This window comes from Plecotus auritus (genome assembly GCF_963455305.1).
Source record: "Plecotus auritus genome assembly, chromosome: 4".
NCBI classification, from domain to species: domain Eukaryota; kingdom Metazoa; phylum Chordata; class Mammalia; order Chiroptera; family Vespertilionidae; genus Plecotus; species Plecotus auritus.
The window spans coordinates 96,847,795-97,130,823 of NC_137775.1; the positions used below are offsets into that span (position 1 = coordinate 96,847,795).

The 283,029-nt window shown below is 51.9% G+C and overlaps 5 protein-coding genes across 10 annotated transcripts; 2 read left to right on the plus strand and 3 right to left on the minus strand.

Moving 5' to 3' along the window:
• Positions 1–16,444: 16,444 nt before the first annotated feature.
• Positions 16,445–49,986, minus strand: LOC308247470 (bombesin receptor-activated protein C6orf89 homolog). 2 transcript variants are annotated; one of them, XM_080666629.1, is made up of 9 exons: positions 49,776–49,986; positions 38,495–38,702; positions 37,853–38,066; positions 24,597–24,751; positions 24,330–24,469; positions 23,004–23,133; positions 20,210–20,333; positions 17,483–17,607; positions 16,445–17,125 (listed from the first exon to the last, which is right to left on the minus strand). In XM_080666629.1, coding segments are annotated over exons 1-8 (1,068 nt in total). In that variant the 5' UTR covers positions 49,778–49,986; the 3' UTR covers positions 16,445–17,125; positions 17,483–17,512. The 2 variants fall into 2 exon arrangements, with proteins under 2 accessions (XP_080522755.1, XP_080522754.1); XM_080666628.1 differs by having other exon boundaries at positions 16,445–17,607.
• Positions 49,987–57,302: 7,316 nt separating this feature from the next.
• Positions 57,303–84,354, plus strand: PPIL1 (peptidylprolyl isomerase like 1). Its single transcript, XM_080664117.1, has 4 exons — positions 57,303–57,607; positions 63,744–63,898; positions 82,581–82,649; positions 83,183–84,354. Exons 1-4 carry the CDS (start codon positions 57,552–57,554, stop codon positions 83,401–83,403), a joined length of 501 nt encoding a protein of 166 aa, XP_080520243.1. The 5' UTR covers positions 57,303–57,551; the 3' UTR covers positions 83,404–84,354.
• Positions 84,355–97,731: 13,377 nt separating this feature from the next.
• On the plus strand, positions 97,732–185,807 carry CPNE5 (copine 5). Of its 2 annotated transcripts, XM_080663774.1 has the most exons (22): positions 97,732–97,913; positions 112,520–112,560; positions 113,289–113,335; positions 135,061–135,164; positions 135,638–135,677; positions 135,906–135,982; positions 137,691–137,750; positions 139,801–139,851; positions 140,129–140,192; positions 151,191–151,294; positions 155,562–155,666; positions 164,748–164,789; positions 166,588–166,663; positions 171,758–171,811; positions 175,066–175,127; positions 179,210–179,256; positions 180,752–180,933; positions 181,706–181,833; positions 182,030–182,132; positions 182,705–182,762; positions 183,163–183,236; positions 184,205–185,807. In XM_080663774.1, the coding sequence occupies exons 1-22, from the start codon at positions 97,819–97,821 to the stop codon at positions 184,421–184,423; spliced, it is 1,833 nt and encodes a 610-aa protein (XP_080519900.1). In that variant the 5' UTR covers positions 97,732–97,818; the 3' UTR covers positions 184,424–185,807. The 2 variants fall into 2 exon arrangements, with proteins under 2 accessions (XP_080519900.1, XP_080519901.1); XM_080663775.1 differs by lacking the exon at positions 139,801–139,851.
• Positions 185,808–191,261: 5,454 nt separating this feature from the next.
• RAB44 (RAB44, member RAS oncogene family) lies at positions 191,262–219,641 on the minus strand (the record flags this gene model as incomplete). Its single annotated transcript, XM_080666378.1, has 14 exons — positions 191,262–191,758; positions 193,244–193,320; positions 195,136–195,237; positions 196,251–196,365; positions 197,606–197,687; positions 200,238–200,982; positions 203,797–204,556; positions 205,312–205,499; positions 207,177–207,272; positions 207,636–207,726; positions 208,445–208,588; positions 210,101–210,275; positions 211,983–212,094; positions 219,441–219,641. The coding sequence occupies 14 exons, from the start codon at positions 219,639–219,641 to the stop codon at positions 191,668–191,670; spliced, it is 2,979 nt and encodes a 992-aa protein (XP_080522504.1). The 3' UTR covers positions 191,262–191,667.
• A 13,372-nt stretch (positions 219,642–233,013) lies between these two features.
• Positions 233,014–241,299, minus strand: CDKN1A (cyclin dependent kinase inhibitor 1A). Of its 4 annotated transcripts, none has more exons than XR_013960349.1 (4): positions 241,201–241,299; positions 236,530–236,985; positions 234,823–235,273; positions 233,300–234,481 (listed from the first exon to the last, which is right to left on the minus strand). XR_013960349.1 is itself a non-coding variant. In XM_080663785.1 (3 exons), exons 2-3 carry the CDS (start codon positions 236,972–236,974, stop codon positions 235,224–235,226), a joined length of 495 nt encoding a protein of 164 aa, XP_080519911.1. In that variant the 5' UTR covers positions 236,975–236,985; positions 241,201–241,299; the 3' UTR covers positions 233,014–235,223. The 4 variants fall into 4 exon arrangements, 2 of the variants coding, with proteins under 2 accessions (XP_080519911.1, XP_080519910.1); XR_013960350.1 differs by having other exon boundaries at positions 233,868–234,391; positions 235,095–235,273; XM_080663785.1 differs by having other exon boundaries at positions 233,014–235,273.
• Between the last annotated feature and the right edge of the window lie 41,730 nt (positions 241,300–283,029).

Here is a 283,029-nt window from a genome sequence, read left to right on the forward strand (position 1 = left end):
CCGCCCTCACTGGCAAGCGCCCTCCTGGTTTTCAGACCCGGGTTTCCGGCAGGTTCCTCCTGGAGCACAGGCCTGCCCCTCCCCGGCTGCCATTTTCCGTTGTTGGGGAGAATGAGAGGGGCGCCACCTGGGACTGGCCCCCCACGGCCAGGCATTGCTGTCAGCAGGCGGGGTGTGCGAGGGGCCGCGGACACTGGAGGCATCGCTCCTTCCCCACGTGCCTCACACCGTCCTGCGTGGGGAGGTGTCCCCTGCCTTTGCCTCCCTTTACCCTGTCGCCCTACCACCCGGCCCTGCTTCCTCACTCCTGCCTCGAACTAAAGTGACACCTAGTCCTGGAAAGTCTGGGAGCCCTTCCAAGTTCTTTCTCCCTGGAGCAGTTTCAAGGACCCTCTTCACACAGTTTCCCCCGAGGGTGGTGGAGGGGTCCCGGGAAGGGAGCCACCTGGATGGGGCACAGGCTCCTGAGCTCGGGCAGCCTGCGTTTCTGGGGGCACGGAACTCACCAGCCAGAAGCCACAGAGCTGCACCCCAAGCCCACCTTTGTGCTTCTGGGGTGGTGGGAGAGGGAGCAAGGGGAGAGAACAGAGGTGGGGCCACCCAGATGGAGGTGCAGAGAGAGGCTGGAGGATGAGACAGAGGACAGAGGCAGGAGGAGAGCCAGAAAAAGGGAGAGAAGGCAGGTCAGAGCTCCGAGGAGGCAGCAGGTTCGCCCCATGCAGACTCTAATCCTGACACTCGCTCGCTGAACAAACCCTCGCCCCTCAAACCTCACTGTGTTCATATGTAAAAAGGGGTAACACCATCTGCCTCAGAGAATGGCTGGGCGAGTCTGTAAATGAATGAATGCCATTAATGGACAAAGCACTGCACACAGGCGGCAGCTGCTCCACACAGCAGGAGGAGAGGGGCAGGGTCCGGGCGCCTCAGCAGGGCTGACGGGACCCCTCAGCTCCTGGTCTGGGGTCGTGGCTCCGGGATTGGCACTGAGGGGCTCTGTGGAGAGGGCATCCGCCCCACGGGGAGGGGGGCCACAATGCATTGCCCCAGAGAGAAGGGCCTGGCCACACTGCAAGCCCCAAATTATAACCAGGGCTCCCTCTGCCTCTGAAGTGCCAAACTCAGCCACAGCCCAGAGCTGCGGCCAGGAGCCTTGGCCTTGGCGGGCTGGGCGCCTGGCCCAGACCTCCCCGGGGCCGCTGGCTTCCTGGTGCACAGATTCCTGCAGAGCACAGCGGCCCCGGTCCTGGCTGGGGTGCCCGTGAGACACAGGTCCTCGTCAGGAGTGTGGGCCAGGTTTGGTTAGGGAGCTGCTGTGGGGGGCCTGTGGGAAGGGACATGGAGGCAGAATGTGGGGGCCGTGGTTGGGCAAGCGAGAGGGACACCCAAGAGGTGTATGTGCCAGCCGGAGACCAGCCTGTGCAGGGGTTTGTGCCGACCCCGCCCTAGCTGGCTGAAGGCCAGGTCGCCATGGCAGTGAGGACCAGCGAAGAGTGTCCGTAAGGATGTAGGATGGTGACGGCGACAAGGGAGCAGCTGAGTGGCACACGTGGGCTGCGTGGACACAAGGACGGGACTCATGTCTCCCAGCAGGAGAGTCAAGCCGTTTGGTCTCTCACCTCAGCGTCCCTCATACCCAGCCCGTCTTCTCTAAGCGTGTGCTGACTGACATCTTCCTGCGGAGAAAGGCAGCGCTGATAACATGACGAGCACTCACGTGGGCGCCACGGGGCTCAGGGATAGAGCATGGCAGCCCCGGGCCCCCTCTCTGATCCCGGACTCCTGCGTCCCCGACACACCGCTGTCTGTCTGTCTGACATTTGCATGGTTTCCATCTACTCTCGCTACACTGTATCCGGCGCAGTGTCATCTTCTGTCTGTCTCAAAACCCCAGCGCTGTCCGGAGGCCCCTGGCGATGATGGCGATGCTCCTCGGTGCCGCCCAGCGGGCAGCCACCAGCTGCACGCCGTTATCCAGCCTTGAATGTGGCGAGTGTGACTGAGGGGTCGCACTTCTTATTTTAATTAACGTTTAAATAGCCGCGTGCGGCTATTGGTTCCTGCACTGGACAGTACGAGCTTGATGCCTCTAACACTGGCTTTTCCTTCCCTGCCTCCCTCCCTGCGTGCCTTCTTTTTAGGATTTCTTACATGGAGGCCCCTGGATCCACACCGCTCATTTTCCCTGCTGAACAATATTCGACTGCACAAATACACCGTACAGCCTTCTACTTACTCATCTTCCCGCTCAGGACATTTGCTAATACAAGTGACGCTGGACAATCCTTTCTGTGCACATCTCTGCCTGTCTTTCCTAACTTCTTCATGTCCAGTGGCCCTGAGCCCGGGTTATTCACACCCTCCCACTGCCCGCCTGGCCCTGGTCTCTGTCCCCCCCGCTCCCCACCCCGCCACACACACTGTCCCTGCCCTGTGTCTGTCAGCCCACCCAGCCAGGCAGGCTGCGGACTCTCAGACACCACCGTCACCCCGCCTCTTTCCTTCTTCCTGTCACATCTGATCCCAACTCTTTTGCTCGGACCCCAGGCTCCCACCTGGCCCTACCCCAGGCCTCCCTGTGTTCGCCCACCTGCTGGTCCTCTGCACACAGCATGCTGCTCCTCCCTGTGCCTCCACTCTCCAGGTAAAGCAGCCACCCCTCATTCTGGACGTCTGCCTCCCCGCCCTTCCTCCACGGAAGGTGGTAGTATCTCTGAGGGCCCGTTCCAGCCTCCTCTCTTAGTTTCATCCTGCAGCCTCCGTTCAGGAGCGCCAGCCTGGCTGCGCTGGTGCCTCCAGGCCCCCCCGGCCCGCTCTCGGCGTTCCCCTTGCAGCTTAGAGCGGATGCAGCTTTGGAGCCCAGAGAGGTGTGGGCAGGGTCGGCCGGGCCTCCAGCTGAGGGGCACTGTCTCTTCAGCTGGGCACCGCCAGCCCTGTCTCCCAGGCTCCCTTTTCTGGGCTCCCACTGGTGGCCGATCTGCTGACCTTCCGATGGGCAGTCTTTAATGTTACCCTGTGTCATATCTCCATGCTGGTTTCAGTCAAATCTGGGAGCCACTTCTTCGGGTGACTTTGCACACCTGCTCCAATTCATTTTGTGTTGATATGGTTTATTTCTCAATGTTCAGTTCTTAACACACCTTACACGGTTCCCCGTGTCTCCTCGACGAGGGGCTGGGACCGCGTTCCTTTCTGTAGCCAGGCAGGCCTGAGGCTGGACATGTGGACAGAAGCCTCACACGTGCAGCCCATGGTGCTCTGCCTGGCTTGGGCCTCAGACGCCTGGAGACTGGCAGGGGGCAGAGCTGCTGGCACTGGGGGCTGGGCGGTGGGGGGGGGGAGTGCCCAGGACCAAGAGGTATTCCTGGACTTAGTTCGTTCTCTCTGAGAGGCTCGAGCGTGCAGTCGGGCTGCGCGTCTGTGAGTGTCCGCAGCCAGGAAGGGATCTGGTGAGTGGCAGGAGAATGGCCTCTGTCCCTGTGAGCTGCTGAGGGCCCAGAGGGCAGGGGAGAAGCAGGGGCCTCCGGCAGAATGTGGAAGGAGCTGGCTTCCACCAAAAAGAATGAGCTTTGCCCTTGACCCTCAAACCCAGGCCAGACAGAATGAAGAAAGCTGGGAGGCAGCAGACGGGACGAAGGTGGAGCGTGGTGCGGGGCTGTGCGGTGATACCCGCCAGGTGAGTCACACAGGGTTCAGGATGGACTGCGCCCAGGAGAGCCGAGAACTAGGGAGGGGCGGGAGCAGAAATAGACAGGATGCCACCAACTGAGGAGGATGGTGGTCAGAGCACTGGCTGGGTTCTTCCTCTCCCGATTCCACCACCAACTGCCTTATCTATCATAAAGGGGGGGTGGCTGGTGTGTTCAGTGGTTAGAGCATCGGCCCACGTACTGAAGCATCGTGGGTTCAATTCCCAGTCAAGGGCATGTGCCTGGGTTGCAGGTTAAATCCTGGGCCCATTTAGGGCTCATGCCAGAGGCAACCAATCAATGTGTCTCACATCAATGCTCTCCCTCACTCGTTCCATTCTCTCAAAAAAAGCAATGGAAAAATATCCTTGGGTGAGGATTAGAAAGAAAAGGAGGGGGTGGTCAGAGAACCTTCTAGGTCTGCTCTCAGCGACTTGGAGGAGGGCTCGCGACCGCCAGTCTGCAGTGGAGGGCAGACGCTCAGTGAGAGAGGAAGCAGCTGCAGACAGAGGCGCAGGGAGAGCACACAGTGAGTGCCTGCTCTGTGCAGGGGCCCTGAGCCAGGTGAGCCCACTGATTTAGGGATGAGAGCAGTCAGTGGGACTCTGCAGTCCCTCCAGTAACCAGAACTGGGACTCCTCCCGAGGCCCCGCCCTCCCCTTGGGGGGCCAGGCTCCTAGGGGCGGGGCCTTGTGCGAGGCACCTGCCTGAGGGCTGAGGGAGGAAGGGCTCATCCAGCTGGTTTCCAGGTGAACACTGTATTTCTTACACTTCCTAGGTTTTCATTAACTGAGTTTTCAGTACTTTCTCCAGGTGGGGGTGGAAAATAAGGGTTTTTTTAAACAAGGAAAGATGGACTATGGTAGGCAGTTAAGGAAATATGAGTTCCCCATTAGGACAGAGGGAGGAAGGACAAAGTCAGCTCAGGTCGGGAAGGGAAGGAGTCTCAGCTGAGGGAGGCCTCAGGTGTGAGAGCAATGGCCTCGGTGGAAGGACGCAGGCCTTTCATCCTGCTGAGCTTCACAAATGCAAGGCAAGACCCTCCACCAACAAAAACATTGCCATTCGCTTTATTGCGTGCGACACTCACTTCATTTATTTTTTTTAAATATGTTTTTGTTGATTTCAGAGAGGAAGGGATAGAGTCATCAATGATGAGAGAGAATCACTGACCGGCTGCCTCCTGCACGCCCCACATTGGGGATCAAGCCGGCAACCTGGGCATGTGCCCTGACCAGGAATTGAACTGTGAACTCCTGGTTCATAAGTCAATGTTCAACCACTGAGCCATGCCGGCCCGGCCAACACTCACTTTATTTCAGAGGTCTGGAACCAGACCCACAATATCTCCGAGGCATGCTTGTACTAAATGGGTTTCATAAATCAATACTTCGTTAATTTGGAAAAATGTTAACATTTGTTAAATCTTAGTGGTGAGTACAGATACTGTGAGAATTGAGAATATACCCACATTATTCAGAAGCAAACAAAAGGTCTGACCAGAGCTGTCACATTAAGCTCAAGACATTGAAATGAAGTGGTGTGAGAGCTACACAAACGTGAGAAAAGCAATAAAGGAGCATGCATATGATTAATGAAAACCCAAGTATAAAAGAAAATCTAATCCAAGGAACAGAAAAAATTCCCTGTAGCATTTTGAACTACAGAAAAATTTAACGACATGAATTCAAAAAAGTAAGCAAAGATGAAATGACAGAATGATAAAAAGGGAACAAACTGAGGGATCCTTATACAGCTAACACATCAGAAACAAGAAACAATAAATATGGCTGAAAAATAAATGAACAGAGGAAAACTTTCAGATAATCATGGTAAATGAAATAAAAGGCAAGTATTAAAAAGAGAAGACAAAAGTCATAAAAGATCAAACAATAAAAAAAGAAATAAAAAATCTGAAACAGAACTCAAACAAAAGGAGAAAAAAGAAAGTATTCAAAAAGCAACACAAGCCCTAACCGGTTTGGCTCAGTGGAAGAGCATCAGCCTGCAGACTGAAAGGTCCCAGGTTCGATTCCGGTCAAGGGCATGTACCTTGGTTGCAGGCACATCCCCAGTAGGAGGTGTGCAGGAGGCAACCGACGTTTTTATCTCCTCCCTTCCTCTCTGAAATCAATAAAAATATATTTAAAACAAACAAACAAACATAACTCTTGGATGAGGATTTAAAAAAAAAAAAAAAAGCCACATCTTGTTCCAGGAAAAACTGATAAAGAACAAGAAAGAAAATTCTTCAGGCATATAGATTATTTTTTTTAAGAAAGAAAAAAAGAGAGCACAAATCACCTTCATTTTAAATCGGATGTCAGGCTGGCCTGTCTTGTCCCCACCAACAGTCAATGTTGCCAAATGACAATGGAGAAATGTCTCTAAAGTCCCGAGCCAAACCAAGTGTGATGCAAGCAGCATGTTCTACTCAGCCAAGCTGCACGCACAGGACATCTGCACACGGAGAAGGCAGCATTCACTACCCATCCTGGAAAAACTCAATGATGCAATTCAGCCACCAAGAGTTCAAAAACAACTCAGGAATGAAGAAGGGAACAGGAGGGGTGGTGAGTCACAAGTCAGTTTAAATATAAAATGAAGGCTAAATAACCGTGAGAATTATGGTTTCAGAGAAGAAAATGCACAGATATTGACAAAATCAATATAGGCATAATTAATACAAATTGGGAAGTAGAGGAAGAGATAAGGTGGGAGAAATAGCGAACAATTTCCTCATTTTCAGAGCCTTGAACCATGGCATCTAAAAAGGAAACCAAGCTCTGGCCAGGGAGCTCAGTTGATTAGAGCATTGTCCCAATACACCAAGGTTGTGGGTTCTATTCCTGGTCAGGGCACACACAAGAATCAACCAATAAATGCATCAATAAGTGGAACAACAAGTCAATGTTTCTCTCTTTCTCCCTTCCCCCCTCTCAAAACAATCAATCAATAAATTAAAAAATGAAAAGGAAACATTAAGAAGTCTAGTTTCAATGTTTCTCACAATCTTAACTTCAGAGAGATCTTTTAGGAACTAATACTATTTCTTTTTCTTCTGTTAGATTCACATAAAATTGATTTAGTACTTTTATTCTTTAAAACAGCATGACTAGTCCCATTTTAATAAAAGCAGTTCTAGCTAGCCTTCTAGCTAGAAAGATCCTAGAGATGCCTAAAATGCTGTTCACCTAGTGTTAGTAGTTATTTCTGAATGGAGGTTTTCATAAGATCACCCAAACTATCTTCAATTCTTATAAGAAGAATGTATCATTTTTACAAAAATAAGTAATTATTCTGAGAAAAAGAAAGATTGGTGAAACATCTGTCTTCAACATGGTATCTATTGATTTGTTAAGAAAGAGTAGCCCTAGCCCGTGTGGCTCAGTTGGTTGGGTGTCGTCCCGTGTGCCGAAGGTTGCTGGTTCAATTCCCTGTCAAGGGCACATGCCTGAGTGGTGGGCTCAATCCCAGCAGGGGACCGTATAGGAGGCAGCCAATCAATGTTGTGCTCTCACATCAGTGCCCACCAACTGAGGGCCCCAATTCCACCACCAACTACCTTATCTATCATAAAGGAGAGTCCACATTACAAGAGTCCTTCTCTCCCTCTCCTTTCCTTTCTCTCTAAAAGCCAGTAAACTATCTCTATATATAACAGGCTAATATGCAAAGTGTCCCCTCGTGAGTTCGACCAGGAGACCGGGAGTTCACTCGCTCACTATGACATGTGCTGACCACCAGGGGATGGTGCAGAATGAAGGAAGGCCCTGGCCAGCAGCTGGCAGCTGAGGAAGGGAGGCCCCGGCTGGCAACCGGAAGGCCCGGATCGGTCCTGATTGCCAGCCAGGCCTAGGGACCCTACCCATGCATGAATTTCGTGCACCAGGCCTCTAGTTAAAAAAGAAAAAAGGAAGAGTAAAGGACACATGCCATGTGGAGGAATGTGCACTAGTAAACTGGAAATCAAACTGAGCAAAAAGGACATATTAAAGTCCCCAAATGTTATCATGGGATAGGAATTATAATTTCTAATTAAAAACAACCTGGATGCAACTTGATCTATAGATTTAGCCAATCCCAATAAAAACTCCAGCAAGTTATTTTGTGAACAGAGACAAACATTCTAAAGTTTATATGGAGAGGCAAAGGACCTAAAATAACCAGCACATTATTGAAGGAGAAGAACAAAGTTGGAGGACTGACACCAGCCAATTTCAAGACTTAAAGATTGCCCTAGCCGGTTTGGCTCAGTGGGTAGAGTGTTGGCCTGCGGATGGTTCGATTCCAGTCAAGGGCACATACCTTGGTTGCAGGCTCGTTCCTGGCCAGGCCCTGGTTGGGGCTCGTGCAGGAGGCAACCAATTGATGTGTTTCTCTCACATCAATGTTTCTCTCTGTCTTTCCCTCTCTCTTCCACTCTCCCTAAAAATCAATGGAAAAATATCATTGGGTGAGGATTAAAAAAAAAAAAAAAGACTTAAAGATCAATAGAACAGAATGGAGGCCCACATAAATATAGTCAACTGGTTTTTGACAAAGAAGCAAAGATAATACCACAGAGCACACAGTTTTTTCAGCGAATGGCGATGAAACCACTGGACATCCACATGCCAAAAAAATGAATCTAGACACAGACCTTACACCCTTCATGAAAAGTAACTCAAAATGAAAGATGCAAAACCATAAAACTCCTGGAAGAGAACACAGGAGAGAACCTAGGTGACCTTGGGTATGGAGATGCCATTTTGGATACAACACCAGAGGCATGATCCATGAAAGAAACAGTTGGTAAACTGGACTTTATTAAAGTTTAAACTTCTGTATGTACTACAAAGACAAGCCACCAACTGGGAGAAAACATTTATCATATACACCTGAGGAAGGACTGGTATCCAAAATATACAAAGAACTCTTAAAACTCAATAATAAGAAAACAACCTAATTACAAAATGGGCCAGAGATCTGATACCTCACTGAGGATACACAGGTGGCAAGTAGGCGTAGGAAAGGATGTTCAACATCATATGTCATAGGGAACCCACTGCAGGTGAAAACAACGGGATACACACCTATCAGAGTGGCCCAAACGGAGAACATGGACCATACCAAATGCTGGGGAGGGCGTGGAGCGACAGGAGCTCACATTCATTCCTGATGAAATGCCAAGTGGGGCAGCCATTGGAAGGGTTTGATGATTTCTTACAAAACTAAACATATTCTTGCCATACACTCCAGCAATTACACATATTTGGGTACTTACCCAAAGGAGTGGAAAACAATATCTACACAAGAAACTTCACATGGATGCAGAAGCTTTATTCATAATTGCCAAAAATTAGAACCACCAAGATGCCCTTCAGTAGGTGAATGGATAATGGACATCCAGACAATGGACTACCATTCAGTGCTAAAAAGAAATGAGCTATCAAGCCATGAAAAGACATGAAGGAACCTTAAATACGTGCCACTAAGTGAAAAAAGCTAACCTGAAAAGGCTACCTAGCAACCATATGACCTTCTAGAAAAGACAAAATTATGGAGAAACTAGAAAAAAAAAATCAGCGGTGGCCAGGGGTTGGCAGGGAGGGAGGGTGAATAGGCAGAGCCCGGAGGACTCTCAGGGCAGTGAAATTACTGTCTGGTACTCTAGAGGCAGAAGCATGCCAGTCTACGTTTGTCTGGGTCCACAGAATGTGCACTGAGAGTGGACCTAATATATACTGTGGACTCTGAGGTGTCGATGTAGGTTCATCAATTGTAGCAAATGTGCCCCTCGGGTGCAGGCAGCAATAGTGGGGGAGTTGTGTGCATCTGGAAATATGGGAACTTTGTGCTTTCTGCTTAATTTTGTTGTGAACCTAATACTGCTTTAAAAAATAAGGTTTTCTTAAAAAGAAAAAAAGGAAGACCAGCCTAATTGTCCCCAGGAATTACAGTAGAGGTGGGCCACAATAGGTGAGGAAGGAAGCAAAGGGAGTGGAGTGAGGCTGGAGGGGCCGCCAGGGCTTCTCCTGCGAGCAGGGGAGGGGGTGACTGCTGTAGGAACTGTCACTGGCAGCTACGTGGGCTGGGCGTGAAGTGGGTTGGTGGGAGGTGCAGCCACTGGCTGTCTAGGAGTGAAGCAGCGAGGTTCTAACTGGGACAGCAGTGGTGGGACTGGAGCGGCAACAGATTCTCCAGAGCTCGGTCCAGCTCAGAAGCAGAGGCCGAGCCGAGACAGGAGCCCCGAGGCTGCCACGCCATTTTGGACAGTGAGTTAGAGGTGCTTTAGGATAGGACGGTGGACATGGGCTCCTGGCACCTGCAGCTGCAGGATGAGGTTTCAGGCGAGGAGTGTGGGCCAGGCACGCAGGCTGGGTGGCTTGCCATGGGTGGAAGGTAAAGCTCGGAGGGGAGACTCCCAGAGAGAGAAGAGGAGGCCCAAGGGCGACCAGGGGTCCTACAAGGGAGGCATAAGCAGAAGAGGGAGGCTCAGGAAGGAGTAGTGAGTCTCAGAAGCCATGAGAGGAAAGGTTTTCCACAGTCAGTGTCAAGTGCTATAGGGGCTGAGGAAGGCGGGGGCTGAAGCAGGTGACTTGGCCGCTTTTACATGGACAAATATTTTTGAAATTAAGTCCAGACTTCTTGACTTATAACCCAAACAATCATTTAACAGGATGTGATTTATCAATAACAGTTGAATAAATAATGGTAGAGCCACACCATGTAACATCAGTCATTAAAATGAACGGATAAGAGCCATGCCCACTGGCTTGAAGAGAACTCTGTAAGAAAAGCAGTAAGCGCCTAGCCGGTTTGCTCAGAGGATTGAGTGTCGGCCCCAGACTGAAGGGGCCCTGGTTTGATTCAGGTCAACCGGCTCAATTGGGGTGCATGGGGGAGGCAACCAATCAATGTGTCTTTCTCGCATCGATGTTTCTGTCTCTCCCCCTCCCTTCCACTCTCTCTAAAAATCAATGGAAAAATATCCTCGGGTGAGGATTAACCAAAAAAAAAAAAAAAAGCATGAAACATCAAGTGCCTGTAATATGATCCCATTTTGGTAAAGCCATGACAAATGCCTGATGGTGTATGATTACGAGGGCCTGGAAGGCCTGGAGAGCATGGAAGATACAGGCAGAGCATGGCAGTGCAGACATGACATTTACCTGACCAGAGGAGGGGCAGACTGTGGGGAAGAAAGTTCCAGCAAGTAAGGGAGGAACATAAAGCAGGACACTAAACACTATATAAGAAGTGGTTATATTCATGCATTTATGTAAAACTATGTAGAAAACTACTAAAAAGCATGCACACGCAAAGATGACTTAATCAAATCTTCCCTGAGTGTTGAGAGTGGCCCTAATCAGCTGGGAGCTGGGTGAACCATCCAGGGGCCTGGCTGTCCTCCTGCGAGGGCCCAGCACGTCCAGGGAGGCGACATGTGAGGGACCTGCTGGGCTGCGTGCAGCCAGCAGGTGAGAAGGAAAAAGGCACCCAGGGCTCCTGTGAGTTCTGGGCAAAGTGCAGGGAGGGACACGGGAAGGTATTGCAGGCCTGAGGATTCCTGGGAACAGCAGATCGCCAGGCCTGGTGGACAAAGGCCTGGAATAGGGATAAAAAAGGGGCCTATGAATACGAGTGAGTACAAGCTGGGTGAGAACGTCAGGGGATCCAGGCCAGGTGGGATGGGGGCCGAGGCCCACAGAGCAGCCCCGAGCCCTGCCTAATGAGTAGGCTATGGCTGGAAGTCTCCTGAGTTATGGGAAAAGAGAAAACTGAAAGTGAAAGAATGACAACAGCACAGGAAAATTATCAACCCACATACACACTTTTAATTGCAAGAAGTGAACACTTTTGTTACATTCTCCACATGGTGGAAGTCTTCCAAGCTCGCAGTACATTAAGTTACAGTCAACATTCTGTACTGAGCACAGAGTAACAGCTTAGACCGCTCAGAGCACGAGTGGTTGGGGCAGGTGCCTGCGCTCTTCTGCTCCCAGGCCTACCCAGGCCCACCGTCCTGGCACTGCCGGCTTCTGTCCGTGATGACGTGTGACATGGTGATGTGATGGTGTGAGAACGGCAGGAGGAGGCTGAGCAGGGCTCAGGCTTACCTCTGCCTCCCAGTCTCCCTGCCCCAGGCCTGTTACTGGCCTTCCTGCAGGAGGGAGCGTTTTCTGAGGGCGGAACCACAGAAAGAAGTTTGGAGGGCAAGTTGCCTGAGGTGAGACTGGGGGTTCCCCCTGGGAATGCCATGTGTCAGATCCTGTCCTCAATTCTCATAGCCAAATGGATGGATTGGTTCTGAAGAGGTCGATGGAGTTTGAGGGCTGGGACACTGCTGAGTGTGAGTTACGGTGGCTTCACAGGGTGGCCTCATCTACCCCCGAGTTTGTGAGGGGGGATGAGGTAAAATAAGTAGATGACCCCACTCCCCAATTTCTGTTTGAAACGGAAAACTAAACTGGCTTACCTCTTCTTGCCGGGCATGCAGTGGGCTCCTCCTGGATGGACGCCCGCAGCATCGGTGCGGGGAGCAGTCCCCGCCAGCCCCACCGTGTCCGGGCAGGCCAGGCCTCGGCCTGGACTTGTGTAACATTTCTTCTCTCCACCCTCCTAAAGGTCTGGACTCTCCACGTCTCCAGAGAAAGGAAGATGACAGATGCATTGAGCTCTAATGCTTAAATTATGCAGGCAGGGAAACCAGAGGCTTGGGGCCTGGCAGCGGACAGCAGCTAGAGGCTTCCCACCAAGGCCAGCACTTAAAGTCACGCTGTGCCGGGGGTGGGGGTTGCACATGGGGCGAGGGGGGAGCACCTGTCTATCTTGTCTGAGATGCTTTTGTGGAAGACGCTGCTGATATGGGGCGGGGGGTGCGGGGGGTGAGGCGGCCAGGAATTCGCATGCCGACGGTGACACAGCACGTTCCCAGAGCCTCCTATTTTCCAAGTGCTACAGGGCATCCTCCCTAGCATGTGGCCTTCCCAGCCGCCTGACCCTGACGCACGTCCACCCTGCACACAAGATACGCAGGGCCGATGCGGAAAGGATCTCTCACCTCACTCACTCTGTCAGAGCCCATCTGTGCCCGCCCTCCGTCATGGATTAGTGGGTGACGGGGCGCCACTGAGTGAACGAGTGTTGGACTTGTGAACTCAGGAGAATTCCTCCTCCATGGTCAGGAGAACTCAAACGCCTAAAGACCCCTCTGTTCACTGACAGATTCACAGAGGTAGACAAGATGGCCTCTGTCCATGCAACCAGGCGCGCTGCTTCCCCTCCCCTGATGCTTGGCTCTCCTGCTGGCAAGGAACAGAGGAGAGCGAACCTCTGCTCTAGGTCTTCAGTGCTCACCGTGGAAGCCCCTGGTGAATGAGCAAAGTCATCCAGGCGACAGTAAAAGGACAGGCCAGCACCTGCACCTAAGGACTGAGGTTTTGTTAAGACAACTGCTCCTACACTGGCCGATGCTGGATTTCGGGAGAAAGGAATAGAAAACAGAACTGAAAAACAAGTGATGTAAGCTTCAAGGGGACCCACAACTGGAATTGGGCAGAGTCCCTCTTCTGGTCACACATCTGGAAATGAGGAGTGACGGGAAAATGGCTGGACACTCTGAAACAGAGTTTTCAAATGGGGAGGGAAAAGTGAAAGACTTTATAAAAGTCAACTGGTTAGATTCTCTCCTCCATTTCGGTCCAAACAGTTTTAAAAACAAACGCCAGCTGGTGGACCCCGTCCTGAGCCCTCCTCCCCTGTGGGGGTTCACAGGGGCCCAGCACGGCTTCCTCCCGGCACCGTGCTGCGCTGAGGAGGGAGAAGATGCTACGGAGCCCACTACCCACCTGCCAGCACGTAACTGCTCTAAGCCCCGGGTTCTTTACTTGTAAATTGAGGATCTAATACTTACTTTGCAGGACTGAGACAAGATTAAGAGAGAACATGGACTACACCAATGTTACTGGCTCCTTTCTCTTAAAAATGAGCCCAAGTCTGCCTATTTAATAGGCTGTTTAGACAGGTAGATACTGTTTTCATAAACCGTTATTCGATGACTCTCTCCCTTCCCTAAGAGGAAAAGGGAGTAGGGGAAGGAGAGGTGCAGTCTGTTTAGTACTTGACCTCAGGCCATCTGGTGTCGGAGCAGCCTTCCTCCCGAGTCTGTGCTCCGGGACCTATAAAAAGGGAACCTAACCCATGTGTGGAGGTCACGTCACCTCTTAGTAAGCACCCAACAAACTTACAAGCAAGTCCCTCTTCTTGGAGCCCTGTGGTTCTGTTTTCATTTGGTGGAGGTGGGAGCTGGTTAGGTGGTTCCCCTGACTCTGCTTCCTCATTAGATGACCCTTTCCCACACCGGGTCACCTGGAGGGCCTTTGGATGCTTCCTTGGAGGAGCTGAGAGCGAGGTGAGCAGGGAAGGCCCACAGCACCTCACACAAGCCTCAGAGAACCAGGAAGGGCAGGCTGGCACCCCTGCCCTCCCAGCCATTCCTGTAGGACTGGTCAGTGGTAGGTCTGGCTTAGCAGAGCTACCTTGAGAAGAAGGCAAATTATCTTATATAATAAAAGGCTAATATGCAAATAGACTGAACGGCAGAACAGCCTGTCGCTATGACGCGCACTGACCACCAGGGGGCAATCGCTCAGTGCAGGAGCTGCCCCCTGGTGGTCAGTGCGCTCCCACAGTGGGAGCACCGCTCAGCCAGAAGCTGGGCTCACGGCTGACGAGCACAGTGGTGGTGTCAGGAGCCTCGCCAACCTCTGCGACAGCACTAAGGATGTCTGACTGACGGCTTAGACCCGCTCCCGCAGGAAGCGGGCCTAAGCTGTCAGTCGGACATCCCGCGAGGGCTCCCGGACTGCGAGAGGGCGTACGTTGGGCTGAGGGACCGCCCCCAAGTGCACAAATTTTGTGCACCAGGCCTCTAGTCTATATAATAAAAGAGTAATATGCTAATTAGACTGGACATCCTTCTGGACGTCCTCCCTTCCAGACAAAGCTGCAATGGTCGGGGGCTGTGGCAGAGGCAGCAGAGGCCCCTGGCCACAGTGGCAGTGGGTGGGGGCCGCAGCAGAGGTGGCAGAGGCCCCCAGCGGTGGTGGGTGGGGGCCTGGGCCAAGGCCCTTGCACGGATTTTGTGCATCAGGCCTCTAGTCTACACTGAGTGGCCAGATTATGATGATCTCTGAATGCATAATAATCTGGCCACTCAGTGTGTGTGTGTGTGTGTATGTGTGTGTGTGTGTGTGTGTGTGTGTGTGTGTGTGTGTGTATATATATATATATATATATATATATATATATATATATATATATATATATATTAGAGGCCCAGTGCATGAATTCGTACATGGGTGGGGTCCGACCAGCCTGGCCAGGGGGGAGGGGACATGGGCAGTTGGCCGGCCTGCCTGCTGGTCAAACTCCTGGTCGAGGGGACAATTTGCATATTAGCCTTTTATTATCTTGGATATACACTGAGTGGCCAGATTATTATGCATTCAGATCATAATATCTGGCCACTCAGTGTATATATATAAAAGGCTAATATGCAAAGTGTCCCCTTAGGAGTTCGACTAGGAGTTTGATCACTCGCTATGACATGCTGACCACCAGGGGGCAGCGCGGAACATGGTGGGCGACCAGCGGTGGCGGTGGGGCGCTGAGGGAGCGAGGGAAGGAGGAGAAGGGGAACCCTGCAGTGGCGCATGCGTGGGTGGCGAGGGAAGGAGGTGGTGGGGAACCTGATCGCCATCCAGGCCTAGGGACCCTACCCATGTACGAATTTTGTGCACTGGGCCTCTAGTTTGTATGTATTCAGCAATTAAGAGCAAAAACCGTCTTGAGAATTTCTCCTCTGAAATTTACATTCAATTCTGAACGGGACCGATTTTAATAAAATGAGTAGCATATGCACATACCCTCACTTAGCAGAGCCATACACTAGGTTGAACTGTAGCCAGGTCAGGGCTGAGAGGACTTCCCAGGGGTGCCGCGGAGCACCACCATGGGCAAGGGTCTCTTAGCTTTCAGTTTTGAGCTGAAGTGAGAATTTTCTGAACATTTAAGGTATGAAGAGGAGTAAAATGGGAAGGAACACAGGGTAATTCATAAAAATGAAACAAATCTCAACCATTAAAACAGCTGCTTTGCGCTTAAGGAAGCCTCCCTTTCCTTAGCCCGAAGGGCCTCATTTAAGGAAACTGAGCGGCTTCTCAAGAGCTTGTTTATGCCCAATGCTTCCTTCCCAGGTGGGCAGATAAGGACGTGCAAAGGCTCGAAAGGCTGCACAAAGCTGGCTCTACGTGCCCTCTGATTGCAAACCTCTTCAAACCACTGCTTAGCAAGCGTGACTTTCACATGGACAGAAAGTTTTGTTTTTCCTGCATTAATCAACACAAGGCGCTGACTCCTTCACAGAAAACTCCCTCAGGTACAGCTCATCCCAGTTTCGCTGAAGCCCAAGGAGGAGGCGGTGTCTCCACCCTGAGCTCCATGAACCCTGCTTGTCCTTGACAAGCCCACAGATCCGTGGTTCTGAGACACAGAGAGAGGGCCTGGGGCAGGTGCGGCGGCACAGGATGCAGAGGACCGGCTCCCCTCACCGCTGTCCGCCTGACCTGTAACTGACACAGACACTCCTGTGTCCATTCGCTTTCTGCCTTTCTGGACTAGCGGCCACAGTATGTTTTGTTTTTCTTCGCAGTGGTGTTGGCATGACCAGATACCCCGAGGTGTCAAAGGAAACAAGAAAAGAGCCATCCTAATTTACATCATTTGATTAATACAGCACTTAAGGGAAACAATGAGCATAGTGAATTATCCAATCAAAAGGATACAGCTTTATATTGTTACAAAAAATAAGAACCTCACCTTGTTTCCAGTACAGAGAGACAGATCATTGTAACACACGACCACAGAGTTGCACACCCAGCTGGCAAACACTTTGAGTCTGGAATTCCTTCCCCAACCACATTACATCAGCCTGACACATCTGTAAAACATCTTCCCTGTAGAGTCAGACCCTAAAGATCAGGCCCGGGAGGCGCCCTCCACCCGGCCAGCATCTAGCTCATCCCCCTCTGAAGACACTGGTAAGAGCAACAGGGCCCACAGCGATGGTGCCGCCTCAGCAGGCAAGGGCTCTGGCCTGTCAAGGGAGGGGGACCAGGAGCCTAAGTGCTGAGAAATCAGGCAGGCAGCCGAGGGAGAGGGAAGGAGCAGGGGGGAGAGCCAAAAGATACAATGGAGAAAGTATGACTTTAGGAGTAACCGTTTCAATTATAATCAACTCCAGCCTGGCATCGCCGAGACACCGAGAGCCACGGACGCTGGGAAAGTTCACTTCTTGAGTGAGATTTGAGGTTATTTGACCTTTTCTCAGTGGTTCTCGAGTCGTTCTGTTTGGGAAACGGCAATGACTTCTTTCATCAGCCATGGTTTTCCTAAGACAATACAGGGTGGTGTGGCCGGGAAGATGGACACGTGGGCCCAGCCGCAGAAGGATGGCTCTGAGGTTGGGCCAGCAGAGGGGATCGCTGTGCACGTGAGGGAGGCACCATCCATTCCTCGCTGGGAGCGTGGCCTTGAGGCTGCGGGATCAAAAGACCTGGCAGAGCCCAGTCTCTCCCAGACAGGTACTGGCAGAGTGCCGGCCCAGCAGCTGGAGCGACGGGCGCTGGCTCTCAGCTGGCTCACACACGCATGCACAGGGCAGGGAACCAAGTAACCAACCCCTGGAAAGTGGTTTCATTGTGTGGTTTTTTTTAAAAATTATTTCCTCCTTTCAATCTGGTCTTCACCTCAAAACCGTTCCTCTGCACACCCGTTTCCTATGGTTCTGAGAGGGTGGTTGCATCGCAGAGGACCAACGGCTGGACCCCTCTGGCTACAATGTAGACCTTCCAATGGGCAGCACCAGCGTAGCCTGCAAGGGAAACAGCAACAGAAGCGTGTGAACATCAGGGCCTGGGCACACCTGCAAAGCCAGGTGTATCTCGCTCTGAAGGTCTTTCAGGCCTTCCTGGCATAAATATGCCCAGTTATTATTAGTCTTCTCTGTAACCTGACACCCAGCAGGAGCCACTCTGAACTAGCTCCATTGCTGCCCTCACCTGGGGACTGAACGCCAATCCCACAGGTTCACATCGGCAGGTGCTCTGATGAGCTGGTGCTGGGCACCAATTCCTGTGCACTGACCTCATCATTCTCAGCGAGAAGACAGGATGGGCTGAGGGGGAGGGGTCCCCTACTCGATTTTCCTGAGATATCTACAACATGGTCTCATTACAGAACATCCAGATTGACCCAACCCAGCATTTCCTAAATTGTGTCCTCCTGTAAGAAGTCCAAGGGAAATGGGTTCTGTGGCCAAGTAAGTTTGAGAAACACTAGATTCCTCCAGGGCTTTTCGGAGCCTTTTGTACATAATGTGCACTATGTATTGCCAAGACAGGCATTTCCCAAAGTCTAGTGACCAAAGGACCCCATTTGCCAAGGGCCTTTCCGGGGGCCGCCTGCTCCTGCCGGTCCTGAGTGACCTGAAGAACTCCTTAGGAAACACTCATCAGAATCATCTGAGTGGGCGGAAAGGTGACTTAAACCCTTTACCACATCAGTACTCTCTTGATGGAAATTTCCTAGCGGCTGATGTGCCCTACTCATCTGTACACGAGAGCCCCGAGCAGACCCGAGCCTCTGCCTGAGGAGTCAGGAAAGCTCACTGTGAGCAGTGACTGCACAATCCGGCAGGTGCAGGCTCACAGTGCCTGACGCCTACGTCACCCTTGAAAATGCCCCTCTCACAGGTTTCTGGTGGTCTGTACCCTTGTCCCCTTCCCCTCAACCCTCACAGGACAATACTTACCATGTCATCATGTCAAAAAGCACAGAAGCTGCTTGTCACGCTGCCATTCCTAAGGGTCCCTGAGCTGCTCAAGATGCCACCTGTCCTCAACCCTCCACTGTAGAGCCTGCTCTTGGGTCCTCATTTGTAACTGAGGCGGCTGCAGCCATGCATCTGTTGCTGCCACTGCTCAGGTGCCCACTGTCCTCCCTGCCTTCTCCCAGGCAGGCATGTCCTCTTCTTGTTCTCTTCTGTCTCCTGTCCCTTCTCCACATCCCTGTCATGTGGCTGGCCTTTCGTGGGCACTGCCAACCTCAGGGCTCCGTTCCTCCTGGTCTGTGGCCGGCCAGTCACAGCTCGGCAGGCATCAGGCCCTGGATTTCAAGCTAGTCTGGACTATGCCCACTGGACCTGCTGCTCAAAGCTTCTCTGATCTCTGCCAGGCACCCATTCCTTCTTCTCCCCTCAATCTATAGCTGGCATTCTAGATGCTTGTGGGAGCTGGAGGCCTGGAATTTGGATACCTAGGTGTTTCTGCAGTTGTCTGAACTGTCAGGATTTGTAGAGCGTAAGACAGACTTTGAATGCACAACTACACACTCCCAGCACCATGCGTGCAGGCTTGTGCAGCCATCACGCCTCATGGAAGTGTCACTCCACCACAGGAACATAGGTCCAGAACACTTTCCACACAAGAATCTTCCTTTCTGCAGAATTCCCAGGGGCCAGGCCAGCTGCGCTCCATCATCAGTCAATGGTTAACTGGTGCATTTTTATTTTTCTATTTCTAAACTGAAATCAAAGCTATGTAACTTGGATTAAAACTTGGCACACTTCACAGTGTGCACCCGTCCTCCAAAGGAGGTGAGGTTTCTAGGGACCTGGGTTTTCTGAAAAGGTAAATTAAAGAAATCAACTGAGAAACCAGTCTGGGCTCTGCCAGGGACTCCAGGCCTCCCCTAGGTTTTGTGAAGCAGGAAAAACAGGAGGGCAATGGGATCCTTGCTGATTTATTTGCTTCTGCCAAGAAAACTCTACAGTCACACTGATTGCTACTGACAGCAGTTGATTTAAACCTGTTTCCCTGGAACCAACTTCTAGAATATAATGCACAGAACAAGTCACAGTGGGGAAACCATGGAGCCAAGGGTGAGTCATGGCTGTGAGGCTGTGACCTGCCTGTGGGACCCATCCAGGAGGTGAGACGCCTGTGCAGCTGCTGCCCTTACATGTTGCTTGCACTGCATTGTTGTATTAGCAAAATGGCACCAAAAGGGGTTTCCTCAAATCTGGAATTGAACCTCCCCTGACCTGACTGCTAAACGAGACACTAAGACTAGCGGCTTTCTTTGCTTAACTGACGGTGGGGCCCTGGCGTGGCACCTCTCCTCTCTGGGTCTCATTCCCCTCAGCTGTAAAATAAAGGCCTGCTCTCGATATCTGCATAACTCTTCCTAACTTGGACACGTATATTCTACATGCATATACAAGACCTTTCCTTCTGCCACGTTTTCTCATTAGTTGTTCTATTTAAGCATAAATATTGACCTATTAGTAAAAAATGCTATTCTTGACTCTACTTAATTGATCTTTATGAAGGCAATATTTAGTTCTTACACTATTTTTTGAGTTAAAAACTAAAAAGATCCTGGGGCCAACCTTGCCCTCCTGGGGCCCCGCCTACCGATATCGCCGGGCTCCAGCGGCATGGCCATGGAGTGGCAGTGTCTCCGGCACTGGAAGGGCGGGATGAGCTGCAGCATGGCCTCTCCGCTGCCAAGGGTGAACAGGTCATGCATCCTATGCATCTGGAGGAAACACAGGGCAGAAAAGGAAGGAAAAGAAAACAAAGTAAAACCCAGGGGTGTGGGAGATTAATACACAAACATCCATACACTCATGGCTCTGAGCTCCCTAGCAGCCTAAGCTAAAAGGAAAACAGAACCAATAACACAGTTCACAATCACGTCCAAAAGACAAAAACAAACTAGTTTCTCCAAAGCATGGCATCTCTCAGTATTGAGACCAGGGTAAAAATCGCTTCTAATAGCTTCTATAGAGACACTGTAATTAAGTGGGGCCTCAACAATCACCCTATAGTAGAAATGGCACAAGCTTTAAAATTTACAACTATTTATAGTCACAACTTCAAAGTAGGTCAAAGGCAAAACATCTAACTGCAATTTAACGAAAGTCTAGCAAAGGCCAATACATGTTGGTCTAAGAATGCAATCTTCTGAGGCACTAGTTTGATCCAGACTTTTAAACTAACAGATGTCTATATATCCTTTGGGCAATGGAATATTCCTTCTTACTGCCAATGTTTTGATGAGAATCAAAGAATGGCAAGTTCAAGTTTACACTTTCTGGCAACACCCAGGTGAGCAGATATGTCATGCTACTGACTGAAAGCTAATGACAGTAAGATTGGCCTCTGATTTTGAAACCCAAGGAGGCCGCCAGGTTATGCACCTGCAGAGGCAATGGCTACACTTCTGAGGGAGCACTACTGCCACCCATAGGCATGGCATGCACCCTGCTGGGTGCCAGGCACAGTTGCAAACCCTGGGCCACCTAAGTAGGACAAAGGGAGAGGCTGATCTGGCTCACCTAGGTGAGAGAGAACCCTCGCCTCCCCTCCCAGCCCTGCCCATCTGGCAAACCCTCCAGATGCCCACATAAAGCAGGGACCCGAAGTCTGACTTTCCTCTTCACCACTCAGGGCCTCCAGAGTCTTAGATTTTGGCCCATCTTCTCTTGTCCCCAACCCTGGTCTCCCTGTTGCTCCCACAGGCCCTGGCCATGACTGATTCCATGGCTACACGAGAGCCATTCCAACTGTTGCTGCAGTGACAGGAGGAGGACTAGGGAGGTCTGGTGTCTTGAGCTGCCTGCAACTGACTGGTCCCAGCAGAAGCCCCGACACCTGCACTCTTGAAAAATCCCTGAAGACCAACACCAGGTGGATGTACTAGTATTTCTTTTCATATAAGCCCGAGGGGGTGGGACCATGATCTTCCACACCCAGGATGGGAAGAAGCAGACACCAGGGTGGAGCAGGCCTGCTGTGGGCAACAATGTGGAAGGGGTGCAGGGACCTGGAGCTCCTCACTTCTTCCCCCAGTGCAATCAAATCTCCACTTCTGTATCCCAAGGCTCCTGCAGACATGGGGCTTCCAGGCCCAGGGCCCAGGGACATGGACAACAGGGTGGAGTCGCAAGGCCGTCTCGAGCCTGGGCCAGGGTGGGGAACAGATGCTCCAAGAAACCAGACTCAGGATTTTTGCCTATTTGGGCCACTCCCCTTCCCAAAACATCTTGAGAACCATAACAAGATGACTCTGATAGGCGGCTGAGTAACTCTGTATTTACCACTTTGGCTGGGCTCTTTGGGTTCCTGTTAAGCAGGCTGATGAAATTAACTTTAGATTCAAGTGGGAAAAGCAAGATAAAGATAAAGGCCCTCGTCCAGAATGATATCCTAATTATGAAGATGAAATCATACGAGGGCCCCGAGTCCAGCCAGCGACAGGATAAACTTCTTTAAAATCAAGGAAGAGCCCAGCACCTCCACCCTACTGCTGGCAGACAGAAGAGCTTACTTCTAGACACAATGATTGTTTTTCTAGGCTTTGAAATTCCTTTAACACGATTCAGCAAATTGGGAGCCAATAGTATCAGGAGGTTGAAGACACAACCCAGAGTTGGTAGGGGTCACAGTTTGGAAAATTTAATTTTTTTACTGAGTGAAAATTCATGATTTTAATTCTTTCAAACCAATCCAGGCTCAAAAACCTTCCTCAGGAATGAGACTCAACAAAAGAGCAATTCAGAGACAAGTAAGCCGACATAGACACAGCACAGCTCTGCGGAGGCCAGTGGAGGGGGAAGTGAGGGGCCGGGTTGGCCCTGGGCTGAGGTGAGAGGAGCCCTAAGCTGGGCTGCCTGCCTCGGGCACATGCCCGTCCACCATTTAGTCCCCAAACCTCTCCATGCTCCCAAGCTTTTTGCTTCTCCAGTTCTCTACCTGAGGTTCCTCCTGTATTTCTGGGGAAAGCCAACCTGGGAGCGAGGGTGGGGAGAGCCCTCCTACTAACTTGCTGTGTCCTTGGGCAAATCATTTACTCTCGCTAGGGCTCAGTTTCCTTAACTACGAAATGAGTGACCTGGACTATGAATTTACATACTGTTCTCTTATAGTTGCCTGCTTTCTACTTTGAGGTAGAGAAGTCAGACTAACTTAGGGTTCTACATACTTGAACGCAGAAGCGTGGCTTCCGGGAGGTAGACTTGCAGGAGGCAGACTCTCCATAGTATGTCTTCCTAAAGGAGCAGGCTGCCCGGTCTCCTGGCTACCAGGGAGGGTGTCCCTGCAATTCGCCCCCTAAGTTGATGTGCAGGGAAGGCCTTGATTATGTCATCGGCCCAGGTCCCAAAGGAGGAAAGTTCTGGATCTAAGTGCTCTCAAAATTTCCTACCTTACTCCCCACAATAGGTTCTGGTTGAAGAAAGAAGCACTTTTTCAAGGAGGCATCTTTTGGAAATGGGAGGTGGGTGAAAACAGGAAAGAGCTCACGTAAAATGTGTGATCTGTTCAGAGGTCTTCTCCTATAAAAGTTTGGAAGAGAAAAAAGTTATTAAACTGGGCAAGCCAGCCTCCAACTAACATAGAGCTGAGCAGGGTGGGAAAACTGTGGGTGGTAGGTAAAGAGGAAAAATATCAGGATAATATCTTAAGTATTAGGTCCATGAAGAACAGTCATGCCAAATCAATTAACTGTAACATGTACACACACACACATAAACTCCACAGCCACGATTTGTCCATGTGGGTGGGTGTTTATAAAATCCAGCTAAAACAACATATAGAGGAAGGAAAGAAACAATCCATTCATTCTGTCTTGGAAAAGAGACTGAAGTACTAACAAGCCAAGTGGGAGAAGAGACCAAGGGAGGAGGAAGCAGCAAACATCGTGAGCCTTCTCCGGAGGCGGAGCGCCATGCACTGGGAAGCCGGACTAGCTTGTTAAACTGAGTCACTGATCACGAAAGAAACAGCAAATTTAACGAAAAGCAGAAGCACCGAGAAATTATCCAACAGAAAGCCTGAAAGCAATTTTCCTTCCCTGTGGAAGGGTTCTAGATCAGCGGTTGCCAACCTTTCGGACCTCAGGGACCACCGTGGTCCTCAGACCACTGGTTGGCGACTGCTGTTCTAGATGGAAACTGGCTTTCCTTTTCTTTCTAGACAGCACCCCAAGAAATGGACCGTGTCTTCTGTAGGACACAGGGAGGAACAGGGGGCAGATCTGAGTTCCAGTCCCGACTGGGTGACCTCAAGCAAGGTACTTAACCTCTCTGATTGCCACTTTTCTGATCTGAAAGGAGACAATGACAGTTCCTACTTCCCAGACCTATTCTGAGCATCACCACTGAGCAACGGACACTACGCACCAAGGCACGCTGCCTGGCACAGAGCGTGCCGGGGAATGCAGCCTCCCTTCTATTCTTCGTGCTCTCTCTTCAGCCCTCAACGCTCAGGACCCACGCTGCAGAAACACAATGCTAAACACATACTTAGAAATAAACTATGAATCTATTAGGCAACCCTGGTGCCACCCAGGCTGTCACTCCTCCGGACACATCTCTTCACTCGTCCCTCTTCACTCTTCTCTCTCATCACTGGTTTGTTGACTGTGAGCTCCTGCATGTTCTTTGACGGTACTGCAAGGTATCTGCAGTGTTGACACTTGGGCTCCCCCCTTCCCACACACACACAGGCCAAGCGCCCTTTTGACACTCACCACGGATAAGGAAATGGGAACCACCGGTGAGGAAAGCAGCGCCACCACTTGGCAAAAAACCCTTCCTCGAAGCCTTCTGTCACCTCAGGGTAGTGGCACAAAAAATGCTGAATGTCCTCCGACAACAGGGGCCGTTCCGTCTTGGCAAGGCCAAAAACAAAAGCAAAGCAGAACAACAGAATTACTTCCCAGGAATGTCATAGAGCTTGACGGTTTTTGGCCATTAAAAGGGTAGTTAGTCAGTGGGAGAATCAGCCTCTAGCTCACCTTGATCACCAGAGGATGGAGTCTCTCAAATTCCTTTGGGGCATCTTCCAGGAGCATTACCTTGAGGGGTAATTTCTGGGCACAACCAGTGCAGTTGGCAGGGATGAGGTCTGACTCATTCTGCTCACGGTCGTTTGTCCACCAGGGGTCAAAATCTGAGCGAGGAAGAGAGATGGAGGAGGCAGATACAAATGAAGCCGAACAGGAAGACACTCAGTGGCATGGGGTGGAGATGTAGTTCCTCCACCTTTTAAAAAAAATGTTTGTTTGTTTGTATTTATTTATTTATTTATTTATTTATTTATTTATTTATTTATTTCAGAGAGAAAGGGAGAGAAAGAAAGATCAATGAAGACAGAATCATCAATGGGCTGCCTCCTGCATGCCCCACACTGGGGGTCGAGCCTGCAACCCAGGCATGTGCCCTGACCGGGAATTGAACCTGGGACCCTTTAGTCCGCAGGCCGACGCTCTACCCATTGAGCCCACCAGCCAGGGCTCCATTTTCTAACCTGGGGCCCACACGTGTGAACTATCTACAGCACACCGGGGAGGGGCTGGCAGTGAGGGGTCCCACCATCAGTGATGAGTCCCGCTGCGTGTCTTCTCCAGCACTCTGGGTGTGTGCCTAGAGCCCTAGACCCTTGGTTCGCAAGCCCAAATGGAGGCCAGGCTGGCTCCAGGAAGGAGGAATGAGAAAAGGGTGCAGAGAGAAGGGATGGAGGGGAGATAGGACATTCCTGGGCCCATCTCTGGAGTAAAGTGAATTGACTAGCCCAGCTCAGAAGCGGGTAAGGGGTACTATCCATGGTTTCTCCCCCCAGGACTGCAGGTAGGTCAAAGGAAGAGTGCCCTCCCGGCCCTGATGCAAGTGCTGGGTGGCCCCTGCCTGAGGGGCTGGCTCTGCTGCTACACAGCGCTTCTCAGTTTCCCTCTGTTCCTTCCCTCCGGCACGCCTGTTTACAACCTTACTGTACTACTTCTTGTTTGCTTTTTGTTCCATTCTGGGTTTTACGTGTGTTCTCTGAGATATGTGTTTGTGATGAACTCTAACTTGAATCCAAAATGTTTCACCAGATGGTTTCTGATTAAAACCCAATGGAAACCAACTCAGGAGAGAGCCTAGAACAAAGACAGCAGACAAGCCAACGTGGCTAGACTGTGCCGTTAGCTCTTCACACCGACAAGCACACTTGGACTGACTCCTGACCACACAGTATGTCGCTGCCGCAGCAGTGCTTTGTCCTTGTTTCCTTACAGCGGCAGTATCAGCGCGGAGGACACCCGTCAGGGGAAGCCTGCCTGTGTTCTCAGCGAGTCTCCCGGGCACCCTCCACCTCTGGCAGACAGAACCTGTGTTTCCTCGAGGCAGCTGCCACCCCCTCTCTCTCCCGTCTCACCTGTGGGAGATCACCAACCAGAGGCCTACTGCCCCCTTACCCGAGGGGGCCTCTGTCCCTCACTGGTTGCCAGGAGCCTCGGGGCAGCTGAAACCCTTTGGTGGCACCTGAGGCTGCAAAGTTATAGTTTTTTTTTCCTTCGGGAATACTTTTAAATATTCCTTATCAGAGGCCAAATATGATGCATTCTTTATTTAAAAAAACAATTATACTTTATTATTATTATTTTTATATTTTTTTGTTGATTTCAGAAAGTAAGGGAGAGAGAGCTAGAAACATCAATGATGAGAGAGAATCACTGATTGGCTGCCTCCTGCATGTCCCCTACTGGGGATCGTGCCTGCAATCTGGGCATGTGCCCTTGACTGGAATCGAACTCGGGACCCTTCAGTCCACAGGCCGATGCTCTATCCGCTGAGCCAAACCAGCTAGGGCAGTGGTTCTCAACCTTCCTAATGCCCAGACCCTTTAATACAGTTCCTCATGTTGTGGTGACCCCCAACCATAAGATTATTTTTGTTGCTATTTCTTAACTGTAATTTTGCTACTGTTATGAATCGTAATGTAAATATCTGATATGCAGGATGTATTTTCATTATTACAAATTGAACATAATTAAAGCACAGTGATTAATCACAAAAACAATATGTAATTATATATTGTGAAATATTTATTTCTAATTACAAATAAATGAAATTTTGTCTTGAAGCATGGTGTAGAATGGGTAACAGTCTTAATATAACAACAGTAAACTACATTGCTACATTTTGCTACACCGAGGAGCGGTGTCTCGGTTCCTAAGACCAACGGAAATATGTGTTTTCCGATGGTCTGAGGCGACCCCTGTGAAAGGGTCGTTCGACCCCCAAAGGGGTCGCGACCCACAGGTTGAGAACCGCTGAGCTAGGGCAATATGATGGATTCTTGCCAACATACAAGAACTCTGGGTAATGGACATTACATGAGGCATACATAATCATGACAACATGTCACAATTATATAGCATTTCAGTTTCCAGAGTACTTGGGAGGGAGGGAGGGAGGGAGGGAGGGAGGGAGGGAGGGAGGGAGGGAGGGAGGAGGGAAACTAATGTGCGAAATGCCAGGCCCTATGCTAAGTTACTTTCACGCGCTGTGGGGTTACTTTTTACCCTATGATTACTGAGGAGATGAGCATTGAGAGTGAGGCAGAGAGTGTGGTGGGGAGAGCACAGAGGATGCGGGTGGTAATGGGGGATAAGAAGACAGTGGCTCTGAGGAGGCTGTAATGAGGGTCTGAGGGCTTAGAGAGCTTAAAGCACTTGTGACTATACTGAAAGCAACACAAGGAACCATCACAGGCCTGTGAGGAGGGGCTTCCTGATGCTCCAGGAGGCTATTCTGGTTGTGATTGGGCTGGTCCTAGAGAGGGGGGCTGGGAAGAGGAAGATGGGGCTGTACTCTGATTTTGTCCCTTGAGGTGGGGGGTTGTATTGTGATGAGAGGTGAAATATAATGAGTCTAAAGCAGTAGGCTTGGGAGGAAGAGGGGCCTCCTGGGCAGGGATGACCCATCTGTAGATCTAGGCAGCACTACAGCATGTCTGTGCGGCTGGCTCTGCCCACGAGCTCCGCCCTGAGGGAGCAGCGACACAGAAGGTAGAGACCTGAAGGTTTCTCTTCACATTGGGGGCATGAGGAGGCAGGAGTGGAGGGAAAGGGCACTATTTTGCTTTCTCTGTGGAGATACCATATTAAAACAACAACAGCAGCTTTACTGAGATACAATCCAGTGGTTTTTAGTATATTCATAAAGTGTAACCAGCATCATCATCCAACACCCTAAAAAGGAACGCTGCTGCTATTAGTAGTCCCTTCCCATTCCAACCCCTCCTGCCAGCCCTGAGCATGGATTTGCCTGTTCTGGTATTTCATAGAAATGGAATCTATATTTTGTGTCTGACTCCTTCAACTTAGTGTAATGTTTTCAAGGTTCACCCATGTGATAGCCCGTATCAGTTCATTCCTGTCTACTGCCGAGTGGCGCTCCTTATATGGATAGACTATATTTCGTTTATTCATCCGTAAGTTGCTGGACATTTCTACTTTGGGGCTATTATGAATAATGCTCTTATAAACATGTGTGTGCAAATTTTGGGGTGGGCAAATGTTTTCAGTTCTCTTGTGTACATACCTAGGAGTGGAATTACTAGGTCATTTGCTTACTCTGTGTTTAACTTTTTGAGCAACTGCCAAACTGTGTTCCAAAGCAGCTGTGCTATTTTACGTTCCCATCAGGAATGGATGAGGGTTCCAATTCCTCCACATCTTGCCAACACTTCTTATTGTCTATCTTTTTGTTACAGCCATCCTCGTGTGCATGAAGTACCTTCTCACTGTGATTTTGGTTTGCATTTTCATGATGGCTACTGATGTTGAGCATCTTTTCATATGCATATTCGTTAACTGTGTATCTTTTTTGGAGAAATGCCTATTCAAATCTTTTGCCCATTTTTAATTGGATTATTTGCCTTTCTATTATTGAATCATAAGAGTTGTAGAGAATAAATTCTTGAAAAAGAAAAAATTATGAGGAAATGGCTTTACCAGATGTAAAAACACAGTGGCATTCTATAAAGCTAGTATAAGTAAAGTAGTAAAGTCAACCCTCAGTACCCACAGGCTCCTGTCGCCTACTCCCTGAGACGTATTTGTAACCCAAGCAATACTCCAGGGCTTGCGAGTCACCCACACACGTGCAGAGAAGCAATGTCAGCCGAGGTGGGACCAGGCCCCACTCTTTCTTTCTGTTTCATCTCTCCCACTATAAACAAATGTCCTTTTCACCGTACACTTAGTGCCACATTTTCTGCAGTTTTGTCAGTGATTTTACTGTTTAAAATGGCCCCGAGGCTGTGGGGGAGTGGAGGAGTAGGGGAACTCTCTGTACTTTCTGCTCAATTTTGCTGTGAACCTAAAACTGCTTTAAAAAAATAGTTTTTAAGAATAATAAAAAAATGTCCCTGAGCCAAGTGCTAAAGTACTGTCTAGTGTCCCTAAGTACAGGCTGTGATGTGCCTTCCAGAGAAAATACATGTGTTAGATCAACTTTGTTCAGGCAAGAGTTATAGTGCTGTTGACTGAGTTCAATGAATCAACACTATAAAATGAGGTGTCTTTAAACAGAAACATACAGAAAACAAGGTCTGTATTGATCAGCTGATGATGTGGCTAGAGGCTTCAGGAACCTGCCTCTATTTCCCCTGGGGGTGTGGGTCAGTATTCAATGATTCAGTGTTTGCAGGGATTTTACAGAACTACAGCACACAATGAGAACCAACTGTATGATCCCATAAAGGAACAGACAAAAAATTTAATAAAACAGAATAAAGAATGTGGCAAGAGATCCAGAATATTTAATTCATGATCAAGGTCAATCTTAATTCACTGAAGAAAGGATGGATTCAGTAAGTTATATTGGGACAAGCGGCAACCTATTTGGAAGAAAATAAAGTTTAATTCTTACCTTTCATTATACACTGAAATAAATTCTATATAAACTAAATATATAAATGGAGAAAACAAAATTTTAAAAATAATAAAATAATTAAAGAAATATATGAGATGATTTTTATAATTTGGGGAGCCAAAAAGACTTCTTATGCAAGGCATAAGTCAAGATGCAAGATGCCAGATTTAATCAGTATTTGCATATAAGAAATATAAGAGGTGAAAAACTAATATCTTTAATACATAATGAACTATTTAATGAAAAAAAGTTTAAATGGGCAAAGAATATGAACACATAATCCACAGAAAAATAAATATAAATGACCTATAAAACATATAAAAAGACATCCAACACCATTAATAAAGAAATGCAACTTAAAATGAGATACAATTCTTCAGTTTTCTAACTGGCAAAATAATGGCAATATCCAGTGTTGATGATCAACACATGGAAGTTTATGAAGACAAATTTGGTAGTTAGTATTTATTAAAATGTTAACTGTGCATGCCCTTTGATCCAGCCATTCCACTTCCAAGAATCGCTCTTATAGCAATAACAGTGTATGTGTATAAAGGTAAGTGTATATGAACGTTCCATCTACACTAATAAAAGAGAAACATGCAAACTGACCATACCTCTGCTACATCCACCAACCAATCAGGAGCGAGTATGCAAATTAAACCAATCAAGATGGCTGCGGCCACAGAGCGAGCAGGAGGCTTGGGTTTCCCCAGCAATGGAGGAAGTCAAGCTTCCTGCCCGCTCTGGCCGGCCCTGGCCTCTGTTCAAGGCTACAAAGTTTCAATTATAGAAGATAAATAAATCCCAACAAAAATGGCGGCAGCCACAGAGCTGGAGAGAGCAGGAGGCTTGAATTGCCCCTGGCAATGGAGGAAGCCAAGCTTCCCCCAGCCGTGGCCTCCGCTCAAGGATACAAAGTTTCAATTATAGAAGATAAATAAATCCCAGATACCAGGGCCTCCACTTGGGTCGCCGGGGGGCATGGCCGGCCTGCAAACCACCACAGGCCCCTCGCCCAGGCCACCCCACGCCCCAAGGGAATCCCCACCCTGATCCGGGACACCCTTCAGGGCAAACCAGCCAGCCCCCAACCATGCACCAGGCCTCTATCCTATCTAATAAAAGAGTAATATGCAAATTGACTGTCACTCCAACACATAAGATGGCTGCCCCCATGTGGACACAAGATGGCCGCCACAAGATGGCCAGCAGGGGAGGGCAGTTGGGAGGGACCAGGCCTGCAAGGGAGGGCAGTTGGGAGGGACCAGGCCTGCAAGGGAGGGCAGCTGGGGGCGATCAAGCCCGCAGGGGAGGGCAGTTAGGGGTGACCAGGCCGGCAGAGGAGGGAAGTTGGGGGTGACCAGCCCTGCAGGGAAGGGCAGTTGGGGGAACCCAGGCCTGCAGAGGAGGGCAGTTAGGGGTGACCAGGCCTGCAGGGGAGGGCAGTTAGGGGCAATCAGGCTGGCAGGGGAACAGTTAGGCATCAATCAGGCTGGCAAGGGAGTGATCAGGCTGGCAGGCAGAAGCAGTTAGGGGCAATCAGGAAGGCAGGCAGGTGAGCAGTTGGGAGCCAGCAGTCCTGGATTGTGAGAGGGATGTTCCACTGCCCTTTAGGCCCGATCCTACTGGGATCCCTCGAGGGGTCCCAGATTGGAGAGAGTGCAGGCTTGGCTGAGGGACATACCCCCTCCGTGCACGAATTTTGTGCACCGGGCCTCTCGTTTTTTATAATAGCCAAAAAACACACCCACTAGTAACTGTTTAATTATGGAATATTCACAGAATGAAATATTAAATCTTGAAAAATGTATATACTGGGTTGAACAGTGCCCCCCAAATTCATGTCCTCTGAAACCTCAGAATGTAACCATATTTGGGAATAAGGGCTTTGCAGATGTAATTAATTAAGACAAGGTCATACTGAAGTTGGATGGGCCCTAAATCCAATCTAAATGGTGTCCTTATAAGATGAGAGGACATGCAGACACACAAGCAGAGGGAAGAGACAGAGCTACCACAGCTAAAGAACGCCAAGGATTGCTGGCAACCACCAGACGCTAGAAGAAAGATTCCTCCCTAGAGACTTTAAGAGGGAGCATGGCTCTCCCGATACCTTGATTTTGGACTTCTAGCCTTCAGGACTGTGGGAAAATGAATTTTCAGTCACCAGCCTGTGGCACTTTGTTATGGCAGCCTTAACAAATAATATAATGTGTCTAGCCAAAAATAGGTACATAAGCCTTTTTCTGTGTGCACGAACCAAAAAGTATTTTATATTTATGTATAGTAAGTGTATCTATCTGTACAGCCATGGAAAAACTCAAGGATGTATATAAAATTATTACCAGTGGAAAAGAAAGAAATTATTACCAGGGTTGTTTGAGTGGAGGAGTTACAGCAATAGAGGCAAGGAATTTTATTTTATTAAAAGTATATTTTTAAAAATGAAAATCTTACACCTCTTTATTTGTATGTAAGCGTTTTATGTGTTTTCTAAATAAAAATGTCTTCGGAGACTGAAAACTTAAGCTGAGTGTCAACTTTGAAATGTAGAGTTTAGTCACCTCAGAGGCAAGAACGGAGAACTGTGGCCAGGCTGGTGGCCAGCAAAGGAGGAGGGGAAAAGGATCACTGAAAGGGGGTAGCTTATGCCACCCACATGAATTAGAGGATCCCAAACTTCAAGAAGAGCCGCTTCCCTGGCCGGGTAGTTCCTTTGGTTAGAGCATCTTCCTCATACACCAAGGTTGCAGGTTCAATCTCTGGTCAGGGCACACACAAGAATCAACTAATGAATACATAAATAAGAGGAACAACAAATCAATGTTTCTCTCTCTCTCTCCCGTCCTCTCTCTCAATCTCTCTAAAGAAGAAGAGCTACTTTTGATTTCTCTGCAACCTTGAGATCACCAAGGTGGATAAAGAATGTGTTTACACTGGGTGGTAAGGGACAAAAACAGCCAGGCAGTGAAGTGTCTGGGTGCTGGGGACAATTGGGGTTCTTCCTCCCCTTGCCATAAACCCCCCAATAGGAAAGAGAGAAGTGCCCAGACTCCAACTTGGCCTCCATCTATCTGAAAAGGTTTTATCTGATCTCTATACAACTGGCTGGAGCCATCACACCAAAGAGTAAGTCCCACCCTGGAAAGCAGCCAAGAGCACACAGCAGCCCATCGCACCAGCCCAGCAATGCCATGCCAGCTCTCACTTCTCACTAGCCCTGTTTCCACCCACTCTTGTTGCAACACAGGACACAATGGCCAGTGGAAGTTGGACAGCAACTTCCTAACTTCCTTTTAATTTCCAAGGCTTCTTTAATGCAGCTAGTCTCCTTACACTAGCTATTTTATATTTTATAAAGGTATGACAGACAAGTGAAATGCCCATATAAGAGTTCAATAAAACTCATGACCTGTATTCCAACTTCACATCATTAGTTGGAATCATTTCAGTTTGAGATATCAGAAACAGTCTCTGAGACAAAACGTGGCCCCAGAGTTAAGAAAGGCAGAAACAGTAACCTCTCAGCCTTCTCTGCAAGTTGGGCATTGTGTGGAAAAGTGGTGGCCAAGGCCTGCCAGGAGTCCTGGTGCCTGAGAGCTGTTTATAAAGAAAACACACTTAGGCTGGCTCGCTGTGGACAACCATAACATGCCCTGGAATTCGGAGTGGAGAGAGTCCTTTTACACCAATTATTAACCTGAGAAAAGTGTGTGTGGGGGGTGGAGGGCAGGGAGGGGAGACTTCTTTCCAGGAGGGTAAAAAGGATAGGAAAGAAAGGCACAAAGCCAAGACTAGCTCCACAAGAGCAGGAGGACTGTCTTGTTTTCTTCACTGCTCTGCTGAGAACAGTGCCTGGCATACAGTGAGGTCTCAATACACATTCATTGAATGAATGAATGAATGAATGAATGAATGAATGAAACCTTGACTTTTTAGAAGCTTTCACAATTAAGTCCATGGGGAGAAAAATCAAATGAGCAGTCTGAATTTGGAAAAACCCAAAATAAATATTAAATAAATATAACTTCTAGATTTCTTATATTACAAATGCACCCAAGAAAAGCCTGCAAAGCCCAAAACAAAGTTTCTGTGACTTTCACTGGCGCATGCGCAGTATTTAATCAGTCTACTCTCCAGCAGCTCCTTTTCTTAGCACCTCTTCTGTAATCCTGGGCATGAGGCAGGATGAAGACCTGATGGTGAAGGCACCCTGGGCCAGGTCCCCTGCATGAGTGGCAGTGAACCCAGAGCCATTTTCATCATGGTAGGAATGGAAGGAACCCAATAAATCATTTTGCCAATAGCCTTGCCTTCAGAAAGCAATGCATTTGAACCATTCCAAACCACAGAGTTCCTCTATTTTCATGAGTTTTCCTTGTATAAAAATGTCTCTAAATGTGAGATTTTAGGTTAGTCAGTCAATCCCATTGGCACATCAGTTTCCTTGTCTTTGAAGTACATAGAAACAATAACTACTCTTTGCGACTGTTGTGAAGACTGAGAAAATACATCGCACAGTGCCTGATACACAGTAATGCTTGATGGAGCTGGTATGATCACCTCAAGGAATGCTTTATTATTTTATTTGAAAATAAAAGAGTAAGGCGTTGCCTGAGGTCCAGCATTTCATCGTGCGCACTGGCCTGGACTCAGTCTGATCAGGTCCTCAGTCCTGAGTGAATGCATGATCTGCTATTCCCAGCACTCCTGGGTGTTTCAGCCTCCCCTGACAGCTCATGGACGCATCAAGCTCCAGGGATGCAGTGCAGATACTGAGATGCACTTTCTCCTTGTATGTGAGAAGGATCCCAGGCCTCCTCAGTATAAACAGGTGTTTATAATTAAAGATTGTAAATGCCCAGCATAAACAAAATCACTGAGCCTAACATGCTGGAATCTGGCTTGACTGGGCAGATACAACTGGCAGTAAGTGTGGTGTGATGGGAAGAATGCTACACCAGAGTTAAGAAACTAAGATTCAAGTGCTAGTTTGCCGCTTTTAGCTGGGTAACAAGTTACTTCACCTCTCCTGGCCTCCATGTCCTCTTTATAAAATGGGGCTATGTACTAGATCAGTTCCTTTTTTAAAAGTTCCTTTTTAGCTCTAAGATAATGATTCCATGGAAGGGTTAAAGCCAAGAGAATGGCTGCTGGCAGGGTCAAAGTGGACATAAAGGGGACTAAGAATGAAAGGGAAAACTATGGGTTAGTAAGTGAAAGGATTAAGTCAAACAATAAGTCAAACAGTACCTATGATGGCGCAGACAGGGAGGAGGACGAGCTGGGTTGAATGCCCAGGAAAAGAGTGGTTCAGACAATTTCTAAAGGACCAATAACTTGGAGGACTGCTTATCTTTGGACTTGTAGTACCAGTGAGAAAGAGCCTTTTCTTTAGGGACTTGGGAGCTGAAAGAAAGCATCTGGTGACCTGAGGGAGAGAAAGTGTATAACTCCCAAATCAAACTCTTATTCTTCGGGTACTGTGTAGCTACAAACTATCATACCAGATGTTAAGAGCTCAAACTCTGAAGATGGGCTGCCTGCATTCAAATTATGGCTCCATTACTTAACTAGCTTGGGACCTTGGGCAAGTGACCTAATTTCACTGTACCTCAGTGTCTTCATCTGTAAAACAGGCATAAAACCAGAACCTATCTCATAGGAATATTATAAAGATGAACCAATATATAGAAAGCCCTTGGAACAGGGCCTGGAATCTGGCCAGCTTGTTTATTTCCTGCTGCAACAAGGGATGTTTACATGGCTCACTACAGTCACTGCATGCTCAAGAGGATTTAGGAGCAGGCTTTCCTGCCCAAGGCTGAAACCTAGAAAAAGAACCTCATTTCTGTTGCCTTCTATTTCCTGGGAGGCATCGAGACGAAAAACTACCAGTGTCAGGAGGAAACCCACCACTTTCGTCACAGTTCCTGCTGCCCTCCATCATTCACCAGGAGCATCGGATGACCCTGGGAAAGCTAGACAGGCCAGCCCTTAAGGAAGCAGTGCTCTCTAGGACTTTCCACAGCACTCTCCCGCCACATTTACTTTAAAGGGACTCCTAAGTAATCCAAACTGAAAGGCAGTGTTTTTTGGTAGCACGACATTATGAATGACAATTTAACTTTTTTACTTTTTGGGCCCTCTCAAATTAATTCTCCCCAATATATTTCTATTTGCCCCTTATATAATGTCACATTCTTAAGTTTCCTTCCAAATGCTCAGCAAACGCTGTTAGTTTACATGTCTACAGCTTCCCAGAATCATCACACATGGGAAAATACGGTGCGTCAATATCCACGTTACAAGTGAAAGCAGCCCTTGAACAGAATCAACAACATTTTAAGACCTAGCCACACCCTTCCAATGCTCTCTTTTTATAACTGAGCTCTAAGGACTCATTTTATTTCCATCTGCAAGGCAAAATATTTATTTGGAGTAGACCAAAAAATCACGCTTGTTGACAAGAGTCTTAACATTTTTTGAATTTTAAAACTCTGATTTAGAAAATGAGCAATCATTGTCCATTGACTATTATTCTTAACAGTCTATGGAGATTTACTTTATAGGACAGAGAGAAAGACCGTAACTGCCACCACCCTTGCCCTAAAAACTACTGACTTTGTCTCCTGTGCCAATGAGCAGAAGATGCCTTTCAGGAGCCGGTGAGGGAAAAAAAGGAAAGGAGCTGGGCGTCTGAGGACCAGCATAGCTCGGCCTGACTGAAGAGATCCTCTGGTTCTTTGCCCATGTGCTCTGGACTTTCCTGATCAAAGTTAAAAACTTCATATTTTTTGAGCTTTGTTGATGACTTTTCAAAAACAACCTTCCCAATAAATATAGGAAGTTATATTTGAAATTTAAAACTCTAAACATATGAGCTAATTAAAAACAACAACTCACAAGCCCGAGGTTTTGATTTATGATGTTCCCTTCCTCTGATTTTGATATAATTTTGGAAATCTTTCCGTGATTTTCTCAAGTGTACAACAAAAGATTTCAAAGGAGACCAAGCCAAGGGATGATTTTTGTGACTGATTAGGTCTTGCTTAAAGACTGGTATTATGACTATTGCCCTGGCCAGTGTGGGTTAGCTGGGCGTTGTCCATGCACTGAAGGGTTGTGGGTTTGATTCCCGATCAGGGCACATGCCCAGGTTGTGGGTTTGATCCCTGGTTGGGGTGTGTGCAGGAGGCAACTGATTGATGTTTCTCTCTCTCTTTCTCTCATCCTCTCTTTCCCTCCCTCCCTTTATCCCTCCCTCCTTTTTTCTCCCTTTCCCTTCTCTCTCTCTGGGCTCTAAAGGTTTCAGAACACAGTTACATAAAAGATCCATTTGTGATATTAATTTATACATTCCTTTCTATGGGCAAATAAGATTAACACTACCAAAAAAAGTAAAATCCCAAATGTTATCCTTCTAGTCTTTCTCAAAAAGTAAATTTCAAGTCTTACCACATGTTTCACTATTCTCAAAGGAAACTCCTCAAATGGTCCATCAGACTAGGAATTCCTATGCTACCATTGATGCACTGTTACCAAATTTAAATGTTTCTTAAATTCAATTTATTGGCAAAATTGTACACTAAGTAAATACACTGTGAGACAGAGAGAAAAGACCAAACTGGAAGAGCGAGAGATACTTAAGACGAAAACCTAGCCAACAGGCTAAGGGGGTTAGACGATCTGGTTAAAAGCAAGCTGAACTCCCGATGCTTTCAAAAAATCAACAGCTACTTATTAAAATATCTATTATGGTTTGGGATCACAGGAGAGAAAAAGGTAGAAAAGATACATTCAAATCCTTCCTATGAATAAAAACACTCATCCCTACTACGTGTGTTTTGGAATCAGAGTTTGAATTTGGCTCCATCAGATGTGTTTTTTGGATAACTTTCTTTCTTTTTTTTAAATCTTCACCTGAGTATATATTTTCCCATTGACTTTTAGGGAGAGTGAAAGGGAGGGAGGGAGGAAGAGAGAGAAACATCAATTGGTTACCTCACACACACACCCCAACAGGAGCTGGCGATCAAACCTGCAACCGAGGTATGGGCCCTTGACCAGGAATGGAACCCGTGACCCTTCGGTCCATGGGCCAACGCTCTCACCACTGAGCAACCAGCCAGGGCCCAGGCAAGTTTCTTAATCTCTCTGAGCCTTAGTTTCTCAATCTGCAAAATGGAGAAAATAAAATCTATCCCACAGACTTTTAGTGGGGATTGAATTAAACGAGACAATATAGGAGAAGGTTCCCTCATGAGATGTCAATAAATGTTATTTCCTTTCCTAACATATATCGTCAAGAAGGCTGTATCTCATACGTAGTAAACACAGCATCTACCTGGAAAGGATCTGTCTTCATCACCCCCATGCAGAGGAACTCCCTTATTTTCTGGCATATATTTCTTGGTAATGGGCAAGGACATCAGCCGGATGTGATGGATGAGTGAGCGCCAGGTGTGCGCTCCAGAAAGCACTGGTTCAGGTTGTAATGGGCTGAAAGGTTGAATCACAAAGTAGGCAGTGAGCAAGATTAATCCCAGGGTTGCGAGGACCTACAAGGAAAGACAGGGGAATTATTAATACTTATCCCAGCAAATAAAATACTTTAATGCCAAGAAAATAACAAGTCCCATCTACTATTAGTGCTTTAAGGACTAATCCATTTTCATAAATAAGCCATTTATATTCACTTTTGAAAGCACTTAAAGTTTGAGAACCAAGAGGACTGCAAGGCTCACCAAGCTGCTATCATATAACTGGGGGTATGTCCACCACTAAAAATATACACAAATATAATTTAAATATAAATACACAGCTTTTATTTAAGACAATTAACAAAATAGTCAAATTTCCTCATAACACATGTTAACAAGAGCGAAGGCCAAGGTTCAACAGTGGAATCAGTCATAGTAGTATTTGGGGAGAAAGTTGAAGGCTTTGTGCTCTATCTAAGTTTTGCCAAGTCAGAACCCATTTTTACCTTATACACAGCTATAAGGAGAGGATACTGGGGGGGCCCCCTCTGAGGTTCATTCTTTTCCAGCAGCTGTCTGATAAATTTTTCAATTGCCTTCTCTGACATGCCGCATTGATGGCCCGTCTGTCTCACCAAATCAACAGTCTCTGAAAGTTTGTCATAAATGCTGATCTCATTGGCAGCAAGATCCATGTCTTCCAATGCAAAATCCCTGAGGGAGAGAAAATAAATGTAAAGAGAAAGATGGTTTCTTTAAAGTTCTTCCTCCTCAAAGCTGCTTGCTTTAGAACTGTTTTTTGACTGTCCGTGGGAAAGAACCAGTTTGGTGCTTTTCCCAGTCCACTTCAGGCCAATACTTTTGTAAAGTACAATGACTATATGAGACAAGGTCAAGTTGCTACGTAAGTTTTTAAGTGTGGCTCAAATGTAGGCTGGTAATAAAACACTTCGAGGAGCACTGGCCTAGAGCACAATAAATCCCAAGGTGGACTCTGAAACATCAGTGCCATCCAAAATGACTTCTGAAACCCTTCACAAAAGATCTGCTGCTGGTAATTTACTAAAATAAAAAGAAATGAAATATGGAGAATGTTGCTGATCAATTATTTCTTTCCATTTATACCAGATAGACCAGTGAAACAAACAAAAAAATTAACTTCCAAGGCTGAAAGTCTTTTTGTAAGTAACTTTTATTAAGACAAAAAGACCAGCTAAAAGGAAGACCAGCCTTGGGGCATGGAGTTTAAACCCCCAGCAGCATAACTGGGTAGAAGAGACAGCACACCCCTTGTCCCAGAGTTTTGCAAGCATTTTTATACATCAAGCAGGGGCCGGGAAGAAGAAAGAGGTGGTCTGAAAGAAGCTTACATTAACTATGGGCAAAGGGGTGGGAGAGGGGGAGGGGGCCAGCTCTGGGACAGTGGCAGAGTCCACATACAGAAGCGTGTGCTCCTGCAGACTGGCTGTGGCAGCAATCCGAAAACAACAAACAACAAGCGAGGCTCCTGGACTGTCAGGGTTGCCTGGCTAAAATAATCTGTGCAAACAGCCAGGCAATGGAAGGGATGTGAGCAGTCTTTGTTAGCTGGCCCTCAGGCAACAACAATTCTCTCTTCCACTCTCTGGCTGGCCTGCCCCTGTAATTTAATTTAGAATATCTCAGAATTTTCTCCTTATCAGACCCTTTAGCAACACAAGATGAGGAACTGATCACTGAAGGCAAGATGTACTGTGAGGAATATGCTGATTTGCTTTGTTTCTGGCAGAGCAAGGATTTCAGGCAACACAAAAACCATGGCATGGGAGCTCTTCAGACCTTGCAGGTACAGTTCTCATGCTTTTCCACAAATACAATTTTAGACAATACAGGGCATTTCATTTGTATTTTACATACTTAAAAGACCTAAGATCTATAACCATTTCAAGATCCAATGAAATGGTTAACTATTTGTTCTTATAGTTAAAGACAAGTCGTTTCACAGTGGCTATAGAATCAAAGGTAAAATGGTGCCCTATCCGGTTTTGCTCAGTGGTTAGAGCATCGGCCTGCGGATTCAAGAGTCCCAGGTTCGATTCTGGTCAAGGGCATGTACCTTGGCTGCGGGCACATACCCAGTAGGGAGTGTGCAGGAGGCAGCTGATCGATGTTTCTCTCTCATCGATGTTCCTAACTCTCCCTCTCCCTTTCTCTCTGTAAAAAATTAATAAAATAAAATTTTTTTAAAAAAGGTAAAATGGCAAGTAAAATGCTCTCTGCTATCACTTGTAAAATAAAATTAGTTTAGCTCTAGCCAGTTTGGCTTAGTGGATAGAGCGTTGGCCTGCAGACTGAAAGGTCCTGGGTTCGATTGCAGTCAAGGGCACATGCCTGGGTTGTGGGTGTGTAGGGGGCGTGCAGGAGGCAGCCAATCAATGATTCTCATCATTGATGTTTCTATCTCTCTCTCCCTCTCCCTTCCTTTCTGAAATCAATAAAAATATATTTTTAAAAAATCAGTTTAGTTCTCTTAAAAAAAGTGCTTTTGTTACAGAACATTAATATTTTTCTTCATTTATAAAGGGAAAAAACAGTGCTAGGGATTTATGCTCTCATCTTTTTTTTTTTTTTTTTTTTTTTTTTAATGCAAAAGGTCCTCTTATTTCACATACTTCATCCCCAAAGTGTTTCTAATCTCAAAAACCACTGACAGGGTACACTCTAGTTTTTCAGTAAGGAGGTGCTGCCACCAGTAGAGCAGAGGACAATAGTCATGAATATCCAGCAGAGACAAGGAGGCTGAAATGCCACAAGCCAGCACACCTCAGTATATCTCTCTTCCAGAAGCGCCTCCTAATGACTCCTGTTTGGTCTTCTTTGTGACTATAAACCTTTAAGCTCACTAGAGCTGACACATGCCTGAACATTAGAATCACCCGGAGAGCTTTTAATGAATGCTCGTACCAAGGCTCCAACCCAAATCAATTAAATCAGACTTAGACTTTTCTAATGGCAGGTCATCTAGACTTTGAGGAACTGGGGAAGGGAGGAGTAACCCTACACACTACAGGGGATACATCCTTTCCCCAAACTCTCTGCTCTTTTTTTTTTGTTAATCCTCACTTGAGGATATTTTCCCCATTGATTTTTAGAGAGAGTGGAAGGGATGGGAAGAGACAGAGAGAGAGAAACATCGATGTGAGAGAGACACATCGATTGGTTACCTCCCACACATGCCCCAACTGGGGTTAGGGATCAAGCCTGCAACCAAGGTACGTGCCCTTGACCAGAATCTAATTCACCACCCTTCAGTCCGAGGGCTGATGCTCTAACCACTGAGCAACTGCCTAGGGCCAAACTCTCTGCTTTTGCTCCAAGTATTCTTTGTTTTTTTTAAGACTTCCATTTCAAGGTTTATATAAAAGCATGGTGTAAGCTCAATTTAAAAATGTGTGTTTTTGCCCTGGCCATGTGGCTCAGTTGCTTTAGTGTTGTCCGTACACTGAAAGGTCACCACCAGTTCAATTCCTGGTCAGGGCACATGCCTAGGTTGTGGGTTCAGTCCCTGGTCAGGGTGCATTTGGGAGGCAACTGATAGATGCTTCTCTCTCCTTTCCTCTCTCTCTAAAATCAATAAAAACATACACACACACACACACACACACACACACACACACACCTATAATAATAAAAGCGTAATATGCTAATTAGACCAGACGTCCTTCCGGATGACCTTCCAGACGAAGCCGGGGCTGCAAGGGAAGCCTGGGTCCCGGGTGCCAGAGGGAAGCTGGTGCCGGCAGCCGGGGGAAGGCCTACTCTTGCACCAATTTCATGCATCGGGCCTCTAGAGTTGGACCCTTCCTTCCAAAATGGATCAAAAGCCTAAACTTGAGCTACAACTATGAAATTCTTAGAGGAAAATACTCCTGACACTGGATTAGACAATAGCTTCTTAGATATGGCATCAAAAGCATGAGCAGCAAAAGAAAAGATAAACTGGACTATGTCACAATTAACAATTTTTGTGCTGCAAATGATACTATCAAGAAAGTGAAACAACCCAAAGAATGGGAAAAATATTTGCAAATAATATATCTGATATGGGACTGTATTTAAGTACATAAATAATTCTTATAATAATAAAAATATGAATAACCTAATTAGACAATAAACAAGGGATTTGAATAGACATTTCTCCAAAGATATCATAAAAGATGTTCAGCATCATTAGCCATCAGTGAAATACAAATCAAAAGCACAATAAGATACCACTCCTCACCTACTGGAATGGCTACATTTAAAAAGTCAGATAACAATAAAGAAATATATTTAAAAAAAAAAAAGTCAGATAACAGTAAGTGTTGGCAAAGATGTTGAACAATTGGAACCCTTGTACACTGCTGGGAATGTAAAATGATTCAGTTGCTTTGGAAAAGCAGTTTGGCAGTGCCTCAAGTAAGCAGGAATAATGTTCATTTAAATACACTACAATAAATTACCCAACAATACCTAGTTAAAATCCATTAAAGCTCATTAGACCAGAAAAGAGAACAGAGGGAATTCTAGAAAAAAAAAAAAAATCCAGTAAAACTTTTTAAAGTCTTGGGAGATGGGGCACATGTAGGTATCCCCCAGGCAGAATAGAACATCATATTAGTGTACCCTTAGGACAGAGTGCTGGTGAGGCTGAAAGGAGGACCAATTGTCATCATTTTTGATGGCTGTTTTACAGCTTTTGTAAACCTCTGCCTATTTTTGATACACATAAAAATCTATTAAACTCCCAGTTTAAATCGCAAAAGCAAGTTTCTTTTTTGTAATTCAAATGTACAATGATGTTACGATACTGAATATATTTCTGCAATCTGCTCATCCTTCCCTGATATTCTTTTTTAAAAATATGTTCTCATTGATTTCTGAGAGCAATGGAGAGGGAGAGAGAGAAACATCAATGATGAGAAAGAATCATTGATAGGCTGCCTCCCGCATGCCCCCTACTGGGGATGGAGCCTGCAACCCGGGCATGTGCCCTGACTATGAATGGAACCATGACCTCTTGGTTCATGGGTCAATGCTCAACCACTGAGCAACACCAGCCAAGCCTTCTTCCCTGATAGTCTAACACCAGTTCCAAAGTTATCAGAAAGGTAGTTACTTATAATTTAGTGAAATGTCTTCACTAAATTATCTTGATAATAAGCCCTCCTTTTGCCTTCCATTAGGTCAGTGGTTCTCAACTAGGTGTAATTCTGCCCCTGGGGGGCCTTTGGAAAGTCTGGAGACATTTTTAATTGTTACACTTGAGGGATACTACTGACATCTAGTGGATATGATGTTAAACAACAAAAATCTTGTCTCTAGGTCAGGGTTTCATACTATCAAAGCAGCTCCCTCCCTGTGATGTAGTGAAAGTCAGCCTTCAAACATAAGAGTTTGGCCCTGGTCAGCTCAGTGGATAGAGCGTGGGCCTGAGGACTGAAGGGTCCTGGGTTCGATTCCGGTCAAGGGCACATACCTTGGTTGTAGGTTCAATCCCTAGCCATGGTCAGGGTGTGTGTGAGAGGTAACCAATCAATGTGTCTCTCTCACATTGATGTTTCTCTCTCTGTCTATCCCCCTCCCTTCCACTCTCTCTAAAAATCAATGAAAAAGTATCCTTGGTTGAGGATAAACAAAGGGTTTGTATGAAAATAAAATAATATCCCTTCAAAAAAAAAATCAAACAAAAAGTCTTGGCTATGCATCAAGTATAAAGGGGACTGAGTGAAATCAGCTGAAGGCTTGAGGGCAGAAAGAAGGTCCAATTCTGGCAGAAATGGGCTTTGCTAGAGAGGGAAGTTCTGAAGAATGACTCTGACTCTTAACAGTGCCTTACACTTGCAAGGGCACAGGCAGGAACACTAGCAGTGTTACACAAATCCAAGTATCATGCATGCACACCTGGACATGCTGAGTTGTCAGCACCTCTGGGAGAGGGACCCAGGGGCAGAAGTTTTCAAACCGCTTCCCTGCTGACCAGAGATACACCCCCAACTAGGAGACACTGCTTTGAAACAGTTCTCAACTATGGGTGATTCTACTCCCCAGGGACATTTGGTGATGTCTGAGGATTTTTTTGGTCAAAACTGAGGGGGTACTACTGGCATCCAGTGGGTAAAGACTAAACATCCTACAATGCACAGGACAAACCACGCAACAAGGAACTGTTCTGCTCAAAACATTAAGAGTACTGAGGTTGCAAAATCCTGCTTTCAAGAGAGGCCTGGGGGAGGGAAGCCAGGGAGCTGTCCACTTCTGAAGGAGCACTTCAAGAACAGGAGGAAGAAAATGACAGCTCTGACTAAATGTTCCCCACAATTCCCTCTGGGTCTCAGTCTAGGAAAACACAGGGCAGAGGCGTAACAGAATGACTGATGAAACGTATCAATAAAAATATTTGTTTAAAAGCAGAAAACAGGTTAAAAGGTCAGATTAATGTGAACCTCTCCTTTGCCCTGTTTAATAGAGTGATACAAATATCTCCTAAATACTGATATGACATCAGCCTGGAGGTTCTCAGCTTGGTAAACTAAACAGATATGCCAGCTAGGCAACTCTAAGAGGCAATTATGATTCATCTAGTTAAAGCACAAAAGGGGAAACACTAGAGTTGAGAAATAAAGTTTCAAAAACCCATGTAAATATGTCCCAATCTTCAACAATGTGAGCAATATCCAGAGTAATATTAAATTTTGTTTTTCCCCTACTAGGTTCTTTAGTATTATGCTAGCTACATAGTATGCTAATCCATTCTTTAGTATTATGAATATATTCTATTATATTTTGTCCAATGATTCCCATTAATTTTCCCTCTACTATAGGAGAATAAATGGGGCCTTTGAATTATAATAAAAACCACTAAAAAATATACATCTACACAATGGAATACTATACCGCTATAAAAAAGAAGGAACTTTTACCATTTGCAACAGCATGGATGAACCTGGAGAGCATTATGCTAAGTGAAATAAGTCAGTCGGAGAAAGAGAAATATCACATGATCTCACTCATATGTGGGATATAATAATCAACCTAATTTGATAGATCCAGAGACAAATGGTAGGGGAGGGGGGGATTAGAAAGCAACCAAAGGACTTGTATGCATGCACATTAGCATATCCAATGGACACAGGCACTGAGACGGTGGGGGCTTGCCTGGGGTGGGAATGGTTTGGGGGGGCGGTCAATTGGGGAAAAAGAAGACAAATGTAAAACTTTAGACAATAAAAAAAAACACTAAAAAATAACAAACATCTTTAAAGGAAAATAATTGATAAAACATAACTTAAAAGAGTAGCAATTTAAAGCTGCAATAAGTACTTAATTTATAATTGAAAGAATTCTACTTTTTCACATTCTTATCATCACTTGCCTCTAATGGTCCCTTTCTGGCCATCTTTTCCCAATGAGATCTGAAGAGTTTGGTACTTTCTTCACTCTCTGAAAATAAGCCTTTCCATTATTCTCCCAACTTTTTATGTTGAACATTTCAAGCCTCCAGAAAAACTGTAAGAGTACAATGAACATCTGTATGTCCTTAGATTCACCATTTGTTAACACTTGGCCATATTTGTTTTCTGTCTGTCTCTGTTTTTACCAGAACCATTTGAAAGTTAGTTGCGACACATCATAAAATCACTTCTAAATGTTTCAGCATGCATCTCCTAAGAATAAGGACATTATTATACCGTACATTAAGCATCATTATCATACCTATTAAAATTGATAATTTTCTAATATTATCTAATATCCAGTCCATAGTCAAATTTCCCTAACTGTCCCCCAAAAAGGTCATAATGTCATTGCTTTTTTAGAAAACTTAGGAGCCAACCAATGTGTCACACATCAGTTGTGTCTCTTTGGTCTACTTAAACCTAGAACAGATTCTGGCTTTTTTCTCTTTTATGACACTGACATATTTAAAGCAGGACCCCTCCACATTTTCAAATTTATCTCTACCTGTTTCTATCCTCATCTTTTCCAATTTCTACTATTTAAGAAATGATAATCCTTCCTCTCCAGATTTCCAATGCATGTACCCTCCCTCCCTTTGGAACCAAGCTCCTAAAAAAAAAAAAAAAGACCGTCACTCCAACTTCCTATTTCTCAGGTCTCCATTCACTTATTAGCTGGTTGAAATCATATTTCTGTCCCACTGCTTTCACTAAGGTCCCCAACAGTTTCTACATGCCAAGTCCAAAGGACGTTTCTTCAATTATCAACTTCCCTGACCTCTCTGCAACGGCTGCCGTGGCTACCCATTATCTCTCCATCAAGTGCTCTCAAACTTTGGCATGATTCTCTGGTTCTCATCCTAAAGTCTATGTCCCTGAATGTTGGTATTCATCACAATGGTCCTTGACCTTCTCATTCCCTCCCTGGCTTTAACAACCAGCTAGCTATTAGTGAGTCCCAAATCTCTTCTCCAGTCTAGAACTCTCTCCTGAATGCAAGACCCAATTTCCTACAGTCCCCTATATGTAATGTGTCCGTAAATGACTTATTATTTCCCCCTGGTAACTGATTTCTCCTACTACATTCCGTTTCTTATAATGGAAACACCAGTTCTCCAAATTTAAAACCTCTCCTCCTCCTTCCTCATCTCCACCAATGAATCAATCACTAAATCCTCAATTCTACATCCTGTATAGTTCTCCCATTCATCACCTCCTCTTTAGCTCTACACTAATGGTAGTTAAGGCCCTAAATGTCTCTCCCATGGACTGTCACAAAGATGCATTTAATCTCTACACTTTCAGCTCACCTCCTCTTTACTGATCCATCCCTGACTCTCTCCACAAGTTATTTTTCTGAAATACAAATTGGCTCATATTACTCATCTATTTAAAATTCCTTCCTTGATTCCCCATGCCCTGCTGGGAAACAATTCAGCATGGTGATTAAGAATACAGGCACTGGCCCGGCTGGTGTGGCTTAGTGCCTGAGCGACAACCTATGAACCAGGAGGTCAGAGTTGGATTCCCAGTCAGGGCACATGCCCAGGTTTCAGGCACAATCCCTTGTAGGAGGCATGCAGGAAGCAGCCGATTGATGAAGTTTCTCACTCATCAATGTTTCTATCTCTCTCTCCCTCTCCTTTCCTCTCTGAAATCAATAAAAAATATAAAGAATAAAGGCACTGGAGTTAGAAAAAGCCGAGTGAACAGAGTCTCCATGTACTGTGTACAGGCCAGCAGACATACTTAACCTCTCTAAGCCTCAAAGTTTTCATTTATAAAATGGGAATAATTGTGTCTTTCCAACAGTGTTGTTAAGGGATTATAAAATGAGGTATGTAAAACATTTGTCCTAATACTCAAATTAAATACTTAATAATTATCATAAGATAAAGTCCCAATTACTTAGCATGGCTCTTTATGCTCTGGTCATTCTACCTATTCAGTCTCATTGCTCATTCCTTCCTCACATTCTTCACTAACACGTTTCCTATCTTTTTGCCTTTGTACACATAATTCCCTCTGCCCACAAAGCCTAGCCCCCAGTGCTTTGCTCAATGACTGAACTCTCTCCCAACCCTGATTTTTAAACCTTTTAAATTCTGAACCTTAAACACAACTCTACCATTTTGTTTTACATCAATTTTTGTTATCTCCCTCTCACACTGAATTGTTTCTTGAAAGCAGAGATAAATAAAGACAATAACAACACACGAAACTAACAACAGACATGCAAATTTACCTAAGAGACAAGAAAATGGATCAGTGTCTATGGAACAAATTTATAGAAAGGACCTAAAAACGATCATCTTGTGCCCAAACTAATTTAATGAAATAATGGTTTATTCATTTTACTTTTTATTCTTCTACTTAAAAAAAAAAAAATACATTAGCCCTGGCTGGTGTGGCTCAGTTAGCTGGATGCCATCATGTGCACCAAAAGGTTGCTGGTTCGATTCCCAGTCAGGACACATGCCTGGGTTTCGCACTGGATCCCAGGTAGGGGGCATGCAGGAGGCAGCCAATCTATGTTTCGTTTTGTTCTCACATTGATGTTTCTCTCTTCTCCCTTTCTCTCTCTCTAAAAATAAGTAAACTATTCTTTAAAAAAAAAAAAAAGAAAAAATACATTAGCGATTAGCCCAATGAAAATTTACATAGCAGGTCAAGAACCTTATACTTGAACACTCTCTGTGGTGGTGTAAAGTAGCTGTGGAGGAATAAGGGATTCAAACTGGGTCTTGAAAATTGTTTTGGCCCAAAGCTGAAAGGGCCTCTCTCTGAAATGCAAGTTGGGCTATGTGAACTTCAGTCAAAACTTCCATGTAGTGAAGGAGACCAAGTTTTGCCACCTAAGCTGCCTTTTGGGATATTAACTTTAAATTGGTCATCAAGAAAAGACGCAAAGCATCTTTGACCCTCCCTGGCTTTCCTGCCCTAAGAGATTGAGATGGAAAAGCTTGCTTCAGGAAGACTCCATTGTTTTCTGGGTTGCTAGCAAAAATTTACATATGTTGTGTTCTTCCTTAATTACCTGCAAATCACTCATTCTTACTTTTGAAATTTAAGATTCCACCCTCTCGCTCTCCTATGTCCAAAATGATAAATATACCATTGCCTCACTGTCTTTGAGAATTTCATGCTTGTGTGAATTCCCTGTTCACATGCACTACATGTTTATTTTCTGCTCGGCCAGTGTGGCTCAATGGTTGAGCATCGACTCATGAACCAGGAGGTCAGGGTTCAATTCCCAGTCAGCACACATGCCAGGGTTTTGAGCTGAATCCCCAGTGGGGGCTGTGCAGGAGGCAAGGGTTTAATGATTCTCTCTCATCATGGATGTTTCTATCTTTCCCTCTCCCTCTCTCTGAAATCAATTTTTAAAAAATGCTTATTTTCTCCTATTAATCTGATTCAGATGGGAAAATTCAGAAGATGGGAGGGAAAATATTATTTTATAGTTTATATTATAGCCCCCACAATTTCAAAGTTGAATTGAGGTTAAGCCATGTTGTTCCTTAGAAAGAAATTGTGATAACTTAAATGCAAGTAAATTTATTAAGGGGAGACATGATCATAGACCATTCCACCATGGGAACAACCACATGAGCAACCAGATAGTCTTAATCATATCTTGGAGTAGTCTCTATTATAAGGTGATGACAAAAGAAATATATTCGCGAATTCCAAAGCTATGTGGGCTCTTATTAGACCAGAAAAAGTGTGGCTTGTAGGGTGATTGGCCTTCAGAATACTATGGAACACGAAGAAGGCCAATTTCCCTGGACTGCAAGGCGATTACAAACAGCTCCTTTACTCAGGTCAATGAACCAAGTCATACATATTCCTTTCTGAAATCCAAGATGCCATGTTTATCACATACCAAAAAGTGTCCTCTTTAACAACTAGAAAGATGGTTCTGAGGGGGGCTGAAAATCTAATCTCAATATAGAAAAAAAACATTAGAAATGTGTTAAAGGGCAGTGAAACCTTGACTTCGCTAGCACCTCTCATGTGTTGGACACTCCTGTGAGGCCTGGGAGACAAGCCCAAGCAGGGCGACCTCGCTTTGCTCTCTCCGGGAGAACCAAGGGAAGCTGGGCGACGCCTTAAGGGAGTCGGCCCGGGGGGGTTGCCAGGGGATGCTGTCGGTCTGCAAAACTCCACAGGCTCAAAAAAGAGGTCAGCGAAGGGGCAAGAGGGGGCGGTAGCGGCAGGGGAGGGGCTGCGCGAGTATGTCACAGTCGGCGCGGTGGCGACAGGTCACGGAGCGACCTCCCCAACCCGGCCTTGGGCCCCAGTCACTCACATGCGGGGCCTGCGCCGCTCGGGCTCCTCCCGCCTCGGGGACAGCAGCCGCCGGGCGAGAAAGGGAAACCGATAACTTCCTGCTTCCGGCGCACAATCCGGAAGCGACTCCCAAGCTACAGGCGCGGCCGCACGCCTAGAGTAGCTCTTTCTCTACTGCCCTGCTTCGCCAAACACAGAACGCACGACGTCAGATGCTCGCGGTTACTCTCGCGAGATCTGTAGAGCGGGGTTCTCGCTCCCCCTGGCGTTCAGTTCTTCCTCCTCAATGCTTTCCGGCTCAGGCAGGGTCTTCCTCACCTGCGCTAACACGATTCATTCAACAAGCATTTGTGAACCCCCTACTGCATGCCAGGCAGTGTGATAGGCACTAAGGGGTGAGTGTGGGAGGGCTAAGTAAATGGAGGGCAGGCCCTTACCTCCGGAGCTTCTTGTCTAAAAAAGAGAAGGACAAACAGGTAACTCAAATTTACACCTGGACCACTCAATTTTTAAAAAATTTGTTTTAGAGAGAGGAAGGGAGAGAACCAGAGAAACACCTGATGTGAGAGAGAAACATCAATTGGTTGCCTTCTGCACGCGTCTTGACGGGGTTCGAACCGCCACCAACTGAGCCACACCCGCCAGGGCTCAATATTTTTTGAGTCTACTCTGCCAGACATTACTAAACACTTTATATTCGGGAAACCGCCTCAACAACCCTATGACACAAATAGCCCCACAACATTTATTCTCATACCAACCAAGTTCACGTTTATGAAAAGGTTAACCTGCTGAGATTACGTATATAAAGAGTGGTGGGGTCATGATTTGAACCCAGGCTCTTTATCCTGCCCTGTTTTTAGTGCCAAAGAGCTTAACTGCTTTCTACAAGAGATCTGCCAACAAAATGCTACTGTGGCAACTAACGAAGGCTGTGTGATACTGAGGCAGGAATAGGCAAACCAATTAAACAGAACAGGGAAACGAAAACCACTCATATATAGACACTTATTTATGACTAAGAGGTATAAGAGTGAGGAAAGGATAATGCTTTCAATAAATACTACTGGGTCAGCTGTATATTCATGTAGGAAAAAATGAAACTTGACTCCTACTTTACATAATACAGCAAAATAAATTCTATGTGCATTGTAGATATATATAAGGCAAAACAATAAAACTTTAAAGCTGCTCCATCCAATACTGTCACTGTGCAAGTGACTACTGAATACCTAAAATGTGGCTAGTCAGAATTGAGATGTTCTATAAGAGATAAAATTGATACATTGGGCTGCATTAAAATTAGAAACCTCTGATCATCCAAAGACATTATGAAGAGAATGAAAAACAAGCTGAGAGTAAAAGAAACAGGCTTGTGTCCAGGATATATAAAGTACTCAAAAAAAAAAAAAAAGAGCCAAATAGAAAAATGGACAGAAGATTTGAACACAAAAAGATATCACAAAAGAGGATATCTAAATGGCAAATACACATATGAAAAAGTGTTCAACTTCCTTAATTATTAATGGTTAGGCAAATGATTACTAAGATATACAAGCTCCAGAACTGCTTAAGTGAAAAAGACTGGCAACATTAAGTGTTGACTAGGAAGCAAAGCAACAGCAACTCACACACTGTGGTAGGAATGTAAATTGCTACAGCCATCTTGGAAAACATATTGGTATTAATTAATAAATTATAATATAAACATAAACTATTATCCAGCAATTCTAATTCTAGGTATATCCCCCCAAAATTCATGTACAAGTGCGCAAAGTTGTACACAAGAATACTGGTCCTGCCCGGTAGCTTCGTTTTCAGAGCATTGTCCCCATATGCTAAGGTTTCAGGTTTGGAAGGCAGCCAGTAGCAACCAGTCTATGTGTCTCTCTCTCTCTTCCCCTCCCTCCCTCATTTCCACTCTCTGAAAAAGTAATGGAAAAAAATACCCTCAGGTGATGTTTTTTGAACAACAACAAAAAATAATCAACCAATGAATGCATAAATAAATGGAAGCACCCATCGATGTTTCTCTCTCCCTTTCTCTCTCTAAAATCAATCAACAAAAAAATTTAAAAGAATATTAACAGCATCATTATTTGTAACAGCCACAATATGGAAACATCCCAAATGCCCATTACTAATAGAATAAATACATTGTAGTATATTCCTCCAATAGAACACTACACAGCACTGAAAAATGAACCACTACGTACAACAACATGGATAAATCTCACAAACATGATAAACCAAAGAAACCAGATATAAAAATACTTTATGACTCCATTTATATAAATTTCAAAAACAGGGAAAACTAATCTATGAATTTAGAAGTCAGAAAGTGGTTATTTACCTTTGGGGAGTGGAGAGGGGCACTGATTGATGGGGGTGCTTCTGTGGAGCTGGAAACAGTTTTGTTTTTTTCTTGATTTGATGGTGGTTATACAGGTGGGTTTGTTTTGTAATATTTATTGAACTGTCACACTTAGTATCTGTTCACTTTTCTGGATGTATATTATACTTAAATTTAAATTTTTACTTAAAAAAATGTGCTCTGGGGAGTCCAGATGTCCTAAAAATCCCATGTCTTTCTGGCCCTTCCTGTCATTCTCTACACCACAGCCCAAGTGACACTTCCAATGTGCAAACCTGACTCTGTCATTTCACAGGTCCCTATTGCTCTCAGAATCAAGTTCCAAGATCCTACCCAGCTCAAGCACAGGCCCCAGAAACAATCTCTGACTTCCCAAGCTCTTTATCACCCTCCAGATCTTCAAAGAAACCTCTCCTGGCTTCAACATTTTCCAGATCTCAGCTCAGGTTATCATTCTCAGAGAAATATCTGCCTACCCAAAGCCAGCTCTGGAACAACCAGAGCTCAGGAAGCACACACGCTTCCTTATTACAGCCTTCCTCCTCCCCGGTAGCCATGTGGTTGTCTGCCTCTCCTAAAATGTGAGTTCCTTTGGGGCTGGGCACAGTGCATGTGACCCATCTCTATCTTTCTCAGTGCCTAGTGACTGGTAGATGCACCAGGAAAAGATTTAGGGGAAAGTGAGCTTTGGGCTGGCCTGTAAGGATTCAGACACTGGAGCCTGAGAATGAACATTTCAGGCACAAGGTATAGGAGTGAGAAGATTCAGTAGGGAAGACATGAGCACATTCTTAGATCCTGGAATGTCAACCTGGATGAGGCCAAAGTACTTATAGAGGAAAAACCAATCTTTAAATATCGCTTTGGCATAGCCAGGAAAGCCTTGAATGCTAGGACTTTGATCTGTGGGCAATGGGAAGCCACTGAAGGTTTTTGAGGAAGGGTGTGACATGATCAGAACTCTACTATGGACATATACATCCAGTAAAGGATGAAGGCTACATTGGAAAAGGAAATATTAACTTTGGAAAGTTCAAGGGAGCCCAGTTAGTGTGGCTCAGTGGTTGAGCATGGACCTCTGAACCAGGAGGTCACTGTTTGATTCCTGGTCAGGGCACATGCTCAGGTTGTGGGCTTGATCCTAGTGTGGGGCATGCAGGAGGCAGCCGATCAATAATTCTCTCTCATCATTGATGTTTCTGTCTCTCTATCCCTCTCCATTCCTTTCTGAAATCAATAAAAATATATTTGAAAGTTCAAGGGAAAAACAACTTTGACAACTTAGGAAAAAGGAATGGGCGAATGAGAACCCACTTAAGAAACATTTCCAGGTAAAACAGATCAGGAAGGCTGCCAGGTTGTAGAAAAGGCTCAGAAGACAGCAGGGGAGAAGCTTGGGTTCTAGGAAACAGTAAATCCTGGTGAACCCTAAGCTGATTGCTTCCTTCTTAGTCACTCAGAGCCTTCCACTTTAAAGCCTGGTCACTGTAGCCTGAGAAAAGGTCATTAGTGTGGAAGTGGTTGGAAATCTGTAATGTATGTGGGGATGCAGCTGAGGGAGTGTGAGGAGTCAAAGATATGTCTGGTGACTAGGACAATAGTGATTGGAGCGATGGGAGGATGAACTGGTTTGTGGGGGAGAGGGTAAGGAGGGAAATGATGGGTAAATCCCATTTCTTTAGTGTTGGATTCTCTCTGTTGAGATCCAGCAAAAACCTTGACAAGGTTGCCAAGTAATAGCACCCAATGAAACAGAATTGCTTATTTGTGGGTTGGTGCCTTAGCTCTGCTCAGCAATTGGAGACTCCCTCTGTTCAGGTTCTGGTCTGAAACAGGCCCTGTGTGAGAGTTCAACTGAAGTGAACTAGGACATGGGCCCTAACCTGGGCTCTTAACATTTTACTTGGAGAGAAGAGAATCTGACACAAGCAGTTAGACAACAGTGGAGAGGGGAGAGAGCATACTGTAGACAGTAAGTGTAGAGAGGTTTCCTGAAGGAGCTGGGACAATGGCATGGGCAAGGTTTGGGAAGCATTGCAAGGAAACAGAACAGCCTGGGCAAAGGCCTGGGAGTGGAAATGTTGGTGGCACATTTAAGTCAGGGATAAAATAGCAGGAAATCAGGCTGGAGAAGTCAGTGAGGGGGCCAATGGTGAAGGGCCTTCAAGCCCAGGCCAAGTGGTATGGGACTTTAATAGGCAAAGGGAAACTACTTAACATTTGGTGCTAAAGTGGCATACTACAAGACATTTCAGAGGAAGGCTTTGCTTGTGGTATGTGTGAAGGATGGATTAGTGGGGGAAATCCAGAGGCAGGGAACCCAGCCAGGGGGCTTCTGAAATAATCCTGGTATTAAAGGTCTGAAACAGAAGTGAGAGTGGGAAGGAAGGGATACAATTTGGGGATCTTTGGAAAAAGAATTGACAGGTCTTGATGATGTGGCCTTAGAGAAATCAGAAAGAAAGGATGATCTTAAGGTTTCCAGCCTGAAAAATTAGGCTTCTGTAAAAATATATAATTTTTAAAATAAAGGACAGCCCTAATCGGTTTGGCTCAGTGGATAGAGTGTCGGCCTGCAGACTGAAGGGTCCCAGGTTCGATTCTGGTCTAGGGCATGTACCTTGGTTGCGGGCACATCCCCAGTAGGGAGTGTGCAGGAGGCAGCTGATCGATGTTTCCAACTCTCTATTCCTCTCCCTCTCCCTTCCTCTCTGTAAAAAAATCAATAAAATATAAAAAATAAAATAAAGGACATTTACTCAAAAGATGCAATAAACATTAGATACAGAATAAATGAAGTAAATACAAGCTACTCTGACTAATTTAACGTGCACTATTAGTTATAACTCAGAAAAGAAATCTAGGCCTCTTTGTCGACTCCTTCCTGAAGTCACTGGCACCCAATCTTCTCTTGGGGACAAAAAGATCAATAAATATTGAGGCTCTTAAAGAAGGATTTTGAAATGAGACAGCAAGTCTTATGTAAAACTCCAAAGCATCTTCACTGTGTCCTAAGCCTCCCAAAATATATAGTAAGAAACTACAAAAAGTCCAGGAAAAGGCAACTCAGATAACAACAGACAGAATGGACAATAATAAAGTCTTTTCCTTCCAGCTCAAGGGTCACAAAGAAGGCATAAACACAAGACCATAGGAGGTGTAAACCTAATTATACCTTACATTAGCATTGTTTTTTGGTTTTGTTTTAGTATTTTTATTTATTTTTTAAAGAAAGAGGAAGGGGGGAAAAACCATCTATTCATAATTGGTTGCTTTCTGCATGTGCCCTACTAGGGAATGAGCCCAAAACCTGGGCACGGGCCCTGATGGGAATGGAACTGGCAACCGCATAGTGCAAGGAGGACACCCAACCAACTGAGCTACACGGGCCAACGCTAAAACAGTGGTTTATGGTCATTATTCATTCAGTGAAACCTGAGCACCCTATGCTCAGTACTCTGTGAGGAGGGCATAGAGATGCAGGAAGGCCAGTTCCTCTCTCATGGAACTTGCTGTCTAGTTTGATCTTTACAACCTGTAAAACCTTATTCCTACTTGACAAGGAAACTAGAATTGAACTGTGGTTAGGACCACAGGCCCACAGCTGTGGTACTTTGAACAAGTTATTAAACTGTTTTCTCAAAGTAAAAAGGGAATAGTAATATCTACCGCATAAGGTTTAAAAACATTTTTATTGATTTCAGAGAGGAAGGGAGAGGGAGAAAGAGAGAAACATCAATGATGAAAGAGAATAATTGATCGGCTGCCCCCAACACACCCCACACCAGTGATCAAGCCCGCAACCTGGGCATGTGACTGATGCTCAACCACTGAGTTATGCCAGCTGGGCATACCTCAGAGGGTTTTCAATATTAAATATTGTCAAAAGTTCAGAAATAGTGGAAATAAAACCACTGGATCAATGAAATAATAATTAGCAAAAATTTATTGTGCACACACAAAAAACCAGTTGGCAAACTGGGAGCACTCAAATCAAACACAGAATGAGGCTCAGAAATATGTTGTTACAAAGCAGCTTACAAATAGACCCAGAGACATAGAAGCATGGAACAGACTGTCGAATCTCAAAGGGAAGGGGGGGGGGTGGGTGGGAAGAGAGCAAAGAACTTGTATGCATATATGCATAACCTATGGACACAGACTATAGTGTGGAGGGTAGGGGCGGGCTAGAATACTTTCAACAATAAAGATTTAAAAAGTAATAAAGCAGCTTACATATTGAGGAGGCAATGGCTGTTTATTCTTCACAGTGATTGGTTATAAAATTAGAGTTTTCCTAGTGATAGAGAATGGGTTAAAAGTGGTTAGCTTACATCAATTTCCGGGAACGGTTTAAGTTCTGTTTATGATTTTCAGAGGCATTAACAAGAACTGGCCTAAGTTTTGCTTGTATGGCTAAACTGGTTTGTCTGCTCAGGGAATTTTCAAGTCTGGTCTCCATCTGTGTTGGATTTTAACAATGTTAAAGTACCCAAAAGTGCTTAGCCCCAGGCTGGCACAAAGTAAGCATTCATTTAGCCATGATTATTAAGTGCTGTGCATAGCATTTACCATATGTTTATTTACCCCATTTATTTCGTGTGCTCTATCCAAACTTCCTCTAAGTGCCTCTGCTTTGCTTCTCCACCTTTGACCCTGAGCAAACCTTCCTAACAACTTTGGGGCACTATCTATCCCAGCAGGCCACCCTAGGCCTTGCTCTAGCCCTGATCTCTTTGATCTTCATTGGGCTCTCTCCCTTTCCTTATCTCACATTTTCTTCCAGGCCCTTCCCTCTCTCTCCAGACTCTCAGCCTTTGGAGTTTGGAGGCTCGGATTTGCTCTATGTCTTTGGACAAATAAGAAAGTCATCTAACTGCTGAATCTCAGTTTTCACATCTGAAAAAATGAGAATAACAGTACCTACTTCATAGCAGATAGGATAATAAAGTGTACTTGCTATGTAAATTGTACAGAGCCTTATCAAAGCTAGTTCTGGCATCTTTCACCTCTATTCCCTTTCATTCTCTTCCTCTTCTTTCGGTCCCTGCCTTACTGTGGGACCAGGAAATTCTTGGAATTGAAAGTTAGGACATAACTCCAATCGGAGTGAATATTTGCTGATTGTTCCCGCCTTCCACGCCTAAACGAACCAATCAGAGCGTCCGAAGAGTGGCGCGAGGCCACCTCCGCGGGAGCGCTCACTTTCCTCCGGGCTGCGGCCGCAGGCCTGCTTTCGCCTCGCACCCCAGCCTCCGGGCTTTGGAGGTGGGGTTCTTCCTCTTCCTTTTCTCAACTCGTCAAATCTTGGCATCACAGGGTTGAACAGCGGGGACCGGAAGTGTGCCCTGCACCGGCGGGTCCCCCGCGAATCGACGCCGGAAGTGGCAATTGCTGGGGAAAGATTCCGCCGGCTCCGCTATGGCGGCCATCCCCCCCGACTCCTGGCAGCCGCCCAACGTCTACTTGGAGACCAGGTGAGGGGGTCGCCTCGGGGCGGGGCTGGCGGAGGCGACTCGGAGGCCGGGCTTGTCCGCGGTGCTCCCTTCCCGGTGGGCTCTCCCTCGTGGAGCGGCGGCCGCGAGGGCAGGTGTGGACCGTCGCTGTCCTCGTGGAGCGGCGGCCGTGAGGGCGCCTGATTACCCTCCTCCCACCCCTCCGTTCATTCATCCCTTCATTCAGGCCAGGGACGTAGGATCTGGCACCTGAGGACACAGAGGTGGATAAAACACACAGCCGTGCCTTTAAGGGTGACAGTATAGTGAAGGAGACAGCTACTAATATATAAATGTGAAGGGGATGAGCAGCACAGTTGTAACGCCATGAGTCTACAGTGGTATAAGCAAGTGTTAAACACAGGAAGAAGCACAATTGCCCCACCATCAGATGTGATACAACCGAGCCCCAGCCAGCTAGTGCCTTGATCCAGGTGCAGATAGAGCATCACATTTAGTTTAATCCTCCTAGCAGCTCAAGCCCTGTAGGTATTACTCCACCTTCTCTCCTCCAGTTTTAACAGGGAAATGCCAAAGCTTACAGATTAAATGGCTTGGCCAAAGCCACACAGCTAGTAAGCCGAGAACCTCATTTGGGGCCTGGTATGTCCGCCTCACATGCTAGGTTCCTTGGCCTCATTCATTCCATTGCCTCTTTGGAAAAAGTCCAGAGCGATCGTTCCAAAGCAGGACAAATTACCTGACGTGACTTCTTACTGCTACAACACCGTAATAGTAAAACTTTGTGGTCTGGCATTCAAGGTGATTTTTTTCATTTGGCCTTTTCCTGCCTCTGGCTACACTTTCCATTCCCCCATCAGTAGCCAGGGTCCAGACATCATCCCTCTGCTTTCCTTCTCTTCTTGTCTATGCTGCTCTCCACCAGAGCACAGCTCTGTCAGATGCTGCTTTTGCTCCCAGGCCATTTCCCCCACCTTCTTACCTGGCAAAATTCTACTTCAGGTAACAACTTGAAAGTAATTTTTGAACTCACCTGTTAACATTTTTTAAACTATAAAACAAATCTAAGTTTAAATCCAAGCAGTGTAGAAGTGTATAGAAAAAGCAGTGAAAGCCACCTCTTTAATGTAAAAACACTTTAAAAAATTTTTTTAAAATATATATTTTATTGCTTTTTTACAGAGAGGAAAGGAGAGGGATAGAGAGTTAGAAACATCGATGAGAGAGAAACATCGATCAGCTGCCTCCTGCACACTCCCTACTGGGGATGTGCCCGCAACCAAGGTACATGCCCTTGACCGGAATCGAACCTGGGACCTTTCAGTCCGCAAGCCAACGCTCTATCCACCGAGCCAAACCGATTAGGGCTAAAAAATACTTTTATTGATTTTTAGAGAGAAGAAGGGAAAAAGATAGAGAGAAACATTAATCAGAGAGAAACATCATCAATCTGCTGCCTTCTGCACACCCCCTACTGGGCTCGAAACCCGGGCATGTGCCCTGACCAGGAATCAAACCGGTGACTTCTTGGTTCATGAGTTGACGCTCAACCATCGGGCTACACTGGCCAGGCTAAAAACATTTTTAATAGTTTGTTGAATGATCTTCCAGACCTTTTCACATAAACATCTCTCTTTTATGTTCTATTTTTTTTTAACAAAAATAAGATCATATGATCATACTGTGTGTATGTTTCTTTTCCTGTAATTTGCTTTTCTTTCACTCACTAATATATGCAGTCTTCCATGGTATGAATGTCTCATATTTTAGTCATTCCCTCTTTGAAGGTCATCCAAATTGCTTGTTTTTTGTTATGACAAATATTGGAATGAACATCCTTGCACAATTGTATCCCTAAGCACTTTAGTAATTTTTTTCTATAGATTAGATACTTAGTTGATATTGCTGTCAAGAAGCATGCACATTTCAATATTGTATAGGTACTTCCTGATTGCCATTCTAAAGTTATTATCTGTATTTAAAAAATACCCACCAGAATGTAAGCTCCATGAAGGGGAAAGCACCTAGATCCGTGCCCTGCCCAGAGTAATTGTTAATCTGTGTTGAATATTAGCAACGTGAAGAATGAATTGCCAGCAGAAAGCTATGTTCTGGTACTTACCACATACACAGCAGGTCCTCGAATAAAGGTTCCTTTCAATGTCCTTCCGTTATAACGATGAGGGAAAAAGATTGCTGTCCAAGGCCACTGTCTCTGGAGTTTGCATGTGCTCCCCATGTCTGCGTGGGCTTTTTTCCACGTACTCACATCCCAAAGATGTGCACATTCGGTGAATTAGCATGTCTCAGTGGTCCTAGTCTGAATGAGTGTATGTGTGTGTGCACAAGTGTGTCCTGGATGGAAGGTGTCTGTCCAATTTGGTTCCCACCTTGTGCCCTGAGCTTCTGGGATAAGGCTCCAGCCACCCTAGACCCTGAACTGGAATATGCAGGTTGGAAAGTAATTATTTTATAACTTGCTTTTTTTTTTTTTTTACATAGCTGTATATTTTATTATTTTTATTTTTATTTAATTTAATAAATCTTTATTGCTCAGATTATTACAATTGTTTCTCCTTTTTCCCCCCGTAGCTCCCCTCCACCGGTTCCCACCCCACCCTCTGCCCTTACCTCCCCACCACTGTCCTGATCCATAGGTGTACGATTTTTGTCCAGTCTCTTCCTGCACCCCCATACCCCTTTCCCCCTGATAATTATCAGTCCACTCCCTTTCTATGCCCCTGATTCTTTTTTTTTTTTAATATATTTTATTGATTTTTTACAGAGAGGAAGGAAGAGGGATAGAGAGTTAGAAACATCGATGAGAGAGAAACATCGATCAGCTGCCTCTTGCACACCTCCTACTGGGGATGTGCCCGCAACCAAGTTACGTGCCCTTGACCGGAATCGAACCTGGGACCTTTCAGTCCGCAGGTCGACGCTTTATCCACTGAGCCAAACCGGTTTTGGCGCCCCTGATTCTATTATATTCACCAGTTTATTCTGTTCCTCAGATATTTAATTCACTTGATTTTTAGGTTCACTTGTTGATAGATATGTATTTGTTGTTCATAATTTTTATCTTTACTTTTTTCTTCTTCCTCTTCTTAAAGAATACCTTTCAGCATTTCATATAATACTGGTTTGGTGGTGATGAACTCCTTTAGCTTTTTCTTATCTGTGAAGCTCTTTATCTGATCTTCCATTCTGAATGATAACTTTGCTGGGTAGAGTAATCTTGGTTGTAGGTTCTTGCTATTCATCACTTTGAAAATTTCTTGCCACTCCCGTCTGTCCTGCATAGTTTCTGTTGAGAAATCAGCTGACAGTCGTATGGGTGCTCCCTTGTAGGTAACTAACCGTTTTTCTGTTGCTGCTTTTAATATTCTCTCTTTGTCTTTTGCTCTTGGCATTTTAATTATGATGTGTCTTGGTGTGGTCCTCTTTGGATTCCTCTTGTTTGGGGTTCTGTGTGCTTCCTGGACTTGTAAGTCTATTTCTTTCACCAGGAGGGGGAGGTTTTCAGTCATTATTTCTTTCTTTCTTTTTTTTTTTTTTTTTTTAATATATTTTATTGATTTTTTACAGAGAGGAAGGGAGAGGGATAGAGAGCTAGAAACATCGATGAGAGAGAAACATCAATCAGCTGCCTCCTGCACACCTCCCACTGGGGATGTGCCCGCAACCAAGGTACATGCCCCTGACCGGAATCGAACCCGGGACCCTTCAGTCCGCAGGCCGACGCTCTATCCACTGAGCCAAACCGGTTAGGGCAGTCATTATTTCTTCAAATAGGTTTTCAGTATCTTGCTCTCTCTCTTCTTCTGGCACCCCCATAATTCGGAAGTTGGTACGCTTGAAGTTGTCCCAGAGGCTTCTTACACTATCTTCAACTTTTTGGATTCTTTTTTCTTTTTTCTTTTCCAGTTGAGTGTTTTTTTGCTTCTTTGTATTTCAAATATTTGACTTGATTCTTGCTTTCCTCTAGTCTGCTGTTTGGTCTCTGTATAATATTTTTTATTTCAGTCAGTGTATGTTTAATTTCTAGTTGGTCCTTTTTCATATCCTCAAGGGTCTTGCTAAATTTATCAGCCTTTTCTAGGAAATTCTTGAAAAACCTTATAACCCTGGTTTTGAATTCTATATCCAGTCGTTTGTTTTCCTTCATTTCTTTCATTTGTGATCTGTTTCTTTGTCTCCGCATTTTTGTTGCTTCCCTGAGTTGGTAGGGTAGCTTTGTGTGCTAGGTTTCCTATATGGCCCAGTGGGTCGGCCTCCCCAGTTACCTGAAGTGGACACTCTTGGTGCACCCCTTTGTAGACTGTGTGTACAGCCTTGTTGTAGTTAAGTCTTGATTGTTGTTGGTATCACTGGGAGGAATTGACCTCCAGGCCAGTTGGCTGTGAGGATCAGCTGTGTCTACGCTGGGAGAAGTTTGGTGCTGGAGACAGCCTTATAGGATTAGACTTGCAAAATTGCAAAAGCCTCTGTGCTCAGCTTGGATGGGGCGGAGTCTCAGGGCAGAGCAGACAGTCTTGGCTTCCCGTCAGCCCTGCCCTTGCGTGCACTCGTAGACCTCTGCCTTCTGCAGCTCCCCTGAGTTTCCGCCTGACAGTCCAGATTCCCCCCGTAAGAGCATGGGTCCCCAGGGGCTTGCCCGGAACTGGGGTTCAGTGCAGTCGAAACTGGGGTTTAGTGCAGTCAGGAGCTTCCGACTCCCTTCCGCTAGGGAAAGCCTGAGGCAGCCTCTGCAGTCAGTGTTCTCTGTGCGTACTCGCGCACGCGCGCCTCCAGACCCCTGCCCGCCGTGGCTCCCGGAGTCTCCGAGTCTCCGTGTGCCTTTCTCTCTACCTGACAGTCCAGACTCCCCCTGTATGAGCCTGGGTCCACAGGGTTTCACCCAGAACTGGGGTTCAGTGCAGTCGGGGGCTTCCTTCCCCCTCCCACCAGAGAAAGCCAGCCAGGCACTCAGCTGCCCTTCCTCTCTGCGCGTGCGTCTCCATACCTCAGCCCTTTGCAGCTCCTCTGATTCTCCGTGAGCTTTTCTCTTTCCTTCTAGTTGTAGAATTTCCACTCAGCCAGCTTTCCTATGGTTCTGGATGGTGTCCATTCTGTCTTTTAGTTGTAGTTTTGAAATGGTTGTGCGAGGCAGCAGTTTAGGTGCTTACCTATGCCGCCATCTTGGTTTTTCTCATAACTTGCTTTTATTAATCTTTCTTATGTGAATGTATAGCTCACATTTACTTCAATGTAAAGTGTTAGAAGTGTTTGGGTCTTTTTTTAGAAATTTGGTGATGTTCTTATGATTAGAAAGAAGTATGCCACAGGGACTTACCTCTTATTTGTATCAGCTAGCCTCTGGTAAAATTGATTTCATTATACACTCTTTCCCTAAAAGTCAGTTTCCAAGAACCTATCTACAGTATACAGCGTTTACTTGCAGTGTGCTTGGGACTGGGTATTCAGTCTATACAGCATTGACCCCGTTCTCACATTCCTGGAATTTAAAGTCTAGGTGAGAGGTGGAGGGTGGAAGGTACCTGGCCTCCATCTTTTCCTTCTTCCTTTTCCTTGGCAGTCCTTCAGCGGGGGAGTGCTCATCACATTGGGTAGGTATAAAGGTTTGAAGTAATCAGGTTTTGCCTTTGTTGCAGGCCCTCCTAAATACACACAAACTATACCTTTTGTCCCATTAAAATATTTATGAATAGGTACTATATTTACATGGTTCAAAAATATAAGGTTTAAAAGATATTCATTGAAAACCTTCCTGTCTCCTATTTACCCAGTTTCCACCCCACCCAGAAACTTATACATGTATAAATAAATATGAATTCCTGATACTTTAATGTCTTCCTTTAAAAAAATTATAAATTAAGTGTAAGATTTTTTTTTCTAATTTGGGGGTTGGTTATATTAATTTCTGGTAATCAGTAATTTTTAATATATAAGGTGTTAACATTTTAGTTGTCCATGGTTGTGTTCATGTTATTTGCCTTGCGTTGTTTTCCTTGGTGAGCATGGAGTCTGGTGTTTATCACAATTTCATGACTCACATACAAGTTTGAAAATGAAGAGTGCTGGAGCAGTCCATGTCATTTCTATCTGCTGTGACCTCGTTGTTGACTGGCGCTCTCCCGCCCTCTTCTGTCTGCAGCATGGGGACCATCGTGCTGGAGCTGTACTGGAAGCATGCTCCAAAGACCTGCAAGAACTTTGCTGAGTTGGCTCGTCGAGGTTACTACAATGGCACCAAATTCCACAGAATCATCAAAGACTTCATGGTCCAGGGAGGTGACCCAACAGGGACAGGTACAGTTAAGCCAGCATTAGTTTCTGAAGTTTTTATTCTGTTGTAACTGATGCAAGGCAGCCAGGGCTCTCTTCCACGTGCCAGGGACTGGTTAATGATTCGGGTGACTATTGCTTTCCTCCCTAGCACACACCCTCCCCCAAACACACACATGGGGAATTGACCAGAAACTAATCTGGACTCTTGGGCTTTATAGAGTTTCTCATAACTTCCATGTATTGCTTACTAAGAGCAAATAATATTATAGTAATGTATAGTGTAATCTTCTATCAGAAGTAAAGGAAGACATTTTCAGTGTTGTGAGAAAAATAGAATACTGGGTTGTTTGATTAATTTGTTCATTTAATAAATATTGACCACCTGCTTTGTGCCAGATACTTTTCTAAGCTCTTGCGTAGCCATGAACAAAGAAAAAAACTTGCTCTCAATAAAGCAGGAAAAGAATGTGGGAATGTGATTTTAATAGCAAGGCCAGGGAAGTCCTCTCTGAGTAGATGCTATTAATGGATCAGAGAACTGAATGAAGTGAGGGAATGAACTTTATGACTGGAGGAAAGAGTAGGCCCAGATGCCCTGAGGCAGGAGTCCATGTAGGAGATCATGTAGGATTTTGTAGGGCATGGTAGAGATGGGATTTTATTCTGAACTAGAGGCCTGAGGTACGAAATTCATGCACTTGAGGTGGTGGGGGGTGTCCCTCAGCCCAGCCTGCACCCTCTCACAGTCTGGGAGCCCTCGGGGGATGTCTGACTGACTGGTAGTTGGGCGTCCTTAGCACTGCACAGAGGCTGGAGAGGCTCCTGCCACCACTGCTCGGCTCACCAGCCGTGAGCCCAGCTTCTGGCTGAGCGGTGCTCCCCCTGTGAAAGTGCACTGACCACCAGGGGGCAGCTCCTGCATTGAGCATCTGCCCTCTGGTGGTCAGTGCGCGTCATAGCAACCAGGTTTCACCATTCGGTCAATTTGCGTATTAGCCTTTTATTATATAGGACTAGAGGCCCGATGCATGAAATTCTAGGAAGGGGCTCGGCCCTCACAGCCGTGGTGGCTTGCCTCGGTTCTCACAGCCCCAGTTGTTCGGCTGTCCAGTCTAATTAGCATATTATGCTTTTATTATTATAGATAAGATGGGAGCCATTAGAAAGCTTTGAGCAAAGGAATGACATGATCTGATGTATGCTTTAAAACACTCACTCTGGCTGCTGTTTGGAGAACAGATAAAGGGGCAAGAGTGAGAGCCGGGAACCTGTTAGAGGGCTGCTGTAGTCATCCAGTCTAGAAGTATGTGGTTGGACAAGGCCAGTAGTGGAGAAGGTGGTGAGAAGTGACTGGATTGAGGTTATGTTTTGATGGAAATAGAGCCAATGATATTTACTGAGGTTGGATTAGGACAGTGGTTGGCAAACTGCGGGTCGTGAACCACATGTGGCTCGCGAGCCGCAGTTTGCCGACCACTAGATTAGGGGGTGGGTGGGTGTGTGAGAGAAAGAGATGAAGGATGACTTCAAAGTTTTTTACTAGAATTTAGTAAAGTGGGGAAGGCTAAGAGAGAAGCGTGTTTGGAGGGGGAAGATTAAGAATTTGGTTTTGGTTTTGGCACATTAAGAGAGGTGTTGAATAAGTAATAGGATATGAGTGTGGGATTTCATGGAAAGTTCTGGGATTGAGGTATGAATTTGAGAGTTACCATCATTTAAATGGGATTTATTAGCGCCAACCTATGATCTAGGACAGTGGTCGGCAAACTCGTTAGTCAACAGAGCATGTGGCTCGCGAGCTGCAGTTTGCTGACCACTGATCTAGGAGGTTGCAGTTTGATATAAAAAAATACACACATATATATATATATATATATATATATATATATATATATATATATAATATACACACATATATACATATAAAACATATATATGTAGAATAGCCTGGCTGGTGTGGCTCAGTGGTTGAATGTCAACCCATGAACCAGGAGGCCATGGTTTGATTCCCAGTCAGGGCACATGCCTGGGTAGTGAGCTTGATCTCTGGTAGGGGGCGTGCAGGAGGCAGTCAATCGATGTTTCTCTCATTGATATTTCTATCTCTCTATCTCTCTCTCTTCCTCTCTCTATAAAAATATATTTTTAAAAACATAGAATATATAGGAAAGTAGAAAAAAAAGAACAAAAATCACTCTGAAGTATACCTCCTAAAGATTCCTAACCATTAACTGTTTCCCCAACATCTCACCTCTCAGAAATCATCAGTGTTCACTTTTGGTGGCCATTCTAGACATCTTTCTTTTCAGATACCTAGTTAAAAGGATGAATGGATGAATAACTAGCTAAATGGGAATAATTTAGAGAATAGGCTATGTCCTGCATGCTATTGTTTTTTACACAAAAGGTATTGTATTTAATTTTGTATACATTTAACAGAAAAATTGAAATCCTGCTATGAGAGATGAAGCAATTAGTACTTAAATTTCTACTCACCCCTGTTGTTTAGTAAAAGCTCAGTTTTGCATATGCATACCTCCTGTGTTGGGAAAAACCCAATCCTTCCCTCCTGTTTCTCCTTTGCTTTTACGTATTTACACAGAACCCTTCACTTGTGTCACCAAATATATGGTAATTTTCCTCACGACAAGTCGTTCTCTGTGACACCAGCTAGGTGTCCTATCATTTAACTTAACTCTGACACTATCTACCTGGAGACCATGTCATATCCCACAGGTTAAGGGCTCAGTCCCACAAGACTGTCTCTCTCCCCAACCCCACCCTCACCCCCCCACACACACACTTCAGACCACAAGCCCAGGTACAAGTATCTACTTCAGACCAACTGGCTATAGATGGGAGATTCCAATGACACCCTCCTGCAGTTTGATTACTTTGCCAGAATGGCTTATAGAACTCGGGGAAACACTTATGCTTACCCATTGTTGAAGGATAATGGTAAAGGATACAGATGAACAGCCAGATGAAGAGATGCATAGGGCGAGGTCTGGGAGGTCCCGAGTGCCAGAGCTTCTGTCCCTGTGGAGGTGGAGTGTGCCACCTTCCTGGTGTAGATATGTTCGCTCACCTGGAAGCTCTTCGAACCCTGTACTTAGGATTTTATGGAGGTTTCCTCATGCAGGCATGACCAATGAACTCCATTTCCAGTCTCTATCCCCTCTCCGGAGAAGTGGTGGTGGTGATGGTTCCTGGGGGTGGGGGCAGGGGGCTGAAAATTCCAAGCTTCTAATCATGGCTTGGTCTTTCTGGTGACCCCATCAGGAGCCCACCCAGAGTCACATTATTAGAACTAAAGATGCTCCTAGTGCTCTTACCACTTTTGAAGGGTTTTAGGAGCCCTGTGCCAAGAATTGGGAACAGAGACCAACTTATACAGTATATTTTCAATGATCTCAGACCTATCCTCCCTTTCTCACTCCCAGTTTGTTGTTTTATTTTTCCTTGTCAGAGTTGATAGCATTTTCTATTCTACACCCTCTTGGGTTCTGCATTTCAGAGGGTTCGGGGCTCACCACTAGGCTCTTCTATTCACAAGTGCTAGCAGGTAGAATTTCTCGTCGAGCAGTTTTTATTGCAAGGGCCGGAGACTGTTATATTTTTAACTAGGTCATGGTTGAGAATTCCTGCCTGTTGCCCTTATACTTGAAAAAGACTGACTGGGTGTGCTCTTCTTGGGCTACATTCATTCCCTCAGATCTTTTTCTGAGGGAAATAGACATTCTGTTCCATCACCTGATTTTGAACATGGCTTTGAAGAATACTGAGATCATATTTACTTCTTCCTTCAATTCAGGGAAATTTTTTTGAATTATGTTTATGAATTTTTTCTGTTATACTTATTGGATTTTCTATTTCAGGAAACTAATTCTTTGTTTCATCACCTTTGCCTTCTATATCACATTTCTTTTGAGAGTCTGAGATGATGTTTTTCCATATTTTCTTGCATCCACTGAAATAATCTCACACCTTTATTCTGTCCCTTATTCAATTTTTAGTCATGTCTATTTTGTTCTTTCCTGCTCTGATTTATTTATTAGTGCTGTATTGGTGTCATTTCGTTCTAAATCTATTTCCTTAGTTCTGCAACCTTTTCTATTAATATATTATCTTGTCTTTGAACTCGTTTTATTGGATTCTTATTTTTATTGACGCATCAGTAGCCTGAGACAGCCATGGAGAAGCCCTAATTGGATTATGTTTTCTCATAGACTGAGTTCCTGAGGTGGCCCAGGAACTCAGGGTCCCCCTACCCTCCAAGGTAGCCAGTGCTGGTAGCCCTCCCTGCTACTCCTGAGCACTTGTGTGTGCGGCAGCCCGTTGCTTAGCCTTTTCAGGGCTGCTCACCCACTTCTTCTGATGGCTTCTCAAAATTGGAGGGTTCTCTGGGTGGCACTCCTCCTTTCTTGATGAGGGAGTGCAAGCAGACAAGTCTGTTTTTTTCCTTGGCTAACGCTTCAAAATTTTTGGAGTAAGTTGGTTTCTTTTTTCTTATTTGGTTGAAATTTTTGCCTTTTTGATTTTTTTTTTTTTTTTGTGTGTGTGTGTTTGCTTCATCAGGTATTGGGGGGGAAAGAGTCCACATTCTTTATTTAAAAGTGTCCTGCCAACACTTTGATGCACTTCTTTCCTGTCATCTTCCTCTCTTTCATTGTTACTATGAGATTAAAAAAATATTTTAGATAATCCTTGCCCAAGGAAAATTTTCCATTGATTTTAGAGAGAGTGGAGGGGAAAGAGGGAGAGAGAAACATGGATGTGAGAGAGACACACCAATCGGGGCTAGGAATTGAACCTGCAACCCAGGTATGTGTCCTTGACCAGGAATTGAACCCTCAACCCATCTGTGTGCAGGCCAACACTCTAATCACTAAGCAACACCAGCCAGGGCATTAAGAAATAAAATTTTAATTCATGTCAGCAGTGAACTGAGAGAGTCAATGATTAGGGTAAAAGAATTGGAAGTGACTCAGATGTGTGTTACTCATGCCAGAGCTTCCATATATTTCTGTAGTTCTCAGTCCTTCATAATGTCACATTTCCATGTTGTAACTTTAATGAAATTAAACTGCTCAAAAGATTTCCAAATAATTGTATCCAACCTCAAGTATAACGAATGATTGAGCTCAGCCTGCTGGCAGGTCTCTGGTTGAGGACAAACAAGAGCTCGGTCACTAGTTTGAACTGCTAGCTGATTAGGTAACAGGTTTTTACTAAACCTCTCAGGAGCGCGGCATTGGCATCGTGGACTCTGCAGCAAGTTGAAATACCTCTTCCATCCCCTACTGTCCCTCACTCTGATGAACATATTCTTACCAGCGTCTTTCTGATACACCTTTTCCAGATGTTTTCTCAATTGAAATACCATTTGACTTCCTGCTTCATTTTAAACCATTTTTCTTCCTTTAAATTTCCTTTATTGTAATAACTTTATGCTAGCTCTTTACTTAGGCCTTTGAATGTCTTATTTTTTTATATGTTTATTTTATCATTTTATTTTATTATTTTATTTTATTTTATTTTATTTTATTTTTTTTATTTTATTTATTTTATTTTAGAAAGGAAGGGAGTGGAAGAGAGAGAGATAGAAACATCGTTGTGAGAAACATCAACTGGCTGCTTCCCACCCTGCCCAGGGATGGAGCCCGCAATCCGGGCATGTGCCCTGATCAGAAAATGAACCAATGACCTTGAACCGGCAACCTTTCGGTGCATGGGATGATGCTCAACCAACTGAGCCACACTGTCCAGGGCTCTGAATGTCTTTTACCTGTTTCTACTAACTGCTGTTCCTCTCCTCCCTGTAAGATGTGGCACCCTATCCAGCGCTTCCTTTTGCTTCTACTGCTCTGTGCTTAGCCTCACAGGGTTCACTGGCTGCTGTGATTGCAGTGATTAATTATGTGCTGATTATGTTGTGCGTCGCCCTCACTCTGAGTTCATCTCTCCTCTTGCTCCAGGAACACTTGAAGTGTAACATGTTGACAGCAAACTTGTTATTAATTTTATTCATTTGAGGAATATTTGCTAAGAGGCTGCTGGGTATCTTGTGCTATTCTAAGGCCTGTGAGGGGTACACAAGCATTAGAAGCCAAGGCATATCCCCCCCCCCCCTTTTTTAAATTCTCACATGAGGATATGTTTTTATTGATTTTAGAGAACGAAGAAGGGGGAGAGAGAGAAACATTGATCATATGTGCCCTGAGCAGAATCAAGCCCACCACCTTTTGGTGTACGAATGACACTCCAACCAACTTAGCCACCTGGCCAGGAGAGAAGTCAAGGCATAGTTCTTTTCATTGCAGAGCTCTTTGTCCAGGAAGACAAGATATTCATTATGAGAAATATCTAGAAAGTAACAATATAGTCAACTAGAGGCTGGGTGCATGAAATTTGTGCACTTCGGGGGGGGGGGGTCCCTCAGCCTGGCCTGTGCCCTCTCACAGTCCAGGAGCCCTCGGGGGATGGCCGGCTTAGGCTAGAGAGGCTCCTGCCACCACCGCTGCGCTCGCCAGTCGTGAACCTGGATTCTGGCTGAGCAGTGCTCCCCCTGTGGGAGTGCACTGACCACCAGGGGGCACCTCCTGCATTGAGTGTTTGCCCCCTGGTGGTCAGTGCGCATCATAGTGACTGGTCGTTCCACTGTCAGGCCAAAACCGGCTCTCCGACATCCCCCAAGGGGTTCTGGATTGCGAGAGGGCGCAGGCCAGGCTGAGGGACCCCACTGGTGCACTATTGGGGCCTGGGAGGGACGCAGGAGGGCTCCAGGGCGTGCCTGGCCCATCTTGCTCAGTCCCGATCGACCAGACCCCAGCAGCAAGCTAACCTACTGGTAGGAGCTTCTGCCCCCTGGTGGTCAGTGCACATCATAGAGACTGGTTGACTGGTTGACTGTCTGCCCCCTGGTGGTCAGTGCACGTCATAGTGAGCGGTTGAGTGGTCTTAGCATATCATTAGTGTATTACACTTTGATTGGTTGAACGGACGACTGGACACTTAGCATATTAGGCTTTTATTATATAGGATATGCAAATGTATGTTGGTGTGCTGTGGATTATTATATAACATAGGTTAGAATAATTAATAATAAGAGAAAAAGTACAGTGGAGTGGGATTAGAATGGGTAGGGAGCATATTTTGAGGTGGTCCTTGAAGAAATGTAGAATTTTAACTCTTGGGAGGACAGGGAAGGATATTTTGGATTTTGGAAGAAGAATGAGTACAGAATAGACACACAAATAACAGAAGCGTGTAGGGTGTGAAGGAGAGCCAATCACCCCAGGTGTCACGTCTCACCTGTTGGACTGGCTCTGCAACACAACCCAGCCATCTCTCCACACCTGGAACAAATGCATACGATGTGCTATCTAAGGCGCCTGGGCTGCATGCTTAGGGGACAGTAAAGGAGCATTGTGGGGCAGAGCAGGAGATAGCATGGGGGGTAAGATGGGAGTTCAGATTTGACCTAGCACCATTCAGGGACCATTTGGAACTCTAAAGTCTGGAATGAAAAAACAATGTGAGGAAATGTAATCCAATGTAATCCAGCCATGGGATTAAATGTAGACTAGTTATGTGACCTTGCTGAGCCTTCTTATCTATGAATGGGGAGTGTGGTCATATGCACCTCATGAGGTTGTTGTGAGTAGTAAATGAGCTGATCTTCATAAAATGGTTTGCACAGGCTTGATACAAATAGGAGCGCAAAAAAAGTTTAGTTATTTATTTTGGTTGCTAATTCATTTAACAAATGTTTGTTAGACTCTGACTGTGGTCCAGGCTTCATTCTAAGAGCTGGGGACACAATAGTGAATAAGAAAGCCGTGTGGAGTTCTCACTGTGGTGTGAGAGACAGACAATGAGCAGATAAGTACATAATATACTGTCAGGTCATAACAGATGATATGGAAGAAATAACGTATATTTCTTCAGATTTTCTATTCCTTGCTCAGTTTCCTCTCCTTCTGGAACCCTTATTATGCGGATGTTGTTTTGTTTCATGTTGTCCCAAAGTTCCCTTAGGCTCTCCTCCAGCTTTTTAATTTTTTTTCCTAGAAGCTGCTCTACTTGGGTATTTTTTCCTACCTTGTCTTCTAGCTCACTGATGTGGTCCTCTGCTTCTTCCAGTCTACTCTTGATGCTTTCTATTGAGTTCTTTACAGCAGCGATGTCATTTTTCATTTCTTCTTGGTTCTTCTTCATTTCCTTTTGGTTCTTACACACATTGTCGAATTTGTCTTCCATTCTTTTCAGCCACCTTATGACCATTTCTCTTAATTCTTTCTCTGACAAGTTGCTTGCCTCCATTTCATTTACTTCCTTTTCTGGTGATGCCTGCTTTTCTTTCATATGTGGGGTGTTACTTTGTCTCCACATGGTCTCTCTTCTCCGTGTGTCTGGTTATGTCGTTCTCTCTCTCTCCTGTGTTGATTTAAAGGCACAAAATACAACACAAACAGGTACAACGCACAAGGCACTGAACAGAAATGTATTCATGATATTAATAACCTCCAATAAAGGTGACCACCAGAGAAAGGCAAATTAGAGGATAGGAGAGAAAGAAGAGGAAAAAAAATAAAAAAGAAAGGAGTGCAAAATGAAATTGGGAAAGGGAAAAAAAAAGTAAGAGAGAAAAGAAAGAGAATAAGAAAGAAGAGGGGAACAAACTATATATATATGGGGAGAAAACGCCAATAGAACAGCCACTAATCCCAAGAAATGCCAGCAACAAGTACCTGGAGATGAATACAAACTACAAACAACAACTAATATCAAGCAAGTCGAGGGAAAACAGAAGCAAAAAACAAAACAAAACAAAAAAAAGAATAAGCAAAACAATCTCACAAACAAGCATAAAAAATCGATATAATCAACAATCAAGCAAACAACAACAAAAGGACAAAGAGAAAAACAATTTTTTGGATAATGAAGACAGAGAAGAGAGAGGTGTGTATGGACTTGGAGCAGGGGATTGGAAATTAGATATATAAGTAGGGTGAAATTTTAACGGGTAAAAAGAAAGAATAGGGAAAATCTAAAGCAGGAAAAGGGTAAGAGAAACACGACAACAAAAGGAGAAAAGTTAGGAAGAGAGTGATGGCATAAAGGTAGAGTTGAGATAGAGTAAAATGATGCTAAAGGAAAGATGAAAATAGAATGTAGAATACTAATCCCAAAGGAAAATAAAGTGACACTTTTTTTAAAAAAAGGTAAGATAGTAGTAGTAGTAATGATACTGATTGAAAATAAAAATGTAATAATTAAAAAGGTAAAATCAAGCGAGGAAAAAAGAAAAAAATTGGTTTCTTAAGTAAAAGATGAAAAAAATAAAATAAATAAAAATAAAATGTGCAGTAGTGAAGGTCATTCACTTCCTCTACTGTTCTGTTTGGCATGTCTGTTTCCTAGTCAGGACAGTATTGCAGTTCCCTGCGTTCCACTGCTCCTCAGTGTTGTAAGCCAGTCCTGATTTTTAAGCAGGCAGTGTGTCATAATTTCTTGTATTCCTTTATTTGTGTTTATACAAAAGTCAATTTGTGATTCAACCCCTGGGTGGCAGTGTTTCTGGATTGACCTTTGGGTCTATAGGTCCTCTTTAGCCAGTGCTTAGATCCTGCTTTCCCTGTGGCACTCAATACCAGTTTGTGGGAGTGGGCTGCCCCAGAGCTGGTTCTCTGATGGTTATTCCCCACTCTGATCCCCAGGTTCCAGAAAAACAACTTTCCCTTGCAGTCTCTTAGGGTGTCCCCAATTGGGTGATCCTATATATTGGGCTTAGTAATCAGAAGCAAGGATTTAAAGAGGAAAAAGAAAAAAGAAAAAAAAAAAGAGAGCCAGTATAAGTGTGCGAACTCCAGGGCTGCGCACAAGTCTGTGCAGTCTTTTTTTCCCCTTGGGTCTAAGCACCTGGCACACTTTTAAAATTTTTAGGCTGTCCTTTTGTGTCAGATCAAAATGGGTTGCTTTTTACAGTTCCCTTCTGTTAGCAGCTCTGAGGACCCCCTTCCACATTCACGGATCACGCCAGCCCCAACAGCCACAGATTTTTCTAGGCGCAGACTTCCCCTGGTCCTCCAGCTCCCTCAGTGCGTGCACTTCTCTCTCCTGCTGGGACCAGAGACCTCACCTCATCCCAGGCAAAATTTGACCTTTCCGTGGTGGAGTGTAGAGCTCCTCTGAATCCGCATGTTCGCACCAACTGGGGACCGGTGCTCTGGGGTTCGCAGCTGTTCATTGGGTGCCGCAGTTGTAGATTTTCAGGCTTCCGATAACATCCATTTTCCCCTTCAAGATGGCGCAGTCTCCGCGTCTGAGCCGGTCGCTCCGGGAGGGAACCCAGCAGCAGTGGGGGCTGCCCGGTCAAGAGAGCCCCGTCCAGCAGTCCCCCACCGTCTCCTGGAGTATACCTGTCCCTCAACTCACCAACAAACACGCCCCGTGTGACCCTCAGCTGTTCTTTCTTTCTGCTCCAGGACAAGGCTCGGGACACATCTGTCTATTCCCCCACCATTTTTTCGATCCTCTGGAAGAAATAATGTATAAAAGGGTAGAGCAGGTATTCACAACCTTGGCACTACTGACATTTTGGGCTAGATAATTTTTTGTTGTGGGGGTGGGGGCTCTCCTGTGCATTGTAGGATGTTTAGCTGAGTCCCTGACCTCTACCTGCTAGATGCCAGTAGAACCCCTCAGTGCCACAACTAAAAATGTCCCCATATATTGCCCAGTTCCCTAGGGGGCAAAGTCATCCCTGGTTGAGAACCACTGGGATAGAGAGTGAGGGAGGTGCTGTTGTGGAGAGTGTGATTAGGGAAGACCTCTCAGTCGGATAAATGCATTTGAGCAGAGTTCTAAATACAGGGAAGTAGTGAGCCCTGAGACTGTCAGGGGCAGGACACTCAGAGGGAACAGCAGTCAGAGGCCTTAGACCAGGGTGTGCTTGGCAAGAAACAGCACAGAGGACAGTACCTGGAGCAGGTGAGTGAGGAGAGAGTGGCAGGAGGTGACTTTGAAGGTTAGCTGAGTCCCCGATCATGGAGTGTCTTGTAAGTTGTGCTGAAGACTTTGATTTTGTCCTAAGTGTTGAAATGTCACCGAAGGATTTTGAGCAGAGGACTGCCACACTGTGACTTGTTTTAAAGGCCTTCCCTCTGGCCTTCAGGTGGAGAATCAATTGGTGTGGAAAGGGAGAGGCAAGGCGACCAATTGGAAGCTTTGGTTGTCAAAGCTAGAACTTGTAGTTTGGACAAGAGTGATCGTGGTTCTATGGGTCCTAATCCTCTGGGAAGCAGATGCCAAAATAGAGTTAGGCATGGAAGAGCTTTATTGGGGTAATACCTGTGAAAGATAAAGGGGTGAGGGAGTAAGGTCTTGGAGGGGAGTTCTTCACACATCAGTGCAGGCCTAACACCTGTGAAAGGAGAGCGGGAAGAGGAGAAAGCGCCAGCAGAAAAATATGAGGAGCTGCCAGTAAGGTGGGGTTTCAAGAAGGGTGACATCAACTGTCAGATCCTGCTTATGGATCAAGCAAGGTGAGGCCTGAGGGTTGGCCATTGGGTTCAAGGGCATGGCGGTCACTGATGACCTTGACAAAAGCAGTTTCGTTGGAGTGGTAAAGTCAAAAGTCTGAATGGAGAGCATTCAAGAGGCAGGAGAGGAAGTGGAGACACCAAGTGACGACAGCTTTTTTGAGGAGAGTTTTCTGTGATATGCAAAACAATGAGATACTAGGAGATGGACTTTTTTGTTTTGTTTGTTTTTTAATATGGGAAATATTCATATTGTGTTTTTATGCTGATGGAATGATCCACTAGAAAGAAAAATTGATACAGGAGAGGGGGTAATTGTAGCTGCAAAGTTCATTGCAGGGAAATGGTTTGTGGTGGTGAGATAGTTATATGAACAATTTATTCATACTGTATTAATAACAGAGGAAGAAAGTTGTAGGAAGAAACGGTAAGATGTAGGAAGGGAAGTGAATTTGGTGTGTGAGCATGTGAAAGGTCTCTTTTGCCTTTTTCTCAGTGAAATAAGAAGGAAAGTTACAAAGAGCAAGGAGCAGTGAGGGAATGGTGAGGTTTGAGGACAGAGGAACTGGAATAAACCCAGAATCACGACATCATTTTGCCTCTCACAGAAAATGCTCAGGTTCTCTCAGTTAAAGGGAGCCCATCACGGCAGATACTACTACTGTCTATATAACTGCATGGCTTTTGTGCATTATCTCATTTAATTCTCATAACAATCATATGAGACATAAGTACTATTCTTGTTTGCATTCAAGGAAACGGAGGCTTAGAGAGGGTATTTTGCTTAGTTACCCAGCTAGTAAATGGTGGAATTGGAACCGAAATCTGGATCTCTTGACCCCAAAGGCAAGTGAGGAAGAGAGAACATCTTAAGAATTGCAAAGCTTCTGGGAGAGCTGCAGGGAGAGCTGCAGTGCGGATTTCCACTTTAGATCTGGTGTTTGGCATTTCCCGGGTTTTCCTAACAGCAGCCCAGCTGCATAGTCATTTCCCCTTTCCTTCTGTTACTAACAATGTGGTTGTATCAACTTGGCATGCCATTGGCTACAAGTAACAAAGCTCAGCCCTAATGGCTTAAACAAAGAGCTTTTGTTTTTCTCAGTAAGGGAATGCGGAGTAAGTAGTTGCAGCCATTGGTTCAGCTGCCCAGCAGAGTGTGAAGGACCCAGGCCTGCTATGTGTTTCCACTCCACCGTTCTTAGTGTCTTGACTTTTGATCTCAAACTTGTCTTATGTTTGCAAGACGGTTGCTACTACTCCTAACATCTGCTTTCAGAGAAGGAAGATGGGGAAAGAGCTATGGGTGAAAGATTAAGGAGTGTGTTTGTCCCTTTTTATCAGGAAAGCTGTCGTTTTCCCAGGAGTCTACTACTCAGCAGGCTTCTGTTTATGTTAGAGGTCAGAACTGGGTCATCTGGCCCCCCTTGCTGCAAAGGCATCTGGGTGATACCCGCCTTCCTTGTCTCTGAGGTTGAGGCAGGCTGTGAAGGCGATGGGGGTGCTCAGAGGACAGCCAGCTTGCAGTGTCTAAGAGCTTCCCTTCCCAGAAGAAAGGCTTTGATTGGCGTAGCCAGTCACCTTCCAGTGTGCAGTGCCCCAGACAGAGCTGTCACGTGGGCCCCCTTATGGGTCACTGACTGGCCTACCTGTGGCTGCTTTGGGGCTGGGTGTTAGTTAACCTCTAGTCTCATCAGCTGTGGCATGGGAGTAGTGGGGACAGGTGGCAAGCACCAAGGTTAGAGGCCATTCTCTGTGTCTTCGATGCCACTCCAGTTCGTCTGAAGGGGTTTTCACAGTCAGTGAGCAGGAGGAGGAAGAAAAGACATCAGGAATCTTGAGGATAAATGTTTTTTTTAAGGAGCAAAAGCACAGGTCATAAAGAAAAAGATTAAGGCATTTCAACTGCAAAAACTTATGTGCATCAAAAGACCGCATAAAAAAGTAAAAAAAGTCAACTGGAAGAGGATATTTGCAAAGCATTAACTGAAAAAGGATTCGTATCCAAGATACTAATTCTAATAATATAATATACATATAAATTCTAAAATGTCAAGCCACTCACTAGAAAAGTGGCTGTTCACAGAGAAGGAAAGCTAAGTGGCCAATAAACTGAAATTATGCACATTTCCTCTGTCAGGGAAATGCAGGTTAAAACCCCACAAGCGATCATACGCCTGTTAGACTGACAAATGTTAGAAAGCTGCCAGAGAACCTAGAGCAGTAAGAGAAAATGAGGGAGAGCACTGTGGGTGGGGGTGCACATTGGGCTCTTCTGACAAGATATTTGGAAAATGGAGTGTCGGAGCACAAGCCAGAGCCCTACACGAGCTCTGGTGCTCTGAGTGGCTGTGAGTCCATGTATTCTTCTACATTCTCCTATCTGGCCCTGGCCAGTTTGGCTCAATGGATAGAGCAGCCGTGGGCAAACTACGGCCCGCGGGCCAGATCCGGCCCGTTCAGCTGTTCTATCCGGCCCACGGAGCCGAAAGAGCGGAGGGTTCTCTTGCTCTCCCCTCCGCTCCTTCACCAGAAGCAGTGTTAACATGGCAACGTCGGGAAACACGGCCGCAGCTCCTTCTTCTGAGTGGGCGGATTTATATTCGCCCATTCAGTAGAAGGAACAACCTCTCAATCTTCCAGAGGCTCCTTGTAATGCCCGCGGACGCGTCCCCCGACATCACCCTGGGAATGCGTAGACACGTTATCGTGGTGATGTAGGGAGACACGCCCCTGGAGAGCACAGTATCAGAGCATTAGCTAAAAAGGAGACCAACAACACTGTTCCCACTGAAGTTGATGTTTAAAAGACCAAAAACCTTTCAACCCAGTCTACATTGCCATCTACATCTACGTCCCGGGCATAATTTGGAAGTTGCACTAAAGAAAATGTTTAATTTACTGTTTACACATTTTGTTCTTTTCTATTTGTTTTAGTTTTAAATTATTTTATTATATTTAAGTTTAATTTGAAAGGCTTTTGTACCTTTCCTTTGTTAGGCAATTTTATTTTGCCTTTGCCATCTTCAATATAAGGTATGTTATTGTGCTATGATTCCTCCATTTTTTGAAGTTTCAAATTATAATAATTAGTGTTTACATTCTTCTTGTTAAAATGTTTGAAATGAATAAAACTATTGAAATAAAAAAAAAAGACTGTACCCTTTATGTAATGATGTTTACTTTGAATTTATATTAGTTCACACAAACACTCCATCCATGCTTTTGTTCCGGCCCTCCGGTCCAGTTTAAGAACCCATTGTGGCCCTCGAGTCAAAAAGTTTGCCCACCCCTGGGATAGAGTGTCAGCCTGCAGACTGAAGGGTCCCAGGTTCGATTCCAGTCAAGGGCACATGCCCAGGTTGTGGGCTCGATCCTCAGTAGGGGGCGTGCAGGAGGCAGCCGATCAATGATTTTCTCTTATCATTGATGTTTCTATCTCTCCCTCTTTCTTCCTCTCTGAAATCAATAAAAATATATTTTAAATAAATAAATTATCCTATCTGATTACACCAGGGCTGGTCTTCCTCGAACCCTGCCCACTCTACTTACTGCTGGGACCTTAGTCCAAGTTCCTCAGATCAGTTCTCAGTGGCAGGGCAGACGGAGAAGCCATGAGAGGTTGTGGGTGTATAAGAATGAGTTTTTATTGCAGAAGCCAGTGGCCACATAGCCATCAGACAAGAACAGTCCGCACAGCAAGGCCCCTACAAGCAGGCAGCCGGACACTGGCTGGTGAATACATATCTTTCCCACAGAAGCAGCATCAGTCTCTGTACCCACAGTCATTATCTGAGCAGCCGCACACTGCCTTCTAGACTCACTGACTCACATCATAGCGGTACCTGAGCTCTCCAGCTCAGCAGCTTCTCCTGTCTCCCCTGTCCTGCTGCTCTCTCTCTAGCAGACTTCTCACACTTCATCTTAGCTGCTCTCTCTCCATTTTCCAGCAGACTAGCTGGTCAGTAACCTACTTTTATACTATTTAGACAAGGCTTTGTGCCAGTAGTTACATCAATCATATTGACTACTGAAGGGCACAGTGTACCATGTGTCCTTGCACCCACTCATGGTATCTTGGCCTGATTAGGATTCCCAGGCTGTGAGTCCTTGGACTTTCCAATTAGGCTCATGCCGAGAGTGGCCTTTGGCCATTCTGGTGTATTGATAACAAGTCCTCTGTGCTCCCATTGGCCTTGACTATCCGGGGACCTGGCATGGTTCCCACATGGAGTAATGGTGAAATAGTCAGATTGTAACCCTGCATGTCTATCCCCAGCGAGGTGTGGCCTCTGAGAGCTTCTGCATTTGTTTGTGGACCATAAGAGAGTGGTTATTGCAGTGTGTTTTATAATAGCAAAACATTGGGAAGACCCTAAAGAGCCATCAACATGAGAAAAGATAAGATTGGTGTAATCATACAGTGCAACGAATATTCCAGAGAGCTGCGTGGAACAAAGTGCATGACTGTGACAATGGTGAACAGAAAAAAGCTAATTGCAGAAGAATGCATTATAATACACTTCTCTAAACCTAAAAACATGCAGAACAGCACATTTTTTAAGGGATGCATATATATGTAGTAAAAAAGAAAATGCATGGAAATGACAAACTCCTGGTCAGAATAGTGGTTCCCTGGGAGAGTGGGGGTGGGGAGGGAGGCAGGGTGTGTATGCATGGGGTCTAACTGATTTACCACATTTTGTTTCTTAAGGGTAAGATGTAAAGTTGTTTGTCATATTATTTGCATTTTCTTGTATGGCTGAAATACTAAGTATCCTATATAATAAAACCCTAATATGCAAATCGACTGAATGGCGGAACAACCGGTCGCTATGATGCGCACTGACCACCAGGGGGCAGATGCTCAACACAGGAGCTGCTCCCTGGTGGTCAGTGTGCTCCCACAGGGGGGGCGCCACTCAGCCAGAAGCTGGCTCACGGCTGGTGAGCGCAGCGGCGCTGGCTGGAGCCTCTCCCACCTCCACCACAGCACTAAGGAGCAGTGAGCCGAGCGGTAAGGAGCAGGCGGGGGGTAAGGAGCAAGGGGTCCCTGATTGCGAGAGAGATGTCTGACTGCCAGCTTAGGCCCACAGGCAGAGATCCCCCGAGGAGTCCTGGACTGTGAGAGGGCACAGGCCAGGCTGAGGGACCCTCCCACTCCCCCCCCCCAACACACACATGAATTTCGTGCACCAGGCCTCTAGTATTGAATAAATGTTTAAAGGAGAAGACAGAAGAATAAAAGGACTTGGAGAGTAGAGAGTTTAGAAAGCAGGTCTGTGCCTGTCTCTGCTGTATCTATACCAGGCCAGGCACATAGCACATTTTTGACAGCAACATAGTCGGCTTTGTGAGTGATCCTTGACATCTGTGCAACCTGCTCTGCACCAGTGAGCGCTTTCATCACTCTGCTCCCCACCAGGGCTCCCCCATTCCACATGCCCAAAGGAATGTTTTGATTTGAATTATTTGTCTTGATGACATTTTGTTACAAACCCTACTGAGTCAATTTAGGTTATGAAAATAGCATATTATGGGTAAAAGTGCTGCAGAGGCCCAGACTCGTTGCAGTTGGTCAGACTGTGCCTAGAGAGTAAAAAAGGGCCTCAATGCCCTTTGATCTCCTTCAGATGACTTTGCAGCCAGGCTTCTTCTGTGACTCCTGAAATCCCCTTCTTGCTTGTGGTGCCATTTATGTGATGGGTTTCAGTGGCCTAGATGTTTCATTCTTGCAGCCCCCGGCTTGCAGGGGTCACACTTTCAAGGCTCAGTCGCGGGTGGACAGTGCGCTCCTGAGCATTATCCCCAGCTCGCTTGTCAGGCCTGGGTGTGGGCTGGACCGTGTGCTGCCACAGCCCTACCCCCTAGCATTTCCACTAACCACCCCTCCCCCCAAACCTCAGACGGGAGCCTGGACTCTGTAGTCAGAACATATTGGCTGCATAATAGCTGTTTGGAGGTACACTGGCAGGTTAGAATTTTTGGAATGAATTTTTACATAGTTTAGTCCAGAAGCATAGGTAGCCTGGGCCAGGTGGGAGGTTTCCTCTGTTAGAATTCACCCCCATTCCTCTTTGCAAAGAACCGGGGGCTGTGACAGGCTCCTGTGGTGGAACATCCGAAAAGGATTTTTACCATGGGAACGCCATGGATCTGGCCCAGGGGCCTGCAGGGTGGGTGTGGCGCGTTCTCATGCTGCTTCCTCAGCAGCCGACTGAGAGGAGGGCAGCTCCCTGGGTCCCGCTGTTTTCTGGCTGCCAGGCAAGCAGAGTAAGCTGGTAAACCCAGTGTTCACAGTCTGTCTTGGCTGGTCAATTCGTAGAAACCAAAGTACTTCCATAAGGCATAGGGTTGAACATATCATTTTGTTCTAACAACAAAACCTGGGTGTCCAGCACAGCACCAAGCTCTGTAGACATAGTATAACTACCCTGTGGTGGTGAGGTCACTAGCAAATCATTCTCAACCCATGTTTCTTCATAGTCTCCTTCCAACACACTGCCTCTCCTTCCTGCCACATTGCCACTTACCGCCCGCCGTTCCTGTTTCTCCTTAAGCTCTATGTCTTTGAGTTCAGTGACTTACTTTCTTTCATCTAGATTAAGGAAAATAGCTTTCAATTCTTGTGCCCTCTCTGATCCATTACAAATGGCTGCTGGAGGTTCTGGGTCCATAGGGATTCAGGGGCAAATCTGAGCTCAGCAGGAGAGTGCTGATTGATTAGCAACAGGGTTAGGGCTTGCAGCACTCCTGTCTGAAATACTCATCAAAATGTTAAGAAATTAACAAATGTCTTAATACATCAAACTGTGAATGGTGGTTATCTGTAGATGGTTAGATTACAGGGCACTTCAATGTTCTTTTGATAGTGTTCTGTGTTTTCTACATTTTTGACAGCAAACATGTATAACTTTAATAAGCGAGAAAAACACTCTTGGTGTTATTTTGAAAAGAAATGTCTTACCTGAATGAAACCAGTGATTGGAACGTGCTGTGTAGTGCTTGGTTCTGCTGCTGGGCTCTGTGGCTGCAGCACACTAGCAGGGGCTCTTTTCCTTTCCTCTACTGCAAAAAATCCTTTGACCCCGGGCATAGTTCTTGCTGTGAGGGCGAGATGTGAGACTGGCTGACTGGCTTTTCGTCTTCCAATGTGGCAGGCCGAGGTGGTGCATCTATCTATGGCAAGCAGTTTGAAGATGAACTTCATCCAGACTTGAAATTCACAGGTAAGTATGTAATCTGGCTGGACTGGGTGAGAAGGGAGGGTGGATTTTAAAGGTTTGTTCTTTTGGCTGCGATTCAAGGTGAAAGTCTGACATGGTGGCATGGTGCCACGTAGCTGCCCAGCCGCGGCGCCAGGGAGAGCCCTGGAGGATTAGAGAGAGTGGCGCCTCTCAGCATCCTGAGCGATCCTGAGTGTTCTAGACTCTGCTTGCTGAATGTTGCTCTTATACACATAGAAACACAAAAGCTTCCTCAGAGAAGCAGGAGACCTTGCTGGATTTTTAGGGGAATGGCAACATAGCCAAGTGGTTAGTGAGGATCATCATGGACAGAGGCTGAGGAGCAGGAGAAGAGGCTGGGGTGGTGCAGTTGATGGCCTCTGTGCAAGGGCAGAGAGCCTGCCCCAGGGAAAGGGGGCTGATGAGAGAAGCCAGAGCAAAGTCTGGCTTCTTTTCATCCCTGCGATGGTGTAGTAGCTCCAGGTTGGAGCCGTGGGGGTTATTCATACTCTTTCCTCTCTCCCTTTTCCCACCAGGGGCTGGAATTCTTGCAATGGCCAATGCAGGGCCAGACACCAACGGCAGCCAGTTCTTTGTGACCCTAGCTCCCACGCAGTGGCTTGATGGCAAACACACCATTTTTGGCCGCGTGTGCCAGGGTATAGGAATGGTGAATCGAGTAGGAATGGTGGAAACAAACTCCCAGGACCGCCCTGTGGATGATGTGAAGATCATCAAGGCATACCCTTCTGGGTAGTCGTGCTGCTCTCCAGGTCTTCGGAAATGGCCCGGTGGACCGGTTTCCAGGTGACCTAAATGACACATCTCTCAGCTTCATTTTGGCCTTGTGAATCATGGAGCCAAGGAGGCCTGGGATCTTGGGTGAGTTAGAGGTGGAAGTGTATTTTAATAGGATGCTTCTTGTCGCTCCTCCCTGAGCCTAGGTTGACAGAGCATTTGCAGAACTGCCCATACATGATCGCACACAGGCTACTGCTCACTGCAGACGACCCATACTGCGTTTTGTGTGCATCTGCTCGATACCCTTGGAACAAAATGAAGCCAGCTGTGCCATTTCAGTGTCCAACCCAACTTCTTTCTGAGAAGATTTATATTCTGGCCTACACTGCAGTCTTCGGTGGCTGATGGCCACAGAATTCAAACCAAGCAGTGCCTGTCAGCCCTCTGCACTCTGCGCACCCTTTTCAGTCTCCTACATTTGTTCTTCCTGGGAATGTCTGCATCGCTATATATATTTCCCCTCAAAAGCAGAATATCAGCACTGCTGTTCCTGACACTTAGACATCCCACGCAAAGCCACATTGGATGTTTGCCAAATGAGAAATGCATCCAACAATCAAGTGTCTAAGAAGGTGTCAAGTGGGGAATGCTAATGTGTAATAACCAAGAAATGAATTTACTAAAAGGAAGCAGAAGCGCTGACCATTTTTTGCCCAGGAAGGAGTAGAAATCTGTAGTGAGCCTAAGAAAAGACTGAATTCTTCTCATAAAGGAGAAGTGCCACTACCTTTTTTTATTTTTATTTTTTTTAAACCTAAGACTATAGAGAAACTGAGATTTTATATGTTAAGGGCTTTTTTTTTTAATCTTTCTGTATTTTTTAGGGGGTTGATGAGAGAAAGGAAGTTAATACCTGTGTGATACATAGAAACTTCCTAAATAAAATGCCATTGATGTTTGAAATTTTTGCTGTGGTCTGATTTTAAATATTGTATGAGGTTCTAGGAACCATTTTAACCTCTGAACGATCTCAAGTAGTATTTTAGGGCTCATCTTCAAGATTTCACATCATTGCAGGTTTGTGATCTCCAGGGAACTTGTCCCGTTCAAGAGCAGGTCTGACTTAAAAGGGCAGAACCGAAGAGAGAAGTTAGGTGATCTCGATGAGCATGTCTGAGTGAGAGGGATTCCCTGGAGATTACCAGGTGGATGAGCTAAGAGACCTGAACTGTCCCTCAGACTGACAGGAGATACACCTGCCTGTCAGAGGTGGTATGTGTTGTGGTGTTGACTCTCTTAAACTGGTAGCTCCTTGCTTGAAGAGGGGCTTGTAGCTTCAGTATGTTTCCTTCTCTCTGAATTTTGGCAATGTTGACTTACTCTCTGGAATGACCAAACAAGGTTCTAGTCCCCAAGTGTTCCCCATATTCGACCTTTCCCTGTCCGCTCGCAACAAAAAAAGGAACACCCAATCACAGGCTATGTAAATGACTTTGTAACTTCCCAGAGATGGTTTTGGGGTGCAAAGTACTGTTTTGGGAAGTTAAAAATACATATCTTTCAGCCTGACCTGGGCAGGCATAATTGGGTCCACCTCTAGGAGCAAGGAATAAGATACTCGTCCAGTTACCTCCCAGAATTAGAGTCCTGCAACTCCCACTTCCCCCGGTCAGGGAGCGGCGGGAACCCATTACCGCTGCTTTGAGAAGGAGAGAGGGTTGTGAGCACACCTGGGAAGAGAGGGGCACAGGCATAGCTCCTGTTTCTGGGGTACGCCAAGCATGTGAGGTGCTCTCGCGTGAGTGTGAACCCAGTCTTCATGAAGGAGGTGACCTCAAAGAGAAACTGGAATTGTTTCACAATTTCCGAGATTCTGCCAGTAGCCAGAGATGTAGAAATTTCTGTTTCTGTGTAAAGGGAGCTTGTTTAAGGGCATCCTGATTAATCCCTTTGTCCTGTGAGTGTCCACACGCTCCTAGGATAAGTACAGTTAGGAGAAGTCTCATAAAAGTGGGTGTGCTGGGAGGTAGCCCATTTCAGTCACATCTCAGATCGAGGCGAGGTAGCTTATGAGAAGGCAAGGATGGGTTTCTAACTTAGATGGAGATTAATGAAGATAGGTTGTGGGACTGCCAGAGGTAATCAGGGATGGGAGAAATACAGCTTTGGTGGGAAGGGTAAGAGATTCTAGACTTTGGAGATTTGGAGAATGCTTGAAGTTGTGAGTAAACAAGCCAATGAAAGAAGCCTTCAAACAAGTGTCTATGGATGGGTAAGAAGTTTGGCACTCACACTATAAAGGCATGGCCCCAAGGACCCTGGCCCAGGGCTTCTCACACTGTCGCCCAAGAACCACTGGGGAGCCTGCGAGAAAGCTCCCTGGCTTCAGCATCTACCCAGAGATTCTGCATTTCTAGCAGCTCCCGGGAGGTGGTGACTGCTGGTTCAGACACCACACTTTGAGTGGTGAGAGCCTAGGTCCAACATGAAATTGGGGGGTGGTTCCTAAGAGCATGGGGCAATTGGGACCATAACCTGATCCTCCTCCTAGACGAGGGGTGGTCTTGGAAAAATGAAGAGCTTCAAAGCCAGGATGTGCTTTTTTGGCTTTGGCTGCTACAGTGGAAGTCTAAGGAACAGTGGCCTGCCTTTGTTCCCACCGTGGACACCACATCCTGTGTGGGTGCCGCAGGGGGTAAGATGGCACGGTTGGTAGACGTTATAGAAAATGCAGGGCAGGTATCAGCAATTATGCCATTGAAGGACCCCTGTGGGGTTCAGATGCCATTTTTCCTTAGTTTCCTCACCCATAAAATGGGGATAATGGTACTAACCTCATATATGGGCTAGAACAGGGACCAGCATTTAGGAAACAGCTCTTGTTATTACCACCATGCACCTGACCCACCTCTTCATCCCAACATTAGCAGCCTGACCTTGCATACCTCTCCCTCCCTTTGGGCCCGCCTCTCAGAGCAAAGACCTGCCTCACTCCCCTCTGAGTCCCCTCAGCATGTTACACAATTGTTCGAAGTTACTGCTGAATGAATAAAATGAAAAATTGTTCTCTGGCAGGAAAAGATTGCGATCCACCTGCAGAAATAGCTTTACCCTGTCTCCAAACCCAGGCTTTAGCCCTCTGGAAGTCCTCAGCCTGATTTATTTTTGGATTGTGTCTCCAGAATATGTCAACATAGCTCCCCCTGCACACGTGGAAGGATTCCTATCCCCAGATCCTCAAGCCAATCTGAGCCGTCACCGTGGCCCCTTCTGGCACTGCATTCTTATAACGCGTGGAGGAGGAAGCAATGAAAAGCACATTTTTTGAAGTGGCGGAGTTCACTGCCTCCGAATCACTCCGTGGCCTCAGAGCCCTGTTGCTTAGAGCAGATTATAATTCGTTTTTTAAAAAAATATATTTTATTGATTTTTTACAGAGAGGAATAGAGAGTTAGAAACATAGATGAGAGAGAAATATCCATCAGCTGCCTCCTGCACACCCCCTACTGGGGATGTGCCCACAACCAAGGTACATGCCCTTGACCGGAATCGAACCCGGGGCCCTTCCATCCGCAGGCCAACGCTCTATCCACTGAGCCAAACTGGTCAGGGCAGATTATAATTCTTTAGGTAAATATCGGGACAGGGTGCCTTCTAGCAACATTCCTTGACAGATAAGAGAGAAGCAACATGCAGGGGAAGAGAACGAGTTAGGGTGTCACTCCAAGCTGGCTTGGTCTGACAGAAGTTGGGTCCTCCTTTGTTCTTCCAAACGGGTAATTCGTGATTTCTAACTGCATCTGAAACACAGATGGCCAGTTTGGGGCAAGGTTTGTGGACAGAGAGATGTGAGGCTTTTGTGTGATCTTGGGCACATCACTTTACGTCTGGAACTCGTTCATCAAGCAAAGATCAGAACTAGGTCCTTTTTAACCCTAAATTTCTAAATCTAGGTCATTCTGAGAAGATTCCTTCAGCTGCCAAGTTTCCATTTAGGATGATATTTTGGAAATTTGCCACTAGAGGCCACTGTGAATACAGTTTGGCCTTACAGCTTCTTCAAAAGGCAGAAGTCTACCCTTGCCTTCCCTGCTAAGCCAGGCCTGCCACCCTGGGAGGCAGAAAATCAGCCACTCAGACTGCGGGGCCAGAATTGAGATGTCCGCTCGGCACTGAGCAGGCAGAGGAGGCGCTCTCTGTCAGGAGGCCGGCCAGCGCCACTTCCTGGGTACTGGATCGGGTGGAGGAGAAGCCTCATTCATGGAGGGGTAGGGTGAGCCTGATTCTCTAGCTTGCCTCATCATAAAGGGACAATTCCCTCCAACTGCTTCATATTCCACTTCACAGTTGAATTCCTTTATTCAACAACTAGAGGCCTGATGCGAGAAATTCATGCAAGAGTAGGCCTTCCTTCCCCCCCCCCCCCCCCCCCGCTGCCGGCACGGGCTTCCCCTTCCCTCCAGGACCCAGGACCCGGACTTCCCTCGAAGCCCCAGCTTCACCAGGTCTAATTAGCATATTACTATTTTATTATTATAGATGACTCTGGAGCCCAGCAACAGCCCATATTTTCATGGAATCAGAGAAAGTTAGCCAGTAGGAAACTTATAAGAAAACAAGTTATTGTTGCCCTTTCTCTGTCCCATGGTTCATGGAACCTTCTTATATATTTTTTTTCCTCTTAATCCTCCAAACCTCCCTCTGAGGTTGGCAGGTGAGCAACTGAGGACCAAAAGCAAGTAGCACAGAGCCTTGTACAGAGTTATGAATGGGTGAAATACCGGGCCAGGGCTGCTTAGCTAGTAAAAGCAGCCCAAGTTCATCCACTGTATCTCCTCCTTTGATATACAGAGGAAAATGTGCAGAGAAAAAATAATCTGGTGGCAGGGTCGGGGTTAGAACCGAATCTCCTGCCTCGCAGGCTGGGCTGGCAGACCAACTGCTCTGTCCCAGGCGTCCCCAGGCCAGGCTGCTGGGAGGCCCCAGCCTAGGCCGTTCCAAGCAGAGCCTGCACCAGGCCTGCCCTGGCCCCGCAGGAGGGAGGGGGGAGGGAAGGAGCACAAATGACCCTAATCAGTGTGTTTATTGGATCATAACTATTAGCCTCACCACTCAGCTAATCGCATAGAAATCACTTTCCTCTCCGGGAGGATCTGGCCGCAGCTCCATTAAAAGCTGCTCACCCGGTACCTGCGAGGAAGCTGCATAGCAGAGGCAGTGCGGGAGGGAGAAGCAATATTTCTGCTTCCTCATTACGCTGACAGGGAAAATGGCCATTTCACATTCACCGTATAAGAAAAGCCCCCAAGGGAAAGAAAATCCGAGGCTCACAATTGTTTTTGGCAACATTCAGCTCTAAGAGAAAAAGGTTTTCTTTGTGACTCCCTTTTTGAAAGCATTTGTGATGCTATTAAAGATAAAACAAGAAAAGGGAAGGAACTGGAGATTGGGGAACATACCAGGTGCCAGGCTGTTCCGTGTATTCCACTTAGTCCTCTCTGAAGGCCTGTGAATAGGCAGCACAGTGTCCGTTTCATGAAGGCTCCTCGGGGCAGGGCTGAGCGTCGAGCTCGCGGCGTGCTGTCACCCTCTGTCATTCCGTAAACCCACAGGAGGGGCTTCCTTACCTTTCTTTGCTCCCCGCTCCAGCCCAGAAAATATGGAAACTGGTTTTCAAGCCAGATCCCTGTTTGACCTTCACAACCTTTCCCAAATCTCCCTTCTTCCATCTGTAGGATGCGGGGCCCAGACAAGAGGGATCCCTCTGGTCTAAACTTGGACGATTTCCTGCCCGGCCGGTTTGGTGCAGTGGTTGAGCGTCGACCTATGAACCAGGAGGTCACAGTTCAATTCCCGGGTCAGGGCATGTGTCCGGGTTGGGGCTTGGTTCCAACTGTGCAGGAGGCAGCCGACCAATGGTTCTCTCTCATTGTTGATGGTCCTATCTCTCTCTCCCTCCCCCTTCCTCTCTGAAAGCAATAAAAATATTTTTTAAAAATATGTATATTTAAACTTGGGCAATTTCCTGATGGTATTTTTCTTCCAGGTAACTCCCAGCACATCTTCATCTCATACCACTTGGAGGGGATGGTGGTATGGGTATTATTATCCCCATTTTTTAAAAAAATATATTTTATTGATATTTTACAGAGAGGAAGGGAGAGGGATAGAGAGCTAGAAACATCAATGAGAGAGAAACATCGATCAGTTGCCTCCTGCACACCTCCCACTGGGGATGTGCCCGTAACCAAGGTACATGCCCTTGACCGGAATCGAACCCGGGACCCTTCAGTCCGCAGGCCGACGCTCCATCCACTGAGCCAAACCGGTTTCGGCTATTATCCCCATTTTTAAAGCTGGGGGAACCTGAGGAGCAGAGATACAATGAAGGGCTCAAGGTCACAACATGAGTGGAAAGACAGCCGCACTCTGCCTTGTGCCCCCAGCCAGGCGGGCAGGTGGCCTCTGAGGCTGTCAGCAGCAGCTCCCACAGCCCGACCCTGACCTCGTCCTGGCTCCTGATAGATTATCAGAGAACTGGGGACACGTACTTCCGTAATCAGGGCAACTTTTCTTAGCCAGGGGTGGAGGAGGCCATATGTGAAGTGTGTCTGATGAGCTCCCATTCCAGTGCGGGCCCAGAGTTAAGAAAGCCCAGGAAGTCACGGCCGGCTGAGACGCAGGCGCTCCGGGGCAGGCACCTGACTCCAGCCTCTGCACAAAGCCAGGCTGGTGGTGTTCTGTGCGCGTTTCTGTTTTCTTTAGCAGCTGGGCAGGCAAGTGCAGGCAGCTTGGCATGAACATGATGTTAGAGCTTAAAACAAGTGTTTCAGCCCTGGCTGGGTGGCTCAGATGGTTGGGCATTGTTTCCAACACCCAACAGCTTGCGGGTTTGATTCCTGGTCAAGATACATACCTAGGTTGCAAGTTTGAGCCCCAGTTGGGGCACATGCAGGAGTCAACTGAACAATGTTTCTCTCTCCCCTCCCCCTCCACTTCCTATCTCTAAATAAACCAATAAAAACATGTCCTTGGGTGAGGATTAGGAAAAAAAAGTGTTTCACCCACAATGGCTTTTGGGGCTGCCCCAGTGCAGGTACAGCCAGGAGAGATGCTAAGGAGCAGCAGTGACAGAATCTGAGGGCTGGGGTGACCCCCGACTCCCACCCATCAGCCCAGGTGGGGAGGGGCAGGGAGTCCGGAGACCTAGGCCTCCCAGCAACTGTGGCAGGGGAGGAATTGGAGGGGTTTCTGAGACTAGAATTGGTCAAGGCCTCCCAGGTGAAGTCAGCTCTCCATCAAACCCAGGCCTGAGCAGGCCAATCAGGAAGGCGGCAAGTGTGTTGGTGGGAGGCTGGGCCTTCAGGGAGGGACACTGCTTTTACGCTCCTAAAGAAATGTGAGGAATTACCCTCTATTTCCCAAGATGCCCAAACGAGGAAATGGGTTTGTATCAAGTGGAGAAAGAGAGAGTTCAGGAGGCCCAAGATTGGATGACTGGGGGGTAATTATTCAGATGTAATGAAATCTGGCTACAAGAGAGAGGGGGGCTGAGGCCTGGGAAGGGCCAGGCTTTGCAGGACCAAGGTCTTCAGGGTACACCCCTGCTGGGGGGAAGAGGAGAAATCTACCTAAGGGAAGTGTTTTGGGGTTTCAGTGGAAGGAAAACGCAGTCAGTTGGGAGAATTAGATTAGCTTCTTGGAAGAGACAGTACCTGGGAGGTGGGTGGGATTGGGCCTGGCAGTGAGGAGGAGTGGCAGGAGGAAAGGCCAGGCAACCAGCATGGCTGGTGCCCGTTGGTGAGAAGCCGGTGGTGGGGGTGGGGAGCTGTATAGGCACCTCTGCGCTGACTGGAAGGCCCAGAGATGGCCCGGCAGAAATTTAAGGGGATCCACCCCTTGAAAGAGCTGCAGAGAAGAAAGGATCCAGAGGCTGATTTAATCAGAACTCCTGTTTGTTTTTATCTGTAGTTGCTGCTTCTTAGCAAAGCAACTGGGCAAATTTCTTTCCCTCTTTAGGACTCAGTTTCCAGATCTATAAAATCTAGGTGAGTTGATTATCTTTAAAGTCCCCAGCAGTACTGAGGTTTCTAATACCACAGCTAACAACACCCAGCTAAATGCTGGGTTAAATGCGGGATGGGGTCGGGGTGGTAGTGACAGACTGTGACCTCTATGTGGGACATAGTGCCAAGTGGAAGGTCAAGGCACTGAGCACAGATCACAGGGTGCTGGCCTGGGCTCTGTGGACTTGTGAGGGCCGGGGCCTGGGCCTTGATGGCGGACACTGAGGCTCCTGGACAGGCCCTGAGTGAGGACTGGAAAGAGCAGCAAGGTATCAGGCACCGCCAGCAGCCTTGGACCCGCAGAGTTCTGCTTCGCATCCCATCACTGCCACTTACCCGTGTGCACCCGGGCAAGTTAAGGTACTGAACTACTTCCCACGTTTAAGATGGAGCAGATAATACCCATTATCTGCACATTCCTAGATAATAAACAAAGCCAGTGATCCACCTCCAATGGACAGTGAGGGGCAGAGAAAGACGGGATTAAGTGAGAGAGGTCAGGGAAAGAGCGAGGGATTAAGGGAGAGAGGTCAGGGAAAGAGCGAGACGGGAGCCAGCGACGGTCTCAAGCACAGGAGTGCCACAACCTGCCCTGGTTGGTGTGAAGACTCCAGCAGCTGGATGTAAGGGCAGGGAGGCCTCGCCCTCTTGGAAAAACATGAGTTGCTGGAAGGAAAAGGAGGGCATGAGAGGTGAGAGAGGAAGCAGTGGCCATTGGGCCTCAGACAGATGCCAGAGCGGGTGAGGGAGGGAGAGGCAGATACCAGAAGTAGGAAGGGCTTCCCTCTGTCCAGATGAGACGTGGACCGAGCTGGCTGGTGCTCTGATCTAGAAGAAGAGGATGGGAGGGGCAGTGTGGGGTTCCAGTTGGGATGGTGGGGCACCTGGCAGCGAGACTGCCCCCTCCAGGAGGAATGGGGCCCGGGTGTGTGGAGAGCCCTGTGGTTGGCCGTTGGCTCTTCCTCTACCCAACAGCACATGGCTTCTCCCACACCTGTCAGTCCTCACTGCTCTGGGTACCTGACCTGCTGCTATTAGTGAAGTTTCTTATCAAGGAAAGAGTCAGGTGATCTTGAGTGCATCACTCGAAGCTTTTTAGTAAAAGAACGGGGTTAACCTAGATGGTCTCCAACCAAGCCCCTTCTAGCGTTTCTGTTAATGGGTGGAATCAGACACTGCATCTCACCACTTCCTCACTGTCGTGGTGGTTTCAGGTTCCGTCATGCCCTCTGTCTTTCCTTCTCTCCAGGGCTGCCATGTATGGTGCTGCAGGGCGCTCACAGCACAAGGACACCTGCCCAGGGAGCCAGGGGAGCTCCATTCCAACCCACTCTCTGCCCCACAAGTTGCATTTACCCAGAGTAAAGAACACCTTCTTCTAGTTTGTTCCAAGGTGCAGTATTGGCAGCCCCCGTCCCATCCACATTCCTTCCTCTCTTCTGTGTCCCCTTTCACCTGCCGTCCCCAGCCTCAAACAGGACCCAAGGGCAGCGGTACAGGGCGCCCTGGCGGGAGGCAGCAGCTGCTCCGGAGCCCTGGTGCTTTTCCTCTCCTTAGCAATGCTGAGAGCGGCCTCTCCAAATTGCTCTGCCGTCATTAACACCGCGGTCAGGTCAGATGAGAGCGTGTTTGCATCTTGGAGGCAAAGGCAAAACGCTGATGCTGATTATTCCAGATCTTCTGGGCATGGGCCATTCCGTGCTCCCAGTTCTTAATCAGGGGGGACAGTGCTGGTCACGTGGTGGGGTGGGCCAAGGCCCTGCTTAGTTCTAATCTGGATGAGCACCTGCTCCCTCACCCTCTGGCGGGCTAAGATTGAGACAGTTCTCGTCCTCGTGGGATGAGCCTTGGTGCCCACAGCACTAACTGGCTGTTAAACCACCTCACTGGCTGCCTTCCCCATCTCACCTCCCCATTCCCCACATAGCATGTCCTTAGTCTCCCCAATAAACTGCTCACATTCAAAGCTTTCTCTCAGGGTCTGCTTCTCAGGGAACCAAACAGACATCATCTTCAATGCCCTCCTCAATATCACCTCCTTTTTGTAGTTTACCCTGACACCCGCTGTTTCCACTCCTGGGAGAGTCAATGTTCACGCTTCTCTATTCTGAGGGCCCTTAACACCTCAATGGCACTCCTCATGGTGCATGGAGGCTGACCTGCATGCGTGTCCTGGGCCCCCACAGGGAACTCTTTGGAGACAGTTATTGCTCTCTTCCCATCTTTATTCTCTGAGCCTAGGACGGTGCCTGGCACAGAGCAGGCACCTAATATACTTTTCACCAAAGAGCCAGCAGTGGGAATGCAATGACTGAGAGGGACTGGAGAGAGAGAGAGACACGTCCAGAATCTTTCTAGAAAGAGACCCAGGGGCTGCTACTCCAGATCTGTCGCATTACGAGGTTATGGGGTAGAACTTCAGTTTCGCCACTTACCTGCTGAACAACCTGCGGTGGCTCCCTATTGTTGTCCTCCCCAACAGGGCTAATGTCATAGTTGGCTTTTAAGACCTCCATTACCTGGCCCCATCCAAAGAGGCACTCAAGTCTCCTGTTCAGAGTCCAACTTTGGTCTCAATGGCCTGAGTTCAAATTCTCACTCTGAACAAGTTCCCAGGTGGGAGGTCATGGTCAAGCTACTTAGCCGCTCTGGGCACTGTCTGCCTTACTTATTAAATGTAGGTAATAATACCGCACACCTATCATTGTTTTGAGAATTTAATGGTGCATACTAAAACTCACCGAACTGTATGTACACTTTATTTTATTAATATACTAGTGGCCCGGTGCATGAAATTCATGCACGGAGTGGGGGTTCCCTCAGCCCAGCCTGCACCCTCTCCAATCGGACATCCCTCTCACAATCTGGGACCACTGGCTCCTAACCACTCACCTGCCTGCCAGCCTGATCGCCCCTAACTGCCTCTGCCTGCCTGCCTGATTGCCCCTAACCTCTCTGCCTGCCTGCCTGATTGCCCCTAACCTCTCTGCCTGCCTGCCTGATCACCCCTAACTGCCTCTGCCCACCTTCCTGATCACCCCTAACTGCCCTCCCCTGCCGGCCTGATCTTGCCCCCAATTACCCTCCCCTGCAGGCCTGTTTGCCCCCAACTGCCCTTCCCTGCCAGCCTGATCTTGCCCCCAATGGCCCTCCCCTGCTGGCATGATCTTGCCCCCAACTTCCCTCCCCTACCGGCCTGATCTCACCCCCAACTGCCCTCCCCTGCTGGCCAATTTGGTTCTGATTGGTCAGGTTCTATGCCAGTCAGCGTCAAAAGCTCAGCCTCCTAGGCAGCCATTGGCTCCTCACAGTTCACCCAGATTTGGTTCTGACTGGTCGGTTTCTATGCCAGTCAGCGTCTCTGGGCCTATCTCTGGGCCTAATCAGAGAGGCGAGGCTGATCAGCAGCCCTTGCGGAGGCCCAGAGAGACACAGAAGCGCAGCTGCTGGTGAAACCCAGAGAGAAAGAGAGAGGCAACGGCTGATCAACAGCTGCCATGGAGGCTGCAGATCAGACTTTGCTTCTCTCTCTGGGCCTGATCCGCAGCCCCCTTGGCAGTCAGTGCTGGGTTGCTGTGCCCATACCGGCGGCAGTCAGTGCTGGGTCACCACAGCAACCCAGCACTGACTGCAGAACTGACTTCCGGTGTTTGGTCGAGCCTTTGGTTGGTCGTTACGGACCCTGGATTTTTACATATTAGGATATTTTTATTTATTTTAGAGAGGAAGGGAGAGGAAGAGAAAGATAGAAACATCAATGATGAGAGAGAATCATTGATAGGCTGCCTCCTGCACACCCCACACTGGGCATTAAGCCTGCAACCTGGGCATGTGCCCTGACTGGGAATCGAACGGTAACCTCCTGGTTCATAGGTCAATGCTCAACCAATGAGCCACGCCAGCCAGCCTGAACTATACACTTTAAAATAGTGAATTTTATGGTATGTGAATAATATCTTTTTTAAAAATTTTAATTTTATTTTATTTTCCTTATCCCCCCATTGCCCCCCATCCACCCCCACACTCATGCCCTCACCCCCCTGTTGTCTGTGTCCATTGGTTAGGCTTATATGCATGCATACAAGTCCTTTGGTTGGTCGTGAATAATATCTTTTAAAAAAATTAAGTATGGTGTCTGGCCCAGGATAGGCTCTTTGAAAATACAGGGGTGGATGAAAGTAGGTTTACAGTTGTGAATATTGAAACACAGAGTTTATTCTTGTATTAGTTATCATCATATTTTTTTTGGGGGGGGGTATTACAACTGTAAACCTACTTTTGCCCACCCCTGTATAGTAGTGGTTATCGTTGTTCTCAAGGAAGTTTCTCAGGGCGCCCTGGCACAGGCTAGGAACACAGCAGATACTCAGTAAATACTAGTGGGTGAATGCATGACACATTCCACAAGCATGTTTGGTCTAGGATGGGTAGGTGGGATAAAGGTGTGGAAATAGAGGTTCCAAGTCCAGTTTGTATCCCTCAGGAAAGGAGCTCCAAATTATTCCCCATGTAGAGAGGGCCTCAGGCCCAAACTGCAGCAGGGCCTTCCCACCCAGCTGTGCCCACTGCCCTGGGAATGCCAGGCCTCTGCCCCTTGCTGTCGGTCCAGGTGGCTGAACTGAGTCCAGCCAACACCGTGCCATGGGACAAGGAAAACACTTATCCTAGGCAGAGGAATGCCTTCTTATATGTATGTTTGACTTTGTATCTGATGTTCGGGGAATTGACTTCAAACAGAATCTCCACGAACCAGTTAAGGCCCTGCTGCCAAAGCCAAGGCCCAGAGGACGTGGCCTTTTCGGGTCCAGCCTGGGCTCCTGGACTCCCCAGTGGCTGCCCGGCACAGAGGGCTTAGGGCCAAGCCCTCCATCCATGGTGGGCGCGGAGGAGGCCGCTCCATCTCTGCAAAGCCCAGGCCCCGCTGAGGAGGGGCTGCGAGGGCTTTTTCTGGAGACAGTCCAGGAGCTCAGCCCCGGGCATGGCCACAGCGCTGCGACCCAGGCAGGGCAGCCGGAGCTGGGCAGGGTGGGGCCCGCTGAGAGGAGCCTCCGCATCCCCACGCTCCCAGGGCAGGAGTCAGAGCCTGTCCACAGGCGGCGCCTACGCAGAGCTGGTGGCCTAGAAGCCCTGGGAGGCCGGGGCCACCCTCAATCTGGTGAGGAAGCTTCTAGACCCGCGTCGGTTCAGCCTGTGGTCACGACGGGCCAGGGTGGGGAGGGTGCTGGCGCGTGGCTTAGTGGCGGGGAGGGGGGGGGGGCGAGGGGCGAGGGGGGACAGCCGGGAACCGACCCCTCCTAGGCCTACCGCCCTCACTAGAAAACGAGGCGGCTCCTCGGGCTCTGGGGCACCCCTATACGCTCCCCAGGAGAGGTGGAGTCCGTTTTTGGATGGAGACCAGCCCCTCTGCGGTGATGGCACCCTCAGCAGAGAACTCCCCACCTCCCTGGTCTCTTTTGCACATACCCCCCACCCCGCGCGCCTCCTGTAGACCCTCCTCAAACAGGTGCCCCTTGGTTCACCCGCCTCGCCCTGCCCCGTGGGTGGAGCCCCCGAGGGGGTGGAAGTGGGGCCGTGCAGATGGAGACGCGCACCGCCAGGACCATCTCAGGCTGTCACCCCCAGGCTCCCAGCATCTGGAGCCGCGTCCCCACGCCTGCCACGCGCGCACACGGACACGCTCACACAGACACAGCCCGGCGCGCAGACCCCGCCCCGGCCCCGCCCCGGCCCCTGCGGGAGCCCCCTCCGGCGCTCCCCGCCCCGGCAGCCCGGCGGGTGGCGGGAGGCGGCGGCTCGGGCAGATTTGATTTTCCCGCAGCCCGGGCACCCCGCAGCCGGAGCTGGAGCCGAGGGGGTGCGCTCGCAGCCGCGTCCCCAGCCCCGCCGCCGCCCGCGCTGGACCCAGCCAGAGGCGGTCAGCTCCGGCGCCCCGGGCTCCACGCCGCCTGCTCCCGGCTACCCCCGCCCGCGCCCCACAGGCTCCCACGCCCCTCTCTCTCCTGCACCCCTTCTCCCCCCGCCCCAAGCTGCACGCACCCCGCCCGGCGCCCTCGCCCCGCGCCCCTGCGCCTCGCCCTGCTGCGCCCCAGTTCTCTGGGCACCTCACCCCTTCCCCCTTGTGCCCCCAGCCTCTTTGTCGCGGCCCCCTCACCCCTCCTGGGTCCGCGGCCCCCGCTCCCTCCGCCCCCTTCCCTCTCTCACTTCCCACGCCCCCTCTTCGCGCTCTCTTCTCCTCCCTTTGCCGCCAGCCTCGGCTCCGGCTCCGTAGTTGGGGAGAGCCCGGGGTTTCAGTTGCTCCCGAGAAGCGTGAAGCGCGCAGGGACTGACTAATTTGGGGCGGGGAGGGGGGGTGGGCACGGTGGGCAATGGAGCAGCCCGAGGACATGACGTCGCTGAGCGAGTTCGACTCCTTGGCGGGCAGCATCCCGGCCACCAAGGTGGAGATCACCGTGTCCTGCAGGTGAGCCTCCCGCCGGCCGGTTCCCCTGTCCCGCCCATGGACCCCTGTCCCGCCCATGGACCCAGAGCGCGTGTCCCGTGTCCTCGCCTCGGGGATGCCCCCTCCTCCCCAGCCCCCTCCTGTCCGGCGAGAGCCCCTGCCCAGCCGCGGTGGCGACGCGGAATGGAAGCCAGGCTTGGGGTCGCATTTCTGAAAGTTTGCGCTCTGGGCTGTTGCTGCGAGGAGACGTGAAGACGCAGGAACAGGGGTCCAGGCGCCGGAGGGGGAGAGGGAGGGAGTGGCAGGCTATACGGGGTCTTGGAGCAGGTCATTTCTGAGCAACTCCTCCCCAAATCTAGAAGTGAGAGATCTGCCCAACCTCCCAGGCTGCCCAGCCCCTGCCTCCGGCCTCCTGTCCTCTCTTCTGCCCCCTCTGCCCCAGCCCTCTCCTCCTCCCCTCCCCCACCCACGCACCGCCTCAGACCCAGGATGCTAGGGCCTTTCTTCACCTCCAGCAACCAAACTGACTCTTGGAGAAGAATCCCAGTGGGTCCCTCAGTCACAGAGGTGTGGCTGCTGATGACAGTTTTAAGTGGGACCGTTAAAAAAACAATAACTTGGGTACAAAATCTTAGGCCAAAGGACTATAACATTGAGTGTGTAATTTAGAGTCCAGCAGGGGAGGGGGGGTGTTTTTGTGGGCTCCTACCCCAAAGTCCTCACACAGGCTTTGGGGTAACTTCTCCATCTCAGAGCTGGTCTCTGCCAGGTTCTCCTATGTGAGGGGAAGGCTGCCCCAGGCAGTGAGGAGGTGCAGTGGAGATGGGGGGCTTCTTCCTAGTGCTGTCACCCTGTGGCTGGCCTCGGACACTGCCTTGCTGCCACTGTGAGGGGCACTGGCCCAGGCATAGCTCACCTTGAGGTCCCCAGAGATGCCACTCTCCCTGCCTCACGTGACTTGAGTCCTGGCTTTTCCCTTGTTCCAAATTCCCCACCTCATCCTCTTAGGGTCCCTTTACCTACCCTCATGGCCCCCACCCCTGTATTCCAGGCAGTGGGGAGGTAGAGACAGAGCCAGAGGGTCTGGGCTGGGGGTGAGAGAAGGATTGGGGAGGGGTTTGAGGGTGGTGAGTGAGGGCTGATGTGGAACAGCTGCCCCCCTGTGCCAGGCTCCCCTGATAACTCCCGTATGTCTCTTCGGTGGTCCCACACACAGTGCTCTCAGAACATCTCCCAGCGCCATTTGCATTTTGCCACTATTCTTCTGGGAGAATCCTGGTGGCCCATTAGCTCCAGCCTCACCTCCTCAGCCACTGACAGCTGCCACAGCCCACCCTCCCTTTCCAGCAGGTCACACTCCCTATGCCTGACTCCCCTCCAGCCTTCAATCATGCCTGTGTCAGAGCTGTCTCCAGATCCTCCCACTTCCAAGCCCAGGAACAATCCATTCCCCATCCAGAACTCACCCCTCCTTCACCGCTGCCAGTTCATGCCCCGCATCCTGAAAAGCCTGGCCTCCTGCCTCCACTTCAGCCATGAGACACGCAGCCCTCATCACTGTCTTCTGTGTCCCCTGGGTCCTGGGTACTCAGCCTGGGCCATGGGGTCGCTCACATACTGAGCACTCAGCCTCTGAAGATATCTCAGGTGTGTACTTCATCCCTCCTGCCCCAGAGTACCTACCTAAGCACTTGAGGGCAGCGATCCCCACCCTGACTCAGATCACGGACCCAGTGGAGAGGAGAGGAGGCAGCGGGCACACGGCACCGTGGATTTGGAGTCAGACACTTTGAAATGGAATCTGCTCCACCATTGGGGCTGACTTTAGCCAAGGTTTCCTCCATTTGTCAAGTGCAAACAATGAGAAGCCTCCTTTGCCGAGGTAGCTCACGTGCTTGGAAGAGTGGCTGGCATGTCGTAGCAGGTCCTCGAAAAATACTGTTGGAGGAATTAACTTACAGGAACAGAGGATTGTGAAGTACCCAACACACTGCTTTGCACTTACTTGGCCCACAGTTGGTGCTTAATAAGTAGCTACAACGGTTACAGCGAGGCAGTAATGCTTGGTCCCTCCTGCTTGCTCTCTCAAAGTAGAGGTGTCAGACCTTTTGCCTAAAAGGTACCTAGGGGTGCATTTGCGATCTTGGTGGATGTAGTTCTGGGATCAACCCTTGTGTCCATTCCCTCTCAGGACACATGGTCTACCGGCCTGAGGAGGGCCTGCCCAGGCCCTGTTCCTGATCTCCTGAGCGCCAGAGGGTGGAAAGTGGGTTTTGGTAGGAAGGAGTGAGGAGGGGGAAGTCACCTGAACTGAGGGGAGGAGGAAAACAATATAGGTGAGCTTGAAATTGTAAATCCATCTCTTTCCCTCAACCAGGTCCAGCTCTCCAGGCTCTAGAACAGTGGTTCTCAACCTTTCTAATGCCATTAGAGGGGTTTGAGGGTGGTGAGTGAGGGTTGATGTGGTTCTCCATCTGAGAACCGCTGCTGTAGAGCCCAAGACCATCGGAAAACACAGATATTTACATTACGATTCATTAACAGTAGCAAAATTACACTTATGAAGTAGCAACGAAAATAATTTTTTGGTTGGAGGTCACCACAACATGAGGAACTGTATTAAAGGGTCGCGGCATTAGAAAGGTTGAGAACCACTGCTCTAGAAGAAAGAGGAGGTGGGAAAGGAGAGGGGGACAGGGAGAAAAGGAGGAAGAGAGGAGGAGGAGGATGGGGAGGAGGAAGAACTGCACACACTGGCTCTCCAGTATATTCTGTACTTCATAGTCCCCAGTGAATGAGGGTCAAGTCCTGCTCCCTGCACCTCAAGGTCCACACTGACTGGGCCCTAGGAGGAGGCTATGGGGTACCCCTGCCCTGGGCATCTAAGTGACACCTGCTGGTGGGCAGGGAACAGTAGGGCAGGCAGAGGCGTTGGTGGGGTGAGAACTCCAGGGGGCTTCAGAATGAGCAGCTGGGGCCTGTTCCCGCCCCTTCTCTGCTCTTAGGAAGGTCCCTGCCACCTCCCACAGTTCTAGGAGCTCCTGTTCCTGCCTGGGGTAGGACCCAAACCCCTGCCATGCCTCCCCTGGGCACTCCCAGCCAAGCAAAGCTGCCTGGTACAGGGGCACGTCTGAGCCTCAGCCCAGGACCACAGCAGAGGCCCACGCGAGCCTCCGCGGAAGGCAGATCACGCTGTGGGGTGGGTGTTCAGGCCCCTCCTATAGGTAGGGTATCTCTCAGGCGAATCCAAGTCCATTCCCAAATAATGGTTTCTTACCAGCTTCGGTGAACTTAGGACCAAAGATTATAAAGTGCCTGGTTGTTTGGCCCAGTCGTTAAGAACATGGGCTGTGGGATCTGTCCCGGTGACATCGGGTAAACTACTGAGCCCCCGTGTCCTTATCTATAAAGGAAGTACAATAACCCTTATCATAGGAGGATTAGCCCACGAACAGTAATTTGTGTTGCCGATTATTTGACACCTGAAAGTAAATAAAATCCAGACTCTCTAGCTGAGTCCCAGAGTCTGTGGGGGTCCTGGAGATCTGACCCACGTAGAGATTCTTACCCCCTTCCAGCTTTATTGACATCTATTTGCCAGTTAGGGATTCTGAGTGAGTAAGGTAGATGGTGTATGAAACCAGATACCAGCAGACATTGTAGGAAGTGTGAGCCACAGCTTCTCTCTCCTCTGGTGGTCTTTTCCAGACCTTTTCTGACTTCGTTAGCCTCCCTGCAGACCCAGCCGAAACTTACCTGTCCAGTGTCCCGTTCCCCAAGGGCCACACTGTTTTTCTGGTTTCTGTGCGTCATCTGCTGCAGGGACCAGGACCAGACTGCTGGTTAGAAAAGAGCGATTTGCATTTTTTATGTAACAGGAAACCTTTGCACTTCCACAGGGTCCATTGCAAGAAGCACAGCACATTTCAGCGGTGGGGCTCCCAGGCCCCCAGGGAAGGCAGGGGTGGAGTCCAGAGGCTGGCGTCCCTTAGCCCTGCTGGAGTCTCAGGCAGCTGCCCTCCCCACCAGCTGACGTGGGGCTGGTGGGCAGTGGCTGCCTCTGCCCCAGCGATGTTTTCTGCTGTCTGTTCAGGCTGGTGTTTTGCTGCCTGGGGCAGGAGAGGCAGTCTGCTCAGGAGCTGTCCCTGGGCCTCTCAGAAGGCCCCGGAATGGGCTCCGAAGGCTCTCATCTGACCGGCAGGGGAGGCAGCTCTGGGGAAGGAGGGCCTGGGGGCAGCGGGCAGCTGTCAAAGCCAGTGTTAGGAAAAAGAGGTCGTCAGCCATTGGATAGCCAAAGCATTCTCCAGTGGAGCCTGAGGAATAATAACAGTGGGTTTTGTTGAGCACTTACTACGTGCCAGACACCTCACATCTGTGTTAGGCGGGACCATGTGCAATTGCCTATGCTCAACTGTTTTGGCCTACTCAAATAGCAGTTTGGTCCAAACTAGGATTATTCTACAGTTTTCAATTCCTGTGTAACAAGTGGCCACATTCCTAGCGGCTTAAAGCAACAGCCATCTCTTATCTCTCTGTGCCTCTAGGGGAGAGCCCAGGCCTCACTGCTCCTCGCTCAGGGTCTCCCCCGAGCGGGAGGCCAGGCACCTGCAGGGGCTGGGATCTTCTTTGAGGCTGGGCGTCCACACCACGCTCATTTAGGTTGTGAGCAGAATGCAGTGTCTTGCAGCCGGAAGATTAAAGTCCTGTTTTCTTGCCGATTGTTGGATCCGGGTGGCGCTTAGCTCCCGGGGGCCACCCCAAGCTCCTAGCAGGACAGCTTATTCTTCGAAGCCTGCAGAGAGTCCTCCCCAGTCCGCTGGACAGTCTTATATGAGGTAACAGTAGTCACAGGAGCGCGGATCCCATCCTACTCCCACGCCCCACCCGCACTCAGGGGAGGGGGCTGTGCAGGGCCATCTTAGACCTCTCCCTACCTCACTGTGTATCTTTCTAATCTGACGGCAGTCCTGTGAGGTAGCTAGCAGTTTCCTTTTTGCTGATTAGGAAATCAGGGCTTAGAGGGGATAAAGGCACCTGCTAAGGTTACACATTTAGTATGTTTTGGAAAGGGGGGGGGTTCAAATTCAGTTTCTTCAAATCTCAAAGCTTCAAGGCTGGAATGGGGTCTCCAAGAGGATCACAGTAGGGGCCTGGGTCCCAACCTTGTGACCAAGAATTAGGTGTTTTCTTTCCAGGGATGGGAGAGTATTTTCTTGCTCAAGAATGCCTCTGGCTCTGGGATACAAAACTAGAACTGGAGGAATCTCCAAGGAGCAGAGACCAGAGAGTCACGGGATGGCAGCCTGCCTTCCATGCACCCAGACTGTCTCTCCTTCCCCAGACCGCAGATCTCCCTGCTCAGAACCACGGCCATCGCTGGAGATGACCTACCATTGGGAAGAGGGGGCGGAAAGGAGGGGAGGAGAAGAAGGCTGTAAAGCCATAGGGTACAGAGGAGGCAGGTTCAGTTAGGAATACTTAGGCTATAGGCAACCGAAAGTTTGATAGTAACTCAAACCCTGAGTACATTTATGTTTCTCAGATCACAGTGAGTCTGGAGGGAGGTTATCTGATGGTTTGTCAGCTCACTTTGCCCTCAAGGACCCAGCTGTCTTTGTACTCAGCCATTATCCAAATGCTGTGCCTCGTTATTGCAAAAAGGCTGCCTGTTCCAGGCATCACAGCCACATCCAAAAATAGGAAGCAAGACAAAGGGCCAAAGGCCTCTCTTTGAAAAGTTCTTTTGATATGGGAAGCACAATCCCTCCCAAAATATCTCAGCAGACTTCCCCTTCCATTTCCATGGCCAAAGCTGGGTCTCATGTACACCCCTAGACGAGTATATTAGTCAGCTCGGGCCGCCATAACAAAATGCCATAGATTGGGTGGCTCAATCAACAGAAATGTATTTATCACAAACCTGAGAACGGACATCCAAGACGGTGGGCTTGGTCGCCAGCATGCTCGGGTCCTGGGGAAGATGCTCTTCCGGGCCTCAGGTGGCCGCCTTCCTGCTGTGTTCTCACGCTCTCTGCTCTCCGTGTTTATTTTTAAAGGCACTGATCCCGTCGTAATCCCACCCAACCACCTCAAATAACCCTAATTACCTTCCAAAGGCTCATCTCCAAATACCATCTCATTGGGGGTTAGTGTTTTAATATATAAATTGAGGCGGGGGGAGTACACAATACTTGAAGCGATGTGGATTCTGTCAGCAGGAAGAGAGAGGAATGCTTGCTGCTGACAGCCATGGACTCTGCCACAAGGAGGTGGTCCAAGGGACCCACAGGCTGCTTGGGCTCCTGGGGTGCAGGGGTCTAGGGGGGCCTCTGAGGACTGGCTCCCTGGATTTTCCTGCAGTCAGTGGAAGCCAGTGTTAGGTGACTGACTGATGATCCAAGCACAGCTTAGCTGGAACCCTGACTACCTCTCTTCCTGCCAGTTTCCTGGGCAAGAAAAAAATGACTTAGTGGGATTTCAAAACATTGCAAGGGGCCTCTGTCCCCTAATGTTACTCACCTGTGCTGGCCTAGCATGGTGCCTGAAGGTCCCAATAGGATAGCTTTATGCCGTTCGGTCCTGAAGAATTCTGGGCAGGACACTGAAAGTCAATGCAATTCCTCATTTACCTTCTCTGAAACCTCGGCCTGGTCATTTAAGTTGTCTACCTCAGTTACTCCATCTGTAAAATGGGGGAAATACTGGTCCTGTTAACTTCCTGTAGGATTGTTATGAAGACCAAAGAGATTATGTTTGTGAAGTCCCGTATAAAGTGGAATGTGCTAACTAAACTCAATATTGATGATGGGTACCAATAACTGATTGCTATGGACACATCCATTCTTTCGATAATTGATACAAATCCTCATTTGCTACTGAGGCTTCTCTGTGCTGAGCACAGTTCGAAGTGCTGAGGATATAGTGTGAACAAGATAGACAAGCTCTCTCCTCTCATAGAACTCACACTGGCATTGGTGGTGGGGAATATAAACAAATACACACATTTAAAAATATTTTTATTGATTTCAGAGAAGAAGGGGGAGAGAGAGAAACATCAGTGATGAAAGAGAATCAGTAATTGGCCGCCTCCTGCACACCCCCCACTGGGAATTGAGCTTGCAACCCTGACATGTGCCCTGATGGGAATCGAACTGTGACCTCCTGGTTCATATGTTGATGCTCAAAGCTCTGGGCCACATCGGCCAGGATGTATACATTTCTTATGAAATAATGTCTGATAGGGATAAGTGCTCTGCAAGTAAGTGTGTGGTTGTTGGGGATGCTTTAGACAGGATGGGCAGGTGACACTGAGCTGAGAGCCAGGGGGTGAGATAGTCATCTGGAGGAGGATCTGGAGAGAGGGTGATTCCGGTAGAGAGAGAGCAAGTGCAAAGGCCCAGTGGCAGAAAAGTCCTTGGCATCCTTGCAAAACTGCAGGAGGGTAGTGTGGCTGGAGCAGTGTGACTCCCCAGAGAGGAGTGGAAGAGGATGAGGTCAGAGAGGAAGTGGGGGGTGCAGATCCATGCTAAGGAGTTTGATTTATTATTCTAATAATAATAGAATAATTGTTATTATTCTGTTTGGGGCAGGGTTAAACAGGAGTAATGTGATCTGATTGGCCTTCTAAAAATGTCCTCTGGGTAGCCTAAGGAATTGACTGGTGGAGGGAGTGGAGGGGCAGGGATTGAAGCACATGGTGAGGCAGGAGCCTCTGCAGCGTCCAAATGAGAGCTAATGGTGCTGTGGCGTGAGGAAGAGTGGGCAGATTTGGGGTGTGTTTTTGAACTAGAAACCTTCAAGACGTGATGAATGGGACAGGACGTGGGCACCGGGAGAGAGGAATCGCGCACGCTTCCTGTATTTCTGTTTTAAACGCTTGGCTTCCCAACAACTGCGCAAGGCCGGCCTGTGACCCTAGCACGGGTGAGGAAACTGAGGTCGAGTAGCTCATCCAGGGGCACGGAACTACCTCGTGGCCTGGGAGACTGCAGCTTGGCTGCGGCTCAGGCCAGCCAGAGCGCACGCTCTCCTTGGTCATGCAGCGCGGGAGGGACAATTATTACAATAATTAATAATTATAGAAATGCAGATAGCCCAGGAAGGAGCGCTCGCTAAGCCATGTGGAAATTGCTCTTTAGACCTTGGCGCGGAGACTTGGCAGGGAGACAGAGTGTACGTGAGGGCGGGATCTAAAAGGGGAGATGGCGAGTGCCGGGGCTGGCTGCCAAGCGCCCTCTCCTCCCCACTCCCTCAGAGCCTTGCCTCTCCTGCCTGCAAGGAGGGGAGCCGGGGCGGGAGGAGGTGAGAGCCCCCAGTTCTCTTCCTTCGGGAGCAGCCCTGAGGAGGCTGGGGCCAGAGAGGGGAGTGAGGAGCGCTGCTGGCGGGAGGGCTGGGGAGACCTGGGTTTGGTAATGCAGACGCTCCCCAAATGGCCTTGGGCTTCCGAGCTCCATCCGTGCCGCCTGGCAAGCTGGGTGAACGGGGCACAACTCAGCGCCAAATGTCTTGCCTATAGCATGGGGTGACATCCACCTCCTGGCACTGGTGTGTAGGGTGAATAGGGTGTCCCAGATCACGTACTCAACAAAGGATTTGGTGCGGGTTAGATCACGCCTCTGCCATCCTCTTTGCCTGCCACAGGGGCTGGCCAGATGCTTGGTGTTGAACGGCTCCACAAAGAAATGGGGTGTTGCTTGCGGGCCCCTCAGGCTCAGGGGTCTCTGTAGGCCTCCGGGCTCACCTGTCCCATCTGCTCAGCCAGCAGGAAGGCCACACCGCCAGCTGGGCCTGTGGGCACGGGCACCTGCGCCAGCAGCATTAGCGAGCAGGGAGCACACGGGCATCTCCCGGCGCCACTTGGTCCCCGAGGGCCTTTAGTGAGCACTTCCTGTGAGCGGGACACTGCCGAGCTCTTTTGCAAATATCAACTCTCTTCTCAGAAAACCCCTAGGAGAGGACTATTATTCCCCCCGCTTTACAGATGGGGATACCGAGGCACAAAGGAGCTAAGGAGGTCCAATGGGCAGCGCTGGGTTTGGGACCAGCGGGAAGCTGCAAGTCTATGCTCTCAGCATCCCCACCTCTCCTCGGAGGTTGGCGGGTGCTGAGGGAGGGCTGTTGGAAAGAAGATAAACACGTTTTCTTAATTCTGTAGCCTGATGAACCTCTTTGGGAATATGATGAAAGCCCTCCAAAAAGAACGCATCCAGCTGTGCCAACGTGCCACATTTTCCTTACAGTGTCAGCGGGTCCACGCAGCCTGTTAAGAATCGGCCTGTGGCCCTGAGAGCTGAGGGCGGCGCTCTTCCCGTGCCTCGTCCTGCGGGAGCCAGGGCCCCTGCTCCGCGCATCTGGCCAGAGGGGCCTCAGACACAAACAGGGATGTGCGTTGGGTTCACCCGGCAACTCTGCCCAGGAGCAAATGGGTCTCCTTAGACTGGGGCTCCCTGAGGACAGGCTGTGTTCCCCTCAGACTGGGGCTCCCTGAGGACAGGCTGTGTCCCCCTCAGACTGGGGCTCCCTGATGACAGGCTGTGTCCCCCTCAGACAGCGGCTCCCTGAGGACAGGGCTGTGTCCCCCTCAGACTGGGGCTCCCTGAGGACAGGCTGTGTCCCCCTCAGACTGGGGCTCCCTGATGACAGGCTGTGTCCCCCTCAGACTGGGGCTCCCTGAGGACAGGCTGTGTCCCCCTCAGACTGGGGCTCCCTGAGGACAGGGCTTTGTCCCCCTCAGACTGGGGCTTCCTGAGGACAGGGCCATGTCCCCCTCAGACTGGGGCTCCCTGAGGACAGGGCTGTGTCCCCTCAGACTGGGGCTCCCTGAGGACAGGGCTGTGTCCCCTCAGACTGGGGCTCCCTGAGGACAGGGCCATGTCCCCCTCAGACTGGGGCTCCCTGAGGACAGGGCTGTGTCCCCTCAGACTGGGGCTCCCTGAGGACAGGGCTGTGTCCCCTCAGACTGGGGCTCCCTGAGGACAGGGCCATGTCCCCCTCAGACTGGGGCTCCCTGAGGACAGGGCTGTGTCCCCTCAGACTGGGGCTCCCTGAGGACAGGCTGTGTCCCCCTCAGACTGGGGCTCCCTGAGGACAGGCTGTGTCCCCCTCAGACTGGGGCTCCCTGAGGACAGGCTGTGTCCCCCTCAGACTGGGGCTCCCTGAGGACAGGCTGTGTCCCCCTCAGACTGGGGCTCCCTGAGGACAGGGCTGTGTCCCCCTCAGACTGGGGCTCCCTGAGGACAGGCTGTGTCCCCCTCAGACTGGGGCTCCCTGAGGACAGGCTGTGTCCCCCTCAGACTGGGGCTCCCTGAGGACAGGGCTGTGTCCCCCTCAGACTGGGGCTCCCTGAGGACAGGCTGTGTCCCCCTCAGACAGCGGCTCCCTGAGGACAGGGCTGTGTCCCCCTCAGACTGGGGCTCCCTGAGGACAGGGCTGTGTCCCCCCTCAGATGGGGGCTCCCTGAGGATGGGACTCTCTTCCCCTCTCTGAAAGCTCCTACTCTCTCAACATTTTTAATGTCCCAGAAGGGAGGGTGGCACCGCAGGCTCCCTCCCTGGCTCCAGCCTCCCCGGGGCTGCTCCCTTTGCTGGGGGACTGTGACCTCGCAGGCAGCCAGGTCCTCGCTGCCAGGCCCTGGAAGGGCTTCCTAGGGGAGAGCAGAGAGGCAAGGCTCAGCTCTGCTTCCCTGGCCTTGATTTGAGGAACAAAAGAAACCAATTTCCAGGCTGCCGAGCAGACAGCTGAAGGGTTTTATGCTCTTTTTTGGGGAAAATACATTTGCCTGTTGGGAAATGTCTCTTTGAGCTCCCCAAAGGCAGAAGGTGGAGGAAAAGCACTCGGGGTCTGGTCTGCCTGTGCCCTGGTGGTTCGGGCCTGCTCGGAGTGGAAAGCCTGGTTCCGCCCCTCAGCTTCTCACTGCTGCTGCCTGAGGGCAAGTCCCTCACCCGCTCTGAGCCTCAGAGGCCCCAGGGATCAGGAGGAGGCTCGTGTGAGAGCCTTCACGTGCCTCACAGGAGCATGTTGATTCAGTGGGGAAACTGAGGCCCTAAGACCAAGAGTCCTGATGTGTGGTATCTGGACTGCGGTCATCGGGACAGTGTGCATGCGCATGTGCATGTGTGTGTGCATGTGTGTGTGTGTGTGTCTTATTTAAACATGGCTTCTGGGGCCCTGCCCAGACCTACACAATCAGACCCCAGGATTGGGCCCAAGAATCTGCCTTCTGATAAGTGGGAGAGGGAAGAGTCCCAAGAAGTGAGAGGCCCACAGGTGGACAGGCGTGGATAAGGCGAGGGGTCACAGAGGGCTGGAGGTCCTCAAGAGAGGGAGGCCAAGGGGACGCCTGAGGCTGGGGTGACGGGCGGTCCCCAGCCAGTGGGCTCCTGGGGCTGGTGAGGTGAAGGTGGCTCTGTCAGCCATCCCGTCTCTCCTTGGCCCCCAAGTGAGCCCAAGCACCCACATGGGCGTGGCTGCTCTGCTCAGCACCTGACCCAGCATGACTGACCCATCTGACAAGCCTCACTGCCCACAGCTGTCCTGAGGGAGGAACTGCTTTTAGCCCCTCTTTACAGATGGGAAAACTGAGGCACAAGGAAGGCAAGGAACTTGTCTGGATCTGGGATGTGGACCCAGCATGTCTGGCTGCAGCCCATGCACTTAACCATTAGGCTCTTTAGCTAAGAGGAACCATTGGGGCTCCTCTGCGCGTGACCAGGAGCCTCGCCGGTCAGGAGACAAGGGCCTCACTCACCCATCTGGCTTTGGTCTGCCTTCAACCACCCCGTTTGCCAGGCACCTGCTCTGTGTCGGGGCCGGGCTGGCCTGAGGCAGAGGCGGGTCGCTGTCCTGGAGGAGCGCACATCAGCGTGAGAGGCAGCTGAGCCCTGCTGTGCAGCCCGGGTGTGCTGAGTCCCAGCCAGAGGCTGCACACCACAGGCCAGAGAGCTCGGGCAGGGGAGGAACTGGCTGCTGGTCATGCGCAGGGGAAGGCCCAGGAGAGGCTCCGTCGAGCAGAAAGGTAGGAGTGGGTCTAGAAGGATGACCTCAGCAGCGTGGGGGCAGAGGGTGGCATTACCCTTGGCTGCGTGGCCCCAGGGTGCAGTGAGTCCTCCGTCACTGGGCAGGGAGCCACCGAAGTTGGGTGGCTGGATCCTATTTCTTAGCCCGGCTGTGTGCCTCTCCCCGAGCCGGGAGGGTGGGCAGAGCCCCTCTACTTCTCCTCTTCTTACTAGCCTAGACATGACTAAATCTGAGCTCCTGGCCAGACCCAGAGGGGCCCAGGCCTTGGAGAAGCCACTCGGCCTCTCTCTGAGCCTCACATTCCTGATTGATAGAGGGACTGGAAAAGGCGACCGCTGCAGCCCCTGCCAGCTGGACCATTCTAGGGTTTTATGTAACCACAGAGCTTCATGACAGCACTCAAAGAGGAGCCTCAGCACGTGCTCCGGGAGAGAAGTCCCGCCCCCAGCCCTCTTCTCACTTTCCCGCTACTCACCCTGCCCCAGGTTCCACCACTGTGGAGTCCTCTTTGGGGCTAAGGCCTGGTGTCTTTGCTTTAAATCAAGCCCAGCACACTGCAGGAGGGCAAGGTCACCCAGGTACAGGTCCGCCCACCTCAGTGGGATGAGCATCTATACTAGTAAGTGGTATCTGACCTGCAGCCCCTGCTACCTACCTTTCAGAGCTGCCTCGCGTATCATTTCCTCTGACGCTCACTGCCGAGGGCTGGGAGCTTTGTCAGATGGTTTCCAGAGTGACAGCTGGCTGGGAGCAGGGGTGGTGGAGGGGTGGTGGGGGCCAGCAGAGGGGTTGTGTGCCACTGGGGAGAGGCCCCAAGGAAGAGACTGGAGCGGAGGGTGGGGATTTGGGGATCTCTCTCAGAGACATCTCTGGGAATCTGCGTGAGGACTGGAGCTGAGTGATTCATGAGCACAATCTGGGGCCTCCCCAGGCAGCGGGGGATGTCATGTGCTCGTGCCAGGTTGCTACTGCAGCTCTCTGTCTGTCTGTCTGTCTGTCAGTAGGCCTTTGCTCCCAAGTCAGGGCGAATGAATTGAGTGTGGGGTCAAGTTGCCCAGACAAGCTGTCACTCCTGATGGTTCTGGTGATGCGGCCTCAGGGTCAGAGCTAGGCCTTTCTGGCTCTACCACTGCTTGCTGTGGGGAGTGGCCACTCCCTGCCCTGGGCCCCTGCTCCCTCCTCAGGAGAAGGTGAGACACATGGTCCCAAGGGTCCATCAACTCTGACATTTGGGGTTGGCTGTTAGGAAGCCACACAGACCCATGCTGAGTGTTTCTCCTCTTTGGGAAGGGGGTTCAAGGGGCACGGAGGCCCTGGGGGAGTGTGGGAATGGGGAGGAGACAGGGGAGATGACCCCGGGACATCTGGGAGGGAGGTGGGACGGGCTGAGATGGCTGATGGGGCAGAGCTTCGAGTTAGGGCAGTGTAAAAAGCAGGTTGGGGTGGGGGACTAGCTCCAGCAGGCAGGGGGGGCTTCAGGGATGGGGCGTGGGGGCTCTCTAATGAGCAGTTTCCTGGGCTCTGTCCCATTGGGCCCCTCTGGGAGACTGGAGCATGCCTAAGGGGTGGGTGTGGGGAGGGGAGTGAGGAAGCCAATATTTATGTTCCAACTCCTGCCCGCCATTGGTTGAGGGCTGCCCTCTGAGCGAAAACTTCCCGGTATTTGTGGCCCCCCAGCCAGAGAAAGCCCCGGGGGAGCGGCAGGAGGAAACCATTTGTGGGGACAGGGACAGGAAGGGCTGAGGAGGCAGCCCAGGGCATCCAGCACCTTGGAGGTTTGTGCTGTTGTCTGCATTGTACCGATGAGGAAACAGCTCAGAGGGCTCGAGGGACTTCCCGCGGTGCTTCCTGCCAGCAGCAGGTCATTGTGAATGCGGTGCACAGATGTGCAGGACAGGCCTTGCCTGATCTCCCTATGCCTCCACTTCCACATCTGTAAGATGGGAGGATGCCTGCCCAGTACTGACCTCGAGGGCAGCTGCTACCTGCAGAGCACTTAGTGCTGTGCCCGGCCCGTCGCCCGGCCTGTGAGCCGGAGCTGTGAGTGCACAGAGGCAGGAGGGCTCACACCTGTCAAAGGCCTCTCAGTCCCCCAACGCGGTCCATCATCTGGCTGAACGCCTTCAATCTGATTAGCAGGGCCATGTGTCAGCTGTGGCCTTGACCAAATGGGCCTGCATCCCTGGGAGGTATAGTTCATTAATCCATCAGCACAGATGAGATGGCGGAATAAACTGGTTGTAAGTAGGGCCCTGAGAGAATAGGACTCTAGATGGATACGTTTTGACAGCTTCCTTTTATTTTTTGAGAGACAGAGATGCGGTAAGAGGAGCTTCTAGAACAGGCTAAGACATTGGGCAAAAAGAGATGTGGCCCAAGAGTGAGGGGCTGAGGGACCCAGGGCACCAGTGTGTGTGAAGTGTGAAAGGTGGGGTGGGTGGTGAGGAGCCACATTCGTAGGAAGCTGAGCCGAGGACCCCCCACTGTAGGCTGCAATGAGCCAAACAAACGGAGGCAGCTGGCAGCTTCGGGCCTCAGGAAAGACCCTGATCCCTGAGCGCCCCCCCCCCCCCCCGGGCTCTGCTAACTCCTCCTCTCTCCCCTTCTTTCAGGAACCTTTTGGACAAGGACATGTTTTCCAAGTCTGACCCACGTAAGTCCTGCTCTGACATGGTAACAGTGGCGATGGCATTGTGGTGATTGCAGCGGCCAGCCCTTGAGTCCTCACTGAGTGTCGGGGCACCCGGTCCAGGCTGTTCTCACGGACACTGTCTGGAGAAAGGACTGGGCGGCTGGCCCTCCCAACCCCCACACTTGTGAAGCCTCAACACAACTGAGCGGGTTGGGGCGAGTCAGCATTTCAGGGCCCAAAGTTTTCAGAACCAGGGAAACCAGTACATTTCAGAGCCCCAGTTGGCTGTGGTCCAGGGGATCGAGCCCTGATTTTGGAGTCCAGGGTTCTAGCCCAGAGAAGTGCCACTCAAGTATGTGACCTCAAGCAGGCCACTGGCCTCCTCCGAGCCTCAGTTGGCCCATCGGTGCGGGGGCTGGTGACAGTGACAGGCCTTCTGAGGCTGCCGTGAGCCCTAGGGGTGACTGGAGTTTCAGGTGCTCTCCTGCCACCAAGTCACCCATCATGCCCACCTGTCTGCCTGCCTCACACTTGCTCAGGCCTAGATGTGAACAGCCCTGACCCCCTCCCAGAGGGCACTCCTCCCAGGCACACCGATGTTCTAGGCTCCATTCTCCAAGCTGAGGATGCCCCAGACCCCACCCTGCTGCCCAGGCCCACTCTCCCAAGGCTCCGCCCCTCCAGGGCCCTCTGCACAGGGACCCCCCTTCTCTTGGCCTGTTAACCCTTTTTTCCTCCTCTCCCCACAGTGTGCGTCATGTATACTCAAGGGATGGAGAACAAGCAGTGGAGGGAGGTAGGTTCAGCCCCTTCCCCACCCAGACACCAGCCTGGCCCTGGCGGGAGTCTGCTGGTCCCTGCTGGCGGTCACCTGACTCTGGAGACAGCACCCACCCTCCCCGGCCCCATGTTCATAACGGCAGCCTCTGACCCCGGGCGAAGGAGGGTGAGGTGTGCAGACAGGGGACTCGTCCCTGCTGCTGCAGGAAGAATCCAGTGGAGGACTGGAAAGTTCCTGTCCTCAGGGAGCCCCAGTGTGAGGAAGACACAGCCCTGTCCTCGGGGAGCCCCAGTCTGAGGGAGACACAGCCCTGTCCTCGGGGAGCCCCAGTCTGAGGGAGACACAGCCCTATCCTCAGGGAGCCCCAGTCTGAGGGGGACACAGCCCTATCCTCAGGGAGCCCCAGTCTGTGGGAGACACAGCCCTGTCCTCAGGGAGCCCCAGTCTGAGGGAGACACAGCCCTGTCCTCAGGGAGCCCCAGTCTGAGGGGGACACAGCCCTGTCCTCAGGGAGCCCCAGTCTGAGGGGGACACAGCCTGTCCTCGGGGACCCCCAGTCTGAGGGGGACACAGCCCTGTCCTCGGGGAGCCCCAGTCTGAGGGGACACAGCCCTGTCCTCAGGGAGCCCCAGTCTCAGGGGGACACAGCCCTGTCCTCGGGGAGCCCCAGTCTCAGGGGGACACAGCCCTGTCCTCGGGGAGCCCCAGTCTGAGGGGGACACAGCCCTGTCCTCAGGGAGCCCCAGTCTGAGGGGGACACAGCCCTGTCCTCAGGGAGCCCCAGTCTGAGGGGGACACAGCCTGTCCTCGGGGAGCCCCAGTCTGAGGGGGACACAGCCCTGTCCTCGGGGAGCCCCAGTCTGAGGGGACACAGCCCTGTCCTCAGGGAGCCCCAGTCTGAGGGGGACACAGCCTGTCCTCGGGGAGCCCCAGTCTGAGGGGGACACAGCCCTGTCCTCGGGGAGCCCCAGTCTGAGGGGACACAGCCCTGTCCTCAGGGAGCCCCAGTCTCAGGGGGACACAGCCCTGTCCTCAGGGAGCCCCAGTCTGAGGGGACACAGCCCTGTCCTCAGGGAGCCCCAGTCTGAGGGAGACACAGCCCTGTCCTCAGGGAGCCCCCATCTGAGGGGGACACAGCCCTGTCCTCAGGGAGCCCCAATCTGAGGGGGACACAGCCCTGTCCTCAGGGAGCCCCAGTCTGAGGGGGACACAGCCCTGTCCTCAGGGAGCCCCAGTCTCAGGGGGACACAGCCCTGTCCTCAGGGAGCCCCAGTCTGAGGGGACACAGCCCTGTCCTCAGGGAGCCCCAGTCTGAGGGGGACACAGCCCTGTCCTCAGGGAGCCCCAGTCTGAGGGGACACAGCCCTGTCCTCAGGGAGCCCCAGTCTGAGGGAGACACAGCCCTGTCCTCAGGGAGCCCCAGTCTGAGGGGGACACAGCCCTGTCCTCCAGGAGCCCCTGCCTGAGGGGGACAGAAGAGGTGATCTCCGTGGCCTGACAGCCGTGGGCATGGCCTCCAGCACCATGTCCCACCCCGGCAGCCATCCCTGGGTCCTGACTAATGTGAGCGGTTGGTTAGGTCAGTGGTCGGCAAACTGTGGCTCGCGAGCCACATGCGGTTCGCGAGCCGTGGTTTGCCGCTCTGTTGACTAATGAGTTTGCCGACCACTGACCTAGACTCTTGATTCCAATAATTATAGGCTGTTTTTGTTCCTTGTGATTAAGCCCCTATCCCAGTGGTCGGCAAACTCATTAGTCAACAGAGTGGCAAACCACGGCAAACCAGTGGCAAACTCGCGAGCCGCAGTGTGCTGACCACTGGGTTAGGTGAACCCCCTGCCCACCAATCTTCAGTGACTCCCCTGCTCTGAATCAAGTCCCAACCCCTCAGCCTGGTTTCCAGGCCCTGCCAGAACCGGGGAGTCCCTCCCTGATGACATGGTGAGGGTGAGAACAGCCAGTAAACTTCAGGACCTCAGGCCTTGTCCTTCATTGTCCTGGTGGGTGGGCGGCCAGGGCCCCTCCTCCCTGCCCCAGCCACTCCCCCCCGCCCCCCCTCCCCCCCACCGTGTGGTGGGAGCAAATGGCCAAAGGGCTGACGTTCACCCATAAAGTGTCTGGGAAATGCTTGCACGGGGGCTGGGCTACGTTTACTTTTTCACTCTCTCCAAGACTGCGCCAATTAGAGCGTGGACCAGATTGTAGGGGAAGCCGTTAGCCGGTTTAAAGGGACTAATTACTTCTGAGGCCTTTGGGCCAGGCTTCACAGAAAGCCGGTGATTCATCAGGAAAGGGTGGGGGGGCTCCCGAAGAGCACTCTCCTCCAGCCTGGCCAGTCTCCACTGGGGGCTGGGGCTGGGGCACCGCAGGGGGCAGACCATGGCGGGGGCGGGGGGGGGGGGGCGGGGGGGCGGCTGTATCAGCTGCACCTGTGCTGTGATCCTGGCTCCAGCCCTTCCTGGGGGTGGGGCCTCAGGCAAGTGGCTTAGCCTGTCTGTGCCTCAGTTTCCACATGTGTAACATGGGGATAGCACCTGCCTTGCAGGCCTGTGACGGGAATGGAACAAGATGGGTGTCGCGTGCCTGGGGCGTAGTCACTGCTCGGTAAATATCATTGAGCAGCATCATCGGGAGCCTCAGCCCTGTTTCAGTCAATATTTGCAACAGGAAGCATTGATGGGGTGCTGGGCAACAGCCCAGGTGCGGGTGGCGGGGAGAGGGAGCCGGGCAGGAGAGCAGCGGAACCAGGGGGTTGGCAGCTGGGCAGGGGAGCATCACAGGCGTGAATAATCCTGCCAGGAAGCGTGAGCGGTACCGGTGAGGAGAGCAGGAGTTCGGAGGAGAGAGTTACAGCCGTGTTAACAGCTCACTGGATTTTGTAAAATGGGATTTGATTGAACACAGCCCTCTGGCTAAGGGGTGCATGATGTAGAGAAGGGGAGGATGTGGGTCAGAGGGAACTTCAGGGATCAACCTCCCCTTTCTCTGAGGGGCAGGATGGGCCTCAGGGGCTGAGCCAGGGCGCTAGACCCCACTGCAGTGGGAGTGTCCCCGGGGAGCTGGGCTTCAGTGGAGCTGGGGAGGTCGGGGGGAGGGGAGGGGGAGACACAGCACAGGGGCCCCGCAGCAACGGTTTGGGGGGTGGCCGGAGTGAGAGGCCAGTCCAGGTTCGGGGTAGCTGGGGATGGATGTTATAAAACAGTGGGCAGGTTTTAGGGAAGCCAGCAGGAGTGATGGATCACGAGGCGGCAGCCGTGGACAGCCTAAGGGGTAAGGGGGCTTCAGGACAGGAGCAGGAGCCCCCGGTGGAGGGACAAGGTCAGCCCAGGGAGCCTCGCTCTCTTCCCACCTCTGCTCTCTGCCTGCGCCCATTGGTGGACCCACAGGCAGGCCTGGGGGTGGGGAACATGATGCGGTCTACACTGGTCAGCCTCCGGGCACAGGTCAGGGTGGAGAGGGCAGGGGTGGATCCAGAGGGGCAAGTGGAGACGCCCGAGCAGACATGGAGCATATGAGCAAGGCTGGCATTCAGGGTGTGGGCTGAACGATACAGGAAAAGGTGGGGTCCTGGGGTCAGAGTTCAGAGCAGGAGGGTCTCTAGAGGTCAAGGAGACTGACCCCATGTCCAAGAGGCAGTCAGCACCGTGTCCAGCCTTCAGGGGTGAGTGGCAGAGCTCAGCCACAGGTACTGTTGGGGAGGGGAGAAACCCCACCCCCCGCCCCGCCCCGCTCTTCTTGAGGTCTTGGACTCTCAATAAAATTGGCACAAGACCAGATTAACAGGGGAAATACCGACTTGATATGTGTGCATGGCAGACCATAAAAGATGATACTCTCTGAAATGGTGAACCAGCCATCTTTTTACATTTTTTAGGCAAAGAAACAATACATTTGTGAGGAAATGACAGGACAAAGACATTTAGGGTTGGGCGCTCATTCCCGAGGAATCTGAACAATATTTGGGCTTGGGTAGTAAGTTGGTGAAGCAGTACAAGCTTCCTTAGGCAAGCTTCTTGGTCCTGGATTCCTTAACTCTGGTGATAAGGGTGTCTCTCAGCCCCCCTGCAGCCAGGGGGCACTTTTCATGGAAGAGAATTCTTTCCCACAATGGCTGCTTGTCAAGTAAGTTTAATTCCAAGTCATTGATATGTCATTGTGGGGCTTTAGGGGTGGCGGCAGTACCCCCAGCATGCAGGCTTCAAGCTGTTTGGAAAAGGAGAAGATGCACTCACACATATCGAGGTCCTACTTCTTGCCAACTGATTCCCTGTGTGACCCCAGAGGAAAGTCTCAGGAATGGAGAACATAAGGAACAATCTGGGTCCCTTCCCTATGGAACTGGCCCTGGGATAGAAGACTGCCTTTGCGGGTAAACAGGAAGCTGTTGCCACCGCTGGCGCATTGCAAGTGTCTGCTAGCAGAATCCTGGCCGGGAGATGCATCCCATGACCAGCGGGGTCAAGTGCCGGCCCCGGGTTCCCCCAGGCAGGGCCTGACCCCGGCTCGGCTCGGACCAGCCGCAGAAGGATGAGAGCTCTTCTCGCAGCCCCTGGCTGCTGGTTTCAGCTGATTTTAACTGTTTAGGTCATTTTAATGCCTTTGGAGAAAGCTCCATCTTCCAGCACCTAAATCTGTCACCACGTTTTATGAAAATTGACTCGAGATGTGATTTTAGTCCAGGAAGTGGAGCACTATTTGCATCAAGCCTTGCCAGGGCCTTCCACTGTCCGGGGGAAGCAGGGTGGGAAGGGTCCCATTTGAAAAGTGTGTGCGCGCACGCGCGCGCGCGGGGGTGATCCTTGCCTCTCCCCTGCCAGGTAGCTGTCCTGGCCGAGGGCCCCTGGGTAAGGAGGAGACGGGTATTAGGGTGTCCCGCTGATTGACCCCTACCACTTGCAGGGCATGTGGCCCAACCAGCCGGCCCACACATCCCTGCCAGAGCGCTCAGTCTATTTCTGAGTGACCTCAGCCCACTGGACATTTAACATCAGCGAGGATGACGGCTCATCGCTAAGTATTTGGAATAATCTTCTCATAACTTTGACTCCGTGAGCCTGTGCTGGCACCTCCTGTGTGGCAGGGAGAGTGCTGGGTACACAGAGGGCACCAGGCACTGTTCACAGCCAGCAGGGCTCACTTTCAATTCGGGGTAACAATAAGCAACAGTAGAGCTGACAGCACACACTTCTGGAGCGGTATGTGCCAGGCTCTGCTCCGAGCACGCCCACAGCCTCTCACTTAATCCTCGCGACGACCCTGGGAAGCAGGTATTATTATTGTTATTTATTATTGTTATCGGTCCCATTTCATGGAGGAGGAAACTGAAGCACAGAGAGGTTGGTGTGAAAGAGGTTCTAAACCATGACGTTGTTAAAACGGTAGCAGTTACACATAAAGGGCACCGTTCCGCTTGTTCCGCATTCTGCCCTCCTTCGGCGGACACCGCTAAGTTGGTTTTCTCTTCCACGTGTTCTTCCCCTCAACACTTGAAGACTGCTCATGGGACCCTGCCAGCCTGCTTTTCAGCAGACGTAGACTGGGGCCTTTCTTTTTTTTTTTTTTTAAATCAGTGGTTCCTGTTTATACCACTGTCTTTTGCCCTTTTATCAATCCGGGCACCCCCTCCCCCCAGAACACCCGTTTATTCTTCACTGTCCTTCCCCAAGTGTGTGTCCTGTGCTGTCCACTTGTCCAGCCCAGTCATGGGCCGCCCCTCCTCAGGGGCTTGAGCTAGACAGTCACACTCCTCCCCAGGTCTCTGCATTCTGCATCTCTCAGGGCTGTGCACTGTCCGTGCTGTCCAGCAGCCCACCTGTCTCTGTGTCAGATGTCTCCCCCTCCCTCAGGGCTGTGCACTGTCCGTGCTGTCCAGCAGCCCACCTGCCTCTGTGCCAGATGTCTCCGACTTCATATGGAGTTGGGGGCGGCTGTGTCTTTCTCACATGAGCTGCTGGTTCACAGAGGATTCAGCTCAGAATTGGAAATTGAGTTTTTGAATCTAAGTGTGATTTACATTACCTCCATCGTGGGTCCTTGGGTAGATTCAGTGTGGTCTGCGGTCTGTGAAGATCATGTTGAGTTTCAGTTGTGCGTCCGGCATCTTGGCTCTGTCTCCTGGTGCAGGGTGGCTGTCATGGCCATCCAGGAATGAGGAGCGGCTGGATGGGCTGGAGTGCTGTGGTCCTTCCTCCCTGCAGGCCTCTCCCCGGATTGACCTTAGTTCTCTAGTTGACCTTTGTTCAGCCACTGGGATCTACACAGCTTGCGACCCATCCCCTTTTCTCCATCAGGTCCCTAAGGACATCGTGAATAACAGTCAAATGCCTTGCAGGTGAAGCCCTGAATGTGATGTCCCAGACCTGTTCCCATGCCAGTTCTGACATTCACTGTGACCTGGGTCTCAGTGTTCTCACCTATAAAATGGGGTTCAGAGACCTCTGGAAGAGAATGCTTTGACAATGCCTGGAAATGTCCGTGGCAATGCGATGTTGCCCAGCCTGAGCACGTGGGCGCTCCGTCACGGCGCAAGTGGCCACACTCGAGGTCCTGTGACCAACACCAAGCCTGTCCTTGGGAGGAGCTCAGAGCGCCAGGCGGCACTCCTAACACTCAGGCTTCCTGTGAAACCCCGGCTGTGTGTCCTGTGCCATCCACTTGTCCAGCCCAGAGGAAAAGAGGGGCTGCAGGGAAGGAGCCCAACCCTGTGTGGGAAGGGACTCTCATCAGGGGCTCTGGCAGGACCGGCTGGACCCAGGGACACTGTCGTCGCTGTCCTGCCCAGCAGAGCGCTGCACCTTGGCGCTGTGGCTGCCAGGATGGGTGGCCGCCGATAGTGCGGCATCCCCATCCCCTGCCTCTCCGGGGCCTCGGTCCCCTGCTGGTGTGCTGTGGGGCATCTCCTGTCAGCCTGCCCATGAGACCTGCCCCTCTGGGCGGTGGCCTTCTGGCTCCTGCCCTCTCCAGACCCCACGTGCTCCCTGCTCTGGCTCTGAAGGTCACCCCAGGCCCCCAGGCAGGCAGCGTCCCTTCTCTCCCTCTAGTTCCTCCTGCCCAGAAGGCTTTCCCTGGCTCCAGTGGTCTCAGAACCACAGCTCAGGGCTTCACCTCGAGATGAGTCAACTCCCTAGCCTGGTGTCAGAACCCTTCCCACTGGGATACTCTCACAGAGGCCATAGGAAGGAACCCCTGACTCGGCCTCATGCTACGTGCTCTGCTGGCTCGTGCCCATGCGGTGGCCTGAGGAGAGGTGGTTGGTCCGGGTCACAGACGGAAACTGAGGCTGGGAAAGTTGAAGCGACTTGTGCAAGGCCGTGCAGCTCAGGGCAGGGCTGGGATTCACACCGGTTATGAAGCCATCTAGCCCCGTTGGCTGCCCACAGTGGTTGGGCCTTCAGGGCCGATACCAGCAGCCACCCGCGGTCAGAGGTGGCACAGGCGCAGCTCTGCTCCGCACAACCTCGACACTGGGCCGACTTCTGCCACATGCACCAGCAGGTTAGGTGGAACCACCACATGGACCTGCAGTTTGAAAATGTTGGCAATTTCACATGGTCTAATGGTTAGGTCAGACTCTAATGCAATCTGAGCAAGTGGCCCCCAGTCACACTCCTGTCCTCATAAGCTCAGTGAGGTCCCGCCTGCCTCTTGCCTAGCGGCTCGCTGGAGGCAGCCTAGGACGATGCTCCCTCGTCCGTGAGGATCAGGCCGCCACAGCCTCGGGTGAGGGAGACTCGGTGTCAGCAGCCCAGACACACTCCTAAGGTGTGAGGCCGCGGTCTCTGCAGATTCTCACGCCCTGCTTGCGCGAGTGATGAGTGCTTGTTCACGCTTCTGACCATCTGTGTCTCTCCACCCTTCCCGCTGGCTGTGAAGAATCATCGTTCACTGCCCTCAGTTAACAGGGTTTTCCAGCGCCCATGAGGTCACGTATTGAGGTGAGGCCTCCTAGTTAGCGTCTTTCCAGTGTAACTCCCGTGCCTAGGATGGACGAAACTCATTGAAAAAAATAATTTAAAATAATACAAACAATAAAACAAGACCCAAACTATTTGGCTCGAGGCTTTTCCCACCTGCCTCCTGGCCTGTTCCCCGCCTCTTCCCTCGCCCTGTGCCTCCACTGCGTCCAGGCAGTCGGTGCCTTCCGGCCCTTGCTCAGTTCCTGCAGAGGAAAGCCCCCAGGCCCGTCCAGCCTTCATCTGACTGCTGTCTCCAGCTCTCTGAGCCCCCAGACACCCTCTCCCAGCAGACGAGATTGGTCTCAATGTCTCCGATTATTTAAGAATCAGAGTCAACCAAGATGTTCAGAACATCTGCTCTGTAACAACAGGCATCTTTTACTTGTGCCTGCCATGTGCCCGGCATCTCTTACCCATCGTTCCTAATCCTTATGGCAGCTCTGTGGCCAGGAACAGGTCATCCCCAGACCCAGACAGGTGAAGAAACTGGCCCAGGCGACATGGCTGGGAAACCAGGGTTCTCTCCCCATCGAGCCAGAGGATGTTAGTGTATTGGGCAGCTCTTGGGAGTCAGACAAACCTGACTTCTAGAAGTTGGGTCAGGACCTTGGTACTTAGAGCTCTGTTGCCTTGTACTAGACACGTATCCTCTCCGAGCCTCACGTAAACTGGGCAATGAGCAATATCTACCTGCTGGGTTGTCTAAGGATTGGAGATAACATAGGATAAGCCGGAGGAGCCAGGTACTTGATAAAAGATAGCTCTTGTTAATAGTATCATTGATGGGCCCTGGGCGCAGACAATGTACCAGGCAGTTTACACATTTTATCTCAGGTAACCCATTCTATAGATAGGAGCATGGAGGCCAAGAGAAGAGAAGTAACTTGAATAAGACACTGTTGCCCTCCAGGGTGTAAAGCAGGGAGTTCCCCGCCCTCAAGGACCTTACGGGGAGCTGGGGAGACCGCCCTCAGACATAGAAGGATTTAAAAGCCTCGCTTTCTTCATCTTGACAAGTGTATCAGAACAGATCCTCTAGGAAGCCCCAAGTTCCAGACCATAACTAGGTCAGGAGCCACTCCGGTACAGAGGTGAATTCTCAGTTCTTCACAGCATGGAGAGGTCCAGGCGGGCTGGGGAGGCTCCCTGGAGGAGGTGGCACTTGGAGGACGGTGGGAGAAAGAAAGGGCATTGCAGGAATGGAGCCTGGCATGAGCAAAGCCCAGAAGTGAGAATGCCCTGTGTGCCCATGAGATGGGACACTATGGTCCAGAGTGTTGGCAGGAGGTGAGAAGTCAGCTCAGGAGGCCCATTTAGGTTGAGTGGTGTGAGGAGTGAAGACAGTGGGTGATGTGGTCACAGAGGTTGGCAGGGGCGGATCCTGTAGGGCGTCACAGGCCATGTCGGAGCTCAGATGCTGCTCTAAGTGTGACGGGAAGCGCCTTGAGGGTTTTGAGCAGGGGAGTGGTACAGCCTAGTTTGTGTCTCAGAAAGAAACCTCTGGCCAATCCTCTGTGGAGTGGATTGCAGGGTAAAAGGCAGAAGCAGAAAGACAGTGTGGTCTTGTGGAGATCCTGGCATGAGACCCGGGTGGGCAAGGGCAGTGGGGATCCAGCTTGTCCAATGGCCACGGGTTTGAAATAAAATGACCCTCTGCCCACCAGGCCGTGAGTCCAATTTAGGGTCCCTGATGAACAACACAGGACCTGGGCCCAGCCGTGTGACATCGACCTTTATCAAAATGTTTAAAGTAACAAATGGGCCCTTGTTTTGTTGTTGTTGTAGTTGTTGTTTTTAAAATATATTTTACTGATATTTTACAGAGAGGAAGGGAGAGGGATAGAGAGCTAGAAACGTTGATGGGAGAGAAACATCAATCAGCTGCCTCTTGCACACCTCCTACTGGGGATGTGCCCGCAACCAAGGTACATGCCCTTGACCGGAATCGAACCTGGGACCCTTCAGTCCGCAGGCCGATGCTCTATCCACTGAGCCAAACCGGTTAGGGAACAAATGGGCCCTTGTTATTGCTAAAGCCCAACGCAGGAGACGAGGCGCACTCCAAGGAGAGCGTGGTCTGCTCCGGGCCTCTCCCCTTTCTGCAGAGAGGAGTCTGCCCCTGCAAAATGGCCCCTCTTGAGCCGTGGCTCCATGGGCAGCCTTTAGGGGTCTTGGCTCTCATCATGCAGCTGAATTTTCAGGACCCTGACTTCCCATCATCAGGAGCCAGAAGTCAAGGCCTGGATTAGGGAGCACATGGGTCCTGGGCACCTATTCTTAATGTTGGGGCTTTAGAACCCGCTATGGCACAGTGAGGACATACCGTCCCATGTCCCTTCAAATCCTTACTCTACCCCTTCCCTAACCTCTCGGAGCCTTGGTTTTTGTTGTTGTTGTTTTTTTAAAAAATATGTTTTTATTGATTTTAGAGAAAGGGATGATAGAAACATTGATGAGAGAGAAACATCGATTGGCCGCCTCCTGCACGCCTCCCATTGGGGATCGAGCCTGCAACCTGGGCATGTGGCCTGACAGGGAATCGAACCATGACCTCTTGATTCATGGGTTAATGCTCAGCCACTGAACCACACCAGCCAGGCCGAGCCTTCGTTTTCATCAGTAAAATGGGGCTCCAGTGCCTGCTCATTGGGCTGTTGGGGGACTAAATGACAGAATCAGCACAGTGCCTGGCTATGCCCAGTACTTGTAAGGATTGTAACTATGTACTACCACCAGACAAAGCGGGGGAGGCTCTGTCCCCTGAGCCACGGCTCCTGGCTCCTCCTGGCTCCTCCGGTAGGAGGACAGCTGACATTCCTGCAGCCTCCACATCAGCAGCACCCCCGCCCCCGCCCCTCCCACCCCGCTCCCACCCCCGCCTTCCCACACCCTAGGAGAGGAAGCAGAGGCACAAAGGGGTCTTTGCTTTCTTTGCCCAGTGACTCAGCCTGGAAAGCAGCAGAGCTGGGAGTGAGGTGGTCTGGTTCCGGGCTCCTCCCCTTACCCAGGCCTGGACTTCCAGAGTGGCCTTTTCTAGCTCCAAGTTTGATGTGGTGACTCAGGGCCAACTGGGGATGTGTGACTCCTGCTGCCTCGCCCCTCTTCAGCCAGAGGCATTTGCTGCTTGTGGGTAAAATATTAGAGGAGCCCGAGACTCCATCTGGAGGAAGGAGCGTCCTGTCCTAGTAACCCTGAGGTTCCAGGCCAGGTCCCTCGGCAGCCCATCAATCTGGCACTTCATCGTTGTGGCTGAGCTGTTGAGAGTGTGGGCTCCAAAGCCGAGGTGACTGGGTCCAAATCCAGCTGCCGCCTTCCCAGCTGGGGCTTTGGGGCAAGTGCGCAGGCTTAGGACCTGCTGGGAGGAGATGAGCTCCTTCATGAACAGTGCCTGGTGCAGACCATGTTCAACAATGACTCTTCTTATAAGAAGCCCGAGCGAGCCCTGGCCGTGGCTCAGTTGTTTGGAGCTTGGTCCCCTACACCAAAAGGTTGTGGGTTTGATTCCTGGTTAGGGTGTGTATCTAGGTTTCGGGGAACATCCTCAGTAGGAGCATGTATGGGAGGCAACTGATGGATGTTTCTCACATTGCTCTTCCTCTCCCCCTCCCCCTCCCCCTCCCCCTCTCCTCTCCTCCTCCCCCTCTCCCTCCCATTCCCATCCTCTATCTACAATTAATAAAAATATATCCTGGGGTGAGGATGAAAAAGAAAAGAAAAGAAAAGAAAGAAAAGAAAAGAAAAAAGGAGAAAAGAAAAGAAGCCCTGAGTGAGAAACCAGTGCTTTCCCAGGAGGAAGGAACCACTGATGGTATTTCAGACATCCTGGGGTCGTTGTTAGGAGCTAGAGACTTTTAGGGGTGCCTTTAGGGAGGGGCTTGCTCAGGGCCCTCCCCCCATATCTGCAGCCAGACCCAGGGCTCAGGGGTGCAGCCACCAGGGGACGGGCTGGTGGAGGGAGTTTGTCAGCAGCGTGGCAGCCAGGCTTGTTGGTAAAAGGGTTCTTTCCCCAGGAGCTGAGATTTGACAGATTATCCGGAACAAAGGCAAATTAGGAACAGGCATTTAGGCGGAAGTCTTTCATTATGAGCTTGGTGCATTTTCACAGGCTGCTGCTGGCATCGGGCAGAGGGAACCTCCTCTGTCCAGGGCCGGTGCTGGGCAGGTCTCCCGCTCACCGCTGCCCGTGCTCACCCGGAGGCCTAAGGAAACGGCTGGTCTGGGAGGCCGCAGGCCAGCAAGCCTGCTATCCCTGTGCCACTCCGGGCGAGCCTTTCCTCACTCGCTGGTTTCCCTCACTCTACAAGGGTGCTGCAGAATCCTGGGAGAACTTTCTAGACCCAAGATGGTGGCAGCCCTGGCACAGAAACAAACAGGCCCTGGCATGGAAGCCAGCCCTCTATGCCCCTCTCCGAGACCCAGGCCCTCCTCCCAGGTGCCCAGATCTCGGGCCTCCTCCTCCCCGCCCTGGGCACCCACCTGCCCTGTTCCTAGAGCAAACACATTCCGTCTTCCTATGTCTGTTTAAGTTGGTGGCTTTCTGGCCTCTGTTTTTAATCTCAATGAACATGATTCATGAAGGGCTGGGCTGGGCTTTTAGAGTCCCAGTGATGGAGCTGTCAATAGTATATTACAGGGAGCTCGGCCGGGAAGCGTGGCAGCTGTGCGGTGGAGAGCAGTCCTCGGCCACCACTGGCTGGGCTGGCACAGCCACGGGCGCTTTGCATGGGAGGAGGTCTCCAAAGCTTCACCCAGCTGTAATTTGTAAAAGAGCATCATCCCATACACCAAAAGGGCACGTTAGGATCGTTCAGGCTTGCAGAGCCACCACTCAGTAACTGAGCAGGGGACCCGGTGAGTGTCACTCCTGGCAGCCTGGCCACGCCCCCACCCCTGGGGCCGCTGGCAGGTCCTCCCTCTGGAGCTCTGCTCCTTTGTCTGTAAGCGGGGAGGGCGTTAGCAATAATATCGGTGCACCAGGTCAGTGGGGATTAAATGAGACCATGGATGAGTGAAGTGTTTCAAAGAGGAGAAGTCACGATACAACCCAGGAGCAGGAGGAGGAGGATTTGATGGAAGGAAGAACCCGAGGCAGCGTTGACAGGCGTCTGGGAGAGCAGGGCGCTGCTGCCACCTCAGCTCTGTCACAGCCTTTTCCTAATTAGCAGTGTGACCTCCGTCAGAACCCCCGACCCCGTTTCCTGCCTCTATTTTCTCATTGGTTGAGAGGATTTGGTTCCTTCGGCTCTGAGATCTCTAGGCTGAAGGGTCAACTAGTTAATCAATGAATGTTTATGGAAATCACTGGAGGAACCAGGACTCTGTGTGTGTGTGTGTGTGTGTGTGTGTGTGTGTGTGTGTGTGTAGGGGCTGGAGGTGGATGGTGGTGAGCCGAGGCACAGGTCAGGGACACGCACCTGTGCCACCTGACCTGTAGAACCATCCAGACCCCATAGGAAGAGTCAACAAGGTGGAAGGCACAGTAGGCACCGAAGAAGGTCAGAGGCTGGGCAGTCGCATACCGTGCATGAGACTGGCTGGGGCATAGTTCCAGCCTCATGCATAGTATTAACCTCTTCTTGGTTAGTGACTACCTCAGCTCCTCATTGAGTGGGAGCGGAACCTGCCTGGGTTCACATCCTCTCCCTGCCACTCACTTGCTGTGTGACCTTGGGCAAGTCACTCAGTGTCTCTGAGTTTTATCTTAGTTAATTTATCTGTAAAATGGAATAATAATAGTACAGCCTTACAAGATTGTTATGAAGATTAAATGAGTTAATATATGGGAAATACTTGGTAGCTGGCACACAGTAGGGCGGCTATTACAGGTTATTACAGGTACTAGAGGCCTACTATGCAGCAGACGCGGCACAGGGCTCCGAGCACATTCCCTTCCCCCTCCCTCGGGAGCAGGGATGGTTTGCTCTGTGATGAGGACATGCAGGCTCTCAGGAGTTCCACGTTGTCTCACGTAGACAATAAGCAACAGGCTATGGGCAGTGGGGGTCCTGGGGCCCTGGCCCGGCTACCCCTTGCACCACCCTGGCTCTGGGTATTGGTGGGCATTGAGGCGGATGTTGGGAGACTTCCGGTTTCCTTGTGGTGGCTTGTCTCACTTGCCTGACCTGGGTTCTCTCTCTCAGCCCTGCACTGGCCCTTGTCCCAGGGCAATTCAGAAGGACAGCTGCCCTCCTGCCCCCATAAATCCCAACACCTGTGTGAGGCAGAGCTCCGGGGAGCCATTTAATTTAGTTCTCAGAGAAGTTTCAAGTCTGCCTCCCCTTTGTGGGTCTGGCTGGAACCGATGACATGTAATTAATGCTGCTTAATTGCTATTCCCCGGGCTTAGTCAGGAGGTTCCAGGAGCCCTCAGAGCGTCTTCAGTGGCATGTCAGGGGCTCCCACTGGGTTTCATTGCTGGGGACAAGAAGTGAGCTTCTCAGAGGGCAAATGCCTGGATTTCCAGGCTCTTTTCTCATTTGTATTTTCTTTCTTTCTCCCCTGGGGGACTGCCCCCGGTCCCCGAGGTCAGGGAGGCCCCCACACCTCCTTGATTGACAGTCCATTCCCCAATTACACACACAGACCCTAGGGCCCTCTGCATCAGACTCACTTGGTAAAACAAAGATTTGGGGCTTCTCTTCGGCTTTGTTGATCTGAGAGTTCCTGTGCCCTTTGTTGATCTGAGAGTTGGTGGCCTGTGCCCCCAGACTGTGAGCAGTGTGAGGCCCCTCATATCCTCAGACCCCGGAGTGTGGACAGAGGGGCTCAGAAAGGACCGGGAGGAGGGACGGGTGTTTCTTTTTTTTTTTAAATTTTTTAAAATATATTTTATTGATTTTTTACAGAGAGGAAGAGAGAGGGATAGAAAGTTAGAAACATCGATGAGAGAGAGACATCGACCAGCTGCCTCCTGCACGCCCCCTACTGGGGATGTGCCCACAACCCAGGTACATGCCCTTGACCGGAATCGAACCTGGGACCCTTCAGTCCACAGGCCGATGCACTATCCACTGAGCCAAACCAGTTAGGGCGGGATGGGTGTTTCTAAGGAGCTAAAGTGTTCAGGGCGAGCTTGGCTCTGCTCATAGGTGGTGAGGGGTTAACCCACCCTCCCCTCCTTCCCAAGTACACAGACCACATGCCTTTGTGTGCTTCCCCCCTGCTCACACCTCCTAGCTCCAAGGCCCTTCCTGCTGCAAAACTCAACACTTCTGTGTAGGATGAAATGCAGCCACATTGAGGTTTTGAACATCAGTTCAGTTGTGTTCCTATCAGCATTAATAGGGGTGTAAATTGGGCCTGACAGGGACCTGGTGGCTTCTGGATTTTTAAAAATCCAAGTTTTCGCATATTTCCTTTGTTATGAGCTCAAGTAATGAAAGCTGTAAACCATCTTTAGGAAGTCCCTGGGCTGTAGCTCACACAGGCCTTTGTGCCAGTGCCCATGTTAATTACCCCTGAGTCCTGGTAATTCATCACTGCCCAGCCTGGCTCACCGCCCCCTTTCCCGCTCCAGGAGATATCGGGGCCCTTGGAGTCCCCCTCCCTGTCCTGTTTCCAGGGGAACTCCATTTTCTTCTCCAGCAGCAGATCCGTCTCTAGGGAATTCCCCTCTATTGCAGCTTCAAGTGCCATTTTAAAAGCAGCTGTCATCTTCCCTAACGGGTGTTTTCCTTGCTGGCGGAGAGAGGGGTGCACAAAGAATGCGGGCTCTGTCTGCACTGAGGTTTATCCAGAGTCCTGCTTGGGGGTGGGGGTGGGAGCGAGGGTTTACAGGTGTCTGAGGGAGGAGGCGATGCACTGAGGGAGAGGAATGGCCCAGTTTAACAGAGGATTCTCTTGAACCCGGCTGTTTACCCAAGATTCTGCTATTAGGAGAAATTTTCATTTTGTCTGAAGACAGGAGGTACTAAGAATTAGAAAGAGCAGGAGAAGCAAATGCAGGAACTCTTTTGGAACAAAGGTTAGACATTATAAGATTTAGATTGAATTTAGGCGATGGGGCAGGAACCCAGTCTTATTCAACTCGAAGTCCTCCCGGTTGCCTTGCACACAGTGGGGCTTCTGTAAATGCCTGTGAAGTAAAAGTCATCTTTATTTGATTTTTATAACACTTGAAAGCTCTTGCCAGTTAGATGAAATTAAAAAATACAGGGGTGGGCAAAAGTAGATTTACAGTTGTTCCTATAGAAAATGATACAATAATCCCATCTAATAAAAGAGTAATATGCAAATTAACCATCACTCTGCTACACCCTATCCAATAAAAGAGTAATAAATTAACCATCACTCCGCTATACCCACAAGCCACGGCCACCAGCCAATCAGGAGCAAGTATGCAAATTAACCCAACCAAGATGGCTGCAGCCACGGAGCGAGCAGGAGGCTTGGTTTTCCCCGGCAATGGAGGAAGCCAAGCTTTCCACACACCCTGGCCAGCCCAGGCCTCCACTCAAGGCTACAAAGTTTCAATTGTAGAAGATAAATAAATCCCAGATACCAGGGCCTTTGCTTGGGTCACCGGGGGGCGTGGCCGGCCTGCAAACCACCACAGGCCCCTCGCCCAGGCCGCCCCACACCCCAAGGGAACCCCCACCCTGATCTGGGACACCCTTCAGGGCAAACCAGCTGGCCCCCACCCGTGCACCAGGCCTCTATCCTATCTAATAAAAGAGTAATATGCAGATTGACCATCACTCCAACATACAAGATGGCTGCCCCCATGTGGTCAAAGATCCTGCCCCCATGTGGACACAAGATGGCCACCACAAGATGGCCAGCAGGGGAGGGCAGTTGGGAGGGACCAGGCCTGCAAGGGAGGGCAGTTGGGGGCGATCAAGCCTGCAGGGGAGGGCAGTTAGGGGTGACCAGGTTGGCAGAGGAGGGAAGTTGGGGGTGACCGGGCCTGCAGGGAAGGGCAGTTGTGGGGGACCCAGGCCTACAGGGGAGAGCAGTTGCAGGGGGACCAGGCCGGCAGGGGAGGGCAGTTAGGGACAAACAGGCTGGCAGGGGAGCAGTTAGGCATCAATCAGGCTGGCAGGGGAGTGGTTAGGGGGTGATCAGGCTGGCAGGCAGAAGCGGTTAGGGGCAATCAGGAAGGCAGGCAGGTGAGCAGTTGGGAGCCAGCAGTCCTGGATTGTGAAAGGGATGTCCGACTGGGATCGGGCCTAAACGGGCAGTCGGACATCCCTTGAGGGGTCCCAGATTAGAGAGAATGCAGGCTGGGCTGAGGGACACCCCCCCCCCCGCCCCCCGTGCACGAATTTCATTCACCAGGCCTCTAGTCCTATCTAATAAAGAGGGAATATGCTAATTGACTGTCATGCCCTCAAAGGTGGCGGTGCCCACAGCCACAAGATGGAGGTGCCCAGTCCCCTCAGTCCTGCTGGGGCAGCCAGCGCGCCCCCAGGTGGGCCCGGCCACTCTGTGCACCTGCCTCTGGAGTCCCCCAATCCCCTCAGCCCCCCAACCCCACAGGGCCGGCCCAAGGTGCAGGCAAGCCTCAGATGGTGGCTGCCCAGCCACCCATCTGAGGCTCAGGTAACCAGACCCAGCTGTGGCTTGTGCTGCCGGCAGTGGCAGCAGCAGAGGTGTGATGGGGCATCCCTTCCCCTGATTGCCGGGTTGCCTCCCACCCCTGAGGGCTCCCGGACTGTGAGAGGGGGCAGGCCAGGCTGAGGGACCCCCCACTCCAGTGCATGAATTTTCATGCACCGGGCCTCTAGTTAATAAATAGTCATACAACAATAAACTGTTTCATGGACTCGCAACTGTAAACCTATTTTTGCCTGCCCCTGAATAATGGCCTTTGGAGTTAGACATATCTGGGTTTTGATCCCATCTCTGCCTACCTGTGTGGACTTGGGCAAGTCACTAAACCTCTCTGAGTCTCGTCTCCTCACTTGCACAATGGGTAATAAAAAACTCACAGGGTCTTCGTGAGAATCAAACAGGATAATGACCTGCTTGTCTGCGGAGCTTCAGTGGGGGCTCAGTAAACGTTCGTTTTCTTCCTTCCTCCGGCACTGGTCCTCAGCTCCATCTGCACATTAGAATCACCGAGGAAACTTTAAAAAAGTCATTCAGGCCCCACCCACGGAGATCTGGGTTTAATTGGTCTGTGGTGGGGCTTGAGTATGGGTGTTTTTTAAAAGCTCCTATTAAAGGATACATTTTTTTAAAAAGTAAAATCATTAATCCCATACAAATATAAAATGAACACATGGCAACGATTTAACTCGTTAATTAATGAGGGAATCAGTAAGAGTTACAACTGGTTCAAATACAGCAGGTCCTCAACCGAGATCCCTTTTCAATGTCATTTTGTGATAATTTTGATGAGGTGCCATGGGAACGTAACTCTTGTTTACACCCATTAGCCTGTGGTAAAATTAGTTTCATTATACATCATTTCTCTTGAAGTCACAGGACCCATCAATGACGTTAAGTGAGGACTTACTGTAATTCAAATAACACACACATATGGCCAATCAGGAATGCTGAAAAGAATTTATAAATAGATGCAAAGCTGGTCAGGAGCCAGAGGGTAATAATCAAATAAGCAATTGCATACCACCTTACTAAATTTATTTGTTTTTCTTCGGACAAGAATCAGTTGCGTTACTCTATGCCTTCCACAATTTTCAGAGCTATAAGGTTCTCATAAATGATGGAAGGTGCGGACCTCTATGAAGTCAGACATCTGGACTAGTGTGTGGAGAGGAGCACCCAGGAATCTGCTTTTCCGCACGTTTCCATATCTCACACTTCCCCAGTGGTTCTCTGCAGCCACAGGGGAGGACCCTGCCATAGGCCTTGTATGCAGCTGTTAGCGCTCTGTATTGTTGGTGTGTGTCTATGAGTTGTCCCACCAATGAGAGAGAAGCCCCTAAGTACAGGGTTCACATCCCATTTATGTTTGTAGCTCAGCACCCAGCACACTGCCTGGGCTATAACAAGTGCTTCACAACTGTTCATTCAGTTAGTGACTGAATTGATTGGATAACTTTAAGAAGTAAGCAAGACAAGTAGTATTCTCCATCTTCTGCTGAGGAAACAGGCTTTCAAAGACTCTGATCAAGTCCACAATTAGCTTATGATGAAGTCAGGACTCAAACCCACTCATCCATTTCCTCACTCAGCCTTACTTCATTCAACAATTCCTGAGTGCCTACTGTGTGCCAGCCGCCGGAGCAGTGCCCTCCTGCTGCCCTTGCCCCTGCAGCGCAACGTGGCTTAGAGAGCATGGCCGGAAGGCCTGGGTTTGCGCCTTGAAGTCAATGATCATTCGCTGTGTGACCCTGGACAAATTACTTAGCTTTTCTGTGCTTTTGTTTTCTCATCAATAACATGGGGAAAGTCTACCACAGGACGATTCAATCATGTTTAACATAGTTCCTGGTGCTCTAATCATCCGCAACTGTGAGTTTGTGACTCTGTTGAGCAGCGTTGGGCCCTGGGCTGCAGAGATGAGGAGAACCTGGGTCCTTCTGCTGCTTGAGCAGCTCAGTCTAGGGGTGGAAAGAGCCTCAGTAGATTATTGTCAGGGATGTGGTAAGTGCAGCGATAGGGACGTGAGGAAGATTATAAGAGCAGAGGGGAGGGGTGGACATTGGAGAGCAGGACTTCTGGGAGCTGAGTCTTCAAACATCAGCCCTTGGCCCACATGGTGACCAACTAGGAGGCAGCGGTCAAGATGAGAAAATGGCGAGTCCTGTCCCAGGCCACAGCACAGGAGAGTGCCCTCCCGTCATGGAGGGTAAAGTACAGGCTCCTGCGCTTCATCTTTATCCCTGTCCCTTTTTGAAATAGAATCTCACAAAAAATGTCCAGTGCACTGAAGAGATGCAAGAGCTGCTTTGATGGAATTGATGGCCTGGGCTCAGCCCACACTGCCCTCCTCCCAGGCCTGGAAGACTCCTGGGAGCTCAGGGCCCCGTGTTCCACAGTGTCACTCTCCAGGGTTCTCAAAGGGCGGTCCCTGCATCAGCAGTGGCAGCATCACCTGCATTTTTTAGAAATGCAGATTCTCAGGCATCACCCTAAACCTATTGAGTCGGAACCTCTGGGAGTGAGGCCTGAACCTTGTTTTAACAAACCCTCCAAGTGATTCAGATGCTCAGAAATGGGGACTGAATTCCCTACATCATTTGGGGGAGTTTAAGGGGATTCAATTATTGAGTGTCTAATGCAGGGGTGGGCAAACTTTTTGACTCGAGGGCCACAATGGGTTCTTAAACTGGACCGGAGGGCCGGAACAAAAGCATGGATGGAGTGTTTGTGTGAACTAATATAAATTCAAAGTAAACATCATTATATAAAAGGGTACGGTCTTTTTTTTATTTCAATAGTTTTATTCATTTCAAACATTTTAACAAAAAGAATGTAAACACTAATTATTATAATTTGAAACTTCAAAAAATGGAGGAATCATAGCACAATAACATACCTTATATTGAAGATGGCAAAGGCAAAATAAAATTGCCTAACAAAGGAAAGGTACAAAAGCCTTTCAAATTAAACTTAAATATAATAAAATAATTTAAAACTAAAACAAATAGAAAAGAACAAAATATGTAAACAGTAAATTAAACATTTTCTTTAGTGCAACTTCCAAATTATGCCCGGGACGTAGATGTAGATAGCAATGTAGACTGGGTTGAAAGGTTTTTGGTCTTTAAAACATCAACTTCAGTGGGAACAGTGTTGTTGGTCTCCTTTTTAGCTAATGCTCTGATACTGTGCTCTCCAGGGGCGTGTCTCCCTACATCACCACGATAACGTGTCTACACATTCCCAGGGTGATGTCGGGAGACGCGTCCGCGGGCATTACAAGGAGCCTCTGGAAGATTGAGAGGTTGTTCCTTCTACTGAATGGGCAGATATAAATCCGCCCACTCAGAAGAAGGAGCTGCAGCCGTGTTTCCCAACGTTGCCATGTTAACACTGCTGCTGGTGAAGGAGCGGAGGGGAGAGCAAGAGAACCCTCTGCTCTTTCGGCTCCGTGGGCCGGATAGAACAGCCGAACGGGCCGGATCTGGCCCGCAGGCCGTAGTTTGCCCATGGCTGGTCTAATGTGTGAAAAATTCTAGCGTATATGCTGCAGGGGATACCAAGAAAGTCAAGTCTGTGTATTAGTTATCTACTGCTGCGTAACAAACTAGCCCATGGGTTAGCCACTGCAACAATAGGGTCATGAGTCTGGGGGCCGCTTTGTGGGATCCTCTACCTCACCAGGCCATAGTTGGGGGTGTTGGCCAGAGCCTCAGTCATCACAAGGTTCAGCTGGGGCAGGGCCCACTTCTAAGTTGTCAGTGGTTGTTGGTAGGATTCCGATTCTTAGGGGTGGGTTGGCTGTCCTTAGTTCCTTATCACATGGGCCTCTCCATAGGGCAGCTCACACCACGGCAGCTGCCTTCCTCAAGGTGAGCCAGCTGGAGAGAAGAGAGGCTGTCCAAGATGAAAGTCATAGCCCTTTATAACATAATCTCGGAAGTGACTTGTACGCTAGTCTGTTCATTAGAAGTGAGCCACGCGGTCCAGCCCTCATTCAAGGGGAGGGATTATGCAAGGCCGTGGATGCCAGGAGGTGGGATCTGATCCCACAGTCCTGTCTCTGCCCTTGCATTTACATGGGGGCATCAAATGAGGGCACACCTAACCGGAATCAGTCAGGGAAGGAGGGTGGTCACAGGGCAGGCACAGGGCCAGGTCCGAGGCTCCAAACCCAGGGCTCCCTGCGCTGCCAGCCTGGACCCGGGGTCCACGCCCCATCTCCTCTTGCAGTTTGGACGCACCGAAGTCATCGACAACACTCTCAACCCCGACTTTGTGCGCAAATTCATTGTGGATTACTTCTTCGAGGAGAAGCAGAACCTCCGTTTCGACCTGTAAGTGGACGCTGGTGCTGAGGATGGAGCTGGGGAGGAAGTGGTGATGGGAGGTGGGGCTGCAGGACCTATGGTTGGGCAGGGGGTCCCCTTTCCAGGGAAGGGGGCAGTGGTGTTAGAAGAAGCCCAGGTTGGCCTGGAATAAAAGTGACTATTAGTTGGAGTCCAGCCTTATCGGGAGAGGAAGGGAGGTGGGAGAGGGGACAAAGCACCCCCATTGTTCTCAGTTAAGTGGGAGGCACTGAGCAGCCACCTAACCTGGCGGCGGGAGGGGGTAGGGGGTGAGGAGAGATCTTGGGGACTAGTCTAGCTCCAGCTCTGGCAGCCCCTTTCTCCCCAGGTGACAGGGAGGACCCCATTGGCCTCTCCCCCGTCCAAGCTTTCCTGGGATCAGAGCCCATGTTTTGGGTGCAGGGGTCCTGACCAGGACTGGGTTGGGCAGGACCCCTTCACCACCTCTGTGTTTTCTGCAGATACGACGTTGACTCAAAGAGCCCAGACTTATCCAAACACGTGAGTCTCACCTGTCACTGCCCAGCGATTCTGCAAGTCTCTTAAATGCCAAGTCTGAGCCAGCCCTGCTTCCCTGTGACAGAGTGTGTGTCTGATGCGGGCCCTGTCGTTTCAGAGCCATCGCACTTCTGGCGGGGCGGGGGCGGGGCGGGGGGGGGCGGGGGCGGTTGCTGGATGGCTGTGAGCAGGGTGGGCGACACTGGTCTTTTCTGTACCCCGGATGTGCAGGATTTCCTGGGCCAGGCCTTCTGCACCCTCGGAGAGATTGTGGGGTCCCCCGGGAGCCGCCTGGAGAAGCCCCTCACGTAAGTGTAGAGGAGAATTGGCCTGTTTGGGTTCCTTCTTCAGTGACGGGCCAACTTCCTGCCCAGCCCTGCTGAGGGCAGGCTGCGAGGAGGGGCGAGGAGTAAGAGGCCCCATGGGCCTGCCCCTTGCAGGGCTTTTAGCCAGTTCCCTTGGAGGGACCCCAGCTGGTTATTAGAGCCCCATATTGCTAGGATGGCCCTGAGATGCTATTCCCTTGTAGAGGGGAAGAAACCAAAGCCCAGAGAGGGGGAGTAACTTGTCCAAGGCCACACAGCTAGGAAGGGGAGAGCTGGGGTATGTTTGAATGGAGGGTTCTACTCACATCGCACGTTCCTCAGATTGTTCACCCTTGGCGGGGGCCGGAGCTGGGCCCAGTGAGGCCCTCCCCATCTCATGCTGCCCCGATGGCCTGCATTAAAGGGTTTTAAGTGCTTGCAGGGGGAAGCCATTATTCTGAGCAGGCTCTGGGATGGAGTCCCAAGGCTTCTCACGGTGCAGTCTGAGGGTGGCCAGGTGATGGGGGTGATCCCTCTTGTCCCCATTTCTCAGGAAACCCCAGGAGCAGAGCCCAGGCAAGAGAGGCCTGAAAACTGGTAGAAGCACCCAGGTCATGGGCAGGGTGGGCAGGAAAGGGGGGTCAGGCTGGGCGGGCATCAGCCCCCAACTTGCCTCTGCCAAGTCCACACTGGCTGTGGTCCCCTCACATGACCAATAATTGCAGAACCTGTTATTATGAGTGTGTGTATGTGTGTGGGGGTCTCTCCAAGGCCCTTGTCTCTGACTCCCCAGTAGCTGTGTGGTAACTTCAGGACTCCCAGAAATGCCTCCCTGTCCCCCAAAAGGTCACCTCCTCTGGGCTCACAGAAAATAATGATAATGGCTATCATTTATTGAAAACAGGGAGCAAACCCAGGTTAGGGGGCTCTGAAGCTTATAGAATGTGGGAACTCAGGAGTGAGTGTGTGTCTGCCCCTCTCAGCTCCCAACGGCCTGGGTCAAAAGCCCATGAGTCACTTGGTCAGGTTTCTATCTGCTGTCACCTGGTCCACCTCAGGTGAAGGGCGCACCGTGAGGGGACTGAGGAAGACCTGGGTAGGAGGGGGCTGGGAGCTGTGCCTTCAGGGGAAGCAGATCTGAACCGTGGGGGCTGAGAGATGGCTGGTGCTGCTGGAGGAGGGGACCTCTTCTGTCCGCCGAAGGGTCCAGTGCCCAAGGGCAGTGGTTGTCTTGGCCCGGCCTGTGGGCAGCTCCCGACCACCAGGCCTCTGTTCTGGGCCAGACGGCTTTGCTTCTGTGACCCCGTGGGGTCCCTCACACTCCCCGCTCGCATGGCGGCCTGTGCCCTAGGCTCAGAGAGGTGCGCAGTGGTTCCCAGGCTGCAGAGGCCTTGCACCCCCTGAGGGCTTGGTAAACACAGACGGCGGGGTTCCACCCCACAGGGCCGGCGAGGCCTGAGCATCTGCATTTCCAGCACATTCCCAGGCAATGCTGATGCTGCCGGCACGGAACCCCACTTTGAGAACCCCTGAGGTAGTGTTACCCAGGACTTTACAACAAGGTTTGGGAAGAAGACCTGTGCCTTTTGGTTCTACCTTGATGATTGATCCAGGACAGAAACCTGTCTCCAAGAATCCAGATGCCAAGTGCTCTGGCCTCTCAGGACAGGGAGCTTGGCCCATGACCCGCTCTCTCTTCCTCTCTGCACAGGATAGCAGCATTCAGCCTGAACTCCAGGACGGGCAAACCCATGCCAGCTGTGTCCAGCGGGTAGGTCCCCAGACATCTCTGGCTGGAGTCCTCAGACCTTCCGCCAGCTCTGCAGAGGGTCCTCCAAGTCCTGGCCCTGTCCCACTCCCACCACCGTGTATTCAGCCTGACCAGGGACAGAGGGCCCGGTCCCTCCTCAGGGACTCAGACACGTTGGGCCACTCTGCAGCTGGCCCTGCCCCCATCCAGGCTGGAGCCCCAGTGGCTCATGGGACTTCTGTGAGCAACTTGGGGCCTAGATGTAGGGGCTGTTAACAGGAGTCACTTTCTCTTCCCTTCCTCTCTCTGGCCTGGTTTCCTTTCACCACACACCCTCCTCTGTCCCCCTCTGCCTCCCTTCTCCCATCCCCTCTCTCCTCTCCCTCCACGGCTCCCACTGCTGGATCTCAGGCTCCTCTCAGTAACTTCAGCGAATCCTCACTTTCTGCGTTTGCTCACCAGCTGCAGCGGCCAGCCTCCAGCCTCCTCTCTGGCCTCTGCTTTTGGCTGGCCTCACGCAGACCCTCCCCACTCCTCCCCTCTCCTGGTAGGAGGGAGGGTCCTTACCCCACGGGGGCAGGGGAGGGAGCTGGGCTTGGGGTCCAGCCTGGAGGTGCTTCCGGAAGATGAGCACCAGGCTGAGTGAGCAGAGCTTGCGGAGGGCTCCCAGGGGCTGGGGTCCCAGCAGCTGATTGGCCACCAGACCAGCTGGATGTGGGAGAGGGGCCTCCAGGGGACCCAGGGGGGCTCACAGCCCAGGAGGGTGTGGATGCTGATTGACATGGGAGTAGAGAAGCAGCAATTAGAAAGAGAGCCGGAGTCAGAGAGAGAAATGGAGAGGGTGGGAGGGTGTGTGTGAGAAAGACCAGAGGGAAGCGGGGGGAGGAGAGACAGAAAGGAAGGCCGAGCAGGTGGAGCAGGGCTGGAGAGGGGAAGGAAAGATGGGAACTAGAAGAGGGGCTCAGAGGCAGAGAGGGACAGATGGAGAGGCGCTGGGTGAGGAGGCTGGTGTGAGGGTTTTATCACCTGGTCCACAAATCCTATCTCTACTACCAGAAAGGGCCAGACAGGGGGCACCCAGTTCAGCTGCCCTCTCTAAGGGGACAAGCTGGCAGGCACTGCCACCTGCCTGCGGCAGGGGAACCTCCAGAAGTGGCCCCTGCTCTCCTGATATAGAGAGATCTAGGCCGGCTGATCAGACCCACTCCCCTGCCTCCCCTGCCTCCTCTGTGTGAAGGCCCCTCCCTCTGAGAATTGGTGCGAGGAAGAGCTCCATTCATTTTACTAGTGAATATGCGCACACAGGCCTGGCACAGAGAAGGACCTCAAGGAGCATCATTTCCCTCCCTGCCCCTCTTTCCTTTACATCCGTGGTTCTCAAAGTGTGTTCTACAGTCAGCATGCTGGTGGCCCTGAGGCTGGCCTGAAGTGTGGAGCCACCAGCATGCTGACTGTGGAACACACTTTGAGAACCACGGATGTAAAGGAAAGAGGGGCAGGGAGGGAAATGATGCTCCTTGAGGTCCTTCTCTGTGCCAGGCCTGTGTGTGCATATTCTCTAGTGAAACATGCTATAATCATACCCATTTTAAGGGTAAGGAAACTGAGGCTCAGAGAGGTACAGTCATGAGCCCGAAGTCATGCAGCTGCTGGGCAATGTGACATTTTCTTCTACCTCCCAAGGGCCCCTGGCCGCACTGGGACTCCTGTTAGTCCCAAACATTGGAGTGGGATCGACTGGTGCTGGTGGGAGAGGTCCCTCCTGAATATGAGGAGGCGGTGCTGGTCAAGTTCCCTGGGAACTTGCTCTCCTGGATGAGATTCCCTGGGTGGGTCGACCTCCCTGAGGATCTCTCTGGGAGAGAGAGATCCCAGCCAAGTTGGTCCAGGGGAGGTAGTCATGGGAGAAAGGCTGGGCACGCTCCCGCAAGGGTATGCCAGCCCTTCTGCATCACTCCCTGTTGCTGCTCTCCTGAGATGAATCAGAGCGGCTCAGAGCTGGAATGTTCTGGGATTCTGGGGCAGCTGCGTGCAAGGTGGGATGGCTGCCCACAAGGTCTTTTGCCCACAGAAGTGGTCTCTGGATGGAAAGTTTGAGAACCACTGGCCTGGAAGCCTCCGGGTGAGTCTGGATGCTTTTCTGATTCTAGGACTTGCCGTGCAGACGCTACCTTTCCTGGTGGGAGCAGGGGCGGCAGCTCCAGGCCTGGGCCTGGCCCAGGAAGCAGTGCCCTAGGCCACCCTGCACCGTGTTTCCGGAGACTCTGTCTTCTGGGGGAGCGGGGGGGCTCTGGCAGATCTGCTGGGGGGTGGGAGGATGAGGAGGGCTGTTTCAGGGCGTGTTCAGGCTTTGGTTTCTGTCTTTGTCTGGCTCTCCATCCTTTCACCTTCTCTTCCAGCGGTGTCCCAGGGAAGAAATGCGGCACCATCATCCTGTCTGCCGAGGAGCTCAGCAACTGTCGGGTGAGTGGCAGAGGGACTGCAGGGCAGGCCCTGGTGGTGGATGGGGTGGGTGGTATGGAGGGGAGGCTGGCCTCCCTGTGGCCCCGGGACCCTGTGGTTCTGGGAGGGAACAGCAAGACAGGGCTCCTCAGTCGTACCTCTCCCAGAATTCCCTAACACCGAGCTGGAAGGTGAACGCCTTTCCTTGTTTACCTCACGGAGGCCGTCAGCAGCAGAGCCCTGCCCCCTGGCTCCTGCCAGGCCTCCTCCCACTCCCCGTCACGGCACCACTCGCTGTCCTGAGCCAGGACTGCCTTGGCGCCAACCCTGCAGCAGGGGGGCCTTTCAGTCTCGGAGCCTGGGCGCTTGGCATTTATTGTCATTTTTCACTTTTAGCTCTAGAGCAGGGACACCCTGCATGGGATGAGAGAGCGAGGGCATGTGGTAGGGGTGTATGTGTGAGAGAGTGTGCTTGTGTGGGGGTGTGCATGCGTGTGTACATGTGTGTGTGAATGTGTGTCTGTGTGTGTGCGCGTGCGTGCATGCGCTGGGAAGCAGAGTCTCAGTCCCAGGCAGCCTTGTTTTTGTTCTGTGCGGCTGTGAGAAGCAGTAGGTGGACACAGCCGAAGGGGCTCGGGACCCGATGGCTGATGACAATGATAAAACAGTACTTATTTGCCAAGTGATGGGTATTTTACACACGTTATCTCTACTCCTGAAATAGTCCTCGTTTCAGATACTACTGCTGTTCCCATTTTATGGGCGAGGAAATGGAGGCTCAGAAAGGCTAAGTCACCCGATGAAGGACAAGAGGTGGTAGAGTCAGGGTTCATATCCAGGTGAGCCTGACTCTACAACCCGGGCTCACTGCCCCAAACCACCCAGATGGCATGCCTTTAGGGTAATTAGGAGCCCTGGGTAGGAACTTGGGTCCCAGGAGGAAAGGTGGAGGCAGCAAGTGCATGAGCACAAGACCAAGCCTGGGGTAACCTGTGGAGCTAGCCCCCCGTGGGCAGGTCCAGCTCAGGTTAGGGGCCTGGAACGATGCGGAGAGACAAGTTTCCTGACCTCCATGCAAAGTGGTGTCTGTTGGCTCCCAATATTTATTTAAGATTAGAAAAAATTTAAATTATGAGTTCATGTATTTAAGAATAGCGATAGTTTACCCCGCTACTGGTTAACATAAATAACATCTTGTTTGAAAAATAACTGTATTTCCAAAACAAAAGTCATCTAGTGAGAAGAGTGGCCCTGTTTTAATTTCTGCACATCTCTTTAGTCCGCTCAATGCGAGGACTGCTCTGCAGTCAGGTGTTGTGACACCTCCGTCGGGTGACTTCTAGAAAATTCCACGTCTTATCAGCATTATTATAAACATAGTTTCTGCCTCATGGACCCCCTTCCCGGGGTGGGGGGTGGGGGAATGTCCTGGTCCATACTTTGAGAACTCCTGGTATGGAAGTGTAAATTGTTAGCCAACATTTTCTGAACCACTCACTGTGCTAAATCGTTACATGTATCTACTTGTTTATCTGATGTGTTATAATATGTAATGTAATGTGTAGTATGATCCTATCTAATAAAGAGGGAATATGCTAATTGACCCTCAAACTATCGCAAAGATGGCGGCGCCCACAGCCACAAGATGGCAGTGCCCAGTCCCCTTAGCCCCCCCAGGGCGGCAGGTACGCGGCAAGGCTGGGCCCACCTGCCTCCAGAGTCCCCCAGACCCCTCAGCCCCCCAGCCACCCAGGGCTGGCCCGAGGTGCAGGCAAGCCTTAGATGGCAGCTACTCAGCTGCCCAGGGCCACCCGAGGCTCAGGTAACCAGGGCTGTTCGAGGCTTGCACTGCCAGCAGTGGCAGCAGCAGAGGTGTGATGAGGTGTCACCTTCCTCTGATCACCTCCTGCCCCTGAGGGCTCCTGGACTATGAGGGGGCAGGCCAGGCTGAGGGACCCCCCACTCCAGTGCATGAATTTTCATGCACTGGGCCTCTAGTATATTATAATGTCTGATGTATTATGGTCCTCATTTTGCAGAGAACTTGTGACCTGCCCAAGGTCACACGGCTACTGAGTAGACTGAACGCAAGCAGTCTGGTTCTAGAGCTGGGTCTTTAACCTCTAGGCTGTGGGGTCCCAAACTGCTCCCAGTTGGAGAATGAGGTACAGTGGATAACAGGGGCACTATAGTAAGAACCACATCTACTCACATGCCACTGCTGGCTCTGGTCTCTCTACTGGTCTGCGTCCCTCAGTGGGTCTGGAGGAACTTGACAGAGGCCTCAACCTCCCCCATGTCTCCACCAGCAGAGGGCTGGGCACACAGTAGGTGCTCACAATGACCTATCACAACCTGTGACTGAATGAGCAGGAAGCACAGCAGCAGGTGAGGATGAAACCACACCTGTGTGTGGAGGGAAGCCAGCTGACATGGAGGACAGCTTCTGGTCAAGCTCCCTGAGCCTCAGTTTCCCACCTGTATGCCGGGGCTCAGAGGGCTGCTGGGAGGTTAGAGATGGACTGTGCCTACCTGGCTTCTACAGGGTGCCTGGGAAAGACTGGATTCCTTGCGGCCTCCCCTCAGTTTGCACCAAGCGTTTAGCTCAGCCAGAGACGTCCTGCCTAGTTTATAATTCAATAAGGTCATAAAAGTGAAAGTGCTTTCTAAAGAAATTCTAAAGCTCTAGAAAATGCTGGGTGCTGTTATTTGGTCTAGTTTTCTGGGATTGGTGAACAGTCTGAATGAAATACCTATTAGACACCCCCCTCCGCCCCTCCCCCTCCCGGCTGCATCCAGGGATGGCAGCAGTTTCCTGGATTTAAGCTGTTCCAGCACAGGGGCCTCCCTCCCTGGAACCGTCAGCTCCTTTCTTTGGGCCATCTTTGGCTGAGTTCTGTCTTTCCCTAGAATACTTGCGAGGAAAAGAGACTAATTCCCAGCATCTGGCTGAATTAAAATAATTACATCTGAGCGGCTTTGCCTCCGCTGTTCCAGCTCCCGATTCTGTGGGAGGATCAAAGGAAGAGGGTGGAGTGGAGAGATGGGTTCCCACCAGAGCAGAGCTTCCTGCTCCAGTGAATACATTCTGCCGAGGCAGACAAACCCTCCTTCTCCCAGGGATGCGTGGGCGGCCGGGCCCCGCAAAGGATTAGAGTGGACTCCAGGGTGACCAGCATGCTTACCAGCACACTTCGGTAGGTTGCGGAAAATCCTTGCTCATCTATAATCAAAATACCAAGACAGTTCCAACAATCAGCATTTGATTTTTAAAATAGTCAGTGGTACTTGGTGTTGACAATGATGAGCTTAAGCTCCTGAATCACCGTTTAATTATGCTCAGCAGTAAAGCCAGAATTATTCCGTGTAACGGACCAAGATTGCATCGTCCTCACAAGAAGACCAGGGCTCTCCGTTTACAGTCTATTTGATTCCCCCACAGTCTGGACAGGTGTGCTGACCCTAGTTTACAGACACAGAGAGGTTGAAGTGGCCTGCCTAAGATCGAAGGATTCTACCCAGAATACTCGGGAGTCTTCCCCTCCCCCACAGTGAAGCCATGGGCCTCCATGGTCCATGAACAGCTACGGGCTTTATGGTCTTTGTGGGGCCACTAGCCTTTAGCAGACTGGTGAGTGGTGGGCCTCTGCAGAGAGGCAGAGGTGCTGAGGCCCAGGGAGCAGGCAGCTCCTTGCTCTCACCTTCCGGGACCCTGAGCTCCCCGTAGGCCTGTGGGGCACCCAGATCTTAGTTCCAGGCCAGTGAGCGTGTCCTCGCTGCCTCCCAGTCAGGTCCTGCACACACGGGCAAGTGTGACTCACCTCTCAGACCCGCTCATGTACTCACTCATTCCATTTCAGCAGATATGCTTGGGCTCCATCCTCGCCCTCCCAGAGTTTCCAATTTAGCGTGAGAGACAGAAATGCCAACCAGCCATCACAGTACAGCAGCAGTCCTCAACCCTGCCAGACCCGTGGCCTCTTTTTATCACAGATATTTATAGTAGCACTCTGTACAATTCGGAAGGAAAGTTCATGGACAGTACTATGTAATGCCAACATACAGGAGCGGGAAGGAGCCCTCACAGCCACCTAGGGGAAGATGGGTGGGTCCAGGCAAAAATAACAGCTTGTGCTAAGACCCTGGGGCAGGGAGAGGCCCCGTCAGAGAGGCGAGGGTGTGGGTGGGAGATTGTGCGGGACCTGCCACAGGGGAGCCTAGCAGCCCTGAATCCTGAAGAAGTCAGAACTCTCATTGTTCTCAAGATAGACCTCAGGGAGCCAGTGTCTCCTGGTGGGAAGAGCCCTGGGAGGAAGGGAGAAAGATAAGAAAGAGGAAGATGAAGTCAGGGACATGGGGCAGGTTTCCCGAGCCTCCGGAGTCTGCAGGTTGATGTTTAGGGAACGTGTGGGTTGGGCTAGCACAGCTATGTGTTCTGCATGGTGAGTGACCAGCATTCAACCATCACCCTTTTAAAAGTTCGTTTGTGATTTTTTTTTTGTCTTAGAAATCATTTCTCTAGTTTTAAAGAAAGAAAGAAAGAAAGAAAGAAAGAAAGAAAGAAAGAAAGAAAGAAAACCAAACCAAACACATTTTCCCTGAAGCTAAAAAAATAACATGTTCATATGGACAAGTTGGAAGATACAAAGAAGAGAAAATCACCCAGAGATAATCAGGGCTGACATTTGACGATTGCCTCCAGGCTTCTTCTGGGTGTTCACGTATATGGCTTTTCCCTTATAATTAGTAGAATGTAGAATCCAGTTTTCTTTGATTTGTCAGTAGAATATGGTGTCCAGATTGTCCCGTCATTAGATATTCTTGGAGAACATGCATTTGCTAGCTGCATATTATCCCTCTACTCTACGGATGGGTCATAATTCACTGACTATTCTCTTATGGGCAACAATATAATTAATACTGCAGCGAACATCCTCATAGCCGAATCTTTTCTCTCTTGAACTTTAATTGATGGATTTCAGTTCATGTCCCAGCACACAGCTCAATGAGTGGGAAGGAAGATGGTCAATCTAGGTTTTCAGCCTCTGGATGATCTAATCAACAGATGAGAAACGGATTGAATTGTTTGAAAAGTCGGTTGTTAAGATGGTGGAGAGAAGCCAGCCTAACCTCAGTGTGGTTATTACAGTCAATACGTAAGACAGGCCAGGCTCCTTGGCCAACGTCACCCACCGTCTGTGTTCGAATGACTGGTGTATGGGGTCTTCGCTGATGTCCCTGCACCTGCTGTCCTGCTTCTGCAGCCTTACCCTGGCAGGTTGGGGCTCTGGGGCCCTCTGGGAACGCAGCAGCCCTCCCAAAGCAGCCCCAAATCCGGTTGTACTTCCTCCTGCGGGAGTCCCGAATTTCAGAGTGGTGGCTAATGTTCGTTCAGGTATCATTTTTAAACATTATCGATGTCTTCTTTTCTTCTTACTAAAAAAGACAATGAACTAATTTTAGGGAAACCCATCAAATTCTAAAGAGAAGACAAATGTCACCATGGTCTGCCATCTATTTAGAAGTGCTTCTCAGGGTAGTGTGTGAGCAGTAGGGCCAAATGGTTAGGAACCTGGGCTCCGGACCCAGACAGAATGTCATTGCTCACCAGCTGTGTGATGCTGGGCAAGTTACTTGAGCTTTCTGTGCCTCGGTTTCTTCACTTGTAAAGTGGCTTTATTTAAATGTTTGATATTTTATTTATCATTGGTCTCTGCATTGAATTTTACTTTTTAATCTATCACATTAAAATCTTGTTTTGATTACTGAGATTTTGGGTACCCTAAATTAAATTTTGCACTGGCCTCATTCCTGTTCTGGCCCTAAGGGCTGCCAGCAAGACCTGGGCCAGAGCAGCCTTCTGTTCTCCCCTCTCCCAGCTTTGGGCCCATGTGCTGACCTCTGCCCTCCACAGCCCTCTTCTGGCTCAGGGAGGGCTAACTGCTAGAGTAGGCCAGGCCACCCAGGAGAGAAAGGCTGTTTGCTCTGCTCTCTCCAGCAGCTTCATTAACATGCAGAAAGATGCAAATTGAGGCAATCCTGCTGTTTAAGAAGAACTTAATATGGTTTTTAAAAAGATAGGGTGAAAAGGCAGAAATTGCAGGAAATTATGTATTGCAGGAGTGGCTTTATCTTCTCCACAGTCGACTGCAAGGAGGCTTCTGCTTTGGGAGCAGCATTTCCTGTGCTGAGAGGCCCTCGCGCAGGGCGAGGGCAAGGGCGAGGGTGAGGGCGAGGGCGAGGCTCTTGCAGCGGGACTGTGGTCCTCAGCCAGGCTTCCTGCTCCTAACCCTGCTGCCCAGGCCTCCTTACTGCCCCTTCCCAGCCTCCTCCCGGGCTCACACGTATATCAAGGGTCGATCTGTTCACTCACCCTCATAAGGGGAGTAGTTGAGGCCTTGTTCATATGACTGTTGACATAAGTCAGAGCCGCCTTCGAAAGCACAGTCCCCAGACAACGAACCGGGTGCTAGCCTCGAGGACTCCCTGTGGGTGCGCACCTGTTAGGGGGAAGCTTGCCTTGGTTCCAGCCTAGAAATCTCAGAGAGGCTGCCGTATCCCCATGGATTTGACAATAGCGCAACAATACAGATGGGCATAGTGGGCTTTTGGCGAATGTAACCACTGTTCCGGGCCAAGATTGGGTTGGGGCGGGCAGACCAGGTTGGGCTACAAAATAAGCCCCCGGCAACGCCGCTTGGATTTGCCGTCAGCGGGAAATGATGAGGTGCGGCTCACTGTGGATTTTTCCAGTTAGCCGAGTCTCAGAGCCAGTCTTTTTTTTTTTTTTTTTTTTTTTTTTTTTTTTAATTTTAACTATTCTGCACGGAGGAGGCCTTTCTAAAATGGATTTCACACTTCTCTGACTTTTCAAACTGAGGCTACAGAACATAATTAAATGTATCTTGGTGAATCGGGTCCATCATCTGGAATCTGTTATTAATCTCTGGAGCCAGACTGTCTTGTTCCAATCCCAGCTTCTCTTCTCCCTCTCGGTGTGGCTTACTGCCTCAGTTCCCCCACCTTTGAAATGGGAATCGTCCTAGTGGGTTTGGCTCAGTGGATAGGGCATCGGCCTTCAGACCTAAGGATCCCAGGTTCGATTCTGGTCAAGGGCACGTACCTCGGTTGCAGGCTCCTTCCTGGCCAGGCCCTGGTCGGGGCTCGTGCAGGAGGCAACCAATTGATGTGTTTCTCTCATGTTGATATTTCTCTCTGTCTTTCCCTCTCTCTTCCACTCTCTCTAAAAACCAATGGAAAAATATCCTTGGATGAGGATTGAAAAAGAAAAAAAGAAAAGAAATGGGAATAATAACTACACCTACCTCATGGGTTGTTGAGAGGATGGGATGAGCTAATAGACGTAAAAGTAGTGCCCGGCACATAAGAGGTAGAGCTGTACCACGTGGCCATTTCCAGGTGAAGGACAGCGGAACATGGGCAGCTTCCTGTGGCTCAGCCGGTGGAAGGTGGCACTCAGGGGCTGGCTCCACTCCTAGAGGCGCTCTGTGCTAGGCAGGGTGCTCTTGCCCTGGCATGTGCCCTCTCCTTTATTCTCCACAGGCCCACAGGGGCTTTCGGGTGCCACTGCTCAGAGGGGAACATCAAGACTTAGGCTGAGGTGCTGGCCCCGAGCTGCTCAGCTGGTAGGTGCAGAGCTGGGGTTCCAAGCAGGAGGCCTTGGTGCCGTTGTACTGTTCTCTCTCTCTGTCAGGTGCCGGCTGGGCCAGTGGCCTCCCAGGGGAGCACTGAATGGTCCTGGGAGCCTGGTACTAAGTTCTGCATTCATTTTTCTCAAATACTCCCCTTCCTGAGCTGGCAGGCCCCGAGGGTTCTCCTAAAGCAAAAATAAGAGCACTTGCCCCTGGATTTTGTGGCATCAGTTGCAGTTGTTTCAAATATACGTATTTATGTGACAGAGCGGGTCGGCGTGTGTGGTTCGCCGATGTGCGTTCAGGTGTCGCACAGGTGACCTCCAGATGGGTGGGTTGCGTCTAGACACACAGAGCTGTGGCCTGGGGAGGCTGGAGGAGCCTGGGGTCCCAGGCTGTTCCCCTGAGTGCTGGCCCTCCCAGCTGCCGCCCTCCCAGCTGCCACCCTCTCCGCTGCTGCTCGTCCCAGCGCGCTCCCCACAACATCGGCATCAGCACTGACACTGCACCTTCCGGCTTGAAGGGACAGTGGTGGGCATCCTGTTGAGCACGTCACTTTACAGATGAGGAAACTGAGGCTTAGAGAGCTGGAGGGACTGCTGGGACCACCTAGAACGCAGAACCCTGGTTCCCTGTGGGACTGTCCCCGCTCTCCTCAGCAGGGGCTGGTCTTCTCTCCCCGTCTCTGATGCCACCGCTGGGTGTCTCCGAGGGGAGGAGCCAGGGCCGTGTGGCCTGTGCAGGCACACGGGGCCTGCGCTTGGTCTCATGCTGTTGTCACTGTCTTGAAATCTCTTAATACTTCTTGAACAAAGGACCCCACAATGTCTCTTTCCATGGGGCCCCACAGTTTATCCACTTGGTGCTGGAAGGAGCCCCGGGCCCTGGGCTGCCTCCTTTTCTGGGGCCGTGTGGCAGAGCTCCCGGGAGGCATGACCAGGCCGCCTCCGCCCTGCAGGGGGCGGGAGTGGAGCCTCCTCCTGGGGAGAGGCAGGGCCTGCTGGGGATGGGCTTAGGGAGCAGGATCTCCAGGGATGAGGGGGCAATTCCTGAAGCCAGCCGCCTGGGGGTAAGTCCTGTGTGGCCTTGGGCATTTGACAGCCCGAAAAGCCTGTTTCTTCATCAGTAGAAGGAGAGCAGAGGAACTGCTCCGTACAGTGATGAGGACTCAGTGAGTAACATACAGCAATAACATACGAAGAATGATGTCCTTATTAGCTCTGCACTAGTAAGTGGTCAGTAAGGCAGCCACCCTGCCGTGCCAGGTCTGAGCCTAGACTTCTTGGGGGGCTCTGGGACTCCTTGGGCTTCTAGGCCTTGGGAGCCCCGGCCAAGCTTCTTTCTCCCTCTCAGGTGGCGATATGAGGGGCATGAAAGAGCCCTCATTCCCGGGCCCCTCCGTGCTGGCCGTGTTTCAGCCCTTCAGGGGGCACTTCTGTCCCAGGTGGCCCCGCGCCCAGCCCTTCCTGCCCAGCTGCCCCGAGTCCAGGGCAGGCAGGGAAGCGCCGTGTGAGCTGTAATGTGCTCTCCGGAGGCGGAGGGGTGCCGGAGGGGGCCTAGGCTTGACATCAGTTGGACACGTGGAAGTTCTGCTCTGCAGTGTCAGCCGGTGACCTGGGCAGGTTACTTAGTGCCCCTGACCCCCAGCTTCCTCCTCTGTAAAAAGTGACAAAGGATTATCTTGAGGCTAAATATGATAAGGCTGTGAAGCACCGAGCTCAGTGGCTGGCCCACACCGACGGTGTCTGATGAACATTTGTGGAATGAATGAATGAGTGAGCAAATGAGTGAGTGAATGGAGGAATGCTCTGTGTTTGCTGTTGTCAGATGTCCTGGAAGGAAAGCGTGTGAGGTGGTGGGAATGGAGGTGGGGCAGGGACAGAGGCCATACACACACACACACACACACACACACACACACACACACACACACTGTATTGCGGGGAGGGGAGAAGTGTTCAGATAATCAGAATCGCTTGCAGTCACATAGCACTTAGCATGCGCCATACACTGTTCTCAGCGCTGTACTCACATTAACAACAAGCATATGAGGTAGGACCACCAGTACCCCCATTTTATAGATGAAACAGAGCACAGAGAGGGTAACTTGCCGTAGGTCACACAGCCGCTAAGGGATGGAGCTGAAGCGGGCAGCCTGGCTGCAGTGACCATGTTCCTACCTTTATTCCGTCCCCAGCCCAGCCGTGACCATATCCTTACAGCTGTGAAAGCTGCACCTTCACCTCTGCCGCCAGTGTGGTCCTCTCAGGCTGTAGGACACTGATTTCCAGGACGGGGCCTCCTTTTCTCTCAGAGGAGGGGGCAGCGTGAGAAAGCAGGGTGGCTTCCCTACAGGCCCCGCCCTTGAGGGCAGGCCAGGGCCCAGGTATAGGATAGCACCCCAGCTCTGGCCACTGGACAGGTGATTAGGTTGGAGAGGCCACATGGGGATGGGTGGGGAGGAGGTCGGTGGCATCTTTGCCCAGTGCCCTGCCGGCCACAGTGAGCTAAGGGGCTGGTCACCATGGAGGGGAGGGTCCTGCAGGCCAACCAGGGCCTGAGTTCTGTCTTTGTACTTGGGCTGAATGTTGGGTCTGACGGGGACGTGACCTGGCCACGGGAGTCAGAAACCCAGGGCTCTGCCTGGTGGACTTGGGGGGTCCTCCCTGCTCTGGGCCTCAGGCTGCATCTGCCTTAGAGTGAGTTGGGTGCCCCTCGTGAGTTTGTGGGTATGAAAGTGATGCCTAAGCTTATGTGTCTTCTAGGAGCCACACAGATGTGTGAGGGAGCGAAGCCTGGACAGAGCATGGGCGTTGGGGGTGGCAGGCCCAATTCAGAGTGGCCTTGGGTTAGTCATCTCACTTCTCAAAGCCACTCAATGAAATAGTGAGATCGTGTGCTAACATTGGCTGTGTGGGCGTGACTGCCTGCTCTCTGCTGAGCACTTCACACCCTTCACCTCATCAGTCCTCACAACGGCCCTTTGGGGTGTGTCCTATGATCGGCCCATATGAGAGGGGAAACTGAGGCTCCCAGAGAGACCTCCCTTGCCTGAGGTCTCCCAGCTAGAGTGGCAGAGCCAGGATTCACCCCGGGCAGCTCGCCCCAGAATCCACCTGCTTCAGGGCAGACTGCTCTCTCTGCTAGACCTGACGGTGGGTCGGTGGATCGTTTGGAGGTGAAATGAGACCCTCGAAGTGTTAGCCCAAGGCCTGGCCCTTAGTCAGTGCTGGGCAATGTAAGATGTTGCCCCTTCTAAAAGCTGGTGCCTGGGGTCCTCCTGCTTCTAGGGCCTGGGCTACATTCCCACAGGGATTGGGGCGCCTCCAGCCTTCTCCTCCTCACACCTCTGCTCCCCTCCCCTCAGGATGTTGCCACAATGCAGTTCTGTGCCAACAAGCTGGACAAGAAAGATTTCTTTGGGAAGTCCGACCCGTTCCTGGTGTTCTACAGAAGCAACGAGGATGGAACGTGAGTGTCCAGCAACACGGCACCCCTTTCTGGGGTCGGGCGGGCGGGCTTGGGTCCACCTCCTCCCTGTGCTGCTGCGCTCCTGCTCTAGAGAGGATGGAGGTCAGGGCTCCAGGGGTGCTTGGCCACGTGGATGGGCTGGTGGGGCTGGGGGCAGCCTCCAAGACAGCTGTGCTCCTCTGGGGGCCTCAGCAGCGGCGTGTGGTAGATGTGTGGGAGGTGGGGGGGTGGATAAAAGCAGGGCGAGGGCGAGAATAAGGGTCTTCTCTGATAGTCCCTTCCTTCTTGCACACCAATCAGTCCATATACCCAAGCCCAGTTCTCTACCCACAGCCCTCTGAACACCCCACTGCCATGTCTCCCCCACTGCTGCACCCCCAGATGGCAGGCACATCTGGGCCCTCTCCCCACCCAGCCCCACACCTCACCGTAGGCTTCATTCAAAACCACATGTCTTTGAAGCCCCACTTCCTCTCCTGTCCCTGATCTAGAAGCCACCACAATATGACAGAAACACACATATACACGTTGGCAAATGTAGGTCAGCTACGCACACAGAGGGACAGATTCTAGGTGGGCGCTCTGGGGGCCCAGGGCCTCCCCACCCACCCGCTGTGTAACTAACCCCAGGCAAGCCATGCCCCTCTCTGGGCCTGTTTTCGCATCAGTAAAAGAAACCAGTTGGATTAGGTGGTCTCCGCGGTCCCTTTAAGCAGCACAGGGCTGGGAGGCTGAGGCCACTTAGGCTGGTGTTCTGTGGAACCAGGAAGCGATGGGCCAGGAAGGTTAATTAGAAAAGCGCTGCTGGAGCAGGGCAGGAAAGCGGGGTTTGAAGAAGAGGAAGAAAATGGGTCCACGGGGAGGCACCGGGAAGCACAGGCCAAAGGAGAGGCGTGTGCAGAGCACGTGCCCGGAGCAGAGGCAGAAAGGCCTCGCCAAGTTCTCTTTGATTCTGAAATGCTTGGTGTGCCCGTGTGTGCGTGTGTGTGTGCATGCGTGTGTGTGTGCATGCCTGTGTGTGTATGTGTGTGTGTGTGTGTTGGGGGGCAGGGAAGTGGCAGGGAGGAGGTGTGTTGCAGTTCAAGGGAAAATGGATTTTTAAATCTGAACGTACAAAACAAGGGAAATTAGGTGTGTCATTTGCATAACAAAAGGACTCTTTGTTTCACCAGAGGACTCCCAGTAGAATTTCTTTAAATAATTCTGTTGACTTTGACTTGACTTGACGGAGGGAGGAAAAGGCTGAGTGGTGTTTTAGGGCCACAGGCATGTCCACCCAGGTCCCCTGTAGAGAGGCAAGGCCCCGTCACACTGGGCTGTCTCAGAGGCGGGGCGGCTGAGCAGGAGGAGGGAGGGATTTGGGTTTGGGAGCAGGAAAGGGGTGTGTTGCAGAGTGTTTTCCAAAGATGGTTCCAGCCGAGCAGATGTGTAGGATGGATGGGGAGGGCGGGGAAGAGGAAGAGACTCGTGACTGACACGTGTGTGAACAGGTGCTGAGCACATGGCAAGCTGTGCTGTGGAAGTGCCGGGAGGCGGGGGCGGGAGGACGGGGCAAAAGGACAGCGCGGGCACCTGTCAGCAAACTGGGTGGGGCCTGAAGTCACAGCCCCTCCCTGGCAGTGAGCTGCGGGGAGTGCAAGGGCTGAAGGTGGCAGCTGGTCATATGTGGGAGGCCATGGCAGCTTATTGGGGGTGAGTTTCAGCTGAAGCAGGACTGGATGTGTCCCCAGGGACACCCAGGGCAGCTGGAGAAACCCTCCCAGAGGCCCCTGAGATGTGGGCTAGTCTGCAGCCATCTGCAAAGATGCTGAGCTGGTGAGAGCAGGGTGGTCCCCCTGGTTTGAGGAGGAGAGAGTGGAAGGCTTGGGAGACACCCCCAGTTAGGAGGATGGGCGGAAGGTCAGTGAGGGGCCCGGGGAGTGAGATGTCACACCTGCCACCCCAGGAGGGACTTGGAAGGAGGCATTCACCGAGTGCCCTGTGCTCCTGGCCCTGTACCTGCCATCTTACTCATCCCATCACTCATCTGGGAGCAAGAATGTGGCCAGGAGAATGGGCCCCCCGCCAGGCTGCCTTCACTGGCCTGGCGTTGCCTGTGGTCAGCTGTGTGACTTCAGGCAAGTCTAACCCACTGGGACTCCCTGGGAGAAGGACGAGTTCTGTATCTTGCTGTCCAGCATGGTCGCCATCAGGCACATGGAGCGTCGAGCACTTGAAATTGGGCTGATGCAGTGGCAGAACGGAGTTTTACATTTCACTTCATTTTAGTTCATGTGAATGCAAGTGGTCAGCTGTGCTGTGGCTGCCATGCTGGGCAGTGCGGCTCTAACTCGGTATGTCCACGGGCGGATCCGAGCAGCACACAGGGTTGCTGTGAGGATTGATAAGTTAACACGTGTGATTAAAACAGGGCCCAGCAGCTCCTGTTAGGTCCCATGTTACAATGAGAGGGGAGCCCTGAGAGGGAGAGTGGTCTGCCTGGGGCTGCACAGCCGGTGATAGTGGCCCTGGGACGGCTGCTCCGTTGGTTAGCGCTCTCCCACACCACCCACTGAGCGTGTGTCAAAATGAATTGAGTGGCGACATGACTGCAGGGACCGCAGGGTGTTGAGGGGCCTGTGGATGTGGTGGGGGTAGGGGATTCAGGCAGGAGTCTGAAGCAGAAACCAGACTGCATGGGGCTCAAGAAAAACAATCTGGGAGGGAATCAGGCTGACAGCTCAGAACCCGGCCTGGAAGTTTGGCTGCAAGGGAGGCGACAGGCGGCAGTGGTTCCAAAGGATGGGAGTTCTGGAAGGTCCACGCAGGTTAGTGCAGTCAGGGCTTCTGCACAGCAAACCTCCCTCCCTTCACGCCCATTATGCCCCTGCCCCTCCCTCCCCCCCCCCCCCCAGCCTCCTCTTCCTGCTGCCCCAGCCATGGCAGCTGTGGCCCCTCCTTGCTCTGTGCCATTCCTGTCGTCATCAGCAGCTCTGGGTGTGTGGGGAGGTCTCCCACGTGTATCTCTACACTCCAGTGGGTGGGCGAGAGGAGCGGAGAAGAGAAACGCTGAGCCTTGGTGACAGAAATGACATTTTGACTTGAAAATTGCCAGAGAAGAAATGGCACAGGCTGTGTGGGCACGGGTGGGGCCCAGGCACCTTCCTGAGATACCTCTCCAGCCAGGAGGTAGCTGGGACGAATGCTGGGAAGTCTCTGGGGGCCGCCCCTGGCCCAGCTCCACTGGCTCTCGGCTGCCCCCCCACCCCTGCTCCTCCCCTCACCCCCCCGTGGCAGGGCAGGCTTCCATGATGGGGCCAGCAGGCGTGTGTGGGGAGTGGGCAGGGACACTGCTTTGGGACCCAGATGGGATAAGCCAATCCTGCATTTCTAGTTCGCAAAGCAAGCTCATGGATTCAGAGCTGAAAGGGTCTTAGAGGTCATCTCAGCCAGGGCTTTCATCCTCTGGCTTGTAGGCCAGCAAAAGCGATGGAAATTCTCCTCTAGGAAACACATTTATTCATTCATTAATTCCAAATAATACTTAGTGAACATTTACCACTGCCAGGCAATGCTTGCAGGCACTAGAGCTGTACCAGTGGTCAAAGAAGACAAAACCCTTGCTCTTACCGAGTGTACATTTTAGGGACAGGCCTTAAAGTGAATAAGCAGACAATTAGACGGTGTCGAATGTCAAATGGTGACAGGTGGAATGGAAAAACAGCGTGGATGGGGCCTGGGTGTCAGAGTCAGGGGCCAGGGGGTGTACATTTTAGATACGGTGCTCATGGCAGGTACTCGTGTCAAGGAGGTGACGTTTGAGTAAAGACCTGAAGGAAGCGAGGAGGTGAGCCATGAACATGGAAATTGGGGCGGGGGGCAGGAAAACAGCAAGCATGCAAAGCCCAGACCCCGACTTCACTGACAGTTTCAGGGTTCACAGACCCTAAAGCCCATGCGCAGATCCTTCCGTGGATCTTAGTTGAAGAACGTCTGATAGTGGCCACCTCCCTGGAAACAGAGGCCCAGAGAGGAAAGGGCATACTCAAGGTCACACAGAGAGCACAGCCAGAGCCCGCATCCCCACAGGAGCCCTCTCTGCTGCAGCACCAGGACACGGCCATCTAGCTTCTACCTGGATGCTGCTGCTGACGGTCAGCTCATCACTTCACAAAGCCAGGTCCTCACTGGCTGGCAACTGCAGAGCTTAACCAGCTGGTCTCTCAGTGGACCTGGAGTCTACCTTCCTTGGGTTGGGATCTGACACCTTCCCTCTCTTCTTTGCCAGGTTCACCATCTGCCACAAGACCGAGGTCATGAAGAACACCCTAAATCCAGTGTGGCAAACTTTCTCCATTCCTGTGAGAGCCCTCTGCAACGGGGACTATGATCGGTGAGCTGGGAAAATGTCCCTCCCCGTCCCAGGTGTGGGAGGCCTGATTCACGCTGATGCGGGTGGTCCCTCTATGTGAGCAGAGACCCCTGGAGATGGCCCTGCACAGGGAGGGACTCCTGAGTCTCGCCACCTCCACTCTCCTCCCTGGGGCAGTGTCTTCATCTCCTCACAGCCCTCCCTGCACCCCAAGTCTTTTCTCATGTCAGGGGTCCCCACTGGTGGGAACTACCCCAGGCTGGGGGGATGGGAGGTGCCTGGGATTCCAGGGAAGCCCAATGGGTGTTGGGGTGACCTGGCCTGAAGCTCCCCTGTCTTTTCATTGTTCCCACTGGAGGGGCAGGTGGGGCCCAGACAGGGCTCTAGACATGCAGAGGAGGCCTGGTCCCCCTAGCCCCAGCTCTTGGCAGGTGGATTCTGGGGAGTCAGGATCCCGAGATACTCTCTGCCAGCCAAGTTGCTGTGAGTGGGGGTGAGGGATGGGACACAGAGCTCATGGAACTTTCTGATGCAACAAAGCCTACTGCTATCACATGTTAGCTACCATCATCATCATCATCATCCCATGCGTGCAGATTGCTGAGTGTGGATACACCTGGTTTCTAATCGGCTCTGTGACTAAAATGGACTGTCAGTCTGGGCAAACTTTGACCTTTCTTTTTTCTTCTTCTTCTTCTTTCTTAAACTTTGACTTTTCTGAGCCTCAGTTTCCTTATCTGTAAAATGGGTATTTAAACATCTACTTACCTTATAGGGCTGCTTTGAGGCTCACGTGACACAGCCTACACAGGAAGGCTTTGGTGTGCGTCAAATACCAAATTCAGCATTTAGTCCTCCAGTGTTTACTGACCCCCATCAGGTGCCGGGCCCTGCATTGGAGGCTGGGCAGTCAGCAGGGAACAAACACAGTCTTCACCCGTCACCCAGGCTCATGGAGTTTACATCCAAAGGGGGAGGCAGACATTATCCAATAATCACACAAGGAAACCTATAATTACAAACTGTGCTAAGTGCCGGGGACCGAAAGGTGGTGCTGGTCTGTGTGAAGGTCATGAGAACCCAGCCTGGTTTCCTGGTGATTGCTGAAGCTGGTGGCGAGCTGGCAGGGGTTCACGGGCCTGGGCCTCTGCTGGCCACTTGGATAGGAACACGGGGGTCCTGGCTGGTGGCATTAGCATGGGCTCGCTGGTACCCTGCTCACAGTGGCTACACTGACTGGCTTTGTGTGGTGGGTGAGAGGGGCCTCCAGGAACCCCGTCTCCTTCCAGGTTAGGCTGCTGATCCAGGAGGTGAGGTGGCACCTTTTCCTGCTTCTTGGTTGGGACAGAAAAGCCACCATCTATTCCAACAGGTAGTCATGAGCACCTACTATGTGCTTATCGTGCCTCCAGCTGTGCAGCATTCAAAGGGATGTAGCCTCATCTCCATCTTCAGGGAGCTTATAGTCTGACCACAGGGAGCTCAGATGTGCACATGAGTATATCAGTCAATGAAGTAATTGTGCAAAATGAGATTGGAGACAAAGTAGGCCTTCGAGCCACACAAACCCATTAGGAGTCTGGGCAGGTCCTGGGCTCCTGGAATGGGGGGATGGGAGGACAGTGGTTGGAGCATGGGGTCTACAGGAGGCTCAGAGAAGGTGCAAGGTCATGGTGGGGGCAGGGGAAAAATGGTTGAGATGGAGAGATGGAGGGGAAGCGAAGGTAAATTCAAGGTTGGAGAATGGGAGAGCATGCCAATTTAAGTCTCATGGGGTGGAAGGAATTATGGTCCTTAGCCCACTGCCCAGAGGTTTTGAGGATCCAGTTGACCCCCCCACAACTTCTGCATCCCTATGAAGGGACTCCCAGGGTCTCAGAACCCAGCTTGTCGGGATGGTGAGGAGGCTCAGCGGCCTGGGCGCTCCATCCAGCCTTTGGAGGAGGTGAGGGTGCAGGGTGGGGGGTGCTGGTCATGGGGAAAGCAGGCAGGCTCCCATCTCCCTCCCTGGCTGAGCCCCAGACTCTGCCCCCAGGGTGGCGGGCAGCTGGAGCCCTGCTCCACAGCCCGGAATAGGTTGTCCGAGACATGATTGACAGCAGTATTAATGGAGGGGCCAGGCATGTCACGCTGCTGGGCGAAAGTGAGCAGGCTGCTGGGCTGAGCCCTAGGGTAACCCGTGTACCCAACAGCCACTGGGACACGCAGGGTCTGGGAGGCCCTCTCAGGGTGGGGGAACCTCTTCAAAGCCTCGCAGACGCATTCGGGCGAATCCAGCCAGGCACAGAGCACCGTGCTGGGGGCCGTGGGCGCAGAGCTGCCAGACCCACGCCTCCCTCTTAGGTTGCTCCCGGGCCAGGGCAGGAGACAGACGGGTAATAATAATAACAGCAAAGGCCCCTGTAGCACTTACGTGGTAATTTGTGTATGTGAGTTCATTTAATCCTCTGCAAAAGGGATTAATGCTATCCCCACTTTACAGGTAAGGAAACTGAGGCTGGCTCTCGGTCTGTGTTCTTAACCACAACACTGTGTAGCCAAACGGGTGTGAGTGTGACTTTGGAGGGGCCCTGTGGGAGCCGTGCTCAGGGCGCGGAGCAGTCTGCTCTGGGCCTGGAGGTGGAAGAAGACACCTGCCTAGGGATGGGACCGAAAGAGGCAGGAGGTCATTGGGGTTTGGAGCTTGGAGGAGGGACGCCAGTATCACGGACAGATGGGAAGTGTGGCAGGGAGCAGAGTCGTGGCTGCGTGGCTCGGCGTGCTCTGCTGAGAGGGAACCAAGGTCTGGGAGTCCACTGGAGGGGCTGGCTGGGCTCAGTGCTCAAAGCCCTGGGGGCAGGGCCGCCGCAGGTCAGGAGCAGGAGAAAGAAGAGGATGTGGTCAGAGGCACAGGAGGGACCAGCAGGAGGGCGGCTGTGGCCAGGGAGCTGAGAGGGGGGTTCAGACAAGTGCCAGCGACTGTGGTGAGAAGAGCGCCCGGAGGGTGAGGACCGAGGATCCTGGAGAAGGGGCCGTTTCCTTGGAGTGATGGGAGGGTGGGGAGACAGTTAATATTGTTATGGAGTCTTTAGGATATGGACCAGATTGTGTCCTCATTGGTTGCAATACATTATCTAATTTGTGAGTTAAATTTCACAGTAACCCTGGAAAGTGGGTACTGGTGACCCCCCTTTCACAGACGGGGAAGGGGAGGACCGGAGATTATGGAACTTGGCAGGGCAAGAAGAAGGGACATTTCTCCTTTCCAGGGTTACCTCTGGCTGGCCCTGGGGTTTGGGCCCCCCCTCTGTTTGTCTCCAGTCCACACGAGGCCAAACTCAAATGTCCCAGCTGAGCAGGGCTGGCGGCAGAGGCAGTGGCGTGAGGGTCAGGGCCAGTCCAGCCTCCAGTGGGTGAAGTGGGTGATGACAGGAAGCGCTTCCCTGCCTTCCCAGAGCCCCCTCCTCTCTCCTAGAATATTCTGTGACTTGAGCGTTTGTCCTCATTAAACCAGACTCCCCTGGTTGGCTGCTGTCGTTCACTCACACCTTGATTTGAATGAGTGGATTTTAAGAGGGTGTCAGGGTGCTGGGTCCTCACCTGGAGAGGGCAGAGGGGGAGGTGGGGGTGCTCACATCTTGGAAGCCTCACACTTCCGTCTGCCCCCTGAAGAACCAGCTGCTTCTCCTTTGAACCCACCGCCCGCTGAGTGCCGGGAGGGGCCAGGCCAGCGGGTGACCTCCGTTAGGAGTGTGTCATCACCCCGCTCACACCTGCAGAGGCTGACCTCGGACAGAGGCGGGAAGGCTCTGCCTGCAGCCCGGGGTTGCACCCCGCCATCCCCTGCCATCCCGTCTCGCTGCCTGCCCCGTGGGCACGCCGCTCCCTCGTCTGCCCTGAAGCCTCTCTGAGTGTCGGCCTGATTGTCAGTTTAGGGCAAAACCCTCAGGGCCTGTCAGCCCAGGGCCTTGTAGCAGCAGCAGGATGTACACCCTGGAGCCGGAGAGGCTCATTAGGAGGCAGGTCTGTGTGGCTCCTGGGAGATGACAGCTAGAGCTGCTGGGTGAGCTGGGGGAAGCTGGGCGTCTCTGCCGTGTCCCTCACCCCCTGTCCTGCTGAGGCTCACACATGCCCAGCTCTGGCACTCCGGCCCCAGGCGTCCGGGACCCACAGGACACTGGCTCCGGGCCTGGCGCTGCTGCTGACCAGCTGCGTGCCATGGAAAAAGCCGCACACTCGGGCCTCCCCTGTGGTTCTGAGGAAGGAGGGCCCACCTCACCAGGTGATAAAGTTCTCAGACGGCAGGTATGGTGTTTAATCAGACCACTTACATCACCTCGTGTGTGCGAGGCGCTGGTCCCGAGGCTGAGGTGCAGCAGCGGACCTGGCCTGGTGGAGCTGGCAGCTTCGTGTGAGTGGGAACTGTTTGGGAGACAGGAGCCTGGGAAAAAGGCTGGGGGGTTGCAGACAGAACAGAACCACAGGGTCTGATGCTGCCGCGAGGAGGATGTAGCTGATTTCTCCCAGCAACTCCGAGTGGCTGTGATGATACCATTTCACAGAGGCTAAGCCAGTTGCACAGGGCCACCAGCTCTTAGCTGGAGAGCTGGGGTTGCCACCAGAGCTGCAGTCCTCCCTGTCCACCTGCTCCATCTCTCAGACCAGGGCTCTGTGTCCGGAGCCTTTTTGCTAAATCAGATGTTCATGTGTGGGCAGCAGAGGCCCATTTCCTTGTCCCACACCCAGGACCCCTTCTCTTGGGTGCTGTCCCCAGAAGTCACAGTTGGTCCAACACGAGCCTTTGTTGGACCTGAGCTAAGGGGTTGGGAGCCAAGGCTGCAGCCCTCAGGGGGCATGTGAGGTGACTTGGACGCCCAGCTGTCAGCAGAGTAGTCACAGCTGTGTCCGGCTTGTGCCTGCCTTCCCTGTCCCTGGGCAGCGTTCTTCTCACCTCCTTCTCCCCCACGCCTGGAGTTTGCAGCCTCCCAGATAATCAGACCCTGGGCTGCATGCGCTGTCCCTGGAGCCTCGATTGCATAGGAATCTCACACTCAATGTCTTCACCTCAGCTGCAAGTCCAAATCCCCAGAGGAGCTTTAAGCAAGTCCCCTGCCAGGTGCACCCAGACCCTTTGATTCTGAGTCTCTGTGGGGAGGCATGGGCATCTGAGGCTTCAGCATAGAGTTGCTAAAGCTCTTGGGCACCCAGTGTGCAATCCAGGTTGAAACCAGGGAGGTCAGGGGCTCTGGCTGAACATTAGCATCAGCCAGGGGACTTCTCAAGCTACCCGTGCCTGAGTCTAATCTAGACTAATTAAGTCAGGCCCACTGGCGCTGCGATTATTAAAAAATCTCCCCAGTGATATGTGGGTGTCCACGCAGTGGCCGTGACTGGGGTCCTCCTACAGCTTCTGAGCACGTGGCTGTCACTGATCCCGTCCCTGAGAGGCTGGTGTTAGTGGTCCAAGGAGAGGCACTCTTCCCTGGGGTCCCTGAGCTCCCCTGCCCCCCGCAGAGCTGGAGGGCTCTGGGGAAGGACTGGGAAACTGGGACAGGGTCCTAGCTCAGACCCTCACGGTGCCCTGCCCAGAGCTGCTGAGAACGGGGCCTGGGGTCTGTGTGTCTGAAAAGCTCCTGGTGATCTATCAGGCAGGCAGGCGAGGGTGCCACAAGGTCCCTTCCAGCTTTGTCATCCCAGGAACCAGAAGGTGAGGGTCAGGTACCCCGTTTGGGTGTCCCTGATCTAAGTAAATTTCATGTGAAAATGACTCGTGTGTGGCCGAAGGCTCCAGTGGAGAGAAGGGGCATTTTTATGGAGCCCACTATGTGCCAGGCAGGTTTTACCAACCTGTCTTTGCAGCTATTCTGTAAGAACATGATTATCCCTACTTTAAAGCGCTGGCTTGTGGCTCACAGAGGTTAAGTGACAGCCCCGTGCCCCCCCTCTCACCGCCCCCCCGCCCCCCCGCTAGCAGCCTACACCCAAGTCCACACCCCAGCTCTTCCCATTCTTCCCTGCTTGTTTTTTTTCCCCACCTTCAGGGGCTTGGTTTTTTTTTTTCTTTCTTTCTTTCCACCATAATTCACCTCAGAGAGACATTGCTTTTTGCTTCTCACAAGAATTTACAGGGTTCCTTTAAATGGTGGGCTTCTATGCCCCCCTTCCTCATTTTGCATCTTAGTAACAGAAACCCAATTGATGTACAACCTACGGGCCTTCCTTCATTCCCACGCAGTTTCAGCCCTGAGCAGGGAATCCGCAGCCTGCCCCAGCACACCCACGGAGGCTTATCTGAAGGCAGACAGCGCCTCCTTCTGGGCTTCCGGAGCCCGAGGCCGAGTCCTCAGAGACCCGAGGAGATGGGCCACAGCCATGGGTGGCGAGATGATGAGATGCTAATGGAAAACAGGCCAGGCAGCCGCCTCTGCATGCCCCACTTAGAACTGAAGGCTGAAGACCTCTCCAGACCCTGACCCTGCAGTGGGACCCGGCAGCTCCCCCATCCCTGGGCATCCCTGGAGGACCACTGGCACCAAGGGTTAACCTGCAGCCTTCCACCTCCCTCCTCTGCCTCTGGTCCGCTAACCTGTTGCCATGGAAACAGGCTAAAAATAAAATGGGCTCCCGGAGCCCAGCCCCATGCACAGAAGTCAAAACAAACTAATTAAAGCAGCCGGGCGAGAATGTGACCATAATTACACCCTCACTCAGGAGCCAGTCGTGGCACGGAACAGCTCAGCAGACCATCCCGAGCGGGGCCCTGGCCTATCCCTGGCACGCAGGGCTGCCTCCCACCACTCGGCCCCGCGGACCCGAGCCCTGCTGTCTCTACCCCTCCCAGGCGAGCTCACCCTGCTTAGGCCTGAGATCTGGGAGCAGCACACCCCCACTACGATGGCCCCACCCCTGATAAATTCATTGTGTGGTTTCATGCTGGGACTTGTGCCCCATCTGGGGTGGGCAAGCAGAAGGCAGGGTGAACTGAAGACTGAGGCTGTTTTCCATATCCTCCCTGAAATTCGGGAAAGTTCCTGCACAGCTCTAGGGCTGCGTCCGTCCCTAAGACTTTTGCTAAAAGGCCTTAAGATAGTTCCTTTATGTCTTGGGCTGCTGCCTCTCACTGAGGGCCCGGGGTGTGAAGAGGACCCTGCCTTCTGGTGGATGTCCCAGCATCCTCTCTGGCCCGGGGTGTGAAGAGGACCCTGCCTTCTGGTGGATGTCCCCGCATCTCTCTGGCCCGGGGTGTGAAGAGGACCCCGCCTTCTGGTGGATGTCCCCGCATCTCTCTGGCCCGGGGTGTGAAGAGGACCCTGCCTTCTGGTGGATGTCCCAGCATCCTCTCTGGCCCGGGGTGTGAGGAGGTCCCCGCCTTCTGGTGGATGTCCCCGCATCTCTCTGGCCCGGGGTGTGAAGAGGACCCTGCCTTCTGGTGGATGTCCCAGCATCCTCTCTGGCCCGGGGTGTGAAGAGGACCCTGCCTTCTGGTGGATGTCCCAGCATCCTCTCTGGCCCGGGGTGTGAGGAGGTCCCCGCCTTCTGGTGGATGTCCCAGCATCCTCTCTGGCCCGGGGTGTGAAGAGGACCCTGCCTTCTGGTGGATGTCCCAGCATCCTCTCTGGCCCGGGGTGTGAGGAGGACCCTGCCTTCTGGTGGATGTCCCAGCATCCTCTCTGGCCCAGGGTGTGAGAAGGGCCCCTCTACTGGTGGATGTCCCAGCATCCTCTCTAACCCGGAGTGTGAGGAGGACCCTGCCTTCTGGTGGATGTCCCCGCATCTCTCTGGCCCGGGGTGTGAGGAGGACCCTGCCTTCTGGTGGATGTCCCAGCATCCTCTCTAACCCGGAGTGTGAGGAGGACCCTGCCTTCTGGTGGATGTCCCAGCATCCTCTCTGGCCCGGGGTGTGAAGAGGACCCTGCCTTCTGGTGGATGTCCCAGCATCTCTCTGGCCCGGGGTGTGAAGAGGACCCTGCCTTCTGGTGGATGTCCCAGCATCCTCTCTGGCCCGGGGTGTGAAGAGGACCCTGCCTTCTGGTGGATGTCCCAGCATCCTCTCTGGCCCGGGGTGTGAAGAGGACCCTGCCTTCTGGTGGATGTCCCAGCATCCTCTCTGGCCCGGGGTGTGAAGAGGACCCTGCCTTCTGGTGGATGTCCCAGCATCCTCTCTGGCCCGGGGTGTGAGGAGGACCCTGCCTTCTGGTGGATGTCCCAGCATCCTCTCTGGCCCGGGGTGTGAGAAGGGCCCCTCTACTGGTGGATGTCCCAGCATCCTCTCTGGCCCGGGGTGTGAGGAGGTCCCCGCCTTCTGGTGGATGTCCCCGCATCCTCTCTGGCCCGGAGTGTGAGGAGGACCCTGCCTTCTGGTGGATGTCCCAGCATCCTCTCTGGCCCGGGGTGTGAAGAGGACCCTGCTTTCTGGTGGATGTCCCCGCATCCTCTCTGGCCCGGGGTGTGAGGAGGTCCCCGCCTTCTGGTGGATGTCCCCGCATCTCTCTGGCCCGGGGTGTGAGGAGGTCCCTGCCTTCTGGTGGATGTCCCAGCATCCTCTCTGGCCCGGGGTGTGAAGAGGACCCTGCCTTCTGGTGGATGTCCCAGCATCCTCTCTGGCCCGGGGTGTGAGGAGGTCCCTGCCTTCTGGTGGATGTCCCAGCATCCTCTCTGGCCCGGGGTGTGAGAAGGGCCCCTCTACTGGTGGATGTCCCAGCATCCTCTCTAACCCGGAGTGTGAGGAGGTCCCCGCCTTCTGGTGGATGTCCCAGCATCCTCTCTGGCCCGGGGTGTGAAGAGGACCCTGCCTTCTGGTGGATGTCCCAGCATTCTTTCTGGCCCGGGGTGTGAGGAGGTCCCCGCCTTCTGGTGGATGTCCCAGCATCCTCTCTGGCCCGGGGTGTGAGAAGGGCCCCGTCTACTGGTGGATGTCCCAGCATCCTCTCTAACCCGGAGTGTGAGAAGGGCCCCTCTACTGGTGGATGTCCCCACATTCTCTCTGGCCCGGGTGTGAGGAGGTCCCCGCCTCCTGGTGGATGTCCCAACATCCTCTCTGGCCCGGGTGTGAGAAGGGCCCCATCCTCTGGTGACGTGGATGTTGGCTCAAGCCCATCCCACCACGGACCCTTTGTCCCACAGGACCATCAAGGTGGAGGTGTACGACTGGGACCGAGATGGCAGGTAAGCAGGCAGAAGGGCAACGGGGACAAGGATGGGGCAGCCATAGGGGAGGATGGGCCCGCCCTCACATGGGACTGAGGGGCCTGGGCTTTCCTGTGGGCCACCCACTGCCCCGTGATGGTCCCTGCCCGGCTCCACCGGCACCAGAGGACCTCAGTCCTGCGGGGCTCGGTGCAAAGGCAATGAGAGGCCTCTTTCCTCAGACAGCTGCCGAATGGCCATGCCTAACCCCTCCCCACAGTGGGAGGACTTGGGGTTTTCTGAAACATGCCTGTTGTGAGGTGTAGAGAGTAGTGATGCCCGAGCACTCGGGACTCATCCTCTCTGAGCTCAGCCTTGCGGGGGATAGAGGCGTGGAAGGGGAGCTCAGGCAACGGGAAGGGAAGTTGGCCGCACAGGGAGGGACTTGAGCGTTGAGGTGGTTCCTGCGTAGGGCGGAGCCTGGCCAGTGGGAGGGCGGGTCCCTCCCCTTCTAAATGTCCCCAAGAAGCAGAGTCACTGGGAATTCATAGGACAAGAAGGCTTTTGTCCAGAACCCTCACCGGCTCCTACTTGTCTGTTGAGCCAAATCCAGGTACCCCCCTCCTGACCTTTTGGCCCCTGCATTCTCCGACAGTACCAGGGGGCAGAGAGGGGCTTTACACCCTGTATCTCCGCTGGTCCTCTCAAGTCTGGTGTGGACAGGGATGTGGCACAGGGCTGTGCAAACGCAGCCCTAAGTTAGGCCCAAGCCCCTTCCCAGGAGCTTAGCTTCCCCAGAGACCTTCCTGTAGAGCCAGCCAGTGTCTACTGCCCGGGGAGCTCCCTTGGCCCCACGCCTGTCCTCTTTAACCACATCACAGGCCAGTCGGCTTCCAATTTGCACCCATGATTTATCTCATCTTACCCTGGAGTTCTCCCTACTTCTCTCTTACTGAGAAAGTGGGGGACAGCCACCATATGCAATTGGTCCCCACCACCAAGGAGTTCACAGTCTGCATGGGGAGAGCTGTAAATCTGTAGTAAAAACACGGTGTGGGCTCAAGGCGGGGCAGGGCACCTCCCCAGCATCACTCTCCAGCAGGCACCCCAGGCCGGCACGTGAAGGTCAAAGGCAGCCAGCCACAGCGGAGGTGGCAGTTCTGCTTTGTACGAGGTTTTGCTGCACTTAATATAAACACACACACAGGGCCCCCAAAGGTGCAGACGTTGCAGAAAACACCGCCAGGGCCTCCATGGACACAGGGCTAAATGTCTTTTCAGCAAGTGTTACTGGAGAAATGACAAATGTACAGAAAACGAGAGAAGAGCTTAATGAACACTTTTAAGCCTATCACCTGAATCTAACAAGTGTTACACGTTGCCATATTTGCTTTATTTGTGTTTTGTTGATGTAATTTAAATTATAGACATCATGGCATTTTTATCTCTAAATATCTCATTGGGAATGTCTAAAAAATGAGGGCATTTCCTACATAACTATGAATGCCATTATCACACCTGACACTTGGAACAGTAAGTCTTGAATACCTTCTAATATTCACTTCATATTCAAAATTCCCTACTTGTCACCCAAATACCTTTTGTTGCTGGTTCGTTCTCACAGGAATCCAAGTAGAAATGGGTCCCGTTCTCTGGGGTCCTGCCCTTTGCTCCTTGACCATTGGGTGTTTGCTCCATGGGTAACACTGGACTACTCCCAGGGACCCAGCCTCCCAGCTGGCATGCGCCCTGGAGAAGAGGCCTGGGCAGGATTGGGAGCCAGGGGCCACGTGAGAGGTGGGGTGGGCACAGGTCTCAGCAGAGCCTTTCTTTGCAGCCATGACTTCATCGGGGAGTTCACCACCAGCTACCGGGAGCTGGCCCGTGGGCAGAGCCAATTCAACATCTACGAGGTGAGGCAGACACCCAAAGTCTGGGTGTGCTGGATGCTACATAGCTCCCAGCCATCGAGGCCACAGGGAGCGTGTGCAGGGCGGGGCTTTTGCGGGTTCTCCTGTGGGGTGGGTGTTATTGTCTCATCGTACAGTGAAGGAGACTGAGTCTCAGCAGAGTTAGGGGACTTGCCCCAAGACACATTTCAGTAAATGGCGGAATCAAGGGGCAACAGCCTAAGCTGATCTGACTTCAAATCACTGAGCTAGAGTGCCCCCCAAAACGAGTACTTCCAACAAGGTGGGAGATAGAAGTGGGGGTGAAGCAGAAGGTGGGGGACAGTATCAGAAGGTTCCAGGCCTGAGACCCGAGGTTCTGAGGTCAAGATGGCCCTCTACCTTCGATGAGGGCAGGTCCAGGCCTTTTCTGGAGGGAGAGCCTCAGAGGAGCAGGAGTCAGGAGGCCCATGTCAGGGCCGGGAGAGCCTTGGGCGAGGCACCCATCTCTCTGGAGAAAATAGTGTTTGCCCTAAAGGGCAGTGTCTGCGGCTGAACCTTTGCTAGTGTGTGCTCTCCCTCTGGGGTGCCCTCCCACCTTCCAATTTAGCTCAGTTCCTGCTCCAGTGCTGGCTTCCCATCCACGTTGCTGCTTGAGCTCATAGCCTGCCTCTGCCTCATACTGGCCCTGTGAGCTTGGCCAGGTTCCTGAAGCGCTCTGCAAGGCCACGGAGAATTAAATAAGCTGCCAGAACAAGGCCTGGCCCAAGTGAGCATGACGTCAGTGCTGTCTCCCAGCATCCTGTGTGCCAGGAGATAGACAGCTCACAGCCATCCCACGAGTGGCCTCTCGCCTCACGTTAGCAGCCCTTGGCTGGTGAGGCTGAAGAGCTGGCTTTGACTCCCGTCACTGAATCTGAGCCCTCCATCCTCCCCTCTCACCCTGCATCTCTGTTCTGAGTGGGCAGGTCTTGTGTTCCAACTACACCGAAGCCCCCCAAGGGCAGGTGATAGCCCTCTTGGCTGTCTCTCTTCACAGTCGTCTGGCCACTGCTGGGCACATGGTAGGTGCTTCTTAGACATCCACACATTGACTTCAGTTGAACAAGGCCATTGTGAAGATGGAGTGTGTGTGGGGAGGGGTGGGGGGGATTTCTGTGAATTCTTCACAGTAAATGCTTTGTTTTCTGCACAAAGGGAAGGGCTGTCTTTGTCCATCTCCCACCCAGGCAGAGAAGCAGGCTCCATCTTTCTCTGGCCTCCTTTAAGGAGATTTTTAGGGAAGGGAAGGGAAGAGGACAGATCGATTGGAATCTGGCTTCTAAGGGAGCTTGACAGACCAGAAGAGGTACCGTCTCCCAGTTAGCAGGAAGGTTGGAGGACTTGTTTTCTTGGTTGTGGATCCCTGCTCCCTTGTAATCGCCCAGAGGAACTGCGCTCTGGGAAGCAGGGCGCTGTCTTCATGTTGAAATGCCGTCAGGCAGAAAGAAATGCACTCTTGTGGCCATGGAGGGTCCTTGCACTGCAGGGTGTCACTGGGAGGCCTTGCTCACAATCCTGAGACAGCACAGGCTTCTTCGGGAGGGACCGTAGTCTGGGGCCCTAGCGTGACCAGGTCCGACTTGCACGTCCAGATGTCTATAGGCCACTCCAAAGACTTGGCCTTCCCAAACTGAACGCATCCGGCCACAGTCTCCCCGCAGCCCTCCCTCCCCTGGCCAGCCTGCGCTGCCACCATGGGGGCCAAAGCACCTGGGAGCCACCTTGACAACTGTGGCCCCTCGCCATCCATGGCTGCCCCCTATTTCTAACTAACGGAATATTCTGACATTTGATCCCGTCATTCCCATCCACCCCACTGTCATCTCCCCTGAGTAGGTTTTGCAACAGCCCCCTAACGGCCTTCCCGCCTCCTTCCGTCCACTCAGTAACCTGAGTGCTCCTCCAACACGGTCACCTGACCACATCACTGCCCGCTTCAAACCTGGCTGTGAGTCCCACACACCACCTCAGCCTGGTTCACCCCAGCCGACATGCTACAGGGCCGGACCTATGAGGCGAAGTCCGAGCTCCCCGCCACAGTGTCCTGCCGCAGTGAATTGCAATCTGTGCACCTGGGGGCCTGTGTAAGTGGGCGCACATGTCACCCCCCACAAGGCCCCTACCGTCTGGCCCCAGCCCTTCCCTCTGCCCACCCGCTTTGAGCCCAGTCGTGCCATTGGAAGCTTTCTTATCCTGCTTGCTGGCTCAGCCTCTTGGCTTCATTCACGCATGTGCTGCCTCTGGGTCCGGGCGGTGTCTCACACACTGTCGTATCCCCAGAGCCAGAGCAGCTCCTGGCTCCTGGGAGCCACTCCCTGACCCCTTGTACAGGAGGGCAGACCCCGAATGGGCACTGGAGGCCCTAGGGACTCCAGGTGTGAAGAGAGGGAGAGGAATAGACAAGCTTAGAACTCCAGCCCAGAGGTTAGGAGGTTCCTGGCCTGACCCCTAAGGGGCGCTGGTCCCCCTCATGGAACCTTAGGGCGGGTGAGGCTGGTACATGGGTGGGGTGGGCTGGGGAGTGCACGAAACCTCAGGATAAACAGGGCGTCTCTTCAGTGCCATTTCTCAGGAAGATCTGAGAACAAAACATTACTTTAATATTAAAACAGTTATAATTAGAGAGTGGAAATGTGGAATAGTGGCTAATTTAAAGACAACACAGAAGACTTCAAAGAAATGTGCTTGTGGCCTGATCTTGGGGTGACGCCCAGATCCCCAGGAGTCCATGTCTGCTCTTCAGCTGGGGGCGCTACTTTGGAGTAAAAGTTTGAGATGCACTCAGTTCTAAAACTTCCACACCCTCCTGGGACAGATTGGGAAACTGAGGCACGTGCAGCATTGGAGCTGCGACTGTGCTCTCATCTCAATGCTGAGGCTGCTTCCCAAGACTGAGCGCCATGCCCTCTGCCCGGCTTTCCTGCCTAGGGAAGATTCGAGGTTGTTCTGGGCTTCTCTCCCTGACTCACACTTGCCACCTGCACAGCCTGCAGGCCCTCCCACCTAAACATCCCTCCTACGCCCCAAATCCAGCTCTTCCTTCCTTCTGTGTCTTCCTGGGGGCCCTGACCCCTCCCTCTCTCCTTCCCCCACTGCCATGCCCGGGGCCCAAGATCTGTGGTCACTTCTTGATGGTGCTATTTTGCCATAGCTCATTACCTGTTCCAACACCCAGAAGCCCTCACACCAGTCACCTGGACTGGTGGTGGTGGTAGTAAGTAGAAGTAATAAAACATAATAGCAACCTACACGTCCACAGTACTTACTACATTCCAGACCCTGTCCTGAGCACTTGACTTGTATTGATCCATGTAATCCCTACATCTTTCCATGAGGTAGGTGCCTTTCATTCCCATTTTACAGATGAGGAAACATCTGTAGACATCCCCCTGGATGTCCTTCCTCCTCCCCTCATACTCACCTCCTCCAGGTCCCGGCATCCTAGAACCTGCTGTGATCTCGTCCCCTATCAGCTTAGAGGTCATCAGAGTTCCCTGCTCGCTGCTGGGTGGTGTTCCGCCATTTCAATTGGCATTGGAGGTTCTCTTCCAGCCAGCCCACTGTACTCTCTTCCACCCTGTGGCTCTGCAGTTCAGCGGGACCCCAGTCCTGTGCTCCTTTCCCCCCAATATCTCCTGACTGGGATGCCTCCCTCCACCTCTCCACGCCCAGATCCTTCCTGTCCCTCTGAGTCTGCCCGCAGTGCCTCCAATGCTGCCGCCGGAATGGTCCTTCCTTCGAACAACGCCTTCATGTTTCTGACTCCCCTGTCGTGGCGGCCCTTGTCACCTCTCCGAGGACATAGCTTCTTTCTCCCACTGGAGTAAAGATTCTAGAAGAGAGGAACTGGCACCCCACCCCACCCACCTGGCAAACATTTGTGAAGGAATGTGTTGGCATTTCTTACCGAGGAGGCCTGAGGCAGGAACCTGATTCCTAGTTCTGTCACTAACCAGACCAGTTCCGTGCCCTTTGGCAAAGCACTTGATGTCTCTGGGCCTTAGTTCCCTTGTCTCCAAGCTTACACGTGAAGAACGGTGAAGGAGGTTCTAAGTGGCTATCAGCATCCTCCAGGCAGAAGAGACCTCCAGAAGGAAGGACAGGAGCTGAGGGAGAGGGCAGGACAGCAGGGGGGAGATCGCCTTGCTTTGTTCAATAGGAGGTTAGGGAAGGGCTGGGCCTAGACTTCCACAGAAAAAAACAAAAGAGCCGGTGAGGCTCAGATTAGGTACCAAGGTGTGCATGTGATGACCCGGAGGGCTCCCAGGCAAGGCGCCCAGCAGCCAGGGTCTCCGCCTCGCACTGCTGGCATCTCACACTCAGTGACTTTGCTGTGGGAGCTGTCCCGCGGGGTGTAGGGTGTTTGGCAGCATCCTTTGTCTCTACCTACTCCCCTAGTTTGACAAACACAAATATTTCCAGACGCTGTCAGATCTCTCCAGGGGTGGGATGGGCCCCCAGTGAAGACTTTCGAGTTAACCCACCAGGAAGTGTTTGTTTAGCACCTACTATATGCCTAACTAGGGCTGAGATATCTTCCCTGACGACAGGTTGGGTTTGGAATGAAAGCTTACACGTGAAGAACTGTGAAGGAGGTGCTAAGTGCAGTGTGAGGGCGGTGGGGGGGTCGGCGGGGGAGCTCACAGGCCCCAGGGAGCCCTGAGGCTGGATCTCCAAGGAGGAGCAGGGAGGGCTGTGGGGGGCGGGCTCCGCTGAGAGAACAGCCTGCCGGGGCTCAGGGCAGGCATGGACAGGGCCCCTTTGCAACATCGAGCCTCCTCTGGCTGCATAGGGTGGAGGGTGTGTTTGGGAAGTGGTGGGAAAGGAGGTTAAGTAAATATTATTCTTGGTGTGTTTGCTTATGGGACACTATGTCCAATGGGGGAGCCCAATTGCGTAAGTCTAGATGCCAGGCTCTCTAAATCTAAATGCCTGAGGCCTCCTCCCTTGATGACTGATTTTCTCAGCTACTCTGCTACCCGGGGCAGGGGTGGGGCGGGGGGCCTGGAAGCCCCGGGGGCCCAGCCTGCCAGTTTGGAAGCCTCTTTCTTACCTGGTGACTGTTTTTTCCTGCAGGTGGTAAACCCAAAAAAGAAAATGAAGAAAAAGAAATATGTGAATTCTGGCACCGTGAGTAGCCAGCCCTCCCTCTGTGCAGCTGAGTAGACACTCTGAGCCCGGAGCAGGGTCTGGTGTCGGGAGTCATGGGTGTTTGTGTGCTCCTGCCATGTGGGAACTAGACCTGGAGAGCTGGGGGTGGAGAGGGGTGGGGCCAAGGGGAAGGCGTGTTTCAGGTTGTAGCACAGCAGGCCCTGTGATTCAGACTGAGAAATCCCAGAGAGAAACTCCCATGGGACTTCCTGGGGCAGGAAGAGGAAAGGAGTAGCAGTGTTTGGGCCCTTACTATGGGAAATTCCCAATTTAGGTGCTTTCGCAGGTTGTTTCCTTGGGAGGCCGTTGTTATCATCCCCTTGTCATGACAGAGGAAACCAAGGCTGCAGGCAGGGAAGTGACTCAACTAAGGTCACAGGGCTGGAAAGTGGTAGAGGTGGCAGTCAGCACCACGGTTAAATCCAGAGCCTGCGGCTGCTACGGGCCAGGCCGCTGCTTGCCGGTGACCATCCTGGGCTCACGCTGGCCCAGCGGCTTCTGGGGGCTGATCTTCATGCGCTTATCAACAAATGGCAGTCCTTGCCCTAGTGGTATTTATATTCTGTTGGGAGGAAACAGAAAACAAGTAAATATACATACGTGTATATGCCTGTGTGTCTCAGATGGTTATGAGTGCTGTGGGAAAAAAGCAAAGTAAAGGGATAGGGAATGCCAGCAACCAAACTACTATTTAATATAAAGTAGTCAAGGAAAGCTTCTTTCAGATGACATTTGAGCTGAGATTCAAAGAAGGTGAGGAAGCAAGTATTGAGGATTTTGGGGAAAGAGAATTCTAGTAGGAATCAGCATGTGCAAAGGCCCTGGGGTAGAGCCCACAATACATTTACAGAACAAACCAATATCTTTGCAGGGCAAACATACCCAAGTTCTACCCTTCATGTCCCTCCCCACTCCAGAGGTCCATACAACAGCAATTATAGCGAAACTTAGTCATTTGAGTCTGGCAGAGTGCAACTCTAAACCCAGAAGAGGCCCTAGTCAGGGGTTCTGGGGGTCCTCTGAGGACCCTAATTTTCTCCATCTGTAAATGGGGCTGTTAAGTCATTCCTACTCTGCTTATTGGGCAGTGTGGCAATGACAGACACATGGGAGATGCAGGCCTATAAACGGCACGGCAGTTTACTTATCCACGGGAGAGACCCCCGACTTCTCTGATTGTAACTTTCACAGACAGGCGTGGAGTAATACAGGGTGAGGCAAAAGTAGGTTGACAGCTGTTCGTATGGAAAACAATACAATAAGTAATAAATAACAGTACAAGAATAAACTGTTTCACATGCTCTCAACTGTAAACCTGCTTCTGCCCCACCCTGAATTTCCTTTGTCCAAAGCCGCAGGGTTTCTCAGTGGGGTGCTGTTGATGTTTTAGGCGGGACCATTCTTCGTCTCACAGGACTTCCCCTACATTGTGGGGTGCACCCCAGGCCTCAGCCCATAGCTACCAATGGAGCCCCAGTCATTGTGAGACCCCCAGAATTCTCCCACACTTTCCCAGGTGCCTCTATGGGAGGCCGCTGAGAAATATTGGATGTACAGTTTTAAAAAGGTTTGAAAACCACTGACCTCGTCCAGCTTTCTTACTTTAGAGATAAAGAAACTGAGGCCCAGAGAGGGCACGTGCTTTGTCTTAGGTCACACAGTGAGTTAGGGGCAGCGCAGGGCTGGGCCCAGGTCTCCTGACTTTCCTTTGCTGCAGCATTTCCCAATCTTCATCTTAAAAAGAATCACCCAGTCTGCTTACTAAAATGCAGATGCCCAGGCAAGTTCCCTGGGTTCCAGGCTGGGGCCCAGCCATCTGTGCTTAGTGCTTCTCGGACCTTACTTACAATGAGCAGAATCTCCTGGGATCTTGTTAAAATGCCAAGAAGCTGCATTTCTAATATATATATAATCATATATCTATATGATTTCAGAGAGGAAGGCAGAGGGAGAGAGAGATAGAAACATCAATGATGAGAGAGAATCATTGATCAGCTGCCTCCTGCATGCCCGCTACTGGGGGTCAAGCCTGTAACCCAGGCAAGTGTGCCCTTGACCAGAGTTGAACCTGGGACCCTTCAGTCCACAGGCCGACACTCTATCCACTGAGCCAAACCGGCTAGGGCGTTTTTTACTAGCAACTCGGTGATTCTGACCATGCTGGTCCGGGGACCACACTTGGAGTAGCAAGTCTCTGGGTGAATCCACGGGCAGGCAAGTTAGGGAATTACTTCATCCCTGGGCCCAGATGTTCAACTGTGGCTGCAGGTTAGACTCTTGTGAGGAGCTAAAGAAAGAGCCTGCCCCCAGAAACCCTGATGCCATTGGTGTGAGGGCCTCCCCCGGGCTGCAAGATGTTTTAAAAGCTCCCCAAGGGGTCTACTAATTGTCAGCGAAGAGGCCACTGCCATAGTCCATTCCTAGTGAAAGGAGGCTTTGTCCAGGTGCCTAAGGCCGTAACACAGTGGGTGGGGGTCTTTGAGGCCCAGCTCAGCGCTCACAGACCCTCCCATTTTGGGGGCTAATGGCTCATCAGCTTTGTCAAGCAGCGGCCCTATGGGCCCACCTAGTGAGTCGATGAAGATGGCTGAATCTACACAAGTAGGGAGCTCCCCAAATCCTAGAGCGGAGGTCTGTGATGCAGGGAAATGGCCCCCGCCCCCTCCTGTCTCATTTAATAGGGTTCAGCTGCCAGGCTTTCACTGGTCCCCAGATCCCAAGTCATCATCACAACCAGCGGCCAATGGCTGCCTGTCTTGATGCCAAAGCCGCCAGAGGGCGTAGATCAAGAGGCCTCTGCTTGGGAGAGGGGTCTCAGGTCTGAGAGTAGAGATTGAGAGACGCCAGAGGGAGGGGACAAGTAAGGTTGAAGATAAGCGTGGACCAGAGAGGCACCTTTGAGGATGACTAGTACCGGGCTGTAGAAGCGTGGAACTGGCCAGCATGGCAGGTGTTAGGCCTGTGTCAGGAAGACCCTTGCCCTCCACGCTCCACTCCACGCGGTATCTGCAGTTTGGCACTGAGGTCAAGAGGGTAAGCTCAGACAGACCTGGTTCCCATCTCACCTGATGTGCCGACAGCATCCTTGGGCACATTGCATCACCTTGTTGAGCCTCAGTTTCCTTGGGGATAATAACAGTACTTCCTCAGGCTGTTGTGAGCTCCACATGCAGCCATGTATGCGGATGGCACATACTGAGGCTCCTGCTGACTGAGCTCCCTTTGTTTTCAAGGTCACGCTGCTGTCCTTTGCTGTGGAGTCCGAGTGCACATTTCTCGACTACATCAAAGGAGGGTGAGAAGACATGCAGCCCCGTTTCCGTGGCCTCAGGGAGAGGGAAGGGGCCTCAAACAAGGGCACGCGCAGCTCTGGCAAGTCTGTGATCCTGGGCTCTGAGCAGCCTTCCAGAGCTCTCTGCCTGCCCTGGAGGCTGCCTGGCTGCAGAGGGCGTTCCTGGGCCATGGAGGCAGCCGGACACGCCAGGTCCCTGTGCCTGATGAGCCCGGAGGTGGTGGGGACTCCATGCCAAAGAGTCCCAAGGGCTTGGGGAGGTGGGAAGAGCCCTGGACTAGGAGTCTTGAGGCCCAGGCTCCAGACCCCTCTTTGCCCTGAATTTGCTGGGCTCCTCTGACGGGTCACTGTCCCTCCCAGGGAATCGGTTTCCTCCTGCGAACACAAGAGGTTGGAGTTCGATGAATTCTAAGAGTCCTTCCTGCTCTGAGCTTCTGTGCGGCAGCGATTAACCTGCCTGGTGTCATGGGGGACATTTAAGGGGCAGGAGAGAGTGGGGGATGGGCCAGGGAGTAGTCCCAGGACCAGCAGTTGGTCAAACGTGAATTTAAGGAGCAGAAAGAACCAGAGGTTTCAGGGTCCGGGCCAAGGCAGCCAGGGAAGCCTGGAGGCTCCAGCCAGCAGCTCATGGAAAAGGAGCCCGACTCTGCCAAGGACAGGTGCCAGGTCAGGGTGTGGGTAGCCAAGAGCCCACAGGTGCAGGCAGGTGAGTAACTACACCTGTTTGGAAAGGAGACAGGTAGGGCAGCTGCCAAAGGCTCATCCCAGCCAAGTGGGCACTCGGCTGCCTGGTTCTCCAGGGCAGAGGGCAAAGGCAGGGCCTGGGAAGCCACGCCCGCTCTGTCCGCCACGGCTCCCGCGGGCTTGAACCGCAGTCTCAAGGTGGGAGCTCTCCTTTCCCCACTGAGCACACACCCTCCCCACAGTCACCCGGAAGCCTCCTGCCCCCACTCCCTGCCCTCCTGAGCCTGCTCCCCACCCTGCCCTTGCTCCCGTCCCTCATCAAAACCGCTCTGTTCCCCATCCATTAAGCAACCACCCCTTACATTCCGTAGCACCTGGTAATTTCCAGTCCTATTTCTCCTTCTCATTTGCATAATACCCCCAATGTACAGAACACAGTGGGCAGGGCAAAGAGGATCTTCATTTTATTTTTTAATTTAATCTTTATTATTAATTTAATTTAATCTTTACATATGTTCCCTTTCCCCCCATCGACCCCTCCAGAGGATCTTCACTTTATATAACTTGCCCGAGGCCGCGGGCCTAGTGGCAGGGTGCCTCTTGTCACGACTGCTGCATTTCTTCCACAGTCCTGACTCTCTCTGCCTGCCTCCGGCACCCAGGTGGGGTGGGTGCAGGTGGGGTGGGTGCAGGTGGAGACAGCCGAGTTAAAGGGCTGGGCACTGTGACGTCTCCTGGAGCCTCAGCGGTGGGCGGCTGCTGCGCAAAGCTGGCATCTGGAGTACCGGGCAAGTTAGAACACCGAGCCGCCCTAGCCCTCCCCTCCTGCACCCACCCCACGCCTCTCTGCACTCGCTGGAGAACCTGAGAGGCTGGCTCCAGGCGGCGAGAGCCCCGCATGCGTGTCCGGGCAGGCAGCTGATGGCGACATGTGTCTAGGGATCCTCTCTTCCCTGGCCTCCCTCCCTTGCCCACCTGGAGGGGTGGGGGTAGAAAATGGGCACCTCTGCCCCTACGTCAGAGATGGAGCTGGTTGCTCAGCAGCCTGCTTTCTTCCCTGCTGTGCCCTTAGGCAGGACAGGTGAGCCTGCAGGGAGGAACTTTCCCACAGATACACTTTCTGGTCCCTTCATTTCCTGAGTCATTTCAGAACCCGGAGCAGGGAAAACTGCTTAAGGAGCAAGGCCTGCCTGAGCCCTCAGCTGTAGTCCTGCAGGCCAGACCCACCCTACCAAGGGCAGCCCAGGGAGCCAGGCTCTTACTCGCCTAATATGTCCCCTCATGAAGACACAGTCTCTGTATTCCACCTGAGAGGTGACAAGGAACAGCAGATGAACAGAGTAGGTCAACTGCTATAACAAATAATTCCCCAACCTCAAGGCTTAGTACAAATAAAAGCTTATACAGTATTTCATTCTTGGGGTGGCAGGGATGGCTGGGGAGATGCTCCACGCAGTTACTCAGGGACCCAGGCTCTTGCCATCTTGTGGCTCCTTCTCCCTCAGAGCTTAGAGTCCATTAGATGCTCTGCCCCCAGGCAGCAGACCAGTGGGAAGTAGTGTGGGGAGAATTGTCTCTGGCCAGCAGATCCTGGCTTGGGTCTCCTGCTACCCATGTTCTTCACACTTCCTGGGGGACTAAGGGTTCATGAGCAATAGCTCAGCTGTGATTAGGTGGAGAGAGGGCTGTGGTTCTGATAGGGACCATCTTCTAAATGCAGGTGAGGTGAGCCCTGTCTCATCTTGCATCATCCCTGGCCTCAACTTGGAACCACCTTAATAGTTTCTCCAAGTGTGATCGCATAAGAGAGTTTCCCCAAGTGTGATCCCAGTCAGGGCCAAACTTTGCACTTCTCAGAATCCTGAATGAGGCCAGAGGATGTTCATTAAAGAAGCAGATTCTGGGCCCATCTCAGACCAACTGGATTGGCATTCCTGGGAGAGGTGCCCTGGGATCTTCCTTTTAAATAAGCTCCTTTGATGACTGTGTTCATTCAGCGTGTGAACCATGAGACTAGACTTTCTCAGGGGCCCATGTCTTATCAGCTTTGTTCTGTTAGCACCCAGCACAGAACCTGGAACAGCCAAACCCTCGGCAATTTTAACCCTGAATCTGGAGCCTCAGCAATTTCAAACCTGAATCTGAATTTTTTATGGAAAAATCCCAAACACATGCAAAAGTGCAGGGGAGGTATAACGAACCCCCAGGTACCCTTCGCCCAGATGCAACAATTACCAGCTCATGGCCAATCGTGTTCCATCCACTCTCCCTTCCATGCAATTATTTTGAAGCAAATCCTAGACATAGTTCATTCCCCCAAGTACTTCAGGATGTGTCTCTACAATTTAAGGACTCTCTTTGTCAAATATAACCAAGTATCATAATCACACCTGGAAACTGCAAGTTCCTAAATACCAAATATCTAGTCAGAGTTCAGATTTCCCCAATTGAGTTATGAAGTTTTTAATTGGCTTCTTTGAAGCCGAAATCCAGGCAAGATCCATATACAGGGGTGGGCAAAAGTAGGTTTACAGTTATAATACAAATAAATAATAGAATAATTAATATAAGAATAAACCGTGTTTCATATACTCACAACTTTTGCCCACCCCTGTGTTGGGGTTGGTTGATTTGTCTCTTAATTCTCATTTCTTCTATCAGTTTCCTGCCCCTGCATCCCTGCACCTGGAGGGGGGTTTGCTAAGAGCTTCCTACACCTGCAGACAGCTTCTGATTCAGTGGGTCTGCAGGAGACTTAGGGTCCTCCACGTCCCCAGGTGATCCCACTCCTGTTGGTCCCCAGGCCGTGGTGTTCCAGAAAGTCCCCTGGACTGGCTTTCACTGGCCGCACCCCCCACCGTGCCCTCAGACCCCATGCTTCCTGTGAACAGCTGGTAGATGCTCTGGAGGCTCAGTCCGATTCAGGTTCAGTTGGGGGCAAGACAACTTCATGGTGGTGTTCGTGCTTCCCACGGGATGGACAGTGTCTATTGGTTTCTCTCTCTCTCTCTCTTTTTTTTTTTTTTTTTTTTTTTGTCAAATAAGTTTTAACCCTGAATCTGACTCCAAGTTCGAGCCAGAAAACACAGTGAGACTCTGCTTTACAGCCTCAGGCGGCCCAGGGGCAGGGTTTGGGGAGCAAATAAACTGGTCCTAATCACTTGTCTGCACAGAGCATCTGTGTCTTCAACGAGCTTCACCACCTGGCTCTTGTGATGCTCACAGTAATCCTTTGTCGGGGGGTGGGGAGGTCTGGTGTTACATCCCAGTTTTCCGGATGGAAAGACCACACACCGGCCAGCAGCGGGCTGTGGGCCCAGGCTTCCCACCCTCCAGCCCTGCTCCCCCTCCCTCAGCCCCACCGCTGTCCAGGTAACTCCCTGCTGTTCTCCTTCCTCTAGGACCCAGATCAACTTCACAGTGGCCATCGACTTCACGGCCTCCAATGGTGAGTGGGGGATGGCAGAGGCCCTGGATGGGGAGGGGAGGGGAGGCTTCTTGGGGCTATGGTGGTTGCCCTTGCTGGCAGCCAGGTCGTCCATACTCACTGGCCTCGTCCTCACTGAAGAAGAGGTGCTTAGGCCCCGAGAGCCAAGGATGGAACCACTGTCACAACAGGTCTGGGCCCTGAGCCACAGCCTTGCCCTTGAGGGCACCCGGTCTCCCTGGGGGAACAGGACGGGCTGCTCTGGGCCCTGGAGAGCCCACACCCTCTGCAGTGCAGCCCCCGGACTGGGGGGGAGACTGGAGTCAGGCCTGAGCGAGTGGTCCTCCGTGAGGGCAGACACGCAGCCCAGGAACCCAGGTCTTCTCCTGTGTTGGGGCTGCCCCACTTCCTCGCCTCCTCTGACCGTCTCCAGTGTCGGCTGGGACCAAGCCTCCAGGAGCAATCAGGGCCAGGCCTTGCACTGTTAGAAACATCACCACCTTCTTTGGGGTCTGGGCCCCATTAGCGGTGCTCAATGCTCATTTTTGTGCCAATCAGAAGATACCCAGGTCTCTTGGCACAGATGTGTCAGAAACCCTTAGCCCCACAGAGGGTGGTAGGATGTCAGAGTTGGGAGGGGCCTCAGTGGTGATAACAATGAGGTGAGTTACCATAACACTCTTTAATCCTCACAACAACCCTATGAGATGGGGACTGTTATCCCCATTCTACAGATGAGACTGAGGCTGAGAGGTTAGGGAAGTTACCCAAGACCACACAGCTAGTAGGAGGTAGAGACAGGGTTGGTACCTTTGCAGCCTGTGCATACTGCCTCTCATTAATAAATAAGTAAAATATGGACAATATTTAGTGGTGATAAAGGCGATGGAGAAACATCAAGAGAGGAAGAGGGATAGAGAGAGAGGACGGGGGAGGCTGTAACTTTCAGTGGACTGCTGGGAAGACCACACTGAAAAGGTGAAACCTGAAGAGGTGGGGGAGCAAGCCATATGTACCCCTGCGGAAAGTGTCCCAGGGCAGAGGGAGCAGCCGTTGCCAAGGCCCTGAGGGGGGACTGAGTGAGTGACAGGGAGGGTGTAGGAGGTGAGGAGAGAAGTAACTGGAGGCTGGTCATGTGGGACCTGGTAAGGAAGTTGGGTTTAACGCCGGGTGAGATGGGAGCCTCAGAGCCTTTTGAGCAGAGAAGAGGCAGCCTGCGGATTGAGGGCTCGCTGGCTGGTGTGCTGAGCGTGGGCAGGCACAGGGCGAGGAGGCAGGGGTGGCAGGAGGCCGCTGCTGCCCTGCAGGCGAGGACACCGTGGGATCCTGGGACTTGGATATTCGATGAAGGCTTAGCAACCAGGCTTTGCTAAAGGATGGAATGTGCAGTAAGACAGAACGGCATCAAGGATAAATAGACAAAAGTTAGGGGTGCCGTTGGACACCCCTTCTGATTCTGAAGCCAAGGAGGCTTGGCGTGTGCACGCCGGCACATGTTCTGTGCCCTGTGTCGCAGGGAACCCCTCGCAGTCCACGTCCCTGCACTACATGAGCCCCTACCAGCTGAACGCCTACGCGCTGGCGCTGACCGCCGTCGGGGAGATCATCCAGCACTACGACAGCGACAAGATGTTCCCCGCCCTCGGCTTCGGGGCCAAGCTGCCCCCTGACGGCAGGGTGTCCCACGAGTTCCCGCTGGTAGGAGGTCCCAGAGGAAGGGCCGAGGGCTGATCAGTGGGGGCAGTGGTGACAAGCCCGGGGTGGAGGCACTTCCCCTCTTACCCGCCTAGGGACTTCAGGGGCAGCCTTGAGGGGGGGCGTTGCCTGCTGTGTGCAGGGGGTCTTGTAGCTGGGCCTCCAGAAACCCCCACCCCTCCTTGCTCACAAAGACTCCCATCATGTCTGAAGCCACCCACAGTGGCTCTGGCCTCCTTTTCCTGACAAGACCAGGAGGTGGAGGGGGCACGTGGCTGTACTTTCCCCCAAGGCCCCGGAAATGAGGAGGGAGTGTGGGTTGGGTACGGGCAACTGCGGGGAATTCCAGGAGCTCCCTGGGCTGGTGCTGATGGGGGCCGTGTGGGGACGACTCCTCAGGCCACCTCCTCCCTTCCCTGCCATGAGCTGGGGACACCGAGTCAGACCCTGGGTCACTCAGCAAACGCCCCTCACAGGCTGCGAAGTGCCAGCACTGTGCTGGGCACAGGATGAAGGAGGGGCGTCAGCCCGGCCCTTCCAGAGCTGCTTGGACCCAGCAGCCACTTTCCAGCTGGGCAGGTGCAGGGAGTGGGGTGAGGAGCACGTGCTACCCTTCAGGGTGGGCACCCACACTGCCCTCCCCCGCCCCATCCCCTCCACCAGGGAAGCGTGTAGGAGAGCCCAGGCCTGCTGGCCTCTGCCCCCTGCTCCTGTGGCTCTCCGCCTTCCCACCCTTCTTTCCTCCCCGGGCTCAGCCTCCCTCCTCTGCCCCCAGAACGGCAACCAGGACAACCCCTCGTGCTGCGGCATCGACGGCATCCTGGAGGCCTACCACCAGAGCCTGCGCACCGTGCAGCTCTACGGCCCCACCAACTTCGCCCCCGTCGTCACCCACGTGGCCAGGTGAGCCGGTCCCTAGGCCCCATCCCGGCAGCTCACAGGCGTTGGTCTCCACACCTGTCCCCTTGCCTTTCAGGGAGCCCTGACCCTAAGAGACCCTCTCCAGCCAAAGAACCGTCCCCACCAAAGTGTTAAGGGACCCTGTGGAGGGGGGGGTGACATGCCCAGAGCCTCCCAGACAGACCGCGCCCCACCCCAGGAATGCGGCCGAGGTGCAGGATGGCTCCCAGTACTCCGTGCTGCTCATCATCACCGACGGGGTCATCTCGGACATGGCACAGACCAAGGAGGCTATCGTCAACGTGAGCTGGGGGCCGAGACCCTCGGGTGCACCTTCCCACTCCTTTAGGGAGACGCTTGGCCTGGCTTCTCCTCTCCCAGCCCTGGGTGGGACCACTGCTGGCTTCTGGCTGCAGCATCTGGAGGGCCTGGCCCTGGGGTGGGGGGCATCGGTCCCAATGGTCCCACCAGTGAGCTCCCCACCCACCTCTTAGTCACGCTGGGTGGTCTGCTCCCTCCGGCCACCTCTGGCTCCCTCATTAGCTGCCCTAAGAACTCAGCCTGGCCAGGTAGAGAACATGGGAGGTCCAGGCCACACAAAAGATGCCCCATAGGATGGAGGCTCGGAGGCACAGGAGGGGTGGGGGGTCTGGCAGAAACAGACCTGTGGTCCCTGGGTCTGTAGCCCTGGCGGCCCTCTCCCTCTCCCCTGCTTTTCTGTGTTTCTGTGTCTCCATCCTCTCCCTTCCATTTCTTCCTTGTCCTCCTGACTTCCTTCTTTGATCTCTCCTCTGTCCCTAAACATGATCTCCTCCTCCTTTTAACTGGCCCCTCGGCTGGGTCCCAAACACCCCCACCTCCTGCTGTCTCACAGGCTGCCAAACTGCCCATGTCCATCATCATCATCGGCGTGGGCCAGGCGGAGTTCGATGGTGAGTCCCCCGACCCTGTGCTCCTGGAGGCTCCAGGCCCTGGGCGTGGCCCTGTTCCACAGAGTGAGCGCTCACACCTGGCGTGTGTGATCAGCTGGGTCAGCTGGCAGGCGCAGGTGTTTGTTTGCCCAAGGGCCTGTGTGTCAGGGTGTGCGCCCCACACCCACACCCCAAGGCTGTGGAGAGGAGGCTGAATGACTCCTCCCTCCTCCCACCCTGGGAGCCTGGGAGCGGGGAGCTGGGAGCTGGAGGCTGGGCTAGAACTTAGGACTCACTGGGTGGGCTTCCCCTGTCTCCTGGCCTCAGTTTCCCCATCTCTAACATGGGTCTCTGCCCTGGATGGGCCTGGGATTGGCCCCTGACTTGCCCCCACTCCCATGTCTGCCCCCCTCCCCCACAGCCATGGTGGAGCTGGACGGCGATGAGGTGCGGATCTCCTCCCGGGGGAAGCTGGCCGAGCGGGACATTGTCCAGGTGAAGCCCTGCTGCCCCCAGCCAGCTGACCTCACGCTCCCTGGGGTGCTTTTCCGGAAAGGCTAGACTAGGGAGGCGCTGGGAGCCCAGGTGGCCTGGCCTCCCCAGAAGGAATGGGAGTCGGTCCTCGGGTCTCAGCTCCCAGCCGTGCCTGAGACTCACCCCTAACGTCGCCCGCCCAGCCCTCCCTGCACCCCAGGCCTCCGTGGGCTCCTGCAGAGCACGGGACCCAGTTATTGCACCTTCTGTGTTCTGCCGGGCGCCCCCACATCCCCCCCGCCCCCACGCAGCTGGCAGCCCCTGGAGGGAACCTGCCCACTCGGCTAGGTGACAGCGTCCTAAGTCTCCATGTAGGATGCAGGTGTCATGAGCAGACAGGCCTCACATGCACCTCAGCAGGCAGCCCTCCCGGCAGCCCCTGCGGACAGAGCCCCCCTGCTTAGGAGATTCGGAAGAAAAAGCACACCCTCCATACCCTGGATTTAAGACTGGGGCGGGAGGGGTCGTTCCAGGCGTGGAAACCAGAGCAAGTCTGGGAGGTGGCACCGTGGATGCGAAGTCCTGGGCAGGAGTGACCTGAGGCCTGGGACACCCCTGGGAGAAAGCAGAGGGGCCTGGCTTAGGAAAGGGGCTCTGCCGGGAGCGGGGCTACCTGAGGGCCCAAGTCCCGGAAGCCAGGGACCCATTCAGCATCTCCTAAGTGCCCACTAAGTGCCTGGTGCCCAGACCTTGGGCTGAGGGGTGGCGGTGAGCCACCCTGGCATGGACTCGGCGCTCAGGAGGTGTTTGCATGGAAGAGAGAGCAGTGACATGATGACAGCTTCCTCGGAGGGTCCACCATGGGGGAGGAGATGAGACAAGTGGGCAGAGGTTGGGAGGCAGGCGGGGGGCAGGATCTCTGGCCTGGAGAAGTGGGGGGCTGGGTCCAGGCAGAGACCTTGCCTAACCCTACCTTTCCCACTGGCCAGTTCGTGCCCTTCAGGGACTACGTGGACCGCACAGGCAACCACGTTTTGAGCATGGCGCGCCTGGCCCGAGACGTGCTGGCCGAGATCCCGGACCAGCTTGTGTCCTACATGAAGGCAAAGGGCATCCGTCCGCACCCCCCACCTGAGGCCCCCGCCAGCTCACCCTCCCAGTCTCCAGCCCGCACGCCCCCTGCCTCCCCTGTGCACACGCACATCTGAGCCTGCCCATGGCGGGTGGCTGGGGCCTGGGGAGGCCAGGAGAAGGGTACACTGGGTCCCTAGAGCCCCACCGTCCGCCCGGCCCAGCCTTTGGAACCCGTGTGGCAGAGGACAGGCCTCTGGAGACGCCTTCCCAGTTTCCTGGCCTCACCTATGGCCCAAACCCAGGGAGCTGGGGTACAGGTGGGAGAGGCGGGCTCTGGGCCCCTGCTCTTCTCCTCCTCCCCTGACACTTGGTTCTAGTCCAGCCAGGAAGGTGTTAGCAATCAGGCCGATGGGGTCCCCCTCAGCACCCTGGACAGTCCCGTCTGCTCCTCTCGGGCGCTGAAGCCTGGGCTGGGCCTCCCTCCTCCAGGCCCCCTCGCCCTCCCCTCCTCCTGTGCTGTCCACTCCGCTCCCTAGCCCCCAACCCCCACCCCAGCACCTACCTTGTCCCTGTTCCCAGTGAGCCCCAGGAGGCTGACGGGTTGGCCGGAGGCCTGGACGTGTGGCCCTTCCCAGGGACACTTGCTTGCAGTGGGGACCCAGCAGCTCCATGAAGGGGCGGCTGTGATGTGGACCATAGGCCGCCCGATGGGCCAGCCATGGAGGCTTTTCAGGCACAAGGTCTTTTCCATGCCCCTCCAGCCCAGCGTGGCACTGGTTCTAGACACAGAGCCACAGGCCTCTCCCTGGCCAGTGGGCCCATGGGCACCACAGTTGACTCCGAGCTTTAGGCACCCCTAGAGGCCGCCCAGGGTCCTTGGTGCCCACTCCTCTGCTGCCCACCTAGAGGCCCGGGCAAGGAGCAGCCCAGCCCCGCACTCCCACACGGCCCCTTCACCCCACAGACCGGAGCCAGGGGCCCTGTGCTCAGGCCCTGCTGCAGCCCCTGCCTGCTTGGGGAGCCTTGGTATCCACATCTATAAAGCAAGAGGGTTGACCAGATGGTCTCGGGGTTACCTTCCGCTCTGAGGCCCTGAGAGTCCATTCATCCCATGCCCAGCCTCCCCATCCTACCCTCACCCATGCGACCTCCTACTCCAGGCCGTCTTGGCTCTAGGGTCCCCCTGTTCCATCCTTGGGCTCTGCCCTCTGAGCCCGAGCCCCTGCCCCTGCCGTGGGAAAGGTGAGGAAGGTGATCTCACCCCTGGGCACACCCACTGCCCAGCCTTTCCCCACCTGGGAGCAGGTCACGCATGCCAGTCCCTTCTGCCGCATGGGGCTCCTCAGCCCGCTGAATGTCCTGTGCCTGGGCGAGACCAAGCCCCGCCCTGTCTGTGCCCGACACCACCCCTTCCTGTCATGCATGATGGTGGAGTTTCTACACTGTCTGGTCCTGTGCCTGTGTCTGAGAGTCTCTGTGGAATTTGCCTTAAACTGAAGTAAATTTGGTTCTTTTACTAAAGTTCCTTGTTTTCCTTTCTCCCAAGACCAATAGCACAAAGGTTGCTGTTTGACAGAGTCCAGGTTCTCATCTCTCTCTTTCTTTCATTCTTTTGTTCAACATGGATTTATTGAGCAACAAGTACGTGCCAGGATCTGTGCTAAGCACTGGGATGCAGCAATGAACCAAACACAGACTCCGTCTCCACGTGGAGTTTACAACAGACACAGACAGGACAGAAAAATGCAGAAAGCACATAAACACATAGGCAAACAACATAATTTCAGGTGGGGATAAGTTACAAACAAAATTTTGAGAGAATAAGAGGAGAGAGAGTAACAGGATGATCTTTTATTTTATTAATCCTCACCTGAGGATATTTTTCCATTGACTTGTAGAGAGAGTGGAAGGGAGGGGGAGAGACAGACAGAAACATCAATGTGAGAGAGACACATCGACTGGTTGCCTCCTGCGTGCGCCCTGACCAGGGCCAGGGATCGAATCTGCAACCTAGGTACATGCCCTTGACCGGAATCGAACCCGGGATCCTTCAGTACACATGCTCTATCCACTGAGCCAAACCACCTAGGGCCAGGGTGATATTTTAGATGAAGTAGTCAGTGAGGGCCTCTCTGAGGAGGTGCAGTTGAAATGAGTCCTAAAGAAATGAGAGAGGGAGGCAAGAGAGCCCCAAGTAAAGGGAACAGCAGGTGCAAAGGCCCTGAGGTGGGAGCCTGCTTAGTATGTGTGGAGGACAGCAAGCAGGCCAGTGTGGTTGGAGCTGCAGTAAGAAGGTCTAGTGTAGGAGATCAGGACAGGGAGCTGAAGAACCAGGATGCATGGTAAGGCCTCAGCATGACTCTCACTGGAGGTGAAAGAGGTAACATGATCAGATTATTCTCTAAAACAAGTGGGAAAAACAAACAAACAACAAGGAATTTATTTAGACATTAACATGTTCCCTTCCCCCAAATCGTAGATCTACCTTAAAAATAAATAAGAACAGGTGGGTTTATTGCATTTGATCATTTATTCACTCATCTTTCAACAAGTTTTGACTGAGCATTAGTGCCAGGCCCCACTCAGGGGCAGAGACCCTGACTCACAGTTGCATCCTTAGGGCCTGCCCTTGCTCTGGAGCAGTGGGCAAGGACCTCCTACTCCCTGGGGTCCTGAGGCCAAGCAAGTGGGCGGGGGCGGGGTCTGTGGGCACCGGAGGACAATTCACAGGCCATGTGCCAGGATGATTACTGCTCCTCCCATCACTCCTCCCTCCCAGGGTTAGGGTGTGGCCAGAAGAGGGACATGTAGATATGCACACGTGGAGCGTGTGCCGGGCACAGGACCTGCTGGGCTGTAGGTACAAACAGACCCCTTTCCTCCTTGTCCCGCTCCACATATAAATCACTGAGGCCATCGGGGACCAGTCTGCTCTCAGATTAGACCTCCAGAGAGCCATTCCCGATCTGCACATCACAAGAAATTTGGTACTAATTCTACCAAAGTTTGGGACTTGTTTACTTCTTAGGATCTCGTAGTAAAGTAGCTCATCCTGGCTGTCTCTGTAATTAGCTACTCCTCTGACGTGCATTCCTATATGCTTGAGTGAGAACCGGGCACGGTCACAGCTCTGGAAGAGGGGCGTTCCCATAACCAGCGGCCCATTTTACTTCCACTTGGGTGCTTTGAAGGAGATGCCCACCTGGCAGGGGAACTGAGGCTCGGAGCCACAGCCTCAGGGTGCCGAGAGCATCTTTATTGTGCTCAACACTGGAACTCCTCTCCCGGGTTCTTTCCCAGGGTGTGTTCCATGGGACACTGGTTCCCTAGCATGGATTTTAGGAAACTGCCAGCTCTGAGCACCTCTCAGAAAATCCAAGCGGCCTTTGGGGTATTCAAGGCTCTGATAAGTCCTGCAGCAAAGAGACCAGTTTGACTTGGTTCAACCCAGTGTTTTTGACCGTGGAGTCAGTGTGCGCGCGTGTGTGCACATGTGCATGTGTGTGTGTGCTTCACTGTAGCACTATTACCAAGCAGACCAGGTTGTCTGGGAGTTTCAGTGGAGACAATATCCCTGGTTCCCAGGCCAACACACAAGCCTGAGGCCTGCTCCCAGGAGGCCAGAGAGAGAGAGCGTAGATTTGGGGGAGGAGAGATGGAGGCCTCTATTTGCTCTGGAGAGAAGGAAGGGCATCGAAAGAGGTCCCTATCCCAGCCATGCGGGAAAGAGAACCACAGAGAAGAAAGCAGGGTGCTCAGAAATTCACAGGCCCAGACTCATAGCGCCATGGTTGACTTTATTTGTGTTCCCTTATTGGGCTGAGAGGTTTGTGTGTGACAGCTGGGGGGGGGGGGGGCAGGCAGAGGAGGGAGAGGCTGTTAGGGCGAGGAGCAGGCAGGGTTGAGTGGGCATACCTGGGCCCTGGCCCACCACCAACAGCATAAGCCCATTGGCCAGCAGCCCCACCAGCAGGCTGAGGCCAAAGAGCCTGGCAAAGTAGTCACTCAGGTGTAGCTGTGGGCCTGGCAGTGACCGTGGCATTGGTCTCTATTCTGCTCCAGACACATAAACACACATAGAAAACAGCCCGAGGGCCGCCTCCCTCTTTCCCCTGGTGAGCCCCATTCTTTCCACAGACCCCTATGTACAGGCGACGCCCTGGACATGCATTAGCCCCTTTAGACATCACAGCAACCTGGTGGGACGGGCTCTGCCAAGGCCCTGGGTTCAAATCCCAACTCTGCTACTTGGTAGTTCCAGGACCTTGGGAAAGTTACCTAATGATTCTCTACCTCGGTTTCCTCAACTGTAAGAAGTGAGGAAATAAAGAAAATAAAACAATATCAACAGAAACTATCGCTAAAGGGAGAGATCCAGGTAATTTTCATTTTTTTTCTTTTTAATTTCTGATTTCTAAAATTGCTTCATTGAGTACAAATGGAATCTGATAAATAAATATCATGGACATAGAGAGATGGAGATGGAAATGGAGATGGAGATGGAGATGGAGAAGATGCATGCTTTCTTTTTTGAGCAAAAAGACCTTGACCTTGAAACAGGGAGATTTTAACTTGAGGTTCATGTATGAAAGTGGATGCCCAGGGCTTTGAAAAGGTGTCGAGTCCCGACCACTGGTTCCCAAATTTGTCTGCACATTGGAGTCACCTGAGGCTTTTTGAAAAGACTAATGCACAGGTCCTACCCCCGGAGACGTGACTTCATGGTCTGGGCTTTGGCGGCCACTTAGAACCTCTACGGTTTGGGAGGGGGGGTGCTGCATCCCAGCTGTTATCTCCCTCCTCACCCCCACTCCACCCACATGCTGAGGGCAGGGGGCTGAGAGGACTCAACCTGGGAGATGGGGTGTAGACCCAGAGTCAGCCCACGGCTGATGTCGCCTCCTGCTCCTTGCAGGGCAGGATGGATGCCCTCCCACCTGTAGTGGGGAGAGGCTGGCCCGTATCTCAACAAATAAATATTTCCTGAGTGTTAACCCTGGGCCAGGTGCTGGGGACCCAGCAACAAACAAGACAGCACAGTGGGGTCCTCATTCCAGTTCCCACCCCCTTTTCTCCTACAGTGGGGACAGGGCTGGAGACCCTCTCCAGCTGGCTCAGAGCCAGGGCTGCAGGTCCCCGAGCCCCTGCAGAGCCTGCTGAAGAACCTGCTTGGTCCCACCCTCCTTTTTTAAAAAATTTATTTTATTGAGTTTTAGAGAGAGGGGAAGGGAGAAAGAGAGAGAGAAACATTGTGAGAAAGAAACATTGATGGGTTGCCTTCCACATGCACCCCGACTGGGGATTGAACCTAAAACCTAGACATGCACCCTGACTGGGAATCGAACCAGCAACCCTTCAGTGAATGGGACGATGCTCAGCCAACTGAGCCACACGCGCAGGGGCTCACCCTTCTTTTCTCAATCAGCCTCAAGCTAAGCTGTGACCTGAGCCCCCTTGGCTGGCATGCACTGAGAGCTCACCGCTTGCCCGAGAGTCCACTCTGCAGTCTACCTGGAGTCCCTCCTGCTGCTGCCCCGTCTGCCTCGTGCTGCTCCAGGGCTGCTGGGCTCTGCCGCTGACTTGGACCCTGTGACACCGGGAGGACGGGCCCTCCACAGTGTGCACAGAAGCTGGACCCAGCAGAGGAAGCCAAGAGGGTTCTGGGCAGGAGTGCAGGCCCTTGTAGCACCGTCTCCAGGGAGCTTCAGGCAGCTGCCTGAGCCGGGGCAGAGCTGGGGGTGGGGTGGGGGGGCAGGCCCGGGCCACTTGTGCACTGGGTCCCCAAAGGACAGGGCTCTGCCTGCTCTCCTGGCCCCCCAGGAGTCACACCCTGCCTGCCTCCCTAACTCACTGACCCTCAGGACAGATGTCGCTGCCTGCCAGCATCCTGGACCCCAGAGAAGGAGCCATTAGCAAGAGCAGGACCTGCCCCACCCCTGTCCAGGGCCAGGCATCCCTCACTACAGCCCGGCTTTCTGTGTGTCTTGTTCTGAGCACTGCTCAGAGCGGCAGGCCGGCGGGCTGACTCAGAGGACGCGGGAGGAGGAGACACTGCAGGTGGGACAGGATCAGCGAGGGCCGGTGACAGAACAGGCTGGGCCACGGAATCAGCCTGCATGCAGGCTAGAGGTCGAAAGAGGTCCATTAAGGGCATCTGGTCCCAGCTTGGCGGCTTCTGATGCCTGAATTTCTCCACCTCGCCTCTTGCCAAGTGTAACCTGGCTTCGGTTTCTGTGTCTCTAACGACTGACCTGAGGCCTCCCTTTTAGAATGGAGCCGCAGGATGGGGCAGGTGGAGACGGTGATTAAACAGCAGGAAGGCGCCGGCCGCTTACTCCTCTCTCTGTGCCACTGTCTCTCAAAGTGTCTGTGCTTGTCTCTCTGTGAAACTGGGGTTTCCTCTGATTCAGCTGAGGAATTCACCGGAATGATCACAAAGTACCAAGCTCGGTGCCTGCACGCTGCCCGCAGCACGGTGAGCATGGCTGTGGTCACCAGGCGGAGGAGACAGAACATTGGCAGCAAACAGATGGCAGGAGATCGTCCAACCCGGGTGAAGACCCTGCTGGAGGCCAGTGGTGAGACTCTGGGAACTCCACAGAAGCTCTGCCCAATCAAGCCCAGCCTCCCCAGCTGCTCCCTGCCCCCCCCCCACTCACACCCCAGCTGTGCCTCCGGGGCATCCAGAGATTGATGAGGGCTGCACCAGGGGGCACCTGGCCTTGGGGCAGGGGCAGGATCCCGAATGTGACAGATCTTGTGGAAAGGGCTGGGGCTCAGGAAATGTCAGGGGCCTATCAGGGACCATGAGGACATCGCTCTCCCCAGGAATCCATGCTTCTGGGAGGAAACTCCAAGCTGGCAAACAGCTATGTGAGTGTGGAACAGTGGGGCGGCTTTAACAAGCAGAGGACTTTGTCCTTAACAGGCGATGCCGGTTAGGAATCAGCACCAAAGCAAGACCCTTGAATAGTTTCTTCCCCGCCTCAACATGCATTTTTATTTCTGGCTATATAGGAACACCAGCATCGCAGAAGATCCAAAAAGATAAATACGTAAAAAAGGAAAATACCGCCCCCACATTCACCCTGTAATTTTACTACCCAGAGATGGGTGGCTAATATTGTGGTGTGTTTTCCTTAAGTTGTTTCTCTAGACTTTTCCTTTCTTTGAAGAGTCCCCCACCCCAAGGGTTATTTGCTCAGCAAAGTCCTTCTTCGGGGAGCCAAGGGCAGCGTTAGCGCAGCCCCGGCCCTGGGATCCGATCCCTGACCCGGGAGGATTCTCCGGATCTTCCGAGCGGGGCCTCCGATGTTGCTGTCCAGGCAGGTGAGACAGGGAACCCAAGGGAGGCCGTCCCCCGAGCCAGGCCAGCTGGTCAGGAGCAGCAGCCAGCTTTCTTCGGCGGCCTCTCAGGGGCCACCTCCACCAGGGAGCCCTTCAGGAGGTCTTCCTGCCTCTTGAGTGACCTGCACGACCACCCCCAGGCATCAGTCCTCGCTCTCAGCTCCCGGGGCAGCAGGGAGGGACCCGGGGGTGCAGCTGGGGGACAGGAGAGCTGGGCCCCTGAGCTGCCTCTCTCCTCCCTGCCCTGCCCCTGCCCTACACTCCACAGGCACCAGAAAAACAGGGCCATGGAGACAGTGGGTTCCATCTCTTTTCTGGTGTTCTTTCCAGCCTGCTACGTGCCAGGCATGGTCCCAGGGACTCCGATGTGACAGTGAAGCCAGCGTGTCCTGGCCTTGGGCAGTGAGGGAGGCAGAGGAGACAGGTAGATCAGGAACCAGGATAGCGAAGCGCCCAGAGGGACTTCACACCAGGTCCTGGGGGGTTAGGGAGGAAGGAGGCAGTGTCCGGGCTGAGATGCAGCAGTGGACAAAGGTTTGCCAGCAGAAAAGGGGGTAGGATCTGGGGAGAGGGCAAAGGCTCCGTGTTAAGAGAGAGCTTGGGGGTTGGGAAAGAAAAGATGCCCATTCGTGTTCATTCACTCATTCATTCATTCACAATATGTTTACAGCTGATCAATGACTCTCTCTTATCATTGATGTTTCTATCTCTGTCCCCCTCTCCCTTCCTCTCTGAAATCAATAAAAATATGTTTAAAAACAACAACACACAATATATTTACTATGTGCTGGGCCCTATGCTAAATCACAGAGCTAAGGGCTGAATGGCCAGAGGAAGCCTTGAAGGCAGCGAGGGCTCAGGTTCTGGGGGCCTGGAAGCAATGGGCTTACATCCTAAAGCACAGGGGAGTCATGGAGCAGTTTCTGGCCAGAGGGCATCATGGCTGACCAGGCTTACAGATTAGCAAGTCACTGTAGTCACTTCACAAAGAAGGAGCTTAGAGGTCATCTGGTCTGATACTCCTGTCTCTGACTCTTTTATTCATTTATTGAGCACCTAGTATTTGCCAGGTCCCAGGTGTAGGGGGATGGGCTAAACAAAATAGACAAAGCCATGCCCTCCAGGATCTATAGCCTGGGGCCGGGAGGAGGCAGCCAGCAACAAGAAAACAGACAAATGCATGTGTAATTATAATTTGTACCTCAGGGCTTTGAAGGACAGAGACCTGAGATCCTGCATAGTGGGGGGTGACCAGGGAGGCCCTCTGAGGGGCTGAAGCTTCTTAGTGTGTGTGCGCGTGTGTGTGTGTGTGCGCGCGCGCACACACGTGTGCATGCAGGGAGATGGCCCTGGAGACAATGCAGGATGTTGTGAGACATTGACACTGTATTCTAAATCCAGTGGAAGTCACTAGAAGGTTGGGAACACTTTGCCAATGAGTAAACTGAGGCTCAGAGACCAGATGTGGCTTTGGGAGGTGAAGCAGCGAATGGGCTGGTAGAACTGGCAGCTCTCCACACTGGGGAGCCCTGTGGTTTCCTAGGTGCTTCCCACCCAAGCTGGCTGATGGCTGCCCAGGGTTCAGGGTGGGGAGCGGGGGCACTCACCTGGCCAGGCTCACCATGGGCTCCAGGATGTTGTGACCCAGGGCAGCGCTGCATTCTCCGAAGGAGAGCCCCAGCTCCTGCAGGCCAGACAGACAAGGTGGGCGCGTTGGGGGAGACCACTGGAGTCCAGCAGGCATCCCCACCACCAACAGCCTGGTCCCAGACAGAGTCCCGCCAGTAGGTCCCTAGGCCGACCACAGAGGGTGAGGTAGCCCATCTCTGCATAGCCCAAAGTCCCCAGCCTCGCCCCTCTGTCCGCTGCCCCTCCCCCCTGGCTGGGCAGGTGTCAGTGACACCCTGGAAATAGCTACAGCCTTCGGAATGATGGTGGGAAGCCTGTGTCCTGACTTGGAGAAATGTCCGTGATGTTTTTAAACCATTCGTTATATTGTTCATTTCAATAGTATTTAATTAGGGGAAATATTATAAATATTATAAAATATTATAAAAGAGGGAAGCAAAGCATTAAAAAAAGTACAAAATATAAACCACTCCTGTTGGCATATGTATTTCCATTGTTTTATATAACCCTTTTATTTTGGTGGGGGGGGCCTAGATGTCACTATACCATTAGATTAAGCCAATGAAACTGCTGTCTTATAGGCTCCAAACAGTCAGATACCAGCAGTCTCATAGGGTAGACCCAATCTGTGCCCAGATTTGCAGCTGCTCTTCCGACTTCACATTACGGTGGAAGCACTTCTTCCACACCCTTCCCTATTTTCCCAGGGCAGGGCTCCTAACGGCCAATGCTAGCCTCTCACAGGAACTCCACGACTTAACAACGGCGGCTGTCCGGTGCTTTCCTTATAAATACTACTGTGAAGACCATCCTCGCGTAAACATGTCTGATTACACATTGTACATAGGGGTCCATCATGTTATTCTCTAGGGATTGTAATTTCTGCTGCCTTTAGGGTAAATTGCTAGAGGAGGAATTACTGTGTCAAAGAGATGAGCTACTGCTTTTAGAGAAAAACATTCCCGCCCCGCAGGCGCCACTGTGATGAGCTCATGGGCAGGCGGAGAGGAGAGATGGGCGGGAGAAGCAGTGGGAGAATGCCGGCAGGGCTGTGGCAGAGGTGGGGCAAGGAGTGGCTTCTTTTTATTTTTTTTTATTTTTTCGTTATTATTCTCCAGATTTTTCGTCAATTTCTATTCATAAATAAATAGTAACCACTGTCTGGTGGTGGGGCTTTTGATGTTAATCTTCCTGGGGAAGAATTTGAATCTTAAAATAGATTAAATTAGAAGGAATGTTATGTTAATTAGAGACCAGAGATAAAATTAGGATTCGATTGGGAATTTTAAGTGAAGCTTTTAAAACCTTTTTACTCTGAAGCTATTTTTTACGTAGGTCAGGACATTGGGTGTGGATCTGCTAATTCAGCAGTGAGGTTCAATGCCGTGCCCACCATTACTCATGTTTGGGTCTAAGGCTGGGGTGGGTGGGAGGCAGAGGTGGCCAGGCTGCTGTCCACTCTGACCTGAACTTTGGCTGGGCAGGGGCAGAAATGACCAATGGGTCCTTCTCTTTAAAAAAATTTTTTTTAATTGATTTCAGAGAGGAAAGGAGAGAGAGAGAAAGAGAGAGAGAGAGAGAGAGAGAGAGAGAGAGAGAGAGAGAGAAACATCAATGATGAGAGAGAATCATTGACTGGCTGCCTCCTGCACGCTCCACACTGGGGATCAAGCCTGCAACCCGGGCATGTGCCTTGACTGGGAATCAAACTGTGACTTCCTGGTTCATAAGTCGATGATCAACCACTGAGCCACGCCGCCCGAGCAATGGGCCCTTCTTGGATGCCCAGGCCAAGGTGACCTACTCACTGTCCTCCAGGGAGGGGTCTGCCTGGTCCAGGCTGGGGAGAGACCGACACTCAGGTGCTCACCTGGGCCAGTTGCTGCCCAGCCTCGGTGGACACCTGCCGCTCCTCGTCACAGTCCATCTTGTTTCCCAGGAGAAGAACGACCACTCCAACAGACCCCGAGTCCTGCACACAGAGCACATTCCCTCAGCCACACATGTTGAGTGCCTACTGTGTGCCAGGCCCTGGGTGGACTTGGCCCTGACCTCCAGGAAGCTGGCAGGGTGCCTCCTCCCCCCACATATGCCACCTTTCCTGTCACCCTCACTCCACAACCTCTCCACCTGGACAATTCCCCTCCATCTGCAGTGAGGCTGCCCCTCCTATCTGCCTGCAAACATGCCACCCATTTTCCAGGGCCAACCTCAAAGCTCCCTCCCCCAGGAAGCCTTCATGGATTGATCCTACCCATGCCCCTCTCTTCCTGCCTGTGCTTAACAGCCCAGTGCTTGCTTACACAGGGTGTCTTGGTTCTTTTCCTAATTGTTTCATGAAGAATAATAATAACAGCTTTTATTTACTGAGTGCTTGCTACCTACCGGGTGCTGTGCTGAAAGCGATGATATCCGTTAACCCTCACAAGTCTATGAGAGAAGCGGGGAAAGGGAAGTTCGGAGAGGCTTTCACTGACTTGGGGTGGGATAGTTGGGTCCGGTCTGACCCAGAGCCCAGCTGCCTTTGTATATGACCTTATCTTACTTCTTTTGTATCTCTTCCACTAGAAACTTCTAGAAAGAAGACTTCATGTCTTACTTCATATCCTTCTGTTGTGCTGGCACATACTGCAGAATTTCAGCATCTATGTATCCATTAAGTACATGGGGAAAGAACTAGAGATGTGTGGACCGAAGAAGTACCACCTAAAGTGGCACTAGAATTGCATCATCCCCAGGGGTTAAGAAGACATCGCAGAGCTGCTGGATGTAAGAAAGAAATGTTCGCAGGACAGGAAGACGTTTGTTTTGGAGGCTGTACTGTGTGGTTGTGGCTCCCTGGTACCACTCCCAGGCCATCCAGTCACATGCCCGCAGGGAGCTGTGGCACCTGCATGTCTGTTGTAACATCCTGGGAGAAGGGCAGGATACAAGTTCCCTCTTGACTCCAGAAACCGGGGCCAGCCTCCACCACCACCTGCTCACCTGGAGACAGTCCAGCCAGTAGCGCACGTGGGCAAAGCTCTCCTGGGATGTGACGTCATACATGAGCACCACACCATCAGCCTTTCGGAGCAGCTGCCGCGTCATGCTGTGGTACCTGCCCGGGGAGTCTGCGTGAGGCCAGGCCTGCTGGGTTGACCCAGGCCCCGGCCTCTCTAGGCCTCAGCCACTCCATTGGCAACGAGGGAGAATTAATGTTTCCTGCTTCTCATTGCTTCCCATGAGAGTGTGCACATGCTTGCCTTCTCACACTGTAGTTATTGGTGAATAGGTAACAGTTCTCATGGCTCAAATTTCAAAAGGTACCAAAGGGCACCCCGTGAAAAGTCTCCCACCGCCACTCTGTAGCTGCCCAGTCCTCCTTCCCAGGGGCAGCCAGGGTCACCAGCTTCTTAAATATTTTCCCAGAGGTGCTTCATGCATATGCATAAATGTACATGCATACACATATCTGTACACACGTACACGCACCTGCCCTTTGCCCTTGTTCATACAGGTACAGTGTAAAGCACTCACATACTCATGTTCAGTAACCCCTGCCATGTTTTTTTAGCCAAGAGAAGGCCTTGGAGGAGTTTCCCTTTTGGCCACAGTGAGGGCCCTTGGTCTTTTTGTGGCTTCATAACATTCTATTGTGTGGGTGGACCCCAGCCTGTCTCACTGGCCACCACCGATGTGATGCTTTGGGTTGTTGCCAGTGCTTTGCGATGTAAACGCTGCCATGAACAGCTTCGGGCCCTTTGATGTCATCATCTGAGTTACCAGAAGCGTGAGTTTCTAGACGCGAAACCGCTGGGTAGAGAGAAGTGCTTTCAAGTCTGATCACTGCTGCCCAACCGGCAAGTGGACGGCCAGCGTTTGCAGGACAGCCATGGGGCGCCGGCCCTGAGGGCCGAGCTGGGGTGATCCTCACAGAGGCCCTGCCCAGCCAGGGGCCTCGGGGCCGCCCCGTCTTCTCCACTGGGCCTTGACCAGGGGTGGGCAAACTTTTTGACTCGAGGGCCACAATGGGTTCTTAAACTGGACCGGAGGGCCGGAACAAAAGCATGGATGGAGTGTTTGTGTGAACTAATATAAATTCAAAGTAAAGGAGCGGAGGGGAGAGCAAGAGAACCCTCCGCTCTTTCGGCTCCGCGGGCCGGATAGAACAGCCGAACGGGCCGGATCCGGCCCGCGGGCCGTAGTTTGCCCACGGCTGGCCTTGACTCTCCTCTCCGGCCCCCTGACTCCCCCGGGGTGATGTCTCTTTTGCCCACGTTGGCCTCCTCAGGGCAGGGCACCTCCACCGGGCACCCAGACTCAGCGCAGGCCACTGTGGAGTGGAGACAGGGCCCTACCTCTCCTGGCCAGCCGTGTCCCAGAGCTGCAGTGCATAGTACTTGTTGTCCACCAGCAGGTTTTTGACCCGAAAATCCACTCCTAGGGCACACAGAGAGGGTTAGGCTACTCTCAAGTCACCACCCACGATGGCTGGCCAAGGCCGGCCAAGTGCCCCACCCCCGGCCCCAGGGGACGGGAACCTGTGGCTGCTGGGCTTCCCTTTGCTCCCCAAATCCCATCCACACTCAAGGGCCCAGGTCTCCCAAGAAGCCTTCCCCGACCTCCCAGCCATGGAGCTCTCCATGCCGACGCAGGGAACCTCGCATTATTTTGACCTCTATGAGCACAGCGATGTGTATTCCTTAGTCCACTCAGGAAAACCTGTTTCATTATTTTATTTTATAACTAGAGGCCCAGTGCATGAAAATTCATGCACTGGAGGGGGTCCCTTAGCCCAGCCTGCCCCCTCTCACAGTCCGGGAGCCCTCAGGGGCGGGAGGTGACCCAGCGATCAGGGGAAGGCGACCCCCCCATCACACCTCCTCTGCTGCTGCCACTGCCAGCAGTGCAAGCCTCGGCCGGCCCTGGTTACCTGAGCCTTGGGAGGCCCTGGGCAGCTGAGCGCCGCCATCTTTGAGGGCGTGGCAGTCGATTAGCATATTCCCTCCTTATTGGCTATGGGTGCCACCATCTTTTGTGAAGTCGTGAGGGTCAATTAGCATATTCCCTCTTTATTAGCTAGGATACTCATTTCATATCCCAGTTATGGCATGCATCCTCCCTCTACCAGACAGCCAGGGGCGTTCGTGGAAGGAGAGCTGTCCTCAGAGGTGACTGGTGGGCTGTGAGTTGTCCGCCCTCTGCTGCTGTACCTGCTGTGTGACCTCAGCAAGTCACTTCACCTCTCTGAGCCTCCCTTCCTCATCACACCATACAGAGTGACTGGGAAGAGTAAATGACTTATGTCCAAGGGTTAGCCCAGTTTCTGGGAGGGGGAGGTGCTTGAGAGGTGGTAATTGTTATCATTATTCATTCTCATCTCTGAACCCCAGCCCGTTGAATTTTACAGCCCCACCCCTGCCTGAGGTCATGGCTCCAGACCCTTTCTGGAAATATGGAGGTAAGTGAAATCTCAGGGAAGTTTGGGATCTTAGGAGTGCAACTTCCTGCCAACCCCTACTTCCTGAAGGAAAGCAGGTGGGGTGGGGGATGATGGAGAGGGCTTCTTTTTATTTTATTTTTATTTTTTGGTTAATCCTCACCTGAGGATATTTTTTCCATTGATTTTTAGAGAGAGTGGAAGGGAAGGGGAGAGAGAGAGAGAAACATCAATGTGAGAGACACACATCGATTAGCTGCCTCCCACATGCACCCCGACCAGGTTCGGGGATCAAGCCTGCTACCAAGGTACGTGCCCATGACTAGAATCGAACAAGACCCTTCAGTCCGTGGGCTGACGCTCTATCCACTGAGCCAAATTGGCTAAGGCATCAATCTGTGTTTTTCTTGATTGAATTTTCTGGAAGCCACTTAGTACAGGATAATGGGGGGGGGGGATCATTTATGGGGGGGAGGAGCGGAGGCTGTTGTAAGATGCCTGGTGCATTGGCTTAGGAGGTTACTAAGAGTGGCCCTGCAGGCCTGCGACCCTGCTCAACCCCAGGCTGGGCCTGCCATGGGTCCCCATTCCCCAGGACACTGCATCGTTAACTGGCTCCCAGGTGAGGATTCTTAAGCAGAGAAAAGCCTGAGGCCTTGTCCTGGGCCTCTCTTGCCTGTGGGCTGTCATTATCCTCCCGGTCCCAGTCACGTGACCCTGACTGACACAAATATGGGCTCACTCCCTCTTCGTCCCAAGTGGTTATCACGCTGGCCTTCCGTGGGCCTACACAACACTCAGTGGCCACACATCCTGGTCCTCTAGGGAGAAGAAGCTTTGTGCTTCTGCACATTTCATTGGCAGGAGCCACTGAATGAGACATTATCAAATACTCATAATAATAACAATAAAAATAACTAATATGGATTAGCACTAGGTGCCGGGTATTGTTCTCAGAGCTTGATGCGTACTAATGAGCTAATCCTTCCCCTGTTGCCCCCATTATGCAGATGAGGGTTTGGGGGCTCAGGGGGCTTAAATCATTTGTGCAAGTTCATATGGCTAGTAGGTGGCAGGAGGAGATATGAACTCAGGCACCCAGCTTCCTAGCGTACGCCACAAGCACATTCTGTGTAAAACATTCAACTTGCCCAAGGCAACTCCCCCCAGAGCTTGGCTGGCTGGCAGGGGCTAGTCCTGACCACATGCAACCAGTACGACCCTGCCGAGCACTGCCTTCCCCTCAGCCATGTGGGTGGGACTCGCTTGTTTTCACCATCAATCAGCACTGGCACCTAAATTGCAGGGTGCTTTGTTGATGTGGCACATTATAAGCTAATCAGATCAATGCAGGAAAAGCAAATTACCTGTAATTAGAGAGGATTAGTAAAATAGTACCAGTATCCCACATAAAGTCTGTCTAGAGCAGGGCCTGGGCCAGGACAGACTGCAGCTTCCCCAGGGGTGCTCGCTCTGGCCTGCTCAGGCTCGCTGGCCAGGGCCCTGGGCCTCCCCGAGCCCCGCTCCCCTCCCCCAGGATGGGGGCTTACCCACAGTGGCAGTCAGCCCAGAGGCAAAGGTGTTCTGGTGCAGCAGGTGCAAGAAGGATGTTTTGCCCACGTTCGAGTCTCCCAGGAAGATGATGTGGAAGATGTAATCAGGGTCGGCTGGAGACTCACTGCCTGTGGGGTCCCCTGGGGTGGGGGTCAGCCCAGCCTCCCCAGAGCCTGTTCCTGGGTCTTCAGGCCTGTTCTCTGCCCCAGGCTCACGGGGTTGTGGGGGGCTTTGTTCTCCCTCCACTTGAGCGGCTGTGGGTGGCGGCCTGGGTTGGACTTCGAGCGCAGCCTCCATGCTGGGCAGGGTGTTCATGGGCGGCTGGGGCCCTGCCCCACCCCCAGGCTGAGCCCCCCGAGGGGGAGAGTCCCTTGGAGGGGATGGTCTTCCAGGAGCGGGGCCTTCCGCCTCAGCATGAGCCTGCGCTGTGTCAGGTGGGAGAGGGGCGAGCAGGGAACGTCGCTGGGGGAGTTCTGAGGGCCCTGTCCTCAGGCCCCAAACCTCAGCGGGCTGCTCTGAACTGAGGTCTTGCCTGCCTTGGAACCCCTGTTTCCTCTCCTCCTCTCTGGGCTCCTCCTTCAGACTCTGCTGTGGGAGGGCAGGCAGCCCGCCTGGCTGGGCCTGGCCAGGAGCTTCCCTTAGCACCCCAAGATGGCCATCCAGCACATCTGGGCCCAGCTCACCCTGCTGCACCACTCCCTTTGTGGGAGCCTCAGCCACACTCTCCAGACCCTCTGAGGGCTCAGCCAGGGGAGCCTCAGCCACACCCTCCAGGCCCTCTGAGGGCTCAGCCAGGGGAGCCTCAGCCACACTCTCCAGGGCCTCTGAGGGCTCAGCCAGGGGAGCCTCAGCCACACCCTCCAGGCCCTCTGAGGACTCAGACGGGGGAGCCTCAGCCACACTCTCCAGACCCTCTAAAGGCTCACACAGGGGAGCCTCAGCCACACCCTCCAGACCCTCTGAGGGCTCAGAGAGAGGAGCCTCAGCCACACCCTCCAGGCCCTCTGAGGGCTCAGAGAGAGGAGCCTCAGCCACACCCTCCAGGCCCTCTGAGGGCTCAGCCAGGGGAGCCTCAGCCACACTCTCCAGGCCCTCTGAGGGCTCAGAGAAAGGAGCCTCAGCCACACCCTCCAGGCCCTCTGAGGGCTCAGCCAGGGGAGCCTCAGCCACACTCTCCAGGCCCTCTGAGGGCTCAGAGAAAGGAGCCTCAGCCACACCCTCCAGACCCTCTGAGGGCTCAGCCAGGGGAGCCTCAGCCACACTCTCCAGACCCTCTGAGGGCTCAGCCAGGGGAGCCTCAGCCACACCCTCCAGGCCCTCTGAGGGCTCAGCCAGGGGAGCCTCAGCCACACTCTCCAGACCCTCTGAGGGCTCAGCCAGGGGAGCCTCAGCCACACCCTCCAGGCCCTCTGAGGGCTCAGCCAGGGGAGCCTCAGCCACACCCTCCAGGCCCTCTGAGGGCTCAGCCAGGGGAGCCTCAGCCACACCCTCCAGGCCCTCTGAGGGCTCAGCCAGGGGAGCCTCAGCCACACTCTCCAGGCCCTCTGAGGACTCAGAGAGAGGAGCCTCAGCCACACCCTCCAGGCCCTCTAAAGGCTCAGCCAGGGGAGCCTCAGCCACACCCTCCAGACCCTCTGAGGGCTCAGCCAGGGGAGCCTCAGCCACACCCTCCAGACCCTCTGAGGGCTCAGCCAGGGGAGCCTCAGCCACACCCTCCAGACCCTCTGAGGGCTCAGCCAGGGGAGCCTCAGCCACACCCCCCAGGGCCTCTGAGGGCTCAGAGAGAGGAGCCTCAGCCACACCCTCCAGGCCCTCTGAGGGCTCAGAGAGAGGAGCCTCAGCCACACCCTCCAGGCCCTCTGAGGGCTCAGCCAGGGGAGCCTCAGCCACACTCTCCAGGCCCTCTGAGGGCTCAGAGAAAGGAGCCTCAGCCACACCCTCCAGGCCCTCTGAGGGCTCAGCCAGGGGAGCCTCAGCCACACTCTCCAGGCCCTCTGAGGGCTCAGAGAAAGGAGCCTCAGCCACACCCTCCAGACCCTCTGAGGGCTCAGCCAGGGGAGCCTCAGCCACACTCTCCAGACCCTCTGAGGGCTCAGCCAGGGGAGCCTCAGCCACACCCTCCAGGCCCTCTGAGGGCTCAGCCAGGGGAGCCTCAGCCACACTCTCCAGACCCTCTGAGGGCTCAGCCAGGGGAGCCTCAGCCACACCCTCCAGGCCCTCTGAGGGCTCAGCCAGGGGAGCCTCAGCCACACCCTCCAGGCCCTCTGAGGGCTCAGCCAGGGGAGCCTCAGCCACACCCTCCAGGCCCTCTGAGGGCTCAGCCAGGGGAGCCTCAGCCACACTCTCCAGGCCCTCTGAGGACTCAGAGAGAGGAGCCTCAGCCACACCCTCCAGGCCCTCTAAAGGCTCAGCCAGGGGAGCCTCAGCCACACCCTCCAGACCCTCTGAGGGCTCAGCCAGGGGAGCCTCAGCCACACCCTCCAGACCCTCTGAGGGCTCAGCCAGGGGAGCCTCAGCCACACCCTCCAGACCCTCTGAGGGCTCAGCCAGGGGAGCCTCAGCCACACCCCCCAGGGCCTCTGAGGGCTCAGAGAGAGGAGCCTCAGCCACACCCTCCAGACCCTCTGAGGGCTCAGCCAGGGGAGCCTCAGCCACACCCACCAGGCCCTCTGAGGGCTCAGCCAGGGGAGCCTCAGCCACACCCTCCAGGCCCTCTGAGGGCTCAGAGAGAGGAGCCTCAGCCACACTCTCCAGACCCTCTGAGGGCTCAGCCAGGGGAGCCTCAGCCACACCCTCCAGGCCCTCTAAAGGCTCAGCCAGGGGAGCCTCAGCCACACCCTCCAGGGCCTCTGAGGGCTCAGCCAGGGGAGCCTCAGCCACACCCTCCAGGCCCTCTGAGGGCTCAGAGAGAGGAGCCTCAGCCACACCCTCCAGACCCTCTGAGGGCTCAGCCAGGGGAGCCTCAGCCACACCCTCCAGACCCTCTGAGGGCTCAGCCAGGGGAGCCTCAGCCACACCCTCCAGACCCTCTGAGGGCTCAGCCAGGGGAGCCTCAGCCACACCCTCCAGACCCTCTGAGGGCTCAGCCAGGGGAGCCTCAGCCACACCCTCCAGACCCTCTGAGGGCTCACACAGGGGAGCCTCAGCCACACCCTCCAGGCCCTCTGAGGGCTCAGCCAGGGGAGCCTCAGCCACACCCTCCAGACCCTCTGAGGGCTCAGCCAGGGGAGCCTCAGCCACACCCTCCAGACCCTCTGAGGGCTCAGCCAGGGGAGCCTCAGCCACACCCTCCAGACCCTCTGAGGGCTCACACAGGGGAGCCTCAGCCACACCCTCCAGGCCCTCTGAGGGCTCACACAGGGGAGCCTCAGCCACACTCTCCAGGCCCTCTGAGGGCTCACACAGGGGAGCCTCAGCCACACTCTCGAGGCCCTCTGAGGGCTCACACAGGGGAGCCTCAGCCACACCCTCCAGGCCCTCTGAGCGCTCAGCTGGTGGAGTCTCAGCCACACCCTCCAGGCCCTCTAAAGGCTCAGCCAGGGGAGCCTCAGCCACACCCTCCAGGCCCGGGGAGGACACAGCCATCTCTGCTGGGAGGACTCTGGTCCCTCTGGGCTCCAGTCCCGGGGTGGAGCCTGCAGTATGAGGGCCCTGGTGGAGGGCCTCCCTTTTCCTGGGTGGCTTGGCTGGGACAGGCCCCATCCAGGAGTCCCTATCGTCTGGGTCTGACGTCTGGAAGTGTGTGCTGGGCCCAGCTGGGGCCTGGGAAGGGGGGGAAGTCCCCTGGGGAGTGGGGCCATCCCTCCGAGGAACAAGAACTTTGAGTGCAGCTGCCACCAGGCCCCCTGACTCCCCTTCTGGAGCCTGGAGGAGAAGTGGTTCCCCAAAGAAGTGGCTCTCAGGGCCAGGCCTGGGCTCTTCCTGAGGGTTCACGCTGTGAGACTCCGCGGGCTGCTCTGCACTGAGGTCCTGCCCACCTGGGTCCTCTCCGCTCCCTTCCTCGGGCCTGGCAGTCACCCCAGAGGGGCTCCTTGGGGCCGCATTGGGATCTGAAGATGGCTCCCGACCAAATAACAGATCGTGCTGCTCTGAGATGGAGATCTGCCTGACCACTCGGGGTGTCTGGGGGGCTGAGGGAGATGTTGGGGTCGCGGGCGGGCTCCACAGTAGCTGTGGGGTTCTGTGCCAGGGGCTGTTGAAGCTGCTCAGGAGCTGGTCCCAGTCATCATTGTCCCCGAACAGTCCCGGCAGGGGCACCTCCTCAGAGGAGACTGCCTGAGGGTCGGGAGCCTTCTCCTCACCTGCTCGGGGGACACTGGAAAGGGGTGGGAGCTCGGGTCAGGGGAGGCAGGTAGATGCACACCAGCCCTGCCTGCAGCCCTCACATCAGTTGACACCTCAGTTGCACACAAGACCTGTGAGTAGGTGTGAATGTGTGTGTATTACATGTGTGAGTGTGTGTGCAAGTGAGAGTGTATGTGTGAGTGAGTGTGTATGAGTGCATGTGTGAGTGTATGAGAGTGTAGGAGTGTGTGTGAATATGTTAGTGTGTGTGCGAGTATGAGTGAGTGTGTGTGAGTGTGAGAGTGTGTTAGTGTGTGTGAGTGAGTGTGTGTATGAGTGTGTGTGAATGTGTTAGTGTGCGTGTGAGTGTGTGTGAGTGCATGTGTGTAAGTGAGTGAGAATGTTTGAGTATGTGTGTGTGAGTGTGTGTGTGAGTGTATGAATGTGAATATGTTAGTGTGTGTGAGTGAGTGTGTGTATGAGTGTGTGTGCGTGTATGAGTGTGTGAATGTGTGTTAGTGTGTGTGAATGTTGTTTGAGTGCATGTGTGAGAGTGTGTGTGAGTGAGTGAGTGTGTGTCCGCATCCCAGGTGTGGCCTTGGGCACATGACTCTCCCCTCTCTGCCCTTCAGTTTCCTTGTCTGGAAAATGGACATGATAGTCAGCCTGGCAGTGTCGTGGGCTTTGTGAGGGGCCGTGTGTGCTGGTGCTGACAGCCAGAGAACAGCCCCTCCCTCCTCCAGGAAGCTCCTGGTCCCCACCCCAGCCCGGGCGGCAGCCACTTGCCTCGGCTCCTTCTCCACCTGCCAGGACACGCGGCTCCTGGCGAAGTTCAGGTGCCCCCGGGTCATCTGCAGCTGCTCCTGCACCTGCTCCAGCCGCTCAGCCAGGTCCCGCTGGGCCTCCCAAAGCTGCAGCTTTTCGGAGCCAGCCTCCTGCTGTGCGCTGCTGAGGCGCTGGAGCTCGGCCTCCAGCTGTAGGAGCGGGACGGGAGGGGGGCAGTGAGGGGACAGAAGCCAGCTGCCCTCCAGGACAACCGACAGCTCCCCAAGGCCATTGTGGGGCACAGGCTCCAGGTCCCCAAGGCCCAGCTTAAAGCAGGACTGGAGGGGTGACCACTCCTTCCTAACTGGCTCCATGACCTCCCAGCGGGAGGGACGTTTGAATTGCTGGGTGGAGAGGGCACAGGGAACTGCAGAAACACAAACTGCCATCGCCAGGAGGGCTGGCCTCTGAGGCCACACCCTCCATCTGTCTGCAGGGAGCTCCTGGTCCCACAGAAAGTCCTACGACTTGAGACGGCGAGCTGCTTGTCCACGCAGTGGGAGGCAGAGCCCTCCAATGGCCCAGGGCCCTGCACAGACCTCCCACTCACCCTGTCACATCTCTAACCTCCTCTCCCACTGCCACTCCCGCCCTGTTCCAGCCACGGGTCTCCTTGCTGTTCCTTGAACACTCACAGTGCGTGCCTACCTCAGGGCCTTGGCACTCACGGTTCCCGCTGCCTGGCTGCTCTTCCCCGGTCATCGCATGGCCCACCCCTCACCTTCTTCAGGTCTTTACTCCAACGTCTTCATCAATCAAAACCCTTCAGTCCCCCGGCCCTGCTTTACTTATCCTCCTCCGCACTTTTGTTATCTGATATGTTATGGATTTTCCTTGCTGGTTTTATCCTCTGTCTCCCTGACTAGACAATAACTCTGTGGGCAGAGGCTTGTGTCTGTCATGTTCCTCAGAACCTAGAACTGCCTGGCACATAGCAGGTGCATCCTAACTAGCTGTTGGGGGAAGGGATGAAGGGCCTGGGGCAGAGCTTCAGGGGGGACAGGACACCATGGCCCCAGGTGGAAGTCAGGAAGGGCCTGCTGCCTCAGGGGCACCTGGGGCAGCAGCCCGTGTCGGGAGGGCGAGGCAGGCTGGGAGAGCAGCCGAAGGGATGCTGGTGTCCTGTCACCACCGATGTGAGTTACTGCGGGCAGCGGCTTAGGAGTTGAAGGAAGAGACCGTGGGGCAGGGTCTCAGACCAAAGGCTCAGCCACAAGGAGACCGGGAAGTGGCCATCGGCTGCCGGACCCGGTGTCAGGGCAGCAGATCCTCTGCCCGGGAACCAGGTCAGATTCAGAGACAGGAACAGCCATGATGGATAAAGCACCGGGCACATCACAGCGGTTTTCTAAGGCAGGAGTTCCGAACCCACTTCTCTGTAGAGGAAACCAAGGCTCGGGAGGTTAGAAACCTGCCAAGGTCGCTCAGCTGCCCACGGAGACGAGAGCTGGACGCCACCTACGGCCCAGCCTCTCCAGCAGCGAGGCCTGGGTTTGCCCTGCGTTTCCTGCTCCACAGCGCTTTCCATTTATTGCCTCATGTAATACAACCAGCCTGGGAGATGCAACAGATGTGGCCACTCCCATTTCACAGGTGGAGAAACTAAGGCCGGGCAAGCAGTTATTTTCTCAGATTTGCATTGGAACCACAGGGATTTGAACCTACCCCTTCTGGCTCCTGTCCCGGTGCTCCCGCGGCCCTACCTGGCCTCACCTCAGAAAAAGGCCCACCGCGCCTTTCCCAGGGGGCCACTGTCTATGCGTCCTCAGGCAGGGGTGCCAGAGTCTGAGTCCTCAGAGACTGGGCGCCAGGCCACCCGCACTCACCTCCCTCTGGCCCTCTGCCAGCTGCTGCGCCTCGCGCTCCTTGGCCTCCAGGACCTCCTGCATCTGGGAGCTGAGGGCCTGGTCCCGGGAATCACTCTGCAGAGAGAGAGGCCTCAGGCCCTGGGCGCAGCGTCCAAGCCCCAGCCAGGCTCCACCTCCACCTGGGCCGGGGGCGCTGGGTCCCAGCAGAAGGGGTCTCGGGACAACTGCCCTGGCTCAGGCCTGGGTTGTGGCAACAAGGAAACCGAGGCCCAGAGAGTGGGACAGGCCCCAGGGGACAGAGCGAGACCCACAGAGAGGGGATGGGGCTCGGCGCTCCTCACCCCATCTCCTGATCAGGGGTGTGAGAGGACCCACTCCCAGCCACCTCCTGCTACCCCACACTGGCCAAGCGCAGGCCCCACGTCTGGGCCAGCAGAGGGGTCTGGGGCCGGGGAGGGCAGGCTGCCGGGAGCCCACCTTGGCCTGCAGCTGCTGCTTCTGCCGGCCGATCTGCTGTTCCATCTCCTCGTACAGCTGCTGGACCTCGCGGTGGTGGTCAGAGTCCCGCCTGGAAGGGGTGGGAGGTGGGCCGGGCAGCGCCTCAGCGCCCCCGGGCCCTGCTGCCACCAGAGGCAGCCCGGACCTGGTTTGGAGTCCATCTACTGCTCACCTCGCTTGATCAGGGACCCCTGACCCTCGTTACCCTGGAAACAGTTATCCCAATAGCAGCCCCTGACCCACACACCCCTGACATTGGTCATGCTGATCCCATCACCTGACTCCTGTAGCCATTGCCAAGCTATTGGTTCCTTGGCCCTGTCACATGGTCCCCATCACTTCACACCCACATCCCCTCATCCCTCTGTCCCCACATCCCTCTGTCCCCACATCCCTCTGTCCCCACATCCCTCTGTCCCCACATCCCTCTGTCACCATCCCCCTGCTTCCATAGCTCAGACCCCCGCAGAGCTGTGCCCATGCCAGCCCCAGAGCCGCCACATGCAGTGCCACCTACTTGAGTGGCACTCCTGGAGTTGGCTGCCACGTGGCCCTGCACCAAGATGCACTTGGCATCCCACTCTCGACAAAGGCCAACTCTGTCCTCCCCACACCCCCTAAGCCAGCCCTTCCTCCAGCCTCGCTCTGCCCATCCCAGCTTCCAGGCCCTGCGTGGTCTTGGCCGCCATCCTTCTGCAGCCGAGGGAATCCCATTAAGATTCAGCTAACATGTAAAGAGCTCCCACTGCATGCAGACACCAAGTGGGCGCAAACCCCCACCCACTCACTTCCTCAGGGTCAGCTCCAGAGACTCCTTGTCGGCCCGTGCCTCCTGCAGGCGGCTGGTCATCTGCTCCAGGAAGCCCTCCAGGTTGCCCGCCAGCTGGGGCTCCTCCTGCCTCAGCTTCCCCCACAGCTGCCAGATCTCCTGCCTGGGGAGGGGGGAGCCAGAGGTGAGACATGAGGGGGCCCAGGAAGCAGAGGGGGCCCCTTTCTCTACGTGAATGGCAACTCTCCAAGAGACTGGGGCGCCTGGGCTGCAAAAATCTATTGACCTCTGTAGGTGCAACCAAATGCCACGCCCTCCGGGAGTCTCTCCCAGGTGTGCCCTCTCCCTTCTTGTTTTTAATCCTCACCCAAGGATATTTTCCCATTGATTTTTAGACAGAGTGGAAGGGAGGGAAAGGAGAGGGAGAGACAGCGAGAGAGACATCAATGTGAGAGAGATACTTTGATTGGTTGCCTCCCAAACACACCCCAACCTAGGGCTAGGATCAACCCTGCAACTGAGGTATGTGCCCTTGACTGGAATCGAACCCGGGACCCTTCAGTCCGAGGGTTGACGCTCTAGCCACTGAGCCAAACTGGTTAGGGCTGCCCTCTCCCTTCTTGAACCCCCACAGTACCTTGGTTCTCTGTGGTTTGGTGATTAATTGTGGGGAGAGGGACTTGGGAGCCTGACGGCCCAGGGCCTCAGCTGCCTTCTCTCTTCTCCCACTCCCTAGCTGTGTGATCTTTGGCAAGTACCATGCCCTCTCTGGGCTTATTTGTAAAATAGGGAGGCTGATACCTGCCCAGCAAGTTCTCCAGAGAATAAGACACGCCCAGTGAAAGCACCGCTTGAGGCCTGGCACATGGTTGGCACTTGATATATGCTGCCTTCACATGGACTTAATTAAATTGTGAAAACAGATGCCAGAGAGCTGAGAGCAGGCCAAGCTGCCAAGGAGGTGAATGGCTCCCACCACGCCTGGCCCTGCAGCCTGTACCCTACGCCCCACCCGGCCTGCCCCACAACCCTGGGCCTGCCCTCTGAGAGCTGGTTCCCACAGCCCTGTGGGGCAGGCGACCCCCTTGCTGGCTCTGACGGCCCAGTGGCAGATGGGGTGTGTGGGAGGGGCACCTTTAGGCAGGGCCCCCCTTCTTTGAGCACAAGTAAACCCCAAGAGCCCAGAACCAGAGCCAGTTTGGAGGAAACGCCGTCTGTCTCCAAATCTCCCAACCCAGGGCTTCACCGTCCTAACTCCGCTCAAGTGGGGGCCCTCTTTTGGGTTAAGAAAGGCACCCTCAGAATGTGAGTACCCTTGGGGGGCTGCCCCAGCTCCATAACCCTCCGGAGGAATGGTTCTAGGGCAGGACAGAGCAGGGGGCGGGGTGGGGCCATGGCCTGGGGGCTCCTCCTGAGCAGGCATCTCCACCAGGGCTTTATTTTATCCCCAACAGCTCTACGCTCACTCTGCGGCCAGGGAAGCCGAGGTCCGAGGTTAGGCCACTTGCCCCAAGTCACACAGCTAACAAGTGGCCAAACCAGAATTTGCACCCAGCTCTACCAGGCGGCGCCTCACTTTCACACCGTGTCCAGGCGAGGCCTCAAGTACATGGACTGGCAGTGCCCGTCCTGCGCCCCGTCCCGGCCCCCCCTCCACACACTGTGCTGGCCTTACTCAGGAAGTGAGTGGCCGCCCCCCAGCTGCTCCATGAAGGCCAGAAACGCCTCCTTCTCCTCCGCGTCCGCCTCCTCCAGCACGGGGAAGCTGGTGCCCGCAGATCCTCTCTTGGACGACAGTGGCCTCCTTCCACGGACCCTCTGGGTGCTCGGGCTGGAGCCAAAGATACTCTCTGTGCGACAGAGGGGGACAGAAAGGAGAGGAGTGGGGTTGGGCTCAGCCCCTGACCTTGTCCTGCTCCAGCCCTGGGGGAAATAATTATATCCGTTCTGGTCACATTTATACAGGGCCGTGTTCATGCATTCCTCATGTCAGCCTTGGGAGGCTACTAAAGGCAGCACTGTGCCCATTTTACAGATGAACATGCGAGGCCCAGAGAGGCCTAATGAGTTGCTGGAAGTCACACAGCGGCTCCATGGTGGCCAACACAGTCTTCGTTCACCCAGAATATTTATTGAGCACAGAATATTTATGTGCTGGGCCCCAAAATGGCCCAAATCCTTGTCCTAGTAGAACTGACATTGTAGTGAGTGCTGAAAAGGACACATTTTTTAAAAAGTACATTTGCTAAGTGAGCTAAAGGAATGAACAAGACAATTTCCATGGAGAGACTGGGGGCTACTTTAGAGCGAGTGGTTAGGCGTGCCCTGAGGACGTGACGTTGGAACCGAGATGAGAACAGCAAGAAGGAGCAAGTCATGTGCCTTCCTGGGGAAGTGTATTCCAGGCAGAGAGAACAGCACATGCAAAGGCCCTGCAGTAGGAAACAGACTGGCACACCGGAGGAGTGAGTGGCACTGAGTGAGCCAAGAGGTTGGCAGAGTCTGGCTGGTGCTGCCCTGTGGCCCAGGAAGGGGTGTAGATTGTGTTGCACAGGCAGGGGCAGTCCCTGGGGCGCTGGGCAGGACTGGATACTGATAGGAAGAAGGACCTTGGTGGGGGGGTGCATGAACAACAATGTTCCCTCTGCCCCCACCCCTGATTCCAGACCCCAATCCCCCCTCTCTACTCCCAGCTTCCCAATCACCAGAACCAGAGCACCCACCTCCTGGGCAGCCCCAACCTATAAATGCAGATTCCTGGCCTCCCTCTCTGTTGCCCGCCACACTTTTGGAGACTAGCAAACTGAGAACCCCAGATGGCTCTGCATTAATGTAAGGCCAGCTGGGCTCTGCAGTCTCCGGAAGGACATCACACCTCCCACTCCCTAGACCAGGTCTTCCCCCGCCCCCGCCACCCCCCCTCCCTGCGGAGAAGGGGGAGCATCATTCCCTGCTGGTCTTGGTCTCTTTAGGTCCTTTGGGGCCTGTCTTGAGAAGCAGGGATGGAAGTAGCCCTGCTCAGTGAGGACTAAAGGCCTGGGAAGCCCCACCCACTAAATATCACCCTTTGCTGCTTTCTGGGCCCTAAATTCCCTAACCAGCCAGGCTGTGAACTTCCTCAGAGGGAAACAAGCCTGTGGTCTCAAGAATGGGGGGTGCTTAACTTCTCGCTCAAGGGAAGCCTTTTGCTGGGGAGAAGACAGGGGGGCATCAGAGAGCAAGCCTGGCAGCCTCTCTAGAGAAAGGGGGATGCTGAGGGGGTCCCCCAGCCGAGAACAGCCCAGGCCAGTGGGAAAGGAAGCGATCCAATCTCCGGGGCTAGAGTCTTAAGGCTCAAACCGCCTGCCTTCCCACCAGGCTGAGTGTCCTCATCTCCTCAGTCACCAGGATTATCTTCCACACCCTGAGCTCTCTCGGGGGTGTTGTGAGGGCCCACTGGTTGCTAAGGTGTCACTGTTGCCTTTCTGTCAGCCCAGCCTTGCCCCGTGCTGGGCTCACTGCAGGGATGCCTGCCCGTGCCGCCAGCCCCACAGCACCTCCTCCCGGGACAGACATACTCAGCCCAGAGCTAAACTCTTCCAGGGAGAGACGTCCCTTCCGCTCCACGTCCACCCAGTCAAAGATCATCTCCGGCTCCTCCTTGCTGCCCAGGAAGCTGAACTTGGCCACCTGCAAGGAGAGGGTAGATTGAGTGCTGTCCCCACTGGGCCAACCTCAAAAAAGAGAGGTGTTCGTCTTCAGCCACCCCTACCTTCCCGCTCCCCAGTTTTGGAGTCCCACAGCCTGCCTGAGCCAGAGCCTGCCCTGAAGCTCCCGGACCCAGACCCTATCCGAGACAGCCTCAACAGAGCCTTGAATTTCTCCACACCTTCTCCCATCCTCCCTCCTACGTCAACATTTGCCTGTCCCGAGTCTCCTCCCTTAAGGACCCTAATAAAGGACAGTAGGGAATCCGCCCCAGATTGTGTTTATCATTGTCCAAAAATTAATCTGGAACTTGAAAATAAGTCCCAGAGGTGGACAGCATGTTCCTCAGGGGCAAAAGCCCTGAGCATCTTCTAGACTAGAGGAATGTACAGAATTCGTCTCATGGAGCTGATGAAAGGGCCCAGACTAGAGAAAGTCACAGGTTAACTTGTAGGTTTCGTCAGAGAGAGATGTAAGTAATTTCAGTCCAAAGGAACAGATTTATGGCCTATTGGACATTAACCAGCTTTTAAAGCTCTAACTCAGCATTTCTAACATTTCTTTGTTCAATTACCTAGCTTTTTAAATGCTCTTTCTACCATTCATAACCTCTCTCAATTAATGAGTTAAATAAAACCTTTGATGATTCATCTTATTTTTGCCTAAGGGTCATGAGCTTACCTTTTGGGAAGTTATGTTTGGACAGTTTTGGAGGTTCCGTGAGGATGCCCAGTGGACTAGGCTGTCAGAACCAAGGAAACTGCTTTGCTGGGGAAGTGAGCAGGCACTTCTGGGCGCTTGGAGGGAATCCTGAGTGTGACTGAGCTTTAAGTTCACTGACTCTGTGTCTCTAGTGTCCTTTTTGCTGAATGTGTTTTGTTTTGTTTTTATTTTGGTGCAGCCATGGTGGGGAAGACAACAGAAAGTCGGATTTGCTCATCTTTTGTTGGAGGTGGTAGTGTTTGCTTTTCTACGTGTGACCGACCGCCACTTAGTTACGAGTTGTGTTCCCACGGGGAGGGAGAGCAGCTTTTTGAGACCTGGACTGGTAGTTTTTCTGTCTCTGTGCTGACTTTTGACCTGTGGCTGGAGTTGTAAAAATAAAGTCAGAGTCACTCTATGTTTGTGTCTACATGTCTGTAATCAGAGAGGCCTTAACTCTCATTGTGGGTGTGAAATAACTTCCTACCTCTGGAGGTATTAACAGCTTCGAGTCTGGGGGTCTGTATTGATTGGTTTGTAGAGACAGCTAAGTGCCTACATAAATCTGATGTTCCCCAAAGTCAAAGGAAATAAAGAAACCAAATTTCTATGCTTTAGAGGTGCTCAGCTTTTTTTTTAAGTCCCCTGTACAAGAAGTTGTTAGCTCAGAAAACTCTTAAGGAGCCAGGTTCAATAATTAAGGTGAATCTTTGCACAAATGAGATTAGTTTTAAAATCTGGGTTACAAGACACAGATAATAGTTATCTGTGTTTTCTCTGCTTTATATTAAATATAATACAAGTATACATTTTATTTTTTACTAGAGGCCTATTGCAGGAAGATTCCTGCAAGAATAGGGCTTCCTGCGGCCAGAGCGAAGCAGAGAAGGGAGTGAAGCCCACTCCCTTCTCCGCTGCCTTGCTCCCTTCTGCAGCGCTTGGCTTCCTTCTATGCTGTCTTCAGTCTTCGCTCTGTGCCTGTGTATGCAAATTAACCGCCACCTTTGTTGGGTTGATTTGCATAGTCACTCCTGATTGGCTGGTGGGTGTAGCGGAGGGGTGGTCAATTTGCATGTTTCTCTTTTATTAGTGTAGATAAGGCCTTGATATGGTTTTTTTTTGTGAAGAAACTAGTTCATCTGGATGTCCTGCACTTCTTATTTTGTCTTTCTGATCAAATAAGCTAACATTATCTGTACATAATGTTTAAGATTATGAAAATGTTAGAATTGTACACCTGAAACCGATATAATTTTATTAACCAATGTCACCCAATAAATTCAATAAAAAATAAAAATAAACAAGTAGCCCTGGCCTGTTTGGCTCAGTGGATAGAGCGTCGGCTTGAGGACTGAAGGGTCCCAGGTTCGATTCCGGTCAGGGGCATGTACCTGGGTTGTGGGCACATCCCCAGTGGGGGGTGTGCAGGAGGCAGCTGATCGATGTTTCTCTCTCATTGATGTTTCTGGCTCTCTAACCCTCTCCCTTCCTCTCTGTAAAAAAGCAATAAAATATATTCAAAAAATAATAATAATAAATAAATAAATAAACAAGTACATGCCCTGGCCAGTGTGGCTTGGTTGGTTGACCATCGTCACATGCACCGAAAGGTCACTGGTTTGATTCCCGGTCAGGGAACATGCCCAGATTGTACATTCGGTCCCTCATCGGGGTGCATGCAGGAGGCAACTGATCAATGTTTCTCTCTCCCTCTCTTTTCCTCTCTCTTTAAAATCAATAAAAATATATTTAAAAATTAAACAAATAAACAAGTACATAAAAAAAGAAAATCTGTTAAAGAGAGAAAAATTAAACCCAGTTGTGCACATCTGAAGAAAAAGATTATAACAATGTAAATTTGTGTTCAACTAAATTGATTAGTTATTCTAACAAATTTTATATCAACAGTACTTATATTTTGTAGTATGTCATTTTAAACATAATTTCCAAGATTTTTAGTAACATGAAAAACTTGAATTAATATTAAATTAATTAAGAAAATGTAATACTGAAAGTTTAATTGCTAAGCATCATTTTAAGTTTGTGTCTTTTTACTTCTTCCTTTTATGTGCTGGAGAGCAGCTGTATCTTTGGGCCATGTTAATGAGTGAATCCATTTTTGACACTTCAGATAGTTGTGCAAGAGAAAGCAGGGACTCAGGTAGGTATTTATACATCTATATTCAGGGCAACAGTATTCACAATAGCTTAAAGATGGAAGCAATTCAAATGTCTACCAAGGGGCAAACGGATACATGAAATGTGGTAGATACATACAACGGAACATAATTCAGCCTTAAAAGGGAAGAAAATTCCGCAATATGCTACAACATGAATGAACCTTGAGGACAAACACTGTCTGAGTCCACTTATATGAGGGACCTCCAGTAGTCAAATCACAGAGATAGAAAGTAGAATTGGGGAGAGAGGAGAATGGGATTCAGTGTTTAATGGGCCCAGAGTTTCCACGGGGGGAGAAGAAGCGTTTCTGGAGATGGGTGGTGGTGGTGATTACACAACAATTCGAATTACTTAATATCACCGAAATGGTAAGTTTTAGGTTAGGTATATTTTATCACAATTTTTTTTAAAGTTGTGCAAGGGACATGTGTGACTGCAGAAAGTCGTGTTAGGTGTCCTTGTGAGCTCTGTTAGTCTGTGAAATGCTTGTATAAGACCGACAGTTCTCAATTACTTACCCCCAGTTCATTCTGAGGTTAATTACTTTGGTTAAAAGTTGTAGTCACTACGGGTGTCTGAGACTATACTAGGAATATTAGTGACAGAGAAATCCACTGTGTCTGCAAGGAAAATGGGGTGTGTTTTTGTCTTGAAGAGATAAAAGAAGTGGTTTTTGTCTTAACGTGTCGGTTGTTCCAGAACATGAAAAATATAAAGGCCACAACCTGAATGGATAGAGTCACAGAAGGTTTACTGAACGGGAGTCTTTCTGCCTTGATTTATAATACCTGAGTCTGAAAATAAGCTATGAAATATGTTAACTTTTTGCCAAATTTGCCTCAGTTTTGATGGGTTTATAAATAAATTAAGTCCTAGCCCGTTTGGCTCAGTGGATAGAGCATCGGCCTGCAGACTGAAGGGTCCCAGGTTTGATTCCGGTCAAGGGCACATGCTCTTGTGAGCTCAAAACCCAGTAGAGAGCACGCAGGAAGTAATCGATCGATGATTCTCTCTCATCATTGATGTTTCTATCTCTCTCCCTCTCCTTTCCTCTCTGAAATCAATAAAGATATATTAAAAACAAACAAACAAACAAACAAACAAACTTGTGAAACTCCCTTGTGTTATATCAATGCAAAACTAGAATTGAGCTCCATCTCTATTAAAATGATAGATTGGTTTTAGAGCCCTTAGCCAGTGTCAGAAAGAGGCTACTATTTATCCTCTGTGTAAGTTGCCCAGAAAATTGATTCCACTTCTCAGCAGAAAAATCCCCTCTGCTGTGTTTGACTTTATCATATTCTAATTTTTTAAAAACAAGAACCTAAGGTACCTCTCTTATGAAAGAGCTCAATACCCTTGCAATTGTGTCACCTTCCTCTATGTTTAGTCCAAAAGATTGCATTTTCTTGTCACTTTGATTAAATAGGTAACCAAGAAATACTATTTCTCAGGCTCCCATGAGCCTGCCTTAAACTAGTGGCCACATTTCTCTGATAGCTCTTTTGAAATGAAACTTCAGAATATCTTTCCATATATTTATTAAATACTTCACCTCTATTATAAGAGCATGATGGGCAAGAAATAACAAGTGTTGGTGAGGCTGTGGAGAAAAGTAAACCCTTGTGCGCTCATCGTGGGAATATAAATTGGTGCAGCCACTATGGAAAACAATATAGAGGCCCCTCAAAAAATTAAAAAATAGAACTTGGCCAGGTGGCTCAGTTGGCTGGAGCATCATCCCATATATCAAAAGAGTACAGGTTCGATTCTGGGTCAGGGCATATACCTAGGTTTTTGTTCGATGCCCAGTCAGGTCATGCGGCAGGCAACCCATTGCTGTTTCTCTCTCACATCAGTGTTTCTCTCTCTCTCTCTCTCTCTCTCTCTCTCTCTCTCTCTCTCTCTCAAATCAATAAACATATCCTCAAGTAAGGATTAAAAACAAAAATCTATTTAAAAAATAGGACTACCATATGATCCAGCAATTCCACTTCTAGGTATTTATCTGAAGAAAACGAAAACACGAATTTGAAAAGATAAATGCTCCCTGTGTTCACTGCAGCATTGTTTACAGCAGCCAAGACATGGGAACAACCCAAGTGCCCATCGATGGGCGAATGGCTAGAGAAGATGTGGCGTACTGTACATATATATATATATTTGTTTTAATTTTTAAGTTCATTAAGATTAATTAATGCAATTGTGTTTAACACCTGCTTCTAAAAGATAAGCTGATCATTATCAATAAAAAAATATTGTAATCTTTGTTGCCTGTAGAAGAACATGAAAACTGAGGCTTTAACCTGTAACAAAATATGATATTAAATGTGGCTTGGGTGTAAAACAGAAGAGCATTGTAGGAAGAACATCAACTCAGAAGAGAGGGTGGCCTTTCCTGAGCTGTTTATGGTGGTAAAATGCCACTAATACAACTATTTCAGAAGCTGCGTGCTGTACCAGAAGGCCATGGAGATTGTTCAATGCCATCACTACCTCAGGGGAAACGCTGGTCAACCCTCACGAATAGTTCTGTCCCCAGTAGAGAGCTTGGCTCTTTTCCATTCTGATACTATTAGTTACTGTAATGGATAACCACAGCGCTCAGTCTCGCTCCTAAAGAAGCTTGTGCTTTGCCCGAAGGCTCAGTGAACAGCTGCAGCCACAGTTTGTGCTCCTGCAGGACAGACCCGAAGCTGTGGGAGGGACTGCACCCAGTTTTTTGGCTGCCGGAGCTCCCATGGGGGCAAGACGCCAAGCCGCCCTTCAGCCTGAGCCCAGCAGCAGCGGCTCTCCCAAGGTCCAGCGGAACAAGAACTAGTTCCACGGAACCGAGATTGGTCCAGGGAAATCTAGTCATGGTACTTGTTGGGAACATAGTTGGTATGATTTTTATGGATCTGTGAGAAAGTCCTCTGTCTTCTTGAGCTGTCTATAACCTTCAGTTGAGTAGGTTATGGCTTTTGTAAACAGAAATTAAACATATTAAATGGTATCTGAATCTCACGGACCCCTCCTGATTCAGAAACCAGTACTTTTATTTTCCATGCAACATCGTCCTGTACAAAGGTTCAGTAAGAACCTGTCCTCCTTTTGCGGAGATGGATGAGATAAATCGGTTGTGTAAGTGTAGTGTCATATTGGAGGGTGATTCGCATCCAGTCAGGCGTGACAAGTCCACCGTGAGGAACACGGAGCCAATGCCTGCCAAGGCCTCCTAGGAACCAGGTGATAAGGAAGGCCGTTCTGGGCAGGAGGGGGACCCCAAGAAGAAAGTCCCTCACCTTTCTACAGCCTGCAGACAAAAGCTGGTGGAAAGAGAGTCTTGGGTTGGTTTCGTGGCCTTAGGAGAGACGTAGGGTGGCCAGCTACCGCCCAGAAAGGGCCACATCCCTGGTGCCCCGCCAGCCCAGGCAAACTGGGGCAGATGGTCACTCTAGATCACAGAGCCATGAACAGAGATGGTAAAGGTCTGAAACTTGGGAATAAGGTAGACAGACCAGAGGAATGCACTTAGTTCATCTCATTGTTTACCTTTAATTCAAAGTCCCAGACTTCTGGTTACTTGTTAACTTGTAGGTTTTTGTCCAGGAGAGATGAAAATAATTTTGCCTAGCAGAACAGATGTCCCCAAAGATTGATGGCTGTTGGACATGAGTCATTTTTAAAATTGAACTCAGCAATTTTATCATAACACTCCTCTGTCAAATTGCTTGTAAATATCCCAGCTCCTCAAATGCTCTTTGAACCCACGGGAACATCTTACAGGTTCCCTTATTAATTAGTAACAATAATTAATTAGGTTAAGACCTTTGATAAGTGCTGATTTTATATTTACTTCAGTCTTTTTTGTTACCCTTTTGAAAATTATATTTGAACATCGGCCGTTCAGACGTTGCTGTGGCCCTGAGCCGGGGGAGGGGAAGGGCAGTTTTGCTGGGGGAAGGACAAAGTCCGGAGCCGGGAGCAGCATCGGGAGGAGACAGCAGGCCCAGCGAGACCTGAGCAGCCCACAGAGGCCCCTTTACAGGGAGTGAGGAAAATCCAAAGAAAAATCTGTCAATCTGGTCTAGGCCACAGCCCAAGACTCCTTATCAAGACACATGACCACGGCTGAACTTATGTTTCATTCAAGTTTCCCATCATCGACAAGGTTTGATTTCCAGGCCTCTAAGCTAGACTTCCCTGCTCCGTGGGCCTCAAGTTATATCATTTGCAAGTTAGTTCTTTGGCTTAAAGTCCTTCCCTTTGTCAAAATGTCAATGTTTCTGAAAGAGGGTAATGCACAGAGCCTTGTCAGGCGTTTGCACATTAGTGTAACCACATGCCTAGCCTTTTCTGAGGTCAAAGTTTAGATGAGAGAAAGGGACAGAGCAGGCGAGCCCCGTGGTCCTGGGTGGCCAGCCTTGAACAGGGATCGGGGAAGGACGGGGTCTCTGACTCACCACCAGGTCCTCGCGGGTGACAAAGCCCCTCTCCGCGGCACCACAGGCCTGGAAGAAGCCCTGCAGCTCTTCAGCTGCCTGGGAGGACCAGGGCTCTGGAGCCACAGGGGCATCCTGGCCAGCAGCGGTGTCTCGTGTCTGCCGCCGTCGGCTGGAGCCCAGTTTCCGGCCTTTTCGGGTGGCTCTCTGCCCAGTCTCCATGCTGCTTTGGCCTGGGGACAGAGAATGGTGAGGGATCACTGCCTGCTGCACAGTCACAGCAAGCTGTAATCCCTCCCTGGCTCCCCGTTAGCCCTGCAGAGAACCCACCGTGGGTGATGCCGTCCTGCCTGATGGGATCCCGCTGACCCCGCTGGCCTCGCTGCCCTCGTGGCCTCCAGCACAGCTGCCCAGGCCCTGCCCTTCCCGCTCCCTCTGCCTGGAATGCTCTTCCCCGCGCCCTCATCTTCAGATCTCTGCTCAACTGTCCAGAGTCTTCCCGGCTGTTGAATAAGGAGGCCCCAGTGCGGGATAGGTTCCGGTTTAGGTCTTGGGGTGGTGACACGGGGTTGCCCCGAGTCCCACGTCTGAAGGGCCAGCAGCACCTGGTGAGCTGTCTCTCCGGCTGCTCCTCTAGCTCACTTCCTCCCTGCTCCCCTCTGGGCGGGACCCTCCCCAGCTGCCTCCTCCCTCTCTCAGTCACCTGCCTCCAGCCTTGCTTTCTCCTCAACACCATTTCTCTACTCTTTCCACACGCCCACCAAGGAATCAGAATGTGCCCCTCCTTCACTCCCCACCCTCACCCCTCGCAGTCCACAGCACCCCTCCGAACCACTCCCCACTCCCACGAGGCCAGGTTCCCTCCCACCCTTGGTCCCTGTGCCCCAACCTCCAGACTCTCGTATCCCCTCACCTAGCTGACACCTCTTCCTCCCTCTGCTTCCTCCAAGAAGCCTTCCCTGCAGCCACCCCCAACTTCAAGTAGGGCTCAGTACACCCCTCTCTGTGGCCCCACAATGCCCTGGGCTCCCCTATGGATGTTCCTGTGCACCTTGCTCCACATTATCCTCAGCTCCTTAGCACATAGTAGGTGCTCAAGTAAGGGTCATCCAATTCATTAATTAGGGTCCTTTCTTCTGTCATTGAAGGTCTTAGGTCAGTCAGTCAATTAAGAAGGATTTTGATGGATAAGGCTTTGTCCAGGTGAGGCCCAGGGCAGGAGAAAGGGAGGCTGGGAGGTGGAAGGGGTAGTCGGGGGCCTGCCCTGGAGGGAATAAGTCCGGGGTACCTAAAACTGTATGGGGTGAGAGGGGTTGAGGTGCAAATGGCCAGGCAGCTTCCTGTGGGCCATGGGGCTTGGCCAAGCTCTGAGGGGCGGGTAGGGTTTAGGAGCAGTGAGCAGCAAGTGCAAAGAAACTGAGGCAGCAGGAGCAACCCCTCCGGGCTTTGTCTGTTGGGGCCAAAGGTCACAGACAGGCTGGAAGGTCAGGGAGCTCTGCCTCAGGGAAGATGGGCTCCTTGCAGGGACGGGAGCCACTGGCCCAGCGCCCCTTGGGCGAATTTCCTCACACAGGGTGCAAGGACGTGGATGAAGCAATCCTCGCCCCGGGAGGCCCCCAAACTTTAGTGAAGTCGTCTCTGTCTCTTTCTGTCTGTGTGTGTCCATCTGTGTCGCTCCTCTTTGCCTGCCACTCTCGGGCCTGCAAAGTCTGTTTCGAATCACAGATGTCAAACGGCGGTGGTGCTGGGCCAGGCTGGGCGCTGTGAACCCATCGGGGGCACCTCTGCCTGACCCAGCGGCTGGGAATTGGCCACTGTGGGAGCATCAACTCCATGCGAACTGGCCGATGGGACAAATCCCCCCAGAGCAGTGACCAGCACCTCTTCTGAGACCTCCCCTGCCCAGCCCTTCCAGAGCCAGCACGAACTTCACTTTGGTGACAAGATCACCAGGTGGCGAGCAGGCGCACGGGGTCCCCTTCGGCGAGCACTGAGCAAGGACCAGGCTCCCTTCCCACTGGCAGTGCACCCCTCTGACCCCTAAATGTGGAGAAGGGGCCCGGCGAGGAGGAGGGGAGGCCGGTGCTCTGGAGTCAGGCTTTGCTCTCCGTCCGGCTGCTCTCCGTCCTGCCGCTCGCCAGTGTGACCTGGGCAAGCCACTTGCCGTCCTGTGCCTCAGTTTCCCCACGGGAACGTGAGAGGAGCCTCGCTCACCACGGGGTTGCAGTGAGGACTAGATGAGATCCCTAAAGGTGAGGTGCCACCCACTCTGGCTTTACTCTCTCTGAGCACTTGTCACCTTCCCAGAATGGTCTTTTATTCGATTTTGTGACATTTCCATCTCCTCTCAGGAAATACAAGCCTCCTGTGAGTCGGAAGCTTACCCTGTTGTTCTCTGCTCTCTCCTGACCGCCTGGAGCCGAGCCTCACTGCGGTGGGCATCCGGTGACGCTGCTGAATCTGTGCCCAGGCAGAGCCCACAGCGGCCCAGCCCACAGTGACGGCTGGCGACGCGGCAATGCCACGGTGCTGACTACATGGAAGAGGGTGACATTCCATTTGAGCCTCACAAAAGCCAGGTACTGTACAGATGCAACTTATACCCACTTGACAGATGAGGAAACCGAGGCAGGGAGGGAGGGAGGGAGGCTCCAAGCCTCAGAGCCGGGTCCAAGCCATGACATCAGTTGCAGAACCAGCGCCAGGCCCGCTCACCTGGGTGGTCATGGGATGGCCTTCCCCACAACCACTGCCTGAAAGATGCCTTCTTGGTGGCAGGAGGCCCATCTGTGAGTCCGCGGGTGGGGCAGGCCCCGTGGGCGGGCAGAGGGGCGGGCTTTACTCGGGGTTGTGGGATTTGGAAACTCAAGTTTCACACACACTTCCGTTGAAGGAGATAACATGCAGATGATAAAATTCCCATTGCGGAAGCTTCTAGAACCGCAGTGTTGGGGGAAGAGTCTCCTGTGATGTGGGGCCACAACGCCGAGTCTGTCATGCTCCATACGTCAGGGAAGTTAGGGTCCTGAAGTCCATTCCCTGCGGCCACATTGCAGGACACAGGACGCTCTTAACGTCCTTTGGGGGCGTCGCTGGCCACTCCCAGCGGGCTGCACCGCTGGCCACTCCCAGCGGGCGTTTGGTGTGAAAGCAGCACCCAGCCCGCTCGGCCGCCTCAGCACCAGCCCTGGGAGCCAGGCCGCCCTCTCTTCCCGGAGGCCATGCCACCTCCTTGCCTGTCAGGAGCCTGGGCCGAAGGACAGCACCTGCCCAGAGCACCGGTGACACTGTCTTGCCCACGTCAGAGCAGCCTCCGGCCTGCGAGGAGCAGTCTGTGCCCCTCAGGGCCAGGCATGGCCATCCGGAGGCGGGGGACACCCTCAGTCCATCTCACCCGCATGCTCACACTCCCTCCTCAGCAGCTCCCACCAGCCAGCCAGCCTCGTGGTCACCACAGCCCCTCAGCCCTCACAGCCCCAGGCGAAGGTCCCTGCCCACTCAGTCACTCAGAATAACAGGCCCTGGAGTCAGCAGCAGGGACACCCTCCTGAGCACCCTCTCCCCCTCCTGGATCATCGCTACCTCACACCCTCACCAGCCAGAAGTCCCCTCGTGACCAGGAACACACATGCGCGACCCTGCAGCACGAACCCTCTCCCCACACTCCTCGCCCAAGAAATCATGCGAAGTTTGGAGTCGGCCTCGGAGTCACAATACAGTCTGCGGGTGCCCGGGGCCTCCCCCGTTCCCATCACTCTCTCAGCAAAGGGGTGAGGGGCTGGGTCCGCACTCACCCCACTTACTGCAATAACTACAAATGATAGTGAGTCACAGACCCAAACTGTCCAGCTGATGGGTCTGAGAGCCCACCTCGCGCCTTGTTCTAGTCCACTCACCCCTCCTCCCTCCAACTTGATAAAGAAACCGAGGCTCTGAGAAGCCAGATGAGTTGCCCCAGGTCACATGACATTTAAAGGCAGGTAATGTACCCCAGTCTCCTGCCCAGGTGCCCTCCATTAGACCAGGGAGAGAGCCCCAAATTCACAAGAAAAGAGGACTCAGCCCTTTGCATTCTTGTCATCACGCTGACTGGGCGTCCTGCTGCCCTCCCCCCATCCTCATCCCTCCAAAGAAAAGCATTGCCACGGGGGCGGCTCCCACCTCGCAGGCTCCTGTCGCACCACCTGTGCCTCCTGCGCCTCCTGGGCCTGCTCGAGGAGCCCGCGAGCGCGGGACTGTTAACAGTCTTGTCTCTTGCTTCATCTCTCTTCCGCTCCCCAGCGAGCGAATCTCCTGTGCTGATCTCTGAGACTTCCTGTAGAAGTGGCCACTGCTATCCTTTCACAATTTTGCCTGCTTCTCCTGAGGCCCCCGGGCTCTAGAATCCTAGGACTTGGAGCAGGCAAAGCCGGGAGGGAAGTCCATCTAAGTGGAGGCTCCGAACAGCAAGGTGGACGGCCCGCGGTCACCAGCCCTCGATGGCAAAGCCAGAGATTGGACCCTATCTCTGGTTGCCATGGTGATGCCATGCCTTATCCCGGCCAGAGTGTTAATGGGCACAGTTATGGCCAAGCTGGCTGTGAAGCTGCACACCGTGCCTTACGTCAGGTCCTCACTGTCAGGCAGTGTTATGGAATACCAGGGGAGGCTTACAGCTAAATCACCTTTTAGAGCAGAGGTGAGGAGCATCGGGCCTGAGGGCCATATAAGGCCTGTGAAATCATTTGGTCTAGCGGCTAGAGACTCTAGCCCTACCAAGGCATTAGGGGTGAATTAATTAAATGTTTGACCAAATATAGCAGGTTATTTATTTGTTTTTTTATTTTTATTTTTTAAAGGGAGAGGGAGAGAAAAAGAGAAGCATCAATGATGAGAGAGAATCATTGATCAGCTGCCTCCTGCACTCCCCACGCTGGGGATCAAGCCCACAACCTGGGCATGTGCCCTGACCAGGAATCGAACCGTGACCTCCTGGTTCATAGGTCGATGCTCAACCACTGAGCTATGCTGGCCGGGCAGCAGGCTAATTTTTAAATTGATAATTTTATATGGCCTGCGAATGATGCTATAAATATCCAAATGGCTCTTGGCAGAAAATAGGTTCCCCACTCCTGTTTTAAAGCATAACCTAATACCAAAATATATTTTAGAGCTACAATTATCAGAACAGTGTGGTACCAGAGCATGAATATAAATGGGTGAATCAATGGTACAGAATAAAAAATAGACAGGAATAAATTCAAATATATACATGGGAATTCAGTGTATAATAAAGGAGCATGTTTCAAATCAGTGAGAAAGATGGTTTATTCAATAAACCATTGGAAGATTGGCTTAGGTATTTGCAAAAGACAAAGTTGGAGCTCTAACTCTAAAATAATTTCATATGGGTTGCTTGGCCAGCATGGCTCAGTGGTTGAGGGTCACAGTTTGATTCCCATGTCTGGGTCGCAGGTTCAATCCCCCAGAGTGGGGCATGCAGAAGGCAGCTGATCAGTGATTCTCTTTCATCATTGATGGTTTTCTCTCTCTCCCTCTCCCTCTCCCTTCCTCTCGGAAATCAATTATATATATATATATATATATATATATATATATATATATATATATATATAATTTACATATATAATTTATATATATAATTTATATATTTATATATTTATATATAAAATAAAATAATTTTATATGGGTCAAAAGTTTAAGCATTAAAAAAATCATACAATTCTGTTGTTTGGGATTTATCTCAAAATAATAAAGGGGAATGGTGGGGCACAGATGAAATAACACTGGCCCTGGCCCTGGCCCTGGCCCTGGCCTGCTCTGACCATTGAAGCTGGTGGAAAACACAGGCTCATTCCATGCTTCTCTCTGCCTTTGAACAAATGCCATAAGGAACCCTGGGGTGATTTTCAAATAACCTGGGAGCAGGCAAAGTGTCTCCAGGCACATCACAAAGCATTAGAAGCCATAAAAGAAAAGATTGAGACACTCAACTCTATAGAAATTTTAAAATAACACAACTGAGACTATACTTTGAGGGACATTTTGATGCTCATTACAGAATTTTCTCTAGACGTCACAGCACCTGCAACCACAAGGAGGTACAGTGTTCTCTCCTGAAGAAATAAAATACTTTAAAAATAAAATGACTAGCCGAAACCGGTTTGGCTCAGTGGATAGAGCGTCAGCCTGCGGACTGAAGGGTCCCGGGTTCGATTCCGGTCAAGGGCATGTACCTTGGTTGCGGGCACATCCGCAGTGGGAGGTGTGCAGGAGGCAGCTGATCGATGTTTCTCTCTCATCGATGTTTCTAGCTCTCTATCCCTCTCCCTTCCTCTCTGTAAAAAAATCAATAAAAAATCTATTTAAAAATAAAATGACTGGATAGCAAAAAAAGTCACCGCTGACAACTCAAAAGGCAAGCAAACTATAAAATAAAAATTCACATCACAGAAAATAAACTGATTTCCTCCTTATAGATCTGAGTCCCTACAGATCAGTGAAAAACCAGTAAGGCCTTAGAGAAATTGGCACCATGTATGAAGAGACAATTCATGGGGGGGGGGGGGGGGAGAATATCAATTGGCTTTTAAACACATGAAAAAATGTTTATCCTGACGTGTAATAAAAGAAATAAAAATAAAACTACAGCCCTGGCTGGGTGGCTCAGTTGGTTGAAGGGTTGTCCCATACACCAAAAGGTTGCTGGTTCAATTCCGGGTCAGGGCACATACCTAGGTTTTGGGTTTGATCCCCAGTTAGGGCACATATGGGAAGCAACCCACCGAAGTTCCTCTCTCTCTCTCTCTCTCTCCCTCTCTCTCTCTCTCTCATCAGTAAAAATAAAACAAATTTTAAATGTTTTAAAAAATAAAACTACAATGAGATAGTTTAAGTTGTCCAATTGGTAAACTTAAAAAAAATAACATGCTGCGTGAAGAGAAACACTTTCCATCCTTGGTAAGAACATAAACCCTGGCTGGGTGGCTCAGTCGGAGGTCATTCCATACACCAAAAGGTTGCAGGTTCACTTCCCAGTCAGGGCACATGTGGAAGGCAACCGTGTGATGTTTCTCTCTCCCTTCCTCTCTCTAAAATCAATAAAAAACATATCCTCAGGGGAGTATTTTAAACATTCAAAAAAAGAAGAAGAAGAAGAAGAACATAAACTAGTATGTCTTTCATGAAAAGAAATGCGGTGAACTCTGCCAACATTTAAACTGCAGAAAACGTTTTACTCAGCAATTTCCCCTAGTCACTGGTCCTACAGGTGCCATACACATGACGCCATGAAAGGGTAGTCATTTCAACAGTGCCTGTAGTAGCAGAGGGTTGGAAACGACCTAAGTGTTCATCAACAGGGAACTGGGGACTGGTTAAATAAGCTCGGATACGTCCAGACAATGGTCCGCTGTGTGGCTGTGAAGAAAATGTGAAAGATCCAGGTGGACCCATATGGAATGACCTTCAAAATATATTGTCGAATGAAAATAGTAAGGTGCAAAACAGTGAGTATAGTATGCTTTGCATGAAAAACGTGCATGTGTAGGGATAGAATTTATGCTGTGTAAATGCACACGCGTTCATATATGTTTGTAAATGCATCTAATCTTTCTAACAGACTCATAGACAGACAGCAGTATGGTGATTACCAGGGGGCTAGGGGGCAGGGAGTGGTAGGAGAGGGAAAAGGGGAGATAAACGGTGATGGTAAGAGACTTGACTTGGTGTGGTGAACACATAATGCAATATACAGCTGATGTGTTGTAGAACTGTACACCAGAAACATGTAATTTTATTAATCAATGTCACCCTAAAAAATTCAATTTAAGAAAAAGAATATTTCTGACAGAATATACAAGAATATACTGGTAACAGTTGGGCTGAAGAGAAGTGTTGGAATGAAGGAGGGAGATTTATGTTTCATTGTTTACTTTGAATCATCTTTGTACATTACACATTCAAAAACATATTTAAGAATAATTTTATAGATATACAGAGAGAGAGTGATGAAGGAACGGTGGTTAAATGTTAATGTTGAAGATCTGTTGGTGGATTATATGGGAAATGTTTTTCTATTTTGAAGCTTTTCTGTATGTTTAAGATCATTTCAAAACAAAAGACTTCCAAAATTAATAAATTTAACTTCTAAATAAATAAGTATTCTCACAACCATCCTTTTATCCCTTTTTTACCACTGAGGAAATTGATACTCAGAGTTTCTGTGGCTTTACTGAAGTAAATAAGGAATTTTTTAAAATAAGTAAATATTTTTGAGTACCTAATATGTGCCAGACCCAGTGCTAGGCACCAAGGATACAAAAGTGAAAAGAAAGCAGAAAAGAAATACCCACGTGTAATAGAATGCCTGGTGGCAATAAGTGGGATGAGGAAAAGTAACGCAGAGTAGAGGAAGGAATGGTGGGAGGTGAGCTTTAGAGGGGGTGCCAGGGGCCTGTCTGAGGAGGTGATCCTGGAATCGAGTGTGTGAGGAAGAAGACCTGGAAGCAGAGTGTTCAAGGAGAGGGAACAGTGTGTGCAAAGGCCCTGAGGCAGGAGCTTGCTTTGTGCCGATGAGGAACAGTGAGGATACCAGTGTGGCTGGAGCAGGTCACAGAGGTAGGAGTGGAGACGAGGTCAGAGGGAGCAGACAGTAGGACCTATATGTAGGTCATGTAAGGACTTGGTTTTACTTTAAATGAGATGGAAGCCGTTGGAGGATGACATGGTCCAACGTAGGTTTTGAAAGACGCCCTCTGGCTGCTTTCGCTGTGGAGAACAGACTGTACCAGGCAAAGATGGAAGCAGGGGGACCAGTGAGGAGGCTGTTCAAATAACCCAGACAGGAAGTGATGGCTGGGACCAGGAGGGCAGCGGAGGGGTGATGAGAGGTGGCTGAACTCTGGACGTGTTCTGAAAGTAGGGCCAACAGAGTTTGCCGCTGGATTTGGACAAATGCAACAAATCCCGGAACTTTTTCTCTCCAGTGAGGGACTCTTTGCTTCTCTCTGAACAGAGTGAGGTTAGATTTTTAAGACCTAGCCCCTAGTGTACCTGCCCATACCCCTGCCAGCATGGAGAAGGTGGGGGTCCCAGTGTTCTTTGATGTCACAGCCTGGCCTCACCCGCTCCACCAGCCCCAGGGGAAAACCCGCCCCTCAGCCAGCTGGCAGGTGGACCTAAGGAAGTACTAAGAAAAAGTAAGATCCAGGCCTTTTTGGAAACCGTGGAGCTAATTTTAAAATACAATGTCGCTGGACCTAAAACTCTGAGCTGAGAAACTACATTTTACAAAAACTGAATTAACGAATAATGAGGCCGTTTCATAAATGGAGAAGTTTTCGCATTCACAAATTTTCAAGTCCCTAAAGATGCTTGAACTCACTTCATAGTCTCATGAAGCCTGAATCAAGATACTCCTGTATAGCAAATGTCTGAGTGAGAAAGATGACCTCTGCAGCAGGAGGGAATGACTCAGCACAGGAAACCGGAATATCTGCCATCTGAGCTCTAACCCTGGAGCCCCGATCCATTTTAATTCTGTATGCCTAGATTTCTCTCTCTATTTCTTATTCTCATTACAGTGGTCTCTTTAGCATTTCTTGTAATGCTGGCTTGGTGGTGATGAACTCCTTTAGCCTTTTTTTTATATATATATATTTTATTGATTTTTTTACAGAGAGGAAGGAAGAGGGATAGAGAGTTAGAAACATCGATGAGAGAGAAACATCGATCAGATGTGCCTGCAACCAAGTTACGTGCCCTTAACCAGAATTGAACCTGGGACCCTTGAGTCCGCAGGCCGACACTCTATCCACTGAGCCAAACCGGTTTTGGCAGCCTTTAGCCTTTTTTTGTCTGAGAAGCTCTTTATTTGACCATCTATTTTGAATGATAGCCTTGCTGGACATAGTAATCTTGGTCTCAGATCCTTGCTTTCCATTACCTTGAGTACTTCATGCCATTCCCTTCTGGCCTGTGGAGTTTCTGATGAGAGATCAGACCCATCCCACCTCCCCTCACTGCCTATAGACTAGAGTCTATCGAATATAGAGTAAACATTTTAGGCTTTGGGGCCATGTGACCTCTGTAGCAACTACTCACATCTGCTTTGTACTTCAAACAATAGTGCAAAAGGGGGGATATCTGTAATACTCCCAACAATAAGATTTAAAATAAAATAATAGTGCAAAGACAGCCATCGGCAATAGGTAAGCAGATGGGCCTGTCTGCATTCCAGTAAAACTCGATACAAAAACAGGCCTCCAGCTTCCAAACTCCAGTTTGCCTGCTGTTTCTCTAGGCCAGTGGTCGGCAAACTGCGGCTCGCGAGCCACATGCGGCTCTTTGGTCCCTTGAGTGTGGCTCCTCCACAAAATACCACGTGCGGGCGCGCGCGTACAGTGCGATTGAAACTTCGTGGCCCATGCGCAGAAGTCAGTTTTCGGCTCTCAAAAGAAATTTCAATTGTTGTACTGTTAATATTTGGCTCTGTTGACTAATGAGTTTGCCGACCACTGCTCTAGGCCAATAATTAGGGTCGAGTCTCAGCATTGCCCAAGCAGGAAAGTACAGTCCCTGGTGTGGAGGAAATAACTTGGCTGGTGTGTATTGGTAAGAACAGGGAAGCAGAAATGGGAGGTGATGTTGGGGGTATGGAACCGGGGCAGGAGAGAGGAGGAACACAGGGCTGGATAGAGACTGTTTTTATAGAGGCCTCTCTCTCTTGACTCAGGATTGAACACCCAGTCAAGCCCCCCAAGAGATGGTCCTAACACACTGCTGAGTTGGTCCTTAAATCTTAGGCGCAGTACTGGCCAACAGCCAATGAGGGGTGAATGCCGAAACTGCCTTAAAGACACCAGGGGGGGTTAGGAGGCTCAGAGTGGAAAGGAGAGAGAATGGACTCCCTGCATGAGAACCCACCAGCTCACCGTCTCCCCCACTTACCGCCCAGAAGACCCACCCTTCCCGAAGCAGCAGAGGCTGCACTGGTGAGAAGGACTCGGTGCTGGCTGGGGAAATGCTGTCGGCGGAGACGCCACAATCCTGCAGGAGCAGAGGCCACGTGGGCCACTGGCTCACCAGAGGCAAGGTGGGCACAGGCCTGAATGGCACGCAGGGCTCTGTGGCGGTGGTGTCCCAGGGTAAGGGAGATGAGCATTCCATGAGGATATTGCTTGACTTAGCCACACCGGATCAAGGGGTTGGGGAGCAGAGGCGGACTTCAGCCACTACGATGGAAAGTGGCCGCCTTTCACCCGGTTTTCACCAGACCCACTGCTTAAAGAGAAAGACCCACGATGCCATGGAAAGTGTATAAAATAAATATCTCCTCAGCTCTCCCCACAAGGTGCCCTCTGGCTACTTACCAGGATAGCTGTAGTGTGGGAAGGGAAAGACCAGATCTTTTGAGTCTATGGGATAGAGTCTGAGCTGACACTGGTTCCGGCTGGCCCAAGATACCATTCAGCCCTCCTTTTAGAGTAGGGGACATAGGCAGTCCTGCTGGGTTCATTTCAGAGCCCACTGGGTCTTGGTTACTTGCTAGCCCCTAAGTACAAAGTGGGATGGATAGAGTTAGCAGCTGGGAGAACCTCACACTGCTTCCCTAATCTACACTAATAAAAGAGCAATATGCAAATTGACCATCACTTCATGACACCCACCAGCCAATCAAGAGTGGGTATGCAAATTAACCCGACAAAGATGGAGGTGGCCCCGCCCCCCAGCCACTCCGGGCCTCTGGGTAGCATGCATGCAGGCGTGGGGCGGCCAGGTGGGGCCGGACACCTGCTATGAGGGGGAGGTCAGGGGGGTGGAGGGAGCTACAGGAGCGGCACTTCAGCCGGAGCCAAGACTGAAGGCGGCAGCCAGAGCGAAGGCCTGGGTCCCAGGTGCTGGAGGAAAACCGGTGCCAGCAGCCAGGGGAAGGAAGGCCTGTTGCACGAATCTTCATGCAACGGGCTTCTAGTCCTATAAAATAAGAGCCATTATGGAAAGAAGAACCAAGTAGGAGTCTCTAAAATTGTCCCACTAGTCAAGATAGTACATCAGAAGCAACACCACACATCCCAGGTGGAGCTGCAGCCATCAGTCCTACTCTCAAAGGTGCAAAGTAGCCCCAGCATATCCCACTCAGCCCGCCCTGTGCTGCTCCTGTAACAACCAAATGAAACATGGTGATTGATGGCTACCAGGTGGTAGCTCTAATTGCAGCCAATATGTCACATACCGTATCTTTACTGGAACAGTCTACCCAGCCCCTGATGATAAGAAGCTGATAATATGGCCATTGCATTCTTTTCAATCCACATCAGGAAAGACTATCATGCCAGTTAAGGTTTAAGTGGTCAGTGAACTGGGGCATGCTGGGGTGTTCCTCCTATGGGAAAGGACACCTTATTATACTGGGGACATCCTACCCCTAAAAAGAGGCCATTTTTGATTGGGAGGCGTGTATTAATGCTGCAGCCCGTGTATTGGGTGGCTTGGGAAGCTGCCATGTTTGAGTGGAGCCCAGAGTGAAAGAGGACTCTGTGAGGGGTCCGTGTTCTGGGACAAGCACTTGGGAAGTACGGCCCAGCATATCCCATAGTGCGAGAAGTATCCATGGGAGACAAGTAAACAGTGCCAAGTCTCTGGGAAGCCCAGTGGAGAGCCCTCATCTCAGACCCTGGGGTCAGGAGCAAAGCCATGCAGAGAGTGACCCAACATTTGAAGAGCAGTTCTTGGCCAAATTGCAAATTTGAGAGCAAATAAATGATTATTGTTTTAAGCCACTAAGTCCTGGGGTGGTTATTTATGAACAGACTAGAGGCCCAGTGCATGAAATCATGCACAGGTAGGGTCCCTAGGCCTGGCTGGCGATCAGGGCCTTCCGGCTGCCGGCCAGGGCCTTTCCTGCGTTCTGCGCCACCCCTTGGTGGTAAGCACATGTCATAGCAAGCGACCAAACTCCTGGTCTCCCGGTTGAACTCCCGAGGGGACATTTTGCATATTAGCCTTTTATATATATGCTAAGTGTCCCTCCTACCATCCGACTGGTCTCTATGACACGCACTGACCACCAGGGGGCAGATGCTCAATGCAGGAGCTGCCGAGCTGCAGTGACTTGGCAGCGGCAGTTCTCGGGTGACGCACCCCGAAACCAGAGAGGAGGGAGCCTGATTCCTCACAGGGCCACACAATTCCACCTTCAGCTGTGGGTTATGTTGTTGCTGAGGCACTGTTGGCCCTGAATCTGGTTTACTGCACACTTGCTTTTGCATTCCACACTCTGTATGACAGCAACTTTGCAGAGTGCCCTCTTGCACTCCGGGACCCCTCGGAGGATGTCAGAGAGCTGGTTTCGGCCCGATCCCCACAGGCCAGGCCAAGGGACCCCACCTGCTGAAGGGACCCCGCTCACTCCGCAGACACCAGTGAGGGACTGCAGGAGGTTGGCTCCAGGGCATGTCCAGCCCATCTTGCCCAGTCCCACCCTGCAGGCCACCTTCTAATTAATATCCTTTTAATGTGCACAAATCCATGCACTGGGTCACTAGTATGTAGATAATCAGAGCACACGTGTAAAAATACTTTGTTTTTTTTTAATGTTGTATAGTATTCCACTATAGAAAGATACACAATTGACATAGCTGCTCTCCTGTTATGAGCATTTAGGTTGTTTCCAGTTGGGGTCTGTTAATAATGTTGCCATGACCATATCTTTTGGTGGAAATCTGTACTCATTTCCTTGAGAACAAACATAGGATTACAATTCCTGGGTCATGAGGTCAAGCAGGAGGGGAGGCATCTGTAGAAGATGTTGCCAGTTTCCCAACGTAGTTGAAATATATTTCCACCAGCAAGGTATACGAACAACACATTGTACTTTTCAAAAAATGTTTTTATTGATTTCAGAGAGGGAGAGGGCGAGAGAGAGAGACATAAATAATGAGAATCATTGATCAGCTGCCTCCTGCATTCCCTCTACTGGGGATCAAGCCCACAACCCAGGCATGTACCCTGACTGGGAATCAAACCTCCTGGTTCATGGTCGAACCTCAACCACTGAGCAACACTGGCCAGGCCACTTGTCAGCACGTTGCATTGTCAGCCTTTTTCATCTATTCATTCCGGTGGGTGTCTAGTGGTATCTTCTTGTGGTTTTATTTGCATTTCCCCACCAAGTAATGATGTTAAGCTACAATGTGTTCTTTACTAAAAAAGACCACACAGCAAACCAAAATATTGACAATGGTGATCTTTGCAGAGGTGTGATGATTTATTTTTTATATTTTGCTCTTGTTTGTCTGTTTTCTGCCTGATAGTCCTTCTTTTGCTAAGCTTTTTTAAAATTTAAATGCTTAATTTTTTAAATGATAAAAACAACCAAAGAAATTAAAAAAAAACACACCACCTCTGCCTACTTATTCTTAAAAATAACAAGGTATATTTACAAGTAAAGTTTCCAAGAAATATTTATTGAGCACCTGCTGTATATCCAGCACTGGGGGATGGGGGAGGGGGGCTGTGAGGGACACAGAGCAATACAGGATGTAGCCCCGGCCCTGTAGAGATGCACAGTCTAGTAAAGACAGGAGGACCAGGAGAACACAGTCCAGGACAGCGTGTTACAGGAGCTGGGAGGGGGTGGGGCAGACCCACTAAGTGCTTCGGTGCCTCTGGGGGCTCAGTGTTCAGCACCAGGAAAGATAACACAACTCCCAGGCCCGTTGTCAGCCCACTTGTGAGCCCGGTCCACAGCCTCTCTCCCACCATTTCAAACACCTGACTTCTTGCTCAGCTGCTATTCAAAGTGCAGTGAATGGGAGAGGGTGGAGCAGAGGGGAAGGCCCTTGGATGAGTTCCAGCGGCTGGTGTCACTCCCTTCTAGAAATATCTGCTTCCCCCACCCACACATCCCTCTCAGAGAGAGATCACCACTCACAGAGGCCTGCTGACCACCCCGGACCCTACCCTCAGAGCTGAGAGGAGGGGCACCCACTGCTCCAGCTACCTGAGGTAGACCCTGCCCTTCAGTCTGTTGAGTTGGGGGGACAGGCACCCCAGAGCAGCTGCCCAGGTTTGGGAGAGGATTAGAGGGGGAGGGGAAAGAAGTAGAGAGGGACTTGGGCTGGAAAATCGAGGCACCCGGGCAGGAAGGAGCATGAGGGAGGCTGGTGCTTTGCTACGGGGTCCTGCCTCCCCCTGCCCTCACAGGACAGAATGGGTACCAGGAGGGTGCCAGTCCCCACCCCAGTTCCAGCAGTGCCCACTGCAAGGTCACCCTGCCCACCCTTAGAGGAGGCGAGGGGACTCCAAAGTTTGGATGACGCCCCCATGCTGCTGGGCTTCTTCAAAGTTCGATCTCTTTACTCCTCCCGGGGTCAGGAACTGGGTCTGAGAGTGAAGGAGCAGAATTTCATACCATCCGTGAAGCAGGGAACAGAGAGAGCGAGCCAGGCCCCTCCCAAGCACCACCCAGCAGATGAGGGTCAGGCTGGCCCCACCTTACCTCCGGGAGAGAAGAAATAGTGAGTGGAGGAGGAGGAGGTTTTAAATAATAGTTTGCATAATAAAAATACCTGGCAACCGAATAGGCCTATCATTCCGCTGTCTGTTTTCTTTAAATAATTCTAATGCCAGCAGCGGGTGGGGTGGGAGGGTGGTGGCGATCAGGCTATGTACATGAGGAGGAGTTTAAATTAAAACAGACATAATAATTAAGACACACAAACTAAAGGACTAAGGCACAAGGTGTAGAGCGGGCCTGCAGGAGGCCGTGTTTCCAGGAGCGAGAGGCTTCCCGTGGGCGGGTTAGGGCCTCCTCTTGGAGAAGATCAGCCGGCGTTTGGAGTGATAAAAATCTAAGGGAAGAGAGCAAGAGGTCAGCCAGGCCAGGAGAGAGAGGCCACTGAGAGCCACCAACCAGGCAAACTGCAGAGGGGCCACGACCCCTCCCACACTGCCAAGTACAGGGAAGAACTCCGGCACCTCCCCCCACTCCAGGGCGTTACCCAGCAGCCCGCTTCACAGACGTGACTGGCAATGGGGCCAGCATCCCTGGGCCTGCTCTAACCCAAGCTACCCAAAACCGTGACCACAAGTCCTATGTGGTTATTTAAATGAACTAAAAGAAAATAAAATGAAAAGTTCCCTTCCTCAGTCACACTAGCCACACATCAAGAGCTCCGCAGCGCTAGATGGCTGGTACACTGCATGTGCATCCGAGTTCTGGGGCAGCCTGCTCTATGCACACCTTCAGATCACCCAGGAGGGGCTCTGCACAGCGCCGGGGCCATATAACGTTAGCTATTGCTATTGTCCTTTCTGTTAGTTCCGACCCAGCTGCAGATTTGCTGTGGGATTCTTGGCTGCATCTCACTGAGCCTCAGTGTCCTCACCGGTAAATGAGGGTAACGCTGGTATGCTGCTCTAAGGATTAAATGAAATGATCTCTATAAAGGCTTTGGTCCAGGCCTGGCCTAGTAAGTGCTTAATGTCAACATGGCTCATACATTCTTCATCAAGCACCTACTATGTGTCAGATACCATTCTAGGTGCTAGGGATTCAGCCATGAACCAGAGAGACATAGATCCGTTTCTCGTGGAGATAATATCCCAGTCGGGGAGACGGATAATATCAAGATAAAGAAATGGCTATTGACAGTAAAAAGTACCAAAAGAACAAAATAGGCAGGGCAGAGGGACAGGCAGTGTGTGTGTGTGATGGGGGGAAGGGGAGTTTAGTCTGGACAGAGCAGCCAGGAAATTACTATCATTAGTTTCCTCTTCATTGCAAATTCACTATGGGTCTTTAGGAAAACCTACCTCTCTGAACCTGTCTCCCTGCCTGTAAAAGGGTGGCAAGAATGTCACACAGATCGTTACAAGGACTAAATGAAATCCACCTTAGAAATTCAGTGAAGGGCTAGCATTCGATAAATGTTCCAAATAAGGGATAGCTAGCTGGTCCTGGCTGTGTGACCTCAGGCAAGTTACTACCCCTCTCTGAGCCTGTTTCCCCCTCATAATGAGCACACTGGACCAGACAGGTCAGCCCTGGCACCATGAATTCTAAGTCGTGGTCCCTTGCAGTGTCATCCCCTGCATCTGTCCTCACCTGTCATGCTGGTCTGCCGGCGTTTGCGACCCTGAGATGCGCTAGGCCCACCGGGGGACCCCTCAGGCTGCTCAGGGGAGCGAGGCACGAGGGTGCAGGACAGTGACAGGTCCACGTGGTCCTCCTGAGCTGTCCCCTGCAGCAGGGCCGGGGAGCTGCTGGACCGCTTGCTTCTTCCCAGGCTGTCCTGGGCCCTCCTCGGCCCTGAGGGCAGGTAGAGCTTGGGCAGGTCCAGGCTCCACACCCGCTCCCAGGCGAAGTCGCCGTCCAGCGGTGTCTCGGTGACAAAGTCGAAGTTCCATCGATCGCAGGCCTCCTGCACACAGCTGGCCATTAGAGCATCGCAGTCTCGCTGAAGCTGCTCACTGTCCACTGGGCCGAACAGGCGACGGCAGGCCCTGCTGCCGCGGGGGATCGGGCGGGCATCCCGGGACGGCTCGGACATGGTGCCTGCAGCTGAGACACAAGGAACGCCCTGGTCACTCGGGAAACGGGCCCCTCCCGTACCAGGCCGTGCTTTGCTCTTGCGAGGCCTTCCTACTAGAACAGGAGGTGGGAGGGTGTCCATGGCTCCTTCCAGCTGCTTTCCCACCACCTGCTTCCCAACAGACACTGGGTGGGGGCAGAGCTCAGCCAGCATGGCACCCCAGGGTGACTGGGAGAGACAGCAGCTAAAGGGCAAGCTTATGTCAACAAAGTTTATTGCAATGGCAGGGATCAAGGGCCTGTTTACCATCCAGTATTATCAGCTAAAATCAATTTACTTTCCCCCCTGAGGTGTCCCTCATGGGTGTGAATGCCCCAAGTACGTGTGAATTTCGAGTCCAGTTCCCCAGCCTTGGCCAGGTCAGTTCCCCAATGAATGGACAGGCTGACACAGCTCCTCCAGCCTCCTGAATCCCTTCCCAGGTGCCCATGTGGGATAACCCTGCTCTAACACTTAAAAGTACTCTGGACTTTTGGAGAAAAACACCTGGGATCTAGGCCTACCTTTGCTGCTTACTATCTAAGCTTTAAAAAAGTCACTTAATGTTTCTGGGCCTCAGTTTCCTCAACTGTGAAATGGGCTCTATGGGAGTTTCAAGAGGATGGCTGTTGAAGCATGATCAAGCAAATGTCCAGGGAGTCTTTCTAGGCAAGGCGGGTGGCAGAGAGTTAGCAGGCTGTATCTCGTGGTTAAGAGAGAGGGCTATGGCGCAGGACTGCCTGGGTGGGAATCCAGGCTCTGCTGGTTGACCCTGGACAAGTGGCTTAACTTCTCTGGGCTCTATTTTCCTCATCTGTAAAATGGAGACAATAATAGTAAACATCTCAGAGGACAGGTGTGAGGATGAACTGAGGAGAGAATGTGCTTAGAGCAGCACCTGGGATATAGAAGTGCTTGGAAAACAGAAGTATTATTGTTTCTCTCTGCCTTCAGTTCTGGCTGAGCCTCCACCCAGACAGCAGCTGACAGGTGCTGTCGGCTGGGCCTTTCACAGGGATGTCATCAGCAAGTGGCCTGGGGCTGAGGAGGAGCTGGGCTGGGCAAGGCAGAGCTGATTTCTCCCAGGCTGAGCCACATCCTGCCAGGCCCATGGTGACTGAAGTCTAGACTGCCTTGAAGCCCCTGCCCCATGTTGTCTGCATCCAAGGAACCCGTTCTGCAGGCAAAGAAAATTAGAGGCCGGTCTCCCCGGTTCCTCTCCTCCCACTTCAGGGAGCACTGGCACTCCCTGCCTGCCCTGCTCTGGCCTGACTCCAGGGCTGAGGCTGCACTGGGTTTTCCTGGGGACAAGTCCTGATTTGCAGGCTCTGAAGGCAAACGCTTTGCTGAGGGATCTCCTGGGGCAGGAGCCTGGACCGGTGACACACCTGCTGCTCCCCATTCCACCCCTCGCCATGAGTGCAGCCCACATCTCGGCTGATGGGGAGGGGAGGCACTTGGTGATCTCAGACCAAGCTTAAAGGGCAGAAGAGACAGGATACTTGCCCCCAAACCATACAACTAAAAATGGTCAAAGGCCACTGCCCCAAAGAGGAGTTACACAGTGCAGAGCCTTCAAATAACCTTTGCCCGCTGTCTTCAGGGCAAGGATTGAAATTTATTTGTATATTTTTACATGCCAGGGCTGTTCTAAGAAGTTTCCAAATATTAACTTTCCTAAAATGTGGGTATACTAGTTCTTTTTTACAGAAGAGGTAACCAAGGCTCAGAGAAGTTAAGAAACTTTCCCAAGGTCACACAGCTCACCAGTAGCACAGCCAGGATTTGAACCCATGCCTATTTACCCTAGTGCAGTGCTCTGGTGTTGAACTCTACTCCCTCACTAATTTCCAAGGTTTCAGAAAGGCTGGTTGGAATCACTTGGGGAGCTTTATCAAAATGTAGATCCATAGGCCCCTCCCTCCCCAGACAAACTTAATTCAAATTGAAGGGGATTTAAGCAAGTCTTTGCCAGTTCCCAGAGGGGCACACAGCGGGGACACACAGGGACGCTGAAATGAACATCCTAGACCTCGGTGCCTCGGGGCAAGAGCCCGGGCTCTTATCAGGAAGCTGGATATTCCTTGGCTTCTAGGAGCGAGGACGGGACCCTAATCCAGGCAGCGACCCTCTCTCCTTCTACCACCCCTGCCTGCCCTTATGGCTCAGCTAGGGGCCCCATCGAAATCTGCTCTCGCCCCCATTATCATAACTCCCAGCTCAGAGAAACTCACAAACACAAACCCTGGTTTTACAAACAAGAAACTGATAATAGATAGCCTTCTTCGTTGGCCTTCGTGCTTTAGACTTCAACCAATTTTAACTCCCGAGTAAATAGTAAACACTCAGTAAGCTCTGCTGAGCCAATGGGGTGCTCTTTTTAGGGGCCGTTGGAGGGCGTGGAGGGGGGGGTGGCGACCTGTGATGAGCCCTGGAGGGGCCGCGGGAGGAAAGGCGGGCGAAGCCGCCTTCCGCGGGAAAGCCTGTGCTGTTCGCGGCGGGGCCGGAAGGGGGCGCTAGCCTCCAGGAAATCACGCGTGGGGGGGAGGTTTTTTTGGTTGGGAAGTGAGCCTTGGACTTGGACGGCGGAGGGAGTTGTGATGAGTCAGTTTCCTGCAAAGCGCTCCCTGCCCGCCAAAACTCCGCTTCCACTCCGGCTGCGCGTCACTCCCAGCTGTGGGGGGGAGGGAGGGGCGCGAACACGTCACGCTGACCCAGCCAGGCTTCCGAAACCACCCGGCTGTTGGGAAACCGCGCGCTCTGGCGCCATCTGTCACTCACACTCACACACAGCGCGCGCACACGCACGCACTCACATACACACACATTCACACACACGCATTCACACACACCACACACGCACTCACATACACACACACGCACTCACACACACCACACACGCACTCACATACGCGCACAGGCGCGCAGGGATCTGGTCCCTCCACCTTATCTCCACGCCCAAAGTCCGGCTGAGTCAGATCCCTGGAAAATAAAAATAGACGGGAGCAAAGAAAACAAAACAGCCCGAAAGTCCTCCCCGAAACGCGACCTGGAGGGCGGGGAGGCGGGCGCTGCCTGGACGCCCTGAAGTGCCAAACCCAGTTCCAAGATTCTTTCTTCGGGAGGAGGGCAGAGTGCCCCCCGACCTGGTCGCGGGACAGCGGCGGCACCCGAAGGGCCCTCCCGCTGGGCTCAGCCCGTGGCCTTCGGAGGGGGGTTCTGGGCTGGCCCGGCCCCCCCCCCCAAGCCCCTGACGCAGCGCCCCGCAAAGCCTCGCTCTCCGAGTTTCGACCCCACCCCGCGTCCCATCAGGCGACACCGCACATCCAGGGCTCCGCTGTGCAGAACCCACTCCGCCCCGCAGCCCGCCGCCCCCGGAGGGCAGGCTGGGCCGGGGCGGGGCGGCGCGGCGGTGGGAGAGGTGCGTGGGGCCCCAGCGCTTCCCGATTGACTGGCTGCAGCGAGCCCACCCGCGCGGGGCCGTGGCTCTGGGGCGCGGGGCGGGGACCGGACGCCTGGTCCTGGACCTCCGGCGTCCCGGCCTCCCCGGGAACACAGTGCCAACCAAATGGGTCACTGTGCTGACGGGGGACGGGCCTGCGAGGGGCGAGGCCGGGGACTTCTGGGGCGCCCCTGCCCCGCAGCCTGGGGGTGTTCTGTACTCAGCCGGCCCATCCCGGAGTCTCCTGGTCCCCGCGAGTCACCTCCTCGCTGGCCCCTAAGGGACATGCCCCAATTTATATCCACGAGCTGGGGACACAGCCCGCGCGACCTTAGTGCCCAACCGGGCTGCGGACCCCACGGCCTCGGGGACCCCGACCTCAGCGGCGGGGCGGGGATGGGTCCGAAAGCCGCCCGGGAGCGGGTCCCAGAAGAACCTGCTGCGCTGGGCGCTCCCACCCAGCGGCCCGGCGCGGACAGTGGCTTCACCCCACTCCGCGAGCCCGCCGCGCCCGTCCACGCCCTCCGCGCCCCGACTTTCCAGGGAAAGGGCCGTGGCAACGGGTCCCTCGTATTCGCGTCCCTCTCCCCGCCCAGGGTCTCCGGCACATCCCGATTCCCGTCCCACGCGCAAATCCAAGATCCACGCACGTCCTTCACCTGTGGACTCAGCACGCACACACCCGTGGACACACATACGCGCGGGCTCCCAGCTCAGCGCCCAGCCCAGCCCGGGTCCGTCCCAGTGGCCGCGGCTTCCTCACCTCCGACGGTGTCTGCGTCTCGCGAATGAAACCGGCTCCGGATCCCAAGCTGCCACCCGAGCAGCTGCTCACCTCTCAGCTGCCGCCGCCCGGCGCTCAGCTGGCTTATAAACTGTCAGGGGCGGGACCGGCTGCTCCGGCCACAGCGCCGGCACCGCCCTCCCCCGGGACACCCGCCCCTCCCCTGCACCCGGCTGAGCACTAAGTCCCTCCCTTGTGTCCTGGGACCGAGGTTCCCTCCTCCTTGTACCCTGAGTCGGAGTCGTGCGCTTGCCCTTTTCCCCCACGAACTGAGCCACCAATGTGGGTTTTTTTGGTTGGGAAGTGAGTTGGCACTCCCCAGGAGGGATGGCACTGTTAAGATAAGACCCCTTTCTGACCCTGATAATAAATAAAAATCCATAAATAATAACAATAGCCCTAGCCGGTTTGGCTCAGTGGATAGAGCGTTGGCCTGCGGACTGAAGGGTCCCAGGTTCGATTCTGGTCAAGGGCATGTACCTTGGTTGCAGGCACATCCCCAGTGGGAGGTGTGCAGAAGGCAGCTGATCGATGTTTCTCTCCCATCGATGTTTCTAACTCTCTATCCCTCTTCCTTCCTCTCTGTAACAAATCAATAAGATATATTAAAAAAAATAATAACAATAATGCACCTCACTTTGCAATTCCCAGAAAAGCCCCACATGGTAACAATAATGCACCTCACTTTGCAATTCCCAGAAAAGCCCCACTACTATTCCCACCATCCCTCACTAGACCACCTCTCCCCGAGCACCAGGGGACCCAGACACCCCAACAAAGCCCCTGAAGGCCTGAAGCACATTCAGTCCCCTTGATTCCACAGATGAGGCCCACAGAACTAAAGGGATGCAGAGGGGTGCCTGGCAATGCCTCAGAACAGGAGGGAATTGGGGTCGCTTCTCAGAGAGGGGCATCCTGTCTCCAGGGCAAGTCCTGCATTGAACAACCTCCCTGAACCTGATCCTCGCTCCCCACACCCACCTCTCTCTCCTCAACAGAAGAAACCTCTGTGATTGCCACAGGCTTGACGCTAGGAAGGGGAGAAGGCTTGGTGAATGAGTTATCTCCTGGATGTTCCACACACAGCCCACACACTGCTGGGGAAACTGAGGCAGAGAATTTCCGTGCCCTTACATCACGCAGCAAATAAATGGCCATAGCTGGATCAGAGGCGTTTTGCCTCCTGTCAGAGTTCTCTGCTTGTTGCCCTCTCTATTTCAGAGGCTCTAGAATGAAGGAAACACCCAGGACCCCCCATTTCCAGACAGCTTACGGAGGTGACACTGATGAAGAGCAATTCTGCAAATGTCCCTGGTGCTTCTGACAGATACAGAGCAAGTGAGGTGCCCCTATGTTCCCACCAACCTCCACACCCCATCCCCCTTTGGGCCCCCATCTTTGCCCCTTCCTTCACCTAAGACATTTGCAGTTTCTGCTTTTAAAAAAAAATTGCAGGGAACAGTGTAAATCTGAACAGAAATCCCACTGGAAAGTTAAATCCAGGCTTAGAGCAGCTACGATTATTGACATCGAGGGCTGTTCAGTGTCTGGAAATCTCTGCCCAGACATGCCCAGTCTTCTTCCTCTAACACAGCTGACCTCAGGGAGAACAACACTCCTTCTCGCTTTGCTCCCCCAACACACACACACACACACACACACACACACACACACACACACGCCCACACCCCCCTCCCCCGCACACATGCCCGCCCCCCCCCCCCCAGGCTGGTTGTCAGAAGTCCAACAGAAGACGGCACATCCTCCTGCTGCCTTGAACCCCCTGGGCCTTCAGGCATTGCAAATTGACTGGACATTGTCTGACTGTTTACTTTGGGGAAAAACATTTTAATGAAGGCTTGTATTGCACTACTTACAGTTTTGTGGCATGGAGCTTCACAATGAAATAATTCTTTTTGTTGTTGTTGGGAAATGAGGGGTTTTTTTGTTGTGGTGGTTGGGTTTTTTGTTTTTGTTGTTGTTGTTGTTGTTTTACTTCTAGCTCACCACCACCACCACCACAATAGAATTCAACAAATATTTATAAAGCCCCTACTGTTTCCAAGCCAGGCATGTTCTTAAAGGAGGACTTCTTCCCTGGAGAGGGCAAAGGAGCAAGTTGTTAGAAGTCACACAGGAGATCTGATTCCCAAAACCCCCCCCCGACACACACACACACACACACGTTCACACACACAGGTGTGTGTACACAACAGATCTCAGGCCAACCCCAAGGAGTATGCTGAAAACTGCATATTCTGTTCAGAAAAGCTCAGACCAAGGTCTCCTTGGGGTCTGGGGTTCTCCTGTCTCCTATTACCGCCCCACCCCCGTCCCTGCTTCCCACCCAAAGCAGGCAGCCCCGTGGACAAAACAGCCATCAGCCTCTTCTATGCCAGGTCTCAGCCTGCTGGGGCATGTTCCTGAGGGCCAGGGGGCAGGCTCTCAGAAAGCCATGGCTTAGTGATGGAGCAAGGCTCAACCTGGGGGACAAAAAGGCCCAGATCAGCCCCCACCCCCTACCCCCTGGCAGGGAGGTGAGGATGGAAAGGAAAAGTGGAAAGCCCAAGCCTGAAAAAGGAGGATGTGAGGAGGACTCAGTGGTGGTGCAGGAACTTCCCAAGAAGGGAGAGGAAGTGCTGGGAACAATGTCACCATTTCTCAGAAAGGCCGGGGGAGCCCCAAATCAGGCAGTCTGCCTTCAGAGGAATTTACCTCCACACTGGCTCCCAAGAAGTGAGACCCCGGAGAAGAGACAGAACAGAGATATTACATTACTAAGCAGAGCCCTGCTTTGTTGCTGTTGTTAAGGAAGAATGAAATTGAGACACGCCCCTCCTGCCCCTGACCCACTGGGGACTTACCCAGACAGTATACAGATCAGGACTGACCATGCAGTAAGGCAGAGAATTTTGTGACAGAATTTGTGCTACACAAATACTTTCAGCTGGCATCACTAGGCTGGAAATTTTACCTTGCCTAAGCCTGAAATTTCACCATAAGAAAGTCATTCCTTTGGCATGAATCCTTTTTATTTATAACTAGAGGCCCAGTACACAAATTCATGCACGATGTTGGGGAATGGGTTCGGCCGGCCTGGCCCCAATGGGGGCGGATCGAGGCCGGCCAGCTGGGGGAAGTGGCTGTGGGTGATTGGCCGGCGGGCCCCACCCCCAATTGGAGTGGGGGGGCTGATTGGGGGTGGGGCTGGCCATGGGGAGGAGTTGTGGGTGGTGGGCCAGCCAGCCCCACTCCAGATTGGTGTGTGTGTGGGGGGGGGGGGGGGAGGGGTGATCAGGGGTGGAGCTAGCTGGGGGAAAGCACCATGGGTGGTTGGCCAGCCGGCCCCACCCTCTATTGGGGTGGAGGGGCAATCAGGGGCTAGGTCGGCGTGGGAGAGGGGCTGCAGGCTGATCAGGGTGGAGCGGGTCTATCGGGGGTGGGGCCAGTCTGGGGGAGGGGCTGCAGGAGGTTGGCCACCGGCCCCACCCCCTGATCGGGCTGGGTTTGCTGACCACAGTGGGCATGATAGCGACCAGTCATTATGGTTGTTACGGTTGCTGGCTGTTTATATATCTATACTAATAAAAGGATAATATGCTAATTAGACCAGACATCTTCTGGACATCCTTCTGGACAAAGCCATGGGGTGGGGCTGAGGCAGAGGCAGTTAGGAACCATCAGGCAGGCAGGGGATGGCAGTTAGGGACCATCAGGCCAGTAGGGGAGCAGTTAGAGGGCGATCAGCCCGGCAGGCAAAGGCGGTTAGAGGTGATCAGGCAGGCAGGTGAGCGGTTAGGAGCCAGCGGTCCCGGATTGCAAGAGGAATGTCCGACTACCGGTTTAGGCTTGGTCCCCTGAGGGGTCCCAGATTGGAGAGGGTGCAGGCTTGGCTCAGGGACCTCCTCTCCCCCATGCATGAATTTCATGCACCGGGCCTCTAGTATAGATAACTAGAGGCCCGGTGCACTAAATTCACACACGGGGCGGGGTGGTGTCCCTCAGCCCAGACTGCACCCTCTCCAATCTGGGACCCCTCAAGGGATGTCTAACTGCCCGAGGGCAGTCAGACATCCCTCTCACAATCCAGGACTGCTGGCTCCCAACTGCCCCCTTGCCTGCCTTCCTGATTGCCCCTAACCGCTTCTGCCTGCCAGCCTGATCACCCCCTAACCACTCCCCTGCCAGCCTGATTGAGGCCTAGCTGCTCCCCTGCCAGCCTGTTTGCCCCTAACTGCCCTCCCCTGCAGGCCTGGTCACCACTATCTGCTCTCCCCTGCAGGCCCGGTCATCCCCAAATTCCCTCCTCTGCCAGCCTGGTCACCCCTAACTGCCCTCCCCTGCAGGCTTGATCACCCCCAACTGCCCTCCCTTGCAGGCTGGTCCCTCCCAACTGCCCTCCCCTGCTGGCCTGATTGCCCACAACTGCCCTCCCTTGCAGGCCTGGTTCCTCCCAACTGCCCTCCCCTGTTGGCCATCTTGTGGTGGCCATCTTGTGTCCACATGGGGGCAGGATCTTTGACCACATGGGGCAGCCATCTTGTGTGTTGGAGGGATGGTCAATCTGCATATTACTCTTTTATTAGATAGGATAGAGGCCTGGTGCATGGGTGGGGGCCAGCTGGTTTGCCCTGAAGGGTGTCCCAGATCAGGGTGGGGGTTCCCTTGGGGTGTGGGGCGGCCTGGGCAAGGGGCCTGTGGTGGTTTGCAGGCCGGCCACGCCCCCCAGCGACCCAAGCAGAGGCCCTGGTATCTGGGATTTATTTATCTTCTACAATTGAAACTTTGTAGCCTGGAGTGGAGCCAAGCCTTCTGCTCACTCCATGGCAGCAGCCATTTCTGTTGGGATTTATATCTTCTATAATTGAAACTTTGTAGCCTTAAGCGGAGGCCAAGGCAGGCCAGGGCTGTAGAAGCTTGGCTTCCTTCATCGCCGGGGGCAAGCCTAGCCTCCTGCTCTCTCCATGGCCGCAGCCATCTTGGTTGGGTTAATTTGCATACTCATACCTGATTGGCTTTGTGGGCGTGGCTTGTGGTGTGATGGAGTGATGGTTAATCTGCATATTTCTCTTTTATTATATAGGATAAGAGCTTAATATGCTAATTAGACCAGACATCCTTCCAGGCGACCTTCCGGACAAAGCCGTGGCTGTGGAGGCGAGGCAGAGGCAGCTGCGGCAGTGATGGCGGGGGAGCCCCTTGCAGGAATTTCATGCATTGGGCCTCTAGTTATTATATAAGATCATATAGGCAAAGTGTTTAGCATATGAATATTAGTTATCATTATTGCTATACAAACACCTCCAAGGAAGGCATCCACTGAAACTGAGTAATCATTTGCACTTTAGTGGTATCTTTGGTAGGTTTCCCAGAATACACACTCTAAAGTGGAGATTTGCTTGAAGGATATTTCTTGGGGAGTTACATGCACAGTCAACACCTGTGTAAAGAAAGCAGGATTGAGCTGAGAGAGAGGAGTTGGGTTGTGATGGAGGCTGAAGGTTGATCCCTTAGGGAGCTCTGAAGCTAGGCTGGTCCTGCAGAGTTCCCTGAAGCAAGGGGCAGGGCCTTTATACCCCTGCTCCCACCCATCATTTGGATGTGGCTACCCCTGGAGTAGGGGGGCACATGACCCTTATCTATGTCCGATTCCTAAGAAAGGACTCAACTGTAAGCATTAGCAGCCGACACTCCCCGTGGAGAGAATGAGTTGGGGTCCTGTGGAGGGTTCTGGGGGGCACAGCACAGTGTTAATGAGTTGATCAGATCACTGAGGGACTAGAAGCTGGTGAGAAAATGTAGTGGAGACGGGCCACCTGAGAAGTGAAGGACCTGCACATATTGTTCCCTCTTCCCTGAATGACTGCTCCTGATCAACCTACGCCACCTTCACTCCTCTCTCCACTGACTGAACTCCTATTTATCCTTCATGGCCCAACTTACATGACCCTTTGGTGGGAGGCCTTCTCAGAGTGCCCCGTGTCTCCTAGAGCTCCCGGCGAGCAATCCACTCCACTGTGCTTTGCTGCCTGCTTGGTATACGTGTCCCCTGCATCACCTGAGCTGGGAACCTGCAGGGGATGAGCCCATATTTTATTCATCTTTGTACCTTTGAGAACTAGCAGCCTCAGCTGAATATACAGAAGTGCCATTTTTAGCCTGGACTCTGAGATTAGACTTCTGTATCTTTAAAAATTACTGACACCTTCCTGTGAATTTCTCTCTTATCCTGACCCCTTCCTCCCCTACCTCGAAGTAAACACTGTTGAATTTTATGTTGAGCTTCCCTTTGTCTTCAATAGTTTTATCATATGTGGCCAACACAGTAATCCTTACCCATTTGTCCACATGCTCATCTTCTACATTTCCCAGCACTCCCTTGCAGGTTAGACAGGGTCATGTGACTCGTTCTAGCCAATGAAATGTGAGCATAAGAGAGATTGTCTCTTTGGGGCTGAGACCAGTGAAATTCTCCAGTCCTGTCCTCCATGGCTATGGCAAAAGTGAGGTCTCATCTCAACATGGTGGTGCCTCCATCAGCCTGGGGTCCTGAGTGACTGTGTGGAGCAGAGCACCCCAGCAGCCTGTGTGGGATATGTGTGTGAGAAAGAAGTAACCCTTCGTTGTGTGAAAGTCACTGAAATGTGGAGGTTGTTTGTTACTGCGGCATAACCTACCTAAGATTTAGCCATGTGGCTGTGGGTGGTTGTGGTTTGTGGAAGTCTGTGGCACCCAATGCAGTGTATCTCTGGGTATTCACACTCTTTTGTAGTTGTGTGTACCCCCTTTACCCCCTCTCCACTGAATATGTCTGGCTTGTATCTCTTTTAGCCAACAGAATGGGACAAAAGTAACACTGTGGCCATCCCAGGCCTAAGCCTTAAGAAGGTCTAACAACTTCTGCTTCTGTATTCCTGAGGACCGGGAGCTACATGTGAGAAGTGTGATTGCTCTGAGCCCACCATGCTGGGAGAAGTCATATGCAGAGGCCACATGCAAGACACCAGCGGACCACCCCCAGAATAGGCCCAGATGATCTCCTAGCTGGCATCTGGCATCAACATGCAAGCTGGTGAGTGGGACCATCTTGAAAGTTGATCTTTCAGCCCCTGTTGAAGCCACATGAAGTGGGGACAAACTGTCCCCAATGAGCCCCTGCCTGATTGTAGAATTGTGAGCAAACCAGTGGTTGTGTTTACCACTATATTTTGGTTTGTTATGCAGCAATATGTTATGAAAACAGGGTCAATCATTTTCACTGTTATTTAACATCCGGTGATCCCTTCTCCTATCAATGGGCACTTAGGTTATTTCCAATTTTGCGTTATTATACAAAGGGCTGCCATGATTATTCTTACCCATGTGTCTCGGGCACATGTGCAAGAGTTTCTCTTGGACGTACACCTAGGAGTAGAATTGCCCCCACAATCTTTCTGTTAGGAGAAAAGTGATTGGAGAAGCCTAACACCTAGTGTTTGGGTCTCACTGTCTATCTGTCTCTTTCGGGATTGTTGGAATAAGTCTAAAGCATGAACACATGTTAGGGATTATCATTGCTTGCATTTTTGTGGAGGGACAAAAAGGAATGAAGCACTAATGGTGGAATTTCAGACACTGTGACACCTGGAAGCAGACATTTGGTGGCAAGGGCAACTGCCCACAGACACTGCCCAGTCTTCTGAGCTGGCCTTCAAAGCCCCCAAGACACGCCCTCCCCAGGTGAAAAGCTCAGAACAGCCTTCTGGATGATCCCAAAAGAGTAGGAATTATGCATTCTTCCTTTTTGTTTTCTTCCCTACCTAATGATTTTTAAGCCTCTCCTGAGAAAAAGTCCCACATCAAAGTTCTGAGGCTCTTGGATTTGGATCTTCTGATTGCATGGAAGCGTGGAGTCTTACAAAGTGCTTTCAGGATTTCAGATCCATGATCTCACTCCTCACCTCTCACCCTCTCTGCCCCCATCCAGGACAGGTGTTTTAGACTCTTACTACAGGGGGAAATGGAGGCCCCATGGTGACACAGGCAGTCAGGGCAGACCCAGGGCTCAGCCATGGCCCCACCTTCTCTGCTCCCCCGCCCCCCATCAGCTGCTTGCCCTTGTCTTTGCTCCCCTAGGATAGTTCTGAGTGACACACGTGGTCATAATGCCACCAGAGCCACTGTGAAATGCAACAGCTGCAACCCCAAGTCCCAAATGCTGGTGGCCCCACTGGAGCCGAGCCAGGGAAGAGATGATATTCCCTCCCCCACCGCACCCCTCAGTGGTTTCCAACAACCTTGCCCCCTGCTGGGAGGAATAATTGCCAAAGTCTCCTCTTGGGTAAACGCCAGCCGGCAGCTCAGGGCCAGACTCAGGAAGAAAAGCAGGGCTATGTGTTAGGATGACACTAGCTATGGTAACACTGTAAACTCTCAAATGTCAGCGATAACCCAAGAGGAGTTTATTTCTTACTCACATGTGAAGACAGTTGAGATGCTCTGGCGGCCGAGGGGCTGACCTCTGTGCGCTGAGGGGACTTTCTATCCTGTGGCTCCACATCCTGAGGGTCCCAGGACCTCTGCCTCCAGCTGGAGGGAGGGGGAAGTGCAGGAGCTGCAGAAGGGGCTGGGCCAACTCCCACCCACCTTCCCTCCAGGAATTTGTCATGTGGCCCCACCCAGATGCAAGGGTCCCTGGAGTCCCTGGGTGGGGGCACAGGCTTGTGATGGGCACAGGTTTGCTGGCCATGTGTGCCTCAGCAGGGCAGTGAGGAAGAGGAGAACCCTTTCCTCCTCCTTCTTCCGCGTGAGTCGTTTCCCGCCCAGTGTCTGGACACGGCCCCCACAGGAACAGTGCCACCATAAGCTGGGCGTTCTTGGACAGCAATATCCTTTTTTCCTGTACAATCTGGTATTTATTAGTACTTGGATCAGAGAAATGCAAAGGCCAGCATCCTGGAGGGGTCCTGGGATTTCAGGCTGTTTCTAACTGTAGGCTGAATGGCCTCCGCTTATCAACTGGATGAGGTTTGCCCAAGCGACAGACCTGAAGCTGCATCCCCAAGATGCTAAGAGAAGAGCCCTGCTCCCGCTGGCCTGTGGGTGATTGATACTGATAGACAGTGGGACGCAGAGCCGGGAGGTTCGTCCTCATCAGGAAAATGCCACAGTTCTATGCGCTATGCCATGGGCAGCCACGTGCAGAGCTGGAACGGAGCCCCCGCCTCTCCAAGTGAGGAGCTTGCACTGTGGGACTCTCAGTGATGAGAGAGTCCCAGGCCCACCTGGAAGGGCCTGAGGGCTGAGAGGGAAGGGAGCTACCAGAATCTGAAACTACAGGGGAAAAAAGAATAAGGACTGGTTGACCCTGGGGGCAAGGGGCACAGTCTTGGCTGGAGGAATCTGACTTGGTTGCCTTAATGGTAGCTGCTGCTGCTTCCTCAATTTGGCTCATGGGTACCTGAACCGAGTTTTGATTGTTAAGTCCAGTAGCTTGAGTTTCACAGCGAGTTCCTTCTGGAGAGTTTTATCTGGAAATATGGAGTAGCTGCATAGATCCCCCAGCAGGCCATGCTGAGTATGCATGAATGAGGTTCGTCTTGTGTGTGTATGTGTGTTTTTAATGTATAGTTTTATTGATTTCAGAGAGGAAGGGAGAGGGAGGGAGAGAGAGAGAAACATCAATGATGAGAGAGAATCATTGATCGGCTGCCTCCTGTACGCACCACACTGGGGACTGAGCCGGCAACCCAGGCATGTGCCCTGACAGGGAATCAAACCAGGAATCGAACCATGACTTGAACTGTGACCACCTGTTTCATAGGTCAATGCTCAACCACTGAGCCATTCCGGCCAGGCGAATGAGGTGCATTTTTGGTGCTTCTTCCGTGTTGTGGGACCAGCTGGTTCTGTTCATGCTGGAATCATCCACGTGGTTAAAAGGGGATTCTCTGGGCCATTCTGTTCATCAGAAGTACTGACATCTGGGATGAAACGCTGTGATCAACTTTGTCTTGTAACACCTCAATGCTGTAACCACTCATGATGACAAAAGAGGAGGGCCAGAGAGTCCCAGGGCCCCTCTGCCCATTGGGCCCGGAGGGCTGCCTTGGCAAGACTCTCCAGGATCCCATGGCACCCACTTTTAAGCCTGCCGGATGTGTCTCTCTGAAAATGCAGTTTCTTTAGTGTCCAGACCGCAGTGTCTTATCTATAAAATGGGCACTTCCATATCCGTGACCTTACAACCTCCCTGAGAGGTTGGAGAAAATGAGGTAGACGTCAAGCTCCCCCAGCTCCAAGGGAGGAAACCGGGACACAAAGAGACGGCAAGGCCCGTTTCTCCCTCTGGTACACAGGTTTGTTCTGTTTGCACAAGTCAACATGGAAGCCTGTCGAGGAGTCACTGCGCTGAATGCAGGAAACCCCTTCCTCAGCACACCCACCAGCACACCTGCTGGGGCTCAGGAGGACTGCGATGGGAGGGCCTTTCCTTGCCCCAAGTGCAGATACACAGACCCTGACAGGTTCTTGATGGGGGGCGGCGGGTGGGACCCAGCCTAGAGCTGTGGCGGGTAGGAGGAGGAGACCACAGGGAAGGCCAGGCCTTCGGGGCCACCTTGCAGATACCTGAACCCCCTCCACTGGACCCTCCTCCCCTCGTGCAGTGATTCTCAACCTAGAGAGTTGGGGGGGCTGGGGGGGGACCTTGTGCAAAGTGCTCTGGCCCTCCTCCACGCACCTGGCCTCTCTGGAAGGGGGTACAGCAAACAGTGAGGGGCTGCTTCCCAAGAGAGGAGCAGGTCTACCATGGGGCCACTGGCAGGGACCGTTAGCACCACTGAGTCCGTGTGGACAGTGCCCCATCGAGTTGTGTGGTGCAAAACCTGCCTGTCTCGGGGTACAAGGTAGGCTTATTTCTCATAATATACATTTTTTAAATAGTCAATATCATTTTAAATAATAATTAACACAATTTTAAAAACATACCCCAAGTTCTGGTTCTGTCTGAACCTCCTGAAGTAAAACTGGGTGAGGGCCAGCTACACAAGGGCACGGGTACGATTTTGAAAAATCTGCCCAGTGATGGAAACCTCCTCCCCTCCACCCTCTCAGCTTTGGGAACCCTGATTTAGTCCATCTGTGCTCAGATCCTCTCACCTTTGGAAGCTCTCAGCAGACCCTTGGGAATAGGTGGGGTGGGAGCTCAAGGCCGAGTGAGCAGGAGGCCAGCTTTGCCCCCCCGCCCCCTGGCAGCACCCCTCCGCATCCTGAAGCAGCCCCTCCCTCCCTCTCTCCCTCCCCACAAGCCCTGCATCAGCATCTCCGGCCACGGCTCGGCCGCCCAGCTCAGCGGCCTTGCCTGGGCTTGCCTTTGGTTGCGTCAGCCTCTGGCCGTGCTGGGTGTCAGAGAGCAAGCCTCCCACTCACCGCGGGCTAGAACCAGCTAATTATATCGCCCAGGGAGCCAGCTGACCCAGCCTGTCTCTGCTTGTCTTGCATGATTGTTCTTGACTTTTCAAAATACCAACCAGGAAAAAGTCACCGGGGGCCGTGGGGCAGTGGCTGCAGCAGGAGCAGGGCCCATCCACCTGCTGCTCCGGGGGGACCTGCTCGCACTTGGAGCTTAGAAAACAAAAGCAAGTCTCTGACTCCCAAGTCAGGGCTCAGTAGGTGGAGCGGCCCCAGGACAGGATGCGCCAGAGTCAGCAGAATCCCAAAGACAATGTTGTTTTGACAGCATCAATAACAGCAGCACAGTGATTTCTTTTTCCAAAAATCTTTAAAATTCTACTTGTAGTTCAGTCAAAAGTGCAGAGTTTTGCTTTTCCTTTATTTCCTGTATTTATTTTTTGAAGAGCTAATACATTCCCATGGTTCACAGTCAAAAGATGCAAAATGAGCCCCCCCGCCCCCTGCCCCCACTTCCTTCCCAGAGACTGGCTGGCTGCTGGCTCCTTGCAGAGAGCCCACACTCCTTCATCGAAGCCCTCGGGGCAGAGGGCTTCCAGAATCCAGACCTGTCAGCTTTCAGACAGCAGTAAGGTGCATGTCCCAAGTTTGTAACACCCCAGCCGGCTCTGTGTAGGGTGACCCATCGTCCAGGGTTGAGCACTGTTAGCCCCTCATCCAAAGACTCCTCAGTCCCAGGCGAACAGGACGACTGGTCACCCTAAGTCTGGGGTGCGAGGTGTTCACACTAATGGGGATACATAAAAACTGCAAATGGCTGCACAACCTTTCAGCTCCAGTTTTGCTACCAAGTAAATTTGCCACACGCCAAAGATAAACCTTACGGCTTTCAGAGATTTCGGCCTTGGGAATTGTGGGTGAGGGGTCGTGGACTTTAAGCAAAGATGCACATATTCTTTCCACCCACCCAACTGGGAACACGGTATCAGGCACCGTGCTTTTTCCCCTCGCATTCTGCTGAAGCCATTCCTCACCAGCCCGGAGAAAGCCCCCGTTCCTTCCCCCTGCTGCACAGTCCTGCGTCGTGTGCATGTGCATCCAGGCTGTCTCCAGTCCTTCGCTTTACAAACGCATGTAGTGGTAGACCAGCTGACTCCACAGAGGGGTGGTCACGCAGGAGGGACTGGTACGCATTTCTAAAGCTTACTTGTGACGGAATGTTGCAGTCCCAACCTGCTCAGAAGTTGTGGGGAGAGACAAGAAGACCTAAGAAGACCTGCTGAGGTCTCCTGGGTCGCCTACACCTGTCCAACCACTTAACATCATGAAAAGTCATTCACATTAAGAAAATTTTTTCCAAGCAAAAAAACAATTTACAGCCCTAACCGGTTTGGTTCAGTGGACAGAGTGTTGGCCTGGGGACTGAAGGGTCCCAGGTTCGATTCCGGTCAAGGGCATGTACCTTGGTTGCAGGCACATCCCCAGTAGGGGGGTGTGCAGGAGGCAGCTGATAGATGTTTTTTTCTCATTGATGTTTCTAACTCTCTATCCCTCTCCCTTCCTCTCTGTAAAAAATCAATAAAATATATTTTTAAAAAAAAACAATTTACATTCAGACCTACTGTATTAGGGTTCTCCAGAGAAACAGTATATATACATACATATATATTATGTATTAATCTAGTATAGTGTATTAAAATACTAATAGTAATAATTAATAATAATTAGTGTTACAGAAGCTCTCACTTATTGAGCACTTTTATGTGCCAGGCATTCTTCTAAGTAACATACTTTATCTCGGTTAATTTTTAAAACAACTCTATGAATGAAGCACCATTACTTTCATCCCCATTTTATTTATTTTTATTGATTGATTTGAGAGACAGGGAGAGAAAGAGAGAGAGAGAAAGAAAGAGAGAGAGAGAAACATCAATTTGTTCTTCTGCTTATTTATGCATTCATTGCCTGCCTCTTGTATGTGCCCTAACCCCTGGCATATCAGGACAACACTCTAACCAGCTGAGCTACCCATTTTAAAGATTAAGAGACTGAGGTAGAGACAGAGATGAAATCCCTTGCCTAAGCCAGACTGAGGCAGAACATGGATTTGAACCGCGACAGGGTGACTCCAGAGGCAAAGCTCTTAACCACTAATAAGTCACAGCTAACACTGTGGTCGTGATTATCCAGTGCCAGGTGCTCTTCTAAGTGTTCACGTGTATCAGCTCCACTAACCCTTACAGATGCTATTGTTATTATTCCCATTTTACAGATGAGGCAACCAAGACACAGACATGTCAAGGCACTTGCCCAGGTCACACAGCCAGGAAGCTGCCGAGCAGGGACTTGTCCCAGGCAGAGGCCACATTCTTGTGCACAGAACTTTCCCCCGGTGCCGGGACGGGGCTCAAGGATATCTGAGGGCAGTGGCCACGGCCTACATTTCTCTGCACCTTGTGTTGTGCCAAAACTGTAGAACTTAAGAAGCACTCAATAAGTTTTCTTCTAAATAGTCAATTAATTTTCTTCTAAAATAATGTACAAAAGTCATATTCCAAGTTCATTACAGGAAATCTGGACTATACAGGCAGACTCCAAGAAGAAATGCAAGGCACCCTCACGGCGGCAGGGGTAGCAACAGCAGGCGGTTGGTGTCTTTCCAGCCAGAGTTAAAAATAAGGATCGCACTCTGTCCTGTTTTGTAAACTTTTTCTCACTTATCACATCGCAAACATTTTCCCATGTTCTTATATTTTCTTCGGCAACTTTCACAGAGGAATAATCTGTGATTGCTCGTGTCCTGCCCATGGTGCTGCCAGCAATGAACCAGAGTGTCCCCCACAAACAGCCCCCTCCCACTGGCCGCTCCACCCCCCACATACGCCCACCCTATAACTGGACCCTCTGCTCCCTGGCATCTCTGGAAAGTTCATGGCATTCCCTCGGCCTTCCTCCTTAGAGATAAGGGTCTCCTCCAGTCTTGCCAATGGTGTGTCCCCATCCTTCTACCATCCTGTCTTCCCCTGTCCAAATCACCCTGCACCCTTCTCACACCCTCGCTCAGTCACACCCCCCCCCCTCCTGTTCCCCATTCTCATGGGACTTGCAACCATCCGATTCCATCAGGAGGGGCATTAGGCAATGCCTGTTGCAATGGGCAGAGTCACAGAGGAGACGATGCCAGCCATGTGGGAGTCCCTCCCGGGGAGACAGGTGAATTGTGAGCAGGGGCCTCCAAGGCACAAAGCCTTTACCAGAAAGGGTCTGTCTCTCCTGGTATGATTTCCAGCGACCAGACAGGACCTGTGAAAGCTGTTTTGGTAAAGGGAACTCTTTTGATGTACTTTAAACCCTAACAGGGAGGTGGAGGCCTAATCCTCCTCGAGGGTGGGGCAGCCCGGGCGCCTGGCCCCATTAGGGTGGAATGAAAGGCTTTTGAAGGTGGTGGCTCAAGACAGGTGGCTTCTTGATTCTAGCCAAGGTGTCTCAACCAGGATGGGGCTGGAGGGGTCTGTGCAGACAGCCGGCAGGAGGGGGAAAGCCTGGGTGGGGTGAACAGAGAGCCGGATTTCTTCCAGACTCGCTCTGCCTGCGACCTGTGCTGTGTGACGGTGGGCAGGTGCCGGTGCTTCTCTGGCATCAGTGTCATACCAGCACCTCGCACCTACCTTGCAGGTTTCCTGAGGATCAGATGGGTAAGTCCCCCATGACAGGTGTGGTTAGGCCATGCTGCCTCTTCCCTTTTTTTGGAAGGTGCGGCCAGCAACTTCATTTTAAAGACATTTCCTCCCTACCTGCGTTTGCCCCTACAGACAGTGGGGAGTGGGGGAGGGGACGTGGTGCTCCTGGGGCTCCCAGGTTCTGGGCCACTGTGGCCCCCTCTCCCTGCCCCCAGACCTGCTCAGACTTCATTCCTGGAATTAATTAGGGGTCCGGGCCAGATTCACTTGAATAATGTGTGGGGTGACTATACTGTCCTGGGTTGCCTGAGACTGAAGGGCTTCCCAGGACTAGGACTGTCAGTGCTAAACCCAGGCCAGTCCTGGGCGCAGGAGACGGCTGGTCGCCGTTGGTGTGCCAAGGGTGTGTGGGTCAGCTGTGGGTGGCTTTGTCTGCTGAGGTGTCTGTGTCCAGGGTGCTGTGAGTATTGTGTGATTCAGGTCTGCGAGCCGTGGTGTTGTGTGGATATGTAGGTACATAGCTTTTGAGCGTTGGGTGTATGTCGCTGAGTGTGTGAAGATGTGATGTTTGCATGTGTTTGTAAGCTGCGTCCCTGTGCTAGGGCTTGGGTGGTATGTAGTACTTGATGTGATAATGTATGCATGACGTGTGTGTACAATGAACATGTTTTCTTCAGCGGGGAGGTAAGTGTATATTTTGTGTCTGGTGTACTGTGGAATGTACACGTCAATCATGTAAGGAGGGGACCGTGTGTTGTGGTGTGTGTGTGACGTCTAACTCCGTGTGTGGGTGACTCGTGGTCTCTTGGCAAAATCCATGGCGTTTGCGGTGCGTGCATGTGTAAGCGGTGCGCTGTGTGTGCTGTTTGGTGTGTTGTAGGATGTACTCATGTCTTCGGCGAGCAGCACGAAGGCCGTGTGTGTGTGTGTGTGTGTGTGTGTGTGTGTGTGTGTGTGTGTGTGTTGTGTTCTGCGTGGCGCCGAGATGTGCCACGTGTAGATGCACACGCGCTGTGCTTTGCGCATGCTCCGTGTGCCGGGAGCGTGGGCTTTATTCGGTGCGGGGAGATGTCTGTCATCTGGGGCCGAAAGCCCGGTGTGAGCTGATGTACCTGCGCCGGGTGTGCGGTGCCCACACGTGCATGACACTCGGGTGGAATACGCTGGGGAGGAGGTGGGTGGTTGGCAGGAGGACGGTGGCACCATCTGCCGTGGGGCCGGTCCCGGCCGCCAGGACATGCCCGGGCTAGACCCCTGGCCGCCGCGGCCACCGCCCCGGACCGAGCCGCGGGGCATTCTGGGGAGCGGGGCCACGCCCGCCGCAGGGGCCGCTGGGAAGCGGCGCGGGCTGTGGCGGTGGAAGAGGGGGCGCAGCGTCGCTCCTCGCCTGCGGGGGGCTGGGCTCTGTGAGAGCCGCCGGGTGCTTCAATTGCCTTAATAACGGCGCCTGTGGACCGAGTGCCTAGCCCGGCGCGTTCCCCTGTCTGACCTCACAGCCCGCCTCCGCGGGAGCGCGTCCGAGAGGGGAAGGGCCCGCCCGCGCGGATCCCTAACGCCCCTACTTGCTGCAAGTGATCGTGCGGCGAGAAAAACAACACAGGAAAACCGAACTCGCTGGATAGCCCGACCCTGCGTTTCCCCCAAAACCTGTGCAAAGGTGCTCGCCCAAATCTCTGCTAAGACCTTTCTGAATTCCTCGCCGCTGATGGAAAGTGCCATGAAAACAGGGCTGGAAGAATAAAGAAGTTAGATAAGCTTGTATGTATAATATGAAACTTTCCAGGGAGTATGTAGTTGTATAACAAAGAAGCTAATTGTCCAACATTACATTTAATACCCATTGTGAAGTGAAGGATTAACATCTCTTTTTTAAATCTACATGGTCCTACTTCGGATTTGCTTCCCATTGATATACTCGATATAATACATTTTGGAGAGCTCTCTTACATTTTACAACACGCGGGGGAAAGTTTATGCTGAGCCCAGTTGCGGAAGCGCTAGGTTCTCACTGGTTGGAGCGGCTTCACCTGTGTGTTATGGCTGGAGCAGTGGCAGAGGCGTCCTGGTCACCAGGGATTGCCAGCTATTCAAGAAGTTTGCAAGACCCTTGTTAAACCTTTGGTAGTATTTACACCATGGAAATTGGCTTCCCTCCTGACCCTGCTGGAATCCAGTTTACCAGTACACTACTGGCTGTTTGTCTCTTCTTGGGACAAGTGAAGTCAGTTTCCCCAGAACCACATAGATCCCCAAATAGAAACAGACTGGATGCTGGGGAGACAACCAACAAGCTCAGTGGTTGTGGGAGAAAACGTTGTAAACTGGGGATGAGCTATCACTCATAATTATAGTTCACTTTACTTAATAATTATTAAGCATTTACCATGTGCCAGGCATTAATGAAACACTTTATATGTGTTAACTCATTTGATCTCAACAATGACCTTATGAGGTGGCTCTCAATAATCCCCTCCCCCTTTTTTTGGATGGAGAAACTGAGGCTCAGCTAAATAATTTGACCAAGGTTATACAGATAGTAAGTGGTAGAACTTGGCTTTGACCCCAGGCCGTCTAACTCCAGGACCCATGCTCTTAACTATTACTAGTATGCTACCCTGCCTGTAATATATCCATTAGGTTATGCTGCAGCAACAACCCCCAAGTCTCAGTGTCTTACAATAATAAAGGTGTATTCTTGCTCACATTACTTACTGACTGTGTCAGCTGTGGTTTTGCTTTGCATGCCCTGTTCTGGGATCCAGGCCAAAGGAGCAGCCCCTATCTTGGCCTTTCCTCAGAGAAAAGAGCAATTCTGATAACGTGATGATTCTTGAGAGTCGAGTAATGTGTAGCACACATTACTTCCCGTCACATTCCATTGGTCTAAGCACATCCACATCACATTGCTGCTTGACTCAGTGGGGGCTGAGAAATAGATTCCCCTCCCTGCCAGGCATTGCAAGTCATGTGGCAACCTGTTCAGTAGTGAATGATTGGAAACTCTTTTAAGGTTCCCTAGAAGTAGACCCTGAGTCAAGGATGTGGTGAGTGATTTATTAAGAAGTATTCCTATGAGAATCCGGAAAAGGAATGGGGAGCAAGACAGGAAAGGAGACAAGGCTAAGGGTATAATTTCAGGCCAAGTCCTGGGCTGAGCCTCATCCTGCAAGGGGTTCTGGGGTGTAAATTATGCCTCAGACTCTATCCCAACCCCAGGCAGAGGAGCTAGGCTTTCCTATTTCCACAGTTGTCAGTCATTGGTTGAGGACATGTCCAGGGGTACGTAAGTAACTAGGCACTCTTGGCTCTTGGAACCTGGGTGAAGCAGCTCTAGTAGCCCTGTAGCAGTCCTTCCAGAAGAGTCACAAATGCATGGCTCTTAGAAACAAAAATCACAGAAATTGGAACAGAACCTGAAAAAGGATCTGAGAAGATCTGGGCAGAGCACCAATAATGTCCACTAACGGAATAGTAAAGCCATCTACCACACTGCCTCTATTTTATACTGTCTTATTTTGACATCAAAGGTATGGCACTATTTCTCCTATTGGCATGTGTTTATTTTTTGTTGTTGTTGTTTTATTTTAATCCTCACCCAAAGACATGCTTAGACAGAGGAAGGAAGGGAGGGAGTAAGGGAAAGAAACATCGATGTGAGTGAAAAACATTGATTGGTTGCCTTCCATATGTGCCCTAACCAGGGATGGAACCTGCAACCCTGGTACACGCCCTGACTGAGAATTGCACCGACAACCTTTCCGTGCACAGGACGACGCTCAACCAACTGAGCCACTCTGGCCAGGCTGGCATGTTTTTTATGCCAAGCAGAGAGCCACAGTTTGCTCCTATGAAAAGAACAGGCAATGGGAGTCATTACAGGTCTCTCAGTAAATCAGTGTAGTGTTTGATGAGCACATGTGTCTAACACTGAAATCTTCCCAGAGTGAAGAAAGATGTGTGTAATACTGCAATGCCATTCTGGCAGCAATCACCCAGAGTTAGCACAGCCTCCACGGCTAAAGGCACAGTCCCCAATAAGACTGCCCTACTCAGATGCATTTAAATATATATTAAATATATATATATACACATTTTATTGATTTTTACAGAGAGGAAGGGAGAGGGATAGAGAGTTAGAAACATCAATGAGAGAGAAACATTGATCAGCTGCCTCCTGCACACCCCCTTCTGGGGATGTGCCTGCAACCAAGGTACATGCCCTTGACCGGAATCGAACCTGGGACCCTTCAGTCCACAGGCTGGTGCTCTATCCACTGAGCCACACCGGTTAGGGCAGTGATGGTTGTTTTAATCCTCTGAGTTGGGTGGCACCATGCAGAGCAATAGGTAACCGGGAAACTATGTGACCACTTTTGCTCACTGCTTAAAAGCTGCTGTGCTTGGTTGGAGCCCTTTGGGAGCTCTTAACCCAAAAGCCTCCTTTGCCAATTGAAAGGGAGTCCAAACCTTATAAATTATTTCAAGTGTCCTCTTGCTCTAGACAAAGCTTCTTTGGTTTCCAGGAAGAGAAGAGACATTCCGTTTACCTCAGGAGAGGGAGTTTAACGAAAGGCTACCAGGGCCCCTGGGAATCCAAGAGCAGGAGCTGTGGAGATTGCAGCCGCCACACATGTTGTGGGAGCTGGTCTGCCACTGCCTGCACGTGGACTGCTCTCATCACAGAGGAGTGCTTATGCCTCCGTTCAGAAGTGGGTCATCACACCTCCCCCACTTCCCAGTCCCCTTTCTACATCAGCATTTATGATTCAAGTGCCACTACCGATTCAGTGCCCGGTTTCCAATTTTTGGAAAGGCATCTGATGGGAACAGTTCTGCTCAGCAAGATCCCACAAGGCACACGTAGCTGAGCTAATTACATCTGAACGGGCCTTGGTCAGGTGTCCATCTTGGAGCAATCTGCTGCAACCCTGCAGGGCAAGCTTTGAGGTTAGGGGTCCCCAAGAAGGGGTGTGGGTGGGCCATGCAGTGATTGAGATCTCCAGAACACGTCCTCGTTAAGGCCGTTAATGCCTCCTGGCCAGAAAATGGAAGCTGAGATGGGCACAGCGTGAGCTGCGGAGGAGGCAGTACATGATCAGGAACTGCCAGCCCAGGGACCCTCGGGCAAGGGAGGATGAAGAGGAGCGTGCCTGTCAGCAGACATGGGATCTGCACCCCTTGGTAAAGCTCATAGGTAGCACTTCACCTTGAAGGCTCCACAGTGTCCTACATACAGTCTCTGGAGTAAATATCCATGATGAGAGGGAACCTCCTGCACACCCTCCACTGGGGATCGAGTCTGCAACCTGGACATGTGCCCTGACTTAGGAATCAAACTGTGACCTCCTGGTTCATAGGTTGACGCTCAACCACCGAGAAACACTGGCCAGGCTCCAGGTCAGCTCATTTAAAAGCTGTGAGACCTCAGGCAAATTACCCCCTCAGGCCTTGATTTCTTCATCTGTGAAATGGGGATAATAATACCAGCCTCGTAAGGCAAGCATGGGAATTAAATGAAATAACTGTGTAAGTATTTAACACAGGGTCTGGCTCATCGCAGTCACTCACTGAATGTGAGCGCCCTCTTTTCCTCCCCTTGGGATCTGGAGCACCGCCTTCCCAGTGGTGAAATGTGTTGGGGCAAAGATCCTGTGACCAGAGGTCATTAAGGCTTCTCACCCCAATTACTCACACCCTCAAAGGAGTTTGCCGCCTCAGGGCTTTGCACCTTGCAAAGGTGAAGCAAGCCTGCATGGGTCCAGAGCTGCCCTGATGGTCCGTCCCGCCTCACCCTTTTTCAGCTCCTAAAAATCCGCAAAACAGAGAGTTAGACAGTAAATGGTTTGGAGTCATAACCAAGAAACGTGCACGTTAGAAATCAATGAACAGAAACATGTGGTGCAGCAACACTGAAGCAATGCTCCCGGATGGGCCCCTCTCGTTTTAAGAGTTCACTGACAGTGTGAACCCACGGCAGACCTCCCCCCGAAGACTGGCGGTCCTGGGGCAGCTCAGCAGCTCTGCACAGCGGAATGCTGAGCACATGGCGTCCAGTGGTGGCACTGAGGGCAGGGGAGGAGCGCTGGAGCCAGAGTCCGGGGCCTGGGGTTCAGGCCCACCTTGCTGCTGACTCGCTTGGTGTCCTCAGGCAGGTCCTGGTCCCTCTCCAAGCCTGGTCTCCACAGCTGTAAAGTAGGAAGGTTGGACCCGATGAGTCCTAAGCAGCCTCCAACACACATAGGGAAGGGGCAACTCAGTGATTAAAGAACCCTTGGAGTCACCCAGACATCGCTGAAGTCCGTCCCCTCCACTATCGGGATGTGACCCTGGGCAAATTGTCAACCTCTGCACGCTCAAGTTCCGTATGTGTAAACTGGGCATAGATTAGAGTGCAAGGTTGTGAAGACTGAGAAAGATAATCCGCGAATGCACGTAGCACAATGCCTTACCCACAGTAACTTTTTGATGAATGTGAGATATTATTGTTAGTGTGTGGGGATTTAAAATCTACTTTGGGGAGCATGAATCATGATGGCTTGGGAGGCTCCTGGGTCCGGAATCAGCAGGTTTATGGAGTACTGAAGAGGAGAAATTCCCGCATGTACAGCCAAGTCCTTGCTCCTTCAACTAACAAGTTTCCCATTTTTGATATGTTGGGGAGGGGGAGGGGTGCTCAATAATCTTGAAAACCCGGCTTTGGGGAGAAGGACACGATTTTGTAAATGTTTTCAGCCTGGAGGACTTGACCACGAAGGCTAGTGTAAGCCAGGCCACAGAGACTCAGAATGTGGCCCTTCTCTGACAGGCCTGCCCCAGGTCTACCGGATGGGTCCCTCAGGGCCCCAGTTACTGCTTCTTCTCAGGGAAGATAGGGAGCCCTGGCACAGAGGGTGTGCCTGCCCCTCAGGCCTGGGCATGTGGGGACCCGAAGGCGGGGGCAGAGGAAGCAGTGGGCTCCGTGTGTGAGAACTGACCCCCACGGTGGCCTGGGGAGAGGGGGAGGGAAGGGAAGTGACTAAAAATTATCTTTTAGATGCAGGTTAAACCAGAACAAAGATGCCAGCTGGCTAGTTGTCCCCTCCCTTCCTCAGCTCCCACTCCCTGTCATCAAAATGTCACATCCTTGGGGGCCCCAGTCCTTCTGATAGAGGCCCTCCCCTCCAAAAACATGCCCGTCCTCGTCAGCGAGAAGTCTCCAGCTCCACAGCCTGGCAGGTCTGAGGTCCCTCAGGAGCGAAGCCGGGTGTGGGCCCCTTTATGTCCCGGAAAGCTGCCCTTGCCCTTGGGGAGAGGACCAGAACGTACCCTTCCCATCTGGCTGGGCAGCAGGCTGGGGGATAAATCCTCCCCAAGGGATCGCACAGCCACCAGCTTAGAGCATGAGCACGCAGATGAGCTGAAGTCCCAGGTCAGGGCTCCCCTGGCCCGGCATCTGGGGCTCCCCTCTGCTCGGGCTGCTCCAGAGCCAGCGGCCCATGTCCCTGGGCTCTGGCACTTCCTGATGTGAGTGCCTCTTCTGGTCACTTCCCACACGGCCTGGCGCAGATGGAGGACCTGGAATCCTAGACATCTACTCCTGTGGATTATTCATTGTGGGAATAAGCATAACAATAGACTCAGATTTGAACCATCACTCACACTTTACAGTTTTTGAAAATTACAAAATACATATAACAAATCTACCATTTTAACTGTGTATGTGTACAATTCAGTGCTTTAGTGCATTCACAGTGTCGTGCAACCATCACTGCTTACTTACCTCTTCCTGAATATTCTCATCACATCAAAAGGAAACCCTGTGCCCCCTAAGTAGCCACTCCCCGTTTCTCCCTCCTCCAGCGCCCGCAACCCCTATCGGCCTCTGGCTCTGGACTTGCCTGTTCTGAACATTTACTATAATTGGAATATGCACTCTGTGGCCTTTTGTGCCTGTCTTCTTTCGTAAGTGACACATCAGCATGTTTTCAAGGTTCTTCCATGCTGTAATGTATATCAGGACCACATTGCTTTTTAAGATTGGTGAGTATTGCATTGGATTGCTATACCACACTTTGTTTATCCATTCATCAGCTGGCATGCTTTATACTTTTAAAGTACTTGCATAGCCCTAGCTGGTTGGGCTCAGTGAATAGAGCATCGGCCTGCGGACTGAAAGGTCCCGGGTTCGATTCCAGTCAAGGGCACATGCCCAGGTTGCAGGCTTGATCTCTGGCAGGAGGCAACCGAACAATGAATCTCTCTCATCATTGATGTTTCTATCTCTCTCCCTCTCCTTCCTCTCTGAAATCAATAAAAATATAAATAAGTAAATAAGTAAATAAAGTACTTGTATAGCCCTGTGCTAACTGGTTAGAGCATCGGCCCGAACACCGAAGGATAGAGGGTTCCATTCCCGGTCAAGGGCACGTACCTGGGTTGCAGGTTCAATTCCCGGCCCAGGTCGGTGCGGGTGCATGCAGGAGGCAGCCAATCTCTCTCTCTCCTCCTCTCCCCCTCCCTCCCTTCCACTCTCTCTAAAAATCAATGGAAAAATATCCTCAGGTGAGGATTAATTTTTTTTAAGTACTTTTATAAACATGTTATCTGATCCTTTCAAAAACTCTGGGAGGTAGTCAAGACAGGTACTGTTCATTATTACTACAGTTCTTCCCATTTTACAGATGGGAGACTGAGGCTCATGAGGTGGAATTACACATCCAAGTCCCACAGCTGGTTAGTGGCAGACTCAGAATTGGAATCCAGGTCTCTTGAGGTGAATCTTTGTTGGACAGTTTGCTTCGTTTGTTTGTTTTAAAATATGTTTTTATTGATTTCAGAGAGGAAGGGAGAGGGAGAGAGATTAAAAACATCAGTAATGAAAGAGAATGACTGACCGTCTGCCTCCTGCACGCCCCACATGAGGATCAAGCCCACAACCCGGGCACGTGCCCTGACTGAGAATCGAACCCTGACCTCCTGGTTCATGGGTAGACGCTCAAGCCCTGAGCCACAACGGCCGGGCTGGGCAGTTTGCTTTGTAATTGCTAGTGGTGTCGCTCCACCAAGAAGATTCTGCTTGGACATGTGCTCACTGAGGCAAGGCAGGTGAGGACCAGCAAGGTTCGCCCCTTGGGTAGGCCTAATTGTGTCCATTGAAGTTGGTCACTGGCTACAAGGCCAGATCTTGCCAGGCCTCTGCTCAGACCTCACTGAGGACTCCCTAAGAATTCCACAGGAGGCTGGAGCCCTGGTCTTGCTGCCTTTACTCTCCCAGCACCAAGCTGGCTCTTGGGGCTCCATACATGTTTGCCCACTGAGACATTTCAAGGGGCTAAGGTCTGGTTTTTGCTCTCTCTCCCTAGCCACATGTCCCCGGCAGCAATGTCCCAGCATCCAGAGTGACCCCTTTGCTTTGTTATTTGGGATGAATAACAGGCAGTTAGGAGCCCCAGCTCTTTAGCACAATCAGTAGGTCTCTGGGGAGCGAGATCCAGCTCTGCACAGCGAGGGTTTTATTCCTGCTGAACAACAGTGAAACCACAGAGTGCGAAGTCAGGAAACCGACCGAGTCAGCAAAAATGACCCATAATCTACCGCCTACACAACTGTTATTTTGAAGAATTCCCTTCCACTAGAATTCCTCCCTCCTTTCCTTCCTCCCTCCCTCCTTTCCTCCCTCCCTCCCTCCCTCCCTCCTTCCCTTCCTCCCTCCCTCCCTTCTTTCTCTCATGAAAATAATACAAAATATTTAATATTTTAAAAATCACCTAATCTCTCACATCTAGAGACAACCACTGTGAACATTCTGCATATGTTCTCCCATTCTTGTTCAATGCCTTGTTTTAATACATGAGATTATACAGAATATGCAAGTATCTTAGTATATATGTATTTTCTGGTGTTGCTATTTTTTTCTAATAATAAAAACAATATGTATTATTCAAATTTCTGGGAAAATACAAGAGGGAAATAAAAATTACCTAAAATGTTCCTTCCACAAATAGAAATTTTACATGCATTTATTACATAGTTATAATCCTACTGAATATAGTTTTTAAATTTTCCCCCACCTGTCTTATAATCATTTTCCAATGTTGCCTCATAGTCTTTATAATTAGTTTAATTTTTTGTTTTAATTTTTAATAGGTAACACATTTTCATGGCATAATATTTTAAAAGATTCGGATATTCAATGGAAAGATTTCTTCCCAACTCGTTCCTCCCCACTTGCCCATTTTCCTCCCATGGCTCACTGCTACCCACCTCCCGTGAACTGCCCTGAAGGACCCTTCTAGCAGAGTTAAACAAATACGTGTATACTTATATATGCTCCTTCCCCAGTTACCTCCCCCCCAACCCCACCCCCGCCATTTTTTAAACAAAGAATAATGAACTACCACACTTTTCCTCACCTTCCTTTTTAATTCAACAATATATCCTAGAGGTCTTCCTATGTATATTCAAGAAGAGCCTCCTCCTTGGTTTTTTGCACCTCAGAGGATTCCCCTCAAGGGAGGTAGGTGTAGCATAATGTATCAAACTAGACTCCAGAGATGAACATTTAAGTTGTTTCCAACCTGTTGAAAAAAATGCTACAGTGACCAACATTGTACAGATATCATTGTACCTATGTGAGCATCCATCTGTCAGTAAACTCCTAGAAGTGGAGTTGCGGGGTCAAAAAGAGAATGCATTTATAATTTTTAATATGTTTATTATTGATTTCAGAGAGAGGAAGGGAGAGGGAGAGATAGAAACATCAATGATGAGAGAGAATCAATGATTGGCTGCCTTCTGCACGCCCCCACTGGGGATGTAGCCCAAAAACCAGACATGTGCCCTACCCGGGAATCAAACGGTGATCTCCTGGTTCATGGGTGGGCGCTTGGCCACTGAGGCCCGGCTGCATTTATAATTGTGTTATGGCCCAGCGGCGCTGTGCAGGCTGGCAGCAGCAGCAGCACAGACTCTAACCCAGTGGCTAGCTAGCCTCACTGACTCTCCCCATCTTCATTATCCTAAATAACAGAGTCAGGGCCAGCTTCAGGCATAAACCAATCTCCCTTTTAGCCCCCCAAATGTCACCTGCACTATGTTGAAGGCTATTAGATGACAGGCATTTGCTGAGTGCTGAGCAACAGGGATGCACAGGACACAGTGCTGGCCTTGGTAGCTGGTCTGGAGCAAGTGGGGGCTGGTGGGGGTGAGGAGGAAGGGCTTTGTAATCCCCCGCAGAAGAGAACCTGGGTCCAGTTTTGCTCTCCTTAAGGCAGCACCCAGGAGAGCAGGGTGGATAACCAGCACTCAAAATACATCAAGTGGATAAATGATAAATTAACCAAATGTCCAATGTGGAGGACAGGGGAAGGGCACCCATTTCACAGATGAGGAAACTGAGGCCCAGAGAGGTGCGGTGGACTGCCTGAGGCCACACACAGTTACAGGCAGAGCAAGGTCTAGAAAAAGGGCTCCTGACGCTGCATCTCGTGCTCTCTGCTCTGAACAGGGGATGGAGGTCAGGATGGTGACTTAGATGTGACGTGACGCTGGGGCCCAAGAGGAAAGATGAAGGCAGAGCTGGAGGCAAAGGCAGAGACAGGGTGGGGGTGGGGGTCAGCTACCCACACCTGTTCCAGTTGCTGGATTATAAATCCTCTAGGAATTCCAGATATTCCACTCATGTCCAAGTCCCCTGCAGGGGTTTTAGAGAGGCAGAAGAAGAGGCCCAGAGAAAAGGGACCGGCTGAGGGAGGGGGTGGCCACAGACACAGGTTCAGGAACCACCTGAGGGAAGCTGTCCCTGTCTGCCCTCCGGGTCCCAGGATGGCTTCTAGCAATGACTCGGGGCTCGCAGGCAGTGTCCCCGCCAACCCAGCCAGATGGGAGGGTAGCAGTAGCCCAGACCCCTCTGCTTCCTGGGCCCAGGGTAGGCGCTGCTCCTCTCCTGGGGACATGACTGCCCTTTGCAAGCTGCTCTGGGAGTTCACCAGAACTTGATTTTATCTGCGTAAAATCCCAGGACAGTCTGTCTCACCTTGGAATTTAGCCTCTGAAGTTCCTTTCTGTGCCCCCTGAGTCCTGACCATCCCAGCAGGGATCCAGGGGTGAGGGAGGGCACGTGCTTTCCTTTCCCGGGGGGTTGAGGAGGAAGAGCAATTCGCTAGTGGAGCAGACAGGCCTGAATGAAATGATGAAACAGCCACTGACTTCAGGGCTGGGGTCTTCGGGTTTCTTGCTCCTGGGAACCCTCACAGCACCCTCTCTGTGAGCAGGTTGTGTAAGCCCCCTTTTACAGACAGGGAAACTGAGGCCCAGGGAGGTCATGTCACTTGTTCCGGACACGGAGAGGAAAAAGGCCAGGGCTCCATGGCTTAGTGCCCAGATAGGTGGCTGCCCAGCCCACCACCCGCCCCCCCCTCCCCCCCACCGCGAGCTCCCCTGGACTGCCCCTGGCTTTTCAACTGTAAACTCACTCCACCAGGAACTGAAAACACTGTGGATCAGTGTTCTTCCGAAGTTTTGGATTATAGTTCATAGTAAGAAACACATGGCCCTGGCCAGTGTGGCTCAGGTGCTAGGAGCATCGCCCTGTACACCAAAAGGTTGTGGGTTCAATTCCGGGTCAGGGCACATACCCATATTGTGTGTTCAATGACAGCCCCCCTCAGGGTGTGTGGGGGAGGCAACCGACTAATGTCTTTCTCTCTCTCTTACCGCCCCCCCTTCTCCTTTCTCTAAAAATCAATGAAAATGTTCTTGGGTGAGGAAAAAAGAAGGAAGGAAGGGAGGGAGGAAGGAAGGAAGGGAAGGAGGGAGAGAGGAAGGAAGGGGGGAGGGAGGAATCACCACAGTGCAGTAAACAGACACACAAACATTATTCACAGCACTTAGAATACTTTGTAATTATTTTACAAATATGTAAAACCAAACACAAGTTTTATGAACTGTTCCCTCTTACTGCCTGGGATGCACTCTGGCATTTTCTACTCTCTACTCTTCTGTGTCATTATTATTATTTTTGTTAATCCTCACTCAAGGATATTTTTTCCATTGCTTTTTCAGAGACAGTGGAGGGGGGGAGGAGGAAATGGAGGAGGAGGAGGAGGAGGAGGAGGAGGAGAGAGAGAAAGAGAGAGAGAGAGAGAGAGAGAGAGAGAGAGAGAGAGAGAGAAACACCATTGGTTGCCTTTTGCACACGCCGGACCTGACCTGGCCTGGCCGAGGATGAAACCTGCGACCCAGGTACTTGCCCTTGACCAGGAATTGAACCCTTGGCCCTTCTGTGCATGCAGACACTCTAACCACACCGGCCAGGGCTGGGTCCTTATTTTTGGAAAGCGCTCATGGGAGTCACCAAAATGATTCTATCACCTGAACTTTGAAAAGCACCTTGGTGGTTGGCAGCCCCCTCTCCCACCCCCCTTGTCTGCAGGTGGGCAAAGCGGACAGTGGGGCCCAGGTACTTAGTGCAGACCTTGAGCTGCGCCCCTGGGGACCCAGGAAACAATTCACCTGCCTGGATCTCGCCTCCAGGCATTCACAGACTTCCCACGGGTACAGCCAAGGCTGCTGTCAATGAAAGGCAGATCAGTGCCTCTGAAGGATTGTGCTGGTCCGGTACTAGGGCTGCCATAACAAGATACCACAGACTGGGTGACCCTAAGCAAATTTACTTTCTCACAGATCTGGAGGCTGGAAGTCCAAGATCAAGGTGCCAGAAGGCTTGATTTCTCCTGGGTCCCTCCTGGGCGCAGGGTGCGCCTCTGCGCAGGCGCGGTCGGGCCTCTGGGCCCCACTGGCCTCTTGGGACGAGGACACAGATTGGGCCTCGCTTAACTTAATTACCTCTTTAAAGACCCCATCTCTAAATGCGGCCACATTCTAAGGTACCGGGGAGTGAGGGCTTCAACGGATGCACTTGGGGGGACACGACTCACTCCATCACAAGAACCTACTGTGTGCACAGCTCATTAGCTTGCGCGTCTTTAGGGGGCGCTGTGGGCCTTGTTCCTGCTGGAGGAGGCTGGCGCTGGGACGGCTGGTCCCCGGGGTGGTCGGCCCGCTCACAAGTCACGGGGCGGCGTTGGGGTCCATGCCCGCCCGCCGGCACGCGGCCTTTCGGGAGAAGCAGGCTGCGTGTTAAAAGGCCACTCGCGCGCGAGGCCGCAGGAGCAGGAGGCGGGGCGGCTGGCGGGACCCTGTGGGATGGGATGAAGAAGAGAGGGAGGCTCTCTCCACAAGAACGGGGAGAGGGAGGCCCCCTGGAACTCAGCCCACCAGCGCGTTCCATCCGAGAGGAAAGAGGCGCGGCGCGGAGGGCGATGCGATGCTCGCACGCTGCGGGTCTGCGTGGGAAGGCGGCAGCGGTGCTGATTTCCGGGGCCCGGGGTCCCGCACGCCACTCAGAGGAGACGCGGGTGTTGAGTGGAGCCTAGACCCGAGCGGCTGGGAGGAGACGGGACGGTGCAGGGAGAGTCTCCGCTCTACGCCCCGCCCTCTAGCTGCAAAGGCGTGCACTGCGCCTGAGGGCAAAGCCAGCGAGGGCTGGCGACACACGCCTGGAGCGCGGGCTGTGGGTGAGTCACACGCGTGCACTTCCCCGCAGACACCTTTCAGCCCGCGGGAAGTCAGGGTCGGCTCTCTCCCTGCGCCTCTCCCTCTCCTGCCGCACTCCTGGAATTCTCCAGGTCCTCCCCTGTTTCCTCAAACCAATCGCCCTTCCATGAAGCTCAACCGCCTTCCAAAGTGCCTGTTCTTTAGCCAAAAGGCCTGCCCAGCGGTGAGTGAATGCTGAACCACCAGCCCTCGAGGGGCAAAGGGGAGCTTTAACAGCAACTTTGAAAGAAGTGATAATAGTAAAGTCGCAATAAAATTCCTAGGAAGTGACAAGGTTTGAGTACATATATGTTACTTTGTTTTTAATGTATTTAACTGTGAGTTTATATCATACATTCTCAAAAGGGGTGACAGTTGATTCCTGGTGGTGGGGGGGAAATCTTACTCTTTTCTTATATAAAGCACAGATATATGTCCAGTGTATAAATAGACATACAATATATCTGTGATATTAAAATATCATGGAGAGGATGGTAGGAGATTAGGAAAAATGTCAGAAAGGCTCCTTAGGAGGCAGTAATGAACAAAAAGTTGAAAAAAGCCAAAACCGGTTTGGCTCAGTGGACAGAGCGTCGGCCTGCGGACTGAAAGGTCCCAGGTTCGATTCCGGTCAAGGGCATGGACCTTGGTTGCGGGCACATCCCCAGTGGGAGGTGTGCAGGAGGCAGCTGATCGATGTTTCTCTCTCATCGATGTTTCTAACTCTCTATCCCTCTCCCTTCCTCTCTGTAAAATAACAATAAAATATATTAAAAAAAAAAAAGTTGAAAAGCCCTGGTTCATATAATTTAAGTTTTAATGGTGGCTGGGATCAACAGCCAGCTCACACAATTCCTGACATTTAACAGCTGGCACTTGCAAGCCTGTAGGAGCTGGCTGCAGCATACCCAGGCCTGCCTCCTGGAGCCAGGCAGGAGGGGACAACGCAGAGAAGGGAGAGGGAACCCCCTCTGCCAAACAGTCCTGTGCTCTGGCCCTCGCCCCCTAAGGCTGCAGGCTTCCTGGGCCCCCATAGAGGTGGCTCAAGGAGGGACCGAGCCCCCAGGCCCTCTCCTTCCTGGATTCCAAGCCTTCCCATCTCCCCAGGATTCCCTGGAACAGGCTGCCCTGTTCTATGCTAGAACCTCTGGTAAAATGTGGAACTTTCCTTCCTAGTGCATGTCAGACAGTGCCGTGAACATGGAGAGCTGCTGAAAATACACCAAGACTTAGTTGGTTTGGTTCAGTGGATGGAGCGTCGGCCTGCAGACTGAAGGGTCCTGGGTTCGATTCCAGTCAAGGGCACATGCTCAGGTTGTAGGCTCAATCCCCAGTAGGGGGCGTGCAGGAGGCAGCCGATCAACAATTCTCTCTCATCATTGCTGTTTCTATCTCTTTCTCCCTCTCCCTTCCTCTCTGAAATCAATAAAAAAAATATATACTTAAAAATATAAATTAAATTAAAATACCCCCAAGATCCAGGTCTGGCCCAGCGTTGGTATTTATTTTTTTTTAAATATATTTCTTTATTGATTTCAGAGAGGAGGGGAGAGGGAGAGAGAGATAGAAACATCAATGATGAGAGAGAATCATTGATTGGCTGCCTCCTGCACTCCCCCTACTGGGGATCGAGCCCGCAACCCAGGCTTGTGCCCTTGGCCAGAATCGAACCTAGGACCCTTCAGTCTGCAGGCCCACTCTCTATCCACTGGGCCAAACTGGCTAGGGTTCATTGGTATTTATTAAAGTCCCGAGTGATTTTGCTGTGCAGTCAGGACTGAAATCCATGGAGTTAAAAGAATATATTAGCCCTAACCGGTTTGGCTCAGTGGATAGAGCATCAGCTCACAGACTAAAGGGTCCTGGGTTTGATCCCAGTTGAGGTCATGTACCTAGGTTGCAGGCTTGATTCCTGGGTGTAGGTGGGAGGCAACCAATCAATGTGTCTCTCTCACATCAATGTTTCTCTGTCTTTCCCCCTCCCTTCCACTCTCTCTAAAAATCAATGGAAAATATCCTTAGGTGAGGATTAATTATTTTTTTTAATTTTAAAAAAGAATGTATTAGTCCTGGCCAGTGTCAACCTACGAAATAGGAGGTCACAGTTCCATTCCTGGTCAGGGCACATGCCTGGGTTGTGGGCTTTATCCCCAGTAGGGAGAGTGCGGGAGGCAGCCAGTCAATGATTCTCTCTCATCCTTGATTTTTCAATCTCTCTCTCCCATCCCTTCCTCTCTGAAATCAGTAAAGATACATTACTTGTTTAAAAGGAATGTGTTAGAATAGTAACTCACGCCGAAACCGGTTTGGCTCAGTGGATAGAGCGTCGGCCTGCGGACTGAAGGGTCCCGGGTTCGATTCCGGTCAAGGGCATGTGCCTTGGTTGCGGGCACATCCCCAGTGGGAGGTGTGCAGGAGGCAGCTGATCGATGTTTCTAACTCTCTATCCTTCTCCCTTCCTCTCTGTAAAAAATCAATAAAATATATTAAAAAAAAAAAAAAAAGAATAGTAACTCACACATTTGAGAGTGCATCAGCTTACCTGGAGGGCATGTTTAGCCACAGACTGCAGATCCTCTCCACGTTCCTGATTCAGTAGTTCTGGGGCAGGGCCCAAGAGTGTGCATTTCTTACAAGTTCCCTGCTGATGCTCCTGGTCTGAGGACCACACTTTGAGAACCCCTGGCTCAAACCCCAGCTACTTAGGGAGGCTGAAAGATTGGACAAAAAACTATACATAGTACCTGCCCCTAATAATGTTCAATGAACTTGTTATCACTATGAATGTATGATTCAGAGGCGAGGCTACAGAAATCTTACGTTACAGCATGCATGAGTTGTAGCATCATTTTAATCAGAGCCTCAGCTTCCCCATCTGTAAAATGGGGATAATGACACCCTGGCTCAGCCCACTTTACAGGTTGTGGAAGGATCAAAGGTGTTCCCTGATGTGAAAGTGTTTTGGATACTATAAAGCCCAGTAGAGAGTTTTATTAGAAAGGGGCCAGGCCCCATCCTGGAGCCACAGGCAGGGCTCCCGCTGGTGGGGACATCAGAAACAGCAGCTTCTCCTGTCCGAGAGGCATCCAGGCCTCCCTCCAGCTGCCCACGTGCTTCCCTGCCACCCTCAGGCTTTGGCATGTCAGGTGGGGGAGGGGCTGGTAGCTCTTCAAATATCTCCAGTGCTGTGGGTGCAGCCACCCCCGCCTCACCAGTCTCTGCTAAGAAAAGGAATGTGGTGCAGAGACCAATGCTGTGCAAGGGCTTCTCTCCCAGGCCCAGGCCCTCACCACACAGTGGCCATCAGCTGCCCTTCCGCCTCACCCTCTCACTCCCTCTCCTACCTGCCCGGCCAGGCAGGTGAGGCATGTGGGCCGGGCCGCAGCCCCAGAAAGAGGAGAGGCTGGCGGGAGTTGTGCTGCTCAGGTGTGGAACTTGTCTGCTTGGCTCCATCTACTTTCAGTTCAACTCACAGACACATGTTGCATGTCTGTTAGTCCTGCGCTGACAGGCTGGTTAATATTAACGTTTTCTGCATTAACAACAAAAAAAGACATATTTGGGAGGACAGGCCTCACCAGGGCTGAGATGGGAAAAGCTGGGGGCCGCTGGCAGTGAGTCTCCCCCACTGCTGGCAGGGGGGCGCAGTGAGCAGTGAGTCTCCCTTACTGCTGAGGGGGGGCAGTGAGTCTCCCTTACTGCTGAGGGGGGGGGCGTGAGTCTCCCTTACTGCTGAGGGGGGGGGCGTGAGTCTCCCTTACTGCTGGTGGGGTGGGGGGGCAGTGAGTCTCCCTTACTGCTGGGGGGGGGCGTGAGTCTCCCTTACTGCTGGGGGGGGCAGTGAGTCTCCCTTACTGCTGGGGGGGGCGTGAGTCTCCCTTACTGCTGGGGGGGCAGTGAGTCTCCCTTACTGCTGGGGGGGGCAGTGAGTCTCCCTTACTGCTGGGGGGGGGCAGTGAGTCTCCCTTACTGCTGGGGGGGGGCAGTGAGTCTCCCTTACTGCTGGGAGGGGGGGCAGTGAGTCTCCCTTACTGCTGAGGGGGGGGGCGTGAGTCTCCCTTACTGCTGGTGGGGTGGGGGGGCAGTGAGTCTCCCTTACTGCTGGGGGGGGGCGTGAGTCTCCCTTACTGCTGGGGGGGGCAGTGAGTCTCCCTTACTGCTGGTGGGGGGGCAGTGAGTCTCCCTTACTGCTGGGGGGGCAGTGAGTCTCCCTTACTGCTGGTGGGGGGAGCAGTGAGTCTCCCTTACTGCTGGGGGGGCAGTGAGTCTCCCTTACTGCTGGGGGGGGCAGTGAGTCTCCCTTACTGCTGGGGGGGGGGCAGTGAGTCTCCCTTACTGCTGGGGGGGGGGGCAGTGAGTCTCCCTTACTGCTGGTGGGGGGGGCAGTGAGTCTCCCTTACTGCTGGGGGGGGGGCAGTGAGTCTCCCTTACTGCTGGGGGGGGCGTGAGTCTCCCTTACTGCTGGGGGGGCAGTGAGTCTCCCTTACTGCTGGGGGGGGCAGTGAGTCTCCCTTACTGCTGGGGGGGGGCAGTGAGTCTCCCTTACTGCTGGGGGGGGGCAGTGAATCTCCCTTACTGCTGGGGGGGGCGTGAGTCTCCCTTACTGCTGGGGGGGGGCAGTGAGTCTCCCTTACTGCTGGGGGGGGGCAGTGAGTCTCCCTTACTGCTGGGGGGGGCCAGTGAGTCTCCCTTACTGCTGGGGGGGGGGCAGTGAGTCTCCCTTACTGCTGGCGGGGTGGTGGGGGCAGTGAGTCTCCCTTACTGCTGGCAGGGTGGGGGGGCAGTGAGTCTCCCTTACTGCTGGGGGGGGGCAGTGAGTCTCCCTTACTGCTGGGGGGGGCAGTGAGTCTCCCTTACTGCTGGGGGGGGCAGTGAGTCTCCCTTACTGCTGGTGGGGGGGCAGTGAGTCTCCCTTACTGCTGGTGGGGGGGCAGTGAGTCTCCCTTACTGCTGGTGGGGGGGCAGTGAGTCTCCCTTACTGGGGGGGGGGAAGTGAGTCTCCCTTACTGCTGGGGGGGGCAGTGAGTCTCCCTTACTGCTGGGGGGGGGCAGTGAGTCTCCCTTACTGCTGGGGGGGGGGCAGTGAGTCTCCCTTACTGGGGGGGGCAGTGAGTCTCCCTTACTGGGGGGGGGCAGTGAGTCTCCCTTACTGCTGGGGGGGGGCAGTGAGTCTCCCTTACTGCTGGTGGGGGGGGCAGTGAGTCTCCCTTACTGCTGGGGGGAGCAGTGAGTCTCCCTTACTGCTGGCGGGGTGGGGGGGCAGTGAGTCTCCCTTACTGGGGGGGGGCAGTGAGTCTCCCTTACTGCTGGGGGGGGCAGTGAGTCTCCCTTACTGCTGGGGGGGGGCAGTGAGTCTCCCTTACTGCTGGGGGGGGCAGTGAGTCTCCCTTACTGGGGGGGGGGGCAGTGAGTCTCCCCCACTGCTGGGGAGGGCAGTGAGTCTCCCTTACTGGGGGGGGCAGTGAGTCTCCCTTACTGCTAGGGGGGGGGGGCAGTGAGTCTCCCTTACTGCTGGGGGGGGGGGCAGTGAGTCTCCCTTACTGCTGGGGGGGGGGCAGTGAGTCTCCCTTACTGCTGGGGTGGGCGAGGGGGCAGTCGGGCTTGACGCAACCCAGGGCAGAACAGGTCAAAAGCCCAGAAATGTGCTTCTCTGCCGGTGGTTCGGGGTTAGGGTCCATCCCAAGGAAATACGATGAAATGACCAACCTGGTTGCGTCTTGGCAGCAATGGTGGGTGACCTTGAGCAAGTATGACCTTATCCCGAAGATGGGGCTTAATAATTCCATCCCACCCACGGGGCTGAGGCAGAAATGAGACAAGGCCTCTTATGCAGTAAGTGCTCACCAATGTTAGCATCTTGGATGGGTTCCCCCAGATGCAGACCCCAGGACAGGATTTGGGGGTGAGCCCAGGAAACGTGTGGGGCTTTGGGGTGGTGATGAGGGAGGGAAGGAAGCCCACACAATGTGTTTCTCCAGCTGCACAGGGAATGAGCTGCCTGCTGGGGAAAGCACCTGGGGTAGAGAGGCAGGAAGGTGAGGGGAACCCAGGTGTCTGTGTTCCCTAAAGTCTTGCTTTTAAAATGCTCAGGACTTGCCCTCAGTGGTTAGAGCATTGGCCGGAGGACTGAAGGGTCACAGGTTCGATTCCCAGTCAAAGGCACATACCTGGGTTGCAAGTTTGATCCCCCACCCCAGTCAGGTGTGGTCAGGAGGCAACCAATCAATGTGTCTATCTCACATCAATGTTTCTCTCTCTCCCCCCACCACCCCCAATCTACTCTCTCTAAAAAATCCTTGGAAAAAAATATCCTCAGATGAGAATTAACTAAAAAACAAAATGCTCAGGCCCAGCTGGCATGGCTCAGTGGTTGAGCATCAACCTATGAGCCAGGAGGTCTCGGCTTGATTCCCGGTCAGGGCACATGCCCGGGTTGAGGGCTCGATCCCTAGTGGGGAGGGGGTCCAGAAGGCAGCAGAACAATGATTCTCTATCATTGATGTCTCTATCTCTCTCTCTCCCTTTCCCTTTCTCTCTAAAACCAATAAAAATATTTTTTAATTAAAAAAAAAATGCTCCGGACTGTGCACCTCCAGTTCTTTTATGGGACAGGAAAGCGTACGATGCACTGGTGTTACTGGGTTAATGTGTCGGCCTCCTGAGTAGCAAACGTGCACTTTTGACTGGGCCAGAGGACAGGGCCGCATGCCCAGGCGATGACATGGGGGCCGCCGCCCGGGTTCTGGGGCCTCTCCTGTTCCCTTCTGTACCCCGTCCCCTGTCCCCTCCCGGCACAGCTGGCCCTGGCCGCAGCTCCGACCTCAGCGAATGCCAGGCCCACCCTCCTCTGCCTTCTAGCCTAAGTTGCGAGACAGAAAGTGAAAGGAGTTGAACAGAAAGAAAAATAATAAAACCACTGAAAGAGAAGAAACAGCTGGCAGAATGTTGGACAAATTCCCAGGCGGGACTTCCCAGCCCTCCGGGCTCTGCCAGTCTGAGGACATTCTTAAAGGGCCATCTTGAAATTCCTTCTTCACATCGTTGCCAGCTCCTGGGAGGACCTGCCCCGGCCCCAGCCTGCCCCAAAGGGGTATGTGTGCCAAGAGGGAGTTGTGTTTTTAGGGTCAGAGCAGAGCTGGGGTGGGAGGAAGAGGGTAGGGCTAAAGGGAACAGGGAGGGGAAGGGCCTGGGCTCAGTGGTGGGCCGAACCGCACTTGAGGCAGGGTTTTCTGGGGCCGAACAGCCAGGAGCCAGCTTGGCAAAGCCGTGTGCCCAAGACGGGTGTGTGCAGGTGTGGGGAAGGGCGCTCTAAGGTTTTCTGGGCAGCAGCCGGGTGGTAACAGCCCCAAAATAAAGTTGGCTGCTCTTCCTTAAGCCAGAGTGAGAGTCTCCATCTGTTTAGGAAACGTGGATGAAAACTGGGCGAGGTTGAATGGGGATGGGGCTTGTGCTTCTGGGAGCCCACGGGAGGCAGGCAGCGAGCGGTGCCCCCCCCCCCCACCGCAGGTTGGCGTGGCTCCAGCCACAGGACTGCAGGCTGCCCTCCAGCAGGGGCTGGCACTGGGGTCGCTGATGAAGAAATGTGAAGGCTCCCAAGGTGCAGGGGCTGGGAGAACAGGAGTGGGCCTGCCACTCACCTAAAAACCTAGTTTGGAGATTGGCTGATGGAATTTGGAGAGAAGGATGGAGGCTGAACCTTGTATAAACCATGGTGCCTGGCAGGGGAGAGGAGGCCCTTCTAGCTCTCACTGCAGTCCTAGGGCTCGACACACCAGAGGGCCCCTCATCCCTCAGGATATGCAGTTAATGATAATCTATATATATAAAAGCCTAAGCAACCGTCGCAACCGAAACAACCGAATGGACCACCAAACAGGCTGTGTGGGGTGACCAGGACAGCAGGGGGGTTAGTGAGGGACGACCAAACGACTGAACAGCAGGCTGCATGGGGTGACCAGGCCAGCGGGGGTGGGGGAGAGGGCAGTTGGGGGCAACCAGGCTGGCAGAGGGGGGCAGTTAGGGGCGACTAGGCTGGCAGGGGGGGCAGTTAGGGGTGATCAGGCTGGCAGGGGGGGCAGTTAGGGGCAATCAGGCAGGCAAGCAGGTGAGCGGTTAGGAGCCAGCAGTCCAGGATTGTGAGAGGGATGTCCGACTGTTGGTTTAGGCCCGATCCCATCAGACATCCCCCGAGGGGTACCGGATTAGAAAGGGTGCAGGCTGGGATGAGGGGACCCTCCCCCTCCTGTGCACGAATTTCATGCACCGGACCTCTAGTACAGAGAATAAGCCACAGTCAACTCGTGGCCAGTCCTCTGATGGGAGGAAACAATTCTGCCCATTAATATCTGTTCATTCATTCCAGGCCTGGCATGGCCTGGCCTGAGGAATAGTCCAAGCCCTCACTACAGACTCTTCTGCTGTCACTTCTCTGCACCTCTTGTGCGAGGCCAGAGGCTGCTGCCCCTTGAGCCCCCAAGTCCCTCCCGTCACTGGCCCCCAATTGACTCCACACATGCCCCCAGATTAATTTTCCAAAAACAATGGATCCCCCACTTCCCCTGCCCAGCATTCACCACCCTGCAAACCAGCCCCCACTCCTTGCAACCTGCCCCCTCACCCTTTCTCCCTGAGGGGAGGGCAGTGTCGGGGTCGGAGCACAGGCCCTAGGTTTGAATTCCACCTCCACCTCCCAGTGCCTACGCTTCCTCGTCTGTGAACTAAACGTAATAACATAACTTAACACAGTGCTGGGCATGCAGCAAGTCCTCAGCAAACGTGAGCTATTGCTGTTTATCTTGTTGTCATTCATAGAATGTCCAGAGGACGGATTTTTGTTTTGTTCACCAACTTCATCCCCGTGACTCAAACAGTGTCTAGCACATGTGGATGCTCAATGAACGTGTGTTGAATTTATTTATTGTTGTAAACCCTCTGTGCCAACCTGTAACATACTTCATACAGCCTCGCCTCCATGCCTTGGCTCCTGCCTTTCCTGCCCTGGAAGGGCCTCACCCCACCCCTCGTATGTCCCCCTAACTACCTCCAATTTCCAGCTGCAGCCCCCTCCCCACCCCACCCCCACCCCAGAGGCCCTCCCTGGGCCAGGAACCTGCACAAAACAAGCAGGCAGGAAAGGCTCATTGGTTAGTGGCTGGGGTTTTACACTTTGGCTCCCAAACAGGTTCCTGCCCGGCTTGGCACTTGGCGCTCACCGTCTCCTCCGGTGGCCTCTGCGTGGAACATCCCAGCTACTCCATGTCCTTCCTCTGTGGCTTGGCCATCCTGCGAGGGCATCCCAGGTGAAGCCACCTGAATAACTAGGCATAACTAGACGTGGTCTCCAAACCCGTTTCTGGGCTTCCTCGCGGGTTTGTTGCGACTTGGCATCTGTTTGCCCTAGAAACAGGAGCGAAGCAGCTCCACATCCACATGCTGCTCCCCGCCCTGGACAGGGCACAGCTGCTCTGACTCGGCTGTTTATGAGCTAAAAAAAGAAATTCCATGGTGACCAGTTGACTCAAGCCAGCTCCCAATGTGAGGCGGTAGTTTCAAAGTAATCCCCTGATGACACCGAATGCTCTCCACCCAGGCCCCAATAAAAAGAACAGAAAAAACAAGATTGCAGTCTGGGCGGGAGGACGCCTGAGTCAGTTCTCTCCAGCCCACAGCCTCCTAAAGAGGGAAGAGCGAGCTCCCCGCCCCCACGGCCCAGCCCACCTCCTGAGAAGGCCCCTCCTGGAAGGGGGGCGGGCGGAGGGCAGGGCCTGCGCCAGGCCTTCCAGGGCCTCCGAGAACAGCCCAACTTCATGACTCCTCCACAGCCAGCAGACGTGCCCTCACATACTCTAGTGCATTCCGGACTGGCTCTTTCCGTCCCAGCACACAGCCAGGAAGGCAGACCCAGTTTTCTGCCATTTCACAGGTGGAGAACAAGCCCAGGGAGGTCAGCTGTCCTGCCTGCACCCCTCGATACGTGGCCAGGCAGGTGGAACCAGCTGCGCGGGGCCAGGATCCCCCCTGAGTCTGGGGCTAAGTGGAATTTAGGGCAGGCCCTCGTTTCCCATCAGGGCCACCTCCCCCTCTAACACCGCTGCATGCTCCATGCCTCCCAGAGCCTGCTAATCGGAGGGAACTTTGCCCTCTACTCCAGTTCACCCCGCAGAAGGCTCTGATAAAGAGGACATCGCCCAAGTTTATAGTTTCCTCCTAGCCTCTCTGGCGACACCTGATCTGCTGCTTCCCCCTTCCCCTCACCCCACAGTCACACTTCACACTCGTGTAGTCACCCAGTCACCCTCACGCACAATTGCACATGTAGTCACACACAGTGACACATTCGCATATACATCACGTATGCATACATAGCCATTGTGGGTGGTTAATGGGTGCGGACTGACAGGCTTGCAGATTTACTTTCTAGAAAGTCACCCCTGCCTCTCCCTGCTGCCCTTCCCCAGCCACCGGGGTTAGTTTCATGTTTAATAAATGAGCCGGTCTTGGAAGGATGGGTACAAACCTAAACCCGCTCTGCAGGGGTTGTCAGCACTCTTCCCCACGCTGCCACCTTGTGACCGAGCGCAGAACTGCAGGCTGTGCAGGGATAACCACTTGCAGGGAGGGTCCCGGGGCCGGGTGGGTGGTTAGGGGAGGTCCCACCCAACTGTCCTGTCCACAGATGGCCCAGCTGAGTAAGTGAAGATGCCCTCTTCCTTCTCCGTCCTCAGGGGCGCTCTCCGTTGGCTTGGGACATAGTGAGTGCGCCATTGGACCAGTGTGCGGCAGGACCCTCGTGGCAACTAAGCCCTACAACCACCATACAATCGGGGGTTATAGACCGGTTTCGGGTTTCTTGACGTCTTTATGACACCTCAATAGTGGACCTGGCTAAACCTTGGGGGAGTGGGGGAAGGCTGGACGGCAGGTGACTGTGACCTCGGACACTAACCCAGGAGCGGCTCTTCACCCCTTTCCCGCAGCCTGTGGCCTCGCCAGGAGCTGGAGCTCAGGGGTAGGCGCACCCGCCTCACACCTGACCTCACTCGCGCGCCCAGGGGCACTTTTCTGGGCCTCAGCCTTAGAGGTGAGGCGGCCGGGATGTCCCCACCTTTCCTCCTAGAGAGCCCAGGGCCAGGGTGGTTCAGGCGGAGTGATTTCACTGAGTCGTTTTTACTCAGGTTTATTTGGGCCCTCGGTGCAGTGGGTGAATCCATCATCTTGGTCCTGGCTAGCTCCTCTTTTTATGCATTCCCCGCTGTTATCCCCATTCCCCGGGCCCTTAGGCAACCATTCCAGTAGATCCTTTCATTTGTGTTTTGAAGTGCGGGTCCCGCAGCGAGGACTGCCACACAGCATTCGCCATGTTTGCAACAATGCTATTGAAGGTGTTTGGGAACAGGGCGAACGGATACGTGGAGAGTGAGAGCACCTGAGGTCGCTGAGACTGACTCATGATTAAGGACGTGGCTGCACTTTTTCTCGGTTGTTTCCTAGAACATATAACTCTGGGACTGTGGACCATGGCTCTTGACACTCTGACCCCTGAGGTCATCCATCAAACAGCAGGTTACACGAAGGCTCTTCCACGGTCCCACCTTGAATAGTGAATAGTTTTTGACACTCAGAAAGCTGTGGTCTAGGACTCACCATCCCTAGAATTCATGTATTCATCCAATGGGTTCTTCCTGAACACCCACTCCAAAGCCAGATAGTTCAGGGGTCCTCAAACTTTTTAAACAGGGGGCCAGTTCACTGTCCCTCAGACCGTTGGAGGGCCGGACTATAGTTTAAAAAAAAAAACTATGAACAAATTCCTATGCGCACTGCGGGCTAAGCAGGACAGGCAGCAGCACCCGGCGGGCCGGATAAATGTCCTCGGCGGGCCGCATGTAACCTGCGGGCTGTAGTTTGAGGACCGCTGGCTAGGTCCCAAGCCCAGCTGCCCCGCTTGCTGTGTGACATTGGGCAAGCTACTTAACCTTCTGTGCCTGTTTCCTGAAGTGGCGATCGCCATGGCCCCTACTCTCCCAGGGCTGTGTGAAGGTTGAGTTAATACAGGTGAGTGCCTGGTACCTACCAAGCGTTCAGTAAAGGGTTTTGTTTTTCATTTAAACCCTATATCAGCCCCATGAGGTAGTATAATTGGTTCCATTTTACAGATGACAAG

What these genes read in the sequence shown, in the direction of transcription:
- PPIL1 (XM_080664117.1), top strand. Translation starts at nt 57,552, where the DNA reads ATGGCGGCCATCCCCCCCGACTCCTGGCAGCCGCCCAACGTCTACTTG. An exon ending in AACGTCTACTTGGAGACCAG is followed by an intron (nt 57,608 to 63,743) that starts GTGAGGGGGTCG and finishes TTCTGTCTGCAG; the next exon opens with CATGGGGACCATCGTGCTGG. An exon ending in TCCAGACTTGAAATTCACAG is followed by an intron (nt 82,650 to 83,182) that starts GTAAGTATGTAA and finishes TTTTCCCACCAG; the next exon opens with GGGCTGGAATTCTTGCAATG.
- CDKN1A (XM_080663784.1), bottom strand. Translation starts at nt 241,133, where the DNA reads ATGTGTGTCCACGGGTGTGTGCGTGCTGAGTCCACAG. An exon ending in TGTGCGTGCTGAGTCCACAG is followed by an intron (nt 236,986 to 241,096) that starts GTGAAGGACGTG and finishes CTTGTGTCTCAG; the next exon opens with CTGCAGGCACCATGTCCGAG. An exon ending in CCGGCAGACCAGCATGACAG is followed by an intron (nt 235,274 to 236,529) that starts GTGAGGACAGAT and finishes CTCTTCCCTTAG; the next exon opens with ATTTTTATCACTCCAAACGC.
- CPNE5 (XM_080663774.1), top strand. Translation starts at nt 97,819, where the DNA reads ATGGAGCAGCCCGAGGACATGACGTCGCTGAGCGAGTTCGACTCCTTG. An exon ending in GAGATCACCGTGTCCTGCAG is followed by an intron (nt 97,914 to 112,519) that starts GTGAGCCTCCCG and finishes CCCTTCTTTCAG; the next exon opens with GAACCTTTTGGACAAGGACA. An exon ending in GCCCAGACTTATCCAAACAC is followed by an intron (nt 135,678 to 135,905) that starts GTGAGTCTCACC and finishes CCGGATGTGCAG; the next exon opens with GATTTCCTGGGCCAGGCCTT.
- LOC308247470 (XM_080666629.1), bottom strand. An exon ending in TCCATCCTCTGGTGATCAAG is followed by an intron (nt 24,470 to 24,596) that starts GTGAGCTAGAGG and finishes GGCCTTGCCAAG; the next exon opens with ACGGAACGGCCCCTGTTGTC. An exon ending in AACCTATTGTGGGGAGTAAG is followed by an intron (nt 20,334 to 23,003) that starts GTAGGAAATTTT and finishes TGTTTCCTCCAG; the next exon opens with ATGCATAGGATGCATGACCT.